The following is a 288,358-nucleotide window of genomic DNA, read 5'->3' on the forward strand; positions in this document are numbered from 1 at the left end:
CAGGTTTTCCTTTCCTAAAAAAATAATCTTCACTTCATCTGGTAACAACGCTTTACAGATATTTAGAAATGGACCTCAATTATGTCACTGTCATTTTTGTCTTCATCTGGTAACAATGCTTTACAGATACTTTGAATGGACCTCGATTATGTTACTGTCATTTTTGTCTTCATCTGAGTCAATGTTTAAATATGCAGGCCAGAGCAGAAAATAGGTAGCTGAATTAAACATTCACCACAACGTACAACCCTTTAAAATCCTTTTTTCCAGTGGTGGCCCTATGTAAGCCTATGAACACAAGACTTCTTTAAATCATATAAAGGATTGCTAATATAAGTTACTTGAAAACCACCTGAATTATATAATGTTTCAGAAGACCAGCTCCCACATGATTGTGACAATCAACCTTGGCTGCATGTCAATATTCCATACTGATTATTTACAATAATGCCAGAACAAAGAGTTAGAATACCAGTGGTTGAGAATTTTAAAGAATATTTGGTAAGTTTCTTAAGACTGTAGGATGAGATTTACTCAACAAAATATTTTTCATGTTTTTCTGAACACTCAGAGAATGTTTAGAACAGGTCAGCTGAAAATGCAAGATAGGAAGGAGCCTCCTACAGATATTATCTGGGCAGGACTTGTGCCCCTATTGTTATATTTTAGATATATATGCATGTTGGTTTGTAAAGCTTTTGCAAAGAGTAACGAGAGTTAACAATTGTAATGGGATGTTCAATTATGTGTCTAAAATTTGAAACTTATCAGTTTATAAGGAACTTTGGATTTATTGAGCATAGCCTGTAGCAAAGAAAATTATTTTGCACTGATGGAAAGACAGCTTCACTCCTGATTTATAGTTGTAGGTTGATCATCTGTGTTCACTTTCTGCTTAGGAACTGGCTCCCTATTGATGTAATGGAAAGATTGATCAATATTATTCCATAGGCTCAAGGTTTAATGCTATGTTCAAAAACTTCATAGGAACATTCTGAGAGTGCAAAACCAAGTGACATCTATGCTCCAGCCCACACATACATGCAAGATGTAATCACTCAGCACTGAGTTTGTCACAATCAGATTCTTCAAAAATCTCTAATGCTAGCATTTAGTTCCCTGAAAATATCCCTTCCCTATGTTTTTCCTTTCCTGCCCCAGTCCTGCCAATCACGAAAGGCTCTCCTCCAAAATTGTCTTCATCAGCAATCAAGATTTATTTTTTTATATAAGTTACCACTTTTGTGTCAGGGAGTCCTGCTCTATCTTTTTCTGAGAAATGTCTAGAAATTTATCAAAGACCAGCTGTCATACACCATAAAAAATTATCTCCAGGGGAATTACCTCAAATTCTCTTCATTTCCATGAACAACTCTATATACTGTTTTTCCCTTAATGATAAAAGTGTCTAAAGAAGATGCCATATTGCCCTTGGATCCACTCTCTTAAGTGCACATTTCTCTGCCACTTTGTCAAATTAATGGAGAACGGTATTAATATGGTACCCATGGAAGTGCCTGGGTGCACTGTCATGTTTACAAGCAGATCTTGAAAGTGGTTCATGCAAATTACATCCCAATCTGCCATCTGAGACATCAAAGCCACCTTGGGAAAGGAAGGCTACAGTAATGTCTATGACCGGTGAAAATAGGAAGTGGGGAAAGTTTTATGCTTTTCAAGGCTGAGAAAATTGGAGGGAGAAGGGGGTGGAGAGAAAAACGTTAGCACAGTGAATGTTAATACATCTATTGCATTTTTGAAAAGGAGACAGGATAAATTCAAAAAGATTGTTTCACTGTATAAAGAGAGGGGAACAAAGGAACAAAGAAAATGATGAGCTTTTCCAAATCCAAATCAAGCCTAGGTTTATTTGCACATCTCATGATCCATTTACCTATTTCCACTCTTATTTTTTTCTGCAACTACTTGATTGGATTATGAAGCTTTTCATCTCTCCCTCCCTGTATTTCCTTGTCCTTTTGATTTTTCTGTTACTCTGTATAGTTATATGTACATTTATGACAATGTATCTATAAAGAAATCAAGGATTTTGTATTATTTGTGCATTCCTGCTTAGATAAGCAGACTCCAGAATCTTTCCAGAGCTAAATGCCAATGTCTATACAGGGTCCCCTTAATAATTTTTCCTGAGCTATTGCTTTGAATGGCTGGAGTTGTATTTCTCATAAATCCTAACCCTTAGTAGCTCTAAAGAATTGAAGAAAATGTAAAGGATGACTATCATAGCTACACTACAGCCAAGTAATTTTCTTTAAAATATAATTTTATTAGGGATTTTAATTACAGATTGTTGATCTGAAGGTCTCTAATAGCTTAAAAGTAGTTAACAAGCAATTTCTGAACATGATTAGAAAAGGAAGTTTGTGAACCTAGTGTGCTTTAAAAGACACCAACTATGGTTTGAGCAAGATGACTATTCTCTCATCTCCCAGAGGACTGCCATCCTCTCCTTGTCCATAGAGGAATAGAGCCAGTCTACTCACTGATTCTTCATTCCACTGTGGTGGTCGTCTCCACCTTTCGTGGAGCCGTCTTCAGTCCGCCATTTCTTCCCTGGAAGTCCATATTTATGTACCATTCAAAAGAGACAACAAAAAAGCTAAAAAGGAAACAAGAAGACCAGAACACATCCTCTCCAGCAGCCAACACTCAGATAAGCAAGAATTAACACCAGGCAAACAATCAAGCAGAAAGCAATATCCTAATCAAGGAACTACCAAGAGAAAACCACACTCCACCAAAACTGGCAGGGCAAGCTGTTGCATATAAACAGGGAGCAAACTCCACACTCAATCGCCCTGATGATGTTACCTAGTTGGGTAATGAAACATCTGCAAGCAAACAACCAAGCTCAGAGAGCACCAAGGACTCCACAGTTCAGCCCTGAGCTGCATATATTCTCTTCTATTAAAACCAAAAATCTTTGTGCAGTAACAGAAGGCCATTAAAAGGGGGAAGCAAGTGTTCTCTTATCAGAGACTTTCTTGTCTAGGCTCAGTGATAATAATGCTCACCTGCTTTATATCCAAGCCCATAGTATTCTAGAGGATAATACCAATGTAACAAATTTAGGAAACATCATCATTTCCTTTATGTAGTATTTTCACAGAGCCATAAAATCAGCCCAAAGTAGTTTAGAATTCAGATGAATTCGATGCATATCCCTAAGATGTTTACTGGTTGAGACTTCTGAGTTTTAAATTTAGAATAGATGCATGAGTATGCAATAGAAAAGTATGACATTTTGCTTGTTTAAAATTTACTATGGCACAGATGCTCCATACAGTGATAATCTAGATCAGCTTTCAGGAAGATGGGTTTGGAATTACTACAACTGAGGGTGTATTTTCCTTGTCTGGAAAAGCCCTGCAGGTCTGAACTCGCCACCCAGGCACCATCCTTCACCTCACCATTGTCTCCACGATGTGAAGGCATGTTAGTTTGCCATTTCTTACCTGGAAGTCCCCCAGTCTGGAAGTTCATATTTGACCCAGAACTCATTCATGATAAATGTTTTCTCAGAATGTAGGCTGTCTTATGTCTTGGTTTATTATTTGTATTTCCCTTTTGATTTTTGAAACAGTAACCTGTTTGTTTTATATGTCCTTTTAGACATCCTTTTCCATGTCATTATGTCTTTATGTCTGCTATAAAGAGGTGAAGAAACAGGTTGAACTGGGTATACACTGGGCACAATTTTGATGCACTAGACTTTAAATTTTTGGTAAAAAGAGTGCAGGAACAGTTCAGCAGACTGTTGCAGGATGTTTTCAAGGTCTTGTTTGCAAAAAGGAATAGTTTATGATATGATCATGATCATGATATGATCATAGATCATGATATGGGCTTATTAATTTCTTGCCTGATCTAAGAAGGTGGCCCCTGGCTTGGTCCCACAGTGGAGTGATATTTGCTCTAAATTTCTTAAGGTTTGTGTGGAGTCAGTACCCATATATGTCCATCTCCAGTGTCAAAACTGACAAATGGATAGAGAATTGGCTTGACTCTTCCACGAAACAAACAGGAAGTTCTGATATGTTGCCCAGGCAAGCCAGACAGATATTATTCAGCCACAGCATTCCTTTATCAGAACAATATTTGTATTCTCCCTTACACCAGTGAATATTGTCACAATAGGCAATTATGCCATTTCTAGCATGGGCAAGAATTAATGCAAGATTTGTTGAAGTTTTGTGAAGTTTCTTAGACCTGCCCTGCAGTTTGGCTACATTACACTAGGAACGCTGATGATCTACCCTTAACCAAAGGGTAGGGAGCACTAAATTGTCCAAGGGCTGAATCCCATTTCTTCTGGAATGTCAGATGGATGAATTGGTACCCAACCCCAATCTTTTTCTTTCAATGGCATCATCTGTTTTCAGAGGAAAAACTCTTCTCTTGCTCTGCACCTTCTGCCCTCAGGAAAATTATAAGGCAACTGAAGAAGTTATGATTTTGCAACTATCGTCTGGAGTTAAGCAGTGATGAGCTTTTGGACTCAGTGGTCACGGTCTAGTTTTTTGAGGTCCAGACGTTGTGCTGCCAACTGTGGCTGGCATCTTCAGAAGCAGAGCAAACTGCTTTGTTGTAGTGTATTTCTTGGTAGCTCACAGGCAACTGAGCAGGGATTGACTGGGCTCTGTCTTTGAACCTGACAAGCTCTGATTTGACCATGTCACAGGAGTCCAAGAAAGCTGGCTTCTGACATGGACCAATCAGAAGTATATTACAAAGCAGTTCACACTGCCTCTGAAGACACCAGCCATAGTGGCCACGTTAGGACACCACAAAACTATACCACGGCCATTCAGCCCGAAAACTCACCACCACTTAGTTGACACCAGCTGTGAAAGCCTACCCAGTATGTCCTCTGGAATGTTTTGTAGTACATCTGGTGCCTCTTTCAGCTGCCCCACACTTTTTCTGATAGGGAAAATGTGGAGTAGTCAAAATAGAGAAGTCTTTCTAAGTGCTCCACTTGCAAGGTAGGATAAGTGGCTAAGTGACAAAAGGATGGCAATGTGAGGTTGTTGAAACAGATTTGGTTGCCTCAGAACTACAAATGGGGCTTTCAGGGTTAAAAATGGAGAAGGTGATCTTAATACAGAGGCTTATGTGAAGCCCTGTGGAGCAGATGAATAGCTTGATGAGTCAGATTTGGTTGGTGACCAGGAGTTCTCAGTTGTTGTTAGAGCGTCAGTGCAAGGTTCCCCAAATTTAGTGAAACCCCTTGTTTTTGCAGAGGTTATTCTCATCCACCTACATAATGCTCCAACATCATTATGGGTGCTGGCATTTTGTCTGTGAATGTGTTTCCCTGAAAAACTCATTTGCTTCTACATTAGGGTCTTTTCTGCACCAAGTGAAGACACTTTTATTTTCCCCAAGCCTTTTAATTTGTGTGTGTGTGTGTGTGTGTGCACGTGCTTGTTTTAGAACTTTAGTATTTTGCTGCTATTTGCCATTATTATTGCAGCTCTTGACTGGGATTCTATTGTGGGAAGATAAGTTTTGAGTGTAGTTGACCTTCACCTCCTAAGGGCTTTAATTGTATCCACTTTCATTAAATGTGACATGCTATGGAGATGGTTGCTGCAGGCAAAGAGAAAGAGAAACAGACAAGCAGATAGATAGTACAGTTCTATAACAGAATCAACAGGATGGCTGCTCCAGTAATTAGTATTGCAGCAAACTACTACCCTCATTCAAATTGACACTTGTATTGAAAAAGGAACAGGCTCAGTGTGTCCTTACTGCACTTATGGGGAACAGAGCAAGTAACTAATGCATAAATAAACCACTAACAATTACACAGAGCTCTCTCTAATCAGAGGCACAGCCATTGTAAACAGGAGGTATAATACATTACAATGGAATACCATAGGGTTATTCAACCTATATGAAGAGGAAGGGGTCATTACTTTGTTGATCAGAGTTACTGACACCAGCTGATATCTAGAGAAGCAACATAAGTGAATATTTTACCTTAGTGTGCACTTACATGCTTGGCTCGAGAAACATCAAAACCATTGAGTATTCAGTGACAAATAATTCAGCAAAGGGTAATGTGAAGATACAGTAATAGGCTAATTTCAGTATTTAAAGAGAAGGCAATGTAGAACTGATTGATTTCTACTTCAACTGCCAGCATGGTATCTTTAGCTCTGTGGGTAATCTGAAAAAGTGAGCATCTGCTTCAAAAAATAATAAACTTGAACTGAATCTGCTGCTGAAATGTCTCCATATGGTGAGTCCATGTGGTGCAATGACACGTTAACAGGTAAGGCTTGCTGATAGTGACACGTGTGGGAGCATAGCTGAACATTTTTCAATCACTGCATTTGTACAAATCACCACTGTAAAGGAGTGCTTGTAATAGGGGCAGCTGAGGCTTTGGTGAGGCCACCAACTCCAAAATATCTGTCTCAAAAGAGGAAAAAATAAATCTCACTAGAAAACACCATTCCACTTTGACTCAATATTCTCAAGCTACAATGTCCACAAGAGAGTCATTTGCTTTACATGCTCAAGTGGTTTGGAAAAGTGGTTTGGAGAAAGGATTTGGGGAATAGAATTTATGTGTTTCTCAGAAAGTATTTACTTCCCCCACCTCAACATTTTTTATTTTTAAGAAAGATTTGGCACAGTTTTCCTGCACTGCTAGGAATCCTGTTGGTACAATATGGCAAAGCAATTAAAAGTGCCTGCTTTTCACATAATATTTTATTTTAATACAGAAAAACCTACAGGTAGTCCCTGAGTTTAGAACACCGGGTTTAAGGATGACCCATAATTAAAAATGGAGCCTATTGTAGCAAAATTTGAGTTAAATACACAATGATACGAGTTAAATACACAATGGTTGGAGTTCATTACACAATACTACTTATACAGTATTATGCAATAATACTGTTCTGGCTTACATACAAATTCGACTTAAGGACAGACTTTCGGAATGGAACTCATTCTTAAACTGGGGACTACCTGTGCCCAGTTTAATGTGCCTTTTTGACTCCTCTGACAGAATGAGGAAGATGGAGTCCTTGGGGTTCTCTAAGTTTGGTTGTTTTCTGGCAGATGTTTTATTACCTGGCTAGGTAACATCTTCAGTGCTAGAATGAAGCGGCGTTTGCTCTCTGTTTATATACAGTGGCTTGCCCTGCCAGTGTTGGTGGGGGTGTGGATTTTGTTTTGTTTTATTCCCCCCCCCCCAGTAATTCCTTGATTGGAGTATTGTTTACTGTTTAATTGTATGTCTGGTGATAATCTTGGTATTAATCTCTGCTTATCTGGGTGATGATTGCTGGTGAGGAGATATTCTGGTCTTTTGTTTCCTTTTTATTGTCTCTTTTGAATAGTTTGTAGATGTTGTTTTTCTCAATGTGCCTGTTGATGGCTGCCTTGTCTGAATACCAAGCTGCCAGGAATGAGAAAGGCTCAGGCTGTCCTGAACCGTCAGTCTAAGTTAAATAAACCTTCTCTGCCTTTTTAATGATTTTCCTCTCTCACCCCTTGTAAAAGTAAAATTACAATCCAAGCCATTTGCTGATGAAAAAACAACACAGGCTCTATTTATATGTAACTATATATGCTCATCAGGTTTCTGCATGTATAATTCAATTTATAAAACATAATGTGAGGTAATGTTGGAAGAAAGAGTGCTTTCGTTCATAAAAAGTGAGTTTCTATGCCACCATCACAGAGCTATTACAACTAGCTTTTCAATTGATTTGTATTTTTACTGCCTCCCCCCCCCCAACCCCATAGTTACTGCTGTACAATAAAACCCTTTGAATATTTGTATTCATTAAATAGCATTTTATTTGCAGAATCCAGGATAATCCATTCTATTAGCCTGTAGTTTGTAATTCCTTTGAAGAAACATACATTTTCGGTGCATTTATGTGCTTTGATTTACTGCATGCAATAATGGGACTGCTTTCTGCTGACATTTATTATAATATGATGATAGTGTTAGTCATCAAGCTTTAGCTTTTATTTTTGTTCTAAATCAAATCTTATTAATATGTTCAATTAGCTGAACTGATCACACTGCCTTCCAAATGGCATCTTGCAGCGATAACGCTTTGAAATTGGGAGCGTGGGCCCATTGTTAGCAGCTGGTCTTTGAGAAGTTGTAAATGGGCTTTGGTAGTTCAGGTTTTGCTATACACCTGGGTGTATTAAGATTAATCTCAAATGAACCTGCTTGAAATAGTCTCCCACCAAAATGTAAATGCCGATCTTGTTTACATAGCAGGACTATAAGTGCATTGATTTAGAACCTGTGGTTGGCTTAGTGCCATCTTTTAGTGTGCAGGTATTTCAATCAGTTTGAATGAATTTTAGTGATTTAATTTGCTGAGCCCTTTCTAAAGCTGTTGATCCCATAATTGGATCAGAATGAAATGTCAAACCATCCACCCCTCCTGACGTGGCCATATGAGTTGATGCCAGTGACTGAAAGCATCCAGCGTTTAGCCCTGGTGCTCTGTATCACCATCCCTACTTATCTTCTTATAAGTTAGCAAAAAGTGCCAGTAATCATTTGGGTTAAACATGTGATTTGGGGTTTGACTAGACTATCAGTTACCTACAGTTGGGAAAAAGTAAGAACTCAAAGAAGCAGAATTGAAGTATAACTTACATAAGTGGGTTTCAAGTTTTACAAAGCAGAAATAAGTAATGAAGAACTATTTATATATTTATTTTGAAAACTTCCAACAACAACAAAAAAAATCAGAATATTGGACCGCTAAATTAAAAAAAAGAAAATGGAATCTATTTGGTAGGGGCTGTGTAATGCTTCACATTTAGTTCCCAAAAAGGTATTTTGGGGTGCATAGGAATGGGAATGCAGCACTTGTCAGCAACTCATTAAAGCAACCATGTCTAGGCATGCAGTCTTGGAAAAAAAGATGTAGATGCTTTAATGTCACTGATAGATAATAGATAATAATAATAATTCATATTACAGGGTGGAAATGAAGCTGAAATACAGCCTTCCTATTTAATAGCCAAGTAATACAATGTTGTATTTCAATCTCTGTGAACACATTGAATTGCTTTGGATAAGTCACTGCCAATATAAATTACTCCATATAATGTATGGTGTGGTTAAGATGCTGGAACTCTTGGGAGAATATTTACTGCCCTCACCTGGCCAGTAACTCAGAAATGCAACCAAAAATGACCATCTAACTGCTGTCCAAAAATGCCCTGATTCTTCCTCTCTCTCTCTCTCTCTCTCTCTCTCTCTTTCTTTCTGCTGTGTTGCTATGATGTTATCCTCATCTGTTCCCCAGCTGATACCTAAGGCAGCCTCAAGTCATTCTTAATGTTTTCCTTCTTATCCCAACACATGAAACAGCTGGGTGAGATCATCCATCATCATGGGGTGAGGTATCATCAGTATGCTGATGATACGCAGCTATATATCTCCATCCCTGGTGAAGTAAGTGATGCCGTGGCCACCCTTTTGCGGTGCCTGGAGGCTGTAAAGGTCTGGATGGGGAACAACAGGCTTCGACTGAACCCTGGTCAGACGGAGTGGCTGTGGGTTAATGGCTCCTCCGTATCCGGGATTTTGTCATCTTTGGTGCTGGATGGGGTGGCACTGCCCTAGACAGAGCCAGTGCGTAATCTGGGGGTCCTCCTAGACTCATGACTCCTGCTTGAAGAGCAGGTGGCAGCCGTGGCAAGGAGGGCCTTTGCACAACTTTGGGTTATGCCGTTTCCTGGATCGGGATACCGTTTGAACAGTCACTCACGCCCTTGTTATTTTCCAGATAGACTACTGCAATGTGGTCTACATGGGGCTACCCTTGAAGAGTATCCGGAAGCTACAGCTGGTCCAGGATGCAGCCGTGCGGGCTGTTGTTGGAGCCCCAAGGAGGGCCCATGTAATGCCTCTGCTCCGCGAGCTGCATTGGGTGCCAGTTTGCTTCCGGGTCCAATTCAAGGTGTTGGTTATCACTTTTAAAGCCCTACATGGCATGGGACCAGGTTATCTAAGGGACCGCCTCTCCCCTATGACTTCAACCTGTCCCACCCGATCACACAGAGGGGGCATGCTTCGGATCCCCTTGGTGAAAGAACTTCGACTGGCAGGGTCCAGAAGGCGGGCCTTCTCTGCGGTAGCCCCCGCTCTTTGGAACATTCTGCCCCTGGAGGTGTGATTGGCTCCCACACTCCTGGCCTTCCGTAAGGCTTTGAAGACCTGGTTCTGCCACCTGGCCTGGGGTGGGGTGGGAATACCTCAAGCATGGGGATGGCTAGCCCCATAGAGGCCTTCTGCCTCAGATTTTTCATCCTCTTGGTCTCTCCTTCTCCTTTTTAGTAATGTTTTAAATTAAGGTTTTATGTATTTATATATTTTATGTTTTTAATGTTTGTTGTGAATCGCCCAGAGTTCCCCCATTGGGGGGAGATGGGCGGTTGAAAAATTCAATAAATAAATTAAAAAAAAACACACATTTTTTGCAATGGATACAATCTGACATGCTTCCCCTACCATTCTGTTGGTGGCACGGTCAGGTGACTCCAAGGGATGGGATGGTCCCAGCATCTTTTGCCCACTTTAAACTGGTACAGACATCCCTCCTCCCTTAAAGCTGTCATTGGTCCCTTTTTTTTTTTTTTTTTTTTAGCAGCAAGAGAGTTGACTCTTTCAAATAAGGTTGTCCTGCTCTTCCTGCCAAACCTCTGAGGCAAGCCTTAAAGAAGGATTAGGCTGATCAGGGGTGATCAGGGATGGATGGAAGGGACTACACAGTGCAGTGAGAGACCTCCACTTCATGCTACAACCATGCTGCCCCATCTACTCTTAAGGAAGCTATTTTTAAACATGGGGTTAGCAGTTTCCTTAAATGCTACTAAACCATGTTTAAAAGTAGGCTGACCGGTCTGCCATGGCAAGAGTCTTCTTGCTACAATCTGCAACTTTCACACCATTCTAGTTATGCTGATAGGCACACAGAGGGAAGTTACACTGTATGCGTGTTTGTGTGTGTGTGTGGGGAAAGACTCCCACTGCATTGCACAGCTGGGCTGTTTCATGATGAAGTGGGAGTCCCAAACAGGCTTTGATTACACTTCCTACTCAAGAGGACCGCTAGGTCAACCTGTTTGTGTAAGGCCAGATCAGAAACTGAGAATGTCTCACGGCTAGAAAAGTACTCTGAGCTATGATTCAAGGCAGCTCATAATAGGCAGGATCAACCATAGTCAGAATGGAAGATTTCTGATTCTAACTCTAGCAGCTCTTAAGACTAAGTACCAGCCAAATTGTTGACTGAAGCCAAATAACTGCTTAAGGTTTCCTGTTTCCACCCGGTTCTTATAAGGTAAAATCAGCCCTGAAACAGGACTAGATCCTGCTCACACCAAGAAAAATATACTTTTCAATATAGATAGCAGAAAAAGACATTTATAAAGCTCTTGGTGGGCCACCATGTACAGTTGGTGTTTGTCTTAGTGAGTCATGTGTTGTGCAGGCCTGATTACTTTATATAAGGCATAAACTGGAAAGTATACTAATTTTTGTGCACTTCTTCATGTACAGTACCATATTTCATGAGGCACCCTGCTATAGCAACCTTAGATTGTTATAGTAGTAGAACTTAAATGCCTGGCTCAGAGGCATGAAAACTGAAATGTGAAAGATTCCACTGCAACTTGTTTTCTATACAAGTGAAATACAAAATCAACAGCCTGCATTTGTCATAACAGTGCCTTTTTTGACCTTCCTTTGATGAATCTTTTTAAAGAAACAACAAAACAAAACAAAATGTTATTTAAGATCACATATATAAGTCACAGATAGTATACCATCCCCAAGATTAAAAAACAAAGGATGCTGGCTGGTGAATAATATACCTGTTTTCTAAAGCATTAATGAGGTACTATTTTTTCATTGTTTTCAAGGAACCCAATAGACTCAGTAGGATTCAGGTTGGTAAAGAATAGTCTGTGACAATTTAAGTTTAAGACATAAAGACGTGCCCATACAAGTCATTATTTACAATTGCCAAGACATTTTTCTCCAATGTAAAGATCTGAAATAATGGTGCTACATACTCTTTAGAAACAGAAGACAATCAAATGAGCAGACCACCTAGCCTTTGCATAAGGGGACATTTCCAGTACTTTTTTCTCCGTATTAACAAGGCATTGTCTGATTCAGTGAAATAATAAAATTAAGCATGCTAGAAATCCAATGTAAGTGATTTTTGAAGGCAAATGAATCTGAACATAAAACACTTTTCTTTTTATCCTCATGAGCACTATTTCCATGCTAGATTAAGCTGCTGTTCCTTTCTACAGTCTCATGAATGCATTTCAGACAGTGAAATTCAATCAATTCAAATATCTACCTATTACATCCCAACCATTAAAAATCAGAATCTGCAATATGCAATCTTCAACAACAACTCCTCTTTCCTCATCAATCCCCAAGATAATATTTCTGTTTTATTTGTAAAGCTGAGATCATAGTTTGCTTTAGTTGTCTATATGTTTCATAAGATGCTTTATTGCTACTTCAATTTAACAAGGCACACTTTAAAGGTTTTCATTAGGGAAATGGGATGTTATGGAAAGTAGTTAAAAGGGAGCTTAATAGAAGTTCTTTTTAACAAAAGTAAAAGTTAAAAGGGGTGAACTGGAGGAGGAGTCACTTTGAAATTAGTTACTTACAGAGTAGCCAGTGTATTCAGAAAACAAGCAGGATTCCCTTGTTATCTTACTATGGTGATGGTTATAAAACCAGGGCTAATGCCAAGCAACTCCATCAGAAGTTTGTTTAATCCCCATTTCCCTACCATTACTCAAATGATGCTAGCTACAAAGGAGGCACATTCAAGATGAACATTTATAGCAGTAAAGCTACATAGTTTTTGTTGTAAGCCACAGTCTTAGAAGTTGATATGTATACAACTGTGCATGAAAAAATTGTCCTGCTGCAGATGTATGTGCTTGAATGTGGAGTCCTTGGGGTTCTCTGAGCTTGGTTCTTTTCTTGCAAATGTTTTATTACCCAGCTAGGTAACATCTTCAGCACTTGAATGTGCAAACACCTGCAACTGCTAATTTCCCAAACATGGTATCAGTAGTAGAATTACCTGGAGTGCTCATGTATTGCATGTTCAACCTTCTGAACTGTTCCATTGCATTCTGGTTTCAAGTGATTGCTTATGGTTGTGACCCACTGCTTTAATCAGAGTGCAAATTATATTGGTTTCCACCCCAGCTGGGGAAAAAAACATGTTTACAGGTGGGTGGTTGGATGTAGAGCTCTGAAACAGGTACAAGTAATGATTCTGGAGTGGAAGAAATATTTTTAGCCTTTCAGGGTGCTGCATAACGGAGAGATTGAATCTATTGCATTTAATATAATTGTTAATTATGTTTGGTACATAACACATAAGCCTCCTGTGTCATATTCCTCATATTTTATAAACATTTTATAAAATTGTAGGAGTCCATACATAGACCAGGGAGGTCTATATCCTTGACCAATTCTGGATATCATGCAAGACCTGGTACCTGGTGCTCTGGATACCTCCACCCATACTAATCTACAATTGTTGGCATAAGGCTAGGCAGGGTTTTGCAAATAGCCTTGAAACCTTATGAAAAAGGGCTCTCAGTTTCTCTCATCTTTTTCCTTACATTTGGGGAGTCAAGGGATGACAAGGAAACTAATGTTCATGAACCTTCACACATTTCTCTCATTTCTGTTATTGTTGAAAGACATTGGGCAGACATCCTGTCTCCTTAAGTGTCGAGGCCATAAAGATATGGGAGGAACTGACCCCAATCTGATAGTCTTCAGAACACCCTTCAGCTGCTCTGGTGATGCCTCTGCATTCCATGAAACAATAAATATCAAAAGATCAAAGGGGGTGCTCTGAACTTTGACTGGCAAGCAATCATTAAGATAAGTTTCCCCCAATAATAAGGAGGATCCCAAATTTATGCCAGTTTTAGCCAATCAATTTGTTAATTGCTGTATCTCTGTGTAAGAAATGTGTATAAAATCTTTGAGTGTGATTGGGGTACTTCTCTGCCTTAAGGGGAGACCCCAGCTGACTCTATTGGCTTGCTTTCAATAAAACTTTAAAATCTCAGCTGGTGTTTTTGTGTCTGATCTTCTGCCAGACTGAATCCTAATTGGGAGAATCAAAAACTCTCAAATTTTGCTAACAGCCTACTGTTTACTCTGTAAGTAAACTCCTTCATTTATGAAATGACTTAGAGACTACTGTAAAATTAGGAACTCATCTATTTATATAAGCATTTTCCATTAATACTATTGCTAATCCATTGTATATAGTGAGTAAAAAAAGAAGGTGGTTGCCTTCTTTTGAGGATATTATTCAGAAACAATTTATCTACCTTTTAATAACTAGCCTATTGAATGTTCAGTCTTTCCACAAATATCCATTAAAAAGTTGGGATCCTGTTGGGGTAGACACAACTGGGTTGAATGCAACTTCTCCCTATAGACCACCGTGAAATCCTGAGACAGCAGCAGAAGCCAAGTGGCCCCGTGTTCCCTTGCGGAATGGATCAGCAAATATATGAGCATTTTTCTTGCTATGGAGTTGCTGGCTGATACAGTTTAGGTTTCCTTGAAGTGGGAGCATTGCTGTTGTTTTGCTGTTACATAGCCCCCAGTGTAACTCTTCTGCCTGACTGGTAAATGCAGTGGGTTCAGCTGTCTTCAAGAATTGTCCAAACTACCTGATAACTGGATCCGGCATTCCCCACTGTTAACACTCAATTAAAAATTAAAGAAGCCTCCAATCCCTCCAAGTCTTTATAAGTCTTTCTCTCCTCTATTCATTAACCAAAAAAGCTGTTGAGTTCCTCTCATTGTAACATGGCTATCACCCTCTTTATCCCTTGTTTCCAATGATAAAAAGGCAAGGAAGAAGATATTGAGCAATTCCATCAACATTTTTGGAGGTATTAGGATATTATAACATAATATAACAACATTATAACATAATTTAACAATTTCTAGGTCTTCCCACTACGTTCTTTTCTTTCTTCCTTTTTGTTCTTCCAACTCTGTAGAATGTTGGGAAAAAATTATGAAGTGGCCTCAGGACTTTGTCCTGCCATCTGTCTTCAGTCAGCAAGCCCCCCCCCTCTGAAAACTGAACAGAATGGAACCAAATTTGGTGTGGTGGAAGAAGCTGGGAAGTTTGATGACAATGGGCCACATCTGGATTGGGATTATGGAGAAAAATATTCCAGAAAAAATCCCCCCAATGCACCCCAATGGAAGAAACAAATGGGAAGAATTTTGCCCAGTCCCCCATTTTAAACTCCTCTCTTCCTCCTGGCCATGTGACCACCTGCCCTGTGCTTTCTAGTGCATACACATGCACAAACACACAACTCATGAATTCACAAGATGGAGCACAGAAACAAACACACAGGCAAAACATATTACTTCATTACACAAAAGAAAATACAGATGATCTGTCTGATAAAGGAATTGGAAAAAAATCCAGCAGCCTTGATCAGCATGCTTTCCCTACCTTATTTATATAATGCTATGATGATCAATTCTGAAGTTGTGTTGATCCTTTAATACTGTTGTATGTATGTATGTGTTTCTCTCTCTCTCTCTGTATGTGTGTGTGTATTTGTATGTGTGTGTGTGTGTACACACACCTTTTCCTGTCAATTAATTAAGCACAATAAAAATAAAAAAGGAGGAGAATAATTTGACTGAGTCTTCTCTCTGGTCTGCTTGCTTTTGCCTGCCAATTGATATAATCAGAACTGCATGCTTATTCTGATTATAGCACAAATCTGTGATTAACGGAATCCAACATTTTCTTCCTTCCCCTTCCATTAAAATCTTTTCTGCCCTGAAGTGAAAAAGATTTTAATTTTCTCCCTGTCTACTACAGAGGCTGTAGGGTCACCCTTTGTAGCAGAGCTCCTGAATTACGTACATATTGGAGATGGAGTTTCATAGAGGATTTTGAACTGGGGCTAGGGTGGCTTAGAGAGATCTGTCCCACCTTCAGTGAGTTATGAACTCACTTGAATTAGTTCATTTCACATTAGATTTGGACTTTGTCCCAAGTCACTGAGACAGGCTTCTCCTGATCCCTGCTGCAATTAATATTTTTTTCAAAGAGGGATCATGACAAAATGTATCAGTTGCACTTTGAAAACTCATATTTCTGGTTTTTGCTTTCCCCAAGATCTCTTATTGTAATTCCCCTATCTCATTTGAACTGAAGTTAGTGAGCTTCAAGTCTGAATCATCAAACACTATGATATACTATATTTCTCCTACATTTCTGTTAGATACTTAATATAACTTTTTGCAGCGTAAGTTGATTTTGCAGATGTAACTATGTATGGTTAGCAAGAAAAAAAAAATCCTAATGCTTACATTGCTTTCAGAATAATATCTAAAAATAGATCTGCCTAGTAAGATAAATGCTTATTAAATTAAACAGAAAAATAGGCAGTATTGACCTATATTCCGGCAGCCTTGAGCATTCTCCTTACAAGCACACTCCTGCCTGGAATCTGATTTCATATGATTGAAAGTAGCTTGCTGCATTTTGTATTAATTCAGAAGTACATAGAGTATATGCATACATATATACATACCCATCACACTATTACCTTTCAGGATAAGCAACATTATCCAGAGTGCAGAAAACTAGTAAGACAAAGAAGTTAAAGGCATGAGATTAAAAAAAAAAAAGTTGCTAAAATCATGCTTTTTTAAATAGCTTTTTAATCTATAACAGAAGGAAAAACAGAAGGAAAAAAAATCAATCACTTTAATCTGGGAGCCAATATTTACCATGTTTCCCCCCTTGCTCCTCATAGTCAGGCTTAACAAAATATTCAGTATTAAATGCATAATGACGATCAATCTCCATTTTAGCAGACATAAAACATTATATAATTCCAGGGTTGGCTTGTGCTCAAAAACCGTTTTCCAATTTTTCATATTCCAGCTTTATTATTATTATTTTTTAAAGCGGCAAAAATAATCCAATTTAATGGCAAATGCCATTAAAAAAAAGAGAGTCATACAAGCCTTATGCAATTGTAGCATGTGTCTTTTTATCCAAGAATACCTGAAACTCCTGTTTTATCTACTTTATAAAATGTGCATCTTTGAAATATGATGGGTTTAAATGATGTCTTTTATTTCAAACAATTAATAGTATAATTGGAACAAGGTTAGAAACGACTCATTCAGCCTATATTGCAGATTTCTACCTGATCATCTGAAAATCAAGAAATCAATAAATAATCCAATCTGAAAACAACATTTTTGGGAAGCAGAAAAAAGTATATTCACAGTGATGTATTCAACCATTATTATGTATCCACCAAATTAAATTCCAATAGTTCTGTAGCACTTTCCATCAGTTAGACCTTTATTGACTTGAAACTATGCTATGATCTGCTAAAGAATTCCAAGTTTCATTACCACATATAAGTTTGATATACAACTTCTGAATAAAAGATCCTTCTTCTGGAGGTCTGTGGAAGAACATGCATTTCTTGTAAAAAAAATTAATAATAATAAAACAAAAAATAAATCATGTTTTAATTCACCAAAATTCTGTCTCCTTTTTCCAGGACAAAAGGAGGCTTTTAACATTCCAAAAATTGCAGAGTAAAAATGTTATTTGATCCACAGAAATGTTGGGGGTTTTTATTCACAGTTTTTACATTTATGTCACCTCTATACATAATTTTTATATGACTTAGACCATGCTACATATAAAAGGGAAAGAGAAAAAAAATCAAAAAGAAAAATTTTAAAAATTAAAAAAAAAACCCTCCATAATGGAGCCAAATCTTTTTTTTTAAGTTTAAGAAAGAAGAGAAAAAACAAATCTATATGAACTGTTGAAAGTGGCATGCCAGAAACTACTATAAAGAAATGTCTTCTCATTAACCAGGAAGACTAGCTTCAACTAAAATCAACATCATCATCATCTGCGATGATACCTTTAACACCTTCAAACAACAACATCTGCTTATCGCAGGTCCTTGGGAAGGACTTGATAGGTAGATAAAAATGCCAAATCCAGTCTACACAACTGTCTGACTGTATGACCACCACCACCAATAATAATAATTTTATAAACAAAACAGACTGTTACTTCATTTTTCTTTGTGATCCTAGCCAAACAAATTTCTCTGTATTTCCAGAACAAAAGGATTTCTTCAGGATTCAGGGACAAACAGAAAATAGCTGGATTAAAGGAAAATGAGGGAGTGATCTGAGAATATCATTATTTTCTTATCTATCCATAACAACAATTGAGTTTTTCCTGGCAGTGATATAATCATACATAAGAGTTTTGAGAAACTGAACCAGAACTATTCTGGGTCTCTGTGATGAGTGGAATGGAAAGCCTAGAAAATATGCTGCCTCTATTTTAAATTGGTATTCAGGCTTTAATTAAAAAAAAAAATGCAGGATTTTTTCCCTTGTACAATAGTACAGATTAATGTAATTCAGCATCAGAAGGAATTCTTCAAAAACATAAATTATTTGTGTAGCACAGAGTCTTTTATCCTGAGTATCTTTACTTTCTTTACAGCCCAACAAAATCTTTCACAAGTGCTTATCATCAAATTCAAGATTATTTGTTTTGTTCTTGTGTGAAATAGTGACTGCATCTTTAATCTCTGCTATGTTTTTATGTAAAGAAAGAACCAGACATTAAAAAAAAAACCCTACTTTTAAAACCTGTTTTAAAGGGTTTTTTTTTTTTTTATAAAATACCTGGCTTGGTGACAAGTATAGCTTCTTTTTGCTCACTTGTACTGTGACTGAAGCATGGGAGGTCAGTTCTTCCTCTGTCAGTATGCTTTAGGATCCATATCTCCCTCACAAGCAGCCATTCATTGATAAAAGAAAGCTAATGAAGTTATCTGCTTACTGGATGAAGCTGTCCAAAATTAGGAGAAAAACTCCAAAACCAGAAGAAGAAATGGGCCAGTAGACCAGGTAGCCATCATGAAAAACTGGAAGTCCTCTGAAACAGCTAAAACTGTTTACACTGACATCATTTGCTATATGTTTATCCTTGCAAACCATCCTTGCTTCCATGACATCCATAGCCTGCTCCATACATTGCTTTTCTTACCATTTTTTTTTCAGGCTGTCAATCATCTCCATCTCCATCAGCTCAGCTCTCAATCAGCTCCATCCACAACTTTCCAGTCTTCCTTCTTGAATCATTCACTCTTTCTTAATGTATTTGTTTCGTAGTTCAGTCTTCATTACCTCTACATGCCCAAACAACCACAACATATTTCTTTTCTGCTGGTTGCTCACTTTTGCATTCAGTCCACATTTATTCATTGCCCTTTCATTCTTGATCCTATCTTTTCTTGTTTTACCATATGTACTTCTGAGGTACCCTATTCTCACTGCATTCAGCTTCCCACTGCATATAGCTTTGTAGTTCTCCTTGAATTCTTACTTCCGTACTATAAAAAAAAAAAAGAAGAAGAAGCAGCAGCACACTCTGATAGGCAGCCATTTTATTCAAAAATTAATTCCTCAGAGCAGACCACATAATTGTTTTCCCATCAATTTCTCCATTTTAGTAAACATATTTTTGCCATTTATGTATAATCTCCTATCATTTACTCCATTTCCCCTGTCAAATACAGCTACCATGGTCTCTGATATATTAATTTTCAGATCAATACTCTTCACAGCATCATACAACTTAGCTTAGATTCACTGCAAAATCACTCAGGTTTTAAGGCAACAACATAGCATTATCTGCATATAAAAGTACATGTGCATTCTTATACTCAATCAACACATCTCTGACATTGCCACAAGCTCTTCTTACTCATTTATTCACAGATACATTAAACAACCAAGGGGACATAACAAATCTTTTTCCTCCTCCCTGGTCAGTTGAACCATTCACTAAGCATTCCACTTATTTTCACACATGCTTTGCTTCCATCATTTCCTGCTTTTTATTGCATTCAGCAACCAATCTTCACATCTGTCCAAAGCAAATGTACAAAAAACTTTATTTCTCGTATTCATACGCATTTAAATTTGCTGAAGAGCAAAAATATGGGTTAAAGCCTTTTATAAAGCCTCAATGCACTTCTCAGATTTTGCTCATTGTCACCTCTTGTGCCCTTTTGATCGGAATTCTGCCAAATATATTCCTGTCTGCATTTCAGGGTGGTCCAGATCAGGAAACTGACTCCACAGGAAGACTAGAAGTACAGTATACGTTATTAAGATAGGCTACAGTAACAGGATCTTGCAAGTCTGATTGTGTTTCTCCTCCCCTCCCTCTTATACCCTAGAGAGCTTATACTCCAGTGAACCAGTAAAGCTAGCCTGAATCTCTTCCTAACCACCACCTCTTTTCCCATGGGTCAAGCAATGCTTTGGACCTTTTTGTTTATGTAACAGTTTCTGCATATTTGCCTCAAGGCCATCTCCATAGCCCTTTACAATTCCCAAGCACACTTAATAAGCTAATTTCCCTGTAGTTTAGCATTTTCTCTTGCTAACTTTTGCTTTGTATAAGAGAACAATAGGAGAACTCTTCCAATCATCAGCCTGAGCTACAGTTTTCACACACAGGTTAAATAAGATGCCCAGCTTCTCCATAAGCCAGTGTTGTCCAAACTTGGCCACTTTAAGATGAGTGGACTTCAACTCCCAGAATGGCTGGCTGGGGAATTCTGGGAGTTGAAGTCCACTCATCTTAAAGTGGCCAAGTTTGGACAACACTGCCATAAGCAAACCATGCCAATATTTTAATGTTTCTCCAATAATAGCATATACACTTTCAACATTACTATTTTTCAACATTCTCATAGTTATGACTTCTTTTTCATTATTGTTTTCTTAGATATTGACATTTATAGCATTCATTTCATTTCTACTTTTTGACTTATCACTGACATTCCTCTAAACATTCCTAAAATACTTGAATGAACATTCTCTCCCTTCCCTTTTATCCTAATTCATTTAATAACTTCTATTTTTAATTCCATTCCCTGTACCAGTGGAGGCAAATATGTGTAGCTCAGGGTTGAACTCTGGAGTCCTTGGGGTTCTCTGAGCTTGGTTGTTTTCCTGCAAACATTTCATTACCCAGCTAGGTAACATCTTCAGTGCTGGAATGGGATGGGGTTTGCTCTGTTTATATATACTTGCATGCCCTGCCAGTGTTGGTGGGGGTGGGGGTTTTGTTTTATTCCTCTGGTAGTTCCTTGATTAGGGTATTGTTTGCTGCTTGCTTGTGTGCCCTGTGGTAACCTCTGCTTATCTGGGCGTGGTGAGGAGCTGTTCTGATCTTTTGTCTTTTTTGAATAGTGTGTGGATGCCATTCCCTGTGCTGGAGGCTTCTTGTTAGCTCTCTTCACCACTTCCAAACCAAAATTTTATTTTTATCAAAGTAACTCTACATTTCTTCTGACTTTTAAAACATCTTAATGGTTTCTTGATCTGTTTGATGACTTCCTTTGCAACTTTTTCTCTACATATACGAACAGTCTTTCTCTGTCTCACTTTTTTTTGCAAGAAGCACTCTCTTAAATGCATTTTCCCCCATCCAGAACCTCTTTCACATCATCATTCCGTCAAGCATCCTTTTTTATATTTTCCATATTTTTCATTAGTAACTTCATGCAATTCTGTGGCACTGGGCAATACAATTCTTTTCACTCTGTTCCAAGCAGTGTCCACATCCTCTTTTCTCATGACCAGTTTCTATTCTTTGGAGATAAATCTAGCTTCTTATATTTTTTCATACAGGATTTGCTATTTTTTTCCTGCAATAATTCTACTTTCACTCTTATTTCTTTCAGTTCTTTATTTTTTCTTCCATTTCCATTTTTATTCAAGTTCCACTCTTGACAATAAACAATCAGATCAGTCATATCTTTAGATGTATGCATATGTGTATGTATGAACAGACATGTTTAAGCACATATTGAAAGAAATAGAGCATTTTCTAAGCAGGCATTCACCAAACAATCACAATTCTGATTCATTCTAGGTCTCCAAATGGCCCAATCATTTTTCCCATATGATCTCATTCATTCTCACCCATCTACTGATATCACCTAACAGATTTCCCCCCCCCCCCAGACCACATTCATTTGCAATCTGCATAATTTTTCCTAAAAAATCACTTCTATTTTTTCCATCATCAATATTGATATTGGTAACATGAAGCTATCACCAACATATGGATTCCTACTTTCATAAACAGGCACCACAACCTAGATGACCAATTCATACTTTCTGATAAACATTTTAGCCATTTCATTCATAATTAAACCTCTGCCTTCATTTCCATGCATTCCTACATCCACTCCATCCCACAGAATCAGGTGTCCTTCATTGATATCTATTACATCCTTTCTTTTTCTTCAATTTCACAGACATACAGCATATCTATTTTTATTTCTTTTACTGCATTCATTAATTTATGCTCTTTTCCACTTACTCCTCTTATGTTCTAAGTCACAATCTTCCACCTGCTATGATTGTCATCAGATGGGCCTAGAGTTATTGACTACCTCCCCATCATGGTTTTTGTCAATATATGATTTTCCATCAACACTTTTAATAAGATAAAATATAGACTAGATTACCACCCTTAGTCATTACAGTGCCACATGTGGCATTCCCTGCTAAATAGTAAAGAAAGTACCAAGCATGCTTGCATTAGTTTATACAAGCTAGGATAGCTCACCTAGAGATACTTTGCAAATCAACATACTGTTGCCCATATCCTACCAACTAGAAGGAATGTACAGTGTACTGACACACATTCGGGATGCATGTATTCAGAAGTTACGTTTTATTTCATACTTGTCTTATACTGAACTTCGATTCAAGTTGAACTCTCCTTGTCCCACTGCTTTACATTTTTCCTTCACTATTTAATTTGCCCTTTTCTTCTCTACTGCTCTCTCTTTTCCCTCTTCATTTACTTCTGAAGGTGGTTCTGTTGTTTCTAAAAAAATCACATACCGGTTGAAAAAGCTAAATAATCATACAACAGTTTATAAAAAAAATGGATTTTGAAGCAGGCTGACATCATTCCAATTATCACAGTGAGGCAAAGATATATATTACACCTACATTAGGTCATGTTAAAATTTTATTTCTGGAAGTAAATTTAAATCCAAAGTGGAATCTACTATTAATACTGGATAAAAATCTCATTCCATAAAAACCCGTCTACATTAGAAGATACTTTAAGATATAAAGGAACTTTTATTTATAAAGCAATCAAAATCGTAAAGGATAAGGGAATAACTTTGACAGGAGGAAGCAAAGAAAAAGATCAGGGAGTCTCAGTGCATTCAGACATTGTCAATTGCCAACAAGATGTTCATATTAACACAGACAGGGAATTGTCACAGCAGCATTATCTGGCATGGTAGTTGGTTTCACTTCAGGCCTGACAGGCATGTAATTGAACCCAGAGAAGATTTGCTTGCTAAAGTAGAGAAAAACACACTCTAAAGGGCACTGTCATGTCCTTCTTTTCATTTTCAGATATATTCCCCTTTCTTCATGTACTGTGTCTTGCTTCACACCTGTGAATAGTTTTACAACTTTCATTTCTGTGAACAGTTTAATAGGATCTTTCAATTATTTGAGAGATTTTGACATGTAAAATATGAATATCTGCATGGCCTATGGAAAAATGTTTCTTCCTTGACATCAGGTATTTCACTTATTTGAACCACTAATCAAACCCAAACTGTTACACGAGAATGTAGGTGACTAGCAAACTGTGTTCTAAAAACTGAGAAGTCATTCTTCTGTCTACCAGAAACTGGGAACAAGAAAAAGTGTCTGCTTGGGTTGATCCAGAAGCATCTGTTGGGTTGCTATGGATAGAAATTGAACGAAGAACCAGAGGATAGAAAAGTTCTTCAGGACTTGAGAGTTATCATGATTGTAGACGGATTTAATTGTAAATTATTTTAGATAAGGACTGCTCATTACAATGTTCAGTGGTGCTTTTTTCCCCCCGTAAAATATCTTACAGGGTTATATAAATAAATAACAGGTCTTGCAATCACTTGATCACTCTAACAAGAATTAGAGGTAATTGATTTCTAATAAGGAAATATTAGATGAAATGTGGCCGTGTTTCATGCAAGAAAGTAACCATGAGGCACTATTATAGGAGGACTGGAGGGGAATTTTGTTCTGTTTATATTTTAAATAAGAAGTTATTCCATTAGTGCTTCCTGAAGTAGTAAGTAAGTCTGGTAAAAGCAGTTGTTGGCTCCTTTCCCCTGGCCCAGGTGGCAGAGTAGTGCTGCTATTAGCAATAGCTGGTAAACCATTGCTAATGATTAAGCACATTGTGTAAAAGTAAGGCAAGGTTACTTCTAGCCTAGTTAATTAATTGTAAATTACCTTCCATAAGCTTCATAATTTGTTGTGTCTGAAAGTAGTATATCTTTTGTGTCTAGACAACATCCTCAACCATTGGGAGCAGTTTATGATCATGACCATGACCATGACCATGACCAAAAGCATTTGCAGGGCTCTTTTAGGGGACATTGACCATTTGAACATGTTATGGTTAAGTGTGAAGTGCAAAATGATATGTAAACACATGTTATATGTTTTGGCCTTCCCAGGATTGAATAATCCCAACTCAGCTGCAATATCCATGTACTATGATTAACTTCTAACCCATCTAACATAAAACATTCACACCAAACCAGAAAGAGAAATCTGAACTGAAGCAACAGGGTTGCCATTATTCTCAGACTTGCTGCTTCACTTTGCTACCAACTGAACCAGTTCCTGTTAATATTCAGAACTGCTGTTGCTTCAAGAAAACAGAGTAGATGCTATTGAGATTTTTCTCAGATATGCAGAATTCAATGTAATAAATTTAGCTGTTCTATTTCTGCTCCATTCATATTCTCTATGGGGAGAAAAAAAATGGTGTGACAATTTACATTTCTGTCATGGTTAAACAGAAACTAAATAAGTGAAGTCACCTTTCACTGAAAGAGGCAACCTGCTGTCTCTTTATTTCTGAAACACACTGTAACTAGGATAATCATCTTAGAACACCAGGAGGAGGTTGCCTACAGTGGCTTATGGTGTACTAATGAAAATGTCTCCCATTGCTTCCCCTCAACTGGTGCTTTCAGTTGTTCACAAATACAACCCATTGCTTCCACCAGCTTTATCCTTCCACTGAGCCCAACTACAACAACGTTAGGAATCATATGAGGTGTGATTGGAAGTTCTCCTCCCCATTTATATTCTTCCTTTGTCCCCAGGAAAAGGTGGATGTGCACTGTATACACTGTATAAGAGTAAGATTACCTAGTACATTTCATGGGCTGAATCCTGGTGTTCTTAATCCAAATCAAACACTGTGACTGCAATATGGCCTCATTATGAGCATAGACAGTTAACATAAGGTGGCCATTTCATTCCTCTAAATTGTCCTTGCTGCTAGAAGTAATAGAATACAACTACCTCTTTTGTTGGAGCTGGTTTGCAACTTATGCAAGATCTAGCAGAAATAATAGCAAGATACTATGCAATAGACATAAAATATTAAAGACAATATTGATCTTAATAGTATGAACTATTAAGTATGATATGATATTATGATATGATACATTAATATTAAGTATATTAAATAGTATGAATAGTATGAATATGAAATAGTAAGTCCATACAGTTCTTGTTCATCGAATGACCCTTAACAACTCTACAAAACCCTACTTCTATCTCTTTAAGCACTTTTAGGATATTTTTAAAATTAAAGTACACACAACTATTCTAATTATTGAGAATTATCCCCTGTTCTACATTTGAAACCATGTGTCTTTGCTAACTAACTGAATTGAAAGTGATTTTTCACAAGGATTAATTTTCCCAAGTTCTCTTTAGTGAGTATTATTAAGATGAAACCAATAGTGTTAAAAGAATTCCAGCAAATGAACTATTTTCAATATAGAACCAATATATCTATGTGTGAGAGCCAGTTGAGTATAGTGGTTAAGGCAGCAGATTAAGAACTGGAAGACCATGAGTTCTAGTCCTGCCTTAGGTACGAAGCCAGCTGGGTGATCTTCAGCCAGTCACTCAGCCCTAGGAAGGAAGCAATGGCAAACCACTTATAAAAATCTTGCCATGAAAACTGCAGAGACTAGTCCAGGCAGTCACCATGATCAAGACTGACTTGAAGGTACAATACACACACACACACAGAGAGAGTCTATGTGTACATTAGGGCAGAGACTTTCTGAATCCTCTGTTTGGAGTCTTTTACTTTACTCTTACTCTTGGAGAAGAGTCGGGTCTCTTATGTGATAAAAAGGGAGTCTGCAACTGTGAATTAGTTACACAATGATTGTATGACTCCTTATCAGTTTAAGAACCTATTCTTACAAGATTTACCTTTCTTCTATTGGTTTAACTTTAAGGGACATATCATAACTTCAGTGTTGATTAATTACTGTTGATATTAGAGTTCAATATTTTATCTCAACCTGATAGCATCTTGGTGTTTTGAATTTCAACTGTCATATTGTTCAACAACTCCAGATGATAGGCTAATGTAAGCAAAGGGCTAGAGATGGACAAATCTATTCTGGTCCTATTGATTCAACTATTTTGATTTTAAAAATTCCTTATATGTGTGTTTATATATTATCATTTATCTTGCACCTTTTCTCTCTAAGGAACTCAAATTGGCCTATTTGGTGGAGGTGGAATGATAGTGATCCTGTAAGGTGGTTGGACTGAAAGAAGCTGATTAGGCTCAGTTGGGGACTGGGCATTTGAATCTGAGTGTCAAATTTCTGATAGCTGAGCACATCCCAAAACAAGGTTCTCATAGAGGCTTCTCTGATTTTATTAACAGGGAAAGGGGATTAGGTTACACAAATCCAGGAACTGAATACTTTCACTTTAATCACCCAATGTAACTCTGATTTTGCTAGGGCAGAGCTTTCCTTATTTTCTTGGTAACAACCCTTTGATGAATAATTATTGATGTTCCAGATTACAGAAAAATGGGTCAATGTTCTGAACTTGCAATATTTTCCCAACTCCCTCCTCTTACCTAGACACTAAGAAAACAATAACACTGGGTCTCTGTAGTCTCACTTCAATTTACTAACCATTATTTTAAAAAAAAGGAGAAAGGTTAAAAACTATTTTAATAATCATGTTAGACTGAGATGCAGACATAGGCATCTGCAGCAAAGAGAGCTCTTATCAAAATGATAAAGTGTGCATTATGACATCACAGTGCAAGCTCTGCCACTTCAGTACTTTTGTGCAGTGTCACAGTGGGAGTACAAAAAGGACAGAATTTGCATTGCAATATTATAATGCATGTTATGTGTTTTCTCCCTTGTATCACCTCTGTAGATTCCCAAGGATGTAGACCAGCTATTTTATATAGGAACTGGCAAATAATGAATTCCTCACATGTGTCTAAAAAGAGATAAATATTTTCTGTGAAAAATGTGCAGTGTAATTGATTAAAATTTGTTTTATGTGAATTTGCTTTCATCTTTGCTTTCATTTTGCTCCAAAGGTGACCTAGGGAATAACAGAAATTATTTGGGCAAATTTTTATATATTAAAGAATGTCCTGAATTTAAAGCGTTGGGGCTAGAATGTTCAGGTTTCTTGATATCAAGATTGGAAATAAGACATTTCTCACGAGGTGTTTCGTTGCAGATGTTTAATTTATGTGTTTAAAATATGTAAAGTTTGCACTTTAATGTATCAAATATATTGAGAAAGTTGTCAGCAGTTTCAAAAATGAATTTATGAATTTATTTATTTGTTTGTAAACTTATCCCAGCAACTGAAAGAGAAAGCACTTCATATATTATCTTTTCTGTGATGGAATCCTATAATGCTATATTGAAAGAGAGACCAGTTCCTTACATCAAGGACTGTATTTGAGTTTTTATTTTAGTCCTGATGTCAGGAAGACTCACAATGTTTCATCACCAATGCATGTTCCAAATGTACCCAAATGGTGAGTGCAGACGTTTTTACATTCTGAATTCCAAAGTTGTTTATCAGCTGCTGAGATTGTTTATCAGCTGCTATTAAAAAGACCAGACCAAAAACTAATGAGATGGAAATATTAAATAGCAGTTATAATGTTCATACTTGGGAGCGGGGTGAGAGCTGGCTCTCTGCCCAGATTCAGTGAAATACTTTCAGAAGTACTTTCCCCTGAAGGAGAGCACCCAAAGATAATTACCAAAGTTGAGACTACACAGCATGGCTCATTGCTAAGTGACTGGAAGCAGCAGAAAGCGGAGGAAAGTTTGAAAAGATGGGAGCTAGTTAACAAAAGCTGGAAGAAGAAGCAATATTTGCTGGGCATATTTTTAGGTGTGTTTTTGGAGTAGCTACTCTATATAATAGTATCCAATACGATTGGCCACATCTCTTGTCATGCATTTTCAAAGCCTAAATTGACCTATTATGCATTTTAACGGTCTAACTAACAGTGTAGCACTCTAAGAGTCTAAATAATCACAACCTTTTATAAGAGATCGGTTGAATTCATTGTTTCATACTGAGATAATACACAAGAGATTATGCATCAGAAACAAATTACAAGAGGGTTTTTGGGGGGTTTTTTTGTTTTGTTTTTTTGCAAAAGAGATTTGTGTGAGAGGAAGGGTGTGGCTCCTCCCCCTCCCATCATCTTTTAGGGACTCTGCTTTTCTCTTAATTAGTGTGCTGATTTTTTAAAACAAGGCCCTCTGAAGTGGAGGGGGTGGCAGAGAAAGAAAGTGCGGTGCTGATGGAGAAGAGGAAAGATGAAGAAGGAAGGAGAAAGAAGCAAAGTGAAGAGGAACAAAGAGTTGAAAAGAAAAGAGGAAGGGGAAAAGAGTCTAGAAAAGAGCTGAAGGCACCAGAGCTGAGCTAGGGAGCAGCAGCAGTTCAGGGCAGGAAACTCCCTGGGTGACCAGTGGAAGAAGCATGACAGTAGTGGCTCAACCAGAGCAGCTCACAGGTAACAGCGTGCAACAGTGGCACCTCCCCAGTAGGTTGAGAGAATGATAAGAGGTGGTCTTGGGGGGCAGAAGAGTTGGAGAATGGACGGTGAGCCTGGGGAATCTTTGCAGCTATGGCAAGAGTATCCAGGGAACTGGTTCCTTCACTATAACCAGGCTCGGCCATGGCCTATCAGCAGCCAATGGCAAGACGCAGAATGCCAGGTGCCAGCTATTTTTCCACAGCACAGGGCCCTGACATTAGACTGGGACCCTGAGTGTCAGACAAGTATTGAGCTGTCACCCCTGCCACAGAGAAGATGCAGGAGGGGTGTGGCAGTGATGCCAATCTCCTGAGTATTTGGTCAACAAACAGCACAGTAGCTATGGACAGGATGGGTTGGGGAGGACTGAAGAAAGTCTAACCACTTCTAAAGAAGTAGATCCACAAGGGGTTAAAAAGCAAAAGAGGTTAAGGTAGAATATACAGAATAAAATTGTAAATAAAGCAGAACTGAGTGAAAGTAAAAATAGGAGAATAGGGAGCACAAGTAAGAATGGCTTTGGGGAATAAGAAATGAAAAGCAACATGTTTTGTATTGTACAAAAATCAGATAGAGATAGATTATAGATATAGATGATAGATAAATACTAATAAAACCCTAGATATACTGTATATTTTGGCCTCCTAAGTGGTTCTGTTTCCATGTTCCAAATTGGACCTGTGACAGTTAGCATTTAGTTATTAATATTTGATATGAAAAGAACAAATTTACAAAGTCCACAGACAATACTTTAGTAGCATTATCAATCAAGGATATCCTCAATATGCTCTGGTATGTCCTTGCAATGTTCAGGGAAAACTTGCAATCTCCCTGTAGATGGATGAATGGATGGTTGGATGGAGAATATATATGTATGTATAGATACATAAATGCACCCGCCCCCAAAATTATCTACAGGAACAAACCTATGTTTAATCTGATGGAATGCTATTGTATATTATAATCAAGTTTCCTGGAATCCAGTATTTAATCCTCATTTTATTCTATGAAAAATATTCCAGTCTAAATCAAGACTTCTGCTTCATTGTTTCTTAAATTCCATATTATTTATTTCCCAGTTAGGCATATGGATCTGTTATCCCCCAACACCACAGGCCACGTTTTTTGTTTGCTTATTTCCTAGTGGATGTGGTGATCTGTAGTGCCATCTTTCATGGGTCAATCTGTCGCCTTTGGGACTTTCCTCTTCCCATGAGTACTGGTCAATATCCAAAATGAAGATGAAACCAAGACTTGTTCAACCATAACTCAGCCTGAATGAATGATGGCAGTGCATTCAGACCTTAATTAATGTGTATGTTGCTTCTGGGGGTGTCATGGGGCAGCTTGCAAAGTTAGTTAATGAGAATAGGAAACTGGAAGCATATTACTTGTCCACGTCTTTTGAAGAAGCCATATGTATGATGAAGAAAGTTGACATTTCAGAGAGATTGTTTGGAATATTTATAATGAACTAGAGACACTGAATCCCAGACATATCCCAGACAGCTGCTCACTTACTGATAGAATGGTTTTAGCCATGAGTAATAAAATTTTTCAGAAAACATTGTGCTCTGGAATTTGTAATTACTTTAGACTTTTTATTCTAGCTTATTACCCACACTATAGACATCCTTCTATAGGCATCTGAAACATAAGAACAAGCAAATCTTGTTTGCAGATTCAAGCTAACTAAAATAAACTTCAGTTTCAAGCCAGATTTTGCACATTCTTATATCTATTGAGGACGTGCAAACTTAAAAAAACAATAACAACCTTGAAATAAGTGCTTCAGAATCATCATTAAAGTAATGTATCTCTTAAACAAGCAATACCCAGAGGCACTGGGGGAGCAATGTGTCACAGCTATGTAAGCTGCATTGATTGCCAGTAGGCTTCAGGTATAATTCAAAGTGCTGGTTGCCACCTATAAAAGCCCTTCAAGGCTTAAGGCTTGGTTATCTGAGGGCCTACTTATCTCCAACTCTTTCTGTTTGTACCTGCTATGTATGGGCAGAGTGGGTGCACTCCAGGTCCCTTCAATTAAATATTGCCATCTTGTGGGAATTCAAAATAAGGTCAGTTATCTAGCTAGCTAGAACACATCAGCAAACACATAAACACACAAAGTCACCAACAAACGAAGCTCAGATGGTGTCAGGTTAAGCCCAAGAAACTCCACGCGACAGTTCTGGAACAGCTCAGTTACTTTATTAGTTCACACCTGCTAGACAGAATCTTGCCAGACTAACTCTAAACTCCCCAAGCCAGCAACTAAACACTATGAATTCCTTAGGGTGGTGCTAGTCTCATCTTCTTCACTTTCCCATGCTCACGCTGGGGGCTGAGGAGATGCTTCTGTCCTTGACTCCTCTCAATCCATTCCATCACAGATGGGAACTCATGCAAATTTCAGAGGGACAAGTGAAATATTGTAAGATGTATGCTTTAAAAACAAAAAAGGTAGGTTTTTTCCCTCTACAGTTGAAAAGGGCAATCAAGAAACATGAAAGCTTGGTCTGTGTCCAAATTCTGAAGATTAAAGTGAACATGGAGAACAATGAAACATTGGATATTTCCTTTTATTGCAGATAGGAGGAAAATATAAATATAAAATACAAATGTCAAAATCATAAGAGCTGCAGAGGAAATAGCTTCCGTAGTTTGAAAAATAATTCATTGTGTCAAATTCTTTTTAATCTTCAGAATTTGTTATCTTAATAATTAAGGGTACCTAATTTTCTATCTCTAAAAATTCCAAAATGATCTGAACTGACCTGAAGCTTCTAGGCTGGTGTGCAAATTGGAAGTGAGTTAATTTTATAATTCTTGAATGCTCACACATTCAAGAATTGGGAGGAAACAGTGGGAGGAAAACATATTTTGGGGTACAGCTATTGGGGAAATATGTATTGTGAGGTAAAAATGCTTTCAAATATTATAGTCATAGAATTGTAGAGTTGGAAGGAATTAGAAGGATCAACTAGACCAACCTTCAGCAATGTCCAGAAAAAAACATTGTAGTCATCCATGAGAAGTAGCTATCCAGCCTCTCCTTAAAAGCCTTCAGAGATAGAGAATCCAGAGAATTATAAGTAAACTGTACAACTGTTGCACAGATCTTACCATCAAAAAGGTTTTGCTTATATTTAAATGAATCTAAGTAGGTAAAGCCTTTACTTGTTATTTCTGTTCATAATTTTGTGGCCATGGAAAATAGTTCATGACCAACCTTGTTTCCTTTTATGTACCTGAATACAAAGTCTTGTTTCCTTCAGACTGAACATCTCAAGGTCCTTCAGTCTGTCCTCATAGGGCATGTCCTCAAGTCCTTGTATCATCTTCGTTGTGTCATCTTCCTGTTGAACCTTCTCTAACTTTTCAATATTCATCTGAAATGGGGTGCCCAGAATAATAACAGAAGTGCTGAATAGAGAGGAATAATGACTTCATGTGTCTTTCATAAAACGCTTCTTCCAGTGCAGCCCAGAACTGTTTTAGCCCTTCTAGTAACTATCTCACACTGCTTGTTTAGGTTGTTGTCAGTGATCACACCAAATCTTTCTCAGATGCTGTGCTTCCAAGTCTTGAATACTGTGTCTTGTATGTGTGTCCTATGTTTTTTCTCCTTTAATACCCTAAGGTAGTACATTTATTCCTTTTAAAGGACATCTTGTTCTCTTAGCCCTGTCTTCTAATCTGCCCCAATTAGATTGCATTCTTGTTCCATCATATTAGCGGTTGGCTAGACCTCCCAATTTTGTGTCATCTGCAAATTTGATGAACAGCCCATCAATCTCATCATCCAGGTCATTGATAAAAATGCTGAATAATACTGACTCCAGGAGTGATCTCTGCAGAACCCCCTAGTTACTGCTGTCTAACCTAATGGAGAGCTATTAATACTATTCTATGAGTATAGTTAGCCAGCGAGTTGTGGACCCACCTTACTGTAGTGTCATCCAAAGCACATTTTAACAGCTTGTCAAGAATGTTGTGGAACCTTGTCAAAAGCTTTGTGGAAATTAAGGTAGATTATATCCACAGCATTCTTCTTGTCCACTAGAATAGTTACTTTGTCAAAGAATAAGACAAAATCTGTCCCATATGATTTATTTTAAAGCCATTTTGGCTCTTAGCAGTCATGACTGTCTTCAGGATGCTTATAAATGGCCTGCTTTATTATCTAAACTAATATCTTTCAGGGGATTGATGTTAGGCTTACTGGTTGGTAAGTACTGGGATCCTCTTTTATTCCTTTCTTGAAGAGTGGGACTACATCTGCTCCTCCCCAGCCCTCTAGCACCTCCAGGATCCCTCAGAGATAACTGACAGAGGTCCTGATACCTCTTCTGGTAGTTCTTTTAGAATTTGAGGGTGTATTTCATCACAGCCTGTGGACTTGAAGACATTCAGATGATATATAGATTGATAAGCAGGTTTTGTACTGCAGTGACCAGTATACAAGCAAGATATTTTAACAAGCATTTGAAAACTATAGATCCCAGAGTGAATATGGACATCAGAAATGGAATCAACCACATCCACCTCAGAGAAAGAAGTTGGATTCAACTGAGGTAAAACACAATGATAGCATAAGTGACAATGAAGAGAAAGAAACAATCATTGAAGAAATAACATTCAGAGGAAACAGAGCATCTAAGCAATGTTGAGAGGAAGAGCCATGAGTAATATATATGGCTAGAGATAGGACAACATGTAGACTGTAGTTTTTAGGGAGGAGAGAAAGTCCAATGTAAGCTCTGTACCTTCTCTTTTCTTTTTAGATATGTGTATGTCTGAGGGTACTGCTCACTTGTCTTAGCATTGGGAGTCAGGAATTTAGTGGGAAAAGGAGGGAAATAGAAAAGGGGGACTTACCAACCACAGATAAATTCATGTTATGAAGACTGTTCTTTCTGTATAAGCCTAAAATACAGTACTAGGATTTCATGGGTGAGAATTTCTCAGGCCAAGTGGAAGTGAAAGGAATTTCCAATCAGATTAGGGGCCTCATTTCACCATATGAAAATGTTCATTAAAATATTGCCAACAAATATGATAATGGAAAATGCTTATGGCCAGACACATAGACTGGAAATGAAGTGATTCTTTTTCTATTTACCGATCAAAGGCTGAGAATCAGTACATTTAACTCTGTTGTTCACATCAGAGGCTAGCATATGAACCTGAACCATGCTGGCACTTTGTCTTTCCTCAAAGGTATAGGTTTTTGATGAAGGCAAATAGGAGACATCTTATGGTACAGTAAGAAAAGCAGAATAAAATTTATAGTCACTTACTTGAAAACTCAGATCAGTTTCCTTTAAGACAGTTGTTAAACTGTAGTCTTGAGAACTCTCTGAACTAGATTCCTTGAAATTCTTCCAATGGGAAGATTAATAATGGAACTTAAGCATTCTTGGAAAACAGCTGATTAGCTACCATTGAACTTTTTCACTGGACAGCCATCACAACTTGGAAGTCCTCTCTAGTTTAAATATGTGAAGTCCATCATGCCTGGTCACAACCTTGTGTGAGCTGTCTTCACATATCCTGGTCTAATTCAATTTGTTTTTCATGTCAGGCACCCAGGAGTTTGTATTTCTTTTCCAGTAAGACTAGGTTTGCCAAAAGCTAGGAAGTTTCAAAGGCATTGCTTAAAGGAATTATCTACACATTGAACAACCTTCATTGCTACATTATAATTATTTGGGATCTTAATCTGAATTTGAATATATTGCTCTATTAGCTCTGAATAGCTTTAATTTCTTTTAAGAAATAAAATGAAGAAGCTATGTGGGTTTTTTTTTGATAGAAATAGGTTTTTTGAAGAAGTGCAACTTAAATAATTAGGGTGCTAAAGCAATCCCCTGTGAAGAAATTCAGTTCAAGTTTCTTGTTGTTTTTTTGAGTAAGAGAAGACATGATAAAAATTAATAAAGTACATAAATGGAAAATATGTGTCTTTTTCTAATAATTCTAGGACCTGGATGTAATCCAATGAAGCTATGAGAAGAGTTTTGGAAGAGATAATATAAGCTACTTCTTCACATAATATATAGTTGAATTATAGAAATTGCTGCTACAAGTTATCTTAATGGCTATAGTTAGATGGCTTTAAATGAGATTAAACGTATTCATAGATGATACTTTTTTGATGGTTACTGCTGGTGATGGCTCTATATTATTTCCAGCAACAGAGAGAACATACCTTTGAATATCATTTGTTGGGGAACAATAAGGGAATAAGCCATTAAATTCCTATCCTCTTTGGGGAGCTTCCAAGGCATTAGATGGCCATCATGGGAAATGGGATGTTGGATTTGAGAGGCTGTTGTTCCATCATGGCCTGTTCTATGTTCTGATGCACAATGAATATTCTATTTCAGTTAATTAAATAAATATTGCGTTAAAAAGTGAGTAGCATTTATTGGCCTACTTTAGTAGTTTCAGTGGCTGAGGTTTGGAAAATGAAAAAAAAATAGCTATAAAACAGCACTCAACATTTTGTTTGTAAATGTGAATGAAAATGTTAAATACAACATTTTAAAACACAATTTCTAGATTGTTGTTCATGTTTGTTTCAAGAATAGATGCTGAAGAACAATAGTTAGGTCCCCTCCCATCCCTTTATGCTGTTTAATGAAATAGCAGAAGTTCGGCAAACCATATTTCTGTAAAAAAGTGGAGTCTTTGAGATCTTTTCAGACAGAAGGGAATACAATGTATAGCCCTGACAGATGTGACTTGTAGGAAGCATGAAGCCATTGATCAGGCCAGGTAGAAATACTTGCTTTACATCCTTTTCTAGCAGATAAGATAGCTTCTTTCTTACACTTGATATTCTAGCTTTTTCAGTTCATGATTCCTAATCCTTAGTGCCTGGGATTTGATACTGTTAAGAAGAAGCTGACTGTTCAACTGTATGGAGTGATTTAGATAACTAAAACTTTATCCAGTGTAGAGAAGAAATAGAAATTACAGGCAAAAAGATGAATGTATGCTTATGTGTATCAGCACAAATGAAAAAGACATAGTCAATCTTGGTTGGTGTTGTAAAAATAGCTAATGGAAGTATCTATCTAACCTAATACTGCTTGACTGAGATAACTACTGCTGAAGCTGAGCTATTCATTTCTGTTCAAAAATAGGGGGGAAATGGTTCAGACTCTACTAGGAAAGTATTCTGTGCGGGTTAGTTAGATGTTCTCCTCTTGGACACTGCATGTTGGGCTTGACATCTCTGAACATATATTTTGCTTTATCTTGTTATTGATGATTGTTTCTTATTTATTCATTTATTTCTTATTTATTTATTTAAATTTATTTATTTATTTAAAATGATTGGCCACTCAACTCCAGTGGACTCTGGGTGGTGCAATAATTCTTATTGCTTTAATTTTATGTCAGTTGTCCAGAGTCATTCTGGCAAGTTAGGTAGCTGTATAAATTGGACAAATAAATAAATTGGACAAATAAATAAATAAATAAATAAATAAATAAATTTGATTTGATTTGATTTGATTTGATTTGAAATTTAGTTAATGTGCTCCATCCAAATTCCTTCTAGTCCAACTGAGAGTTTCTGCTTTGAAGTGAAACGGAAGCTGCAACCTTATTTTCAATCATGTGGAAGTAAAACTCCATGGAAGTCAGTAGAACCATTTCTGAGAACCCATGTACAGAATTACATTGGAAGCCATGGCACTTTCCTTTGGGATTAGAAACTAAAGGAAGAGATATAAAAGAGAAGGAAAATAGAGAGGAAAAGAAAGGGCTGACTCAAGGCACTCTTCTTCTTAAACAAAAAGATAGGGGATGATTTCAAAAGTAGACCGGACTATTCGTTAAAACTTACTTCAGCGTTTGATGGGCTAATTTAGGAGAAAGTGCAGGACAAGCAACATAATATGCACAGTTATGTCCTCCAACAGAGGGGAACATTGGTGGGTGTGGGCACCAAGGGATGTTTTTGTGCTCAGGAAGAACAGTTCATTTATTCCCTGAGATAATCCCTTCACTGTGCTTGAAAGTAAGGCTGAACTGGCTCCGGAAACATTAATAGCACAGCATGGAATTATCAAATACAGTCAAACACTAAACTGAAACCAAATATTGTTCAGTATCACAATTCAGCTAGTAATTACATAGTCATAAAATATTCAGCAAAGATTTGAATATTCAGGTAATAATCCAGTGAATGTTCATCATCAGAATGTAGAAATGAGACTATTAGGATTAAAATGCTTATACTCCGAGTATGATAAGAAGAGGGTTGTATTTTATTCTGCTAATTCTGCTCTATAAAATATTCCTTTTTTTGTAAAGAAGGGATATTTATTTAGGAAGGAGTCCTTACCAGAAGCTGTTTCCATTTTTATTAATGATTTTTTACATGATCCAGTAAACTGACTCAGGATCAGCAGGTTTTATGATGCTGCAGCGTAAAGCTGTTAATGAGGTAAGTCTCAGTCAGCAACAAAAATTCAGGCATGTATGAACCAGTAAACCATTTATATTGCACAGCCCCCAAGACCGCCCAGGGATCACAGCGCTTTGTTAGGTAGCATAGATCTAGATGAAGTATGTTTTATAACTGCCCTACTAATTGGGAAGAGCACATAATGCTCTGATTTGGGAAAAATGTTTTCTATTATTCTGCACTTCGCTAATTAAGGTTGCTGGAAAGTTCACTGTTCAGCACTATTTCCAGTCAAAACCAGAAAGAAGGGACAATCCATTAAAGTGCTGAATGTTGCATATGCTGACAAAAACAGGAATTTCAGGGGGCTGGAGTTCATTGTAGCCAGTGAGCTTTTCATTTATGCAGGCTGCGACAATACTCTGAAATATACTAGGTTTCCTTTATCCTATTGTCTTTTTTTAAAACTATTTTGCTGTCTTTTTACGATATTTGCATGAGCATTGTCAGCTTTGGACTTAAAAATATTGGCCACTTCCATGGCATCGTGAAGGGGCCACAGACAAGAGCACGGGCTGAATTTGGCAGATGGAGGTCAACAAGGAAGAAGGGTGGATGGTAGAACTGTACCTGGAAGAAGACAAGGAAAAGTGCAAAAGGGATAACGCAACAAAATCCGGCATAAATGTTACAAGCATAATAAATACACATGCTAAGAGATAACCATAATGCTGCTGTACAATGGTGAATGTGAATTCAGTCTCAAAGCCCAAGCTAGGAAATACAAATACAAAAGACAGAACAATCAAAACAGGGGGGGAAAAAAAGCCTTTTTCAGACAATATGTTTTAAAAGCATTTGTCATTCATGGTATTCTTTGCACTCTTGAGCACTTACTTACTTAACTTTATGGTGGCTCATCACTGACCCAGATTCCATAAAAGGCAACACGAAATGCAACACGCCGTACATAATAATGAAAAGGCCTATAACGGAACTGAGTCTACTTGGCTGTCAACATTATAGAATTCTGGTCAAGGCCGTGTTTCCACATAAACCTTGAAAGGCTTTGAGATGGAGAGCTAGTACGGCTCCACAGCTTGCAGATTTTACATGATTTCTTTCAGAGTATTTATTGGTGGTGCTGCTGCTGCTGCTGTTCAAAAGATACGTGGGAAACTAGCGTGTGAAGTATGCTTTAGCATCATCCTTATTCCCAAGAGTGCTTTTAGAGTGAAGGGCATTATTTTGATACACAATTTTATATTTTATATATACACAATTTTATATATGCTTCACACAATGTTTAACCATACCTGTAACAGTGCACTCTATTTTATTTCTAAAGGGTTAACTTGCTTTTGCTTTGTAAAGAGCACTGGTTTCTTCTTCCCCCCCCAATTAGATGAATACAAGTTGTTTGTTTTACCAAGCTTTTGCAACAGTCGTGGGGCCCTGCATTCCAGAGAAAAGATAAGAAAAATCTTGTATGCCATTCTCTTGGTAACCAGAAGAATAAGTTACATTTAAGTTTACCTTCCTAAGAACCACCTTTCACTTGCTCAGACCGTCCCAAAAATCCCTTGTATGGGTGTGAGGGGATGTACTATCTGATTACAGATTTACATGTCTATAAAGTCTCTGATGTTTGTGTTGTAAGGTGTGATTTCATCAACCTCTCTTCTGAATGTGTTGATTGGGGTCACCCAGCTGTGTCTTGATCAAAATACATCTGTTATCTTAAAGAAGCCTCGTCTCAAGTCTTTTTATTTGGCTTTATTGAGACTTGGGAAATAAAAGGTGCCATACATTTTTGGTGAGCCAGCCAGGAGTCCCGAAGGCAGGGATTCCTTGGGGAGGCTGCTTTAAGCCCCCCTCATTGCCTTCACAACAGCGGACGGGGAAAATCGACGGAGACCATCCATCAATGTCAAGCGCGCGCCTGGAAAGTTTTCCAGTGACCTTGTGCTGATCGCCGTCGGCAGACTCCGCTCCTGCTGGGCCTGAATGCTCCAAAATTGAGGCTTCTCCCTTCCGTTGTATAAAGACGGATTGGGAAGGGTGAGTATGCTTTTATTAGGTGGGGAGTGGTGCCTTGTGAGTGCGTGAATGAGACATGGGAAACTTCTGTTAGAGATCTGCCCATGAAGTGAGTGTGTGAGGATCTTAGTGCGGTTCCTCTTATTACCCATGTGAGGCGATAGAGGCCACGACGATCCGCGTGGTTGATTTGTGTGTGTGTTGGAATATATTGTCCTAGAGGAGGATTCCAAGGTAGGAGGGTGCACTATTAGATGGAAAAGGATTTCACATTAGGGAGGGTACTCTGGCCAGACCCCGAGCTGATTGAAGGAAAAATCAGCCCGAGAAATTCCTAGAAATCCCGAGCTGAGGCCCTGCGTCGAGGGAAAGACGAACAGGGAATAGGCAGCCCGAGAAATTTTCCTGTGCCTCTCAAAGAATCCCGAGTCGACGGAAAGACCCGAGAAATCCTCTAGGCAGCACGCACCATAACTCACAGCAATAGAAGGCTTAAAAAGAAAAAAGAAAAAAAGAGGAAAAAGGAAAAAGGAAAAAGAAAAGAAAAAGAAGAAAATCCACTAGGTGGCACTATGGGGAACAGCAACAGCCGCCTGAGTGAAACAGCAAGGAAAGAAGCCGCAGCAGAAAGCTTTATGCCGGCAAAAAGCCCTACGCCGCTGCAGTGTGTTCTTAAGCACTGGGACATTTTAAAACCCAGAGTTGCAATGAAATTGAGTTTTAAAAAGAATAAACTAAAAACTTTTTGTGAACTCGTTTGGCCACATTATTATATTGGCCCAAATGGAGGATTTTGGCCACCAGAAGGTACTGTTGATGGAGAGTTCATAAATATTTTTGCCAGCTTTTTGGCTTCAAGTGGCAGAATTGAGGAAGAGATATATGCCAAATTTTTCTTTAACCTCTTCCTTCGCCCAGACCTTCAAGTTCTATGTGGGCTGAAAACCAACCCTGTAAAACTTTTTTCCCTGCAGCCGAGAGCTGAGCAGGACACAGAAACAAAGCTAAAGCACAAAACGGAGGAGGAGGAGGAGGAATTTCCCCCCCCTTATTGTACTCCAACGGCCCCTCCTCTGCTTCCTGCATCAGCTCCTCAGGCATCTCCATCGCCAGCCCCCACTGGCTCTGCTGCTGCAGCAACCCCCGCAGCTGGGACTGCCCCCCCACTGCCTTTAACCTCTGCAGCTGCTTTTCAGCCAGCTTCTCAAGATTTTTTAGTGGCAGCTTCACAGTCACCAGTGGCTGTGAGTAGCCCTTCACATACCAGGACAGGACTTGTTTACAACACGGACTCTCCTGATATTTTTGTTGCTCCACTACGGGGGCAGGACCCTAATCTCCTTGCCCCTCTTAGACAAGTACCAATGGGCAACCAATTGGCTTTTATTCACACTCCTTTCACTACCAGTGATTTATTTAACTGGAGAGAAGGATTGCCTCCTTATCGTGAGTCTCCACAGCAATATGTGGATCTTGTTCAACGCATCATTTGTACTCAAGAAGGGCCTTCGGCTGCTTCATCAGAGTCGCCTGAGTGCTATAGAAGCCCTAAGTGTGCCAACAAACATCAAACAACTCCAAACATTTCTAGGCATAACTGGATATGCAAGACTTTGGATCCCTGGGTATTCCCTCCTTGCCAAGCCTCTGTACCAACTCACACAGAAAAATATGGCTTGGGAATGGACTGGAGAACATCAATCTGCTTGGAAGGAATTAAAGGACTCTCTTGCTAGAGCTACAGCCCTTGCTCTTCCTGATCAATCTAAAGGCTTTGATTTATTTGTCACTGAGAAGCAAGGATGTGCACTAGGAGTCCTTACCCAGAAATTAGGCCCGGAAAAGGTTCCTGTTGCTTATCTATCCAAAACTCTGGATGCTGTGGTAAAAGGTTGGCCTGCTTGCCTTCGCTCAATTGCAGCTACAGCGCTTTTAATTCAAGAGACAGAAAAGATTTCTTTAGGAGCAACAGTTGATGTATATACACCCCACTCTGTACAGACATTACTGGAACAAAAACTTCCTGCATGGGCCACTTCAGCCCGATTGACTAAATATGCCAGCTTAATTTTGGAAAATGATTCAGTTAAACTGTTTCGCTGTGAGCAGCTCAATCCAGCCACCCTCCTGCCTCGACCATCAGAGGAGGTTAGCTCATTGGAAGGCCCCCATGACTGCCATCAGGTTTTAGAGATTATTGTTGGAATTCGCCCTGACCTCCAAGTTGAACCTTTTAACTTGGCAGAATGTCAGTTTTGGACTGATGGTTCTTCCTTTATTGAAAATGGGGTCCGCCAGACAGGTTTGGCTGTGGTCACCACTGATGGACCTATTTTGTTACGTAAGCTGCCCTCTCACTGGTCAGCACAGGCAGCTGAGCTGTTAGCCCTTATAGAAGCCTGTTATCTTGCCAAAGGGCAGACAGCCAATATTTTCACTGACAGCAGATACGCCTTTTTAGCTGCACACACACATGCAGCTCTCTGGAAAGCCCGGGGCTATGTGGGGGCAGATGGAAAAGCTCTGAAGATGAAACCACTGCTTGAAGAACTAGCTATGGCTGTGCGTTTGCCTACTCAATTAGCTATAGTTCATTGCAGAGGTCACCAGACTGATCGAGGTGAAATCTCCCGAGGCAATCGTGCTGCTGATTATTGGGCCAAACAAGCTGCTCGTAAGGGTGATGTCATGCCTGCAGAAACTCACCAGCTTTTACCCCTCATTCCTATAGAGCCTGATCACCCACTACCCCCTCTCTATGATCAAAGAGATCATCTTGATCCACAAGGAAAGTGGAAGGATGGATGGTGGATTGTTAACAATCGTGTTCAGTTACCTCTTCAAATCCTATGGATGGTTGTCAAAAGAAGTCATGCTATGGCCCATTGTGGCCCCAAACCTCTTTTCAAGTGGCTTTCTCAAAGATACAGTAACAAGAAGCTGAGGCACCTCTGCCAAACAGCTGTGGCTCAATGTGCTATCTGCCACAGAAATAATCCAAGGAGTGGTAAATCTACTCCTTCAGGCCACCTTCGTACTGCTCAATACCCAGGAGAAGCCTGGCAAGTGGATTTTACTGAGCTTCCCAAAAAGGGACCCAAAAATCATCTTTTGGTCTTTGTAGATTTGTTCTCTGGATGGCCTGAAGCCTTTCCTGCCTCATCTCAACGGGCAGGAGAAGTGGTCAAGGCCCTGGTGGAACACATCATCCCAAGATTCTCGGTCCCTAAAGGGTTAGAGTCAGATAATGGGAGACACTTTACCTCTGATGTCACTCAACAAGTTAGCAAATTCTTGGACATTCCTTGGCATCTACATTCCAGTTATCGGCCCCAGGCTTCAGCCAAAGTGGAACGTATGAACCGCTCTTTAAAGACTCAGCTTGCAAAGCTCTGTCAAGAAACCCAGCTCCCCTGGCCAAAGATGCTGCCCCTTGCTTTAACACGTATTAGGGCCATGCCCAGAGGGCCACTGATGTTGTCACCTTTTGAAATGCTTTATGGGAGACCGTTTGTATCTCATGAAGTGCTAACTGCATGGACAGGTGAAAAGAACATTTCTCAATATTTGCAGAAGCTGGCGCACGTCCTATCTTTTATTTCACTACAGGTTCGAGACGCCTTGCCAGTTGCTCCTGATGTACCACCCATCGCCCAGCCAGGCCAGTGGGTCAGAGTGAAGGAGCTGTTCCCATCTTGCACTGATCCAAAGTGGTCCGAGCCGAAGCAAGTACTCCTGAGCACGCCCACTGCTGTAAAAGTTGAAGGCATCAAAGCTTGGGTGCATGGATCCAGGATCAAGCAGGTGAAGGAACCCCCAGATACCTGGCAAGTTTCCTCAGTTGATGGACTTAAACTAAAATTGCAGCGCTCTCTAGCTTCACCAGCAGATCTTTTCAAGGACTAATTAGGTCCACCGGTAGAGGCCTAATTCAGGAACAGAAGATTTGAAACCATAGACTTTACCAGCCACACAAACACCTAGATGTGCTGGCTTGGTCACAACCCAAGTTGTGAAACTGACTACATAAGAAGCATCTTATGTTCAAAAGCAAAGGGAGGAAATGAAGGGCATTATTTTGATACACAATTTTATATTTTATATATACACAATTTTATATATGCTTCACACAATGTTTAACCATACCTGTAACAGTGCACTCTATTTTATTTCTAAAGGGTTAACTTGCTTTTGCTTTGTAAAGAGCACTGGTTTCTTCTTCCCCCCCCAATTAGATGAATACAAGTTGTTTGTTTTACCAAGCTTTTGCAACAGTCGTGGGGCCCTGCATTCCAGAGAAAAGATAAGAAAAATCTTGTATGCCATTCTCTTGGTAACCAGAAGAATAAGTTACATTTAAGTTTACCTTCCTAAGAACCACCTTTCACTTGCTCAGACCGTCCCAAAAATCCCTTGTATGGGTGTGAGGGGATGTACTATCTGATTACAGATTTACATGTCTATAAAGTCTCTGATGTTTGTGTTGTAAGGTGTGATTTCATCAACCTCTCTTCTGAATGTGTTGATTGGGGTCACCCAGCTGTGTCTTGATCAAAATACATCTGTTATCTTAAAGAAGCCTCGTCTCAAGTCTTTTTATTTGGCTTTATTGAGACTTGGGAAATAAAAGGTGCCATACAAGAGCTTGCCTAAAGCTTGCAGACATTCTTAGAAAGAGAAAATGAGGCTTTGCCCTGATCAGAAAAAAGATGGAAAGAAGGTGAGGGGGTAAAGACCTTCTTGGGATTAGGGATGCAAAGCGGTGTCAGTCTTACCAGTCTGCCTTTTGATAAATGAATGTGTTTGGAACTGGCCATGGCAACCATTTGAGGAACCCTGTCCTAAAAAGAAATTCCTGTCCTATGCTGTCATCTTTTCTTTTAATGTTTGATGAAAATGAAGAGAAATAATCACAAGGAAACACAGCCAGATTGCAAGTACAGTGGAACCTCGGGTTACGAACGCTTCTGTTAACGAAGTTTTCGGGTTACGCAAAATTTTGCCTCGGTTTGCGAACTCCGCCTCGGGGTACGAACAGGATACGCGGCCATTTTCCCTCCTGTGACATGGTCCACGGCCATTTTTCCACCCCTGACACATGGTCTGCGGCCATTTTTCCGCCCCTGACACGTGGTCCGCGGCCATTTTTCCGCCCGTGACACGTGGTCCACAGCCATTTTTCCGCCCGTGACACGTGGTCCGCGGCCATTTTCCCGCCCCTGACACGTGGTCCGCGGCCATTTTTCCGCCCGTGACACGTGGTCCACAGCCATTTTTCCGCCCGTGACACGTGGTCCACAGCCATTTTTCCGCCCGTGACATGTGGTCCGCGGCCATTTTCCGCCCCTGACACGTGGTCTGCAGCCATTTTCCGCCCCTGACACGTGGTCGGGGGAGGGGGACTCTCCCTCCAAGCAATAGCCACCTCCCTGTCCTCCATGCCAGAATGGATTAACGGTAATTACATTGAACCTTATGGGGAAATTAGCTTCGGGTTGTGACCAATTCAGGCTGCGACCAGAGTCACGGAACGAATTAAGTTCGTAACCCGAGGTACTACTGTAGAACATATCCTGATTTCCCAGAATATTCTGTGAATGAAAATATGAGGTAGATGACATGATTAAAAATTTGTCAGGAAGCAGCTTTATGCATAGAACCCCACAGCCCAATTCAAATGAAATAGTTCTGTTCTAAGCAATATTCTGTGTAATCCTTGAGCTGATAAAAGAACAGGTTTTTTAAAAAGGGTTATATAGATTATTGCAATGTGCTCTACATGGGGCTACCCTTGAAGAGTATCCAGAAGCTACAGCTGGTGCAAAATGCAGCTGCGCAGGCAATTTTGGATGCCCCAAGAATGGCATAGGTAACATCGTTGCTGCAGGAGCTGCATTGGGTGCTGGTTTGCTTCCGGGTCCAATTCACAGTGTTGGTTATTACCTTTAAAGCCCTACATGGCATGGGGCCAGGCTACCTGAGGGACTGTCTCATCCCCATTACTCAATCTGTCCCACCTGGTCAGGCAGAGAAGATAGGTTGCAGATCCCGTCTACAAAAGAATGTCGACTGGCAGGGCCCAGGAGGACAGCCTTCTCTGCCATTGCCCCTGTCCTGTGGAACACTCTTCCCCCAGAGGTGAGGTGGCCCCACTCTCCCTGCCTTCCAGAAAGGGGTGAAGACTTGGTTCTGCCAACTCATGTGGGGCGAGAGGGGATATAACCAACCTGGGGGTGGCTGGCGCCTTGAAGACACTCCCCTTGAAGACACTTCCTGAGTCTATTGTTAGTTAACATCAGCTTCTTGGATGCTATTTATTATTCATATAGGAACTTTTTGTAATGTGTTTTTAATTACTATTTATTATATTTTAATAAAAAAAAAAATTCCTGTAAACCGCCCAGAGTGGCTCTGCAGTGAGATGGGCAGTGACAAATTTGAAATATAAACAGATAAATATAAATAAAATAAAAAGAAGGTTTTTTAAACAGACGTTTTTAAGGGCTTAGGGGTGAAGAAAGAAAGAGGGAAATACAATGCACCATTGTGAATATTTATTTATTTATTTAGTAGACTTATCCCCACCCATCTCCCCAAATATCCAGAACAGAGTGCTGGATTAGACTGGCATGATTCAACAGGACAATCCTTGGGTAATTTCATTTAACATGTTTTCTAGCAGAACTCCATGGAATCTCTCAAACTACCAAAATGAATATAAAACTCCTGTAAAGACTGTTGGTTCACTGGGCATGGGACGAAACAAACCAACAAACTTTTTAGTGTCTAAAAAAAACACAATTTTGTTTTAATTCATTTTAACCATGCTTTATTGCAAGGGTTCTTATACTGGAGGAGGTGTGGGGGGGGGGGCACGTCACAATATTTTTCTACACATCACAATATTTTTCTACTCAAGTTCAGACTTTTGAATATTACTAAGATTACAAATCAATTTTGCATCTCTTGACTTTTTTTTAGCAGAGGCACAAGGATACTATTCCAATGATATTGTATTCTTTAAAGTATTTATGTTATAGCATATTATTTTGAAATGATTTCTTAAAATACACATTTATTTTTCACATTTTTACATGTTTACATTAAAATCTGTTATGCCAAAAATGTCAGTAAAGTTTTGCATTTCCTTTGATTAAAGCAAAATATATTTCATGGACTGGAGTTTTAACACAACTGAATCAGAGAAAACTTGGTTTATCATTTTTATCTATGATTTTAAATTTCACTTAAGTTTATCTATTTCAGCCTTTGATCAGCATAAAGGTTAAAATACATCTGAAATTAATCCAGTAATTTAAATACTAAGTGTTAGTAGCCTTAAATATGTTTACTACAAAATGCCTATACATCTATAGACTAAAAAATACAAGTAAGTACTGTAGGAGGAGAGCCATGTTAACCTATGGTGTCAAAAAATCAGAAGGAGTGTAGTAGCACCTTTTCCAATGAAAAATTTTATTAAAAGACATAACTTTTTGTGAGCTGCAGCTCTCTTCATCAAATTCATAGAGTGGCTAGACTGATGTAAAATTTAAATTGGGATGAAGCATGGAAGGGAAAGGAGAGGAAGATAAGTTGATCATACATATGCAGGTTACATGTAAGATAGATTACAAGTAACTTATCAATTAATAATTGTACAGGTAGTCCTCGCTTAGTGACCACTGTTGTGGTCCATGGTTCATTATCCATGGTTAAGCGAGATAATCATGTGACTGTGACTTGTAATTTTACTGCCAGCTTCTCCATTGACTCTGCTTGTTGGAAGCTGGCTGTGAAGCGCACAAATGGTGATTACGTAACTGCAGAACACTGCAATGGTCATAAGTGTGAGGACTGGTCATAAAGTTACTGTCTCAATGCCATTGTAACTTTGAACATTTGCTAAACAGGATAGTTGTTAAGCAGGGTCTACCTGTAATGTGTTAAAAATCCACTGTTGAGACCTTCTTGATGATGAAAATTTTCTGTTGTGTGTTACGTATATTTTCTTTAAAGTCTTTACATTCATTTAGGCTTAATGACATTATTTTGCAGAAGTCTCTAAAACCAGATTTAGATTATGTGTTTTCAGTTAGGGACACAAACAAGTAATCTATTTAAATATAAATGTCTGGAATTAAATAATTACAAGTGCAAATCTATACAAATTTGCACTTGTAATGATTTAATCCTGGATGTAAGTGATACTGTAGTAGTCTACAATATAGAAAGGTTTTGCAATTAATTTGTTAGAAGCTTCCAGAACGAAACAATAGAGCCAGGTAAGGGGGGAAAATCCCTTTGTGTAGGAAGAAGATCAACACATAAAAAACACTGAGACAGCTAGGAACAGATGAGAGAAAAGAGATGCTAATACAGCTAGCCATAACACAGACCTGACTTTCAGTTCATCATGCAAGAGCCAGCCTGCTCTTAAAAATGCAAATCTGCCTGACAACTTATTTCAGGGGAAAAATAAAACACTTCTACTTTCTCTGACCAATTTGTTGCACACCGAATTCCCCTTTCAGCCCAAGAGGCTTTTCTTAATGTCAGGTTTCAGTTCTGCAAAGTATGATGGAACAAAGCAGCATATTCACAGTCAGAGAGCCTACTCACCTTTAATCAAACCGCTTCAATAGATTGCTCTTCATCAACCAGGGAAATCATGGAAATATGTACAATCTTCTTGTGAACTCAATAAATGTTCCTACTCATATTAGAAGTTAGCTGATAAAATTTCCTTTAAGATTCTTTTGAAGTTTTGTCTGAGAGGATCTGAGGGTACAACTAGATAATGTTAGGCCTTAAAAGAGGTCTTCCTTTGAATGGCCATCAGGCTTGGGAATAAGGCCTGTTTGTTTTGGAAAGGAATCAGGGGTGTCTGCAGGGTATGGTTAAAAAAAAAAGTCAAGATGGCAGCTACAACAGTGTGATTGAAGCTCTGCCTATTTTTTTACGTGGGTCCCCAGATATCATGCCAGCCCAATAATTTGGTCTGGGCTTTTTCTGTGGGTGCCCCTTTGCTAGCTACTTGTTGAAGAAAAGATATCAAAATGTGATGCAGTGTTAACATCCTTTTTTAAAAAAAATAACTGTTAAAGATTATAATTGCAATATTGAAAATAATAAAAATTAAAAGAAAGAAAGAAGAGTAGAAAGAAAGAGTAAAAAAGTACAAAGGAAAAGAAAAAAATGTAGAGAATAGAAAGAAAAGAAAGCGCAAATATAGTAAAGAAAAAGAAAAGAAATATATAAAGAAGTGACTTCCAACCTTCATCAAAACAAGTATATACAATTTTAGTAACTTTTCACCTCCTCTTAATTTACAACCAATGATCTCTTCATCCCATGTCTCATTTCTTATGTATAAACAGATCCCTAAAACATCGTTATTTCAGTTCTGGTGTCAGCAAAAGTCCATTAAGGGTTGCCAGAATTAATAATATATCTATTTTAACCTTGATCAAATACACCAACTTTATATTCCTTCCTTTTACTTCTAACAAACTTAATCTTTAGTCCATTCAAGTAATGTCATAGAACTTGATTTCTTTTCATTTCTTTTTTACCCCTTCTTACAAGATTCATCCAAGCTTTAATAAACCTCTTTTGTAAATCCAAAGAATGATCCAGGGCACTCTCTTGGTTTATTATTTGTAATTCCATTTTGATTTTTAAAGCATCAACCAATTTCTTTTGTATGTCCAATGAAATATTTTTCCATGTCATTCCTGTAGCCTTTCATTCAGTGTCAACTCTATTTCTGTCTTGTCAGATAAAAACTTGTCAGATAAAACTTGTTCATCTTCTGCCATTTCTTCCAAAACATATTTTGGACACAGTCTATCTATAGAAGCAAACATTGCTATTGACATTGTTGATATTAACTTCTGATTTCAGTGTTCAAATATATCCTTCAGTATTTCCAATGTTATAATATTTCATCTCATTCTGTAGCTGTTAATCAGATTTATGTATTCTTCTTTAATTAAAACCTTTAGTTCCCTCTAGTGTCCAATTTTTGAAATTGTTTATCTCTTCTATTTTCAAAACAAGTCAACTTTCCCACATGAAGGACTCTTATAATTAATTCCAAAGTCTTATTTCAAATTTATCTGAACCCTTAATCAGTTTATAACTTTCTAAAATCAGTCTTAATTCAAATTTTTTAAGTTCTTAAACTTGTAGTTAAATTTTTCTTTCATTAAAGATTGAAGGCAGACTCACCCGGTGTTTTCCGACTTGTCAATCTAAAAGTTTCTAATAGCTGAAAAGTAGTTAATAAGCAATTTCCAAATGTGATTAGAAAAGGAAGTCCTGTATGCGAACTTAGTGTCCTTTTAAAGGCACCGACTGCAGTTGGAGCAACATGGCTATTCCCTCAACTCCCAGAGCTCTAAACCTGCCAGAGATTGCTGTCTTGTGGTCTCCTTGTGAGGAGCAACTGTCTGGAGCACTTGTGGGTGATCTCAATCCTCTCCTTGTCCAAAGAGGAATTAAGAAGAGTCAGTCTACTTGCTGGCTTTTCATTCTACTGCAGTTATCGGCTCCACTTTTCATGGAGCTGTCTTCAGTCTGCCATTTCTTCCTTCAAAAGTTGCAGTGTTAACATTCAACATAGTGTACTAAACAACAAATTTGTGGTTTGTTACAAAAATACATTGAACTACACAAAGAGAACTTAAACAAAATTTTCTTTCCAGATGCAAATTTATTGCTTTACTTTTTAAGAGAGAACAGTATTATAAAAAAGCTGGACTTTTGCAGCTATTGTTTCTTATTCTAAATTTCCTGAGATTAAAATGTCTCCTGTTTAAAGCAGCAGAAGAAATCCCTATTATATTCTATGAACAATTTTTGTCCTTGTGTACTTCTGAACAGTTAACTTCTTGAGCAGAAAATACAGTTTCTATCTTTGGCAGGGCAACACTTTTACAAAGCTTCATTTTTCCTACTGATGCCAAGGAGGATGAAATGTTTTCAAGTTTCTCATCTTTGTTTTGCCGTAAAAAGGAACAGAGCACAGCAGGGCATAAAGGCACAACATGTGTTTAAATATATAAAAAGTGCTAACAAAACCTTAATATCTGTTATCACTCAATTATACAGGGGCCAAAAGGGGAAAAAAAAGGATAAATAAAAAAGGAAATACTTTGTTGATGTCCAAGGTCAGGACATTGAGATGTTGATGAATATCATTAAACACAACAGAAGTGTTGCCCATAAAAAGATATTTAAATATTTCAGAGTTGTTGGAAATAATTTTCATAAAGGTTATGCAGTGGGAAGTTCTCATTACCCCTCTTTTGTTACAAAAAGTATAATGAATAAGATAACAGAAGAATCTATTCTCAAAACAACAAATGAAGCAAAATGGATTTCTCATGTATGTTTCTCTTCCTAGGTTAGGCTGTATGAGCTGTATTTGTTAAAAAGTGAAATGTCGAGATACAACAAACTGCTGGAATGAATTTTCCAAGGAATATTGAGAAAATAAAACAAACCAAAAAATTGCAGCATGGTTAGCAAAACAGATATCACGCACGTTCTTAAAATTTCAATTATGCTGTAGCTGTTTTTGAATAAAAATTGGGAATTTGTGGAAGTTCCAGTTAGTAAGTAAGTAAGTAAGTAAATAAATAAATAAATATCCCAGTAAGATTATGCACATCTTGTTCCTAGGTGGAGTTATCACAATATGTCAAATCCTGCTGGCTTAAACTTCCTGTATCTTAGCTATAATTAAGCATAGAGTAAAGTGAATGTGTTGTCTGCAGTCTTGAGTGGTTCAGTATAGTAATACTGAGGTTATCATGTGTTTCAGGATACAAGCACAGCTTTTCACTTGGTATCTTTACTACAGAAAGTAACTGTAGTAAAAGTTTTGTACTGGATATGAGTGAAGCTAAAACCTGAGTTAGGTTTTATCTCTTTTTTAGCCTACATTGCATCTGATCACAAGTAGAGTCTTTTGTTCTGATTTATTTTTGATCTCTTATATGAGTACTTGATCTCTGATTAAAAAAATAATGTAACCCCCCGCCCCCAGCCCAACAGCTGTTTCATTCCTACTTAGAGAAGAATCTAGCATAGGTACATGGAGATATAAAACTCCTACCCAATTTGATACATGTAGCTATTTTGAATGCTTTGTCATTCTAGGGTTTTGGCAGTATGAAATGAAAATGAATGATCCAAGTGAAGTCTATATATTCTTACTTAGGATGAAAATGAATTGATCCAAGTGAAGTCTATATATTCTTAATTAGGATTTTTGCAGATCAGGAGGAAAGAAAATTATATTTCAAACAAGATGGACAAGTGTAGATATAGGAGAGAAATGTACTTGTCTTTTTATGCTTCTATTCCTCATGGGTCTTTCATGTTCAGAGCTAATATAGAGTGGTATTCCTCTAGGAAAGTAGCTGGTATCCCACCCAAATGATACATTTTCCTCATGCTCAGTCTGATTTTAAGCAAATGATAGCACTTACCTTATGAACACATTCCTCTGGTGGCATGCCCTTTTCAGCTTACAAAATGTTCCTAATACAATAATTAGGAATATTGACAAAGGAGAGCTCTTTTTGTCATGAGGCAATCTGACCATAGGTGGCAAGCTAAGACAGGTTTCTGATACAACTTTGTATTGGCACTGAATACTGCCTGATGACCCCATTGAACTGTGCTATATGAACTAATGAAGAATCCAGAAATGAATCTAGCCCTATCTTAGCAATATTCACCACGGAGTTTACAAAACCTATTTTATGAAATCCACAGGTTTCAAAAATGAAATAAACTAGGGCATCTATTGTATTGTGAGTCTATAATCATAATAACAATGATAATATATCTTTATGAAATCTGTCCATAGCCTTTCTGTTGCAAATCATCCCCTGCTTTTTGTATTTACTAAAACATGTCACACCCACTGTAATCCCAAAAAATACCATTTTAGAGAAACTACTACTCCAACGTTATCAATAAAAATAGAGGGTACGTGGAAAGGTTGTCATGTCATGAAACAATACATATCCTATTCCCTGGGCTAGAATTAATTTTTTATTCTTAATTCTTCTCCCTTATACCCATCACTGCATTTATGTAGCCTAGAATAAACTTCATGGCACCTCCTGTCACTCCATCTGAGTCAAACTTTCATAGCGAAGTGTTAGACAATGGTTATATTAAGGACACTGCTTATAAACTGTATACTATATTGCTAGTCAACCATCTCAAATTAATTATAAATAAAATTATATATCTGGATTTATTTCCAAGAGAACTATAGCCAGCACCATTAAAACTTATAAATACTATGCTCTTTTCTAAAGAAAATGTATTCCCTTTATCAATATGTTCATTGGTTGTACTGAAAGGTTTTGATTGTGTGGGAGGATTATTTAAAGAAAGGAGTTTACAAAAATAGCCAAGTGAAAATGTGGAAAGATAAGGGATTATACAGAATGAGAGATGTTTATAAGAATCCCACACCTTATCCTAAAGAAGAATTAGAACAGCAATTAGAATATAAAATACTGTGACTCCTATGGATTCAAATAAATTCCTTTTAAATAAATCATCCATTAATTGGGGGGGGGGATTAATAATAAAATACTCTTCTCAGCCTAAAGGCATGATCTCTGAAAAGTAGATGCTATTATTGGAAACAGATATAAGAAAACTTTTCCTATGTTTGGAAGAACCCGAGGAGATTGATTTGGGAAGACAACTGGATGATAATGGCAAGCATTGTGTTAATCTGGGGGAATTTTATTGGCTTCTATGAAGAAATTCTATTTGAAGATTTTGCATCCAAGTCAATTAACTGCCATTAGAATTGCACAAATATCCTATAATTATTCAGCAAAATGTTAGAGGGATTGTAAACAGAAGGAAACATTCTTTCCCCTTTGGTGGACATGTGAAAAAGTATTAGATATTTAGAAAAAAAGCTTTTAGTGAACTGAATGTTACAATTTAACAAAGAATTATATTTTCACCAACATTAGGATTGATATATATATATATATATATATATATATATATATATACATACATACACACACACACACACACACACACACACATACATACATACATACATACATAAAATCCCCTCTCACCCCTATGGCTGATACGTGTCTTCCTCAATTTCGGGTCCTCTACTAGAGGCCTGGGAGTTTGAGGATTCTGAGCAGGATCTTGGGTGTTCCTAACACTGCACTCTTCTGGACAGAGAGCTCTGTTGTTGGGATCTGGTAGAGCCATTCTCCCAGGTTGGGAGTCACAGCCCTGAGTGTTTCTACCACCACTGGGACCACTTTGGCCTTTGCTTTCTGCATCCTTTCTAGTTCCTCTTTCAGACTCTGACACTTCTCCAGTGTCTCATACTCCTTCTTCCTGATGTTGCTGTCACTTGGCACCACTACATCTATCACCATTGCTGTCTTCTGATCCTTGTCTACTACCATGATGTTTGGTTGACTGCCCAGGACCTCCCTGTCTCTCTGGATCTGAAAGTCCCACAGGATCTTAGCCCTGTTGCTCTCCATGACCTTCTGTGGAGTCTCCCATCTGGAATTGGAAGGGTCTAGCCCATACACTGTGCAGATGTTCCTGTACACAATGCCAGCTACATGGTTGTGCCATTCAGTGTATGCTATTCCTGCCTGCATCTTACACCCTGCCACTATGTGCTGGACTGACTCTGAGGCTTCCCTGCACAGTCTGCACCTTGGGTCCTGTCTAGTGTGGTAGACCCCTGCTTCTATGGATTTCATGCTTAGTGCCTGTTCTTGTGCTGCTATGATCAGTGCCTCAGTGCTGTTTTTTAGTCCAGCCCTTTCTAGGGACTGGTAGGATTTCCCAGTGTCAGCCACCTCAGGTATCTGTTGATGGTACATCCCATGCAGGGGCTTGTCTTGCCATGGCACTTCCTCCACTTGAACTTCCTCCCATGTCTGCTGCTGCCTCAGGCATTCTCTCAGCAGCTCACCTTTGAGTGCCATTCTACTGATATACTCCTGGATGCTCTGAGTTTCATCCAGAACAGTGGCTTTTACACTCACTAGACCATACCTGCCCTCTTTCCGGCTGGTGTACAGTCTCTGGTGTTGGACTTGGGGTGGAAACCTCCATACTTTGTGAAGACCTTCCAGGTCTTCACGTTGGTAGCCTCCATGTCCTCCTTTGGCCAGCTCATGATACTGGCAGGGATCTGACGACTGGTAGGGCATATGTGTTTATGGTGTGGATCTTGTTCTTCCCATTAAGCTGAATCTTCAGGACCTGCCTTACCCTTTGGTGGTACTTGGATGTTCTGTCTCCCTTGCCTCCTTATCATGGTTCTCATGTCACTGTGGGATACCAAGGTACTTGTAGCTTGTCTGTATATCTGCCATGTGGCCTGCTGGTAGTTTCACCCAGTTGTACACCCAGTTCACTCAGTTTTAACTACCTTATCTCTCTTTGCTACCATCCGGCCACACTTTTCCAGTCCAAATGACATCCTAATGTCTTCACTGTAGATCTGTGTCAGGTTGATCAGTGAGTCGATATCTCGTTCACTCTTAGCATACTCTTAGCTTGATGTCATCCATGTAAAGGAGGTGGCTGATGGTAGTTCCACTCTTGAACTTGTATCCATATCCAGTCCTTGTGATTATCTGGCTGAGGAGGTTCAAGACGTAGAACAGCAGTGGGGACAGTGCATCCCCTTGGTATATGCTACACTTGATGGCCACTTGCGCAAGCTGTCTTAAGTTGACTTCCAATGTTGCTTTCCACAATCCCACTGAGTTCTTGAGGAAAGTCCTTAGTGTCCTGTTGACTTTGTATAGTGCCAGGCATTCACAAACCCATGTGTGTGGCATTGGGTTGTAGGCTTTCCTGTAGTCAATCCAGGCTGTGCTCATTGGTCAGTCTAGTCCTTGAGACTTGAGTGACTATCTATGAGCAACTGGTGTTTTGAGCCTCTGGTGTTGTTCCCAATGCCCTTCTGATCTGTGTTCATGTACTGGCCCATATGGTCCTGTAGCTTGATGGCTATAATGACTGATAGAACTTTCCATGTTGTGGGGAGACAGGTTATTGGCCGGAAGTTGGATGGTGCTGTTCCCTTGTGAGGGTCTTTCATGATCAGCACTGTTATTCCTTGTGTTAGCCAGTCTGGGTGGGAGCCTATCTGGTTCATCTGTGCTGCTAGGCATTCATGCACTGCTGTTAGTTTCTTTAGCCAGTAGGTGTGGATCATGTCCGGGCCAAGTGCTGTCCAGCTCTTCTTGTTCTTGACCCGCTGTTGGATGTCTGCTATTGTGATGGTGACTGCTTTCTGTCCTGGGAGATTGCTGTGGTCTGCTCTCAGATCCTGCAGCCACTTTGCACTGGTGTGCATTTTGCACTCCGTATATTATGGACAGAATATTAGGTTAAATAGCAAGAAACCTATTGTGTTTTTATTTTTGGTAGGTGAATCGTTAATCATTCAGTAGAAATACTTAGATAATTTATCAGTTGAAAAATGGCATAGTACAATTTGGTCAGTAGCTCTACTCAAAAAAAGGATCAGATAAAGTTCATATATTAAAGGAACTGGATAATGAACCATTATTCTAAAGGAGCTGGAGAGACTCTGTTTTCCAAATAATATGTCTTTCTCTCTCAACTCACAGGTTGTACGGAAATTATAGTATGATCTATAACAAGACTAGAAAAAATGAATGCTAAACTGATTGCCAGTTAAAACGTATTCTTATCATTTAAAATAAAATGATTACATTTAGCGCACACCAGTTAAATTAATTAACTATTAATTATTAATATTAGTTTATTAAGTAAATTATCAAATTTGGAATTAATTAGTGAATTAAATTATTTTAAAAGGACTCCATTCTTAATGATCTAAGCAAGGGTGGGGGACAAAGTTATTTCCCTATAGATTTCACTTGGCTCTGGTGTTCACCTTTCTCCCTTCCTGATGTTTCCTGCCATATGCTATGGAGAAAAAATTAGCCTGAAAATTAGAGACTGGAAGGATTGCTGTAATCCCTCAAAGTAGGATTTTCTATGAGGATTTGGGAATTTTTGTTTTTGTTTTTGTTTTTCTAAATAAGCATGAAAATGTCAAATAAGTAATCAGGGACAATTACAGAGCTTTTAAGAAAATCAACTAATTCAGCATTCAACAAGACTTTGTTTTCAAAATCAATAGGAGTGTGTTTTCCTAGTACATGAGGAACCACAGGACAAATGATTGATTATGGGACTTGTTTATCATTGCTACTGAAAATGTGATAGTGGTTTTATCTGAAAACAGCTGTAAATATATATGGTTCTTATGACAACAAGCAAGTTTAGCTTCATTCATAAAATAAAGTAATAATATCATGTAAGCCACTGAGAGTCATTGGATGGCAGTGGGATATAAATACAATACATAAGTAATAATAGATTCCCTTTCTTCTAAATGCAAGAATTTTTTGAGAATTCTACATTCTCCTAAGCATTAACAGTTCCAGTGCGTTGATTATTTTCTGGTAACCATTATTTCTTTTATGGGGTTGTTCTTTTGCTGTACATGACATTGAATTACCATAGTTGACTTCTCAGTATGATCTATCTTTCGTCCTTCAATATGCTGTAATGTGGAAGGCTTCATCAATGCCTCAAATGGAGTTCTGGCCTTAATGAAAAAATAAAAGAACTTTATTAAGCTTGCAGTTTGTACAGGCAGTGTGTAATATTACCCAGTATTCATGCCAATTGTATTCCTCTATATCTATATTGTACCTTCAACAATTTTAGTTTCTGCTAGCATGTTTTCTAAAATGTGAAATCAAGAGGTATTTTAATTGAGTATACTGCCATTACACTGTTTTATACAATTCAAATTCCTCTTGCAGTAACTCAGATGGTTTAAAAACCTGATAATAAGTCCCTATTAGCCCATGATCCTGCCCCTTTTCCAAAGATCTGCAATTTTCAACCAAGGGATATCTCAAAATGTATATTTATCACGTGAATAAGGGTCAAAAATTATAGTTCCAGCCTATCAGCGTCCAAATTTGTCCCGCTTTTTCTAATGCTGGACACAGAAATATGGTTAAAAATGGAGCCAAACCCCTGTGTGTGTTTGTGTGTGTGTGTGTGTGTGTGTGTCACATAATCACTTTGTCATTGTGCCCATAGTGGCTTTTGAATTTCATCATTACATCCCATAAAGAAATAGACATGTGTTTTGGATGATTCAAAATCTACAGCATTTTTTAAATAGACAACCAGCAACTATTAATAATATGGATATGAGTTATCTGCAAGAACTTTGGAACAAAGAGGTGGAATACCCCATATTAAGCATTAATGGGTAAGGGTGCTAAAAATATTAAGTAAGTCTTTTACGATCCAATTTATGAAATGTATTTAATATTTTTTTCAGTGTTTATTTGACACCTCAGAGGAAGTTTTTAAAAAGTGTCAACCACAATATGCTAGAAGTATAAAATGATGGCAGTGGTAATTATGCATATAATATCAGCTTGACCCATCATCACCCTATTTTGATTTAACATTCATGGTTTGTTAATAAGGTTTTGGGAAGAATAGTGTATTTGAGATGTGAATGTGATTTGAATTATATACCAAATTTGAATGTTATCACTATATTTTTCCTCCTTTTTTAATATACACACTAAAGCAATAGAAATATCTATATTATTTATTTTATTTTGTTATTCAATTTGTATGACCACCCATCTCAAATTCATGACACTTGGGCAGCTAATAATACTTTAAAACAAGATAAAAATAACATAACAAAATTATAAATAAGATATACTGTATAGCAGATGAGAAAGACTAACCAAAGACAGCAATTAACCCAGACATTATTCTAAATTCATCTAGGTGATGAATTCTATTTGACAATAGACCAGGTTTAGGGAAGATAGCTCTGACCCCTCCATTTAATACAGGTAGTCCTCACTTAATGACTGTTTGTTTAGCAGCCCTTTGAAGTTACGACGGCGCTAAAGAAAGTGACTTACAACTGGTGCCTGAAGTTATGACTGTTGCAGCACCCTCACAGTCATGTGATCGCAATCTAGGCGCTTGGCAACCAACTCGCACTTATGAGGGTTACAGCGTACCGAAGTCACATGATCTCCATTTGCAACCTTCTCAGCCAGCTTTTGGCAAGTAAAATCAATGGGCAACTGCATGATTCACTTAATGACCATGTGATTCACTTAACAACCACATGATTCACTAATTGACTGCAGTGATTCACTTAACTGCTGCAAAACAGGTAATAAAATTGGATCTGGTCACATGACAATTTGCTTAACAACAGCATCACTTAGTGACCTAAATTCTGTTTAGTGACCTCACTAAATTCCAATTGTACTTGTTAAGTGAGGACTACCTATAATTAGTTCAGTTTTGCTATTAATAAGAACAGTTTTTGAAAGCTAAGACATTTTCCTATGAAAAAGACCAGTGAAGAATATTAATCTGAATGTCTGCTAGTGTTTTATTTATTTTATTAATTTGTTAATCAAATTTGTATGGCCGCCCATCTCACAAAAGCGACTCTGGGCGGTGTACAACAATCCGATGAAACAACACATACACAAAATACTCAGTATAATGTATAGGTCAGTGAGTTGGAAGTAGGATGAGAAAGTGAGTGTTGCTTGGGCCATGAATTTAAGTAGAAAGCTAAGGCTGTCTTCAGTCTCTGTTAGAGTTCATTTGATACTGCTAAAATACTTTCAGAAGGTTAGCCACTTCTTGGAAGACTACTAATTAAATATTATTGGTACTATTGGGAAAAGAACTGATTGACAAATGTCAGATCACATTCTGCAAATGTATTCTCACTAGAAGCACTGAGGCCCATAAGGACTAACACTTCAAGCCAGCTGAGGTGCTGGTATGATGATGGAATGATCACCTTTTTCAACCAGCTTTCTTGGACTTCCGTGATATGGACCAATCAGAGATCAGCTTTCCAGGTTCAAATACAAGAGCCCAGTCAGCCCAGTTCAGTTGCCTGTGAGCTGTCAAGAGGTACACCACAAAGCAGCTTACTCTGCCTCTGAAGATGTCAGCCACGGCTGCTGGTGAAATGACAGAAACAAAAGAAAACTAGACCGTGGCCATTCAACAGGAAAGCTCATCACTGCTTTATTGATGCCAGCTGTGAAAGCCTACATCAGCATATTGCCTTTATAATTGTCTTTCTAGCACATGTTATGTCAGTACTTTTTTGGCCTATTCATGCTTTAGGAATCGGTGAGCTTCCTCCGAGAATCTGTAGAAGTGTCAGAAGGGTCAAGGCTATGGGCAGGAAACTCTGGAAGTTGAAGTCCACCCATCTGGAAGTTGCCAAGTTTGGGAAAAACCCCTGAAGAGGAATACCACTACAAAAACACAGCAAAAAAAAAATAAAAAATCATACAGATTAAGAAGTAGTGTTAGATGAAATTAGATGCAGATTAAGAAGCAATTGTCAACACAGCCTTTGAATATTTTATTATGAAGATTTCCAATATTTTAAATGATCAAAACTGATTATTTAAAACCCTCATCCCTAGTTTTTATATACTTGCTATTGTTCAATATGTTCAATCAAACCTTTACTGGCATTAAAAGGACGAAAAAGAAAGTATAAAAACACACAGTTACATATCGAAAATTAATCAGAGGGGTAGCCCTACTCTTTGTGGAAATGGTTTGCGTTTACTTTTGAGTACTTCCTCCAAGAATTTAGCAACAATTCTAGTAATTGCAAGCATGGCGTCTCTCAATAAAATTTGGCAGGATGAGACAGTGTTTCATGGGTATGTGCCCTGCAAAGGTTTTAAAAGCAGTTCGTAGCAGAGAGTCTCAACTAAGTGGCAGTCAAAAATTATATGGTGGATTGTATCGGGAGTGCCGCAAGAACAGAGCCTCTTGTGATTGGGGATGTGTTTATACCTTCTGAAAAGTACCTTGGAAGGAAAAGAATTTACTCTGGCCAAAAAGAAGGCCCTACGCTGAGATGGAACCTCAAGATCACACAAATAATGTGCCATTTTACCCAAGTAAGTTTCAATACCAAGCATGGCAGGCAAACAAACGTGGGGTTAAGCAGGTCTGAGTATACACTTGCTATTGATAATCATGTATCAGATGAAATGGATGAAATCTTACATTAAAACATTTGCTATTCTTCCGTGATTTTGCTGCAGCAGACTAATATTATTACCTCTCCAAAGTTCCATTCAGAGGGACTTGAATGCATTTAGACTGCTTCTCAAAGTTTATAATAGGAAACGATAATGGTGATATCAAACTGCTTTCAACTGAGAAGTCAGGTAAAAGATACCATAATAACTAACCTACAGAAAAATCATATTAGAGGAGGATACAATAAAACTAGTTCCACAAAATTGGGTCCTTCCATCCTTCCACTGGCTTGCAGATACTTGAGGCAACAGGGTCATTTTCTTAAGGTCTTATGGCTGAATTACTCAGTTTTGCTGGCCCCAGTAAAGGTTGTCTGAGCAAAGATAGTGAAATGCTAGGAGTTTACAGGGCAGGGATTATTATACACTCTATAATTTATGATCAGGAAATAAAGTGAAGCATGTGGGTAGGAAAGGCAAGTTATCAACTAGGCCGGAGGGAAAACCTGACTGGTAAGGGGGCAGTTACTTTACAGAGCTAAAAATATAAACATTAAAAGAAAATTTCTACAGGGCAAATTGTGATGAAAACAGTTTATTGTTCCACAGTAAATCATCATCCATTGCACAGTAGTAAGAAATGAAATGGGCTAAGGAAGGATAGAGCGCTAGCGGCAGGAGCTGTCTGTTCATGCAGGCTACAACAGTGATTGAAAGGCTAAATTACAGTGAAGCTTGTATTCTGTCTTTTTGCCTCCCACGTAACATAATGTTAACAAAATGACATGATGGCTAGCCAAGTCTAAAGAGGAAAACAAGGTTTGCTAATGGATAGAGCTGAATACTTCACCTAATTCTGCTCCATCGGTCCTATCGATTGGGGGAATGCAAGTACAGAGCCCCAAATGTAGTGAAGAAACCAGTAGGAGAGTAAAAGGGACTTCCTGAGGTTGTTGCCCAAGCAAACAAACAAACAAATAAAGCAGGTGCCTAAATACTATTCAGTTTACAACTATTTCCTCAAAGTCATTACACGTTAAATAAATCCTATTATTATGGAATCTGTAACCCCAATTATTATTTTGCAAGATATAATTATAGATCATTAAAATAGCAGTGTTACCATTTTCCCATTCAGTCTCTTTCTCTCTCTGCACACATAAGTTCTTCTCCCTATATATAGTTTTTCAGTTATAGAAAGAGCAATATTTAACTTTTCTCCTCCACAAACATATAAACAACAATCCATAATTAAGACTCAATTCCCAAAATAAAAGCTACATCAAAAGCTGAAAACGTTTAATGCAACATAGTAATATAATGTTTACATTTTTGTATTATCTATTGCCACCCAGCCCTTTTTAAGGCAATATGACTGTAGATTATAAAAGGTGTAGACTATATATTAGTGCCTATAAAATGGCTTGTGTTGTACTTCAACTGGAAGTGTAAAATCACCCCAATCAGTTGTGTGAATTTTTTAGTTAGTGAACTTATATGTTTCCCACTAATGTTTCTTTAGCACTTAAAAATGAGGGTACTTGTTAGATATGCTGATTTCGCAACATCCCATTTAGCAAATCACAAAACAGCTAAGCATTTCTTCTTTTTAACAATGACTCCAAGGCAGATTACAGAAACTATTGTAGGTCATATGTAACTGGGATATCAGATGTTTCCAGTATCTACTGAACAGCAATAGCTACATCTGATAGACCTAATTAGATATGCCCCACAATAAAATCTAAAAAAAGAAAGGAACCTACAAAAAAAATAAGTATATTGTACATTGTATCAGAAATGGTTTTACATTAAGACTTGTGTGGCAATGAAGTGATCCCAAACTGGTGGAAGATTGGAGTTCTAGCGATTTGTTGCAATCTTTGAATAAGCATTAATTTACAAATGACCGGTTATATCAAATATCCTTTGCTATGGAGAAGTATGTATTTCTTTGTATAGGAACAAAGTAGCATTCCCAACTTGAGAACTGAAATGATTCCAATCTATAGACATGTAGCAAAGGCAGGGGAAGTTGAAATCAGTATTTTAATGATAACCATTGGAAATCTTTTCTAAAACCACCATATTATTAGAAGGTATTCTTCAGTGTTTTTTAATGTCCAAAGAAAAACTTATGAATTGAGAACAATCTGTCAGGTTCAGCCTGGCATGGCACGCGCCATCCCACCTAGTCAGTTTCAATGCCCCCGTGCGCCATCCCACCTAGTCAGTTTCAACGCCCCAGGCTCAGGCAGCCAAAAGAGGAAGCAACCAAACCGCAAGTAAATTACCAACAGGTGGTGGCAATCAACCAAAGGCGGAATTCGAATACATTGTACCTGCGGATTTCCCCAACCACCACAGGCAAGCAATCAACAATGGAAACAGAAGCTCCGCAGCTCAAGCAGCAATCGCCAACCCATTAAGAGCAATCACGAGCTTGCCTGCACGAGAACCGCCATGCCAGCACAGCGACCATGAACCAAGGACCATGGCTGAACCTGCCATCTGGAAGAGGGGAGGGGGAAGCTGCGGGCAAGGGAAACCCAAGTATGGGCAGGGGCGGAAGCCAGCAGGGTCTTATGGAGCGCGGGAAGGGAACCCTATATAAACTAATGTAAATGTATCAAAGCCAGTTCTGGCTTTGCCTGTAACTGCATGCATTACACCTGAGTAAACTACTTTAGTCTGAACCTGTGTTTTGTGAGGGTTTCATTCGGCGCTGAATGCAGCAACTCTTACAGAATCCATGGTTTATCTAATCTGTGATGTATGGCGGTGTCTGCTATATCTAAATTATGCTTCTTCAGTCCTCCTTTAATAGATAGTTCTGTGCCTCCTAAAGGCTGTCTCCATTTGCACCTAATAATAGACCAACCTTTTTTTTTTCTGTTGTGTCCCCATGACATTGCCTTTATCTCATCCCCGGGCCATGAGTGAGACAGGCTTAAGTCATCCTTAGCTGTACTGGAGTTAAAGTAGTAAATTTCCCACTTAATCCAACATTGCCCAAGGGCACCCTCAAGATGTGTAAAATTGGTTAGGCTTTGGCATCTATTACCTTGGAAGGAAATCAATTGATGTTATTTTCAAACAAATTATGTTATCACTTAATTGGGCCTAGATTCTATTATCACTGTATATAGTGAATCAAATGTTCTCTCTTTTGCTACTGACATCCTTTAATGTGTTTGAGAAAATGTAGGTAGTGAATTTATACTCTGGATGTGGATACATTTTCTGGTTTCTTAACTATTGTCAATATTAAACCCAGAATTAATATTTCAAATATTCCCTAATATGGAATAAATATAGTTTGTTACTCTGCTTGAAGTATATCAACACTTTATAAGGGTTCAGTTCTCATTCTTAGTGTTTCTCCCTCAACCTTCAGAATGAACCAGGAAAAATCTTCTTTTGTAAGAATTTATAAATAATCAAAATTTATTTTGTTTACTACACTGATGTTTTGTGGCCCAGAATGTATTCAATTGGGTCAATTGCATGAAGATTTTTTTTTTTTAATATTACAAACAATAATCTATCTATCCAGCTATACCCTTTACCATCTATTCCATCCCCCCAAAAATGGTAGACAGATACAATAATTCATGTTTTATGTGGAAACTCCATGATCATACAGTTATTTTTACTGAATATTGGTTATTTCAAGCTTTTTTTTTTTTTTTTGCAAACTCCCTTGTTGAAAGTTGTTATGCATCATTTTTTATTATTAATATAACAAAATAAATGTAAAAATCTTCATTGAACTAAGCTGCTAAAAGTTTAGCTTCTTCACAGCCTTTTTTGGCTGACTGGTAGATTCCTTACTCTCGTAATTTTATGTGGCCATTATTAAAATTCTTATGGATAATTATCTCAGGGATAATGCATTCATTTTAGTATCTTTGCTTGCTAAAAACAAACACATTTAGTGCTTATATAATAAGAATCTGGAAGAACTGGGGCAGGGCTAAGTTTTTACCTGTTAAAATATGAAGATAAGTTAAAATAGAATTAAGGGAATCCTTCTCCTTTCTTTTTTCCTGAGTTGCTTGCTGTATATTGAAACTTAATGTTTTCCTTACACAATTTCCTCAATATTTAGTTATAACACTATGGGGAAGAACCAACTCCATCCAACTCTCTTGCCTCAAACCCCAATTCTTATTTCGGAGACCACCTTGGAAATCAGTAACATAACACTGTTAGATAACAGATAGCAGGTCCAGTATGAAAGTTTATGTACTTTAGTTTGAAGCGAAAACACACTTTCTCAGCTAACTCTGATTTAGGTTGTTTTTAATCCTACTTCAAACTTCCAGATAATAGGCAAAGCAAATTTAGGGCGATCTGAAACTTTTTCAAGCTTGAGGCTGCACCTGCAATGTGTGCATATCACCATTTCACATACAGTCCACTTTCACTCCCTTTCCACCCCTAACTCCTATAGATATACATGCAAACATTGCACTCCCACTTCCCAAGCAACTTCCCCATGCCAATCCACACACTACCCCTTCCTGAGACATCTGGCAGGCTCTGGGAGGATGGGGGGAGGTAAGCTAATCTCCTTTACTTTTAGTGACTCTGCACAAGGACACAAGAATGCTAGGCATCCTTCCAGAATCATTGCTTCAGGTCTATAGGCTATCACAAAGAAGAGGGAAGTAACATAATTCCTTTCCCTCCCATTAAGCTTGCTTTTGTGGTGGTGGGCAGGATGCAGCCAGTACTGGTTTGTTAAGGGCTTTCAGATCAGATGGCATTATAAAGCTGCTGATGAAGATGATGACCAAGTCAGGAAGACTAAAATAGGAGGCAGTGTTTTAAAGCTAGATACAAATGCTATAACCTACTTGCAGGAAAATTGATTGCCTCTTAGAAAAAAGAAAACTTATCTAGTCTTTCTTTCTATATAAGGTGCTTTTACTAAAATATTTGGTGATAAAGATTAAAAGGAAAAAGAAAAAAAATATAAGCAGCTAAGTGCTGTCTCATTTTCAGGTAGTCTAAATAATTCTTCCAAAGGGCTCTTAACAGCCAGCTAGATGGATATAACCAGATGAAATTGGATTATTTATAAAAGGATGCATGCATACTAGAATTGATTTGGAAATTGTCTTATAACAAGCATCTCACTTATTTGAAAAACAATAAGGATTCTTTTCCTAAATATTCCCTCTCAGTAGTCAACAGACTTAATTCTTGTTTATGTGATTAGATATCTAATGCATTCCAAAGAGACTTAGCTGGTTAGCGTAAGTTAAATAGTACTGAATTCCTTTTTCTTAAATGTGATGACACCTCTATACATTGACATTACCAGATGGAATACATAGAAATCAAATTTACTATATTATTGCTAAAAGGAGGTGGAGGAGCTCAATTATAGTATCAAATATATGGCCAGGTATTGACTGTGGAGCAGATCCTGAACTGCTCATGTGCAAGCTCCAAGTCAAGCTAAAGAAGAAGAAAGCCAGTCAGTTTCCAAGATATAATCTTGAGCTAATACCCACCATTTTCAAGGAGAACATTAGGAATCACTTTGAAGTCCTGAACTTTATTGATAGAGAACCAGAGGAATTATGGAATGAACTTAAAGAAGTCATTAAAGTTGAATGTGAAAAGAGACTGTGAAAAATGAAGAAAGAGAGGAGAGCCAACTGAATATCACTACAAATTGTGGAAATTCCCAAGAAGCCAAAGCCAAGAAAGAGAAAAATCTCAAAAAGGAACTTAACAAAGAGTTTAAGAGAATTGGCTGGTGTGGGTCTTCCGGGCTGTGTGGCCGTGGTCTTGAAGTCTTGTTTCCTAACGTTTCGCCAGCACCTGAGACCGGCATCTTCAGAGTGCAGGAGCACAGACAGGAGCAGTTCTCTCTGTGCCCAGGGTGAAGTGACCCTTCTGTGGGTATGTATAGAGATCTGGGGGGGGGGGTTGGGTTACTGAGTGGCTGCTTGTTTTGAAGTCAGCATCTGTGTGTATTTTCCTGGGGATTAGGCAGGGTTTTTTCTTCTACTGAATTGTTAACGAGGGGCTGCTGGGGGTGATTAGCAAGTTCATTGTGTGAACTGTTCACATGTCCTGGTGGTTGAGCTGAGTTCGTTGACCTTTTGCAGGCTGTATTTTTCAGGATTGGTAGCCAGGTTTTGTTGATTTTTAGGCTCTCCTCTTTTTTATTGAAACTGTGCTGGTGTTTGTGAATCTCAATGGCTTCCCGATATAGCCTGGTATAGTGGCTGTTGGTGTTGTCCAGTATCTCTGTGTTTTCAAACAGGATTTTGTGTCCAGTGTGCTTGAGAGCATGTTCAGCTACTGCAGATTTTTCTGGTTGCTGTAGTCTGCAGTGTCTTTCGTGTTCTTTTATCCTGGTATGGATGCTGCGTTTTGTGGTCCCGATGTATACTTGTCCGCAACTGCATGGTATGCGGTATATATACCATGCAGTTGCGGACAAGTATACATCGGGACCACAAAACGCAGCATCCATACCAGGATAAAAGAACACGAAAGACACTGCAGACTACAGCAACCAGAAAAATCTGCAGTAGCTGAACATGCTCTCAAGCACACTGGACACAAAATCCTATTTGAAAACACAGAGATACTGGACAACACCAACAGCCACTATACCAGGCTATACCGGGAAGCCATTGAGATTCACAAACACCAGCACAGTTTCAATAAAAAAGAGGAGAGCCTAAAAATCAACAAAACCTGGCTACCAATCCTGAAAAATACAGCCTGCAAAAGGTCAACGAACTCAGCTCAACCACCAGGACATGTGAACAGTTCACACAATGAACTTGCTAATCACCCCCAGCAGCCCCTCGTTAACAATTCAGTAGAAGAAAAAACCCTGCCTAATCCCCAGGAAAATACACACAGATGCTGACTTCAAAACAAGCAGCCACTCAGTAACCCAACCCCCCCCCCCAGATCTCTATAAATACCCACAGAAGGGTCACTTCACCCTGGGCACAGAGAGAACTGCTCCTGTCTGTGCTCCTGCACTCTGAAGATGCCGGTCTCAGGTGCTGGTGAAACGTTAGGAAACAAGACTTCAAGACCACGGCCACACAGCCCGGAAGACCCACACCAGCCATCGTATGCCGGCCGTGAAAGCCTTCGGCAATACTTTAAAAGAATTGTTAGAAGGGACAAGAAGCAGTATTACAACAACATCTGTAAATACATTGAAGATGGAAACAGACATGAAAAAACAAGGAAAGCCTTTCAATTTCTGAACTCGGAAGGAAATTCCAACTTCAAATTGGTATGCTAAAGGATACCAATAGACAGATAGTAACCTATTCAAAGGAGATCGAAGGAAGATGGAAGGAGTATACTGAAACACTATATCGTAGAGATGTCAACATCCAAGATACCCTAGAAGATATTCCTTCTTTACTTACAAGAACCTCTAGTACTAGAAGATCAGGTTAGATCAGCACTCTGGTAATTACCAAGTTGGAAGGCTACAGGGATTGATGGAATACTCACTGAAATATGGCAAGCATCAGAAGAAGAATCAGTCAAGGTTCTAACCAATTTATGCCAGGAAATCTGAAGAATGACACAGTGACCAATTGATTGGAAGAGGTTAGTCTACATTCCAGTGCCAAAAAAGTGAGATTTAACAGTGTGCAAACTACTGTACAGTATCCTTAATTTCACATTCTAGCAAAATAATGCTTAGGATCATCCAACAGAGATTACAGCCCTACGTGGAAAAAAAGATTACAGATGTTCAAGCTAGCTTTAGAAAAGGCCAAGGAACATGAGACATTATTGCTGATGCATGTTAGATAATTGAGAAAGAAGTCAGTATATGCTTTATTGATTATAGAAAAGCCTTTCATTGTGTCAATCATGTCAAGCTGTGGAAAGTAGTCAGAGAAATGGAAATCCCAGAAGATCTCGTTGTCCTCATGAGAAACTTACATACAGGTCAGGAAGCCACAGTATGGACAAAACATGGTAAAACAGACTGGATCCGGGTTGGCAGAGGAGTGCGACAAGGCTGCATACTCTTCCCTTATTTATTCAACTTATATGCTGAATATATATTAAGGGAAGCTGGATTGGAAGGAGATGAGTGTGGTTTTAAAACTGGAAGAAGAAACATCAATAACCTGTGCTATATTGTTGACACTACCCTTGTAGCCAAAAATGCAAAGGATCTGCAAGCCCTAGTACTAAAAGTCAAAGAGCACAGTGAAAAAATGGGACTAAAATTAAATATAAAGAAAACCAAACTAATGACAACAGGTAGAATAACTAACCTTAGAATTGACAATGAAGATATTGAAGTAGTGAATAGCTTCTGCCTTTTAGGATCAACCATCAACAGTAAAGAAACAAGCAGTCAAGAAATACAGGTAGTCCTCAGTTTGTGTTCTGTTCCTAAGGTCTACCCTTAAGTCGAATTGTATGCAAGTTGGAACACTATTATTGCATAATACTGTATAAGTAGTATTGTGTAATGAACTCAAACCATTGTGTATTTAATTGAATCATGTATCTAACTCGAACTTTGCTACAATAGGCTCTGCTTTTAATCTGGGTTGTCAGTAAACAGGCATTCTTAATCTAGGGACTATCTGTATGCCATGGGCTAGCACTTGGTAGAGCAGCCATGAAGGATTTGGAAAAGATATACAAATGCTGTGATGTGTCTATACTTACAAAGATCAGAATCATGCAAGCCATGGTATTCCCTGTAATTCTCCATGGAAGCAAAAGTTGGAGTTTAAAGAAGCAGGATAGGAACAGTATTGATGCCTTTGAACTTTGGTGTTGGAGAAGACACCTAAGAATACCATGGACAGCGAAGAAAATGGATTATCGAACAAATCAACTCAGAGTTGATTTCTCTTCTGTTCTCTTCTATTGCAACTCAGAGTTATCACTCGAGGCACAAATCACCAGACTCAAATTATTCTACTTTGGACATGTTATGCAAAGACCCAGCTCTCTGGAAAAGGCTCTAATGCTGCGAAAGATGGAAGGAAAGAGAAGAGGATGACCAGCAGCAAGGTGGATGGATTCAGTTACAGTGGCAATGAGTGCACCATTGGGAGACTAGAAAGATCAGGTTAGGGATAGATCATCATGGAGAAAATCTATCTATGCAGTCACTAGGAGTTCAAAATGATTTGATGGCACATAATCAATTTTAAAAAATAGGATGCCAATAGTTAATCTTCTATTAATTCAGCAGCTGATTTCAGCATGCATGTTCATTGCATACTATGTGCCATTTGGGAATGAGCCTTCCCAATTTGATTTTTCCTATTTGCTTCCCGTTCAAACAGTATTTTTTATGAAGACAGTTCAAGTATCAGACTAGGTGAGGAGTGCTGGGTAATTAAATGTTTGGAGAAGGTATAGGAATGTGAAGTTGGTGGCATATCAAAGGATAAAGGGAGCTTATTTATTGTCTGACAAGGTCCCATCATCTGTAATATTGTCACATTATGCCTGGAAAAGACGTAAATGTCAGTAGAACACTGTAGTTGAAGTCAGTGGAGGAGAACCTCTTCAAGGACTCAATTTCTTACCAAATTGAATCAGGGTTATATTTTTTGCAACTGGTAAGCAAATTTCATTTTCCAGCTTCGTTTAAAAAAGGAAAAAGAGAGCGAGGGAGGGAGGGAAAGTGACAAGGAGGGAGGAAACAAAGGGGGGGGGACCCCACAAACCATATCTATTATATGGTAAACATTTTTCAATGTATCAATAATTTCTAAAATTTGTATTGATTCCAGTATGAAGTTAAAAGCAGATGATTTCAGTACTACAGGCTTTTATGACAGTAGATAAATTAATAATGGATATTGGATTACATTTCAACTCAGATTTCTTGCAAACTATCCTAACAACTGTAATAATCTTTCCTCTGTCCTTCTACTGTTTATATTCCTTCAGTTTATCCTTTGTTGCTTAGACCAATACAGCACTATTAGCATCATTTCATTAACTTCTGTAAACATCGAAAATTCTGTAAAATAAATTTACACTTCCTATAAATAATAAAAATAATCCAAAAATAGTTTTACACTCCCTTTTAAAATCACTGATTCTATGCTTTGCATCCTTATTAAAACCAAGCTGTTAACTGAGAAAAATGCATCTAAAAGCCTATTTTTTTCTAGTTTGGATCTTATCTCAAAGCAACCTGTTTTAATGGCTTCAGTGGAACTCCGTCCTTACCAATATTTGCTTCTCTTGGGCACATGCCTACAGCTGAGCTTAACAAAAAGAAATGAGCAACTGTCAAGAAGGATAATGAGCAAATAGCATCCTTATATAGAAGTGGCCAGGTCACTTTGGAGGCCTAATTTAAGATCCTAAAAAGTCAGAAATAAATTAGCAACTAAGATATTTTCTCTAGGTGGAAGCAGATGGAAGTGTAGGTAAAAATTCCAAAGCTGCAAATAATGCTTTTATTTAATTACATGCCTGAATAAGTCAAAGACACTCTGAGGGCTCCACGCCTTTTGCTACTCTTGTTGAATGGCTAGGGCTGCAAAGTGCTTATCATATGGATTTTCTTATTAAGTCATTTATATTTGATAATAAATTAAACCTGAGAAATGCAACATTTATCAGTAATTCTCCTTACCTGTATTCATTTCTGGTGCAGCCTGGAATCAACATATTCATTTTAGTGTGAATATGTTGATTTTATATTCGTTGAGTGTGAAATGAAATATGGTATAGAGCCAAACTGCTCACTGAACTTTCATCATTTTTTGAGGGGGAGGGCCTCTCAAAATTTGGAAAGATATAATCAGATTTAGAGTTCTGGACAAAGCCTATCTCTGGAATTGTGCCATTAAACATAGGAGTTATGTTTCAGAAAGGGATTTTTGTAGGCCTTATATTGCTGTCTCAGTATCAAAAAGAACCTTCCTATTTAGAACATGAATGGAACCAAGAATTATTTCTGATTATTTTATATGTAGGTACTGCAAAGTGGAATTTGTATGTAAAATGAAGATCCCTTTTTTCTGAATCTTCCCTCTATTCAGGATCTTATTTTGTTCTGTTCATTGGAATTTTTCATGGTGCTCCCTTTAAAACAAACAAATAAATGAACAAAAACACTATTAAAATATGTCACCTTTGCCAAAGTATATACTGATGTGTCCATAAAGTCACCAGCATTTGACTTTTTAGTTAAGGAGACTTAACTATTAATTTTTAAATTTTCTTTCCTGCCTCACTCCTTTGTGATATACTTGCTGTCCATACTTGTTACAGAAGAAGTGAACTGCTATGATTCAGCCCTCACGCACAGGATGCAATGAGTTGCTTTCATGAGATGTGCTTGTAATTTGGTCTCAAGGTTTGGATTGTTGCCCATTTGCCAACTCCATGCAAAGAGGATGGACACCTAGAAGCTTCTTATTTATTTAAGACACCTATCCACAGGCACAACTGCCATTCAGTGAAAAGGTATAAGGATTGGATTTGTCAGAAAGCAGAGGAGGCTATGGGTGTGGTTTATGCTGTGTGGATTGGAGGTGCCATATATACCAAGGAGCAAGAACTGAAGTCACTGGAGGAAAGCAGGCACAGAGTTGGCAAGAGGATTCCTGGAGGAAGGAGGAATGTGCAACTGAGGAACCAGCAGCTGACAGAAGGATCAGAAAGAGAGATCTGTGGAATAGGCTGGCTGGGGAAAAGAACTAGGGCTGAAATGGGAAGGACAGACCAGGAGTTAGTGTGGAAAAGGGTGACCAAGGTCATGGAGTCCCAGCAAAGATTTATTTTACCCTCTTTCCATTCTCCTCTCAAGGTGTAGAGCAAGCCCACAAATGAAAGTACTGTTAAGTTGGCTAAAGGAGAAAGCATAACAAAGCAGTAAAAACTTCTGTACATGTATGTATGTATGTATGTATGTATGTATGTATGTATGTATGTATAGTAGTTTGTTACAGAGGCCACTCTATGATAAGAACAAGCTCAAACAATTTGGTTGAAAAGTACTGTAACAATAGTATAGCACCTTAGTTTGGAGAAGTAACTGTGTATAACTGGATAAGTTCCTGCCCCACCCTCTGATATGCATAAATCAAATTAATGATTGTAATAATTGCATATGTAATGTCATCTGTACACTTTTATACATGGGGCTTTTTGGTACAAAGTGCAATGTATACTAGTGAAGGTGATTCATGGCTTACTGACGGTGTTAAGTTTTTTCTACAACATAGTCCTACCACATCTGTGTTTTCAGAACATAATGATGGCATACTATCTATAGCCAAACATTCAAGTTTCTTCCATTGCAGTTCAGCTTTTTCAACGTTCTTTCCCAGTCCTTGAAATACGTCACAGCCTATGTGGGTAACATTTAGTGGTAGAAGTCTAATAATTCTTTAATCCTTTTCAAATTATAATCCATGCCTCTGATGAACCCTGAACACTGTGCACTATGTGAATCATCTGTACTTTTATCAATAGCAGTGGAAAATGTTTTGAAATCTTCTCCTATTTGATCCAACTGTTTCTTCACGTTATCTGCTAAAGCTATAATCCTGGGAGCAACTGGGTTAGCAGATTGTCTCGTGCCTTCAGAAACTTTCTTCTTTCCAGGACTGGGTATTTTCTTCACCTATGAAGACATTCTTTTTCAAATATATCTTCTGAAAAAGGTCACAATGAATTAGCTGTCATTTCACTTACTACAAAACTTGTTCTTGCTGAATCTTCTCTAGACTTGTTAAGACTTGGCGGGGGGGGGACGATTGCCTGACAAATGCTGCTTTAAATTACAGAATTGTTTCCTCTTGAATTTTTTCATGATTTCATATTTTTCACAATGCATTGAGTCATAGTACTGATGAATGTTATATTCCTAGAGAACAGTGACCATTGCTGAGAAAAAAGGGACTGAATTTTATCTTTTAAAACTGTGAAAAAATTTAAATTCTCTCATTGGTCTTGGAAAACTGTTTTTTCTTCCACAACTGTTTTTTTTTTTTTTTTAATACCAAACACATTAGAACTGGTGATGCCATCTAAAATCAGCAATCTGTTACATAGCAAATTGTTTAAAAGGCATCCAAAAATAATTTGTGCAGTCTTGTGATACACATCAAAAAGATTGCTGCACAGAATTGTACAACTATACTTCACTTTTACTCTGTATTGTTTTCAGTACTATTGCTGATTAATTTAATATTGTTGTGGGCTGGAGAAAATGACTTGGAAGACTATAGGTTTGAGACCCTGTCTTATAGCTTCTTGTCCAGATAATAAATATTATCGAATGTGAGTATAATTATCTTGCAACAATGATAGCTAGATTAATTGTAATGTCAGAGATTCTATTAAGTATTCTTATTATATAAAAGAAAAGACCATTATAGCCACTGTATGGGGAGACCTGATTCAAGTCCTCCCTCCACCATGAGGCTCACATGATGTCTTTGGGCTAGTCACTCTGTCTTAGCCCAACCTACCTCACAGAATTGCTATGGGGAGAAATTGGAGGAGGAGATGCCACTTTGACCTCCTGGAGGAAGGGCAGGATATAAATCTTACAAATGAATAAAATAAATTATATAGTCAGTCAAGAGGTAGCATTAAAAGAAGTGTTCTGTTTTTGCCTGAGTGAGACAAACTTCTGTATACATGATCAGAGAGTATGTAAAAAGTTGTTTCTTAAAGAGCTATATCAACAAAACCCTGCTTCTGTGCTAAATTACCAGAATGAATATTTGGCTTGTCAAAGTCTTTTTTTTCCAATTTGTTTTAGGTATACTTGTTATCTCATTTTCCTTTCCTTCTTTTTACCCTGCCCTGCTGTCAACTGCCTTGCCCTTCTCTTATCCACTTTGCTAAGTTCTCTCTGCTTTCTGGCTGTCTACTTGCATTCATTATCCACTTAACCTCTTCCTTGATCTTTTTCACAACTGATCTAAAGGCTCATTAGCACTGTGAAATTCTCTTTGGTTCCTTCTTGTAAAAACATATTATTGAGTGTCAGAAACATCCATAATGTGGGATTGCACAGGTTGGAGAGCTGGGAAATCATTGGCTACTTGACTGTGATGGAATGGAATTATGAAGGCCAAGCTCAGGGAGACAAACATTTTCTTAGCTCACCAGAACCGCGCGGGAGGAACAAGAGGATGAGACTGGCACCTCCCTGAGGAATTCACACTGTTGTGGCTGGAGGACTTTGGGAACTGGGGTTTTAGTCTGGGAAGATTCTTGCTAGAGGTTGTAGCTAATAAACATAGCTGGACTGAATTGGCATTGTCTCTTGGAGTTCCTTGGGCTAGCCCTGACATCAATCTTCCCAAGAAAATCTTTGTCTCCCTGAGCTTGGCCTTCATAATTCCATTCCATCACATTGACTGAAATTAAGTCTAAACAAGGTTCCAGATATTTTCTAGTTTGTTATAGTCTGCTCCCTCCCTTCCCCGCACTTCTATTTTCTCTTCCTGTAGCAATGGCCACCTTTTTATGCCACTGGGCATGTTCTATTTTCATGTAGCTACTGATAGGCATCCTCCCCCAACTCTTTTGAGTACTCCTCTAAACACTGTTTCCCCAAGCCTGTTATTATTACTTTTCTTTGTGAAGATATAATTATTTTGGCTGCATAAGAAAAATCACTGAACTAAATTAGCTATTTAGCCTATCTACCTCATACCTGGTACTTAGGGGTGGCAGAACATTAGGTTTTCTTCAAACAAAGTTCATGATCTTTCAATAAAACACATATTTAGATACAATGGATTTGTACTGAAAACTTTTTAGTGGTTTTACTGGCCAAATATAACATTTTTGAAAGTATCCAGACTTCCCCTTTTTCCTTTTTAAATAGATTGCATCCCTTCCCATGTCTTCTGAATCATAAACGTAGATGTTAAACTGCTTGTGAAAGTGGATTAAATTCTGTTTGCATGGCAATACAGAAAAATGCATTTCCTTTTTCATCTTATAACACACATATCAAATTGATTTGTAGATGCAATCATTCTCTGTTCCAAAACCAGGATCCAAGAAACATTAAAAATTAAGTATTTAACAATAAAGATTAACACTGAATTTGTATTCCTCCCATTCTCTTATAGAGCATTAATGACACAGACATTTCAGATAAGCCTGCTGGTAAAAGCCATACTACACTTTTGTTGTTCCCTTCAATATCAAAAGCACAATATGCTAGAATTATATTAAAACAAGTGGAGATTATGCAGCATCAGTACTTGGAGGAACTAGAATTACCACTAGCATTTCACCTAAAGGAAAATTAAAAGTGAACATAGAAATCCAGTTCAGAGAGAGAGACAGAGAGAGAGACAGAGAGAGAGAGAGATTTTTCTATATCTGTATCTATATCACCAGAAAGGATGGTAAGTCAGTCTGCCACTTGGTCAGCAGATAGATGATTGAAAACATGACATTCTTTGAATTGCAGAAAAGAGACTGAAGACTGAATTAAATTAAAAAGATGCAGGAAAAAAGGCCTGGATTGATATTTTAAGGGCTGCATTGAGCATTCCCAGAGTAGAAGAAATATCTGGTTTCTCTTGAGAGCAGGTGGCAATCTGAACATTATTTTATATTCTATCCTAAAAAATATGCAGAATGAAAACAAAGTAGCATCTTCCAACTGATGTTTTCAGCTGTACACACAAAATCTACCCAAAAAACAATCTAGAATGATAGATATATAGCTGAGGGGTGTGATTATTTCAATTCATTGCAAGAAACTAATAAGAAGTGAAGAAAGATAGATCCAAGTTGACAATTTTGGAAAAGAAATAACTCATTTGTTTATTCCACTGATGGATTTTCTATTTTCTCTTGTGTGTAAAGCTGTTAGATTTAGAATGTCATTCATCCTTCCATTGTGGAAGTGTAATATTATTTTAGGTATAGTCTTGGAATCAGCAAAACTGATAAAATATTTATTAGATTTCAGATGATTGAAGCCTTAAGATCTTCTCCAGTGGTAACTACAGAAACAAACCCAAGTGCTTCACAATATTTATTACATTCTAAGATTATTTATTCTGGACACAAAATGTGCTATGGAAAACAAATTACAGTTGGATATAACAGCAAAAGAGAGATTGTTCTGTAAACTTTAAGGATTGGCAGGTATTAATGTTATTTATGTTGTAGAAAAGTCCACTTGGATGCATTGATTGATAATGCCTATCTCATTAATGTGAAGGATTTTCAATATTCATCAGTTAAAATTAACTTTTTCTTCTTTCAGCCTATACTTATACACATATACAAGCAATGCTAAAGTGGAAATATGTCGGATGCCACACCACCTACTTCTTTTCAGATACGTATATGCCATCCACTTTAGGAAGACCCTGTTCTCTCAGATGGTGCTACCCATTGTTGAGCTATTACATTACTTCCTTTTTTCTTCCTTGAGTCCATTCCTTTTTTTTCCCCTGTCATGTTGGCATTGCATGCACTGTGTGTGTGTGTGTGTGTGTGTGCGCGCGCGCATGCCTTCAAGTTAGTGTTGACTCCTGGCAACTGCCTGAATTAGTCCCTGCAATTTTCTTGGCAAGGTTTTTTGAAAGTGGTTTGCCCTTGCCTTCTTCCTAGGGCTGAGAGAGAGTGACTGGGCCAAGGTCCCTGTCAGCCCTCCCAGGTAAACCAGACAGGAAACAAGACAAGAAGAGCTAATTCTACTTTATTGTAAGGTTCCATTAACAGAATCTTGCAAGTGTGAAAGCACAAATCTCCCACCCTCCCTATTTACCACCTGGGTAGTTAGGGCGGGTCTTTCCTAAGTTTCTTTCTTTGACCATTACCCAGTTGTGGACTCCTTTCTCTTTTATCTGATTGTTCCCTTGACAGCATCTCTTTCCCCTGCTATCCAAGGCCACCCTCACATTCCATTACAATCCCCCAGCTGGCTATGTGCCTAAGGTGGGACTAGAACTTACCGTCTTCTGGTTTCTAGCCTGGTGCCTTAACTGCTACACTAAACTGGCTCTACTGCATATACATATATATTTAGAAATCAGTTCTAAACATTAAGACATCTTCCAGATAAATTAATTAGTTGCCACAAACAGGCAACCCTGTTTTTGAGTTGTACTTAGGTCTGCCAGATATAGGGTGCAAAAGATCCCACTTTATTAAATTAAGTCATCTTATTTATTTTCAGTTAAAAGGATAAGGCTCACTCTGGGCACAAGTACTTTTTCCTTTGCTTTGACCACAAATGCCTTACATATCTATGTTCTGGACTGTAGGAAACACTCAATGACAGCAACATTGTTCTGTTTCTCTTTGCTGTCATCTAGTGATTGTCTCGATTTTTGCTGCTCAGATCTGATAGCTCAAGTTGTACCACTTCAAAATTACGTGAGGTCTTCCATGACAATATATTCTTCCTCACACATTTTCTCCTAGAACTGTAGTATTAGGATAAAGGCTAATCTAGATCACTCCTCTGTATTTTTTTTCCCAAGCTGCAATGAAAACAGCGGAACTTTGAGCCAAATTTCATAAGGCCTCAAAACTAGCTTGACTCCCTGTGAGTCAGAATGAAACCTGAGTAAAGAATCTGGGATTCAATTCAGAGGACAATGTTTGGATTAGAACTCAGTGATGCTTGAGTATTTGTTCCTTTGGTTTGCCCTAAATAAATAAATAGTTATGATTTGTTCCTAGAAGCAAAAATAAAGAAATACATTTATTTATGGTGAAATCCTGTCCTCCACTCACTGTGGCGTGACCTGGCTTCCACTGTTTGTATGTGTGTTCACTGTTTCTCTGTGCATAGAACAGATGGATACACATTACATCATCACACAGGATTTCATGCATCAACTGTCCATTATGAATGGTATATCTTGAATTAATAATGTGCTATTTGTATTTATTTAGGAGGCATTACATTAATCTGTTAATCAAAATGGAGAAATAGTGAGTTAACTGATCACAGAAAAACTGCGTGACTCCAATTAACTGGGCCCATCCTTTCTACTATGCAATGACTTGTATCTCTGCTCTCTATTTTTTCCTTAAGTGGCATGTTTAATTTCCCATTGCCACTGAAAGACCCTTGCAGCATAGGTGGACAAGTGCCAAGAGGCAAGAAAAAACAGATGGCTCTGGGTATTTGAATAGATGAAGCATTATAGTAAACCATTCTGAAGGTTTGTAAGGAATTTGCTACTTTGCAATGAATTCTGCATAAAGCCCATACTTTTTATGGGTGTTTTATTAATACTGGGCTGAAATCTTCTAGTTTCCTCACTTTTTCCCATTTGCAAAAGAGTCCTCTGCTCTTCTACTAGCTTCTCAGAGTGCTTTCAACACACATTTGAATTTCTTGTGATATTTTTGAGCTCATTTTGTGTGTTATTTTTTGGATTACATGTTGCTCCAACATTTTGCAGCCTCCCTGTCTTCTCCTGCTTCCTAATCCCAAGAAGCCACATGAAGCCTTCCTTTCGGATCTAATTGAAGCATATATACGGGCTGAGGACTATAGAAAAGATGATCGTATAATGAAAGAGGGAACAGTCATATACTCTCAGTCATCTTGAAAATGAAAACTTCATTGTTAACTTCACCCTCCAGTGCACTGATGATGTTACTGAGCCTGGTAATGAAACATCTACAAGAAAACAACAAAGCTCAGAAAACACAAAGAACCCAATGGTGAAGAGTGAAGCATAATATCTAGTTTCCATGCAATATCCATTAAGAAATAAAGAAAAAGAAAGCATACACATTTTTGCCTAGGTTGCAAGTTAATGATATTTCACATACAAGTTTGATTATGTTTCAAATACTGCCTTGAATATGTAGCTGCAAAAAGAAGTCTTGTGACACCTTAAAGACTAAAGCATTTATCATGCCATAGGTTTTCAGGGTCTATAATCCACTTTATCAGGTGCATGAATTATTGTCCTGAATATATATGCATCTCAGCTTGGACTTGTAGGGTAGACATGATAGGCAGAATACTAAAGATTGAGGTCCAAGGAAATGAAAAGTAGGAAGTAGAGATAGTGGTAATTACTGTCTTGAAAGCAGCTGTTTCCAGAACAGATACTGTTGCTTTGATTAGCAATATGTGGTTTGATATGAACTTTGTCTCTGTCCATAGTAAATACAGCTGTACTTTTTGATTAATTCTAATTCAGCTTCACACCTGACATCTGTTATGTGAATGATCAATGTCAAGGAGATATTTTGTGCTTTTGCTAAGGTCACAGAAATGACAGGCTGGCTTTGAGAGGCATGATATTTATATGTTTTGACCCTTAAACCCAAAGCATCTGTCCTTAGGAGCTCACATGTTTCTGCTGCTGCAGCAATGTGCTAGACAGAAAGGGTAAGCTCAAACAAGTTAAAAATGAAGATGGGAGGGAAAGAAATATAAGAAAAATGAGTCTATGAACTTGCTCTTTTTTTTCATTCCTGTGGCAACCTATTCCACAGAAAAGGCAAAGAGAGCACAGTAAACAGCCATAACTATGAATCCAAGAAGATAGTTAAGTTGTCGGAACTCACAGCGATGGCAAAATTGGCAGTGATTATAAAGGAAAAAAACATTGAAAAAATTTAAGAAGGACTGGAAGACTTTTACTGTTTCTTGTACGAAATTGAACATAATCAAATAGTGACATATGGGTTTGATGATTCATTATAATAATAGACTACTGGGAAGAGTAGAAGTCTTATAAAGTTAAACAAGGTTGTATGAAAAGTTTTTCGTATATATCTTTTGCAAAGGAAGTCGGAATTCGTTTTTATACATGTTTGTATATGTTTGTATTATTTCATCTATTTTTTAAAACTCTTTTAATCTTTATATTTTTTTCCTTTTGTTTTTTCAATTTGTATATTATGAAAAATAAAAATAATTGAATAAAAAAAACCCTATGCATCCAAGAAGGAATGTTTAAATTGCAAGACAGAACTGCCCAACTAATACATTTTTCCCCCCTGCCTTGGAACCTCTTCCTTGGAAAGTCAAACTGAAAAGTATCTTTGGGGTGGGCAAATAATGAAGAAATAATAAAAATAGAAAATAATTTACTATAAATTAGTAGGTCATTTTGTCTTTGCTCTTTATGGAATAAGAGAAAATATGAGATCTTCCCCATGTTTGTTATATCATGGTGAGTTTTCTGTTATTGGCACTTTGTTCAGACCTATTCTTCCTCCCCTCTTGATACTTACGTTGAACCCATAATCTGTTTCCTTGCTGAATTAAACAGTTGAAATACAGCTAGGATTGTATATGCTGAATGTACAATACAGAGGGACAAAGAGCAATTTTCCGCCCCACTTTTACTGAGTCTCCATTTGAGATAGGATCAAATATAGCATAAGTTGATAACATAGTGTATCAGTGCTTATTCATTTCTGTTGCCAGTAACCTGACATTACAAATTTAGCAAATAATTTATTAAAATCATTATTGATGCACACCTGAAAAAAAGGTACCAAGATGCAGTGAGTGTATCTTCTACTTCAAAGGTTAAAACTGAACGAAATACCTTGTTTTTATCACTGTTCTTTAAGGTTTCTAATAGTCTGAATGACCTTAAAGTGTTTGAATTTCCAATTACCTTTTCATTTTTGAGGTTGAGACAGGCTGCTCTCTTATAAAGGATATATAAGGGAAAAGAATAAGGAACAATGGGTTGAAATGGGAAGAAAAAAAAGGGAATAGTCAATTGTCTCTTTGGCTAAAGTGGATAATAGAACTGCATCTGTCAGTGAGACTTTTTCACTGGATTCAAAATCCTTTGTCTTTCTTAACTGACAAGCCCCTTAACTGGAATACAATCAAGGAAGCAAGATTCACACAGACTTTCTTTAATGAGTTAAGGCCAAGAATTGAGACCCAATTTGGTCTAGTGGTTAGAAAGGCTAGAAATCAGGAGACTGCAAGTTCTGGTCCTGCCTTTTGTAACCAGCTGGACAACTTGGGCCAGTCCTTCTCTCAGTCCTAGGAAGAAAGATCCTCTTTCCCAGACACGTTCCCGTTACCTCCTCATTCTACCTATAGAACAGATGGGTCAACCTTGGCTGGTGGGATGCTTGTGGTCCCTCGCACTTCCTAAAAACACCCCAAGATTGACTCACCAAAATCCAGGAGTGACTTAAATGGGAGTGGTGCACTATTTGTTTATGTATTTATTTACACATGTATACCAGCTGTAATCCCAAGGTTTTTCACAACCCTCTTCCTCACAGAAGAAAGGTAGAGGTGAATGTACAAGGCTATCAAAAACACCAGCTATACCTTTAAACCCACAGTCCGCCCCCCCCCTGCCCCCCCCCCCATTCGTAAACATGTGCCTGCCAGCAATCTGGATGATATTGCAGTCCTTGACCTGAAAATGATAACCCAACTCTGATTTACAGGATGGAATATCACTTTATATAACAGCAAAGAGGGAAAAATATAGGGGAAAAGGAGTCTATCCTGCAGATGTAGGGAACCCACTCTGTGAAATGCACAGGACACCCCCCACACACACACACACCAATGTAGCAAGTCTGGATGATCACCTTTTGAAATAAGTGGTATTACACATTACCATCAAAACTGCCTGTAAATTTCGAAGTCTAAAATTACCTTATAGTCCAACTGTTTTCCAGTGCTGGGGTCCCTGAAGCCCATGCTTAAACTGGAGGGTCATTCATTTGTATGAAGGATATTTTTTTTCAGCAAGCAAAGACAGACGGCCAAGAATCTTTAGTATTTAATATAAGGTTCTAAAGATGTTATCTTCCATGCTAACTACAGATTCCAGCGTGTTTCATCTCATTGTTTCCTCATGTTTTCCACTATGGGATTATTTTTAATGATGAAATAGGATATAAATTTAATAAGTAAATATGTAACCTTTGTTTTATCTTAAAAAAAATAAATAGGATTTTGATCCTTTATTTGGTAGTCTGTGGCCAAATTTTTGAGACCATGATCTTAATGGCCATAGATAGGCTTCATATCCCCTTGCTCTACAATTTTAGGATTGGCACTCTCACAGTTGTTTGTCATCTTTCATTCAAGTTGAGTCTTTAGCCTGACCTATCAGGAAAGCAGAAAACTACCTACTCTAGTTTTTAATGAAATAATACTCTTACCAATTTTTGTATTGACTGACTGAAGGGAATTCCTTTCATGTTAGAAAAGTTGATTGTTTGTGAGGTGAGGTTTGCACGTGGGATCTGTCTTAGGCAACATCATGCAAATGAGTTGCTTAGTTTTTGCAGTTTCATATTTGAGCACAAGAGTTACTATGTGTTATTTACTCCATTACAATGCATTGCTTTTTCCCATCCACTCTCGCTGTGCATCAGCAAATACCATTAACTGGTGATTGCTTTCTTGGCATGAATGGACATGGATAAAGAAGCAAGGGAATCCCTCATTCAGGAACTGTGTTAACTGTCAAATGGCCAGAACACCTTGCCAAAACTTGAAATGTGACCAGTGATTTCTTAAGTTGGCTTCATTTCCAGCTATATCAGCATGGGAGATAAGCAGGTTAAAACTGCTATGCAGAATTGCCCTACATTATATTTGTTGAAGTGATGGCAAAGTCCCTTGTATTCAAAGAGGCAGGATGCTGACTCATGAGTTACAGCAACAAACACAGGACTCCAAAAACACAGGAAAAACTGCTGCAGTTTATTCTTCCCAGATCCTTAAGCATTCAGGATCAGGGGCTGAAAACAAAGCAGACTCTTTGGAGTGTCAGCAGTCCAAAGCAAGCATACAAAAGAAAAATTCTCAAACATAAAATATTCAAATCAAGAAAGAAAAATGAGAGCAGCAGTTTGAGGCTTGATATCCTCATCCATACCAGCAGACTCAATGGGTGCCCAGCCTCAGCAAACAGGCAAACAGGTAATGTCTTCTTATGAAGACTTTGGCCCCTTCCATTCCTCACATAAGGAATTCCAATAGAGGAACCAGTTGCCTGACAAATGAGCTGGGTCCCAAACAGGCAACATAGATGGCTGGGAGAATCTTTTATACAGGTCTTGATAAGGGAATTTCCAGAGCTTCCTCTGCAGGCTTCTCTTTGTCATTGTGTTCTGACATCTGCTGTCTTCCTCCATCTTCTTCTCCAACCCCCACATTTGCCCTTTTAGTAGAACAGCCTGTAAGCTTAGCCAGCCTTATGTAAGAGGAGGCTGGTGTTTTCCCTTCTCCACATTACCCCCTACTTAGGCCTCAGACAGCCCTCTTTGATGGGCTTCTGCAGCTTTCAAATCTTCTGTGAGGTAGGGAGGCCCCAGCCATACTTGTTTTCTGATCACTCTGATCACTTCATCTCCTGTTTGGAGTAAGCCACAGGACATAGAGGAAGTATCTTGACTAATGTCTTGCTTGCGTTTAGCTCTTCTTGGTAAATGGATTTTCTTCAGTATAAGCTGATTGTTTCTGGGTAATTGGGATAGATAATCTGCCACCAAATCTTTTCCTGGCACATGTTCAAGGTGAATTGATAAGGTTGTAAGGCCAATGACCACTGAGTCAATCTTGGGTTAGTTCGATGCATAGACCATAACCACTTCAAAGCCTGATGGTCAGTGAACAGTTTAAATGGCCTCCCTATCAAGTAATAGTGCAGGGATTTGAGAGCCCATTTGATAGCTAGACACTCAATTTCTATAGTGAAGTTGTTGTGGTAGTAGTTTTCTACTAATGAGGTGATGGGGCCTACGTCTCCTGATGGACCTTATTCGAGGATAGCTCCTATGCCTACTTCTGAGGCATCTACCTTCACTATGAAGTCTTGTGAAAAATCTGGACTCTTGAGAATTGGTACTTGGCATATTGCTTGCTTCAAACTCTGAAATGCCATTACACACACCATGATCCATATGTTTTTTTGTAGGCTTAGCCTTTTAGTAAGACCAGCTAAGGGAGCAGATAAACTTGAAAAATTAGAGATGAATTGCCAATACTATCCCATCATTCCCAAGAACTTTCGAACTCTCTGGTTAATGGTTGAAACAATTGGCAAAGGGCTTCCACCTCATCAGCTTGAGGTTTGAGGACCCCATTGCCTAAGTATTTAACCTCTGATTGGACCCATGTACCTTTGGACAGTTTGATAGTCAGTTCTACCTTTTTCAAGCATCTGAAAACCTGTTGTAAATGCGCTAGATGATCTTGCCAGGAGATGGCTATATCATCTAAGTATACAGCTGTAAAGGCCTCGCACCCTTTTAACACCATAAGCCTCTGGAAAGCTGCTAGAGCACCATGGAGTCCAAATGGCATTACCATAAAGTGCTACAGGGCTTGTGGTGTACAGAATGCTGTATATTTCTTCTTTCCTTCCTCTAAAGGTACCTGCCAATAACCCTTGGTCAAATCCAGGGTGGTGATATATTGGGCCTTGCCAAGTTTTTCTACACAGTCATTAGTTTGGGGGTAGGATAAGCATCAAATTCTGCAACTGTGTTTGAGCGGTTGTAGGCTATGCAAAACCAAACTCCCTCATCTTTCTTGTTAACAAGCAAGAAGGGGCTGGACCACTTGCTATCTGATGGCTGAGTTATACCTTCTTGGAGCATGTACTGAATTTCCTCTTCTGCCTGCACTCAGGCTCTAGCTGATATTATGGGGATTGAATTGGTGTGGGGTTTTTAACTTTGATTCTGTGGGTCACAAAATGCACTCACCCAGATTTACTGGAGAATAGTTGTTGATATGGTTTCAAAATGCTTGTTTTTAACTGTTGTTGTTCATGACTTAAATGAGATAATCTAGGCTAGTCAGTGACATCTGATTCTGAAGGAGTAGGGAGTAAGCCAGTCATTCTCTCTCAGCTCAGCTGCCTCACAGGGAAAACAGGAGGAGGAAGGACTGTTAGGTACGTTCGCTGCCTTGAGTTATTTATTAAAAAATAAGAAAGATGGGATAAAAAAAAAATCTAAAAAAAATTCATCATTCTCTTTGACCCTCTCATATATCTGATGAACCATCAAACTGGAATGAAATTGGCTTTCAGGTTCCACCTACTTTTTAAGCAGTTTGATATGCCAGATTTGCTTTGAGGGGTGATGTCCAGGCATGAGGATTTCACAATTGACTGGTCCTAAGTGTCAGAAAGGCCCTTGCTGCTGAGCTAATAATTTGCTCGCAGTAGAAGGCAGTAACACTTTCTGTCCCGGTTGAAATTCTCGTTGTGTAGTATGCTGGTCATAGTATGATTTTTGGTGCACTTGGGATTGGTGAAGGTTCTCTGAAGCCATGTCCCTCATCTGGTCTACCATATCCCTCATTTGTAGGATATAGTAATGCTGCTTGAAAGAGGCTTGGCCTTTCCTTCCCAAGTTTACCTAACCATCTGAAGGAATCTCCTGATTTTTCAGCTATACAGCAACTCAAAAGGAGAGAATCCTGAAAAAGTCTGAGGGACCTCCTGATAAGCAAATGAGAATGGGAGCCACCTGTCCCAATCAGAACCTGTCTCCAAAACATATTTTTTTCAGCATTTGCTTTATGGGTTTGATTAAATTGTTCCACCAGACCATTGGTCTGGGGATGATAATGGGGAAATTTTGATCCCCTTATTTCCAGTGTAATCCTGTGTAATTACAATGTGTAATCAGTTATTTAACATTTACTGCCTACAGCCAATATTCATTGGGTAATCCTTGAGAATTAGTTTATTGCTTCACGGCAATGATTCTTATTTCTGTCTTTGAAACATCTTGAATTGAACAGTACCAATTACAGTGGCTGATAGAAAATGCAAGAAGCTAAAGAATCTATAGTCTAGTGTTGATACAACACATTTCACAAACTATTGAAAATGCTGTTACCCACTTGTATTGTACTTTACTGCTCACATAATGCTTTTGCTGAACTTTCAGTTAAAGATCAGGATTATCTGGTGCCCTTCCTGTGCCAGGAAAACTAGGCCAAACTAGACCTGATCTATCTGTTTCCAAGTAGGTGACCTGCCCAAAGGGCTTGCAACTTTGATTTTCAAAATAGCTTTTCTGAGAAATGACTCAGCAGCTTTTTGAAAGCTCAACTGGCTAAACTATTCTTCCCTGGTTTTAATAAAACAAATTTATCTGTACTTCCTGAATCTTTAAATAACTGTCCCAATCCAGCTAGTGGCATATATGGGAATACCAATTTCTATCCATGTTAAAAATCTATATTAAATATAAACAAACATGTTAAATTAATATGTGATGTGCCTCCAACTGTTCTTCGGTTCCAGCTGCTAGGTCTTACGAGTATAGCTATAGTTAGGAAATTTCTGACTGCAGTGATCACCAGTAGTGGTTCACAAGAGTTTGCCTTTTCCAATGTCCTCTGCTTAACAGCTGGCTAGCTGACTGTTTTCCTTGGAACACATTGACATAACATTAGCCACATCACAACTATAGTGTTGAAACTGACTGCCTGTTTCTGGTATGGTTAGCATGGTTGCAGTTCATAGCCCTATCAACAGCAATGAGTGGCACTGGCTTTAGATTCGCTGCCATCATGTGAAGCATTTTGGCTGTTCCTTTTAGTGCTTGAGGGACAGTGTCAGAAAGAAAATAAGCTTAAAGTGCCAGATTAATGGTGGGCAATTAAATGGAAGTGATTATGCACACTGCAGGAATATTTGAAAGAGGACTTTCATGGATTCTTGTATCGGCACAGAAGTCATATCTGTGTTAAGGGTTGTGAAGGTTGGTTGATGTAGGGTAGAATCTTCATTTGTATTATGCAGAATGATGCTCCAGTTGTTTAGAAAAGATTCACTTCACTTCAGCAAGATTTGATCATTTTGGAAAGAACAATGTCGAATACATGGGTACCTCCAGTGTTGCAGATCAGCTAAAACAGCGCTTGTTTCTATAAGGCATTTTATTGCCATGATCTATCGATGGGTGAGAGATTTGGCTGAAGAATCAGGAGGTCCATAAAGAGGCCCTAAGAAATTTAAGGAGAGGATTTAAAAGAAATGAGTAGCCATGGTCAGGTGCTGTGTTTATTATAATCTGCTGCTTTTTGCTAATAAATGTAGCGCGCCAGAACCAGAGGTGAAATAATTAGTTACAATGAAAGAGCAAATTTGGGAAGATTCAGAGAACAAGATAGAACACAATGTGAAGGACAGCACAAAGTTTTCTGATAAAAAGAAGTATAGTAGAGCAATTAAAAGAATCTTATATGAGTGGGGGATGGTAGAACTTGAGATTTTAAATAAATAAAATAAAAAGCATGCCACATTAACATACAACTGATATATTGGCTGCTTATTTACTGGTCATTGGGGGGTAGAAGAAAATAAAATAGAAAGCCCATAAAACTGAGGGGCAGAAAACAACTTGTGGTATTTTTAAGGAGGATTTTATTTTATTTATTGATATGAAGTAATAGGAAGAAAGGGTTTGTCCTTTCTTAGATTTGGGATCCTAAGGTTAGTTCCCCACTAACAGTCTTCCAGAGTCATCCAACAATTGTTATGCCAAAATAAGAGAATTGAGGACAGGCATTATTTCACTTCAGTAAAACTAGATGGAGGGGACTTGGTGGCGCAGCGGCTTAATGACACTGAAAGTTGCCGGCCAGAAATGGTCGACACTTCAGCGGTTCGAGCCCAGCCTTCACGTAGCAGATTGAGCTCCTGTTTCCTCCCCAGCTCCTGTCAACCCAGCAGCATGAAAACCTACGTGAGTAGAGAAATGGGGACTCTCGCTCAAGTGAGAGGAAAAATGCTGGCGGTGCCTTGCAAAAGGAGTCAGGAGCAGTTGCCACTAGCGTGGAAGCCGCACACACCTGAAAAAGGCGTGAAGCAACGGAAACCCTGCCTCTTGCGCTTGCCAGTTGGGCTCTGCTCTAGGAAGGAGGCAATGGCAAACCACTTCCAAAACACCTTGCCTTGAAAACTGCAGGGACTCGTCCAGGCAGTCACCGCAGAATCGGTAGCAATTGAATACGGATAAAAAAATAAAAAAAAACTAGATGTACACTGTAAGTCACTAACGGGAAAACAGTCTAAGTCCTGTAAGAATGCCTGGAATAGATATGTGACTCATTAAAACCTTCAGTGTGCACAGGCCAGAATATCCATAAGAACATTCCAATGGGCATGTGGCCTATCCTCAGAGTAGTTTTGTTGTCGTTGTTGTTGTTAATGAGAAGAATTTAGTTAAACATGTGAATTTACCCTAAGTAAACAAAAATTTACCACCATCTCTTACAGGACACAAACGATGGAGTTTATCTATACAAACCCAGATGAGCCACTGGGATTTCCACCCAGTGTGAATATTATTCAGATGTTGCATTCTATCCCAGCAGAACTAATTAGGGCTAATGGTGATTAGTGAGCCCTGCTTCTTGCATCCCAACTTGCTCATATTGGTAAAACAGCGCACATCTCAGAAAACTGGTGTTTTGCAATAGTTATCTCAATTTTTGAAAAAAGAGATAGAAGCAAGTTGGCAAGTTGCAGGCCATCAGACTCTGGATACAATCAGCAAATTATTGCAAGACATTTATGCTGGAAGCTCTGTAACAGGGTAGAATGAGCACATTTTACAAGATGAGCAAGCTGGTTTCAGGGAAGGAACATTGATAATAGATCACTGTTCAAGCACTTAGAAGATATAGACACATAGGGCACCAATACGCCCCTGTATGTAGCTTTTGTAGATTTTGAAGAGGTCTTTGATTTAATATCCAGAAAGTTTTTATGAGATAAGATTTAAAAAACTTAATAACCACTCATTCAGTGATCATTCGAAGTTATGACGGCACTGAACAAGTGGTACTTGTGGCCGGTCCTTGAAGTTCTGTCCGTCCCAGCACCCCACAGTTACATGATCATGATCTGGGCACTTGGCAACTGGCTGCACTTACAATGGTTGCAGTGTCCTGAAGTCACATGATCGCCATTTGTGACCTCTGCCACAAGCAAAGTCAATAGGGAAGGTGGCAGGAAAGGTTGCAAATCATTCTGGTAAGTCTCCCCAACCTGGCAGCAGCCACCCCCACTCTTGCACCACACCAGCCACCTGCAAAAACTTCCCCACCTAGCAGCACCCACCACCTGCCTGCCAACCTGCTTGTAAGCCACCTTGGACTTGCAACTTCCTGCTGGCTTCCCCATTGACTTTGGTTGTTGGAAGTGGGCAGGAAGTTGTGAGGGGGTCCTTGCTTAACAACCCTCGATCCTTGCTTAATGACAGCAACAGGGACTGCTGGGTTTGCCATCACTAAGTGATGTAGTCACGTGATGTCGCACTTTACGACTGCATTGCTTAGTGATGGAAATTCCAGTCACAATTCCAGTCATTAACCAAGGACTACCTGTAATATCTAAACTAGTCAGTTGCAATTATGTAGGGCAGCTGTCAGTTTCAGCTATGAAGGGAATGAGCTATGGTTGTATCCTCTCTTGTTTAACATTTATATAAATTCTGTGGTCAAATATCTGCAAGAGCTACACTTACCTGCCCCAAACAAAGGGCTATCAATCATACTTTATGCAGACAATACTGCATTCCTGTCATTAACCCTTTTTGGTCTCAGGTGAATTCTTGGCCTCTGGAGCAGCATTGCAAGGAGGAGTAGTGATAATAAACTACCAGAAAACAAAAGTTACCATATTTTCTAACATAATTGGCATATAGATAAGAAAACAACCAAACAAGTCAAATGCTACAAGTACCTGGGAATTGTTTCACTCTTCCTGAAGCAAAAAAGTCCATACTAATTAAACTTCCTTCATGGCCCACAAGAGTGCAGTACTACAAAACAAAAAATTAAAAGCAGTTATAAGCCATCAAAAAATTAAAAACAATTGTAATAGCCAACCTGCATAAAGTGACATCAATCTTCAAAGGTCCTGGTCTTGACTGCCCTTCAAAAAGTTACAAAGGCTGTCACCAGCCTGAATTCTAGGAGAAGGCTGGTCCATGAGTATGTAGCAAGCAGAAAAATGGTGACTACATCAGTACACCTATAACATATAACTGGAAGAATTAAATCCCCCCAATAAACAAGCAAGCATTCTATGTAGCCCACCCAGCCTAAGCTAGTGACAGAAGAGACACGACCATACTAACCCAGGAAGAAAAACAATTGTTTTCTAAATGTAAGATCTAATGGCAAGATTTGAGAAAATATTCCAGTCAAATTGTATGGAATAACATTTGAAGTGTCACTTCAAATATCTCCATTTTCTGGTGAGTAGTTGGTCTTTTGTTTTGAACATAAAACACTTAAAACTGCTGTTTTAAACCCAAAATAGTTTACACTTAAACCGTACTACATGCTATATATGTTACACACACACACACACACACACACACACATATTAACAGGTTGTGTATGGAGAGGGAAAGAAAGGAAAAAGAAAATGATGTGAAGAGCAGTGAAAAAGAGATAGGATTACTTTTGTATAGACCGCAAAGAAAAATGACAGTAAAAACAACAAAAAGTCTTGTTTTCAGATCAATAGTCTCTAGTCTGTCTGATCTGGGCTATGCTACTACAGCTTTCTAAGCTCTTATTAAGGAGTGCAATGCTACCCAAGGTATTTGAAAAAGACTCAAGTTGGAGAAGTTCTCTGACTCAACTGAGCAAGATGGGATTCCCTTTGTATATTCTATGAAAAATCAAATGATGACTCCACCAATAGTGACACAGACGAAGTGTGATGAGCACTTCCTATGGTAGAAGTCCAGTGGACATATCCTCTTCCAGCTCTGCAGTCTCAAAGATGTTCATTTATTTTTATTTTGCATGGATTGCTTTTTGCCCACTGTTTTTCTTGGGTGAATGTGTAATTTTCAGTCCCGTAAAATTATTGGATACATCGTTCCTGTCCACCAAACTGTTTCCTTTGTGGTGTTAAATGGAGGAAGGATCACTGCCTATCCTGCTTCCACCTCCCGTTGGGAATGTCCATGCTAATTACCCGCAATATTGCTCCTAGGGGCTCTGGAACATTCTGTGTCCTTTTGATTTCCATAGATACATTCTTGGCTGTTGTTCATGTCTCGGCCTCTCCCTCCTGCTTTTCCCTGCCTTTTACTTCTTTTTGTCAGTTTGACGTTTGCTGATGTTTAATAAATAAACATCAAGCTATACTTTTTGCTAGCTGAAGTGGGTGGCATTTAGAAATAAGGGAGTACATACAACAAGCCCCAACTCTGCTTGGCTTTAGAAAAGCCTTAAGACCTGACTCTTTCCTCAGATATTTGTGTCCAGTTGAGTAGAATTTCCCTTCTGGTTGTTTAACTATTGTGTTTGGTTGCCAATTTATATTTTACATTTTGGGTTTTTTTTAATATTGCATGGTTTATTTTTTTCTCTATTTATTACTTGCTTTTAGTATAAAGCACCTTACATTGTTTGAGTTGGGCAGCTCTGTAAATTCATTAAGTAAAGATATAAAAATAAAACTAAACTAGAAATCACCCACAGTAATTTTATAACAAAAATCACTATATTCTCTTCTCTTCCTCTTCCTCCCTCCCTCCCTCCCTCTTGATAAGACACAGAAAACTGCCACAGAAGGTACACCTCATTCATTTTGCTACAATTGTGTTGAGGATACATGCATGTTGGATTGTAGCACTGATTTGTGGCAAGTCACTCTCCTTATTTTTTGTAATTAGTACTTGAGTCATCATTAATATCTGATTCATTACATGAGGATAAGCTGACTGCTACCATCGAAATCTTATTTCCTGTGACTCTTTGCAACCATTATGATGAAAAGTTTGCTTTAAAAGGAAATAACTTATTGAGCTGATTTGACAGTTGGATCACTGGAAACATTTTAAAAAAAAATACATAGACATTTTTAATAGCTGATGCTCTCCACTAACAATAATAGTACAGCTTGCATTTGTAGGTGTTCTGAATATGGGATGTCCAGAAATGTGACTTGTAATTGTAAAACAGTGTTTATGTATTTATATTTGCCATGACAACCACCATATGAAGACAGATCTTGCCTTGTTCTCTAAGCTGTTTTAAAATTATCTTCTTTTAGAACTGTCTTGATAAAAAAGACATGAATTCTACTGACAATTGGAGAGGAGCCTAGATGGCAATGTGGCAACAACTGCTGTAAAGAGCTCCTCCAAAGATTATTTTTTATCATTTTTTTCTTAATCTATTGTTTTAAATACCAGCCTATTTTATTTTACAATGACCTCTCCACCCATGCTTTCAGTATGACAGCCTTATGCTCAACGTATAGAAAGAGTAAAGAAAAGTCCGGGACATTGTCAATCACCATGGGGAAAAGAAGGAAGAAACACCAGACACATTCTGCAACCGAAGCTGCATCCAAGCCTGCAAAACAGCTGAAAGTCAACAGTTACCTAACAAGCAGGCAGCCATCTCCTGTAAGTAATCCAATCCCCTCTAATCCCTCCAATGGACATGATGCTGTAGAGTGGGATCTATAAGCAGAGATCGAAAGCCGAAAGCTTATAGATCTCTCCTCTTCTATGGAAGAGGATGCCCCCCCCTCCAAAAACACTGCTGGATCCTGCTCAGCATCTGCACAGCTTTTGCAAGATGAGGGTGGGAATACAAGCCTGATAAACTTGAAAAATGAAAATATAACTGACTTTCTAACCAAAGCCTGCTAACAGCCCAAACTGTTCTCTCTATCTTTGAGCTGTTACCCACAGTCAAAACCAAAGTGGACCCTTTAAAGGAGGTCTTTGTAAAGCTTATTGAAAACCAGTCAAATGATAATGTTGCTAAAGCACAGATCTCCTGTACAAAGTGTGCCATAGAAGCAGTTAGCAGGGAAGTTGTGGGCAACCTTACCCTTACACCAGGAAGAGGGAGAGTAATGATCAGAGACAGCTGACCATTCTTGTGGAGAAGGGTGAGAAACAAGTGGTTAGTGGTCATGTAACAAAGGGAGAGGCATTCCAATCGCAAATACTACTTACAGCCTAACCAAATCACCCTACAAATATCAAATAACAGAATAAACAGAGGACAATGGGGATCAGAAAGAGAAATTATCTTATCTTTAAGCCAGCTACTATGTTGCAAAAAGCAGCTAATTAATTTACAGAAGGCCGAATGGCTCCCATCCAGCAGAGGCCATGAGCCAATTTTACTTACATTCAGGCAATCCATGATCTCCAGCATGCTTTTTAAAATGAGGCTTTCTTGCATACTTTTTCAATTTTTCCAATACACGTATTTCATTCAGAGGAACTCAGCCCACTCTTAAGCCAACCTGGCCCAGAGAGTACTGTCACTTTAAAGAACAAATGTGACCACTTGATTTCAGATAACCTCAAGGATATTCTACCAGTTCTGTCCCTGAGAGATGACTGCCAGGCAAACAATCGGTGCTACCTGCAGCAAGACAGTATACAGATGACCCCCTGGAAGAAAACCTGATTAACTCTTTCAGTGCCTTGTCAGACTTGGAACAAGCTGACATTATTAAAAGACTGGATGATCTGAGAGAAACTTTAGGGGCAACATAAAATAGCCAAACCTCTAATTCATTTGGTTTTACCAACTACCAAAGGCAACTGCAATTACTTTGAGAGAGGACTTGTTGGCATCTCAGCCCCCTCCCCCTGATTTGTGGAATCTAGATATGCAAATCATCAATACAGAGTCCCCTGGAGCAGATCCAAACTCCTCCACCTTGTCCTCTGTTAAAACAGCACAACATTGAGAAATTTCAAAGTAGAAAAAGCTGGATGCTATCAGTCAATAAGAGGAGGATCTCAACTGCCTAAAACTCTGGGAATCACAATCAGACCCAGGTGGTGGGCCACACCAGGAACATGAGATGGATATTTGTAGCCTAACACATCCAATAACTGGCACACTCTCCAGCTGTCCAGGCAAACCTCTGCTTCAGGAACCACAGGAAATCATGGCAAAGGTAGCCCATGAGGCAGAAAGAACACCATCACCAAGGGCTGAGACAACCCCTTTGGTCAATGATATAGACATGGGACAACAACTTGCTAATGTTCACTATTCTATGTGCAAATCATTACAAATCTTATCTGATTCCATACAGCAGCAAGAGAGCAGCAAAGGTAGGCCAAATTCAACCAGTGTGCCTTCCTAGATACTGAAGGAATTTTGGACCTCATCTCACCTGTAGAATGACTGCATGAGCCACATCATCCAACCACAGACTCCAACGTATCACCGGCTACTCTTCTGACAATAAACAAGGAAGTTCTATTTGGCTATTGACATGGAATAGCCAGAACGTCATATGGAGATCTGTTGGAATTTCTCTACCAGTTTGATATCATAGCACTTCAAGAGACATGGCTAACCACTGGTGATGAAGATGCTCACCAACAGGCCTTAGGTCATGGCCTATACCAGCATGTAAATTCAAGATAAAAGGGTGGGCCTCAGGGGGATTATGCATACTTGCCAAGGCAGAGTTGGGCTGACAAGGGCAGGAACTGGTCTTCAGAGAAGACCCCCTACTATCTTCTAGCTATCCAATTTAAATACAAATAATCTGAAATAGTGCTGCTAAATGTATACCTACCACCATATTCCTCTCCTGGCTTCTTCCCTGATGTCAGGGTGCAATTAGAAAAAACAATCTGAGAGATAAACATAAAAAATCCCAAAGCTGTTGTGATCCTACTGGGAAACTTTAATGCTAAGGTGGGGGCTTCCTTGTATGATTATGCCCACTTGGGTATCATGCCTGAGGGATATTTATCAAATGGTCCACCCTGATACTCCAGAGACTGTGAAAGGAACATGGCAGGCCCTAAACTGATCTCCTTGATCTATACATGTAATCTTCATATCCTAGGAGGCAAAGACAGTTGCTTTATATATCCCTTTACCTTCCATACTGGCAATGCAAGCAGTGTCCTGGATTACATATGTGTCTCAACAGATAAAATCAACTTATTCTCAGATGTTCAAGTTTATGTGAGGGAGGACAGTGACCATCAACCATTTACAGTTAACTTTTATGGCAGTTCAGAGTTAAGACTACCTGTACCATATAACAAGAGGTGACTTGCTAACCTTGAAGTGAGGCAAGCTAGGAGGCTCAAATGGTTCAAGGTGGATACCAAGGCAATTGCCAGCTTTATGAATTCTGAGAAGGCCCAGTCCTGAGTGAAAATAGTTGTACATCTACTCAAGACCCAAATGAAACATTTATTGGGTATACCAATTTGTGTTATATGTTAAGAAACTTTTTAATAGAAAAATTGCCAGCTAGTAACTGACAGCATATAAAATCTAACTGGTTCAACCTTGATTGCTCTTGCTCAAGAAAGACCCTAAAGGCAGCTATGCATTTGGTCCAAAGAAACTCCACACCAAACAATCATGCAAAGATGTTAAAGCTTAGATGGTTTGAGCTAGAAAAGTCAGCAAAAGAGTCCAACTCAGCATGGCATGCTGAAGGAGCACATGCTTCTACTCGATATCCCCATCCCAGCTACAATTTGGGAGGATTTTTATGCTAACTTATTTGCCAACTCCAAGCCACTTGAACAAAATCAAGCACACTTTTTAAGAACTATTTTAGGGACCAACATGAATACACCTACAGCAGCAGCAAGAGCTGAAACTGGCACCCATTCCATTTATAGTCTAACAGTAATCAAAAACTTTAATTATTGGTGGAGGATCCTGTCAATGGAATCTAACAGTCTACCAAAAATGTGCCTTGAAGAACAGATGGGCACACTTCAACTCACCACATGGATCAATCAACTTCTCCAAATCATCTCACATCTTGGCTTCTCAACGCAATATCTATTCTCAGCTGGATATCAGGCCAAGGCAATATTCAAACAAAGAGTTCTGGATGTTAATGCCCAAACCAATATTGAGTCACTTGCAAACACCAGGTCATTGAAATGGCTGGCCAAAAATAAAATGTCCTTTCAAACAGAAAAATACTTGACAATGGGTTTGACTCAATACCATAGGATAGCTCTTACCAGAGCAAGATTCAAGCAGTTAGATTCTGTGGTCAAATACAGAGGATTCTGCCAAGTGCCATATTCTGAGAGAACGTGTATTTGTGGAGCATCAGAAATAGAAGACATTGCACATGTCCTGATCAACTATATGCCTCAATAAGGGCTCAGTACTTACAGACACTACTTGACAGAACCATATATTGGGACTCTAACAAAATATTATCTTATTTCCTTCAGGGCACAAACAAATATGTAGTCACTAGAACTGTTAGGTTTGTAGTCAGGGCTGTCCAACAGGGAACACATTTTATAGAACACATTGGGGTTGCATACAAAGGTGATGAATTCACCTAAACACACTTTTTTCTAATTTTAATATTCATCTTATTATATATCTCTGCACTGTATTTTATCTTACACTATTTTATCTCATTTTTTATCCTTACTTTATCTTACCTTACTATATTTTATCTATTTTATCTCACTGTACTCTATTTTATTTTATTTTATTTTATTTTATTTTATTTTATTTTATTGTACCTCACTATGGCTGATGCCTATGGTTTGATGTGGTCAACTGACTATTCAATAAAGTAAAGTACTACTACTATTGACAATCATTGTGATAATGTCACAACCTTTGGTATACAGCAGAGCTAAACAACTTTGTTTCCTTCAGATGTTTTGGATTACAGCTTCTGTCTACCCTACAATCCTGGCCAGTGATCAAGGAAGATGATTGCTGTAATCTTAAATTGCTGGAGGGAGGTAGCTGGACTACTATAGAAAAAGAAACAATTACAATAGAAACAGACAGATAATGATCATGCAGATTCAAATATGTTTAATGCTGCATTCCTTCAGATTCCTAGGAAGGAGACTCTTTGGCAAAAATATGCCAGGCAAAGATCTACCTCTACCTTTGAGATACCACAGAAGTGAATCTTCCAAGATCCTATGCCAGGAGAAAGAAGAGGTGATGTGCTTGATGCTAATTCTGGAGATGAAGGGTTGGAGAATTCAGACAAGAAATCAGAATCCAATGCTTATCATCATACAACTGACTAAGTCCCTTCACTCATACTATTTTTTTAACAGAGAAAATGAAAGGTGTAACCAGAGGACACTCAATTATGCTGCAGGTTGCTGAGTGTTATGTCTCTTTAAATCCTGAGAATTTTTCAGTCAAGGGATTAGCTTGCTAGTTTAAGAGTCCTGCTTTGTTGTCATTTCAGCTCAGACCTCTAGTGATAAGAAATCTATCTCAGATCTCCCATGTCTTGCACCACACAAGCTCATTCTGTTCTCTAGATATAACTCCCTGGAGGTCAATATCTTTTGCTTGACAGCTGTTGACAAGTGCTAAACAACCCACTCCAGCCAAATTCTCATCCAGCTTTTAAACTGCTTATGCATTCTGAGGACATGGAGGGATTAAAATGCAGGTGGGAATAAGTTTTAATTGCAGAACAATCCAAAAGAGCCTGATGCATTCGGCTATGAGAAATCACAGCCAGAGGAACCTAGCTCAGTGAAAACTCTCTTCTTCCTTTCGAGACAAGGAACTTGGGTTCCTACAACATATTAAGCTACAATGCTGTTTATTTGTTTTTGTCTTTGTGCAGATTGTCAGTACAGCCTTTGTGGTTTATTAATCATAGTTTATGACAGTGTGTGGTTTGGTTTATTCAAGAAAGCTTGGTTAAATAAACCATGGCTCAATTAGATGTGTGAAGCAGGTTACAGGATGAGAAATGCCTTGCAAATTCTCACTGTCCCCCCCCCCTTACTTTTTAATGTTGTTCTCAGAATTTTGGCATTACTTCTGAATGTATCTTGGTCATTATTTTGAGCTTGCTTTATTGCCGCAGACAGCAACGGGAGCTACTGCTGATGTATTGCTTCTTGTTGGTATCTTCTTTTGGGATTTAATAGAAGAGTGAGAAGCCATGTAGGCTGCAGACCAACTGTACAATGAAAAACAGGATCCCATAGCTACCCAAAACTAAGTAAGCACAATACCATTTTAACTGTATATTTTAACATTTTAACTGTCAATTCTTTTCTCTGCAGCAAGACTTTTTATTTATTTTTTTATTTTTTAAAAACCTGCCTTCAAGAAAAGGAGGTGGAAGTGGGGAAGAGGTGAAAATAATGCAGGGATTTTCCCTCCCATTCATTACATTAGTCTAAATATAGTGCAGTCCTCTTTACTGTGCTTCTAATGGACAGAGAACATGATAATAATGTTTTCTCCCCTCACAAACATAGCCAAAACGATTCTAGAAATGATCTTTCCATTCCTAAGTGGAGTGTGTTGACTTGACTTGCAGGAGAGTGAAGTCCCAGGCCTGCAGGAAGATGCAATGGGCACTGGGGTGTTAAGCATTCTGGGTGTCCTTTCTTGCCGAAACAAATCAGTCTCCCTTGCCCCTACATCCTTGCTCAATGATTGATAGTAGGAAAGGGACAGACCAAGTTCCTTGATACATGTTTGCCATGAACCAAATTGATTTTCTATGTGCTATGCAAAAGCCACTGTTCTACACAATCCAAATCAATCTATAAAATAATAGTTTAGAAGCTGGGACTCCCTATAATTTTAATTTATTTTCTGGATAAAATAATGAATAATTTGAAGGCATAACAGCATTGATATGCATTGAAAAGTGAGGCAGGTTTTTTTTTTTTACAGAAGTCATATTTTGCCTATATATAAAGCAATGTTACTTTGTTTACTTGTTAAAACTAGTAGATAGAAAGCTGTATAAGGCAGCCTTATTATTCCTGTTTTGTAAATAAGAGAGAATGTACACACTTCTCCAATTTACAGCTGAGGTGGCCAGATTAAAAGAAAATCTGGTGCACAAATGTGATTCAAAGTAAAAAAGCTCACAATGTGTATTATAATTCTCTACCAGCTGCCATCTCCCCCTCCTTGCAATCACTATTGCTATTTCCTTCTTCCTTCCTCCCCTTCTTGCTGTACCTCCTCCTCCTCTCCATCTCTACTTTTTCCTCCTCCTGCTCCTCTTCCCTGTCACTGCCACAGTTACCTTTCCTTCTCCAGTGCAGCTTCCTTCATTTCTCCCTTCTTGTTATTCCTCCCTTCTCTCCCTTCTTGCTTCTAATGCTGCCCCTCCTGCTGCAGTCAACTGGCCACAGAGGGTTCAACAGTGCGCTGCTGGCCAGCCAGCTGAGGCTGTGGTGGAATGCACCCCTGAAAGCCTCAGTATTTTCTTAGCCTGGGAGAAAGTTGATCCAATGAGCCGCTGCTTTGGGTACATGAGATACTCAACGCAATGGCTATTGCAGGGTTCCTCAACCTTGGCCACTTTAAGACGTGTGGACATCAACTCCCAGAATTCCCTAGTCAGCATGGCTGGGGAATTCTGGGAGTTGAGTTCCACACATCTTAAAGTGGCCAAGGTTGAGAAACACTGGGCTTTTGGATAAGCTCAGCCACACTACAGAAATATAGACTTTAAAATAGCATGTGCAGGGCCTGCTCCCTAGATAAATTCTGATTGGTGACTGTCGTAGGCTGTGGTGCCCATTTGTGTACCTTGTGGCTTGGCCCTAATGGCACTAAAGCAGTCACAGAGAAATTTAGCCTTGATCTGTTATGTCATCCATCCCTTTATAATGATATCACTTCTTTTTTCCCTCTCACACTCACTATTTACCCAATAGAAAACAAAGTAATATAATTGAGGATATTATTATTACTGTATGAGTGGGGGGGGGGGGGGACCTGCAACCCAACCCTGATATTGGGTGGCCTGGTTCTTACTGATTGGGAACCTTGTAGTAGGACGAAATGACAAACTGCACCCCCTATGGTGGCCTTGCAAGAGATAGTATATGATAAGCATTTGCTGGTTTAGTAATAAGCAAGTACAACATCTGGAAAAGCATGAACATCTCTTAGAAAAACCCTAGCCTATTTTGCATTCCAAACATTATTGCGTATATTCCAAGAATTATCATTAGAGCAGAAAGTAAAGCTATTTGTTTTTCACCTATAGAATATGGTCATCTGGAAGCAACATTGCACTGGTTTCAGGGGATGAAGCAGCTTATTTTCAAGCTGGTGTGCATACATTTGGGGCCTTACAATGCAACCCTATGCATATATATTTGGATAACTGGCATAAGGTTGCAATGTTTCTGTGCAGCCTAGGGTATCCATTTTGGCTAATAAATCATTTCTTTAATAATGATTAATATTGTTATTTATATGAACATATCCACGTGAATAGTAAAGTAAGAGGATTTGCCCATATCATGTATGCAGAGTCTTTTCCTGATTTTGAAGAACAGGAAACTGATTAGATCAGTATCATGTGACATTGCTTCAATTTTAAATGTTAAAGTAAATGAATATAGGTATTCTGCAGCAACACAGAAACATCAAAGAGCCCTGTTGCATATTCATGATTAGGGCAGGAGTCTTTGAATTTGGGCTAGGGGACACAATTCCAATTTTGAAAGCAGGTTATAGGCACACTCCACAAATGGCTGCCAGCTGAGGTGCAGCTAGATAAAAATAATTTCCTAGAAGGTAAAACTGGTGAGTCCCAATCAAGTCTTGCTATACTGACTCATTATGGTGGGGGCTGGGGCATTCCTTGGAGGGATGAATGGAGGACATGAAGAATATATATTCCCAGGAGGGTCACCCAAGGCTTAAAGGTCAATCCAGCTGCCTTGCTAAAGCAAGCAGGCACCTGTATCAAACAGCAGCAATATAGGAAGATGCTGGAAGCACATGATCATTTTAATGACAAAGGTAAAGATCTGTGCAGAGGAGGCCATTGTAAACCACTTTTGTATTTTATCAAGTAAACCACATGGATAGACAAGATACATAGATTAGGTAGATAGTACCAGATGATGGCCCCACAGGTCAGATGGTACTTAACATGCTGCTGAGGAAGAACTGAGGATCTTTTGAAGTACTAATGGTGTTTATGATGTGGCTAGATTAACACCTTTGGGACATCTAGTAGCTGATGTTGCCATTCAGGAAAAGAAAATGTGGAGATGCAAAGACAGATTACATTTGGAACATGGAAGATAAGAAGCATGAACATGGGAAAGTTCAACACAGTGAAAGATGAAATGAATCAAGTACACATTGACAACTTAGGCATCAGCAAATTGAAATGGATTAGAACTGGACACTTGCAGGCAGAAGTTCATTTTGTTTGTTACGCAGGACACACAAAACAAAGAAGGAATGGCGCTGTTTCATAGTCAGGAATGATATAACAAAGAAAGTGCTTGGGTACAGTGCAGTCAATTACCAAATAATATCAATTAGACTCTATTGACAATCTGTAATATGACAATTATCCACGTTTATGCTCCAACCAGTGATGCAGAAAAAGAAGAGAAGGAAGAGTTTTATGGTCACATTCAATTTGAACTCAACAGAACATGCAAAAAGATGTGTTGTTTGTGGTTAGAGACTGGAATGACAAAGTTGGAAGTAGTAGTGAGGAAAACATAGCTGGACTATATGGCCTAGAAAATTTAAGTGAAGCAGGAAAACCATTTACTGGTTTCTGCTAATTCAATGATTTCTTCATTGCTAACACAGCCTTCAAACAATCAGAATGATGCCTACTGTATATACTGTATATACATGGATCTCACCAGATGGAGTATACAGAAATCAAATTGACTATGCTATTGGTAGAAAGAGATGTAAGAGCTCAGTTACAACAACAAAGACATGGCCAGAATTTGACTGTAGAACAGATCGCAAACTGCTCATGTGGAAATTCCAAGTCAAGCTACAGTGGAAGAACAAAGCCAACCAGTTTCCTTGATATGATCTTGAGCATATATCCACCATTTTCAAGGAAAACATCAGGAATCACTTTGAAGTCCTGAACCTCATTTATAGGGAACCAGTTATGAAATGTGACAAAAGACTTCCAAAGACCAAGAAACAAAAGAAAGAACAGTGGATGTCAGAAAGGTGGAAATTGTAAGAAAAGAAGCCAAGGCTAAGAAAGACAAAGATCTCAGGAAGGAACTTAATGAAGAATTTCAGAGTTATTAGAAGAGACAAGAAGTAATATTACAACATCTGTGAAGACATCAAAGATGGAAACAGATATGGAAAAAGAAGTAAAGTCTTCCAATCTTGAATTGATATGCATCTGGGGTGTGAGGGTAATATATTCCATAGGGCAGGAACAGCAGCAGAGAAGATATGCCCCCTGGTTCTCCTAAAATGACACTGCTTAATCGATGGGATCTGGAGCATGCCAATCCTTTCAGATGAACAGATATAATTGTAGATGGTCCCACAAATATCCAGGTCCTGTGCTGTGAAGGGCTTGGTGACCAGAAGCACCTTGAATTGCATATGGAACCCCACTGGCAACCAACAACTGCATGGTAGTGCATTGCATGGATATACCAAGGTACACCCATAATCACTTGCACTGCTGCATTCTGGACCAGCTGTAGCCGTGAAGTGATCTTCCAGGGCAGCCCCAAGTAGAGTGTCTGATAGTAGTCCACGCGTGAAGTGGCTAAGGCATGAATAACTGTGAGCAGAGCCTTCCAATCAAGGAATGGGTGTGATTGGTGCTCAAGAAGAATTTGTGCAAACATCCTCCTAGTTATGGTTGCCATCTGCTCTTTAAGCAGGAGCTAAAAGTCTAGGAGGACCCCCAAACTGTGCACCATCTGTCTGTAGTAGTGCAAACTTGCCCAGAAGTAAAAATGGAAGATCTCTAGATCCAGATGGTCCCCAAATCCACAGCTACTTGATCTTGCTAGGATTGGGCCTGAAACTGTTGCTCCCCATCCAGGTACTGATTCCAGATACTGACACAGAACCTTGATGACATTGCTTGATTGGCATAGATTTGAGATATATAGCTGAGTTCTATCAGCATGGTGATGATACCTAACCCCGTGCCAATGAAAGACCTTACTCATTAGTTTCATGTAGATGTTAAATAGGAATGGGGAGAGAGTTGAACCCTGAGGCACCCCACATAGCAATGGCCTATGCCTAGATTCCTCCCCTCCACACACACACACACATACACCACCACCAACTGGAACAAAAGCTGCTGAGAGATCAAGGATGCCTAGGACAATCCATTCCAGTCCCAGTTTAATTAAATCTAAATCTAAATGTGAATTGAAATGATTTTTTTTTCACTCCCATTTCTTGGTCTTGACAGTGCAGTTCTTAGCCTGAAAATAGATGTGCATCCCTAATATAGCTAGAGAAGAATAAACACTGCAGAACTGAGAACACAGCTGGACTCTGGTATTGGATCCTAGGCTGGATTCTGCAAATAGCTCTCTAAGCACAGCAATTAAGGCTACTAACCCACAAGTCTTCTGTTTTCTAGTCAAGCCAGTAAAACTGTTATGTTGTGCAACTGATTACAGGATGTATGGAACTTTCTTCTCTCACCTGTGGTCTGGTAGAGTCAATCAAGTTTATCCAAGGCTTTTTAAGTTCTACTCCAACCCTCCAATTATTTATGCCTAATATGTCAGATTCCTCCAGGTCCTATCCCTAACCTTCCAGGTCCATAAAGGGCCAATTATTTTCAAAGCCCAAATTGGCAACTGATCAACATGAGAACTTCAAGGAGAAATCTCCAGGGGCATCTCTAAACTATATAACAAGGAGGGCAGTCCCTAAGCAAAGGGTCTTTTAGATGAAGTGTACATTATAGAGGACTGTAATAATGCTTTCTTTCTGCTTTGTCTTTAGAGAACAATTTGGCTATTTTATAAATTCATGAAGCATGATTGCTCTTCACCCATGCACCATAGCCTATTTTTCATTCAGTTGTGTTTTCTTTTTTGGTGTCCTGTCTGACTTTGCTCGCAAGTTTGCAAAGTGGTATAATGCATCATTTAATGTTTTTCCACCTTCCTTGACTGATAGTCTTCTTGACTGTCAATCACATGATAGCATTATAGGAGGAAGGAAGGAAGGAAGAGAGAGAGAGAGAGAGAGAGAATGAGAGAGAGAGAGAGAAAGAAAGAAAGAGGTGGAAGATCACTCATTATAAGACTCAAATGCATTTACCTGTGAACAACAGCACAAGATAAAAATCAAAAGCTGAAATTAGCAAAGATCATTTGACAGGAAAGGTCCAAACAGGAGGTAGTAAGAGAGCATTACTTGGATAAATGAAGCAAAGGTGACAAAAGATCTTTGTGTAATGACAGCATAATAGTATGTAACTTCTCTTAATAATGACTTCCATATGTATACTATTTTAAAGACTATAAACTAGCCAGTTTGTTGTAGTGGTCAAAGACGCTGGGCCAGAAACTAGAAGATGTGAGTTCTAGCCCTGACGTAGGCACAAAGCCAGCTGGGTGACCTTGGGCCAGTTACTATCTCTCTGCCTTAGGAAGAAGGCAAGGGCAAACCATTTATGAAAATGCTGCCAAGAAGACTGCAGGGACTTGTCTGGGCAGACATCCAGGAGTCAAAGATGGGCTCGAAGGCACACATACGCATGTATGTGTATGTGTCTTAAAAACAGTAATTTTAGAAACTTGGCAGTGAATATTAGTACATAGTAAGAATCTTTCTTCTATTTGCTTTTAGTAAACAGCTTAACAAAATGGATTATGAAACTAAAGCAAAGGTGGGAATAGGACTGTGCAGAGACCAGAGACATAATTTCCTGGACATCTCATCTGGATGGATCCTGATATTTACCCAGATGGATCACAATCCTTTGTTAAAATCTGGCATGGTTCCTCAGAACATCTCATCTTTTTTTTGAGTTCACATTTGGACCTTAGAAGCCACTTGCCATTTGCAGTTGTCCATTCCTACTGCAGGGCAGACCTGAATTTCACCCCCCCCCCCCAATTGTGGTATTTTGCTCCTGCAGTGAAATGGTTGGTACTATACTATACATTTGCAGCACAGTGGAGAACTAGACTATCAATATGAGACCTACACTTCATGAATTTGGAGAAAGTAAAATAATAATTACAAGAAGTATAACTTAATTATTAGATAGTAAAGAAAAATGTGTTTTGAAGGGCTATTTAATTATTCAGCATGGGAAATGAAACATGAGCATGGTATTAATGTGAAGTGGAAGAATCATAACCTACCCTGACATTTAGTCCATTGCTAATACAATGATGCGTCATTGCAACATTTGCACCAATATCCGTATCTTCCCCTAATACCGTTCAAATGAAGCATCAGTGGTACTTAGGGAAAGTAAAGCCATATCAGGACAAATGATCTACACTGGATTTATGCTGTCTGAGAATACACATTGAAGAAAACTGATTCTGGATAGCCCCATTGACCATGGTGAACTAGTATTACAAACCTTCCAGGGGTCAGAAATAGTACATTCAAAAACATGGGGGCATAGTATATAATTTTTACGAATCTTCTAAGCCTGTTAAGTAATGTAAGACACCCTTATTTTTCTCATTCAGTTAAGCACAGGTAACCTTAGATTTCTGGCCAAAGAAGAGACAAAAAGCTGTTTTACTTTCAACTGCTACAAATTTGGCAGCCCTGATCACCTACTTCAACTTTATGATCCATTAAAGACAGCAGGCTTCCCCCCCCTCCCCTTCTCAGAGGAAATATGGAAAGGAAAAGATGAAATAAACACACTTTCATTTTGAAGTGGCAGTGCTAGAAAAGCCCTTCATCAGGAGCCCCCAATAGTTCCACATGGTTTTTCTTTTGGCTCCGTTGATCTGTACTAAACAAACTTAAAATTCTATAGCTTTGTCTGCTTGTTTTTGCCTATGACAAGCAGATCTGAAAAGGGAGCAGATGAACAATGTGCCCCTGTCCAGGTATGCATTTCCACCAACAATACTCGACCCATTTCTTTTATTGGTTCTAAGAAACTACACTAAGAAAGAAAAAGGAAAAGGAAAGAAAACCCTAGCTTTTGTCATCTGGCTTTTGGGGGCTTCAATCCTTTTTTGACCAACTCTTCTTTATTGATGTTGCTGCATCATTTTTTGTTAGTTTTATTTAATTAACATGAGAAAAAGAAAACCTATTTGACCTATACATAATCTATATTTGTAAACAACTCATTCATAAATCACAAGGATTTCAATCCACTGAATAATTGGAGCCATAAATTTATCTTTCCAGTGTTGAAGGACTAATCTCTTAGGATTTAGAAAAATTCATTTCCACTGTTCAGCTGCTGTATAATAGGGACATAGTTCAAAAGTTTATGGATGTCTGAAAACCTTGTCTCAAAGTCAAATTATCTATATAATTATTTTTCCCCAGAACACAATAACTTTAAGATATTGCAAAATCATGTTTTAATAAAGTGTAATTGCATCTTCAGCAACATGACAATTTATTCATTTCTTTTTTATATAAATATAATGGGGCTCAGTACATCCAAAATATTATTTTCTACTGAATAAACATAATCTAGAATTTATAGAAATGTTTGATACTGAGGTTAAAGTTAAAAGTTTTAGATTATTTTGGATGAAATGGGGATCTCCAATTCCTTATTCCATTCAACCTTTAAAATTTGCATATCAGTTACTTATAAAGACTAATCTCTTTTTTTTCTTTTTGACCCCTGTGATTTAGTGATCACTTCTAATAAATCAGATGCCTTTGAAGCTGAAAATGTGTTAGCTAAAATCAAGATTGTAGCTGTAAATACTGCCAGTGGATGGCAATGATATTTATATTTTAATATAGAAAATGATAAAGCCCTCATCCAGTAATTGATCTAAGTTAAAAATCCCAGCATCCATGTTCTGTCTCATTTTCATAGTATCAATTGATATTCCCAATCCCCATTCCAGTTCCCATATTGAGGAAGGGATTCATAGTACCTCTCACCTTATCACAACTATTTACACTATGCTACTACTAATTAACATATTTAAATATTAATATTTACAATTAAATTTAAAATTTAAAAATATTAATCAAGCATATCTATTTAAGTTCATCCATTTAAAGTAGTAGGGGTCTACAGAGGAAAGTGTGTAGTGTGGCAGTGTGATCAGGCTAATGGAGACCTAGAAGAAAGTTGTAATGAGCAGTTAGGTGGGAGTCTGATTATGCTTTGCAGACTCAAAGCTGAACCTTGAACCCATTTCTCTCCTAAAGCTACATGTTCAGCCCTAATTCTGATTCCCTCTGTGATTTCAAAATAAGACTTACTATGAAAAAGGAAGCAGTCAGAAAAACAGCTGCCAAAACTGGGAGGAAATTCTCAAAGAAAGAATGGAGAAAATCAGGGCAGTGTTTCAGGAAGAGGCCTGCAATCCAATATATCTATGTATGTTCTCCCCCTTTCCCATTTATTACCAGTAGTTGCTGACTCCCAACTGTTATATAATGTTCCCTGATGGTTAGAGTTAAGACTAATGACAAAGAGGTTCAGGTTGAGTTCCAGCCTCAGCTGTGGAAACTCACTGGGTGATTTTGGATCAGTTACTCTCTTTTAGCTGACCTTATCCCAAACATTTGTTATTGTAGGGATAAAAAGAAGGAAACTGCAATATACGTTCCTAGAGAAAGACAAGGTACAAATAAACAAAATCTAACAGATAAACAAACAAAATAGACTGTAGGTATTGGCAAACATCAGTGTGGTTTCTCAGAGAAAGCAAGTGTATGCGTTCCTATTGAGTTGATATCTTAAAAAACAACAATAATACGATGAAACAATTTGCTGATTGAATGGAGAGGATGGGGGGAACCCACCCTGAAAAACAGCTTTCTTTGTTTAGCTTTCTTTGTTCATGCTTATTTAAAGTTTTAAGTACAGCCTTCTTTTCTGTGCACCTCTCACATAGAAGTGTGGATGAGAAATACAGGGAACAAAGCAACTGATTTGGTGACCTGCAGAAACTGTGCTTCCTGGAAAGCAGATTGTTTAAAACAGGAATTCTGATGTCCAAGGGCCTTACAAAAAATGTGGACCAAGGACCTTACAAAAAATGGAGATGTGTTGTAAAAACAAAAGAAGATGACAACTTTCCCCATAGATTCATTTTTACCCCTACAATTAACAATAATTGCTGCAAGGTTTGACTCATTCCTTTTGTCTGCAAACTCGGATTGCAGCAAGAGAAAAAAGGGTTCGCCACCTCATAGATTCCCATAAAATACAATCTGACAAAGGATGACCAGGAGAAATATACTAAACAAGGAGGTCAGCCCTGTATAGGAGACACAACAGTCTAAAGGAAAAAAAAACATTAAAAAGGATGCAACTCCTGGCCAGAGTTTCAGTACCATATGCTCCTTCTCCTGTGTGTGTACTTTTTAGTTGTGCAGAAAAAGAATATTATTGTAAAACTTGCCCTACCAGATGTGCAATATATTTTGAACAGGAGTTAATGGTCTTAAAGGTCAGCAGATGGACAGCTGATGGATAAACTGCTAAGCTGAACAATCACACCCAAGGGTCCTCCTTGTTAGCAATTGAGATGTTGTTATAGTGTAGTTGCAAAAGAAGTTGGAGGAGTGGCAGAAAGAAGTTTACTTAACACTTTGCAATGTGAGAGACCCACTCCTGGCAGTATTCATCAGTATGTGTCCAATAGAACAGACGGTGCATTGTTATTAGCTGAAATAATTGACTGTGAGCACGATAGCTACAGCTAATTTAGTCAGGATTACTGTTTCAGGCTGTAGCTCCCAGTACTCTAATAGAAGTCTTGCTGAACAGTAATTATTATACATGCATGTCATCTACAAGATGTATTTTGAGGGGGTTTCTAATTGGATAAAATGTGCTAGGATATTCAGAGGTATCTTCAAAAAAAGATTCTACAAAGCTGACATTTCCCCCCTCTCTGTTACCGATTATAAACTGAATGTTGTTTTCTTGCAGCTCACATCAAGCGTAGTAGATGGTCTAGGCAGAATTCACTCTCTGGAATATGATTAAGGCTGGGTAGTTCATACCATTAGAGGCATCATGCACAGCCTTAGCTCAAAAGACCACAATAGAGGTTCTTGAGCCGCTATCGTATGGGTACGTTTGCAGAAGCTAGTTGCCTTTCACTGCCTCAGTCAGTAAATAGGACAGAGAGAGAGGATATGAAACAATGGGCTGAGATCAATTTTCTTTCTCCATTCTCCATTAGTAGAACAAGGAATCCCACAGGAAACAGTGCCTCTCAGCTAGCACAGGTTCTTTACGATCACCTTCATTTGGTACCTGTAATGCCAAAGAACTATAGGGTAATGGCAGTGACACTGATGTTTCCAAATGATTCACATTCTGCCACAGAGATAAAATAGAGGGATAGAAGGCGTAGAATAAAATAGTTGGACATGGGATATAAATATAATGGCAGAGGTAGAAGGAAAGTAAAAGTAGGATGGCCTACAAAATTTTCTTGTAATACATTTGCATTACAAAGAATACAAAAGCATTCTTGCCATTTGTAATACAAAGTCTTTAGATACTGGTTAACCTGACTACAAACATGCGAAATCATGAGTGTCAACCATGGTTTATTGAATAAACCAGTTTTGACTGGTTGCATATAATATATCAGGCCAAAACCAAATAAACCATCTTGTTAACACACAGCAAATATATTGTAAGAATGATAGAATAGGAAGAGATGAAAGCTGGAATTAAAATTAGAAGTCAAAACATTAGCAATGTGAGTTACAGGTGACACTGCTTTGTTAGCTGAAGGTAAAAAGATGCAGAACATGTCTTTATGAGAATAAAAAAAATAGGAAGTGAAAAATCTGGGTTAACATTAAATATTAAGAGGACAAAAATAATGTCAATCAGCATACCTAATTAACACATGGTTACTGATTGAAACCTGAAAAACTGAGGGTGATAGTTTTGTTTTCTTGAGCTCTGGAATATATAAAGATAGTGTGGTGGAATAGTAAAGAAGATATTAATTCTAGAGACCGAGGCAATGACAAACATTGACAAGATCACCATTTAAATGACAACTAAAATCAGACGTTTATAGCAGTGTTCTTTTCAGCTGGAAACTGGAAATACTGTGAGGGCTAAAGTGGGCAAGGTCAGAAGCAAAGGGCCTGAAATCAAACTGACCCATTACAATAACAATTATACACAGGTGCCAACCACTTTTCCCATTGAGAAATGAGCGGCTCTCAGTCTGTTGCAATGCACGGGTAAAGAAAAAGAGATTAGACTTGAACCTTGGATCTGATATGTATATTACTTGAACCTTACAGTTTGCAGTAGCTGGTTTTCTTCATTATTAAAAACTTTTTATACTTGATAAAAAAGTATCAGAGGACTGTCTTTGAATCGTAGCCTGTAGGCTTCTTATCCTAGCATCGGTCAGTATTAGTACTGATTAACACTGAGAAAGGAGAGAAAGAAGATAGATGCCTTTCAAGTATATATTTAGAGATTGTTACTAAGAGTACCATGGACTGCAAGAAGAACCAAATGGCCCTAGAGCAAACAAAGGCTGGCTGTTCCCTTGAATGATGCTCAATAAGCAGAAACTTACATCCTTTGGGCATGTGGTACAGGCAGATAATGATCTAGAGAAAATAATTAAGCTGGGCAAGAATGAGGAAAGGGGAAGGATGGAAAGACAATGCATAAAGGAGATAGGGTAAAAAATGTTCTGCAATATCCTTAGAAATTAGTTAGGTCCAATCAAATTGGACTTACCCCTTTTATGAATTACTGGGTGTGAGTATTTCTCCACACTGTCATCAGGAATCAATCATGACTTAGTGTCACCTAATTAATTAATTATGAGAAAATCTACATAGATTTATTATTGTTGTTGCTGAAAAATATATTAGTTAACAAATAATTGCTGAGGAGTTTTTCAGGAGAAACATATGTTGTGCATGTTTTCAAGTGGACCTTTTATGTCTATCTTCCACAGGGTAGCATCTTTCAAATACGATGAACTACATAGCTATAGACTATAGGCTGAAGAAAACTGCTATATAGTTACCATTATGTAAACACGCTTTCCATTTTGCTAATGCTATTTTAAGAGCATCTAAGAAAACTTTGCAGGCCAATCACGTAACAGAACTGTCACTGAGACTGGACAATCCATCTAAAATGCCATTTTGAAAAGACATTTCATTTCCTTGTATAAAGCATCAAGAATCAAGCCAGTGAATATTTGCTGGAAGCAATTGCTGCATTCACGGTGCCATGTAATGAAATCCTCTGCCTTTGGCAGTTGAAAATCAATATTTCCTTTATTCAATGGTTGAAATAACAAAACTGAGATTATACAGATTCAAATGAAAATGTATTTTATATCTGCATAACAAGAAATAGATGATAAAGAATGTTTTATTCTGAATGCTAGCCTGACAGTCCAGTGGGCTTTGAATGACCTTGTGTATCATGACTTTGAATGTGTATCAACCCCCTATCTGTGTGACCAGCTGGTTATGAGCAGTAAAATGGGAAGCAAGATGGTATGAACTCCCTAGCAATGATGGTTTTCACTTATTACCCCATTTATAAATCCATCCATACATTCTATTTCTCTTTCCTGCTGTTCACTTGACAAGGAGTTACCACTTCTTCACCTCCTCTTCCCTGGACATTTTCAAATTAATATTGCCTAAGTGACAGGAACATTAGGAAATGTAATTTCCTAGTGCGCCTGATGTCCATTGAGATGATGAGAGTCCTGGGAAAAGTCAGTCTTCCAGAGCTTCTTGTTCCCAAAACACTGCCATCAAGGTGGTCCAAGTTCTTGAGAAGGAGGACAATAGGCATAAAAGAGAACATAATTCCTTTGGTTTCTAGCTTCATTCCTGTCTGACAGTGCAAGGTAACAATTGTTCAGGACCAGACTCTCTTGTAATTAAACTCTACCTTAATTATTGTGCTCACACTGTTTTGTTGTTATATGAGATTTTGTTTTATTGTAGATTGCTCTGATTGACTTATTTTTATGAAAGATTGTTTTATCATGTTTTGTACAGTGCTTTTTTCCCCCCTTGGAAAAGGATGAATAATATAAAATTACTACTACTACTACTACTACTACTACTACTACTAATAATAATAATAATACAAAGATAGCATGTTTGTGGAAGAGAAGAGGAATCTGTTTACTCTTCAAGTTAAAACCCAAGGATTCAGGAGAAATAATTGATCTGTCATTACCAGATGAGCACGATTAACTGTTGAAGTTGGTAAATTAAACCAAGAAATCACAAGCGGTCTTATTAGCAATAGTTTGAAATCAGAAAGAAGTAAACCATTATGGATAAAAATGTCAAAAACGAATGCTGTCAACAGATAAGGGTAATCATTATTCATAATGCCTCCAGAAGCTTAGAACTCAAAGAATTAAACATGGTGGTATGGTATTCAGTTGCAATTCTAGAGAAAAGAAAGCTTCCATTCTATGGATTACTGAAAAACTGACTTCCAGAATAAAAGATACCATGTGTAAAATTACAGGCATAGTATAGGTAGCTCCTTGTACAAGTAGCCAGTTGCAGGGTCCATTTAAAGAAATCTTCTTTCCGGAAGCGAATTATTATGTGGAGCTCTCAATCCAGGCACCATGACAATATTTCCCGGTGCTTGCTCAACTGTACTTTAGTCCACAAAAATATATCTAGCTCCTGTGACACCTCCTTAAGTTTTGAGCACCGTGGCATTTATAAATAAATATAAATGCGTTTGTATCATTATGGCCAAAGGCCAAAAATATAAGGTACAACCAAAAACTGCAAACTGGACAGGATTTTACAAAATTACATAAAAACATTAGAATGGATAATACACAGGGTGGATTATAACTGTGGAAGGTCTTGCAATAATTGATGCCTCATTTTTACTGCTGCCACGCAGTATTTTGCTACTATCTGAGTTATAGATGGCTTAACATCTAAAAAGAAAACAACTATAAAGATTGTCTGCCCAGGGTACTTTTGAAGGAAAGGTGGAATGGAGACATTTCATATATCTCTGTAAATGCCACCATGTAATAACGTGTGCTGGGCTGTTTCAATATCTCTGTTCCACAAGGGCAGACACGTTTCTCTGATGGGGTCTTACAGTATCTTCCCTGTAATAAAGATGAAGGGAGTAAATTATACCTAGCTGAGAAGAAATCTTTCCTTAGTTCAGGAAACATCAAAAGAGATAAGTAATTGGCCACTCCCTAGGAATCCTTTGCCAACCAGGTCCTACTTCTCTGTACCAAACTATTTGTCTGAATTTTGATATCATTCAGTTTCTGTAGGTGTGTGGGTCTGGCATGCTCATACCTCAAGGATCTAATGTACTGTGTTGGTAACCCTATTGTCTTCAATTTTTGTTCAATGAGATTCCAGTTCAGCAGGAAGCCATCAGTCATTATTATTGGGAGTAGACCCAAAGGAAAGAACCGGAGTTTTAACCAGTAATTTAACATTAATCCCCATGCCCTAACCTCAATACCATAGCATTTAGGTTTCTTAGTGGACCTCTTTTTTATAGATCCGCTGCAGTCCTGACTCCAGCAGCTGAAAATTGGTGACATTTTAAGATAGTAAAACAAACCAACAACAACAAAAACCCTGAAATGTTTCAGTAAACCCTAAAATAAAGTAGTTTTTCAAACAAAGAAATCCCCCCAACTTCCTCCTGAAATCCATCAGATTGTGCTCTACTCTACTAGCCAATGGTTTCTTATAAAATTTAAAACAAAAGAAAGAAATTCAGATTATATGTGTTGACCTCATAAACTTTCCTTCAGTCATGGAGTGGAGGGAAAATAATGGAAGGAAGGAACTGGCAGCCCCCTACCTAGTCCATCATGGAGCAGAGAACACAATGTGTTATGGATCTTGATGCTAATTAGATCATCTGTGATGGATGATGATAATGATGTCAGTGATGGTGAAACATCACCATCTCACTTGTTCAATATCTGGGGAGATACCAACAACTGTCTTTAGAAGGAGATATAGTTCATATTGTAAACCTTAAAGATCTGAACTGTGCATCTACAGATGCTTAGGACACTCAGCAATACTTAGATTCTACGCACAAGTACAGTTATATTTTTTACTCTTTTGGGATCACCTGCCCTGTATATTTGAACCAAATGACTCTTCCTCAGTTATTCTGAATCCTCTTCTAGCCAATGGAGTCTCAGAAAATTTATAGAAACTTGGAAATTTTTTGAGGTAATAAAGCACTTATGTTTCTTGGGAATCCTTAAATCATTAACTTCCCAAAAGAAAATACATAAAACCCACTTAAATGTACAGGAAGGCAAATCTCAGTCAGTTGAAGCCAATGCAAGGAAACACCACTAAACCCACAATGCTATGCCCAAGTAATTTGCTTTCATTTCATTTTTATCTGGTCTCCTTGAACTGGTGCTTTTGGAATTTGGGGTGGGTGGGGGAGAAATAATACTTTTGTTTTTTTTCAGACCTGAAGTCTTGTATGTCATGAAAGAAAATTTGTCTATCCATATTAGTTATCCTTATAAATATCCAAAACTATCAGTGATCTATCAATTCAATCAATGCCTATCAATGTCTATTATTATAGATATGTCTATGATTATTTGTTGGATTTATTTCTCACATTTTCACTAGGAGTTCAAGCTGGCTTACAGTACATAAGGGCCTTTCTTTATTTTATCCCAAAAAAGCAACATTGTGAGAAGCTGGGCTGAGAAAGATTAATTTTCCAGGGCTGCACATAAACTTGAACCTGAGTCTTCCTCATTCTAATCTGATACTTTAATTACTGCAATGTATTAACACTTATATATACCCAGAAACTTGCTCTTAGAAAAGCATTCAGGTGCCCTGTACGCCACATATTTTCTCAAGATATCTACAAGCATTTAAATTGTCCATGAAATTTTTATTCAGATGCTGAAAGGTTCTTTGAAGGACTTACTTAAAGCTTGTTGAATGACAGTGAACCTTTGCTATGAAATTACAGCCCTCACTAAATCTTTATGCTTCACTTGTACTTTGCATTTCCAGAAACTCCATACAACAAAATATACATCAAGTTCATTTCAAAGTTGGGGGCTTATTGTTCACTGAAGTTCAGCCATCAAGCCAGTTGCTTCCCATTAATTTACATGTCAGGATTAGAATGTGGGAGTATGTTTTTAAGAACCATACAAGAAAAAGATTATGCAGTAAGGACACGGGAGTCCACAAATTAATTTGGAGATGTATTAATGTATATGTTTGCCATTTAAATTTTGTATGTGGAAACACAATCCTAATAAATGGGCCAATTAGAAATACTATTACATTGTAATTAATTAATGTCTGCTTATTGTTATATATCATGTGTAATTGAATACTGCTAATGCTAATAAATTACTTTAGACAAAATCTGCTTCACTAGACAAATCCCATAGTAGAGAGTTTTCATTTTCTGGTAAGACTATTATATATTACTACATTTCATAAAAATGCAAGTTTTTAAGAGAGGAAATACAAACATGCCGAAGCTAGACAGGGATTAGAAAGGGATGTTGTTAGAAATACTGATGCCGGTTTCCTATTATTAAGGCAGTTGTGGAAGACCTTATTTTGATCCATCTTTCTTGGAGCAGTGAAAAACTCAACATAACCATTCCAGAGATAGTTTACCTCAGAGGAGACAGAATTCTATGAAGCATTTCTCTAAAATCAGAGGTGGATATCTTTGGGAGGTGGGAGAGGGTTCACTCAATTTTGGTGGGGGGAAAGGCAAAGGCTGCAGTAGGCCACACCACACATATTTTTGCTTTTCCGTTTGGAGGCTATTTTTGGAGGTGTTTAACAGTTTGACTTATTTAACAGTTTTGATAGCCCCTTCGCTGCATGGGCTATCCTTAGCCTAAATGTATTTTCTTTTGTATTTCCCTTCTAAAACTACAGTAGGAAAGACATCAAATCAAGACAAAGAGAATTTTAGAGATTATAATTTGATTTAGATATCTAGCAGATCTAAGAAGGGTGAACAAGCTGGTCAAGACTATATCCTTGGAAAGAGATGCCAGATCTAATTATATATTAATATTTTTAATCCTGTGCCTCAACTTTACTATTGCATGCTCACATCTGAATGTGCAGAGTTGGGTTAATGAAAATCCAGAGAACTCCAATTGTTTAGCTATTGTTTTGGGCCAGAATGACACAAAATTGTCAGTGAGAATCTGAGATGCCAGACCTACAGGGGCAAAGTATATTTTGGCCCAATATGTGATGATGTATAACCAGGTGTTGGTGTCAATCCTGCTGATGCCAACCTCATGGCAAAGAACTGTGTTTGAGATACAGCAGGGGATTACACAGACTTGACACAGGCCAACTCTTGTTGGGAAAGTCTTTATTACAAAGTAATGTGTATTAAAAAAAGCTTTGCTTATCATTAATCAATGGTATAATTGCTCATTTAGTATAATATTCCTATTTCTTATCCTCTGTTACTATGTACTTGCGGTGATCGTTCTTATCTACTATCTTATTCCTATATACTCATGCATCCTATGCCAATCCTTTATTTTCTTAGACCTACCTTCTATTGTTCTATTGTTCTTATGCTTATTTCCTTAGACTGATGTTTCTAATATTCCTTTATCCTTATTTATCCATATCCATTTTACACATCTATTCATATCCTATGAACTTACATCTCTACTCACACCCAGATGCTTTAGCTTTCCTTGGCCTCTCCCCTCCCTTTCTCTCCCACTGTGTGTGTGTGCATGTGTGGGCCTTTGAGTCTGTTTTTGGCTCCTGGTGACTACTTAGACAAGTCCCAGCAGTTTTCTTTCCAGCATTTTTGGAAGTGGTTTGCCATTGCCTCCTTCCTAGAGAGAATGACCGGCTCAAGGTCACCTAGCTGGCTTTCATGCCTAGGGCAGGACTAGAACTCACAGTCTCCTGGTTTCTAGCCTGATGCCTTAACCAGTATACAACCTTTGGGGTGGCTACTGTGGCAGCTTCAGGGTGTAGGTGGTTGGCTGTGATTAGGAAGATGTGGCTGCCACTAACTTTGCCAGGCTCCCTTGCAAGAGGAGAAAAACCACTGGGTCTGGTTCCAGCTGCCTTTCTTGTAGCCTTTCAACTGTTGGTAACAGAAGAAAGGACTATCTACCATCAGCACAAATATTTCTGCCATTGTGGTTCTCCACTCATGCAGGAATTTGGTTGAACTGGTAATGCTGTACCTTCTGATCTGATTCAGTATTGTGTGGTATCATTGTTTTCATAACCTCGTCATGGTTTCAAGCATCATATTTGTAGAGTATTTAAATAATTCAATAGGTAGATATTTTAATTATTTTTAAATTTATTCTAAATTGTTCTTTGTTACTTCCTGCTTTAGGATCTGCTTTTAATACTGAGGAATATATATATAAAAATTCCCCTCTCACCCCTATGGGTGGTACGTGTCTTCCTCAATCTCAGGTCCTCTACCAGAGGCCTGGGAGTTTGAGGGTTCTGTGCAGTATCTTAGCTGTTCCTACCACTGCACTTTTCTGCACAGAGAGCTCTGGTGTTGTTCCTGGGATCTGTTGGAGCCACTCTCCCAGCATAGGAGTCACAGCCCCGAGTGCTCCTACCACCACTGGGACCACTTTGGCCTTTACTTTCCACATCCTCTCTATTTCCTCCTTCAGGCCCTGGTACTTCTCCAGCTTCTCATGTTCCTTCTTCCTGATGTGGCTGTCACTTGGCACTGCTACATCTATCACTATCTCTGTCTTCTGGTCTTTGTCTACTACCACGATGCCTGGTTGATTAGCCAGTACCTGCCTGTCCGTCTGGATCTGGAAGTCCCACAGGATCTTAGCCCTGTTATTCTCCACAACCTTCTGTGGAATTTCCCATCTGGACTTGGGGGGGTCTAGCCCATACACTGTGCAGATGTTTCTGTACACAATGCCAGCTACTTGGTTGTGCCATTCAGTGTATGCTGTTCCTGCCTGCATCTTACACCCTGCCACTATGTGTTGGACTGTCTCTGAGGCCTCTTTGCACAATCTGCACCTTGGGTCCTGTCTAGTGTGGTAGACCCCTGCTTCTATGGATCTGGTGCTTAGTGGCTGTTCTTGTGCTGCTATGATCAGTGCCTCAGTGCTGTCTTTTAGTCCAGCCCTTTCCAGCCACTGATAGGATTTCCCAATGTCAGTCACCTCATCTATCTGTCGATGGTACATCCCATGCAGGGGCTTGTCCTGCCATGGTATTTCCTCCACTTGAACTTCCTCCCATGTCTGCTGCTGCCTGAGGCATTCTCTCCGCAGCTCATCTTTGGGTGCCATCTTACTGATGTACTCCTGGATACTCTGGGTTTCATCCAGGACAGTGGCTTTAACACTCATCAGACCTCACCTGCCCTCTTTGCGGCTGGTGTACAGTCTCTGGGTATTGGACTTGGGGTGGAAACCTCCGTACATTGTGAGGAGCTTCCGGGTCTTCACATCAGCAGCCTCCATGTCTTCCTTTGGCCAGCTCACTATACCGGCAGGGTATCTGATGACTGGCAGGGCATACATGTTGATGGCACGGACCTTGTTCTTCCCATTGAGCTGGCTCTTCAGGACCTGTCTTATCCTTTGGTGGTACTTGGATGTTGCTGTCTTCCTTGCCTCCTCCTCCTCATGGTTCCCGTGTGACTGTGGGACACCAAGGCATTTATAGCTGGTCTCTATGTATGCTATGTGGCCCACTGGTAGTTCCACTCCATTGGTCTTAACTACCTTCCCTCTCTTTACTAACATCCTGCCACACTTCTCCAGTCTGAATGACATCCCAATGTCCTCACTGTAGATCTGTGTCAGGTGGATCAGTGAGTTGATGTCTCGTTCTGTGATGGAATGGAATTATGAAGGCCAGACTCAGGGAGAAAAACATTTTCTTTCATCGCCTGAGGCGAGAGGGAGATATAAGAGGATGAGACTGGCATCTCCCTGAGGAATTCACAATGTTGTGGCTGGCATTACTTGGGAACTGGGGTTTCAGTCTAGGAAGATTCTTGCTAGAGGTTGTAGCTAATAAACATTGCTGGACTGAATTTACATGGTCTCTTGGAGTTCCTTGGGCTAGGCCTGACTTCAATCTTCCCATAGCTGCTTGCAGGTTATTAATCTATGCATCCATTTGCTGCTGATGCTGTAGCAGGGCTGCTGCCAATAACTGTGGTGTCAAATTAGCTCCCTGGGGATCTGTCATCCCAGACTCATACTACCTTCCAGAGGAAGGAGTTGGAATCATGGCAACAGAGAGGGAAGGTAGTTAAGACTGATGGAGTGGAACTACCAGTGGGCCACATAGCAGTCATAGCAGAACCCTCAAACTCCCAGGCCTCTGGTAGAGGACCCGAGATTGAGGAAGACACGTACCACCCATAGGGGTGAGAGGGGAATTTTGAAATCCCACTGACAATATATATTAATAGCTGGCAGTTTTGCCTAAACAGCTGTCCAAATTATATAGCATTTTCTGACCCTAACCCCCACCTCTGTGGAACAGGCTGATAGAAAAAAGTGAGCATACAAATATACTGCAACGATTAAACACAGAAAAATAAAATTTCTTCTTCTAATAATGATAAAGCCCAAAATCAGTGTGATGGTTGCAGGTTGTTGTTGTTGTTTTCATATGCAGTCTTGTCATGATCAGAATTAAGTATGATTTAAAGTGTGATATAAAGCATCAAGGGCATGCATGGACATTGAAGGAACTATATTCCACTCCCTCAGACACTTGAAATGAAGATATACAGTGGTTACTAGAAAATCTGGAGCAACTACTAAACTCTATGGTAGTCTGAATTATCCTACAACTTATTTAAAGATATAATATGCAAATTGGATCCTACCTCTTTTTTGAGTAACTGGTGTAACCTGGGAAATAAAAGAATATTGACTGGGATTTTATTGATTGAAATCAAGCTCAACAGATTATTTTATGTTCATAATTTTGTCCAGATATTTGGTATTGGTTCACATATTGAAATGTATATGATTCTACTTACGCATTGCAAAACATTCTTTACAGTTCCTTTCACAGATGCATACTCAAGAAGGCATGTCATTGATCTCCCACAATGTGATTTTTTACAAAAACTAATAGCCGCTTTGACTATTGATGAATCCAAAATGTGATCTTAATTCTGAGTAATGGTGAAGTACTAGGATCCGATGGATTTCCTGTGGAATGATTTAAAACATTTTCTAATACATTTGTTCCTAAAGTTGATGACTTATATAATATTATTTTGGAAGAGGTATTTTATCATTATCATTTAATGAAGCTATATTACAGTTATGCCAAAATTAGTAAGGATAATACTTCATGTTCCACTTATTGCCCTATACCTTTGATTAAGATAGGTATCAAAATTCTAACAGCTGTTTTAACAAATAGATTGCAAAAGATGGTATCTTTTTTTTTTTAAGAATTAGTTTCAACTAGTAGTAGATCTGATTGACGAATAAACATAGAGGAGATCAAGCTGAAGGTATATCACTGGAAACCGAAAAGGCTTTTGACAAAATTTAAAGACAGTAGTTAGCTATGTTTGGATTTTCAGATGAATCTAGAAATTGGATCCAGATTCTATATGTGGTTCCTACATCCAAAGTAGCATTTTTTCATTCACTTTTTCACTTTGTAAAGGCACTGGGCAAAGTTGCCTATTTTTCCCTTTGATTTTTAATATGCGTTTGGAACCCCTAGCTTGTTCTTTTAGACAGAATCTTAATATTCATGATTTGTATCATAGTCCTTTAGTATGTAAATATAATATGCCAATGACATCTACTGTCTGCACTTCATATCTCAATTCCGATTCTGATAAATATATCTGGGGAAAGAGTAGGATATTCAGTTTTAACTGTATGTATCTGATGAAGTGAGTTGCTACTCATGAATGCTTATGACCTGATAAAACTGGTTAGTCCTCAAGGTGCTATTAGACTTTGTGCCTATTTCTTAAAATTAATGTATTTCCTAGAGTATTACGCATTTTGTATGGAATTCTTAGACATATATCTGCAAGATAAGTTTCATGAATTTTTGTGGGGATCTGTTCCAAAGATACCTATAAAAAAGATGCAGCAGTCTATTAAAGAAGTGGAATTTGGTTTTCAAATGAAGAATTATATAATTTTGTATATCTATTTGCCGCCAACAAAGTTTGGATGATTCTTTTAGTAGAAATTCTCCTTCTTGAGTCATTCTAGAATATTCATACATTGTACATTTAGTTATGTGGACTGTCTTGGGATCAAAATATAATCTTTTCAAAGAGTTATTGTTACATTGACTCAAAGATTGTCTTTTGCTATTTGTGGGACATGGCATTTTGATCCTTTCCCTCATTCTAAGTTAATCCAATGGGTATAGGCTAGATCTTAGAGTCAATAATCATATTACACTGAAAATATAGACAGAAGCTGGGAGTTACATTCTTAAATCATTTAACAGATGAAACAGGTGAGTTGTTTTCTGTTTTAAATGACAAATATTATTTGCCTGGTATGGCTCAGTGGCAGCATTTACACTTGCAACATCTATTGACATTACAATTTGGACCTATAGCTATTTCAGCCTAGGACATAAACAACCTGTACAAACTCTATTAAATATTACTGGCAGTAACGGATCAGTTTGATATGCAAATTTTAATAGTTGCGTTGAACAAAAATTATAGATTCCTATTTTGCCTAGATGGTGGAAAGAGGTATCAACATCAATCCCAAAAAGCTTCAGTAGTTTTGGATTACATTTTATTACATCTTAGATTTCATCTTATTCAGTGAAAAATACTATTTTAGATAGAATCCATTGTGTTGATATAGAGAAGCCCTATCATGGTTTGCGAGATACAATGAGATTAATGCTTCATTTAAGCATATGCTTGTACAATGTTTTATAACTGTTTTATTTTGGGAGGAAATTATTATATGTATTAACTCTAAGACAAGATTTAATATTCTTGGATATTCATATTCTTTTAATCTATATTCCTATCGCCTGGAAATTGATATTTGGACAAAGAAAGTGGATTTTCCATTCCTTACTTATAGCTAAAAGACTGATTCTTCAACATTAGAAAAATAAATAAATGGCTCAAACTACTCAATAGTCTGCAGAATTATTGTTAGCAACTTACAAACAAGTCACTTATTGATTAGTTATAGAACAATATAATGAGATCGGCTACCATTCACTGAAATTCTTTTCTAGGACTTTTATATACATGTATGAAATATGTGTCTGCATGTTGTTGTGTCTTTTTAAAAATTGTCTGCTGTGTTTTTTCTTCTTTAACATTTTATATGTTTATATTTCTTTCTGATTGGTTTTTGTATTTAATTAATAAAAGCAAAATATACTGTATTATACTGTACTATATGTACTATATGTACCATGCCATACCATACCATACCATACCATACCATACCATACCATACTATACCATACCATACCATACCACCACTCAGTACCAAACTCAAGAGGTTAGGTATAACACGTTAATTTTCCACCTCTTTGGAAATGTGTTGATTGCATAGATCCTTCCCATTTGATTAACAACTTCTTTCTACTTCTGTCATAATCTCCACCCAATATATTAGGAATTTGATATATACTCCACAGCAGCTTAGGCTCACGCTATGAAAAATCACTTCTGAGCAATGGTGTACTCTATTTGCAAAGGTGCCCTTACCTTTCTCTATTCCAATTGATCTATTCACTGTGCCATAATTTCTACCCTCTCCCACATTTTGCCTCTCATTTTTCAGTTCTCTACTCCTTTTTATCATTTATCCAAAAAAGAGGAGGGTATTAGAAAAATTAGCAGTTTTGCTTCCTTATTTTCTGTAGTGTAGGGATTGAATCTCACTGTCATAAGCAAAATGCTTGACTTAAATATGAGGACTAAAACCCGTTTTTATTTGAAAATCAATCTCGAAATGAATACATTAATTGTAATCATATTCTTTTCCCAATGGAAGAATTAACCACAGTGAATTAATATAAATGTTTTCATGGTAGCCGGTCTTTCTATTAAAGTTCCATATTTTATATTGTCTTTTAATTATGATATTGTATGGTTTCCATATTTATCATTCAGCTTCATTTTTATTCCATTTACCATAATAGAATTGTGTATCCTATTTTTACCTTGCTGCGTTGTCTTCCTACTGTGCATGTCAAGGCAGAACACAGAGAACTTTATCAACAATCTATCCATCCAGATTTTCAGCATGACTGTGGGATTATTTATGTTTTTAGAAACAGAACAATTGTATAGATGCACATATCCAGCACATAGACATGAGTGTTACTAACCTTGAATTGTGAGCTACCAAGCCAGATAATATATGCAGGTCTAGTTAGAAGTACAACTGCAGATGGGAAATGATAGTGTACTGGTATAACAGGGTTGATTAATAATCCAGAAAGTATTACCGATGTATGAAATGTAATAATTATGGGGATGAATGAGCACAGGAAAGGAAAAAGGTCATGCTTACAAAAATAAAATAAAATAAGTGATTCAAAGCTCTGTTTTTTTAGTTTTCTCATCTACCTGTTTTGTCTCTAATTTTCTCCTTCTCTTAAATAACCCTAAAAAAATAAGATTTATGACACTTATGTTTTAGAGGTCCTTTTAAAACAATCTATTAGGATAAATTAAGATTGAATACATTAGGTTATTTTAATAGTGGGATTCTTTAGATTGTCTGTTTTACCTTAACCACATAACATATGGAAGAGCATTTATTATACAGCTTTGTGCAATATTTTAAACAAAGGTTGCTTTAGACTGTTTTGCATTCCTTCTTAACGATTTGAAGGGTATCTCAGGAGTTTAATCTTCAGAACAATCAGCTGCTACTAACTAATATTACAGAACTAGTATTTGGGGGATATTGCATATGGAAGATTACTTTTCATGTGTTTCCTCAGTATAGATTTTTGCTCCTCATTATAAGACTTTCTGCAGTATTATTGGTACAGAACTGAGAAGAGTTTTGTTTTGTTTTGTTTAAAAGAGCAAACAATAAAAGATTAGCATTCACAGACAATATAGGTCAAAATTACTTATAACAATTAAACTTTTGCCATCTTAGATTTTGGCTGACGCAAGTCTATTGGGAATTTCCTTAGTCCATCTCATCTTGCCAGATAGAAATTAATGATGATTGACCATACTGCGGTCTCACCTTGTCAGCACTACCTGCTTTGGGACTTGATAAAACCCTGGCTAAACTGAAGCAAAGGATTTGGGATTTAGAGATCCTAAATGACAGAGCCAAAATCTTCTCCTCCCTGGACTGTCCCTAGATATTTCTTTAACATCTCATATGTTCCACATAGGAGACTTGGCTCAAATTGGAGTGCTACCTATTAGGGCAACAACTGATAGATGTATAAGCCTCCCATACTGAAAGTCAAATATTTTTGTTCAGACATGGAGGTAGAATCTGTATCACACATGCTGTTAAAATGATTGTTGTACACCCAGTGATGATCAAGCTTAATACTTGCAATTGTAAACAACTCAAATTACCATTGCAACTAGGAGCCATTACCCTTCTCTCCAGTAACCACTCTTCAGAAACTTCTAAGAAGGTTGCAAAATCCTTATCAATAGTTATATCTGTTAGAAGGCATCTGATTCCTCCCTCATGTTGTTAATTGTTAGCTGTTAACTGTTTTAGGATTTTCTCCCATTTATTAAATTTCCTCTTTATAGTTATTGTATCGCTGGTCTTCTTTGTGTGCGTTTGGTCTTGGACCATAAATAAATTTAATTTATGTTATGATATTTACAGTAACTCAACTAGTCAGATGCAAAGGCACTGCTTGAGGCCTACATCTCCTGAAGTCTAAAACGGGAGAGGATCCACAGAATCTCCTCAACTCCACCTCAATCAATGAGCAGCTGATGTGCGTGTGCATGTGTGTAAGTGTGCAAAGAATCAGCTGAGCCTCTCATTGTCAGTTAGAAAGCTTTTTTGAAAAAATGAATGATTGCTATTTGACTTTCTACTCAGATAATGTTTAATTGGTGCTCTTACCACTAATTTATGTATTACATAACCAATATGTTTACTTTTCACTCAGGAACATTCCCAATTACTTGCTTTCTTATTCCTTACTTTAGCTCTACCAAACTTAAGTCATATATAGCTTACATGTTTTGAGGCAGAGTGTTAGGCTAATAATGGAAAAACTTCAAAAGGAAATGAGAAGAAATTGTTTCCACATGCTAGTATATGATGCCATGAGGTGAATTAGACACAATCAACAGTGAATTCTTTGCAAGCTCACCCAACTGTATTGCCAGAATATTTTTGAGAAACTGTGTCTAGTCTGGTTAACCTCGAAGGGCTGACACCAAGAGGGGATGAGGAAGAAACTTGCCCAGGCTTGCCCAACAGGTTCTCCTCAGTCCTTTTCTTGCTGGAGGCAGTGGTGTGGTAGTGGGGAACCTTTGCCTCAAGACAAATGGGGAAGGAGAGAACTGGAAGTTGTGAAAGGAAGAAGATCACCTGGGATGGGACCAAGAAGAAAAGAACACCTGGAAGAAGGAGAATGAGAGTGTGCTGGAAGATGTGGACAAAATAAAGAATGGAAACAGCGATACAGTTTTGGTGGTCTAGTTTCCAAAAGAAGCAAAGAGTTAAATAATACTTGAGCAGGAGAGCAGTAACTCTAGATAAAAAGGGTTGGATCTGCCTGAGAACCAAAGTAAGAGTGAAGTTAACCTTCTCTGGGGCTGATGGTGAAGAAGGGTGCTGAATCAAAGCCCAGAAATCTTCAGACAGCAGGGAATAAGACTTGTCTGAGCAAGGAGGAAGCAGAGACTCTGGGTGAATGAAGTGGACTGCCTGAGATTCATAGCAAGGGCAGAGTTAAATATGTGAGGCTGAAGGTGAAATAAGACATTAAACCGTGATCCAGACATCTCTAGAGAGTCAACAGAACCTAAGAGAAAGTTCTCGCAAAACTTTGATTGAAAGTTGCAGTCTATAAGAGTCAGGGATTAGTCAGGACCAGCTAGCTAGAGATGCAAGCTGGAGGAATTCCCTGCTCTCTGAGGTAAAGGTTAGGTTGCAGGTGAGGATTTGCAATCAGATTACTTTGCTTTAAAGTGTGCTCATCTGATTTATGGATTCTGATATTTGAAAAATGCCTGATAACTTGAAAAAGAAATTTGCCTCAAATTTTTGTTTCAGAAATGTATTGTCTGTATGCAGATCCCACTCTTATTTATTTTTGGTCCATCTTAAACTTTGACTCGGGTCTCATGGACTGTGGATCTGTGATGTTTACTGTACTTTGTGGTATTCAGTTCTGGTAAATGTTATGCCAGCCTGAACCCCAGATGGCTATTTGTAATCTTAGCACCAAAAGCTTATTCCACCAAATGTAATCCTTTAGGCACTTGATTACCCAAAGCTAAAAGACATTTTTTTCCTTTTCTTTATTTTTAATAAAGTTGATTTTTAAATGGTAGGATTGATTCTTTTGTTTTCATCTCCTTATATGGGGACAGGGCTGCTGTTCTCTGCCAACATACATTAATGCTACTAGACCCTACAGAGTTGTTATTATCATCACAATCTTCATCACCACCTTTATTATTGTGCCCAATATAAGCAAGTAAGTGGCTCAGACAGTGGTAGCCCCATTTCTCTCAGAAGCCAGTGTTAAGAAGAAGAGTCTCGTCAAGGTATTTCCTTTCTTCAGGGAAGTGGGTAGTGACAGTAAGAAGTATTACATAACCCATAATCAGAAGCTGTACAAATGTACAAAGGAGGCAAAGCCTAAGGGCATCGTTGGGAGGGTCAGCACCCTTCCCTCTACTCATGTTCAAGCAGTCTTTACAATGATAAACTTTCCTACATGGAAAAATTTAAGCAAAGCAGTGGATTCTTGTGCTGGAAGAGTGTTAAACTAGGTGCATTTTGACATCTCTTACAATGCTTTGATACTATAATGACACTTCTGGTCAAGATAGTGCTGTTGTTGGATGGTATTTTTTGAAATCCCCTACAATTTTAATTCTTATCACCATTCATTTGCTGCAGTGATCCCACTATCAGAACCAGGAAAGTTGATTACTGGATAAGATGTATTTGTTTTCTGCCTGGATGTTGCCCAAGACATTTTCTGCCACCGATGTTCACCACTAAGGCAAAGGTTTTGGCAACAATTGAGGAAGAGGCGATTGCTATTCTCATTGAGATGAGAAAAGATACAAAAATATTGAAGATACATGTAATACTTTAAGTTTCAGATTGATTGCAGGTGAAAATAAAATATCTCTATTCTACTGGAAAATAGAAGATAAGTGATAGTCTATTATTTACAGTATAATCTGCTTGGTATGTAGGATAATGTATGTTATACTTCTAAAACAGATTACTTATGACGTTGCAGCAGACAATAATATTGGGAAAGAAAAGTAAATTGTTGGTCTTCGGATTTAAACAAATTAATGTATTCTTGTGTTCGGGGTACAAATGGAAATACGTATGCATATTACAGCTCTATTAATCAACAATTTTTGAACTGCATTCTAAACTGCATAATTGCAATTCTTCCTCAGCAGAAGACAAGATCTCTGTGTTTTTGTTTTGCTTCAGCTAACCTAATCTCCCAGCCTAATTTTTGCACAATCCAAATTGTTATTTTCAATAAATATCTTTCCTACTGCAGAAGAGCTCTTAGTGGAAAGAAAACACAAATCTATCTCAGTGTAGACATCTGAGGGCCAAACATCTATCCTGTAATTTGCTAATTACATTTTTTTGTGTGAACAACTTGCTGGCACTAGAGGGTATGTTGGGATTTGTGATATATGGGAGTCACCATGATTCCAATGAAAAGTGTGTCTTTAATATCTGCAATGGAAGAAAATAAAACTTTCAAAAAACTTATTTTATCTCTCTATATTCATTGAAAATGAGAAACTTCTAATGGAGAGATAAGGGAGAAATATGAAGGGATGCCTCTATTGAACCAACCTCTGCCTTCCTTCTATCCCAATCAGCTTCTCTGAGGAACAGCCTAATTTTTCCTTCTTTGTCTTATCCATACAAGGCACAATCTGAATATTACATTCACTGTCCAGAAGTTAATTCAGAAGTAAATGGCAGTTAGTTTCTGAATCTTCCAATTATATTGATTGGGCTCAAACATTTTACAAAATCAAGTTTGTTTTAATCTTGCCTTGTCAAATTAATCACAATTGCCTTGGTTCACATAATGCATTAAGCTATAAATGAAAGAAACTACAGTAAGGTTTAGCTGCACAATGTACTAGGTCATTCTCTCTCTTTCTCTTTTATTGGAAAAGTCATTATCAAATACCTGATCAACTTACTGCATTATAACACTGAATATTTCTCTGCTGGGATTTTAAATAAGAACAATTTGTCTAATAGTAATTTCAACTGAACCCTTTTAAGGAGTTGGTTTATTCAGAGTTGCAGTTCAGATCATGGATTAAATCAGGTCTCCCATCATTCCTTATCATTAAGGAAGCCAAAAGGCCCCGATGTTTGCATTTCTCAGACATTTACTCCACAATAGCTGCCCTCAGTTATTATTCTCCCTTCCCACTACTTACTTCCTCAATTTCTTATACTTTATATACATTTATTTCTCTCCTTTTCTCATAGCCTCAGTTTCCAAGAGCTGATAATCCCTCCCTCCCTCTTCTTTCTTTCTTTCTTTCTTTCTTTCTTTCTTTCTTTCTTTCTTTCTTTCTTTCTTTCTTTCTTTCTCTTTCTTTCTTTCTTTCTTTCTTTCTTTCTTTCTTTCTTTCTTTCTTTCTTTCTTTCTTTCTTTCTTTCTTTCTTTCTTTCTTTCCTTCCCACAGGCAGGAATTCCCACAGATACTTCTGAACTGAATTCCATTTCAAAGCCTCCTGATTCACAGCTAAGTTTAAGATTTCTAAAGAGGTCTTCATAGTCCTCTGTTGCCATGGAGATCAGAAGATTGACACTATGAGACAAGAAGCAAAATTCCCTACCAAAGGCAGAGACTAATGTTTTAACTGCTTACTGGAAATATTGCAAGACTTTATTTGGAGAGGAAGAGAACATGGAAAGGAAATTCAGTACAGGACAGGGGCTTTCTTCCTCTGACACAGCTCCACTTACAGATGCTTGTACCTTGCCTGGCACCAATTATACAAAGCACTACCAAATTATAATACACATTGCAGAATGGTTATGGCTCTATCCATAGGGAAGAGAAAGGATCTTTTGAATTTTATAGAGTGCGTCTATATTGTAAGGGCTTTATGTATTTTATTGCTGCAGTGCTTGCAACAGACCTATAAGTCAATCCAGCATCACCCTACCCAAATTACTGTTGTGGGCTTGTAGTAGGATCCCTTTCCTGAGGCCATCTAGTCAATCTGCAGCTGAGACTTTCCCTTTAAATTAGCTCCAAAGTGGAGTTTCTCTTTCCCAAAATTCTTATTCTCACCTTCAGTAAGAAGCAGCCTGCTGTAATAGCTTGAATATTCGAATAGGATTGTGAAACTCATTTTAAAGTCCACTTTAGCACAGCAGCTCACAGGGTGACTGCGTCAACTACTGTCTCTCAGCCCAACCTACTTCACAAGGTAGGGGAGAAAAATTGGAGAAGTGCTGTATGTGCTACCTTGAGCTCCTGGAGGGAAAGCAGAACATAAATCTAACAAATGTATAACTATACTTAACCACTTTTGCACCTGCTTGGACTGGTCCAAGACTTTGGGTTATGTGTGAAGAACAAAATCAAATTAAGGTTCTAATGTTCTTATCTATTCTAGCCCACAAAACCTGAAGCAAGGTTATCCCATTTACAGATGCCTCAGCTGAAGAAAAGTGTTGCAACTGCCCATTGTCTTCCAAAAGAAGGGTATGTGGAATAATACCTATCAGCAAAAGCCATATAATTAAATAATAATAAGAAATAAGATACTTTGATGTTCCCTCATAGGAGGCTGTATATAACAAGGGAACAGTAGTGTAACATTGTGACAAAGATGCAACCTTATACTGATTTACCTCATTGGATCTGCTGCTATAGTCTAGAATTACAAAGCTGTAATGTACTATACTGTAGGAAATTATCATTATTGTAGGAAATTGATTTGTGACTTAGAAATCCTTACTTAAATTTTATCATCCATGAACTTGCGGGATGAATTTAGACTAGATACTGTATTCCCAGCTTCACAATTCTTTCTGCAACTGCAGTGTGGGAATATTAATACTGATTATATTTACAAAGTGATTATATGGATTATTAAGAGAATTCTTGTGAAATGTGCCGGTGTAAGTATTTATTGTGGGGTGTGAAATTATATGTAATTTGGGGGATTTTTGAAATGACTTTGATGAATGGTGTTTTTCCTAAATGGAGTTTGTTCATAAATTCAAATTGAACTATACTTTTTTCTCTCTCTCTGTTTTTTGATGAACAAAACATCAAAACAAAAATAAAGGACAAAACAAAAATCTGACTTAAAAAAGGAAGATAATCTCAGAACAAAGCAAAAGAGAATGAAAAAGTAAGAATAAAGAGAAGAAACCTCTGAACAGATAAGGAAAATATTAATTGGTAGGGATTTTCAGAATTCTTTGTTTTTGTGCTCATATTTCAACCAGAGCAAAGCAGTTTCTCTCCATTTTTAAGTACACTGATCCAATGAAAGCTATATTTTATAACAACAACAATTAATCACAAGGATTGGGTCAATTTCTTATACTGCATCTGGTATAACCAGATTTGGTTATTATTATTATACAATTATTATATAATTGGTATAACCAACAGCAGCAGTCATTGCAAAAGGCCCATTATTCTCCTCATTTCTTCCAACCAATATAACTAAAAGGAATGACTAAGTGGGCATTGCCTGGCCATCCAAATGGTTGGTAGATAGAAAATGATATATGCTGACTTCCTTTATGGAGTCTGTAGGCCAGTGTTTTTCAACCTTGGCATCCTAAAGATGTGTGCTGGGGAATCCTGGGAATTGGAGTCCACTCATCTTTGAGTTGCCATGGTTGAGAAACACTGCTCTAGGCACTCACAGCCTTGAATCTCTAATGCTTCTCAAGGAAACTTATTCTACGAACTAACACAGGAGCTGTCAATATGGCCTCTATGGGTGTAAGACTTCTGTGACATCCCTAAATGGTGTAAAGTCAAAGCTAAATAAAAGATTGAAAAATGCCTGCAATTGTAATTTTTAAACTTTTAATATTTGGGTAAGCATTGTAAGCACTGTGTAAAATTATGTGATGGTGTCCAGCAACTAAAGAGACCACAGACTCCTCAGATTAATGAAATAGAGAAAATATGTACCTAAGACAGTGATGTTTCCCGATTGTTATTAGGTAATTCACTGTTTGAAGAACTGTTCTCTCCAAGTCAAGTTTAAACATAAAAAGCCACATGAGAAGGAATAGTAGAATCCTTTCCGATTCTAGCAGCACCTTGACAATGTCAGTATATAGACGACTGTTTATAATTTTCTTCACTATGGCAGGAAATATGGTAGGAAAAACCATATCTTTTATTAAAGCTATAGCTAACCTAAATTTAAACAAATTCTGATAGGAAAAATTGCATCAAATGTTTTTGAGGATTCACTGCATAAAATATTTCAGAGAACTGCAGAGAAAACTAGGTTTTTTGGGGGTTTGTTTTTTGTTTACCAGAAGATTACAAAACTTATAAAAGGCAACTGTGGGATTTGGGAGCATATATTTAAAATAAAAATAGTGCCGGCATGGAATGATTTCTAGTGAACTGCACATCTCTCATGTGACTCGAGCACAAGTCCCATATACCCTAAATCCAGGTGCCCTGTTTGGCAATCTGCAAGGATGCTGGGAAATCCAGTATGTTAAGTCTGGATCCCAGATGGAGGTAAGCTAGAAGTAACCCCACTGGGAGTAATCTTCTCTCCTCCCTGACTACAATTGTATTTAATTTTTGAGAAGACATGCATAACTATTTAAAATCAAACCTCTTATCAAGTATTTCTAGAAATATTTGTCCAGTTATTTTTGAAAACCAATTTAAATGTGTACAATCAAAATTAAAAAAGGGAGAAGAAAGAACAATCAGCTTAAGAGTCTGAAGAGGTGAGCCAAGATGGGCCCCAATACCATAAAGTGCATAGAATCATCATAGGAAAATGCAAACAAGATGTCACAAGAAAATGAAACAAATCTACCTATGACATGCACTCAACAAATAATATTGATTAATTCAATACTGGGATGAATTAATTCCTTCTGAATGGCCAAAGCAATCGTTTCTGAATGGTTACTGAAAAAATGTGTTAAACTGTCAATTATTTTGCTGAGAGGCTACTTAAACATCCATGTTAGGATTTGCTGAATATCCAGAAAGACATCAGTTGTTTTCCCAAATACTCACTGAAATTCATTCAGAGAGTTTGGAGCACTGAACTGAGATCTATAGAAGATACACAAGCAATCATACATTTCTATGATCACTCAGAAATTGTACTTCTATGGAAGAAATGGAAGTATTGCAGTGGCCATTCTGTGCCATTTCTTTTACAATATCATTCAGACAGGATGTCCTTTCTCTTTGACTCTATAACCTTGTAATGAATATACTGCTGCTTGTTTTCCATCCCCATTGTTTCTGCTGCAAAAGATTTGTCTTTTTCTTTCCTTTTTAAGATTTATATTGACAACTATAATAGCTCTATTTGCTCAATAGGTAAGATGCACATCATTGTACTACACAATGGTGTGAAATATGAGGTGTTTACCTTGCTTTTGATCACTATAGATTGGATTTAGACATCATGGAGAGAAGACACTTTGAAATATGGATTAATTAAACTAGATTCTGGTGCCTGTGTGTAGTTGTTCATGTTTTAATAATAATCCTTCCTGCTATATTTGGTCTATTACCTATATTTGATCGTAGATCAAGGGGCATGAATGAGCCAAAGATAAATACTTTCAAATATTTGGCCCAGACTTTTTCCCCTCTTGGTGCACTCTATAAAATGAAAAATTTCAGAAAATTTGTGCAATACCTGATTGCAAACTTGCATAACATAATCAGCCATTATCATGCAATACACTTTGGCAGATGGCTGTGGAATGTTGGTAATAGGCTAAGTAGATATTTGGGATAAAATAAATAAGAAGAAAGAAACAATTGATCCCAGCTTAGTAGTAGAATTGGGAGCTGAAAGGATGTTTTATGGGTTTGGCAACAAACTCTGGAAATGAAAAGATACAGTTGTTGTTATTATGAATGGCTATTTAAGTATAGAGTGGACCTCGTGCAGAAAAGTTGGGAAAAATCAAGTTCTTTTTTCTCTCCTGCTGTATAGATTGGATCCTGAGTATCCTAGCTCTTTCAAAATTATATGACTAATGCTGATCAGATTTGTTTGGAAAGGAGAAATATGACCACACATCCTGTATTATAGAGCACTCCACTATTTGAAGGGCTGTTCAGTAAGGAAGGCTTCACCAATATTTACAATACTTTACAATACTTCTAGAGGAAATATAGTCAAAGTCACTACAAGTATTATCCGTCTTCAAATGCGGTCTTTATAACAGTACTATTAAAGCAATGCAAATGTTTAGGAATACAAACATCATTTGGTTAATTAGAAATACAATAAATTTTGTAGACAGCTTTCAGTGGCAACTCTAATAAGCATAACTGAATTTTAGGGCAATTCAGATACTTTCTTTACCATGTTTCCAAAAATAATGGAAGTCATAGCTTGGAGTTTTCTGAGATAGGAGTTTTGAAAATGTATATACACACAGCTTTGGAATAATACCCTTCCTTGATTTCATCTATAAAAGTGGTATGCTTGAAGATCCACTTCAGATTTTATAGTGTTAACATGCCATGTAATTAGTTATTTCAGTAAGTGCAGAAGTGCTAATAAATGCATTTTTTTTACATTCTTATTAAAGGCAATGACTTACAAGTCTGCTTTAATTAGCCAATATATATGAAAATGAATCATGTATGTACTAATTTTTGTAACTGACGTGCAGTTATCAGGAATGTTTTCCCTAATGCATACGGTCACATATAAAATAGTCATTAACTTAGTCTATCTATTAAACTTTTTTTTTCTGAGTAGGTAATTATTTGTCCTTTATTACATTCTATTATTAATCTGACTAGAACATTTTTAATCCTAATGGCTTCGGGCAATAAACAATATGAGTTGAAATTAAGATAATATTAAGTTAAGTAGGATGATGGTGATGTAGCCAAAGAAATAATAAATCACTTATGAAATAATTTGCTGTCTTCTGTAGCTATTATAAAACATAGATAATACAGTAACCTGAATCTAGCTTGTTAGTTGGTTATAATCCTAAACAGAGATATGTCTACATTGAATGAAATAACTAACCAGTTCAGTGGAATCAAATATATATTGTGATTTAGATTTCCACACAAAACAGTGATCTAAACATCACGCAAAACTAACTGATAGATTGATTATACCAACTTTCCACTAATGAATATCAGAAGAAAAATAATGGATTATAACATTTGAGGCTGCAAGGGTTCATATTTCTGAATCCCTAGGATTGTGAAAAAGGTTCCCTATATTATTGTTTTATATTATTAATGTTGTTCCCTATATAATATGTATTTATTTAGAAAACTTATATAGAGCTTATGGAACTTATAAGAATCCTGTTAGAAAGTTCAAAGAGGTGTGTTTTGTAGTCTTCACTCCTGGTAATCATTAGCTCTTGGCTGTAGAGAGTAGGGAAGATGACCTTGATGAAGATATGCAAGCTCCATTGGCAAGGCAACAAGGAGTAAAACTTTTTTTAAGTCCTGAATGTCCAGATAATGTTTGGAGCTATACGAAGCTTTAAAAGGCTTTTGGTGGCTATTATCTTAAAAGGGTATACAGATTCCTAATTGAACAGCTATATTATCCGGGATTTACTCTGTAGTAAAATATATGACCTTCATTATACTTTGTACTCAGTTTAATCTTTTGCTTTCCAGATTTACCCCAATGAAATGTCATTTAAGTTAGGCCTTAATAAATGAATGAAATGCTTGAAATTGAAATTATATTGGACTTCTTTGAAGTGGCAGATTTTACATGCACCTGCACACACATATAACCTACCTACCCCTACCTGCAATATGAAGTTACAAAGCAGTTCCGTTCAGAATTTTATTGCTTTATTTTGTACAGTGTGGCAGCTCTGAATCAGCATTAGTTGTGCAGGAGAAAGGAAGCATTATGTATGGATCTCCTTTGACAGCTTGACATAGATAACTTGAGCCAGTGTAATAAACTTGGAATGCATATAACCATTGTACATATTTATTTATGCAACAGCTCTCCGTTTTTGTGAAGGCACTTGAAAAATACAGATCTTGGCATTACCACTCAAAGAAAATGTCAGTGGAAATAAGCAATGAATTCTGCCCAACTCCTAATACTTTGTGCCACTGGGAGAGGTAGTTGTGTATAGAAGTGGCTCCCTAGTACCACACTCATAGAGTTGTGTATGTGAGTATAGTAGGTCAGCCCAGAAAAAAAAAATCAGGTGTCTTGGGGAACTAACAAAGACTTTGATACCTTTGTTATCTATGCTCCAAACAACTCATTGTTGAGTAGCTATTCACATTTTATGACTTACCTCTGTTGCCTTCTGGAAGTTGACCACTGCTTTAGCCACATCACCAGCTTCTGGTCTTGCTGATATTTATCTGCTTACCTAGGACTCCTACTACCACCCTTTCTTGGACTGTGTTGTCTGCCTCTGGATATTTGGGCTTGCTATTATTTTTTTACCTATGTCTGAGGCATTTTCACAAAATACTTTCTTGACTTGGGCTCAAGTTTTGAGTATCTGACTATTGCCTTGGTAGTGGACCTTCCCCCTGTTCTTCAAAGCCATCCTCTTTGTTCACTACATTGTATACCTCAAAATCCTGCTGATTCATCTGCAGTAGAGGATACACAGATTATGAATGTTTAGTTCCTTCAATAACAGACCCTTGTGCAGCACTCTCTGAAACCCCTTGTTCCCATCTGGCATGAACCCCTTAGTCACCTAGATTCCCAGAATATAAATGCTTCAAACAAGGTGTAGGACTGCCTTCCACAAGCTGGATCCTCAGCCAGCATGTCCATTGCTAAGAATGTTGTGATTTGAAACTCATACATCTAGAAAAGATGTGCTAGGGTGATACCCAAACCATGTGTAAGAATCAGCGTGGCTGATGGCCTCAGTACAGGGGTCTAGCAGTGTAGACCCTGGCAAGAAAGGTTACATGCAAGCAGACAATGAATGGATGTCTTCCAGATGATATAATGCTAACTTGACAGCCAGAACTGGTTTTTGCTGATTAAATTAATAAATTGCTTGGCAACTCTTTGCCTGACTTCACTGAACAATAACATCTGGCAGCTTTCTTCCTAGGGGACACTAGTCCAATCTGGTTTTTTTTTAACCCTCTTTTTTTGGGGGGGGGGGGCAAATGCCCTCAAGGTATCAAGCCACACAGTTTTGAAATGATTCTGAACTGGGATTAGCACAGACTGACCAAAGTTCATTTCAGTTTTTATGAGCTCAGGTTTTAGACATAAGTTGTTCCATCCTACTTCTAGATCACTTTTTACAAATTTAGTAGAAGTTTCTTTTAGAAGGATTTTATACATAAATTCTCATGACTATTCTTCAGTGGATATACTTTTGTATGTGTTTTTCAAAATAATTGAAACTGTATCACAAAATGTGGAAAAACGTAAACATTAAAGATAATTCTGCACCCAGCCCTAGTAACCAGGACTTTTCTGATCTCAAAAAGATGTGGTATCAGCTAATCATTATGTCCAAAACCTAACAGACGATTTATCCTTTCCTTTAAATTCAAGTTTCAATGCCTCCAGAGATTCACTGCAGCAAGTTGTAAATGATGTATGAAATAAAAAAGAAATCTCCAGTAGATAATAATGGGGGGAGGGGGGACTGACTACCCACTGCTTTTTTTTTCTTTCAAAGATTTATAATGTTATGAGTAAAATGAACCCCCTCAGGAATGGAAAAAAAGAATTTAATAAGTATATGGGAAAAAGACTTAAAGGAAGTAATAACAAAAGAGTACTAGGCTAAATCACTTACTATAATGGAATTGTCAATAATAAAATGAAATTATGAATTGTAGTACTGTTTTACATTTAGGTTTTATTAACAGAAGAAATGTCTGAAGAGAGTTGATGAAGTAAACTGGAAATTCATGAATCACTATTTCATTATTTTTGAGCAAGTACCCCTGGAACTTGGTATGAAAAGAAATACCAAAATACCAGAATTTCTAATCTATCACTATGAGTGCATAAATACTTGCTGAAAATGGGTGGTGCGGGTCTTTATTGTCACTTCTGTTTAGTATTTATGTACAAGACAACCATTCCCCTGAAGACATTAAAAATATGCATATGGAAAATGTCTCTTCCTTAAGGGAACTATGTCTATTCCCTTTCCCTCCTCACCCCTGGAATATGTAGAAATGTAGAGGAGAATTGCCCTGTTAGCTATTTTTAACAGTTAATTTATTAACAGATGAGTGTTCATGATTCAAGACCTTCTGCCTGGACATTCACTGGAATGAATGAATGAATGAATGAATGAATGAATGAATGAATGAATGAATGAATGAATGAATGAATAGGTAGCCATTCTATCTGCTTGATGAGGCACCTGAATAAAGGTCTGTAATTTCCTGGCATGCAGAAGAGAGTGCTGCATCTTTCTTTGGTGACAAGTGGTGGTATCGTGTTCCCAAGTATGTGCTATCTCAGATCATCCTAATAGGGTGAAAAAAATTATCCTGCTACAAGTCAGGAGATATAAGCATGAATGGATTATTGTAGGCAAGGGAAGATGTGGGAGACGGAGTTAGAATTAAGGGAAAGTCAAATCAGGTTTAATCTACATTTATGTTCTGAGGGAAGAAAACAAAGTCCTGGGTATTTTTTCAGCAACTTTCTGTCATGTGCCAAATAAAAGACTTCCTTGTAGTGGGGAGGCATATTCTGAAGAAATAGCCATCAATGGAAAAGTCAAGGAAAGTTATGCCTAATAAACTAATAGGAAAACAGCTTGAGGACCACAAATAGAAATCACCAAAAACACCCTCTGAAAAATCCAGGATAATAAAAAGAGGACAGCTATACAACAGTTATGGTTCTCAGTGTATTTCAAAGAAACTATCAAGAGGAATATATATTGATTCTTGATTTAAAATTGCTTGGGATTAGTTTACTATTACAGCTTAAGTGAGCTGTAGTAGAAAACTTCTCTCAAGTTGTCTTTATCAAGAGGTGTTAAACATTCCCTTGATAAAGTATTTCCTCAAAATACTGTATTGGATCCTGTGGATTAGAACAGATTTATTTACCACTGCATTTTTAAAAAAAATAATAACAGTGTACCATGTAAACAATTATCTCTCAAACACTTCAATTGATCAGATAGGAGTGGACATTCTTCTTGGTTTAGGCAAGTAGTGTGATTTTTGTAGAATTTCCACTGTCAAATTTATCAGACCAATCTTTGTATAGGATGAGAAATAGTATTAACTAAAGATGTTATCACTCATGAGCAGTTCTGCAGAGATAACAAGCAATGTGTCAAGAACAGATAACATTTCTCTTTTTAGTACTGCTTTATTTTTTTACTTCATACTCACAGTTTTGCAGATCTGGTGATCAGTGTGTTGAATCAATAAACATGGATTCTACAACCTCTTTAGCTGTAATATAGATTGTCTTCATGCCACCAAAAATGGCACTTGCACTCTCTCTTAAATGAAAGTAAAATAAAAAAATAGTTTAAAATTCATGAGATTTTTTTTTTAATCTTACAAGATTTTGGATGACATCACCAAAATCTCACAAAACTTTATAATCCTATGAAATCCTTAGCGATTTGAGGGTACAATTGTAGTCATGAAACATTACAAATCCCTATTTACAGTGAAGTGTGGATTTGCTGATATCATCTAGCTCTATTTTGTCTTCTCAGATTCATGTGCGTTTAAGGAAGATCTAAATTAACATCTGCAATCAGTAATGACCTGCAGAAGATCCAATACATTGTAACAGATAAGATCGGGGTCCCATTAATAGGTGATTCTTATGAGCCAAAGTGTTGCTCAACCTATTGTAAATTAGGCTTTGGTCCTACCCACCCAAAGGACAGTGCTGTATATTTAGGGGTGCAAGTAGACCCAACATTATTCTAGAGGCCCAAGTAACACCTGTGTAACATAACATAATCATTTGGTGCATCAATTGTGATCTCTCCTACAGAGAGAGCAATACTATCTATTATCTGGTAACCTAAAATTATGATTGCCATGTATTGTGCATTAAGTTGCCTTAGATGACCTATTGGAAACTTCTATTTATTAAAAATAGCTATTTATTAGCTGCAAGGTTACTAATAGAGGCTGGCTATAGTGAAATGGGCATGAATTCTTAAATAGCAACACAGCCGCCAGCCCATTTTTAGGCATATTTCAAAGCATTACCTATAATGCCCTAAATGATTTGGAATCTATCTATCTGTCCAAACAACTATTTGTACTACATACTGTCTCTGCTTGAACCATTTGTCTGAGACTTGTCCCAACTATTATATCCAAATTAAAGAAATTGTCCAAATGCAATGTATCTGGAACATGGACAACTTTGGGCACAATATTCTTAATGTAGAAGAAAATCTAGATAATACTACAATTGTCTACATTCAGCCAATTAACAACAGTTTAATAATTGTTTGAATTCCTATTTTTCTTTTAGTTCCCCCCTCCTCCAATACTGCATATTATATTCTACTTATATTTAAGAAATAACATCAGTTTGGTGCTTTCTGCTTTGGATTTCTTTTTATTTATTTGCCTGTTCTTGTTTTATGCTGGCCATCAACCATAACATTTCATTGGTTGGATTCATATGGTGCCTTCCTTCCTTCCTTCCTTCCTTCCTTCCTTCCTTCCTTCCTTCCTTCCTTCCTTCCTTCCTTCCTTCCTTCCTTCCTTCCTTCCTTCCATAATCCCAGTCAGATATTTGTGATTTTCAAAACTATGCAAAATAAATGTAACAAAAGGTAAACAGTATCTTTTTTCTTAATGCTGTACAACTTCCTTTGCTCCCTTACATTCCCACTTCTCTTTCTCTTTTGACTGAATTATTGCTATGAAGTTTGTAGGTCTGGCGTAGAGAGGGTGAGGTGTAAATTCATTTGCTAGCTGCATTAAATGAGATGGGGTAATTGCAAAGTGGCAAGGTAAACCATAAAATAGAAATGTGCATTCATGACTGAAAACTGATAAGGGAAACTGAAAAATATACACCAAATTATGAAAGTTATAGGAAGAGAATTCTGCTTCCTTTGCTCTATGTCTTTATTTTTCAATTAGAAAATATGACAGTTGATTGAAATGTTATCTAATGGCTCCTTATCATCACCCTTGGAATTTGAAAGGAATAAAATATGCTTTGTCTCCTTGTTCTTTGCTTGCAAAGATAAAATATGCTTTATTTCCTTTATAAAAGATCATACAAAGAGAGGATAATTATGCCAAATGGCTATGTAAATCCCAAAAGAAAAAAATGCTGCATGTGATGAATTTAAATAAGTTTTTGCATTTATTGAGAGATTTTCCATTTCATTGTTTATCAGCAAGGTTGGTGAAGTTATCCAACTGGCCTAATGAAACATTTATTTGACTTCCATTAGGAGAAAAAAAGTAATTTGTATCTTTAAAGAATATCAAACAAGGAAGATACTCTATATCAATTCAGAAAGAAAGTACTACTGAAATGAAATGTACTGTATATATAATTCCTCTGATTTTAAAAAGTAGCAATTATATGCAAACACTTTGAAAACATAGAGACAGTGCTATTGTTTTAATGACATCTTTATTAGGTTACTCCAATAGCAACCTGAATATAAACTGTACTGTTTTTGAATTAATCTTCATAGCTAACTTGTAATGGATACCATTTATTTCTTATACTATGGCCTTCAGTTTATTGTGCCATATTGTTTATAGTACAAAAATTATACTCTTGCCAGAGGCTGAGTTCTGAACCCATCGTTTGTAGTTCTTCAGTAGCTTAGTGTATATTCTTCAACTGGAAAGATGCTCTCCTTCATAATAAGCTGTGTTGAATGAGCTCTAGAATCCAGATGCAGTATGAAAATGAATGACATAAATACAGGAAGTACCCATGCCCTATCAGGACATTTCATGAGTGTGTGAAGAAGTATCTCAGAAAAAGAAGGGGGGGGGGAAATCCTCCAATAAAAGTAAAAAGCCCAATAAAAATAAAAAGGAATTCCCCACCATTTGCTAACATAAGAGATTCTTCCAGAAAAAGTAACAGTCTTTAACTCTTGAGCTTGCCAGTTTACAATCAATGAGACTAAGATGACAAGGATGTTCAGGTTAGCAAGGACAGAGTGGATTGCAGGTATCTGGCAGATCAATAGTAGCATATGCAAAGAAAGTGTAAGTGTTACGCTTGGGTTCAGAAGCTGACAAGATCTTAAATGCTTAAACTAGATTAGATTTCTCCAGAAAAGAATAAATTGATATACAACATAAATAAGAATGAATGCTATGTCCAGAAGTTGTCCCAGACTGTAAACCTGTGGGTTTGCAAGAAATGCAACCTATTCATTATACACAGAATTCCTCATCTAGGATCATAAGCAGAGGTGCCCTTGGTATCTAATGATTTCATCAAATGATGAAATGAGTGATGTGATGTCACAACACAAGCTCCACCACTTTTGAACATGAATGGAATGTCACAACACAAATACAAAAGAGACAGAGCTTTTGTGAAGACAGTGCAATGGTCATTTTGTCATTTTTCCCCACTTGCCCCCTTCAGACTCTCTGCCACTTTGTCAGGAGTAAATTTCAAGTTGTTTAAACTCAGCCAGTCATCAGATATTAGTTCAGAATTTATCAGAATCTGGATATAATGAAAAAAGATCTTGGTGTCATCTGTAAGCTAAAGACACTGTAGTTAAGACTTTCTTCAAGCAGTTTCCAATAGTTATGATAAAACACAGAATAGGAATGTGATACAGACACACATACACACACATAAACTCTGAGACTGGCTTATAGGCCATATAGCTTAGTTTTGGCTTACCATATTGTGAACCCAGTGTAGCCTAAAAACCAAGGTTTATGCTTTGCATGTTGTATGAATCCAGCCGCTTGTGGTTTATTTTATAAACCATGGTTAACCCAATCATGCTTGGCACAAAGTGGAAACCAAACACAAATTCACCTATTATATAAGTGCATTTATTTAAATATATACACTGTCTGCAGCCCGTGGCTAGAAATAGTGTTTTAATAATGTTTACTACTTTTTAAAAGAGAAAGTTGAACTTATTTATCAAATGTATTTATAAGACTTTCTATAATAATGATCAAGTAATTTGAAATTTTAACTTAGCATTAAAATATATATGTATTTTATATAGTACTACTTCAATTTCTTGCACATGGTTATGCATTGCCATAAAATCCAAATAAATACAGTAGAAAGTAAAATGTGTGTGGATAAAGTAAAAGTTAAGTACGAAGTATAGTTATTCAGTCTAAAGTTGCTTAATCGTCACTTATTTCAAGTAGTTTATTACTGCACACAATTGCCTTTTACCATTATCTCAATTGGAATTTATAGCAAATTTTACAGGCTCTTAACCCTCTGATTTATTTTAATGTGCAAGCCGCTTTCCAAATTTCCCAAAGTATGCGGACTTACAGTATTAAATACCCAACTCATGCAAATGGGTTTAATGAAAACCATTTTCTGACTTTTTGTTCCTCAGCCTGTAAACCAATATATGAACAAAAAGGTCATCTAACATTTCCACGAACGCCACAAAACAGATTCCTGCTGTTCCAAATATCCTGGCCTCTTTCTAGTCAAATAATGGTATTCGAAATATAAAGCAGGGGTGCCTGGATTGTATGCTATTTGCATACATGGTCTTGAATCACATTTATTTATATCAAAGTTTAATTTGTCAAAATAACAAACTGTATAGTGTATTGTAAGCAAGACTACAGCTGTAAATACATTTGTGTTTCTAAGAACTATCCTGCTTGCTTATTTATTGCACTGTTTGATCTTTCCTCCAATAAACCAAGAGCAGCAAACATTTGGTTATCATAACCACAACTGCCCTGCTATGACTACAGAGAGTGACTTACTCAGAGTTTTATAGCTTTAGGGAATTTGAGGCCTCTCTGGAGACAGGAGAATGACAGAGAAACAGAGTAATAGAAAAGGTTACATTTTCCATGTACCCACTTGCGTCTCCCTTTGGCAAACCAATTAAACAACTCAGACGTGTTTAATGGCTACATTCAAGCAGCCACATTGTTTTCTTTAGCTGTTCTTAGACGCACAAAATCTGCCATGCACCGAAAAAATACAGTCATTTACATAGAACTGGAAAAGAAAGCCCTTAATGATCTGAAGATATACATCATGAGGGGAACTGACAAAGCAAAAAGATCTAGCAATGCCACTTTACTTGTTTGGTCAAGAAATGTCCACTTTTGTTAGCTATCCTGGAACAAACACTGCTATTTTTGTTACTGTATGTTTTCATATACAATTTGGGTGCTCAACAATGCTGTATTTCAGGATGTAATTGGTTTCAGAAAAGATTTTAGCATTTCTCTTCATAGATGCATGGGGCAAGGTCCTGTCATTTACCTACTCATAAAAATATATGTCACCAGATCAAACAAGGAAAGCAATATTGTTTCTTTAGGCATTTTCCATATGAAGCATTTTTTGGCTATTTTGCCTACAGTAACATTACTTAGATGACTTACAAAGTTCCAGCACTTATGAGCCATCTTTCCATTTAGCAAGCATTAGGTTATATAAAACGGAGAGAGAAAAACATCAGAACTGTGACATAATATATTGTTACAGTTTATAATTTCCTCATCATATAATCCTGTTATCATGGCTGCCACTAGAAATGCTGTTGTGATGGCAAGCTTTTGGACGTAACATTCCTGTAATCGCTCAGATTAATTTCAATCGTTTGAGTGAAAGCTTTCTTTTTCGGTTGTTTTTCAGTCTGGTTTCAAAATGCACCTCCGAGAACCATTTCATATCTTTTCTTACATGGCGTGGTGATCTTCACTCCTGGAAGCAACCGTATCACTTGGCAACACATCTTTATCAAGATTTATACTGCCTTATGCAGCAAACTATTTTGCTTGGTATAAAGGATGATTATTTGTGCAACAGTGATGAATGCTAATGGCAGAAATACATGATCAGAACTGTTATACAGGTTTTGCCAGCCCATGTCAGTCTACTAGACAAAAAAGAAAAAAGAAAATTTGAGCTCAGATTAAAACGGCTCCACTCAGAACACTCCATCACAACTTTTTGAGCATCCACAAAACGAAATGTTAAAGTTTTGAGTATTTTCAAAGTAAATCCCTTGTTTCCCCACCCTAAAGCCATAAAAATAGGAAGGCTGGTACTCCATGCAGAATGTTACTTACCTCCCCATCTACAGAAAAAGATAGCAATGGGGATTATTTTTAAAAAGATTTTAAATCCCACAAATAAAAGTGAAAACAACAGTTAAGCTTTTTGCTGCCTGTGTTTTGCTTGTCCCTATAAAAGTGTCACAGAACTAAGTCCAACAAAGAAAATAATCAATTGACGCATTGCAACAGAATCAAGGAATGATATAATATTTTAAAAAATATCATTTTCTAGCTACTGAGTTGAAGAACTCCCTATGCCTGCAAATTGCATCCTTTCACATTTAACATAATAATAGCTCTCTGGATCAGGCCAAAACCCACCTGAATTCAATATTTTCTTTCTCACAGTGGCCAGCCAGATGCCTCTGTGGTACTCGCAAGAAGGAAATAAGAGAGATTCTCCCTCCCACCATCTTTCCTTTTTTTGCTGGTATTTGGAGGCATCCTTCCTTCAACTCAAAGGTAACATGAGCACTCAAGACCAACAGCTCTTGAGAGATCTGTCCCCAATGAATGTATCAAATCCCCTTTTAAAGCCATCCATGCTGGTGGCCATCATCATGTTCTGTGGAAATCAGTTCCATAAGTTACTTATGTACTACTGTATATAAAGAAGCACTTTGTTCTATATTCATTTTTAATCAGCTTCATTGGATGACCAGTAGTCCTAGTTTTTTGAGATAAGAAAAAAAAATTCTCCCTGTCCTTTTTCTCCATGTTATACACTTTTTCTAGCTTTATTATATCCTTCCTCAAATATGACCCCCAGAACTGTATATAATATCCCAAATGCAGATATACTGTACCATTGTCTTGAATAAGAATGTTACAGTGTTAGCAGTTTTATTCTCAGTCCCTTTCTTAATGATCCTTAGTATAAAATTTGCCCTCTTTGCAGCTGGTGCACTTTGACAATTTCATTGCATTATCTGCTATGATCTTAAAAACTTTTACCTGGTTAATTACAGATAGCTCAAGACTCCAGGGGTGTATTATGAATGTAGGTGGTTTGCCAAAGTATGCATCATTTGATAATTATTTAAATTGCCATTGTATCTGCCATTTGGTTGACCATTTACCCAGTTAAAGGAGGTCTTCACAATCACTTTTGGCTTTCATCACCCTAAGTAGATTTGGTATCACCCGCAAATTTGGCCAGCTCACTGCTTACCTCTAAGTCAAGAACATTTATGAACAACTTAAAAGCTCTGATAATCAACACAGTTCTTAAGGACTCCATTTCCTATTTCTATCCAAAGAGAAAACTGGGAATCTGCCTGAAAATTAGAAGTATGAAACAGTACCCCATGAATTTTAACTTCCTCACAGTAAATAATTTAAAAACAGCAGTAAATTTACCTACCAGTCAATAGGCAGCAGTCTTTTTCTGATGTCCAACCAGTTCTTAATATGCTCACATCTCTGAACATGTGTTTAATTGTCTATCTCCCAACCCACCCTCCATGCCTAAACTTGCTCCAGCCGATGGCATCAAAGATGAAACCTGTCCCTGTGGTTTTATTGGCAAATGTGCTTTCCAATTTTCCATGGCTAAAGTTTTTTTTTTTTTAAAAAGTCAATCAGAGGTGTTGGCACACTCAAAATATGGAATTAAATGCCCTGTTTTGTGCCCAGATCAAAACAGAACTCTAGGTTTTGTTCTGAGGCCAAAATACTTGAAATGAAACATTTCAAGCTTGGAATATTTTGCATAACCTTGTAATATAGGCAGTAAGTGTAAAGATAACCTGCTGAATGCTTCTCCCAATTATTTTTAAAGCCTGCTTTTCAATCTCATGGGAGAAGAGATGTTAGGGAAAAATAATGGGGTAGAATATTTTCCCTAACACACATGTTGTGTGTGTGTGTGTGTGTATGTGTACATTTAAGGTTATAGTGCTTTTCGACATGCTAGCCAATGCTTTGCATTCTAGTGGATATGCTGTAACTTATATGACAACATTAAGTTTTGCTTCATCACCCAGAGCAGTGTTTTTCAACCTCAGCAACTTTAAGATGTGTGGACTTCAACTCCCAGAATTCCCCAGCAGGCCCATGAAATTTAATGAAGTGATTTTAGGTTTGGTATGCTAAATTAAACTGCAATAAGGAACTTCAGCAATGCATTTCTATTATATATTTGTGTGATACAGTATATGTTTGAATCATTGGATTTTAATGTATTTATTTGAAGTTGCAATACATAGGGCTTCAAACTCTTGACACTTTGACAACTGATAAATCAACTAAAATTGCAAAGTTACATTGCACTTCATTTGGAGCATCAACAGTGCACCGATACTGAGGATCTGGCAATATTCAAACATTAAAAATTATTGTATTAATTTGGTCATGGGGATGTGATATATCAACTATTTTCCCTAATTGGTTGGCAGCTGTTACACATGAGCAAATGTTTCTATGGAAGCAGCCTTGACATTAGAAAGATCCTACTAAAACCTCAGCCAGTTGGTAACAGTTTAAATTAGCCAATATTCCTATTAGTGTGTTTCAGACAGGCTGTTTGAGGATTAGATTTTCATCATAACTCTTTATCCTGCCAGAACTGAACCACTGAACCAGCTTATCCACTGAAGAGTTGGTGATCTTTGGCTGCCACATTAACACATCTAATTGGCACATAAGACAGTTTTCTGGTGTTCAGAGAACATGGCACAGAAGAAGCTTCAACTCTAAGCAAGATGTGACCTTTAGCTGATTATGAGAGTATTAATGTGTCAGCTAAAGGTCGCAGTTTGCTAGCAGCAAATGTAATTAACTACAGAATTGTCAAAATATAACAGTTTTTTAGCACAATGTGATAATTCTTGAAAAACAAGATATAACTAGTACTTAGCTTAACAAGAACCTTGCTTCAGAATTCTTTCTTAAGAGTGATCCATACTTTGTAGCCAGAATAATAGTGATAAAAAAAACCATGTAACTAATTCCATGACCTTTAATGGACTTTTGATTCTATTTCTTTTTCTTCCTAAACATTGTGTGTGTGTATCTGTTTGTTGTTCAAACAGCATGCTCCCTGCATATATTTTGAATTCCATAAACTGTTTGAACTATGACAGAGCAACAAGCAGTTTTTATACATAAACACAGAGCTTCTGCAAAGGAAAATTATTTTCAGTAAACTCTTTCATAAACTCTTTCATGGCCTCCAAGGTTCCAAAGTGATATCTCATTTCTTAAAGGTGTGCTTATAGCAGTGTTGAGCTGTTTGAAAAATTGAATTTTTTTCCCATGGCACTTCCAGGATTGACCAAATGATCTCATCTCCATTCCATGTGTGGTCTCACGGCTATTCCAGGGAGCCCTGGGAAAGAAACCCAGTGCTTCCAAAGACCACAGTACTGCTGTAAACAAGTATTTCAAAGGAAAGAACCGTTCAGCTCCTATTAAAATATAAGTTTACCAAAAGTCATGAACTACATGGACACTCTTTGGCCAACAGAATGACCATTGGATCCATTCTTCTCTTCTTCATCCAGTGCTGCATTTGGCCAAGTAACCCTCCTTTATACATACCTCACTACAGACAATGCAGTACAAATGCCATATTTGGTTATAATCAGAGAATTAAACTCTAAAACTGGTGTGACTTTTAAATATTTCAAGCTTTGCAAAGGATTGTGAATGTGCACTGGAGTTTCTCTTTTTCCTTTCTCATCAACAGAATTCAGATCAATCTGCTTTAAAACTCAACTGAATTTCAAAAGCATCTGATAGAATCAGAGGAAGTTGGAAATTATGTTTGCAACAGCATACTGTGTCTCCCATGTATAGATGATGGTTGAATACACATGGCTAGATAAAGAAATATGGAAGAAAATGATAAGATAGAGTTAATTTCTTCCTATTTTGTTTTGTTTTCCTTTTAATGAATGCAAGAATTGGTGTTCCACATCACTGTAAATTTGACAGTCAATTCAGCTTTTTTGTTTATTTATAACCAATTTATAGTATGATAGATTGGGAATCCAAAGAACCCAATTTATTTCTCCGTAGGAAAAAAATGCTTTTCAGTTTTTCATTTCTCACAAAATCCTTTGGCAAGTTTCCCTTTGGAAAATGATATTGCCATCTGCAGTCACTATGCTATAGATTTGCACTTGATGAACAATTGCACAAATCATTTAAATAAATTCAGATGAAAATAGAATCCTATACTGATTTCTCTTTGCCTTCAGGAATGGATCCATATTGACAAGAAGCTGAAAATGTTCTTGACTACGGTGCGAAACAGCTGAATTGCACCAAAAGTGCCATTTTCAGAGTGCTTTTCTGATTTTTGAAAAATCAGCTTTCTCTTTAAGATCAGTTATCAATTATGTGAGTCAGACATTCAGATCATAGAATCATAGATGTAACTGACTCTATCCTAACCCTCAGCACCTCTTTCCCTAACTTTCCTCTAATCTTTCTCCTGCTCTTTTCCTTATTTTCCCATCTTGTAACTGAATTTCTGAACTGACTTTCCATTTGTTACTCAGGTAACTTCTACATGGCATAATTTTCATTCCATTTCCTCATTTAGTCCCTCACTAACCAACCTGAAGGTGAGTTTCGATCATCTTCATTTCTGACAGCTGAGAAACACTGAGAACAAGCAGGGAATAACATGATGCAATCAGTCCTCCTCCTCTGTTTAACACAAGCATATTTAAAATGAAGCTTAAATAGTGCCTCACCTTCCTGAACTGCCAAAACTCCTGAATAACAACCCTACCACTCCCAAACTATACAAATGGAAAAAAATAAATTGGTAGCCCCTGCCCCAGGTTTTCAGTTCCTGTCATCTGCATTTGTCTTTTCTGGTTTTAGGTAGATCAGCATGGAGTTAGACGAATGCTGAGTCAGCTCTCAGAATGAGCCAATGGACAGACCGATAGCCTATCCAGGAGTGATAGAAGAATGTGTGGTGAGATCTTCACTCTATCCATTCTCCTTTCAGGTTTCCTTGCTGTTAATTATTCCTCCATGCATTTTTTTTCAGCAAGCAAGCACAGAATTATTGTTAGATGTGGTCTTGCTTTCTTTTCACAAAAGCAAAGCATAGGGATCCTGCTTTTTCAAAATATTGTTGTGGTTAAACTCATAATCAAATACTGTACACCTCTGAGTGCTGAATTCTGTGATTTTTGGCCGTATTTGTGGGCATGTAGAACATCTGACTGACTACTGTTAGAAGGTAGACTTAAAAATATATATATTAAGCACTGCCTATTCACTCAGGAACACCAGTGGTTCTCTGTCTTCAGCAGAAAATGTAGTTCATGGAACTTTCAGAACAGATCAGAAGGGTGTTATTATTTAAATCAGAGATCAGCAACATCTTCAGGCTGCAAGCACCCTTTACATGACTTGCACAATGCACCCTGATCACTGAAATATTGCAAATTTTCTGCATTCTTATGCAAGATGAGAATGCCTCTGAACTTTTCAGAGGCAACAACATCAAAATTTATATGAGTTCAGTGGTTTCAGAATTTGGGCTGTGCATGTCTGTTCAATCCTTTTCTAACAAAATTGTATCTAATTAAAAGTACAAAGTATCTTAACAAGCCATTTCTGGGATAGAGGAATGACATGTTTGCAGTTGTCTGCTGGATTATAAACTACATATTTGCATTGAGATGGATGTGGCAGGATTTTAAATGTTTCAGGTTCTTTCTGCTTGCATCTTGGAAATGAAGAGGCAGAGGAGCAAGGCATCTTTGAGCATCAGGCCATATGAAACAATATCCCTTGCCCTTTGAACATACCTGGGAGCAGACTAAATGAAGAATAGCATTGAAGTAATGATCTCTGCCTGCTTCTAGAATGGCAAAATCAATGAGAATTATTTGCTGACATATTCCAGTCAGCTTACTGAACAATTTAAGTAGCAAGGATAGACATCAAACTATTGATCAGCCAATTAGTCATAACATGTAATTACATCCTTGAGATCTGGAGGAAAATGTAGTTCACTTAATTACTCTCCAGCCTTGAGTGCTCCCATTTACTTTGGCTCAGAGATCCTTCCCTTCTGCATTTAATCTAGAGGAGAGCTTAAAGTGGGGAGATAGTAACAGGGACATTAAAACTGAGCTTACATGAGATATGTCAGAAAGCAGGCAGCAAAGCAGATGATGATTTGCTTGTGTTGCACTGAAAGGGGATGTCAGATGTTATTTTCAGACAGTTTATCTGCTACTTTTGTAGATGCCATCCCCAAAGAGGGTTGTTTCCCCCTTCTTACCAGTTGTGATAAGAAGGGTGTAAGCTGCTTAATTTTGTATTGTTGTGTTACTGGATACATAAGCTCAATTTGTTCCCAACTGAAAAGGCAGCCCCGGCCAATTGTTATCCACAAAACAATTCTTATTGAAGTCAAGCATCTCAGTCAACTGTTTTCACAGGCTTGATGTGTAAAAGTTGCTCTGAAAGGCCCATAGAAGAGCTATACAGTGTCCTCCTATGCAACCTGGGAATTTTTTTGTTTCTTGATGCTTTTGAAAAAAATGCTTCCAAAGTTATCAATTCAATTCAAAGTTTATTGATTAGCCCTAAGGCCTTATCAAAATAAAAGTTAAACACTAAATGTTAATAAAACTCTTTACAAAATTAATATAAGAGATTAAATAAAACATGAATAAAATACAGTGGAACCTCGGTTTATGAACTTAATTAGTTTCGTGACTCTGGTTGCACCCCAAATTGGTCGCAACCCAAAGCAAATTTTCTCATAAGGTTCAATGTAATTACTGTTAATCTGTTCTGGCGTGGAGGACAGGGAAGTGGCTATTGCTTGGAGGGAGAGTCCCCCTTCCTACGACCACGTGTCAGGGGCGGAAAAATGGCTGCGGACCACGTGTCAGGGGCGGAAAAATGGCTGCGGACCACATGTCGGGGCGGAAAAATGGCCGCGGACCACGTGTCGGGGCGGAAAAATGGCCACGGACCACATGTCAGGGCGGAAAAATGGGCGCAGACTGTGTCATGGGAGGGAAAATGGCTGCGTATCCTGTTTGTACCCCGAGGCGGAGTTCGCAACCCGAGGTAAATTTTTGCGGCTGGAGCTGGTCGTAACCCGAAAAGTTCGTTAACAGAGGCGTTCGTAACCCAAGGTACCACTTTACAATAAATAAGTATAAGAGGTATATGTATAAGTGAAAATACAAATCTTGTTTCCTTATCACCCCAGCAGTTCACTCCAATCGACCCCACATATGTAGATCTCAAGCGCATTGATTTGCTTAAAAACAAAGCTGTGTTCTATGTTATTTTGGGGTTTTGACCACACATAAAATATGTTGTTCTAATATGTGAATCCCAGTGGGGCTTCCAAAGTTATCATTTTGGAATTCAAGAGATAAGGGATATCCTTTTCATTAAGGAAATCTGCTGGTTATTTAGCTAAGTACTAAATTGTTGGAGAAAAGCATCCCTTTCCAGGCCTTTTCCCTCACTTGGCTTTGCCCTGTTTGTCTTTTTCTTACTATGTGATTCTACTGTTCCTCAAGCCTAGGGTTCTCAATTTTTTCAGACTTAGCTCAGCTATGCACTTTTCCTGTGTTCCCAACTTTAGGATAATCTCCTTTAGAAAGCTGAAATAAACCATATCAAAAGCTTTCTCAGTGTGCAAATGGATAATGTCAGCTGAGTTCAATCTATGTTGAGTACATTGCTCAAAGAAGGCAATATTTCAAGATCTTTGATAACTGGGTATAAATACTGCATGAGTTAATACACAATATTCAGAGCAAGGAACTATGAACTGCAGGTCAAGGTAGTTGTTAAAAATCTTAGCATCCTTATTTATCAATGAAATATGTCTATAACTGGAACATAAAGTAGGTTGTTTACCAGATTTGATAGGGATCAAATCTGTAAGATTTGCCTCATCAAAGTGAAGCAGGACTTTGGGAAGGTGCTTCAAAGTGTGCACTCCAGGAGAAGATGCTCCCCAGCCCTCTCCCTCAACACCAGCCAAAGGTTTTCCAGGCTGGCCAGCTTTAGAGTTGCCTCCAATGTATATTGGAGCTGTGCCACCTGGATAACCTTTGGGACATACCAAGGGGGTTTCTAGCTGGGTACCAGTGGTATCTGTTGCAGAACCAGGCTTTGGCATGCAGAAAACTAAGAAAGAAGCCAACAAATTATCAGGAACAACCTCACTCATACTGACTAAAATAGAGGTAGGCAGCATGGTGACCTCCAGGTATTTGGGGCTACGGTTGCCATTTGCCTGGGACTAGTGCTGGATTTAGTCTTGGTGAGGCTCTAAATTATATAAAGCTAGGAGGCCCCTTGTTGAAAAGTTACACCAGAAGGTCTCACAATGGTGTGTACCAAAACAAGACCTTGGGTCACCACAAAAGAATTGGAAACGTATATGCCTTTTAATTCTTTAATAGCAAGGTATTTAAAGTGAAAAATACAAATTATTTTCAGATGAATGCATTTACTGATTACAAATTTATCATTTGGTTGGCTTGATCTTTCTCATAGATTATAATCTCTCTCATAGATTACAGCACATAATCCCTGTTATAGATTATAGTACACATAAAAAGCCACATAAAATTCAAAAAGCCCCCCTCCTCAAATTTTGAAATGTTGTGAGGCCCTAAATGTAGCTTATTTAGTTTATGCCTAAATCTGGCACTGCCTGAGGCTGAAGGAAGTTATTTCAAAAACATTTGGTTAGGGACAAGATCCTTGACTTAAATATCAGAGTCTTAAATTATAAAGGGGGTTTAGGGTTTCATAATGTTCCAAAGATTTAAAAAAGGCATGACTATGTACACTAGCCTTTGAGATGTTCACATTGTTTTGGCAGTACCAAAATTGCATCAGGATAGCATCATAACATTTGTCAACACTCCTATGAATGTATGTATTGACGTATTCCGCTAAAGTCTGAAAAGGATATGCTTTGTTCCTTTAAGGTACTGTAAATCCACAGCTTTTTAACATTACATTGAATAGCTACTGTTGTGTTTCTATAGACTTCCCATTGTGGCCTCATTTAAAATGTGCGTCAGAAATACTTAAAAGCATGTCTTAACCTGATCTGACAACATTCAACTTTGTGTGTGTAGGCTTGGTGTAGTAAGCATCTTTCTTCGTTTCTCTCATTGTCCAGTTGTCTCCCCTCATTTAGTTGAGAAACTAAACACCATTTAAACACTTTTGAATAAACAATCAGTGGGACAGAAGAGTTTTCCTGAATAGTTTTACTAAAAAGAATTTGACCAAAGACAATTATATGCTCATAATATGTCTGATGAAAGGTTTTTCAATAAAATATTACCTGAATATAAAAGAAAATAAATGGAAATAAACTACTGTAGAATATTATGGCTTAGAAAATGTTGAAGTTGCTAAACAAAGATGCTAAGACTACCATTATAGAAAAAGCCAAAAAGCTGATTAATCCTATTGCACACCAACCTGCTCAGCCTGGATGACCACTGGTGTGCATTGAGGGGGCTCCAGACCGGCTGATGTAAGTCTGATTACTTGCGCTTCACAGCTCACACTGAAGCCTCCCAATTTGAAGTCCCTTTGATACATAGCAAAAGACATCCAGGTGCTGCTTCTTGGATGTCCTGTTCATATCCTCTGTCACAGACACCAAAGCTGTGGCAAGTAATCCATACAGGAGAAGGAGGCACCTCTTGACTTTCTCCCATAGTACAGGAGAAGACTGAGAGGGACTCAAAACAGATCAGGATAAAGCAACATGGTCACTTTGCTTCACTCCTAGAAGAAGGGGACTATGCTACTTTACAAAGCTTTGAAAGGGTGCTTCATTTGAACCTTCATTGCAAAACACCCCTGCCAATGTTTGCATAGCCCTAGTAATTGCATCTATTGGTTATACTTTAATGTCAGAAACTAAGAAAGAGTACATCCAGAAATATTAGAAGTTATAGATCTTGTTTATTGTTCTCACTTTTTTATCGTTTTTTATCTCTAAAAAAATAGAGTTTTTACAAATGTAAAAAAGGAAAAACAAATTTACAATGGGAAGAATTATTACAATGCCAAATATCCTCTGGATTAAGTTCATAGATATAATCTTGCAAAATACTACAAATCCAATATAATTTGGGTGGGTAGTGGTGTTATGATTTAGAAAGTGAACGGGTGTTTGCTGTAGATTCCCCTCTTAATTTTGTACAATCCACTGTTGAAAACCAATATGTATTTGTCCTGGGGAATTCTAGTGGAACCATAAGGATTCAACAATGCTAGATATTGATTTCCCAATCTAACAATATATTAAAAAGCAACCTTCTTCATCTGATATTTCTGCTTCAACAACCAGCTTAGAAAATCTGTTGATGAAGATTGCAACATTATTTATAAATTTAGAATTAGTATTTGCACACACTTCCTCCACTCCAGCTTTCTGTATGGCTTAGTTACTCTTTTCAAGCAAATGAGTCTCCCGTAGAAAAGCAATTTCAGTATTCCTTTTTAAAACTAGGCAGCACTTGCCAATGTTTAGAAGACCTTAGCCTCTTAATTTTCCATGCTGTGAAGGAAATTGCTATAGGAAATAATATTTAAAAAATAGAAAAGCAAAAGTCATACACAATACCCATCTTGAAACTATAGAACGACTTATATATCCATTCCAGATTTTTTTTTGAAATGTAAATGATAAAAAAGTGAGAATAATAAACAAGATCTATAACAAGTATTCCAACATCCCCTATTTTCATAAATTGGTTGTTATTGTTGTTAATGCTGCACACAGAAAAAAAATTACAAAGAAAAGAGGAAAGGAAAGGAAAGGAAAGGAAAGGAAAGGAAAGGAAAGGAAAGGAAAGGAAAGGAAAGGAAAGGAAAGGAAAGGAAAGGAAAGGAAAGGAAAGGAAAGGAAAGAAAAGAAAAGAAAAGAAAAGAAAAGAAAAGAAAAGAAAAGAAAAGAAAGTGCTTTCTCCATGCTGAATGGAACATACTGAAATAAACATGTCTGAAATAATGAGGAATAAAAACAAAAATCAAGTGTCTTCATGAAGGAAAAGGAAGAGTTGAACCTAGCCACTAAGAAAAGAAATTTATATTTGTTGATTTATTTATTTTTGGTTGCAGTAACTCTGACAACAGAACAAATACCTAATTAAGAGCTAGAGATAAAAATTGGCAGGCTAAGATTGAAAACAGACATCATAGCAAAATACTGGCAATGTGAAGAATGTAAAGCAGTGAGCAATGTTTTAACGTCCACAGCTTCATGAAAGTATCTCTGGATGGCAGATGCTAATTTATACACAGTCAATTGAGAATGTGATAAAATATTTCACAAACCATACTCCTTTCAGCTGAAACTGCCTTTGTTAGACTTCCTTAGTGTAAACAGGGAAACATGTAATGGGGGACTTCTCAACTGGCTCAGCTGAAGGAATAGAACACTTTCTCCCAGAAATCACAGCAAATCTGGGAAATGTCACAATAAAAGGACCTGCTTTAGGGGTGGTACGAAAAGGAGAGACTGGAACCTGATGAGCTCTTTTGATACATATTAAACAACCTCATATACTAGAATATAAAGAGGATAAGCTGGCACTTCTCTACTTATTCTAAAATTCTAACTACATGTTAATTGGATGTGGAAGATTCTTAGAACATGATTTTATTCTGGGGAATAACAACATGTTCTTGTTAGCCTTCAGTAAGTCAGTTAGACATATCAACATCTTCCCTTGTTCTTCCAGCTGAGTTACTCTGCCCTTGCCCATATCCAATCTAGTATTTGTAGTGTCAATCATAAGTGTTGTATCCTCCTTTAACTCCTTTAACTCCTTTAACTCCCCAGACTTGCCATAGCATTTTTCAGTAGCTGTTAATCTGTCTCTTTAAGAGGGAAGATGCTAGTAGAATTTTCTTGCATCTAAGTAAACAACAGAGGCCCTTTCCAGTATTCAAAACAGAATACCTTTTCTAGTTCCAGTAAATTTCAGATAAACAGTTATCTGAACATACATGTTGCAGACAATTCTGGGAAATGCCAGTGCCTACCCAACCCATAAGATCATCTTGGAAGTTTCAAAAGAAATATCTCAAAAATGTCCAAGGAAGCCAGAAGTGTTTCAATAATACTGCCAGCTCCAGGGGACAACTGTGTCCTTCCTTAGCTTGTCAAAGGCTAAGACAATACCTCAAGTTCAAAATCTGAGGAATTTTGATGGAAACCAAAAAAAGATTTGCTAATACTACTATATTTTCATTCATGAGGTTGAAAGTCCTTAATTACATATCTTTCCTTGGGATGTCAATATTTCATTTAGCACTCCTAAATGACTGCTGTCACTTAAATGGGATCAAGGGAATCTTTAGAAATGTGCATTTAAATATTTCTACTGACATAAAAGATGCTATGGCCCCATAACCTTTCTAGCAAGTATGCATCAGCACATATCATCTCCCGCTCTGCTTATTTCAGCTTTCAAATGAGTCCAAGAACTAGCCAAATGAAGAGGATTTTGATGTACTAGTTCTATATCTTTTCATGTGTATGTGTGTGTGGCTTCAAGTCACTGTTGACTCCTGGCAACTGCCTGGAGAAGTTCCTGCAGCTTTCTCAGCAAGAATTTCAGAAGTGGTTTGCCCTTGCCTCCTTCCTAGGGCTGAGAGAGAATGACTGGCCCAAGGTCACCCAGCTAGCTTTGTGCCTAAGGAGGGACTAGAACATGGTTTTTAGGCCAGTGCCTTAACCACTACACCAAACTGGCTCTCAGTTCCATACCTAGGGTTGTTATATCAAAAGTACTATCAGTAGGAACCTTGAACAGTTTCATTAATTTTTTTTTAAAGAGAGACAGGAAAGCAACAGAATTCCATCTCACACCAATGTTCCTTCCTATTCCCCCATACAGTTCCTTTTTTCTTTTTCTTTTCTTTCTTTTTTTGGGGAGGGTCTTTACTTTTGCTCGCTTGCCTCCTATCCCTCAAGGAGCTACTATAGATATGGCTCATGGCCTCCAGTTATTGATCTGTAACTGAGATTGTCTCTGGCCTCAGAGAACTGCTTGCTTTTTTAAGAAGAGAAGAAATAAATAGCATGCATTTTATCCCATGGGTTTAAAATAATTGAGAAAAGAGAGGACAATTAAAATAAAAGACATTGGCACCACAATATCTTTTGCCAAGCATTTGCTAAGTAACTTGAACTCCATTCCATGCTAGCTAACTGGAATGTAATAGGCATCTTTTTACAGTTGAATGCCCCTTTCAAATTGGGGTGAAGGGAATAAATGGGGCAAATGTGATTAAAAAGTTACAAAAATATGAATATTGCTACATCGTAATAGACAATTATCAGGGTTTTTTTTTTTTTTTGCTTAATGTAAAGGATTGCTGTTAAAAACAAAGGAAGCTCCTGATAGCTCAACACTTTGTAACATTTGGAGTATCACCTGTAAATTAGGATCAATACTTTTTCCTTGCTTGTATTTGTACAGTGCTATAGAGTGTAATGAAGATTTATGGGGGTGAAGGGGTGGCATACCTTCCTGGTTTTATTTTTTTATTAATTAGGTAAATCAAGCAACATCAAAAAAGCAAAAACAAAGAAAAGGAATACATGTATTTATATAAAAAGAACTTTACATGAGAGTGAAGGTGGAAGTGAAAATATGATTAAAAAATTAAAAATTAAAAAGGCAAAACAAAGAAAAATAGGAAAAAAGCATTATAGGAAAAAGCATTCTAGTCACTCCCCTCTCTTCCCCACCTTTCTTTTTTCCTTCAATTGCTAATTGCTATTTAAATATGTGAGATATGTGATTATTACTTATTTCTATTTGAATTGTTAATTATTTTTGAAACAGTTTCTCTTTTTCTTAAAAAAGCATGTTCCAAGTGTCCTGGCTTGCCTTGATGTGTGATATGTTGTACATCAGGGTTCCTCAACCTCAGCAATTTAAGATGGGTGGACTTCAACTCCCAGAATGGAAGGGTGGCTGGGGAATTCTGGAAGTTGAAGCCCACCCATCTTAAAGTTGCTGAGGTTAAGGAACCCTGTGGTACATAATGGAACCATTCCTCCTGGAATTTGGTTAGACTTCTACTGTGAATGTATGCAGTCAGTTTTTCCATTGCCACATATTCTTCCATTTTAGGCTCCCAATCCTGTATTGATGGCAAGGTTTCTCTTTTCCAATGTTGTACCAGATTAATTCTTGCCACTGTCAACATATATCTTCATAAATAGCTATGCTTTTCATTTATAGTCTCTGGGATTATACCTAATTAAAATATTTGTGGTTTTCATTTTATTTTCAAAATTTCTAAATGCTTTGGTTTATTTCTTTGCAGTACTTTTGAGTCTTTTTTGTATAAACATCACATATGGCGAATTTTTCCTCCTTTGTTGTGGCTTTCCCAACATTTATTATTGTATGATTTGTTCATCTTGGTAATCATTGACAGAGTTATATATCATCTGTACAACATTTTGTACCCATTTTTCCTCAAATTGTAGTTTGGTGCAAATGTTATTGAAGTTCTTCCCATTGCCCCATTGTTATTATGTTTTTAAAGTTTCTCATCCATTTTATCATACCATTTTTAATTTGTTCTGTCTCTATGTCATATTTGAGGAACAATTTGTAAAATACATCCTTTTTGTTGTTGTTGTTTAGTTGTTAAGTCGTGTCCGACTCTTCGTGACCCCATGAACCATATTGCGCCAGGCCTTCCTGTCCTTCACTGCCTCCCTGAGTTTGCTCAGTTTCATGCTCATTGCTTCAGTGATGCTATCTAACCATCTCATCCTCTGCCGTCCTCTTCTCCTTTTGCCTTCAATCTTTCCCAGCATCAGGGTCTTCTCCAAAGAGATCTCTCTTCGCATTAGGTGACCAAAATATCTGAGCTTGAGCTTCATTATCGATCCTTCCAATGATCAATCAGGGTTAAAAATACATCCTAACAAATGATATTGATTCTGTATAACATTTAATCTTGTACTCCTTTCCTTGAATTTTAATTTAATTTAATTTTATGTTTACCTTTTGGAATCTTGTGAGCCAAGACTTCCAGAGCAATTACTAATAGTAAAGGAGGGAGTGGGCTTCCTTGCCTCGTTCCTTTGCTAACTGAAAAGCTTGCAGAGAGTGTTCCACTCACTGTAGTCTTTCCTGTTTGCCGTTGATAATCTGCTCTCCACCCAGGTTTTGAATTCTTCCCCGGGATTCGTTTTGTTGAAGACCTCTAGTAAATTCCAAATTGTCAACAGTTTTTTCCACATCTAGAAATATTACTGCTGCCTTCCTTTCTCTTAATATTGATGAATTCTAGTGCATTTTTGATAGATCTGCTGTTATCTTTCATCTTCCTTTTGGGAAGATAATCTGTCTGATCTGCGTGAATAATTTTGTTCATTGCATTTGCATTTGTTCAATGCATTTCCTGGGATGTAATATAGTAGTGAATACCTTGTAAACAACATTCAGGAAACATTCAGTGCATCTTTATAAACAATGCCCCCACCTTCATTATACCTTGGCAGGGTGGTGATTTTTCAAGGCAGTTTAAAACTAAAAATGTGGTGTTGACAGATTCAAGAATGTTGTTTAAATGATCATTCCAATTTGGTCTCTACTGTATATCTATCACAATGTCCTTAAAAGATTGGTTACACTCAGGCCTATTTTATGTCCAGAGGAATGATAATGAGCTATGATGACTTCTGCACCCTCCCCTCCTTGAGATGATCCCTTAACTGTTTGTTCTCACTGAGACAATAAAAGCATATTGGGTTGTAATCCCTTTTGAATGTAAATGTGACGGGGCAGATTAAGGCCAATTGATGCCCTAAACCCAACCCAACAATGGTGCCCCTCAACCCTTCCATTGCTTCATTGACAAGACATTAAGACTCAGTTAGTGAGAGTTAAAGGTATGATAGATAGGGGAAAAGAACTCTGCAATGCTCCCCTTCCCTTGGTGCTCCCCTTTCCTTGGTGCCCCCCTTCCCTTGGTGCCCTAAGCACATGCTTATTTTGCATAATGGTTACTCCAGGGCTGAAGTGTGGTGTTTTAGTCAGCCACAGACTTTAAGCCTGGGCAACAGCAAAAGTGTGAGAAAAGAGCTCAGCCTGACTCCTTGCTAATTCAGTCTAGTGGAAGAGGAATAGAGGGAGGGGAGAACTCAGTCAGGCTATGTTACTGTTACTGAGATTCTGTTATTGTTAGCCTATATTAATGAAGTGTAGTTTCAGTTAGATTTGTAGAGTCTGTTTCCTGACCTGGCCTACCTCAAAGGGCTGACAGGTACACAGATTATATATACTTTCATACCAAATTAATGTTACTATTTGGATGGTGGTTCTGGGGTGTGTGTGTGTGTCTGTGTATACAATTCACTCTACTAACCTTCTGGTTTGTTATATATATATGAATTGTGGGGATGTATCTTTCATGGAATGGGACACTTCTTCCACTTTTAGATGTTTACTTGAATACCCATTTGGGAAGGGCCTACTTCACATGAATTGGCTCCCTCCACCAGATAAATAGGAATTGTGTTCTAATGGCAGCTGTTCTATCATGCTGTGGTTATAAATTTCATCAGTGGTATGTTAACCATGGGTTCATGCTTTTTCAATTTTTTTTTTTAATTCTTCAAATCTTGGTTTAAGATTCTGGTTATTAGTGAATGTTGATCAGCTTTATATTGAAATGAATGAATTTATGAATATACCTTAAGCAACATGAATGCTATTTATAGTTATGGCTGGTATGGCCAGTGTAATAAAAGTCATTATCAGAATTCAAGATCAGACAGAATAAAGGAGAAGTTATTATAAAACCACAACTGACTATTTGAGAAGGCATACAATGGCAATAAGGCTAAGGCATTTTGACTAGCCCATGCCATGTATGCAAAGCCAGTAAATAAAATGTATCAATGTTATTTGTATCTTCTACACTTTCATATGAAAGAAGATGGGTAGTACATATGTGCTTCCTCTGCTTTTCCTTCCAAGCTCTGCATAAAAGAAATTACATACATTGATCAAAATACATGCCTCAGTAATTCTGCTCCTCCTGGCAGAATCAATTCACAAGAGTATTATCAAAAGCTAGCTGGAGGATAGACCACAGGATGCTATGATACAGACGAACAAAATTAGAAGAAATATCTGTAGGCAAATATCTTGTTGGTTTAAAGACTTAATACGTAAAAAATCAGTTGGTGATGGAAATAAAGATCCATTCTTTCTGAGGTTGTCTTGTCTTACTTACTCCCAGCTACTTTTATAAGAAAATATATTGTTTCCCCTGCTGTTTTGATTTTAAGGGCTGACCTTTTAAAAACATTATACTGTATTTCAGTATCTCCTGAAAATTCTGTTCATTGTTGAGAAAGAAAATACATCAACCTTAGTATCAGATTGATAAAAGTTCAGGATTATTAGCAGAGTCTGATAACATTGTAGATAAACATCTTTCAAATGCCAGGTATCTGTACAATCTCTATTGTATAGATACCTGGCATTTGAAAGTTTTTTTGTCCTCACATGAGAAAATTGAGAGTTTTTACTCCTTCTAGCAAACACAGCTATTTCATTTAATTAAGTGAAAAGATTTCTCATCTCGGAGCTAACCGTATTTCCACTTAACGTATAATTAACACTCTATCTTTAAGTGGCTAGAATATATCTGAATACTTTTTCAAAAATGTAGTTATTACAGTCCAACCTTAACTGTCCTTAGTGCAAATTAGAAATATGGCAGAAGTGCTTTTTTAAATAGTTCCCTGCTCATTGATAATGGAATCATAGAACAAACTTGTAAACTACCATATACACAATAAGCCATCAGAAACCAAGCTATTCAATTTCCTTCCATGTTAGAATTTACATACAAAATAATCTTCTCCCCCATTTTTAATCAAAAGAAAATGTGAATTAATTACTTGGGTCATAGTTAATTTTTCTTGTCAGACTTGAATTTATCAAAACTATCTGTTCTGAAACTAAACTGAGACGATCATTAATTTGGAAGGAATTTGGATAAATATGTTACTTAGGCTGTTCAGGGTAGCCCTCGGTGTTCTTTAATGCAGAAAGAAGTTCAACATTTTATGCTTCCTGTCACACAGATATAGATAATCAGGAAGTATTTCTTCTTTTTCACTTTAGATGAAGGTAACCTACCACTTCTCCAAGTGACTCTTTTATTGTGCTTCCGGGAACAGTAGGAGCAGAGTATAAGAAATTATGAGGGGACATGTTGTTGCTTTCAATTGCAACTGGAAGTTTTCATTACTTTCTACACTGGTGTAATAATTTCATCAACACACCATGCCATGGAGAGAATAGGTAATGCAAGAACTGAGAGTATCAAGGTGGGTAAAACTACCACTGGTGCATTGCAAGGATCAAGACACTAACCACACAGAACACTCCTGTTTCAAAGAATGATGACTTCCATGCAGTATGTTTGCCTGACTTGCTAGCCCAGAGTAGCATATCTATGGCTTATTCCAGCATTTCCCTAAGTGTGGGCAAACCTCAGTGGGAGGTCATGAGACAATGGATGGAAGGTCATCAGAGAGCGCCTTCCTCAAAAATCCTTTCCAAGCAGGCTTACCAGTTTGATGCAAAAATATGCTGAATTCAAAACAACTCAGTTGCTCCAGAGCCCTGGATGTTCCATTTTTCTAACTCAATTTATCTTTCAAAGGAGGAGTAATCATCCTTGGGAGACAGGAGGCTTCTATGCAAAGCTCTGACCATCAGACTTGAGATTTATTCTGCAGAGGGAATTATGATGAAAGTGAAAGGAGGATGGGACGTGACTGTTATTTCAGTGCAGCTACACTAAGACAAATAGTGCCAAAAGCTATGTAATGCCTGTCAGTGTTTTGCAAGCAGCAGCATTTTAAGAATAGTTTATAGGAAGCTCATTGAAGGCAAAAGGTATCCTTCCCTTCCCCCCTGACTTGATGAATAAGAATAGTTTTCTTTTCAATGAACCCCAGATTTCAGGACATATGTAAAAACAAGCAAGCTCATCCTTCCTCTTAAATTATGTTTTTAAATTTACTGGCTATTCATTTAGTTTATTTCCAAAGAAGCAGTCTTATTTTACAAAGCTGTAAGATCCTATCATTATTTTATTTCATTTAGAAATTATAATTTAATTTAAGGTAATTAATACAACCATTTTTTGTCCACTCTAACCTCAATGAATTCCTAAGTTTAATTAATGGCAAATTAAAAACAAAATCATTTTAGGGGGTCCCTGTATTGCCAAGTTCAAGAATCCCTGGCTTACTAAACTAACTCAATTTTCTAGGTTTATATAACACACTGAATCATTAACTAACTACAGTGGCAGAGTTCAAAAAGATAATAAATAAAACATGGTTATCTAGTTAGTTGTCCATTATGTGTGTGAACTTGGCCATTCATAGTTATACTGGGGAAGGCACATAGCAATAATCTGATGTCTCTTGCTCCTCTGGGTTCAGGTGCCTTTTCACTCAGGTTGTCACAACTGAGGAAAGTTTCATAAAGGACATTTGATCCATAGCTGAACTGTGGATCTAGCTTATAGATAACAAATAAGAAGAAATTAGTATGACATGTTGGATTGCAACCTATAATCCCAGCAGAATGCATGCAACTTTTTCATTGTCTGGATTACTGCTATGTAAAAGCATAAACTGGAGCAGCTTGACAAGAGAGTTTGGTGGGAGAGTCTCAAATACATTTTCCTCTAAGATGCAAACATCTATCCATCCATCCATCCATCCATCCATCCATCCATCCATCCATCCAATATGTACTTGTGGTAATCCAAAAGACTCTCAGAACTAAGCAAAATAAATTAAAGACACAAAATAAGAAAATGGAATATAGCCATAACTAGTTTACACACTATACTTCATTTCATTTAGGGCTTCCTTTCCATCTCTTTTCATAGCATTCATGCCAATTCTATTTTTCAACTTATCATTATGATTCCTACACACATCTCTAAAATATTTCTTCCAGCATTCCTTCAGTTCCATTTCATCCCAAATAATGTCATCACTTATTTTTAACTCAATTCATTCTGCTGGAGGCTCCTTGTTTAGCTGTTCTCACCCACTTCCAAAAAGATTCTATTTCCATCAAAATTATTCTGCATTTTCTCTATCTCTTTTAACTGTTCATTGCTATATTCTTTACAATTATCATTTTTTATTTCTAGACACATTATACAGAGTCTTTCTCTCATCCTCACTGTTTGCAACAATCATTTCTTTATGAACATTTTTTTTCTTGCCTGGAGCCTCTTTCATTTAATCACTCCATCAAATATACTTTTTGATACTCTCATTAAACTGACTTAACCCCATTCTGTGGCACTTTCTACTACAATTCTTTTCATTCTATTCCAAGCAACGTCCACATCCTCTTTCCTTATGTCCACTTTCCATTCATCTGTCAGGTTATGCATGGAAAAGTATTAGAATATAGATATATTCTGATACTTTTCCATGCAGAACCTGAGATCCAACATTAGGTAAGTTTGTCCTATCCTTCTCCTGGGGCCTGTTGCACTCTCCTCCAAATCTGCTGTAAATCCTATGGAGCCAAGTTGGATGGCACACAGGGAGACAGGTCTAAGTGGATGGAGAAATACATTCCCTTTCCTGATGTTGTTTCTTTAGTCAAGGGCAATGTTGCATATAACAAAATAGTACCACAACAACTAAAGTAAGAGGGGGAGAAAGAGAGAGAAAGAGAAGGTATGAAAAGCATGAGTCAGAGATAAGGAGAAAGAAGGCACATGTGACCCTCCACCCCACCCCAAGATAGTCATCATGTTGCAAAAGTGGCCCAAAGTTAGGATTCTGAAATTACTGCTGAATAAAATAAAAGTAAAGCCAAAATAGGGCTAGAACAGTTGTAAAAATTGTGGAAAATAACTTATTTTCAAAGAATCTATTTTTCTTTCAATTAGCCTTTGCTGCTTGGGCTAGGTCCGTTCCTGCCAAGGATCATAAAGAAAGTGAAGGTCATCCAATAAAAAAAGACATATTGGAATGGGTAGAACTCAAATGACATGCCTGTGGGCAAAGTAACAGAAGCAGATAATTAATGTGTTGACATAGGAACAGATGTCTATAGCTGTCTGGATGTCTATTTCAATAGATATGTAAAAAGAAAACCCCTCAATCCTTGTTTGTGTTGCCTTTCTTCCTTGGAGAAAGCTTCACATGGTCAAAGAAGGAGAAGACAACATACATGCACATAGACAGACACACAAATTACATGTCTTTAATGGGGTATGTCAGGCATATTGCCAGAAAATTTTTTAAAAAAATCTTTTCAAAAATCAACTGATGGTGTTGATTTCCTTAAATGAAAGTGTAGTTAATTGCCCCTTTATTCAATATAACCCTTCGATGCTTAAGTGCCTTAGCTCCCTTAGGCTTCTTTCATTCATGTATTTTCTTTAGGTATAAGAAGACAAACAAAACCACCATTATTTAAATATAGATTACACTTAATTTTGGAATGCATACTGTATCAAAGGCATTAATTTCTCAGGGCAATTGATTAGCCAGAGAGAATTTGGAATGGAGGAACCTTTGGCCTGATTTCTCATTTAACATCCTGATAGAAGGGATTTGAAATCAATCAAAGCGAAGGAACAAAGAATTGATAACTAAGGGCTGGTAGCTCTCATGCTGTATCTGGGATCCATCACTATGTTCCTTCACATCATTTAGGAGTGATTCACTTAAAAATAGTAATAGAATTCTGTGGAGTCTGTAGGGTCCTCTGATCTTGGTTCTTTTCTTGCAAACATTTCATTACCCGGCTGGGTCATATCTTCAGTGCTAAAATGGGATGGGGTTTGCGCTCTATTTGTGTGCTGTGGCCTGCCTTGCCAGTGCTGGTGGGGGTGGGGGTTTTGTTTTGCTCCTCTGGTAGTTCTTTGATTGGCATGTGTTTGCTGCTTGATTGTGTGCAAATTTGTAAATTTTGGTAGATTGGTAAACATATACAGTATGTAGATGTATCCATAGTAATGAAATTGGGTTGTCTTTTTGGCATAGCCTGACAAATGGCACATGCAATTCGATATTACAAGTAAGTGCTGGATACACAAAATACATAAGATGGTGAACAAAACTGGAATCTTTACTGTAGAAATCTTCCTGTTGCTCTTCCTAAATTTCTGTATGACAAATAGGACTGTTTTATGAGCTGAACTAGACTTATTTGCCTTTGTTGCTGATCTCAATCTTATGGAGCTACTGCTAAATCAGTACCAAGGTTCTATGAGTTTGAATTTATTTATTTACTTATTTATTTGTCAGATTTGTCACTGCCCATCTTATTAAAAAAAACAACTCTGGGCGGTTTACAGAAAAGATAAATAGCAATTAAAATACAATATAACAATTTAATCATTTATCCTAAATAAATATTAAATAACTTCCAAGTTAATTGATGGTAAACTAGAGTTCTGCATGTTACAATTGTGTAGAGTGAAGTGAATACAATATAAGGATTTGTGGATCAGTAAAAGTCTGGCTGTTTTCTTGCTTTCTGCACAGAGCAGATTTCTTACAAGGTACTATATAAAAATAAAAATAATTAAAAATATCATGTGCAGGTGAGTAGACACTTGGTCAATCATCTTTCCCCCAATTGGTTACTATTGTTCTCTTTTACATCCTAGGCTGTACTAGCATTATGTAACATTCATCTACTCAGAACAACAGCAGGCAAATGAAATTGTCACTGCACTGGAAACATGTACCTATTTGCAATTTTGCATGGAAAATGTCTACAGTGATTAAATGTTAACTTTTCCACTTTTTTTTTTTTTTTTTTAATTTCCTATGGTGGGTTTCTATGAACTTTCATTGCAACTATAATTTGGGGGTTATGGAGGCACCCTTTCCATGTTCTCTGTCCCCTAATTTTGAATGGTCTTTTAAATATTATATAAGTGCTCCTGCATTTTTGAATGTCCTCCTCAAATATATATATATATATATATATATATATATATATATATATATATATATATATGGTTTGCTATAGGCTTGGCTGTGGCCAAAGCCACTGCATATGCCACCCGGGATGGGCAACTTTTTCAGGTTGCTCCCATCCCACAGTTCCTTTCTGCAGAGACAGACCCATCTGGGCCTTGGAATTTCACTGATGGGAAAAATAGACCTATGGCTGGACTTGAACTGTCTAGGGCAGTATTTCTCAACCTTAGCAACTCCAAGATGTGTTAAAGTCCCATCTTCGAGTTCCAAGGTTGAGAAACACTGATGTACGGTCACATACATGTATATGTCCTCTAGTATTCATATACATAACTGAACAAAATATTGCAGCATTTGTGCTTCTACATGAAAAATGGAGCTATACACCTTTTTTTTGTTCCCCCTTTCTTTTGTTTGTTTTAGTAGAATGTTCCTGCTTCTAAAACTGTACTTTAATCCTGGGCAGGATGTGTAAGAAATATCCTTAGGATATGAAAACATCTTAAACAGTCACGGTCAGTCATAAACTTTGTATTTTTATAGAGGAAAAAAGCTTTGGAAGTAACAGGCATTTCACAGTCCATCGCTATTATTGCCTGCTTTCACCAGACATAGTGAATTTTCAGACCTTTCAGTCTTACAAACTTGACCATTTAACACAGAACAATAGACAGCAGATGAATTCTGGAAAGTTAATAAGGAGCTTAACTCTCCTTTAGCCCAATAGAAATGAAATACAGTCTCCCTTCTCTCTGCTGATGGAGATCCTTGACTTTTTCTTAAGAAGGGGTAATTACCCCTTGATTCATTTTCCTTGAATTGAACATTTAATAGAACTTATTTTTAGCACTGCTCCTATGCAACTCAGGTTGAAATAAAATGTTTTATTTCCTTCAAGGGACAATCTTTTCGAAATCATTTCTCAAGGCCAGCTACTAGCAGTAGCACTGTCACAACCTCATTATTACGGACTTCATGTTTTGAAATTTATTCAGCACCTTTGCAAGCGTGGCCTTAGGAAGCCTCTGCAGGACCAGTTATTCTTCCCAGGATTTATATGAAAGCATGAATAGAAATTAGGCACAGCCAGGTAGGACTAGAATGAAAACAATCAGACAAGACTGACACTAACTTCACGACAGGTCAAAAGTGAGTAATAGCTCAATGCACCACTGAACAAAGGAAAAGGACAAAACAGAAATTACAGCTAAAATACCATGCCAGAAACTTAAGACTGCTGTTGGGAGATCACTTTATCCGGCTTTGAACTATCTGGGTATAATGCAAGGAAAGCAATGTGCCTAAGAATAGGATACATACACACACACTACAAAGGAAACATACTGGGTAAAAGATGAGCACAGAAGCTGTAAACAAAAAGAGTGCATTTGAATTTGAACAATGAGGTAGAAGACAACAGACGCAAGAACTATGGAACCATCTCAACAGATGTTCAGGACTTGATTAACCATCAAGCCATCTGATCAAGCTATCTCACCATCAATACTTTCAGCTACACTGGAGCAGCTAGCCATTTTTATTATAGGCTGTAGTTTACTACTGTCCTTGTACTATACTTCTTGGAAACCTTGCTGTTGTCCTTACTGTAATAGGCAGGGTGGCTAAAGATGGGAACAAGAAATTAATCAGCATTAAGGCTCCAATTCTGTACTTGGTTTAGGGGAAAGAACCCTGTCTAAATCTTATCTGTTTTAGTGGAAGGGCAGGACTAAGCTGTCCACTGGCTTTTTTGTCCTCCCAAACTTTAGAACTTAACTTTGGTTTTACAGCAGTGGTGTCACGTGGTTGTTGTAAGTGTTAATGTTTCAGCTGTAGTAAATTATCTTCAAGTATGCTGTCACATACTTCATTAAAATAATCTTCTAAAGTAAACTATTACTCTTACCCCAGAATAGCAGTGGAAAAGTTGAAGTGCCTTGCCGAAGGAAGGTCTAGCCTGAGGCATGATGAGAACTGAGAACTCGAACTTCTACTCAGAGCCATGCTATTGCATGAAATAACCGAGATGCTGGGTGAGTACTGTTACAAGCTGGAAAGTGCAAAATTCCCTGAGAGATACGCGTAGTCTTATCAAAGCTCTTTGCGCTCTATTGAAATTCCTTGGCTGTTCTACCCAAGCAGGAAATTTCAAAATCACCTTGAAATGCCCTTCTAGATCAAACTCAGTAGCAGCTAGGAGATATGTAGATACAGCCAATGTATGTATTGTTACTTCATTTTTTTTATTGTGACAATACAATGGAGATTTCAATATCAATTAATTTAGCTTAAGACCAAAACCTTTATTATATAACAAATACTTTGATGAATGTCACAGTGTGTTCTTCTTTCATCTCTTCCTTTCCAATGCTATATTTAACTTTGAATGGAAAAGCCAAATAATTATAACGCTCGTAACATTGATATCCTAAATTGTAATTAATATCGATAGAATACACACTTTTTTCTTTTTCTCTTCATTATTTCAGTACTCTAAGGTACCTAAGTAACAGAATATCAAGAATTTAATTATACTATATAAATATCATTCTATTGAAATAATACAATGTATTAAGATTTACAATAACACAATAAAAATATTGAGATGGCTCCAGTGTAATTAACACTTTCTCTTTGCCGAATCTCTCTTTAATTTTGTTTTAGCTGTGTGCTTTTATAATTTTAAAGTTTTTAATATTAATAACATTAATATGAATTTGTATATATGGTTTTTAACTTTGTTGTACGCCACCCAGAGTCACTTGATTGTGAGATGGGTATCCATATAAATAGGATGAATAAATATGACAAATGAAATACAAAAAGGAAAAAAAATACTGCCAACCTTTCTCCTTTCCAATTTGTTGTTTTGTATTTATTTGGATCATTTACCTACCTGAAGCCTCCAAGGGCCAAAGTATATGTTACACTGTTCCTTTCCAATGCTATATTGGAAGCATTTTTAATGCTTACAAGGCCTGCTTCTGTTTGGAAGGAAAAAAAGTGATGAGATTCCCAATCTACATTAGACAGGGACTGCTCCAGATGGACTGTTCCCAGCCAGGACAACACTTCTTTGCTTAAAACTGCTTCTCCCTGGCTGCTCTTTGACCAAATGTGGGGTTTTCAATAAACAATAATTTCAGGGAGAAAGGGAGAATGGAAGTGATGAAATGAACATCATTTGCTTGCCTGCAGGGGAGCCACTTTTATTCTTCTGCGGCTGTTTTGGATTGTTATGAGGGCCTCCAGTGCCAATAAAGGTGTTTCTCAACTCTTTATTGGCATAGATTCTATCCCTTTTTGTAACTGCTCACAGGGCGCTGTGGATTAGGAATCTGCCCGGCTCATGTTTTTGCATTTCTAGAGGAGTCTTTCATTTAAAGCCATCTTTTAGCTTTTGTCCTCTGAAATGGAAAAGAAAAGAGCCTTCCGTCATATAATTGGGGACAATGGCGCTTTGCTGCCTATAAAAAAACTATTCTTCTCTTCAAAGTTCCCTTAATCTTTACTGTCCTTTATTTCTGAATTGGGATGTCACCTTAAGAAAGATGGAGCATCTTCAGATTTATATTATGAATAAAACAACCAGTCAGTTCCTAGACGTCCTGAATGCTAACTATGAATTTCACAGTTGATGGATTAGACCAAAAGTTAATGATGTGCAGCATGAATACTTCATGACGATCAGTGGAAGTGTTTAAGTGAAATACTTCAGTGATCTTCTCTGCTTTTTTATTGTGCATTTGAATCTACCGATGCATTGTTTTGGGACCCTGCTTAGGATGTTTCGTGTCTTAAACAGATACTTTAGGATTAAGAAGCTCTGCAATCATGGTCATCTAATGTTAGTAGTTATTTTTCCAAAAGTTTGGTGTGACCATGACCCTAACCAGCGGCACAGCAAAAATAATGAGAAGCAATTCATAATTGCGTGATTTGCGATGGTCTCTCAGGACTTCTTGCTTGTCACTTGGAACATAAGAAGCTGTAGTCAACTCTGCCTGCCACGTTTCAAGGATATGCTTTTATCCAGACACATTGATCCACTGAGCAATTTTTACAGATTTTAATTAATATTGTTAAACACATGGTATTAGCTAGTGATTCCCACTTATACACTAATATAGTCTTTTTAATAAAGGAAAAAGTTGAGTTGTGTAAAGCTAACGTACTCTCAGCCATTAAAAAACGTTTTGCCTTCTTCCTTTCTTCTGGAATAAGATTAATCACAAGAAAGCCGGCCTATTCATCTGTTCCTATAAAACAAGCTGATGCTCAAAATATGGGCTTCTTTGCAGTGAGAATGGCATCATCCATGCATAAAAGAATGACGCTGTCATAATAAGAAGGGGGGTGGATTCACATGCTACACTAAGCCATAATGTGATTTGTGTAGTTCAGTCAGTCTGCTGAATAAACCCACCACTGTGGATTTGTAAACAATGGTTTATGGCTTCGGGTAAGGTATAAACTTAGCCAATTATGGTTCATTTAGTAAACTGTGGTTAAGCAAATCAGGGCTTAATACTATGTGTGAACCCAGAAAATACAGTTGCCGTTTAGACTATTGCAACATGTCCCTGACATGGCATGTTCGGTTCTTTTATTGTCTTCTTTTCACACTGTGATGTTTTTAACTCTTGCTAGCCACCCAGTAACAGGCTCCTACCTCTCTCATTTCAGGCTGCCCTTGAGGAACCACTGTAGTTTTGTTACCAATACATGGTGGGAGAATAGCTATAAATTTCTTTCCTTATGGTTTATTTATGAGATTTATAACCTGCTGTGGAAAAATTATAACCTTTAACTAAGCCCAGCTAATAAACTTCTGCAGCTATAATGCTAGCTAAAATAAACCATCTCCTAAAGTCACTCCTCCCACCTCCCACTAGTAGCTTAGTTAATATACTATAAGATTAATTCATGCCTAAGAGAGTTTAAATAAAAAGTGAAAAATATATTTGTTGTAGGAATAAATTCAGGAACCAATATGATTAAATGAAAGATTTTAGGATAATAAATGTTATAATTTAAAAAAAAATCATACTTGCTATAAGAATAAAGAAATCACCTGTTTTTCATTGAATCAAAGTAAGGAGTTGGTTAGGCTGAATTTAACCTTCCATTATATAATTCACTGTCATCGGGATATTTTATTAACCCCCTTACATAATCTAGTGAATTTTTCTCTTTATCTCTCTACCTCATTTGCACTTACAGAATAGGTTTGGTTCCAGGACTGATGTCTTCTCTGAGGCTCAGTTCCTCTCTTCCCAGTCTCGTGGATGAGTGACAGCTGCAATGAAAACTTTGTTTTCATCTGGGTCAGTACCACAACACTGAAGGCTCTGATTTGAGATTCTCTTCTGCTTGCCTGCTGAGGTCTTCCTGTTTCCTTAAGTACAACACATTGAAAACTTTGTGTCAAAATTGAATGATTTTGGCTCCTTTCATTTCTAGGTCCATTTCTGGTCCAGAATGTTCTAAACTCAGTCTTAATCTCTTCAGTTCTCTCTGCTCTTTATCCTTTTGTGTTTGATTTATTTCTATTTTTTGTCTGCCCCACTCCACTTCTGTCAGGTTTTGAAAGTTCCCTGTCTAATCTTTTATTCTCTGTTAGTAAAAACTTGGAGCCATTAAGAATACCAATCCTTTGGACTCTTGTAATGATCAGTATAAATGTCAAACAGGGTCAGTTCTCCCATTGTCTCAAATGGTGGACCAAAAAGAGCAGTAGATAAGGTCTCCATCCATTACTGGAAGGGTTTCCATGATGTTTTTCCCCACTCAGCTAGCTATGGAGCACTACTTCCTTCCAGTGGCTTCTTATGCCTGACACTGAGGAAAAATCTGGTATAGAAAATGAAATTATATATGCAAGACCCACTCTCCAGTAATGAAAAAAGAAGGAGGCAGTGTCAGAAATTGTACATCCTTCAGCAAGAAGGTGGTCTGTACCCATCTTTAATCCTAAGGATATTCACATTCAGTACTGGTAAGTGCCAAGGATTGTGACCACCTTAGCAACTGTAACCAAGGCTTCAGTTAGCAATCAAGGTTCCATACATTGTTACCTTTCTGCTGTGGCCAAATGAGACATATTTTTCATCTTCTTTTCACACTAAGGTATTTAACCAAAGAATAAACTATATAAGCATCTCTGAAGAGCTGTTTTTTATATATTTAAAAATAATAGAATGCTCATATCTGGCAAATTAGATAGATAGATGGCTAGATATAAAGATAGGCAGACAGACAGACAGAAAGTTGGCTGGCTGGCTTTAAAGAAAAACATTATGTGTTTTATGTTATATAGCAACATAAAATCACAGCCATAACATTGGTATTTCAAAATCAACACAAAGCTAAAATGACTGTAACCATCTTGATACAGCATTAAAGATTTCAGATCCTAAATGAACTGAAATAAATCCTTTTGCTAGGAGATAATTTTGAATGTTTTTTTTCCAACTGCTGCCACGTATCATTTGATTCTGTTGGTGATTCATGTTTTGTTTTCTTTAATGTAGCTTTGTTCCTGTTGTAGTATGTTTTACATTTAATTGTTGAACTGTATTTTCAGAAGCTGTTTGTTAGCTATCTCAAAGAAATATAGATATAATCTAATCTCTATCTATCTATCTATCTATCTATCTATCCACATATATACATACATACATACACTAGACAATCCTGTGACCCATTGGGTGATCCTTTGAGAGAAAAGTACTGCAGTCTGATGTGACCAGAATGAACATTAAATTTTAGGCTGACCATTTTTTTTTCCTACCCCATAGCTGGATGGTCCTGTGATCATCTAAGAACAGCATATATCATAAATAGAAAAAGAATTGTAGTGGCAAGCAAACTTCAATAATAAGTCAATATTTACTTAACCTAAACAAATAAACAGAATGACCACAGGCAAACAAAAAAGCAGTGGGAGCAGGAGTGACTCCAGACTTCCTGCCAGCTTCCCAATTGACTTTGCTTGTGGGAAGCTGGCAGGGGGTGCCAGAAATCACGATCACCTGACTGCAGGGATGCTGCAATGGCCAGAACTTTGTGAATAAAACTGGTCTGAACATCATGGAAATTTCAATTCCAAAAGAGTAATGGATCCTGGATTTTTTTATACATTCTTTAAGTTAACAGATTTTAGGTACCTTGATTCAAAAATTGTTGCAGTATAATGCACTGTTTGGGCTCACTTGAGGGTGCAGACAGACACAGATAAACACAATGAGAGTTCTAGTAAAATATATATAAATATAAAATTTTTAAAAAACCCTCTCATCCCTATCCTCAATTTCGGGTCCTCTACCTTAACTGTTCCTAGCTATCAATCTCTATCTTAGCTGTTCCTAGCACTGCACTCTTCTGAACAGAGAGCTCTGATGTTGTTCCTGGGATCTGTTGGAGCCACTCTCCCATCTTAGGAGTCACAGCCCCAAGTGCTCCTACCACCATTAAGACCACATCCTCTCTAGTTCTTCCTTCAGGTCCTGGTACTTCTCCAGCTTCTCATACTCCTTCTTCCTGATGTTGCTGTCATTTGGCACTGCTACATCTATCACCACTGCTGTCTTCTGGTCCTTGTCTACTACCACAATATCTGGTTGATTGGCTAGTACCTGCCTGTCCATCTGGATCTGGAAGGCCCAGAGGATCTTAGCCCTGTTATTCTCCATGAACTTCTGTGGAATCTCCCATCTGGACTTGGGAGGGTCTAGCCCATACACTGTGCAGATGTTCCTGTGCACAATGCCATCTACCTAGTTGTGCCTTTCAGTATATGCTGTTCCTGCCTGCATCTTACATCTGCTACTATGTGTTGGACTGTCTCTGAGGCTTCTTTGCACAATCTGCGCCTTGAGTCTTGTCTAGTGTGGTAGACCCCTGCTCCTATGGATCTGGTGCTTAGTGCCTGTTCTTGTGCTGCTATGATCAGTGCCTCAGTGCTGTCTCTTAGCCCAGCCCCTTCCAGCCACTGGTAGGATTTCCCAATATCACCCACCTCAGCTATCTGTCAATAGTACATCCCATTAAGGGTCTTCTCTTGCCATGGCACTTCTGCTTGAAATTCCTCCCATGTCTGCTGCTGCCTAAGGCATTCTCTCAGCAGCTCATCTTTGGGTGCCATCTTACTTCTTACTTCTGGATGCTCTGGATTTCATCCAGGACAGTGACTTTTACACTTACTAGACCATGCCCGTCCTCTTTCTAGTTGGTGTACAGTCTCTGGGTGTTGGACATGAGGTGGAAACCTCCGTACATTGTGAGGAGCTACTGGGTCTTCACGTCGGCAGCCTCCATGTCCTCCTTTGGCTAACTTACTATACCAGCAAGGTATCTGATGACTGGCAAGGCATACATGTTGATGGCGTGGGTCTTGTTCTTCCAACTGAGCGGGCTCTTCAGGATCTGCCTTATCCTTTGGATGTTGCTGTCTTCCTTGCCTCCTCATTATGGTTCCCATGTGACTATGGGATACTGAGGTACTTGTAGCAAGTCTGTATGTCTGCTACATGGCCCATTAGTAGTTCCACTTCTTCAGTCTTAACTACCTTCCCTCTCTTTACTACCATCCGGCCACACTTCTCCAGTCCGAATGACATCCCAATGTCCTCACTGTAGATCCATATCAGGTGTATCAGTGAGTTGATGTCTCATCCACTTGCTTGATGTCATCCATGTAGAGGAGGTGGCTGATGGTAGTTCCACTCTTGAACTTGTATCCGTATCCAGTCCTTGTGATTATCTGGCTGAGGGGATTCAAGCATATGCAGAACAATATTGGGGACAGCGCATCACCTTGGTATATGCCGCACTTGATGGCCACTTGTGAGAGCTGTCTTGAGTTGACTTCCAGTGTTGTCTTCCACAGTCCCATTGAGTTCTTGAGGAAGGTCCTCAGTGTTCTGTTGACTTTGTATAGCACCAGGCATTCACAGATCCATGTGTGTGGCATTGAGTTGTAGGCTTTCCTGTAGTCAGTTCAGGCTATGTTCAGATTAGTCTGTCTAGATCCTGAGTCTTGGGAGACTGCTCTATCTATGAGTAACTGGTGTTTTGAGCCTCTGGTGTTGTTCCCAATGCCCTTCTGAGCTGTGCTCATGTACTGGCCCATATGGTCCTGTAGCTTGGTGGCTATGATGCCTGATAGGACTTTCCATGTTGTATGGAGGCAGGTTATTGGCTGATAGTTGGACAGTGCTGTTCCCTTGTGGGGGTCTTTCATGTGTTAGCCAGTCTAGGTGGGAGCCTGCTGTGAGCAGCTGGTTTATCAGTGCTGCTAGGTGTTCATGCACTGCTGTCAGTTTCTTTAGTCAGTAGGTGTGGATCATATCTGGGCCAGGTGCTGTCCAGCTCTTCATGTTCTTGCCTGCTATTGGATGCCTGCTAGTGTGATGGTGACTGGTTCCTGTTCTGAGATATTGATATGATCTGTTCTCAGGTCCTGAAGCCACTTTGCACTGGTATTATGTGTCTTCTCCTTCTCCCATATGTTCTTCCAGTACTGTTCAATTTCTGCTATTGGTGACTCTGCTGCTACTATGTTGTTGCAGTGTGGTTGGGCGTATACCTTGGATAGTTCTTTGGAGAACAGGGCATTTATCTTCTTGGCCTCTGCTTCTCTAGTGCATATTCTTAGCTTGGTAACCAGTGCTGAGAGCCTTTGTTTAGCAATCTCTATGGCTTCAGATAGAGTCAGGCCCTTGTATTTTTTCAGTAGCTGAGTCTTATCCTTAATCTCCACACCTTTCTGTAGTTCCACCAGCTGACTGACTTCTCTCTGAGTTGCCTTGATCTTAACCTCCAACCTCATTTTACAGGGGGAGTATGTACTGCTGTTTTTCATGATCATGTAGCCAAGCACCTCCAGGATTACAGTGTCTATAGCATATACCAGTTCATTGGTTTGAGTTATGGTGATAGTAAGGATTGTCGTGTGGGCTCTATTGGCATCTTCTAGCATACTATCTGATAGTACTTCTCCATTGAGCCTTGGTAATTGGTCTCAAGGGTTGACTGTAGCTAGTTTGTCCATGATCTTATGCCTCATATCAGCTGCTCTGCTCTGTAATAGAGGGGATGGCAGTGACATTGCAGCTTCAGGTGTTGGCTGCACATCCAGTTGTTCTTCTGGGTCTTCTTCAGTCTGGGATGTAATGTGTAGTTGGGCTATCTCAAGCTGTGAGAGCAGCTTCCTCTTCACTATGTTGAAATGTTGGGTAACTAGCTGTTTCTCAGTTAGTGTGGATGCACAGTAGGTCTTCTGTCCATCCCTAATTCCCTCATACATTTCATATAACCTTTCTCATCAGGGCTACTGTTGTAGTAGCATTCCATCAATTTCAGGTTCTCTTCTCTTGTGCATGTATGGTTTGTTCCAGTACCCCCCTTATCAGATTGTCCTGGTTCCCCAATTGGCTTGGACCTTGTTAATCCAGATGATGTCTGAACCAGCATGACTCTCTTAGTTTGTTTCACTCTCATATCTGAGGTAGGCAGGTGAAGCATTAATGCGTGTTTGCCCAAGGATCCCTATTGGTAAGGTAGGTACCATCTGGGATTGAAATTCTGGTCTCCTGTATCAAAGGGGGGCACTCTAACCACTAGAGTATCCAGCTGGTGAAGATATATGTATTTCAGACAGCAGGCAACAGCCTTATATGATGGAAAACTCTAACACCTCTTGCATAATGGGACTGAGATAATTTGCTGGGTCACTGCTTGATTTTGTTAAGATTATAGAAGCTGAGCAAATAATATCTCTATCCTTTATTCTAATTCATTTTTGTAACATTACTGGCATAATGATGCTCAAAACTCATGTTGTAATTAGGTGGGGGAGATTTTTGGCCTGGTCCAGGGTTGTTGTTTTTTCTTCTTAAGCATATCAACTTTATTCACCTTTCTGAGATAATATGTGAATTGGGGCACATTTATTAATAGTGTAAAACAAAATATTTATTTTCAGACATTACATAAAGATGAATGTATTGAGGAAAGTGTGCACAGGGTAAGTGTGAATTTTATTTATTCACTTATTATATTTGTATCCTGGTCTAATCAAATAACTTGGTGGTTAACATAGTAATCATAATAGTAATAATAATAATTTATCAAACATGGATGTCACCTGACATATCTCAATAATATAAAGATAAATGATACCAAAAAAAAAAGCAATTTGAAGCATTCCTAGTAGGCTCTCAAACTAAATAACTATAACATAAAAACCCAAGATAAAACAACTCAATAATAAAAGCAGAGATGGCTGAATTTGGATGGAATGTCTTCTGGAATAGTTCCTTTTTCAGCCTGACCTCTAACAGGGAGACTTTTCCAGAGAACTGTTGCTGCTACCACGATTTAAACAAACTGCTGGTTGATGTATAAATAGAGAAACCAGACCTATGACAGAATATACTTTAAGCTGACATAAGGGCTGGATTCTCTCTGGCTAAGATATCTACTTATGTGATTTAATTGTCAAGCATTTAGCAAGACTGACTTTTAAAATAATCCCAGTATGTTCCTCTGTCTGTGTTGCTATCACCAGCTGCTAAGGGCTTGGTTTGGGAAATGCAAAGCATAATGATTTTCTGACATGGAATGAACTTTTCTCTATTTTATGGAGAAACAAATTTTGTTGTTTGCATTCCTCTATTCTTAATATATTTTTCCATTCTGATACATGTACTGTCCATTTTAGCTTATTACATTTCCAATAGGAGGCAACAATTATACAGTGTGAAAAAGGGAGAGGCATGAAGCATAATATGTTTCATATTGTCTGGAAAGCAAAAGGAATCATCATCATCATCATCATCATCATCATCATCATCATCATCATCCCCCAGTGAGAAACTACTTTGACGTGGTTGTGGGGCTTGCATGCTCTGAGGAGGATGAGAGCTATGCCAGAGGTTCAACCATACCGGACAGGTCTCATCAGAGGAGCCAGACAAAGAGTGTCTCTCCCATAAACAATGTAGTGAGACATAATTTATGAAAACCCATACTGGATTGGTCGTCACCCAGGTCAGCAAGGACTGTGCTAGGTGTTCTAGTTCCCAGACATCTGGTGACAAGTGGGCTACAGGACTCAGGACTGTTGGCTGAGCAACCAGAGCCAGGAGCTGCAGAACTACTAGAAGAAAAGTTGTTTACCTGTCACAAATGTACAAAGACTGAAAGCAAAGAAATAGTGATTTATGGAGTCCTTGGGGTTCTCTGAGCTTGGTTCTTTTCTTGCAAATGTTTCATTACCTGGCTAGGTAACATCTTCAGTGCTAAAATGGGATGAGGTTTGCTCTCTATTTATCTGCTGTGACCTGCTTTGCCAGTGCTGGTGGGGGTGGGGGTTCTGTTTTGCTCTTCTGGTAGTTCATTGATTAGCATATGTTGACTGCTTGATTGTGTGCCTGGTGGTGACCTTTGTTTATCTGGGTGATGATTGCTGGAGATGATTGCTGGTGAGGTGATCTTCTGGTCTTTTGTCTCTTTTGAATAGTATGTAGATGCTGTTAATCTCTATGTGTCTGTTAATTGCTGCCTTGTCTGAATACCAGGCTTCCAAGAATTCTCTTGCATATTTGGATTTGGCTTGGTCTAAAATGCTGACAGTTTCCCAGTTAAAACTGTGGTTGAGTCTGTCCATGTGTTGTGCAATTAAGGAATTTTCATCATGTCTTCTGATGACTCCACAGTTTAACCCTGAGCTACACATATTTGCCTCCAAATAGTGATTTGCTATTACAAATCAAATCCAACAAGAAGAGGATATCTGAAAAGAATGCATCAGTTCTGGAAAGAACAACATCCAGAATTAGAAATAACAGAACAGAGGCTAGCAGATCAGCGCTGATTTATAACATGAAATAAAGTATTCACAGCAGTAGAATTGGAAAAACTGCAAAGGTCTATCCAGGGCAAAGAAATTGAAGCCTTGCCAGAAGTAGCTCAGACAGTAGAGCCCTCTAACTAAAAAACAAGAGGAATTGAAACAAAGAATAACTGAGCATCTAGAAAAGCACAAAAACAACAGAATAAGGTTGACTGCATTGAAGCTTGTTACAAAGAAAAAAACTAGCACAAGTATTAAACGATGCCAATACTGTATTATCAAATACAAGCACCAACTCACTGCAAGAAACAAACCAACTGACGTACAGCATGGCTGCAGTTATAACTGAATAACTTGCATGCAAAATCAACATATAAGAAAAAAAGCCAGACAGTACACTATCAAAATGGAAGATCAGGTTGGAAAATAAGATCAGCATGCTAAGATCAGATGCAAGCAAGCTAGAACAACTGAAAGAAAAGAAGCTGAAGAACAAAAAGACCAAAGAATAGATGATCAAGAAATATCACCTAGAAACAAGGAAGATCAAGGAAGCACTGGAAATAACAAAGAAGCAAATAACAGCCACAGCCAAAAAGATCAGCAGGTATGAAGCTCAAATTGCACGCTACAAGCAGAACCTCCAAATTCAGTTGAATCAGACATGTTTCTACCAATCCATCAGTGGAGAGACTGCGGTGAACCAATCAACACCTGACAAAGAAGAAACAGTGCAGTTCTAGGCGCAGCTATGGGACAACCCAAAGAAATACAACAAAAATGCAGCTTGGATAAAAGAGGTAGATAAGAATAAAAAAGAAGCCGAAATTAAAGAACTTGTAATAACAGCAGAAATGGTGGAGAAAAGGGCAAGGAAGACCAAGAATTGGTCCGGACCAGGTGAAGATGAACTGCATGGTTTTTGGTTGAAACATCTGACTGCTCTGCACCCACTCATTGCCAAGCAGTTTAACATACTGCAAGAGGTGAAACTGAAGATTGGTTAACATCTTGCAATACCCACCTGATCATGAAAGATCCAGAAAAAGAGGCAGCATCAGGCAACTACAGGCCAATTACCTGCTTGCCAACAACTTTCAAATTGCTAACTAGTGTGGTAGCTGATGCAGTCCAACAGCATCTAGTTGAAAACAAGCTCTTTCCATCTGAGCAGAAAGGAAGCTGCCCAAACAACAGAGGGACAAAAGATCAGCTCCTAACTGACAAGATGTTTTTGGAAAACTGCAAGAGAAGAAAGACCAACTTGAATGTAGCTTGGATTGATTACAAGAAGGCATTCAACTCCCTGCCACATGACTGGATAATCAAGTGCCTAGAAATAACAGGAGTCATTAGAAACATCAGAAGTGTTATGCAAAGATCAATGGCACAGTGGAAGATACAGTTGCTGGTCAATGGCCACCTCAACCTCAAGAGAGGAATCTTTCAAGGAGACTCACTATCCTCACTACTGTTTGTCATTGCAATGATTCCTCTGCCAACAATACTGAACAAGTCAGCCACGGCTATCAAACATCAAAAATATCTGCCAGGTTATTCCCACCTCTTTACATAGATGATCTGAAGCTGTAAGGAAAAACACCATCTGAAATGGAATCACTGCTCAACATTATCCAAATATACAGCCAAGATATTGCAATGGAGTTTGGACTGGACCAATGTGCCATCCTTTCCATCAACAAGGGAAAAATAGTGAAAACTGAAGGAATCAAGATGCTCAGTGGAAATAATATCAAGAGTCTGAATGAAGAAGATCACTACAAATACCTGGGCATCCTTCAGGCTGACAACATCAAGCATACTGAAATCAAGAAGAAGGTCAGTAGTGAATACATCAGAAGAGTGAAGAAGATCTTAAAGTCCAAACTAAGTGGCAGAAATATCATCAAGGTGAGTAACACCTGGGCAATTCCAATCATTAGATATATAGCTGGAATAGTGGACTGGACTCAAGATGAACTAAAAGCCCTGGATAGGAAGACCAGAAAAATAATGGTAGACCCTACTTACCAAGGAACATAGGTGGGCGTGGAATGTTGCAAGTACACTAGACAGTTGAAGAAGAAAAAAGGGCATTGAAAGAATACAGTATCTGAAGGACAGTGAAGAAGATGTACTGAAACTAGTACACCATGAAGGCTTACTGAATACCAAAGAAACCAAACTGGCATATAAGAAAGACCAAATGAAGATTAGGAAAGAGACATGGCAAGGGAAAGTATTACATGGCCAGTACACAAAAAACCTAGCAGGCAAAGCATATAACAACAAGACCGGGCAATGGCTAAGAGCAGGAAAGTTGAAGAAAAAGACAGAGGGGCTAATTCTGGCTGCACAAGACCAAGCCTTAAGAACAAATGCATACAAAACTAGAATTGAGAAGACAGCAACAAACAGACAACAGACAACAAATGCCACTTCTGCAAAGAAACTGAAGAAACAGTGGGCCACCTAGTTAGTGTCAGATTCAGCCGGCGCGGCACGGCTAGGGACTTGCCCAGTCGTGCTTAGTCAGTTTCACCGCCCGAGCGCCAGCAAAAGAAAGGGGGAAGTGAGAAACCGCAAACTAATTAATGGGCCAGCTGGGACCACTTTACTAAACCACAAGTGGATACTTTGTGTCAACACCTATTTGCCTTGAGCGCTGCAGACAAAGGAGTGAGCAGCGGCTCAGGGCAAAGCAATCAGTGTGTGATTGAGAACCCCCTGCCTTACGTGCAACAGAAAGACCCAACGAAGACAACGACCATGCCAGTGGGATAAAGCAATCAAGAAACAAAAGAACTGGACTGAATCTGCCATTTCGGGAAGGGGGGGATTATTGCGGGTAATTTGTAACCAAGCAACGGAGCTAAACGCAGGAACAGGGGGACTATAAATTGTGCTGTAAGATGTGCCAAACCAGTCCTGGCTTTGTCTGCAATTACGTACGTTACACTTGAGTAAACTTCTTTGCTGAACACACGTGTCATGAGAGTTTCTCTGAGTCGAACGGGGTAAACCTTACAGTTAGCTGCTGCAAGAAGATCACATAGACTGACTACAAACAATGGCATGACAAATTAGCAACAGTGGTGCATTGGAATATCTGCAAGAAACACCATTTGCCTGCAAGCAAGAACTGGTGGGACCACAAAACAGACAAAGTAATAGAAAATGAAGAAGCTGAAGTGTTCTGGGACTTTAGAATTGAAACAGACAAGCACCTGCCACATAACACCCCAGACTTAACAATTGTTGCTAAGAAAGACAAAGAAGTCTGGATAGTGGACGTTGCAATACCTGGAGACAGCAGAATAGAAGAGAAAGAACTGGAGAAAATCACAAAATATAAGGACCTGCAAATAGAAGTAGAACAATTAGGGCAAAAGAAAGCAAAGATAGTACCAATAGTAACAGGTGCCTTGGGTGCAATCCCAAAACAACTGGAGCACCACTTGAACACCACTGGCATTGACAAAATCACAATCAGTCAATTGCAAAAGGCAGCTTTACTTGGAACAGCTTATATTCTGCAATGATATCTTTAACACCATCGAACAACAACATCTGCCTATCCCAGGTCCTTGGGAAGGACTCGATAGGTGGATAAAAATGTCAAATCCAGTATAAACATCTGGCTGACTGTGCGACCAACCATAATAATTTATTAAATTTATATGCCTCCCAACTCCCAGCAACTCTGGGCAGTTTACAATTGTTAAAACATAGGGGGTGGGGTGGGAATGATGAGGAGTGGGGTGTGGGGCTGAAAACAGAAGAAATATGTTAATGGAGAAAACATGTTCATTGTGCAAGGCTGTTGCTAGTCTTGTATAGTAGTTTGGCAGAACCTTCCAAGATACACTTCTGGGATAGCTCTTTCCTGAATTCATTGAGGCAGCCACTTTAATAGAATATCTTGCCCATCACTAAGGACTGAGTTCAAAAATTACATTCTGCAGTGGAACTGTAGAGCCTGTAGTAACTCTTAAATTCTATTAGGTCAGACAGAATATGTACCATCAGATTGATGCTTTCTCCTGAAACAAGGCTGAGACTCATCATTTTGAAATGTATCTGCTGGGCCCCTGAAAACCGATGAATATAGATAGGAAAGAAGTGAGTGAGTGAGTTCGAATTAGAAAGAGAACATACTGCTTTTTCCCCTTTCAGTACAGCCAAAGCAAAAATGGGGGATGGAAAAACTTCCATAGATTTCTCTCTACAGTTTTTCTTACAAACTTTCTTTCTTTCCTTTTCCTTCCTTCACTGCTATGCTTATATAACTCATTGCTTTGTTTGTTTGTTTTTTAACAGTGAGAGAGGGGATTGATTTTAGCAGATTATTTCCTCACCCGGAAACTCCACATAGCCAAAATAAATATGTAATTTGCCTCAGAGTAAGATTTTAAATTAACTTTCCAGCAGTGTTTTCAGTGGAAATTTAACGAGTAATATTTTTAAACATCCAAAAGCTGTCTTTAGAAATGAGCACTTTGACCAACTGTAGCCTTGCCAATAAGTTCACAAAAGCTTACTAGTGCCAAAAATACCTAACTAAACCATATCTCCAAAATTTAAATGACTATAGTTATACTATACTAAGGACTGAGTTCAAAAATTACATTCTGCCTGGAACTGTAGAGCCTGTAATAACTTGAATTAGCCCTGATTCAATTCAAATTGGAGATACAAGAGTTGAAGAGGGCATGATTCAATTTAAGTCTGTGATCTGAGATGTGAAGAAAACTAATTCCATTCAAGACTCACATTGAGATTCACAATTTGATTTGAAAAAATGATTTCTCCATAAACTATAAAGGGGAAGCATCCGAACACCTGCAGTTGTTTTAGTTTTTACTAGGATGGAGCAAAAATAGCAAGGTTGGTACACTTTTTAGAGGATATTAATTCTATCTGGTTACAGCTGCATATCTTGAGGGGCTTCAGTGGCAGAACAGAGTTGCTCAGGATTGTTGCTTGCTGACAACATTCTGTGCTAGCAAAGGCAGCAGAAGCAGCCTGCAATGGTGCAGTGCACTTCCATAAAGAAGGCAGAGAGAAAGAAGTTGGTACAAAACAAGTCGCATTCATGACTTTCCTGCCCCTTTTCAAACCCATTCACTCATTGCTGAAAGATTTAAATGATCCCAATCATACCACATTTTAAAACACAGTTTAAACCAAGATAATGTACAAGACCAATCAGCCTTGAGTACATATGCAGAGTGCTGAGAAGAGAGTTGTCTAGTTGTGTAGACAAGATAGCACAAATGTGAAACGTTCCATTAGTATAAGGCAGAGCAAAGTTAAGGCTTGCAATGGGCCATATTGAAAGAAAATGAGTAAAGCTAACCAGTGTTACATTTATAACACTACAAGAGCTCTGATAGGCTAGGAGTTTAATGTGATGATAAATCTTATTGGCCATTCACTCATGTCAATGCCAGAAAGCCCATTGCATCACTCTATCCCTCTGGCATTCCCCATATATCGAAATGAAGTTGCAACATTGCAACATTCCAGAAGCAGCAGAAAAATAATCAGATCTACAAGAAGGTTCAGAAGAGTACAAAGCACTTTGAAGCCACCTGATTTAATTTGTGCATCTGCTTTGACAGAGTGATTCAATGGAAGCCTCATCAAACCAAAGCATTTCTTTAAAGCTTTACAGAACTGTGGGCCACAGCACATGAACAGTCAATAGAAAGAGAAAAAAAAGATCTCTCTTTGCTTTACAACAAATAGTCCTAATCTGGTGTCCTCTAGATATGATGGGACAAGAATTGCAGAAATCTCAACCAGCAAGCGCCAACACATTTTGAAGGCACTTGCTTGGGAGTGAGTAGAACTCCTGGAAGTAGAGCACCATAGAAAAGGTAGTGAATAAACAAATTATTAGAATATACTGCCAGGTATATTTTGATTAAATGAAAAAAAAAGGCACTAAGTTTGTATTTTTGTCAGGGAAACTTCATAGTACATAATAGAACAGTGATTTCATAGTGATTTACCTTGGTAAGCCACTTTCTGAAGTGGAAAATGGGAGGAGGGATCCTGGAGGAAACCCTGTTATTCAATCTGTTATGCACCATATGTTTTGGACTGTATCTCCCATTATCCTAACCAGGATGATTGAATATGATGGGAGGTATAGTACAACAGACACAGAGTACCACTTTTGGGAAGATTGACATAAAGCACTCAGTACACAACATCATAAGAGGCATTTGGAATAATTCTGTAGACACATGGAACTTTGCATTCTCAGCTATGTCCATGAGATTTTCATTATCACAATAACATTTCTTTATTGATAAACATACATTCCAGAAATGTCCAAAACATCTTCTATAATCACACAAAATGGCTACACTACAGAAACTATTGGGCATGTCAAATAACAATTTTTATAGTATCTCCTCTGAATGGCTATTTCAGTAGGTATATATATGGAGATGTGATATGTTTGCCAGTCATTGTATCCCCACTTTGGGCTTGTTAAAACGTTCATTCATCTGCAATGTGCTTTTTGGCTCAGCTACATTATGGCATGTATTGGCCAAGAAACACACCTGGTCTAGTGTTATGGCCTACTTTATGTTCATTAGCTGCATTTTCATGAACAACTTGGGGAATGAGTCCTCTTCAGTGCTGAATTTTATAACCTAAAGGCTCCAGTTTGAGAAATGTTATGTGGCAGCCAATGTCATTCTGGCAATTAAAAGCATATAAAGTAGTTTCCAAATGGTGTGCTAAGGCTCCAGTAAAACTCCCCCCCCCCAAAAAAAGCAAAACAAAACCCTGTGCATACTGTGTTGCCGCTAGCACAATATCTTGGGACAGATGTTCAAGATCTTACACAGTAAAATGAGAACTCCAAAATGCTTACCATAATTTCAATTGAAATAATACATATTGCCTGCAAAAGCAGAACACACAATAAATTTTGTCCAAAGTCTAAAATTAGCAAATTGACACTGTGTCTCCACTTGGTCCATTGCTGTGATCTCAAGAAGACCCAGCAGTTTTTTGAATCTGGAGATATTTCCAGTCCTAGTCTGATAGTATAATATCACACCGATTTTCTACAACATTGGTGCAACTATTTCATTTTTTGATTCTGTGTTGGTAAATCCTTTATTCTTATTCTATTCTTGTTCATTCAAGAAACACTTTCAGGACTGTGGCTCATACTGAAGTTCAGGGCATAAGTTCCTTCTGATGAAAACATCTGAAATGAGGGCTGATTTGGGGAAAAGCCTTGGCAGGAGGGAGACATTTTCAAATACTTCCTTTCATAATAAAAAACCTTCCCTATCCACCACTGCAATTTTTATCTCTAAAAAGTTGTACAAGATAAGAGAGAAAGATATGGTTTGTTTGATCATAGTTTACTGAATAACCAGAGTGCTCTGGTTTCCAAAACATACTAAATCTTAAACCATAATTTACAAGCCACAATGGTTGGGTTCACACAAAATGCTATGTCAAAAATCAGACAACCATGTGGTGGTTTATAGAGCATATCAGGCTAATAAGATTCATTTTGATCGGTAGTTTGATCCTTTCTATTCTAAACAAAGGATTAAGACATACTTTATATATTGTGAAGAATTGTGAAGAAAAGTGAGGAATTAGTGGAGTGCATCCCTTTTCTTATGTGTAAGATTTTTCCTTTATACATGAAAAATGCATATGGGCTGTGAACTAGTAGTTGAAGGGTTAATTTTATTTCTTAGGCTCTGCTTGTGGTGACATGGCATCAGCACAGTTTAATATAAGTGTTTCTTTCAGACCCTTAATCAATTATATCAACATCAAACAACCTTAAACTCTTGATCACAAAGTTAGCCACCAGTGTAGGGAGTTAGACTGGCATGGTCAATCATGCTTTCTTTCTCTATCCATGTATGATGAAATGTCTTCAGCATGTATCAGTGCCTGGGAAGAAAAATATATATTATCTAAACCACCACTAAGAGGTGAGTCTCAGGATAGACCTACCTGGGAATGCACACTAGCTGGAATAATCTTGGGAATATCGGTAGCTGCATTTGATGAGGACAAAGGACTCCCAGCTACTGAAAGATGTGAGATTTTGTCCTGTATTTCCACTCCTCTGTTGAATGTTGCCATTTCTTGTTTTCTTACCTGGTCTATGGATATTTCCTGTTTACGTTACGCTTTGCAGTTAAAGTTATTCTTTGGCCATGCTTTGCTTAATAAACTCTTTTGGCTTTTATATTGTGTGAGTGACTCCTCCCAACCATTTAGCCTCTTCTGGTTCCTGTCCCTTATTAAATCAAACTCTTCGAGTGACCATCCCTCCAGTGAGAATGAGGAAGAGAAGAGGAAGGCCATCAATCTTTGAGGGTGGATTTCTAGGAATTAAAACTTTGTCCCAAAGTGATCCTAGCCAGACTCTTTAATTTTATTTATTTAAATAGTGCACGCTCCTGACCTATAGACCAGTACAGAAGTTCAAATCCTCACTTGATCACAGGGTTCCCTGAAAGATTCTGGGCCAGTTATTTTCTATCAGTCCAAGGTATCTCACCTGGTTATTGTGAATATCAAATGGCCATTAATTACAAGATCTTTATGCAAGCAGCTTCATCTCCAAGACCCCAGACATATTCAAGGAAAGCTATTCAGCCTTATGGCAGCTGGACCTGAAAGAAAAGTCAGTAGGACTGCTGTGGGGCAAAGGTAAGGCCTTGTGCTGAACTGCCTTATGGGTAGGGCTTTAAACCCATTCTTGCTAACAGGCCTTTACTAAGGCATTGTTAGCCCTGCCAGGTAGTCCAGAGAAGCACAACCAGGAGTACCAGCTCTATATTTATTGTAAGGTTGCATTAACAGAATCTTGCAAGACTGAAAATATTTCTCCCCTCCCTTCCTTTAACTCTCCAGAAAGCTAGGAAGGGCCCTTTCTGAAATGTTTCCCTTGTCCTCCCACCTTCTGTGGGCTGACATACCTTTTATACTTTGGTTATCCAGCCTATGGTTCTCTCTCTTGTCTCCCAAGATCATTCCCACATACCATTATAGGCATAGTAAAGGTAGGCTGTTGGGTCAGGACAGTTTATGTTGACCTATTTTTCTCCTGACTCAAAGACTGTCTGATTCACCCTTAGATTTACAGAGCTTTATATACATTTGCTTGCCCTTTTTCTCTTACAGATTTGGATGTCTAATACAACAAGCTTCCATACCTAGAGGTTTGGCAGACAAACTTCATCTGATCTCTGTGAGAAGCTTAAAGGAGACTTAAGTAGGGACTGGCAGATTATGCTTTTATCAACCTAAGAAATAGTAGAATCCTTAGTTCTAATCCTTAAATGAAACATGGCTAAATTCTGAAGTTAATTCAGTGCAGCTGACCTTTTTTCCTTGTGGAAAATCGCTTTTTCCATTTTTCATTTATATGCTAGCATGGCTTTTTCAAACATAAAGAAGAATATAAATTTAAAGGAACAGGTACTTTGTATAGTCTTGTAATTTGCCCTGCAAATGACAAGGGGAAATGAAGGAGTGGGGATGTGTCTGCAAACTGAAATGAAGACATCTTAATGGCTGGATGTTTTAGGAAGGAATGTGTGACACCATCTCTGATAAATGCCATTGTTCTTCTTATAATTCTTTCTGCTTCTCTGAGAAGTGCTAAAATGTTTCTTAATAGAAGCTTCTGAATTTACAACTTTTGGACAGAAATAAGTGGTGAATCTAGCCGACTGCCTATAAGTTTCTTACCCAGTCCCAGCCAAGAGGGTATTCTAATGCTGGTGAAAAGCAGATGTTATCTACAGCACAGTTTCAATGTCTTGTCAGGATTTTGTTTTGACATTTTTTGGAAGTTGCCCCCCAGCAGTGTCTTTTCAAAATAATGTTGCAAATCTGCAGTAATCATATTACATTGCTTAGTTCTCAAAGGCTTCTTCCATGGGAAGATTTTGCACCCATCTTTGTTATATATCACAGTACTTCCTACTCTGCTCCATTGGTGGTTATTTATGCATATGGGAGGCAGTTGAACATGCTATCTGGAAGAGGGTATAAGCTGTCTATATTCCTGTCTCTTTTTGGCCAAAACACCATGGGCAATACCAAGGACCTCATGCAGGGGTATAGAACATACAGTTCTCATCATAAAGGAAACTGCTTGTGCACATATATACATTAACCCTCCCACCTTCTTGCAGTATTCTCTTCCTTTCATACATTCATACTCTCTGTCCTAGAGAATGCTATGAAAGTTAATCAAATTGAACACAGCCACCCAGAGTGTCTAATGCTGGCAAAGCTTTATATTAAAAGGAGCCTGAATCAGGCCATTCTAAAATTCATAAGGGTAACCCATAACTCACTTGTGGCTCCAGATGTTAACTGGTGTTGCTTTTAGTATTATTGCATAAAGTCAAAGAAAAATGAACATTTAACCAAGAAATACTGTACTTTTTTTCTGGTGTTATACAAAAATATTAAAATCCACATTTTAAAAATGTTATGCAACTGATTTAATTTGAAAAGTTATCATAGCTGGGCTTCTTCCTAAAACTTCAAACATATTTTTTCCTTCCATTTCTTTTTGTGATAAATACTGGTAATCAAAGTTTTACACTGGAAGGGAAGAGCAATTCATATGACGCTTGTCACCAGGAAATGAATGACTGGTATTTTCAAAAGCTTAAGGCCAAGGAAACACAGCTTTCAAACAAAAAGCCTAATAAAAGGCTTTTCAGGCTGGAGATATAATGTGCTCTGAAAGGTTGGTAATGTGAGTTAAGATGAATATGTTGCAGTTCAGCTCTTTCGCAGCATCTTCAGGGAAGAGAAAACAGACAATTAAAAAAACCTCTAATATTATTTCACTCCACAAAAAGAGAGTGAGTGAGAGAGAATGAATTAATTCTCTTCAAGGTCTGAAAAAACTTGAAAAGTCTTATAGCATAGTGACTAAAAACAAAACAAAAAACAAAAAAAAAACCCTGTCCACTCTGTTTGGACTATTTAAAATAATGCCTTGTGGCTCTGGGATAATTAAGATTCATATATTACAATATATAATTATATCAGATATGATAACATATCCTTCACATTTGTTATAAATGAACCAAAGCTGGTATTTATGGATATTGTGTATCATTTATTCATCCCTCCTATGGCATTTGGGATGAGAGAGACTGGCACAAGGTTTTGGAGGTCCAAATCTAATGGCACCAGATCTTCTGACCTACTGACCATAAGGAGACAGTGTAATATAGTTCAAGACTTAAGAATGTATTCTATGTTCCTTCTTTATCTATCTCCCTGCTCTTTGTCTAAAAATTTGCTAATTTCAGATTACATCCCTTTGCCTTCCTTCCAGGCACACACAGAGAGCAAATGCTGTTTGACTCTCTTCCTGGTGGAATGCAACTAGCTAGGTGCTAGGTTTTGCCTTTTGCTGTAATGCATTTCCTGTAAATAATGTTCTTGTCTGTTATGGTTATAAACTCTGCTTCATTAATGTTTCCTTAGAGGGTTAGGGTTAGGGTATTTTAACCTTACAAATCCATTTTATAATCCAACATATCCTTTTCTTAAAAAAAAAAAAAAGCAAATGGAATATCTCTCCCTTTATACACAGATCCTTAAAACCTCATCATTCAATCCTGGTCACACAAAAAAATCCCATTAATAACTAAAAACCTGAACATATATATTAACCATAATCAAATAAGTTCATGTTGTAATCCTTCTATTTACTTTTAAAAACCTTAATCTTTAATCCTTTCAAATAGTGTCCCACAAGTTGATTCCCCATTATTCTCTCCTTGTCTTCTCCCAGAAACAGCCCCAGTAATTTCTCTTTGTCTCTTCCCAGGAACAGCCTCACCAATTCAATACATTCCTTTTGCAAATCCATGATAAAAAGTCTTTCCAAGTCACTCTTCTTTTCCATTATTTGTATGCTCCCTTTGACCATTGTGACATCAATTGGCTTATTTGTAAATCTGTTCTGGCATTCTTTTCCATTATCACTCTTATCCTTTGGCATTTTTAAATCCATTTTCACATCTACAGCGTCTTCATTCATACCACCTTCATAATCCAGCATTTTTTAAAACTCCAAATCCACATTCAAATCAGTCTCCACCTCCATTTCAAAATTAACCATTTTATCCAATCTTTCCTCTATTTATTTTTTCAAGGGACTTGAATTTAGCTGCTAATTCATCAAACATTGATTGGAGTAAACTTAAAGAAGTTATTTTATCTTCTAACAGCTGCTTCAAGGGGCCTCTTCTAGCCATTTTTCCCCCAAAGCAAGCAATTGTGGGTATTATATAAGTGAAAGTAAGCAGACAGTTCATGTTCTCTGGTGTTTTTCATGCTGTAATTGTAGGCACATGCCAGCAAAAAATGCAGAGGGCTCAAATTACTATCTTCTTCTATTTTGAAAATCTAGCCAATCAACAGGTTTATCACAGAAAAACAAAAAAAAAAATTCCCATAGAAAAATCAAGTCAAATTAATACAGATGGAGTTTCATAAAATTAAACTTTTAACAAATATATCTTCCCCTTTCACCATAAGTAACTTTTATATATTTTTTGTATTCTCTTTATGTTTCAGCTTTTTGTGAATTGTTCAAATTACAGTAAAACTCTAATTCTTCTTTTAAAGTTATAGTCCCAGAAATAATGGAAAAAAAATGCCAAGAGAATTACTTATCTCTTACAAAGGAAGGTCTCTCTTACATTGAAAAGTAGTTATATTCCAAAGTGATTTAGAAATGGGGTTTGACTGGCTCTAGTGTCCATATTAGGCTGCATCACAGCTGTGAACAAAGATGGATCCCCCGCCTCCCAGCTGCTTGCTCGCAAGCCGTTTGCAGAAGCATCCGTTTCTACAATTAGCTTACAAGGAACGGCCATCCCAGGGACCGAATGGGTTGATTTCTCCCTTCCTCCTTAATCCAGAGCAAGTTGGGTGGCCAGCGCTTGCTGCCAGCCATTGATCCAGCTGCAGTGCTGTCTCCCCTCTCCCGGAAATGATGAAGCTGACATTGCCCCACTGGAAGTCTCAAAGAAAAGATAGTTGTGTATTTATTAAACTAAGGACTAACCCACATGTCCTGCTTGCCCCAGCATCAAGACGGCTTACTAATGATTTCTCAAGCTCAGGAACACACAATATTGTCCTCAACCCAACCCAAGCCAATTGCAAAGTCAACCTTTGCCTTTCTTTTCTTGCTTCACATCAAAAAGTAGTGTTTTCTGTCTCCCTGCTTCTGTGTGCTATGGCTGGAAGATGCCTTCCTTCAAGTCACTGTCCTCTGCAACTATTTTATCCTGGGTTACTGAGCTGCCCACTTATTTCTGAAGGGAAGTCAGCAGAATGGGTGGGGTAATACAAAAAGTTTATCAATGGAAACCACATGTCATCAAAGACCCACCCATGGAAAGGCTGAGCTTCAATAAGAGCTGGGATAGAAGCATTATTCAGAGTCCCTTCTTCAAAGAGATGCCATCTATAGGGAGTCTGTAGCCGAGCTTTCTCTGTTATAGTCTCCTTGGATATGGCTCTTGAGATAAGCATTTTGGGACAATGAGTCTCTGAGTCCCTACTCTCTGAATCAGCAGCCATCTGACTCATCACACTCAGGTGATTGGCAGCCACCTCCTCAACTTCAGGCTGAGAATCTGGCAGGTTCCCTCGGAATCAGGCTATGAATACCTGATATGAATGAAATATATCTTATATTCCCTAACACACAAGACCATTGATTCATCACAATAGGATTTTCAACTCTTGCTTCAGCCCTTTTAAAACAAATGAGTGATCCTCGATTTTTAGCTCCTTTTGATTTCCCATTGGATAGAGTGTTCTCAGACATGTCCAGGAAATTCAAGACATTGGTAACCCTATGTTACTTTCATGTTTTCAGTATGTTTGATATCTCTTGGAGTCCTCTTTTTGACTTACTGTTAACTCTTGCCCACCTGCATGGAAATAAAGATACTGGAAATAGAAGTAAGGTTTAAAAGAAAGGGGAAAGTAAGATGAGAACTTCATTGATGGAACCGTAAGGAAAGAGGGTATATTAGAGGCCCAAATTTGGGTCTGGCTCATTGACAAATGTAATGTTGGTCTTCAAAAGAGAAAACCTGGAAGGCTGAATAGCAGCCCACGCTTATAGAGCCTCTACTCTGCAACCTCCCTTCTCCCCATGGCAGGCTCTGAACATCAAGTCATGAGCCATTACCCGTGGTGTAAGTACTTAATATTTGCTTAAATGACCTCTTGGGATTAGTCACATGTTTCTGTTCCCTTCTGGTTCGGACAAAGCTTCTTAGCACTTTCAGTTTCCATGCTTTGCAGCAGTACTAGCTTTTTCTCTTTTCCCAACCAGACTCAACAAAATGAAACCACTATTAGATGTGTTCACAACCTCTTATTGTATCACTTCCATCTTCTGTGCTCCATTACAGTGCCTTCTCCTCCAATTCATTTCTCTATCAAAACAACCTATGTGAGTTTTAACACTCATTTTTCTCTTTCAACACAGAACAGAAGCCAAACTGCATTCTAATAGCTCTAATTCTTCATCATTTAGGACATTTATGGACATTCTTGTCATTACACTAGTTTAGTTAATTGTTAACGGAAGCTTTATATTAGCTTTGTTATTTCTTCTTCTCTCCTGTGAAAGTGTGTGTGTGTGTGTGTGTGTGTGTGTGTACACACATGGATGTGTGCATTTATGTGTTGTACAGGATAAATGCTGAACTATGCTGGCAAGTAGAAAGCTAATAGGGTTTTGCAGGCTTTCCCCAAACTGGACTGTTGGACAGGACTCTTTTTTATTACAATGGTGTGGTTCATATCCCCTGTCAGGCCCTTGGGTGGCTTAGGACAGGAGTGGATGAAACAATAGCCTCTTACCATGTCTGACATGATGGAGGAACCCTTCCTATAATTGGCAGTGGAGCTGGGTCATTGCAGCCAGTGTGCCAGTCACCTGCCTGGTGGCTGGTGGCATGGCATAATGGCAGGTGGCTGGTGTAGCAATCTTCTTGAAGTATGATATAAAGAAATTACAATGACCATACTATGGTCCAGAAGGAGTATCATTTTCTTGCTTTCACTCTCTCTGTTTGTGTATTCTTGTGGGATAGGGGAGAGTTCTTTGGCTTAGGAGACACTTTATGTGCCACAGATTTTGCCATCTCATCCTCTATTTTTTGTAGAAAAGCATTATCTTATTTGCTATCCCTTTCCCCAGTGCCTAAGTACCCTGCGTGACATTTCAGTCTATTCTCTACATTCTTTTCTTTTTGAAGAAAAACACTTAGTACAGCACTCAGCTAAACTTTCACACATGACTTCACTGATTTTAATGACAGTGTTATTTAAGATACATTTGGAAATATTTAAGTCCCACTAAGTTAAATGGGTTTCAATCCATGAAGAAAAGCTAAAATTGGGGCTGAAAAACTAACTTTGAAAAAATTACAGCATGTCTCATGGAGCTCCTGGTGTGCTGTTAACAGAAATGTTTTTATTTGTTTATTGATCTGGCAGTGTCTAGACTCCATTAACTACCTGGTGCTTTTTAAAAGTGGTTTTCATAGGACAGACACACATTTGAAGGTTCAAGGACATTTTATTCTGAACTTCTATTTCAGTGCTCACGAAACATCATTTTTGCTGGGTTTTGCACTTTCTGTAGATTAAGTTAATAATACAGTTGTTTTATTTTGTCATATTCTTATTTCTGAAACATTCATTTCCTAGTTACTGATGTATGAATAAACCTGTTAGCTTGGGTTGGAAGATTTAAGAGCTGACCTATGGACAATGGATGCCCTATTCTCAATAAAATATGATTCACCTACTCTGGCTTCCAGCAGCCAATATGAAGATTTCAGTGCTCATATTAGAAAGTATCATAATATTTAAAAACTGTCCGGTGAGGTCACATAGTGAGACCCAAACTTTAACCTGCTAAACTCTGCAAGAAAACCCTGCAATAAAATGTAGAACCCACCCAGATGTTCAGCAAAAGGAACAATTTCCAGTGCTATCGCTCAGAAAAAAGACATTGAAGCAATAAAAAAGGACGCATAATAGCATGCCTGTCTATGTGATAGCTGTTGAATAGGGTTGCCAAAGAATAATGTTCATGTTCTAAATAATGTTGCTATCAAAATGTAGTAATTAGCTGATCCATTTAGGAAGTTTAGTCAAGATGATCGCAAATTCAATGTAGAATCTCAATTTCTAACCAACAAACTAAGATAGCAATAATTTGGACTGAAATTGATTATGAATGGTTTTTCTACTGCGATATGGTCTCTGTGGTTAGAAGAACTAAACAACCAAATTCTGTTACCTTTGCATATGCTTGTGAGTAACGAATCATTTTCGTTATTCAAAGGGCAGGCAAACATTTACTAAATGTTAGCATTTTGTGTTGATTTATTTCATGGTATTTTAATTTCGGTTATACTGCTTTTACTTTACTCTTTTATATTTTGTATTTTGTTTTATTTTAAGCTTTTTCTTTCACTTATATAAGCAGAAAGGCAGAGTATAAATATAGCAACAGCAATTTTATGTATTTACTTTTAACGTTTTAGTTGTTCTTTGCCAGAAAGATCATTTTGTTGAGAGTATTTTGGTTGGAGCAATTCTCTTTTCCTCTGACTAAGAAACTTTGTTTTTGTTGCTGCTTTTTCCTCCAGAGCCGTTGTCATCTTCATGTAAATTTGTTTATATTTGCTATAGTAAAGCAAAACATATGTGAAACCAGCCGATCAGAGAAAGCTACTGTGATACACAGTGAGCATTATACAGTGGTACCTTGGGTTAGGAACGCCTCTGTTAACGAACTTTTCGGGTTACGACCAGCTCCGGCCGCAAAAATTTATCTCGGTTTGCGAACTCCGCCTCGGGGTACGAACAGGATATGTTGTTTTCCCTCCTGTGACACGGTCCGCAGCCATTTTCCCGCCCCTGACACATGGTCCATGGCCATTTTCCGCCCCTGACACATGGTCTGCAGCCATTTTTCCGCCCCTGACACGTGGTCCGCGGCCATTTTCCGCCCCTGACACGTGGTCCGTGGCCATTTTTCCGCCCCTGACACATGGTCCGTGGCCATTTTCCGCCCCTGACACGTGGTCTGTGGCCATTTTTCCGCCCCTGACACGTGGTCCGTGGCCATTTTCCGCCCCTGACACGTGGTCGTAGGGAGGGGGACTCTCCCTCCAAGCAATAGCCGCCTCCCTGTCCTCCACGCCAGAACGGATTAACAGTAATTACATTGAACCTTATGGGGAAATTTCCTTCGGGTTGCGACCAATTCGGGGTGTGACCAGAGTCACAGAACGAGTTAAGTTCGTAAACCGAGGTTCCACTGTATTATACAGATCACATTCCTCAAAGTCCTTTTTGATTACAATGATTAGCATTTGGAGTTAATAGTAAAAAAAAAAGCAAATTATAATCTTTCCCTTTTAGCTTACAAGATAAATATATAAAATAAACATATGCCTGATTGGGAACTAGAGATAAAATGAATTCCAAATAGGCACAAGAGCAAAACATAAAAGTGTTTTCAGTCCTCCAAAGATAACATCAGCTCAAATATAAAGCAGAAATGCTTTGTTTGTTTGTTTCCACAGGACAATGTAATAATCTCTGGAAACCATCCAATGCTTACAGAATAAAGATGCCTGACACCTGATCAAATATTCAAAATCCTTCTCGCGAGCCATGATATATCTAGGCTTATTTATTATTAGATGTATGCCCTGCCTTTCAATCAAAGCCGAGCATTAAATAAATTAATTAGCACACAAGAGAAAGGGTAATTAATAAATAAATAAATTAGCAGGAATGATGTGCTCTCACCACTTTTCTTAATTTGGGGAGAGTGGGGACCAAACTCATCTCTCTGGGGAGTGCATTCCACAGAATTGGAGACATACAGAAGAAAGCCCTTTCCCCTGTACCAGAAAGTAGAAGCTCAGTCAGTGGAGAGAATCTTCAGGACTTCTCCTGCTCCTCTGAGTAACCAGGCAGGTTCATCGCTAGGATTCTCACAGAACTAAGCAATCTTGTACATTCTTGGTCTTTCTTACTGTAATCTCAAAAATACATAATGTGGAACTTAAATTTCCTCCCATTCAGTTGTTCAAATCAAGGGCACTCTTGGCAATAAATCAGTTTTCATGGTAAATATGAGAAACTTTACAATGAATGACTGAAAGTCCTATCAGCAGTACTAAAAGAGAGATTGGCATGTGATGAGTCCTCTTTATATCTTTGCTGATAATCTGGCGCAGCTAAAATTTCATGTATGAAGGATTCCATAAAGAAAACCATTTGATCCTTCTTCACTTGTTCTGAAATTCCAACCACGCATAAAATGGACCTGAAGCTGAGATTCTGTGGGCATCATTTTATTCTGAAAGATCTTGTTAGCCTTTAATAGCTGATACTACATTTTTATGAGAATAATAACATGTAGGAAGTGGCATAAAATGCAAATGCTTATCTGACTTCAGCATTATCTTGACCAGATGCCTGCTAAACTGGTCTGTGATGATGATTAGTTTTTATCCCACTTTTATCTCTATCTATCTATCTATCTATCTATCTATCTATCTATCTATCTATCTATCTACCTACCTACCTACCTACCTACCTACCTACCTACCTACGTGGTAAACATATCTAATACTCCTGCCTCCTATTTTGCCCACAACAACAACCCTGTGAGGTTGTTGGGCTGTGAGAGTGACTGGCCCAAAGTCACCCAGACAGCTTTCATGCCTAAGGGAGGCCTAGAACTCACAGTCTCCTGGTTTCTAGGCCAGCACCTTAACCACTAGACCAAATTGAATAATATGATGGTTGTTTCCACCCTAATCCACATGATTCGGCCATATTGCAATGGCTAGGAAAGCATTCAGTAATGGTTAGCATATATAATTATACATTTCTTAGTCTTTCATGAATTTTCTAAGTGATGTTTACTTCAAGCTGGTAAGGTGGACTTCTATAATTGACCCATGTTCTAGGCATAAGCCTAAGTCTGAACATGATTTGCCTCAGTTGAGTGCCATTCTCTGTACTAAATGTGGATACCTGTGGCTCTCTAGATGTTTTTGAACTGGAAAAGGACTACCAGCAGTCCTCACCATTGATCATGTTGGTTTAAGGCGGTTAGGAGTTTTTGTTCAAAAATATTTGCAATACCACATTTTCCTCAACCCTGCTATGCAGAGTTATCTGGAAATTGGTACCATTTAACTCACTGGGGCACTGCTTTGGATATGCAAGGATATGCACAGTAATATTCACAACAAACCAAGAGGATACTAAAATAATGTCATTCATGTAATGATGTCATGACAGAAAAACCACCATTATGTATCTGTATCCTGCTATCTGATGTAAGTATGTAAATTTTGGTATTTGTGTGATGATATTATCACAAATGTTTCATTACTTGCTTCTCTTGTCCCCATCCTTTGTGGAGCCCAGTTGTACTGTTAGTGAATTCATACCTGAGTTGCAATTTAAATTGAAGTTTTCTGGCTCATGCTGTTATCAGTATGCTGTACACTATTATGTGCATCAGCTAAGATTATGGAGGAGAGATATCTACTGTTGCATTAGTATAGGATAATAGCATATTATGTATTGGCCTTATGAAATGAATGAAATTTGGTTCTAAAACTTTCATTGGAAATCATTAAACAGGATCTCACATCGCAAAGCAACTACACATGAGTATAAATGCCAGCAACTTATGACATTAACAAATCAGTATTTAAGAGATTTAAAAAACACACGTGCGTACACACACACACACACACACACACACACATATATATATATATATATATATATATATATATATATATATATATTCTTATGAGCATAAGCTGTGTTTAATTCTTTTCTTGTCTTTATTGGTCCTCAGAGAATGTTTAAAAATGCTTGGTTGCCAATCCCATTATGCTAGAAAAGTTAAATGGTTTAGCGGACATTTATATCACATTATTGTCCCATTCTGGTTTAATATCTATAGGTTTATTAGTATACTTATAAAGATCAATGTAGTTTAAAGATGTGGATGTACTTTTGAATTCATATAGATTGGAATTAATCACCCTGTAAGGAAGGGTAGATTTAATGGATATGGGGTGCAGTAACAAAGATTACTCTTTGATGCAGGCAAGGTACTGAGACCCTAACATTACAGTTCTGGATTTATGATATGTGATAATGTGTTCATTTTTAACTAGATATAATGCATCTTTCTCTAGTATTTTATAATATATAACTGTCCCTTCCCTTCCCTTCCCTTCCCTTCCCTTCCCTTCCCTTCCCTTCCCTTCCCTTCCCTTCCCTTCCCTTCCCATCTTGCTTTTTGCCTTTACATAAAAACAATAAATTAATATTAAACTTATCAATGGGATCTCATGTCCTAGGATAGCTACCCTTGAGAATAGATGTGAGGGAAGGCCAGGGCTTTCCTGCCTTTTGTATGAAATGCCCAAAAAACTGAATTATGTAGCCCATTGGTTTGATTCCCTTATAGGGATGAGTGAAACCTTTGTTCAGTTTGGTTTGGGGTACTAACTTACACAAATTTGATTTTTTTAAAAAATAATGCAATGGGTAAAACCTTTGAGATTGAACCAAAGATGGTGGAGAAATTGACACTTAAAAATTGATCCAGACAGAAGCACTAGTGTGCTTAGCTCTATGTCTAGCTTTCATGTGCATTCAGGCAGGTTTGTAGTGCTAAATTAGATTGTCACCTCTTGACACGTTCCTCAGCTTTAACATGGAGATGCCAAATAGGAACAATTTGGGTTCTCTCTGTGGTGAAAATGGTTTGGCTTTTTGGATTTGGTCAGTGTAGATGAGTGAGAACTTTGTTTGGAGGGTTTGTTAAATGTGTATTAAGATTAGCAAACTGTGATGGGAAAAAAGGTGAAGATTATGAAATATGGATGGAAGGGAAATTGAAATTGATAGATTTGTCCATCCACAAACTTCATTAATTCAATTTCATGGGGGAAAGGAATGTTTTGGAAATGCATATAAGGCTAGTTTTAAGTGTACTTGGGACATTCTTGTTGAAGATCTGCTGCTGTCACTAAATATTATAAAAGACCTTGAGGATCAGATCAAAGAAAGAAAAACATACATCTGCATAGCTTTGAAAAACAAGACTCCCATAAACTCAGTGAAGGAACTGTATTTAAAGAGGATGTTCCTGTTTGGAAATGACATATTAATTTGCAGGTCCTCTCATAATCAAATCAAAGTGACATGCTTTGTACAAGCGTCAAATTGGGATTTGACCTTTTCCAGTTCCTCCAGTTTTGCTTCCATCCCCACCTTTTTACAAGTACTTTGTCAAACTGCCTTAATGTCTTCATACAAAAGGCTCAAAACACAGCGACTCCTCTTGTAGCCATAGAAACATTCATTATGTGATTCCATCTGGGTTGTCTGACTGGGATAGGTTGTTCTCTGTTTTTGTTTTTTGCCTTCCGTGCACTGAATCAGAGGTAGTCAGATAAGAATTCTCACCCTGACAAGTACACATATGTGGGGCTTCCCCTAGGACTTACTCCTTTATTCGAACATTTAATATGAAATGGTTGGTGCAAAGAAACAAAGGCTACAACATTTCAGTAATAAGAAGAACTAAGCTGCAGGTGGCAAAAATTAAGTCATATTCATTGAGAGACCTTTAGATAGGCCTGTTTTGTTTTTCTTCATCTCAACAAAGATACATAAAGTTGGGCATCAGCCTCCAAGAAAATAAGATGAGAATGTGCAGAGAAAAACTTGCTGAGTGAAGGCTGGTGTGAAAACTGGTGCAGAAGGGATAGAGACCTTGGTTTCTCAGCCATGTACATTGGCACTTTTTCCTCTCTTCTGGTTTGGTGCAGCTGTGAAGATAAGAAAAGGAACTGGTACAGGGTAGCAAGAGGAAAAACACCCACCCTGTTCCTCCTCCTCTTGCGTTGAACCAGCATGATTAAACAGGCTTTCTTTCTCTCTCGCTGCTAAGTTCAGCATCATCCAATTTAAACACAAATGTACAAATAATATGCTTGTCCATCACTGATCTCATTAATTCAATCAGTTTAGATTTTAACAGTTCTTTACTTGTATTATTAAAACAGAAAACTGTTTTTCCCCTCCCCCTTTGGAACAGTAATTCCAGCCATTAATTGGGTTCTTCTGCTACTGCAAGACACCTTTATCTCTCTCCAGTGCTCCATTTTACTCAGTCTTTTATTTATTTTTTCTCTTACTATATTTGACTGTTTCCTCTGGTAACTGACTGACCCCACTCTACTGTTCTTCTCTACTGTTCTTGGATTTATATACTTATTCAATCTAATAATAAGAATGTAAAGTAAAAGGATTTTTTTCCCCCAGAAACAAGGAAGGGCAAATCTTTCTTCCCATTAGGCATCCTTCATTGCCCTCCCCTCTGATGGACATCCTTAGAGCTCCTCAGCCACAGCAATGGACCATTTAATCAGGTGTCTGATGCTTCTTCCTTTGTGGAACAGCTCTTTTCTCTGGCCAGTTGTTCTCTCACAATATCCTTCCTTGGGACCTGGCAGGCTGTATTAATTGATTAGATTTATTGTCTTCGAAGCTTGAATAATTTGTCTCCTCAAATACTTTCAACCCTTCAATAAATAGAATTATTCTCTGCTGTAAAGCTGTGAATGAGACCCGTCAGCTCTTCAAAGGACTTAATTTTTTTTTTTTTGGGTAACTCAATGAGAAGTACCAATGAAATTAACTATGGAATTTAGCACTAAGGCTTTGGCAGAGATAGGTCTAAAATGCAGAAAATCTATGCAGAAATAAAATATCAGTTTCATGAGATTCAAACTGGATGTCAGAACAAACTGTGGAAATTGCTAAGAAGAGAAGCCAAAACCAAGAAAGACAGAAAGGAACTTAACAAAAAGTTTCAGAAAGTTGTTAGAAGAGACAAGTATCAGTATTACAACAACATCTGTAAAGACATAAAAGATGTAAATAGACAGAGAAAAACAAGGAAAGACTTTAAAAAGATCTCTGAACTCAAAAGGAGTTTCCAACCTCGAATTAGTATGCTAAAGGACACCAGTGGACATATAGTAACTGATTTAAAGGAGATCAGACAAAGATGGAGCATACTGAAATACTGTAAAGTAGAGATGTCAACATCCATGATACCTTAGAAGATATTCCCTACTTCTAACAGTAGTACTAGAACCTCTAGTACTAGAAGATGAAGTTAGATCAGCACTCTGGTCATTACCAAATTGGAAGGCTACAGGGACTGATAGAATACTCTCTGAAATATGGCAAGCAACAGAAGAATCAGTCAAGGTTGTAACCAAGCTAAGCCAGCAAATCTGGAAGACAACACAGTGGCCAGGAGACTGGAAGAGGTCAGTTTATATTCCAATACCAAAAAAGGAGACTTAACAGAGTATGCAAACTATTGTACAATATCCTTAATTTTACATGCTAGCAAAATAATGCTTATGATCATCCAAAGCAGATTAGAGCCCTACATGGAACAAGAGATGCCAGATGTTCAAGCTGGCTTTAGAAAAGGCTGAGAAACAAGACATTATTGCTGATATATGCTGGATAATTAAGACAAAAAATAACAAAAAGAAGTCAGTATGTGATATATTCATTATAGAAAGGCCTATGATTGGGTCAATCACGTCAAGCTGTGGAAAGTGCTCAGAAAAATGGGAATCCCAGAACATCTCATTGTCCTCATGAGAAACTTATATACAGGTCAAGAAGCCACAGTATGGCCAGAATATGGCAAAGCAGACTTGTGCCAGGTTGGCAAAGGAGTGCGACAAGGCTGTATACTCTCCCTTTATTTAATCAACCTATATGCTGAATAGGGAAGCTGGATTAGAAGAAGATGAGCATGGTTTTAGATCTGGAGGAAGAAACATGAACAAAATGCAAAGGATCTGCAGTCTCTAGTAATAAAAAACAAGGAGCACAGTGAAAAAAATGGGACTAAAATTAAATATAAAGAAGACCAAAATAAGGACAACAGGTAGATAACAGTCTTAGATTTGACAGTGAAGATATTGAAGGGGTACATAGCTTCTGCCTTTTAGGATCAACTATCCTCAACAGTAAAGGAAGGAGCAGTCAAGAAATATGCTGCAGACTAGCACTTGGGAGAGCAGTTATGAAGGTCTTGGAAAAGTGTCTATACCTACAAAGATCATGTAGGTCATGTTATTCCATATGACACTCTATAGATGAAACAGGATAGGAAGAGTACTGACACTTTCAAACTTTGGTGTTGAAGACATTTAAGAAAAGAAACATCAAACATATCAACCTAGAGTTCTCACTCAAGGCACAAATGATCAGGCTCAAATGATTCTACTTCAGTCACATTATGTGAAGATCTAGCTCTCTGGAAAAGGCTCTGATGCTGTGAAAGGTAGAAGGAAAGAGAAGAAGAGGACAACCAGCAGCAAGGTGGATAGACTCAGTTGCAGTGGCAATGAGTATACTGTTGGAAGACTTGACTGTCCAGGTTAGGGACAGATTGTTATGGAGAAAATCTATCTGTGTAGTTGCTACAAGTTGACAATGACTTGATGGGACATAATAAATCAATTAATCAATTTTATGAGATATTACAAACAGCCTTGGAAATTAGCTAGCTGGTCATGAACAAAAAGGAGGGAGTCATATGAATGAACGAGAACATGAGGCTCTTCTTGCTGAAATCACTGCCACTTCAACTGTCTCTTTTAAACAGGGACCACTGTCCATCAATTTGTGAGTCATGGGTCTCAACTGTTTTACAGTTGTATCCAAATTACTCCATTCAATGGTGATGGCGGTAGAAATGTAGAACAATACAGCTGCCACATAGGCATAATATATGATAAATGGAAAGAAAAGTCAGGAAATAAATTAAAATAACAATTATCAGAAAGAAAGATGGAAGACCAATGGAAAACCAAGCATTAAAAGTAACATTTTAATAGAAGGCAACAGGACACTGTATTCAAATCTTTGGGGGAAAAAGGCTGAGAGGGATATTAGTTCAGCCTTCTTCAAAATAAATCATTTATAATATTGTGTATGAACTGCCTTTATTCTTGCCAAACCATTCATGGAATTGTGTGGGATGGAGTCAGATGTTAATTGCTGAGAAAGTAAGAATCCATCAGCAGGAAACTAGGATAATCCAAGGTCATCTACAATGGCTAGAACATATTCTGAAAACTAACAAATGCCTTCACTTAATTTAATGTGCAGGAGAAGTGGTGAAAAGCCATAGAAGAATCATAGGTATCTATTATATAATCCTGTCATGTGAAAAATAAATGAGAATGCTGCCAAGGAGAAATTTGAATGTAGACATATCATAGTTAAGGCATGAAGGGTACTTAGATTACAGTTGTGTAAAAATAAAAGGAAAGGATCACATACCACAATAAAAATAGCACTCTCTTATAAGTGTATGACTTTACAGATTCATTTATTTATTTTTTACAATTACAAAATTACAAATTAATTTATTTATTTGATCTAAATTTTGCCTTTCTACTGAATTTGAGCACTCATGGTGGCTATCATTCAAAAGAAACTAGGTGGAAAGCTGGTATATTAGACAATACAGGCAGCAAAAGGAGACAAGAGTTTTCTCTTGTTTGGAATGGCTATAATATAATATCAAGTCTTCTCTCCTGATGTTCAAGCTACAGCACATGGGCAGTCCTTCAGGCAATTCTCTTAGCCCAATTGACTTCACAGCGTTTTTACTGGGAAAAGTTGAAAGAGGGAATGCTATATACACTATCTTGAACTCTAGACCAAGAAGGTAGGATATAAATCTAACAACAACAACAACAAAAAAATGCAAGGTAAATCCATAGGTAAGAAAACAAAGTTTGTCAAAAAAGATTCCTACTAGTAATTTTGGATTTTAGCTCCTTTAGTGCTGAAAATATGGTTCTCCAGGTTCAGTATTCTTCAGGGGATCATTCTATTATGTGGATAATGATTCAAGAATGCTGCTCATCATTACATTATATACAAAAACCAACACAGAGGTGCAACATTGTAATCTGGAAGTTCTATTTCTGGAAAATATTTTAGGGAAAAACCATTAGGGCTCAATAAATTGCTTGGTTTGGTTGGCTGTGCCTGCCTGATGAATACCAGACTGGCCACTTATATTCTAAAGGAAACACAGGTAGGCCACTGCCTTAGAATTTTGCATGTTGTTGATAGGTTATAATGAAATGGTAGATTATTGTTTTAGTGGAATAGAAGTGAAAGTTCTGGTACATCCATATAGGGAAGGAAGAGGGAAGAAAGCTGAGAGAATTTGGGGGAAGAGAAAAGGAATGGGAGAAGTCAGAGGCATTGGCAATAAAAATTAAATGTAAAAAAAGAAGGAAGGGAAGGGAAAATATAGATAGTTTATATAAAAGAAAATGAGACATCGGTGGCCTTTGTCAAAAAGTCAACTATCATTCTGTAAATAAGCATGGAGTTTTGTTGATACGACTCTAAAGGGAAACAACTTATAGCTTGTATAAATGATTCATACAATTAATTTTAATTGCTCATGGTCAACTGTTCCTCTGGGTAAACAAGAAACCAAAATGCATCCTTTTTCCATCCCATGGCTAAGACTGTATGCTACCAAGAGCTAAAGGAGATGAACTCTGGTTAAGAACTTTATCATTTGAGTCTGTAGAAGCATGGTTTTAAACGATATTTGTTGCCCCCCCCATACATTTATAAGAAAGTACGTCATTTATGACTAGATAAATTCAATTTTACCACATAGGCCATGAGGCAAGACCTATCCTTATATTGTTTCATGACAACCTTCAGGGACAGTTGGAATAACAATGGAAAGTGATCACTCTAAGAAGCAAAGTCAATTTTTATCCATTAAAAATTTCTGAATATAAATTTTACATATTTGAGTCTCAAATGATCTCTTTGATGATCCACACTTTATTGAAATAATTTATGATAACATGGCAATGATGCAAAACCAGAAGTGCCTCATATATATACTGTAACATTCTAAAGAATAACTTGTTATTTAGGTTTTGCTTGAGGAAAAAACAGATATTAGAAGATCTTTCAAAATATTCTCTATTTAGTCTGTTATTGGAAACTTTGCAGTGATGAGATAATGCACTGTTAGGATATAATTGCTACTGAAAACATTTCCCCTCCCCAACTTTCCATCTTACAGCTTGTGTGTGCTCCATTTTCATTTTGTGAAAGATGATTTGAGAGTCAATGTGCATGCATTTTATAATAACCTATTTAAGAACAATCCAATTACAGGTAGTCCCCAGTTTAAGAATAAGTTCCATTCCCAAGGTCCTTAAGTCAGATTTGTATGTAAGCCAGTACAGTATTATTGTATAATATTGTATAAGTAGTATTGTGTAATGAACTTGAACCATTGTGTATTTAACTTGAATCACTGTGTATTTAACTCAAATTTTGCTACAATAGGCTCCATTCTTAACTATGGGTTGTCAGTAACCCAGGCGTTCTTAACCCAGGGACTCCCTGTATACATTCTTCCATAGGAAAAAGCATTCTATTTTCTTACTTGGCCATAATTAAGTACATTAAAGATCTTGAAAGCAAGCTAGCCATCTCCCAGTAAAGTTGAGTTATATGGCCATGGATACTTTTAAATCAGGGTTGGGCAACCTGCAGGGTGTAAATGGCCCTCCAGGAGAGTAGGAGTGCCTGCACAGGGTACTCTGATAAAGGGAAGAGTTGGTACTAATTCAGGATCAGGATTCATGGCAGCCAGGGGAATTAAATCACTCATAAGAGAAGAGCTGGATACAAACTCTTCTCTAGAAGTGAAAACAGTTCTACCCCCTCCAATCCTAGGGACTAGCAAGTGAGGCTTCAACAACAGTACAGCACTATCTGAGGCTAAGAGCTTACAGAAGCAGGGCTTCTCCCAGCTGATTAATTAACAGTCCTTGAGGGAAGAGGCCCTGCCTTGCAGATTTAAGCAAGCTCACTTTCTGATCTCATAGTTGCTTGTGACTGAAAACCTACCTAGCCCATCTTAAATTTTCACTGTCTCACATCAGAACTGTGTTTCTCAGACATTTAGATGATCATACCTGTCCTTGCCTATACCTCAGACTTGAAAGTGATCCTGTGAATTCTGACATGATCCACCTATGGGTACTAGTAATGTGTCACCCTTCACTGGCTCTGCTTGCTATATGGTAATGATTTTTATGGCCAAAAGACCCAGATAGGCCCTGCTGGTTTCCTTAACTCTCTCCACTCTGGACCAGTTGCTTCATTGCTAGAAGGATGTATAGTTTTTATGGCTATAAAACAGGCCATAAAGCCACTTTTGCAGTCCCTACAGCACAACTGGAATGAGTGAATCTTTTTTATTTTCATATTTCAGGGGTTGAGATGATTTTAAGTCTTGCAGAAGCTTAAGGCTTTTCTCTTGCCTTTTTGTTTTTAAAAGACCCAAAATTTCAGGGCAATTTTCTCCTACTTTAGGGAGAAGTTTAAGGGGCTAACTTGTCCACCAGAATGTCAAATGACATCATTCTCCCTGTGCTTCCTGAGATGCCAAAATGGGAATTTGCAATTCCAACAGAATAGTCATATCAGGTAAACTTTTCCAACCTTTTCAATACATGCATTTATATCAATGTCTATGCAGCAGATATTTCAATCTGTTATTGTTCGATAATAGAGCCAGTTTGTATTTTCTTAACACAAAGCTCAGTCAAAATATTATTTCCTATTCACTTCCCAATACAATTGACTGTTCAGTCTTTTCAAGCAAGCTTCCTTTGGACTCTGTATGCTCTGTGTGTGTGTGTGTGTGTGTGTGTGTGCTTAACACTTCCTTCTGTGACACCTCCTCTTTTAACATTCTGAAGTAGTTTTATTACACAGCAGTGGATATGAATTATTCTTCAGATGTACGTTAGTTTGCTTTCACTGGCATCAAATGTAAATTACTTCTGGGGCTTACATTCATCTGGGCTTAATCTCATTGAAAACTGTCTGGTTGGCTCCAATAGTTTTATGTCATCCTTATCTCTCCCCCTTCCTGTTGCATCTGTCTGCTCCTGCTGCCATTCAAGATGCATTAGTTACTTTATCTGTACATTCCTTCTGGAGCTTTGGAGAGTGACAAAGTAGTGATCTCCTGGTAATTCCTTTTGTGCTAAGGGATTCCTCAGATGGACAGGATGAAAAGTTCTTTAGCAATATAGCAAAACATGAAAGTACAAAGCATGAAGTCTGCTTCTCTTCATTTTTAAAATGATATTTCCATGTCTTAAATCTATTACATTTTAAAATTATTTTTAAATTCTAGAAATCTTCCCTTCTGGTAGCAATTATATTGATATATGAACTTCTCTTGGCTGCAATGTTAATTGTTAATTTGGTCATACTTGAATTTCAAATTGGGTAATCATTCGCTTCGACCCAACTTCAATTACTCTCTGCCATCATTCCATAGTTTCCTTAGCATAATTTACCTGTGGACTTCATTACCAGGGAGTGGCCATTAACGTGGATGGCTTTAAAATGGGATTTGATACATTCAGGAAGATACGTTTAGAAGGATACTACTGAAGACTCAGTATTACCTCCAAGTTGGGGGCAGCATGTCATCAAATGTCACTTGCAAGGCAGCAGTGGTGGGAGACGGGTATGTCTATCTCTCTTGTTTGTGAGCACCCCAGAGATATTTGGTTAGCTACTATAAGAAATAAAATCCTACATCAAGATGAACCACAGCCTAACCTGCAGGGCTCTTATATTTTAGCGAGGAAGGGTAGAAGAAAAGGGATTTGTGTTAGTGTATATGACCACACTTGCTCACCATTGTAATTAAGACTTAGGAATATACTGCATTGTTTGTTTCATTAATAGCTCAGAAACATCCAAACCTTAACTGTGAGACTGGTAAATGCTGTGTGCATTTGCTATTTCTTATTACCTTGGCCATTTGAAGAAATAGAGTGGAGAAGGCTTTGCAACTTGCCCTGAGCTTTGTCTATTGAAATGGCTCATGTAGGAAAGAATGATGAAACTTTGTGTCCAACTTTCCTAGTCCTCCCCCATCTTTTCTGTCAATGGCTAAGAATTCTCTACATCACCCTTTCACCACTGGATTAGGAGTGTTCAAGGGATAGGTTTAGTTTAACATTTTTATGCAAACCTGCCCAGTTTGTATAACCCAATACACTCACATGCCTAAATCCAAAATGTCAGAATTTTCAGACTTGCATTGTTTAAAAAAATGTGTACATATTTTGAATCGATGAAAACAAAGCAAAACACTGCAGCAGTTGGAAGAGAGAGAGAAAGAACTGCAAACCTGGATTTTTTTCCCCCCCAGGCAAAAAAAGAGCTTGGGGAAGCTCAAAATCTATGCTAGATGTTGCTGGAGAAGCATATGCATTGTTACAGAATAGCACTTGCATTCTTGGTTCATGTCTGTTCCCTGTGCTCGATTTGTGCATTTGTAAATAAGGAATGTTAAAAGTAATATCTCAGCACACTCGCCTCGTGGGTAAAATGATCTGGTCATAACTGATTTCTGGGACTCTAATCGACACTGAGTGATAGCATCCATCCTCACACAGTTTAAGCATTGCAAGATATCTTCTGGGGAAAGAGGGTGTGCCCTTGGATTTTTAAAACAGAAGAAACGACATGGAAATTAAAATATGCTGCTGTTTTAGATTCTACTTGGAAAGTATGGGATAAACTTAGTGCAACTGGAACTGACCCTCATTTTCAAGCCTCCTTGGAATCTTTGTCATTTATTTGTTTGGTCGCTGTTGGAAACAGAATTCTGCAAGGCCATCTGCGACTCTTATGAACTACCAACTTGGATATAGCCCACTGCACAGTTCAACAGCTGCACTATAGGGATTAATTTAAGCAGTTTTTTGCACTAACCACCCACTGTTATGGTACAAGTGCTGAATATTTTGCTAAATGTTGTTATACTTAATAAGAAGTACATGAGTGCAAATAAATAACATAGGCCACTTCGTTAAAATTGTACTGATTATCGATGTAGAAAAAAATATTCTAAGATCTAATATTCTATGCAGGATGATGCTTACATTCCCCTACTAGAAATAGTTACAGACAAAAGACATATAGTCAATGTTCACTAGGACAACTTTATCAATCAGGACTAGGAGACAAACCTTGCCAGAGTCTCAAAGGGATGTTTATATACTGAACGATAACTTAAGATAACCTATTGTACTCCATCCATTTGTATTGGATATTGTAACCTTAAGATAACAATTGTACTCCATCCACTTTCATAGAATATACAGAAGGGCGTAACTGAGTTAAATATAATCAGATGTGAGAATATTTGGATCATGTAAAAATTAAGAAGGGTTACAATTAACCTGGTACAAATAGAGAAAAAATGAAAAAATGAATTCCTGTTTCAGGAGAGCCACAACAGGTTGACCCAAAGAAGACACTTTAAAATTTCACTTCCCACCTAGGTAACTGTCAGAATGTTAGAAGAAAAAGGAAACACAGAAGTACACGTATATTCTAAAAGTGTAAATTACATAAATAATTAGCATTCTTTTATTTCAACTATTTATTCGCCAACAAAAATATTCCATTTCTCTAAACATTGCAAAATTATGCTTTATACTTTGTAAAAATGGGCAAGGGTTATTGAGCCAAAGTATGTGTCATCTTATTCCTTTATTACCCTATGTGCTTTGTTGTTTTCTGTTAGTTGGGTTGGTTCATGGCCATAATAAATAATACCTATCTATCTATCTATCTATCTATCTATCTATCTATCTATCTATCTATCTATCTATCAATCAAGGAATAGGACTTAGCTATACCGAAACCATATTGATTCATTTTTCTCAAGATTTGTTTTTGTTTATATGCTTTATTACTTTATATTCAATAAATGTTCCTACCAACTTCTCCATATTATTATAACAAGCAACTTTTAAAAACTTACATCTCCAAGCACAAACTTTGGATGCTTAAAAAAAGGTGTTTGACTGCTTTTTCATCATCTGGTACAAAGGCTGCTTTTAGATAGTAGTTACATAATTTTCTTAGATAATAAGTGGCTTTCTAGAGTTAAAATCTCTGAAGATTTGTTTCATTACAACACTTACTTTAATCATCCCCACATCCTGTGATACCATATTTTGATTTTTTTTCCCCTGTTGGTTACCAAATGGAAGAAGAAAAGAAAATGTATAGCACTCCATTAAAAGCTATTAGTATCTGACAGAATACAAAAGAATGAAAAGTGTAAATTCAACACTAAATATCTTTTAAAATATGAATGCAACATTGTAATTGAAATTGTAGACCAATTCTAGGCATTTTACTTTACTTTCTCTCTTTGAACAAATAGAAAACAAATTATTTAAATGAATCTCCTAGATCATATATCTAATCTTTGTATTATTAAAAGTTTCAGTTTATATGAAAAGTTTGGTTTGCATTTGTCAAATAGCAGTTCCATTTTGGTGATGACAGGTTTGCAACTTTTCATTTCAAAGCATATAGTGTCTGGTTAGGGTCAGAGTGGTTCTTCGTGGACTCAGATTTTATTTTTCCCTTCCATTAACACCAAAGAACTAAAATTCATGGTGGATCTTGGCATTCCACAAGGGGGAGACATGACTCCAGGCTCTGGGAGTAATTCTCAGGGTGGTCAAATCCATTTGCATATATTGATGACTATGGAGAAAGCAGATATAAGCCATGATAGGTCATTGGAATTTCCAACTCTAGATGCAGTGTATCCATGAATGTGGGAAAGCTGTTGTCTTTCTAATTTCTGATGGGCTATAGAAGTAAGCAAGATCCTTCACTAGGTGAGCTTTTGGGTTCATCCAGTCAGATTCTGAAGCTTCCTTCTGCTCCAAAATAGATCTAAGTATCTGATGCCATGAAATATGAGAGACTACCAAATTTCAGCAAAGTGCAGCTGCTTTAAGAGTCACGTTAACTTTAAAAATCAACTTCTTAAAGCAGCTATACCTTTTTTCAAGTTCTCCTGGGAATCTGAAAAAAAAAAGGCTGCTTTAATGAAGAGCAGAAACATGCTGTGCTCATATAAGGACCGAAGTACTTCTTTCAAATCATTTTTAAAGTGTGGACAGGCCTGAAATAGTTGGTCCTATAGTTACACTACAAAATGATATGATATCACTGTAGCATATGTTTCCTTGGCTTTACTGGCTGCTGGGAAATTCAGTCATGGTGAATCTCCCCTACAAGGAACAGTAAGCAGTCTATGAGTTTCTTGAATTTATTATCATGTGTTGATAACAAACTCTGGTTTCTCTTTAGATCATACAGATCTTTTAACGAACTTGACCAGTAATATAATTTTGTTTTAAATAATGCATTCTTAGAGGAGTGGCTATTCACTCTCACAAATAAATAGAACTTGCATGTTCAGAGAAGGCATCTCAGTGTCAGATACTTGTTGAAGCAAACATCTAAGGAGTAGCATTACCTATATCAAGTATTGTTCTGACAATGGTTGGAGATCTATTGTTTCCCTTGCGTGTTTTTAGTCTGATCTGACAAACAAATTTTAACCGACAGAAGAATAAGATCCTTACTTTGTAATAATCCCATGGTATGGTATAAATTGAATGAGTATTTTCTGATGAATGAAAGAAGAGAGATTAGAGATTTCCTCTGTCTAGGAAAAAGCCATGGGTGATATGAATGATCATTGGATGTTTTTATTCTGAAGATGGCTGATTTTCAACATAGCTTTCAAAGTTGCAATGAAATTATTAAAATTTATAGATTTTTTTCCTATTTTTATTGCATTTTATGTAAGAGATGTGGGCAAGTAACACTACAGTGATTTGGGGTCAAAGTTATAGAATATTGTGACATAATATTTAATATACAGTAAATACAAATAATGAAATCACATAAAACAAAGTATTTTATCAGTGGATTAATTATAACACAAACAAAGAAATAACTAATCTACAAGGTGTCAGGAGCAAAGAAAACAAAATATCTTCTATTGTGAAAGATACTCTATTATTACTGATAAATGGGAATTAGAAGCAGGATAGATAAGGGTGAAAATATATCTCTATAATGCACCATTTATAATCTTCTATATTACCTGCCTCACAATCTTTTAATAAAAAAAGGATCATTATCAATAAGAAACACTGGATCACTAACAGAGTCAAGTTCTGTAACATCCTCTAGTTAGGACTGTATGTTTGCCATGTGGGTTGACTGATGATCTGGGGGAAATGATTTAGCAGTTCTTGCTTGCAGCGATTCCTTCTGCTCTGACCTCAGGTTCTTTAAGTATGTAATGTGGCCTTCTACTAGGGACACCATATCAGTGATACAAGACTACTAATGAGAACTGTAGTTGTATGTATCCCTTTGCTGCCATCTAGAGGTCATCTGGATATTTGCAGGCCAGATATGATAGGATTACTTGCTCTATTTGTTTTGTGTGATCAGCAGTACGTTAATACCAAGAATGGCTGAAGTTTCAACTCAAAACTCAAGGCTGCTAGTTTTGCATGGTCTCATGGTCGACCCAGCAAGTAATGGAAAAGAAGCCTCTTTTCTTTACTGAGCCTTAGACTATTGTAATTGATATATTTTTTTAAAAGGTAAGGTCTCTCATTCATCACATCAATTTTAAAAAGTAAAAGCAACTTCCATCCAACTTCCCAATCTAGCATATATTTCAATTTTTTTAATTAAAAAAAGTCAGGCAAATGTTCGTTCTGTCCTGCAAAGCAGGCAACAAAACACAGCAAAAACCACCCTGGTATACTAAATCTTATCCTGAAGGGACTAGCCACACTTTCTGCTGAGTTAACCAGAGGGCGCAGTCCTTCTTAGTATAGTCCCCTAAGATTTGGGCTTACATTGCAATCTTACAATTCCTAGGAGGGACATCACAAAAACCAGAGGATTTTTTTTTTTTTAATTCTCCTTCTGAGATATAAAAACTCCGTGTCTGAGATGACAATCTAACATGAACCATGGTGGTTGCCAAGAGCTATAAAAACTTGCTGTAGGTGGGTGGAGAGGATTGAAAAACACACTAGATTCATTGCTTCTCCAAACCCTAAACTCTTCCCTCTAATTGGGAGAAGTGTATTTTATCTCTGAGGCTGGGGTAAAAAAATTCTCTTTCAAACCAAAAAGTGAAGGGAACTTCTCCCCCACCAGCTTCTTTCATTCCATTTTGGATAGGGTTTTCTGTTCTTGGAGGTCTTGATGTTAGAATTTTTCAAAAGGGGAGGCTGATTGCCATGTTAAATTCTTTTGTCTCCCAGAATTAAAGGGAGACTCCATGAAAACTAAATCAGCATGATGTGTGGAGCAACCTAATGACATACCAATACCTGTATTCCTTCTTATATTCCTAGAGAGAATGCCGCAAAAATTCATCCTTATCTACATCTTAGGTATAATTTTCACCTCATTGTAGGTTTTGTGCCTCCAAGCTAATAGGATTATGAGTATCTCTTGATGGCAGCAATCTCTGATTAATTAATTCAGATAATTTAGTCATTCTTGTTAACATGAATAAGTAGAAGCATGTGAAACTGCCTTATTCTGACACTTACCACTTGTTCTTCTAGTCTAATGTAATCTACTTCAAATGGTAGCACTCCTAAATAACTCCTCAGGGAGACTAACTTTAGTAGATTAATGTCTGCATGCTCCACTGTTCAGTAGAGAGATGGCTCACATGTCATAGTGGTTTTCTTCTTCAGATAATACAGCTTAGTAAACATCACTGGAGTGGCCAAAGCCAGGATCAGTCAGCTCATGGGAAGATGTAGCATGGTTTTTTTCCTCAAAATCTTTGTCTGAAACATTTGATGTTGGTTCTGGGAAGGTAGCCTACCTAGAAAAGCCTTAAGTTAATCTCTCACAGGTAGTTGAACAAGAATGCATCAGCCAGGATTACAGTCACTTGCCTTTTCAAAGCAGAGACACAGCTTCTATTAAGCTATTATGCTGGCTGGGGAATTCTGGGAGTTGAAGTCCACACATCTTCAGTTTGCCAAGGTTGAGAAACACTGCTCCAGAGAATGAAAAGCAGAAGGTGCTCTTTCTGCATTGGCTGGCAGTACATTTGGAAATGCAAAATGCATCATTGTTCACTTTTATGGATAAGTAGGCAAAGTCATGCTGATTCCTAAATCAGATGCTTGATAGCTAAAGTGAAGGACTGAGAGAGAAGTGGGTAGACTTGGGACCAGAGGCTTTTAGCATGTTGAGTGAAATCAGTCAATAGTAAGTTATTTAACAAACCTTGGTTAAGTATGCTGTGTAATTCCATTGTCTGATTTCTTACTCAATACTGACCAATCTCTGTTATAGCCCTGTCTTTTAATTACCAGAGCATTGCTTGGTTTCTGTTCCTTGTTTGCACTTAAGAATGTATCACTGCATACTGGATGGATTTCTCTGATGGATTAGCTCTGTGGGTAATTTATCCTTAACTCCTTTTCAGTATGCTGCTCCTCACAGGGTAAGGAAAGTTAATATTAGTTTAAAGAAAGTCAATAAGGCTGTGGGGATTTTCTTTTCCCCTTTACTTGAAGTACCTTCCTATAGGGAACGTTGGCTATAATTATCTCTTACTGCTGACACCTCATCATTAAGCTTGCACTATGGGCTTTTAAAAAAAAAAAAAACTCAGCTTCTGGCCCCTGTAGTATATGGATTGTAGGCATAGCAAATATTCACAAGATCAGGCTGTGAATACAGGAAGACTCTCATATGCTTCTTGCAAGGGAGGAAAGTTCTACAGATCCTATTTTTTCCACGGTGCGTTTGTACAGAGTTGACTGCATTTAGGCTGTCCATGTTGCAACCATGTTCTGGGTTGAAAAAAGGCAGGATAGAAATGCAATCAATCAATAATCCTTAGCTATCATTATACATTTAATATGTACCATGTTTACCCAAACAGAGAACAACTCTCAATTTAAGACAAGCCCTCCCCGCAAAGGAAAATTAACAGCAACAAAAAAGAGGAAGTTAACTAAACAAAAATCCTTTGTAATGCCCAGTTTACCCTCCAATAAATGTGGGCTTGTGGCATGCTTGTATATGTGTGTGCATATATGCATCTACACCTGCCAAAATAAACAGCCCCCCCCCCCAAAAAGGCTGAGCCAGTACAAAAATATAATTTCCTAATTGAATGAATAATTACTAATTAAAATTGCCCATGAAATAAGATATGCCGTTAACAAAATTAGCCATTAAAGGGGGATTTAGAGAAGAGATTACGCAGTCCTGAGATGGAAGGAAGTGTGAGGAGAACTAATCATGATAACCCTACCTTGATTTTGTTTAATATAAGATGGGTCTGAGAAGAACTTGGACAGGCTTTCAAGATTCTGTTATTCTACCTTAGTTCTATAAAGAGCATTCCTGTCATATCTGTTTCCTGAACTGGACCACCTCAAAGGTCTGACGCCCCCACCTCTCCATTTTTAAAATATATTAACCCATTGCTTCTATTATGCTTTATCCTAATTGGCCTAATTGGCCTAATTGCTTCTTGCTTGCTTGAAGTCTATTCCATTGTAGTATACTTTTAAGTGACATCTCAGTACAATGTCTGAAATGTTCAGTATGTTTTAGCCACCCCGGACTTATTTACCACCCATATTAGCTATGTATTTTTATCATCTTACATTTCTTTCTTTTGCTTCATGTGGAATATAAGTTATTTACTATTTCTTTTGTCACTTCCTCAACTTCAGAACTGAGGCCTGAAGATAACATTATCATAAAATATTTATTGAGTTTAAATATTCATCAAACAAATAATCAAGAAGTTCAGAAGCATATTTTTCCCTGAGCTCATTGGGAACCAAACAGCAATATATTGCCACTGGGGGTGGCAAGAAAAGGATGATGCCCCCCCAACTAAAGACAGCATGACTGTTACCAGTGAGATGTTGTCTGCAGAAGGTTCAAGGACAATTCCTGAATGCCACTTATGTCATGATTAGCCGCTACCAATGCAGTTCTTTTGCACAGAACATGACTCTGCTTCCTTGTTATAGATATATATTCATTTAGCATTAATTAAAACAAGGAAGCAAACTATTTGTCCTCTTTCCACGTGGCAATCTTGTCAATATTAGAATTGAGAAGCTCTTACTCCACTTGGTAGCCTCCATAGTGATGATGAATCACCCCAAAGCACAAAATAGAAAGGAAATGCATTAACGTGTTGTAAAATCTTCCTGGATGGAATCATGCCCTTCTCCTGCAATACTGAACTGATGAGGTGTGTATAATGCAGAAATCATTTTAATAGTAGCTTTTCGTTCAGGGGAGCATAAATATGTGCAGAGGAAAGTTTTGGGTTGATGGTGCTGCTATTACTTGTCAACTATGGATTGAAATCTGTCAAATGAGCAGATCTGTTACTTTAACCACAGGGCAGATGTGAGCCAGTATGGACATATTAACTGGCTAAAGACATGTTGATGTCATAGGCTGTTTTGTGAGCCTAAACACTGTACTTTATAAAAACCATGGTTTGTCTTAGCATGATGTATGAAGTCAGATGATAATGTCTTATTCAATAAACTATAGTTACACAAATCACACTTTATCACAATGTGCAAATCCAGCTATGGAAATCTCAAGCTTGTTTTTCCCATCACGTGCTTCACGTATTGACTGGATGGGCAGGTCCATGGTCCATGAACAAACCAACATTTTCATTTCATGTTTAAATCTATCAATCTCTTAAATCCCATATCAAAAATGTCTGGATGGTATATAAATTAAGACATACAAGGTGTAATAAAATTGTGACAATAATGCAGTGCAATTACTCTCTAAATAACTTTTAATGAAATCAATGGGAAAAACAACAGTTTTTACAGGACAAAAATCTAGAAGTATTGAAAGGTTTCCCTTCAATAACTGGCAGAAAGAACAGCTTTTCTGGTATTAAATAAGACTAACCAATTATCATAGGACCACTGAGGACAGATAGGCTTTAGGCTTATTTAATGAGAGGGGTTGTCTGTATGTCTTTAACAACTGTTACAATGCTAAGCCTTTTAGAAAGTTATAGCTTGTTTCCTAAAGTTTTATGGAGTAACCATGTGATCACACAGGATATTTCTCAGCAATAATTTTGTACTTATATTTACTTTAACAATATATATATTATGGACCTTCAAGTCAGTCTTAACCTTTGGCAATTATATGGACATGTCCATGCAGTTTTCTTAGCAACATTTCAGAACTAGTTTGCCCATGCCTTTTTCCTAGAGTTGAAAAAGAATGACTTGCCCAAAGTCATCCAGCTGAATTCATGCCTAAGGCAGAACTAGAACTCACAGTCTCCCTCCTGTGACTGTCCCTCCTCCCTCCTGATCATATGACCCAGAGTGGAGCTATTAAATGTTGGGAAGGTTTCAAGAAGCCATGTTCTTGCATACTTTATTACATTGCCTTACAGGTGTTTCTCGTTTAATGACCACTCTTTCAGTGACCCTTTGAACTTACGATGGTGCTGAATGAGTGGTAGTGACAATCAGTCCTTGTACTTACAGCCATCACAGCATCCACGTAGTCACATGATTGTGATTTGCAACCTTCCATGCTGGCTTCCCACAAGCAAAGTCAATGGGGAAGCTGGTAGGAAGTCAGAAGTCACAGTCACGTGAGTTACTCACTTAATGACCCACTTGGTCCTTGCTTAACCAGGACTGTGGGAACTGCCAGCGCTAAGCAGTGCAGTCATGTGGTTTTTCGACTTATGACCCTATCACTTAATGATGAAGTTTTCAGTCCCAATTAGTGTTGTTAAGCAAGGACTACCGGTATTAGCATTTGTTTTAGGTCTTAGGATATATATAATTATTATTTTAATCCATGTATGTCTACTCTATAAAATGTCTTTTGACTGTAACAATATACAGCGATGATGATTAACTGTTCTGAAGAACATTTGATTTATACTGTGGCTAGTAGTGGACATCAAGGGAGGGTATAGTTTTATTTTTAATGAAATGTTTTTATGTTTCCATAAACCACTGTAGATCCATGTAGAGTCAGCAATATACAAATACCATCATAATAGAATAGATAATAGTAAATAATACTAGACCCATAATAGTAAAGTATTTGCTAATTCCTATCTTGCCTTGATGCAAAATACACAACTTGAGACAATTTGATGTACTACAAAGTCAAGGTGGAGATAATATAATTTCTCCCAAAATGCTTGCTAGACCTGATTTCTAACACACTCTTAAAACAAATACCGTTTGCAATTAGGAAGTAACCACTTCATTGGAAACATGATGGTTCTGATTATAAATAAGGATGCAGAGGTCTATCTACATCCAATATATGTCAATATCATACACATGCAAGCATTAGTTCATTCTATTAAAATTATAATTTTTTTAAGAAGATACAAAACATTTGCAACTTTCAGAAGCAAACAGATTTGTACTCATAGAGTATACATGTTTTCCTAATATATGGATTTTTGTTTATAACTTTCTAAAAATATACCCATTTTTGTTTGCACCCTCCACAAGTAAACACATTGTGCACACAATTTTGGCGCCAAGAAAGTTTTATTTGTAGAGAATATTAGATGCAATTAACTGTATACTCATTCATGCTGCAAAAGCTTCTGTTTTGGCAAATCATTCCATGTCACTTGAAAAGAAATCTGACAAAATTCTCTGACATTCCTAGACAGAAGATAGTAAACTCTGCGTTAGGATTTGTCAAAAAATACATGATTTAGAACTTATCTAAATGAAAATAGGTGTTTATTTGCTTGTGCCTAAACTTGTAGAAATGGTTAATGACAATGAAAGTCTAAGACTGTCAATCTAACTGATGGGACAACTAAATAATATCTATAATGACATGGAATTACCACACACAATTACAAATATGCTCTAATATTGTGGGTTTATCAGCTTTTTTACCATTAAGAAAGACATGGTCTGTGTTCCTGTCAGTTGAAATGGCATATTCAGATCTAAATAAGAAACTCAAGAGTTAAAATATTTTTCTTTTAAACTATTAAGATTTTAAAATCTTAACCATTTTGTTGCTGTCGTTTTAGTTTATGCGTATTGTGGTTTGGTGTTAGGCTTCATTGAGAATTTATATTTATCAAACAAATGAAACCTGGATCTAACATTTATTTTTTTAATTTACTAATACAAAACCAAAATTGAACCCATGTACTGTAAAATAATTCTTGATATTATCATTCCTCTCCTGGAGGAATGTCAAACAATGAGAATGACCCTGCAGAATTAGGTTCTTCTTGAGTGAGAATTCGGAAGCATTGTTGAGAATCCTAGACCTGCTGAGAGCGTTGCTCTGGGGAAGAAGCTGGCAGCATGACCACCTAACCTGAGGCAGCATAGAGGTCTAGATCCAAAGGAACAGAGTTCAATAAAAAATATTTAGAATACTTGCAGAAGGCTGTTTTTATACGAGGCTTTACTAAAATTGTAGAAACTTTTGGAAATTAAAGAAGCAAAAACATAACCATGATTGCTTTCTTTTGAGGGAGGGAGTGGAGGAGCAGAAGAAAATTCATTCTTTGGAGTATGAAGTGTCCGTTGTGGTTCACAGGCTTCACAACCCTAGCAAATTTCATTAAAAGTATTTAAATGTATAGTTATATTTTCCCTTCCTGTGTAACTGCTGTTTTATGCCTAAGAAATCCCCTTTGTGACTGTCAGGGGGGAAATGCATACATTGCTATTGATGAAGAATATGCATGTATCTGGTTTAAAGTTCTTGGAACACTGGAGACCCTCTGCTATTCATGCTGGCCCCACCTAAATCTAATTTTCATACACTGGAAGTATTGCAAGCTTGTATGTCAAAGTTTAATTTGATAGATACAGGTTTTTTAAAATCCTTTGTAAAAAGAACATACTTTTTTTCAGCTCTGCATCAGACTTGTTTCTCAGTTAAATTATTTTTTAAAAATCTCAGTCCTTAGCTGACAGGTTTAATGAATGCAATATACTGTAGGTACTATGGCTATGTCTGATCATTGCCTACCAATATTATCAATTACTACAGGAAAGAGTTATCCCAATTTTTTCTATGGTATTTAAATAGACCATTATTGGTGGATCCACTTTTTATGAAACAGATACAAGGGTTGGAAGATTTTTTCCCCCTTATAAATAGACATTCTACAAATGTATTGTTTGTTTGGTAGCCCTTTCAGCACATATGCATATTGTATTATTGTTTATGCTTCAAAGAAAAAGAAAAATCAGCAACACAAACTAGAAATTTTTGAAAAGTTAAAGATATTTTGAGCTTATATGCAAAATGATCTGTACAGAATTATATAAAGCTTCTGATGAATGTGAGATAAGAATGTGTTTTCCTCTAAGCACTTAAATATTCATTGAATCATATAAAGCAGATATTGTAAGAGAGGTAAAAGTTGTGCAAAATTACCTCTTGACTGAAACAGTTGCAACAATGTAATATTGTCTCTGCTGCTGAAGTTGGCCAGGATTAAGAATGTTATCATTCTGAGTCAATAAATTGACATTAAAAATCCTCAATTGCACAATAGTGAGTCAAATTTAACCAAGGAAGAAATTAGTCAATTGTTATATAATATGGCTCTTCTTAAGCTTACAGATGATTAAGTTGTCTATTTAGCTGCATGTTTATCTCCCCACCAAATAAGAAATACATTAATGTTTAAAAACTGGAAAATATCCCTGTCTGGCTGGTTATCCTACCGATTGATCTGTGACATATATTGTGTTCATTAGCCCAATATTACTGGAGGTCTAGAATGATATCAAAGTTTTTCCAAGTCCTTCAGTGAATTTATATAATTGTGATGTTGAAAACAAACCCTCATCCAATTTACTTGTAAAGTGTCAGCGCAAAAATATTGATAGCAACTCTGGCACACGTTTACAGTCAATATTCAGGTATCCATCCTGCCTCATCTGGTTTTATAAAAGATTGCCAAGAATCTGATAATATATACATTGCTAGCTGATATTCTGAATGTTTATTCAGAAAAATTGAAATCAGCAGTGAGGGCCTTTTGGATGTGAAAATGGATATGATATGGTGGGAATCTGTGACCAATTTTTTTTCTAAATATCAATTTCCTTCTTTTTTTTTAAATCAATGTGGTACTTGCTCTTTCTCTTAATATTATTATAAGTGGAATCATCATCTATCAAGATGACTCATGGAACTTATCAAGGGTATATTTTATCTCTTATTTTTAATTTAATATAGAAATCATTTATCTGCCTTATTAGACAAGTGGAAGACACTTTGAGTATAATAGTGGCTGAACATAAAGTGCTATTATACAATGATGTATTTGTGTAACTGATAATAATGTATTTTTATATCAAATGTGATTGATATTGTATGACAGTTTGGTAATTTATCAAATTATTTAGTTAACTGGAATAAATCTCTTATACTTCCTATTGCTTCCAATGTTTCTAGGGAAATTTGTAGAAGTTGGTATTTCATTTCTTGCTTGAATTCTGGCAATAATTATTCCAATTTTTTTTTCTTCATGGATATAAATACTTTGTTTTTGGATGTCATGGGCAAATAGCAATATTAATACTTTAGATCAGTTTATGGCCAAAGTTTTTAGGCGTTTGAGGAAATTGGATTATCTAAAATTACAAGATTGCATTATATTAGAAGACAGCCAGTTTAGTGTAGTGGTTAAGACATCAGGCTAGAAACCGGAAGGCTGTTGAGTGCTAATCCTACCTTAGGCATGAAGCCAGCTTGGGCCAGTCACTCCCTCTCAGCCCTAGGAAAAAGGCAATGGCAAACCACTTCTAAAATCTTACCAAGAAAACTCCAGGGACTCGTCCAGACAGGCGGCAGGAGTCAACAATGACCTGAAAACATGTGCATGCATGCATACACACACGCACACAAATTTATATGCCTTGATTTCACAATTTTGACAATACACACTAATAACGTTTGAAACTCCCAAATTATTTTCAGTATAGGAATGTGAGTTGGATTATTATAGCTCTACAGTATTTTTTAAATAAATAATTGAATAGTATTGCTAAGGTGGATATAAGTTATTTACAAGAACTCTGGGACAAAGTATTGAAATATCCTATATAAATAAATTAATGGCTAAGGGCCTTAAAGAAGATTAAATATATTTCTTATGATTTTGAAATAAGAATAATTCAATATAAGTTGTTTTTTCCACATTTATGGGACACCCTAGAGAATGTTTATAAAGGACTGGTTATCAACCTTACCATGTTAGAAGTGTGAAATGGGTGATATATATGTATGAACATATATATGTATGTATGTAATGAACTTAGTCACCATTGTCCCATTTTGATGCAATATCCATTTATTTATATCTGAGATTTATTGACCAGCTCAATCCAAATACGATCTGAAAATGTGAATGTATTTTTAATTACATATCAACAATTGGAATTTATCATAATATGAAGAATTATGGATTTACGGAGTATGGAGCTCAGCATTGGGAAAAAAAAGTGTGACCCCAGTTTCACAATCTTATATTGACAATATGTGCGTGCATTGTGCCTATGAGTCGGCTCTCTAGTGACATAATGGAATAATAGTATTCCATATAATTATAGTTTATTTATTATTTTAAAAAGGGTTTTCTATATATAATATTTATCTTTCTTTGTTTTTCTGTAGTTGTATTTTTTTTTACTTCGCCTCTGATTTTAGAAGATTTCCCACTAGGGCTTTCTCAGTAAGACCATCCATTTTGTGGAATTCCTTCTCCGGAGAGGCCAGTGAAGTACCTATATAGTGTAAGTATCATTTAGCACCAAGCAAGTTACCATCTCATTCTACAGAACATAAAGAACAGGTCTAAGACAGAAGATGGAGGAAAACCTGAAGTCTCAGACATCCACTATCCATCAAAGGCAATGCATCTGGGCTCCTTACATCAACGATCTGATGCAAAGGAATTTTGAAAGTATATACAGTAGAGTCTCGCTTATCCAACATAAACGGGCCGGCAGAACATCGGATAAGCGAAAATGTTGGATAACACACAGTAACAATTGAGTGTGGTAAAAAAAGAAAAAGAAAAAACGATCCACATACAATAACAAACTGCACTGAGCGACCATTAGGAAAGGCGAGACATGACCGACACATGAGTCATAGGCTAGACGCGCACGCCTGCTGCTCCTGTTGCAATCTATTTTTGCGTTGCGGCGCCGCACCATCAGGAGCAACAAGAAAGAGTACACTCACGCTTGCAAACAAGTGGGACACTTTTTTCATCACCGATTTATGCGTGTTTTTTTTTTTAGGGGAGTCGGATAAGACGGAATGGCAGATAAGCGAAGGTCGGTTAAACAAGACTCTACTGTATTATGTATTAGAACCTGCAGACCTGAATATAGTGGTTTTCTTTGAAATATATTTTATATCCTCCTTTAGTAACTAAAATGATTTAGTTCCATAACTGTGTTATGCAACAATTGCATTTGCAATATTATAGTTCCTTGTCAACAAAATATGCAGGTTGGCACAAAATATTGTATCACTGCTGACTACAGCACCATGGATAATCCACAGTGCTAGTTGTAATGCACAATAATTAGCTCATGAATAAAACTGGCTAGTTTAGCCTGTAGTTTAACTTGTCTCTTGTGAGTTTGAGATTTGCAAAATAATCCATAATGTGTCTGCAACTATTAGCGAAAGTATAGTTTCTCCAAATAATTGTGGGAATGGCTATATCTAGTCTATTATTTTCTTACAGGAAACAGAATCACATATGTAAATAAACAGAAAGTAGGTTTGCTTCAGTATTGTGACAAACATATATCTTATATGCTGTGATGGGGACTAATACAGAAGAAGGGTGAAAAAGATTCCAAAAGAGGAGAGCTAATGATTGGCTTATAAATCCTTAGCTTCATGCTAGGGCTAAGAGTCAACTTCTGGCATCCTCTAATGAGGGGGAAAATTCAGTTATGGGAACCTATTGATATAATGTTTATGCTTTTCTAATATGTCCTCTTCTCTTCTCCTCTCCTCTTTTTTTCCTGCACTTCACCCCATCAATCTTCTACGTTATTCAGTCCAGTTGAGAGCAGAAACCAACCGTATACCTTTGACAATGTTCTTCCCATGCAAACAACAGCTTTGGAGACGTGATTTTTATTAGAAAGAAAACATGGGATAAGAGTTTAAACTCAATTTCCCAGCCTAATATGACCCTGATATATCAGCCATACGTTGCCAATTGTACTATTTTTTAAAAAGTTCATACAATGCAACTCCTATTTGAGAATTACAACTCTCTGTACTAAATGAATAAGAAATAAGAGGTTTCAAGCTGAAATACTTATTTTAAATGAGAAATTATTTAAATTTATATAAGCGATAGGCTCATTTAATACCTGCTAGACTTTAAAAACATTTGGCAAGTATCGATCTTCAAGTTTAGTTAGTCATAGAAATTACCTGTCATGTACGAAGCCTGGTCAGAACCAGGTGGATGAACTGGAAGTACAGTTATTTAAAAAAATTCTGTGAAGGTTCTGCACAGGTTGGTATAAAATGTTCTGCTTTAAAAGTCTGGTAAAAGTTTCTGATACACCTTTCAGGGAGAAAGCAACCATTTATAGAATGCGTACATATAAAGCAAGCAGATTTCAGCAGATTCCATTCAATTCAACATTCAGTTGAATGACAACTAACATTCAAATTCTTGTTTAAAGTCAGAAATGCACAACAAAGCCTGCTGTAGTCTTTTTCTATTTTCACGTTAAGTGCTTATGGGATTGTATTAAGACAAAAGGTCTCAGCTTCTCCTATAATTTTGCCGACTGTTATCTTGGCAAACCATATTCCCATTTCTTCTTTTTTGAAAAGGAAGTGGAAAGACTGCTCCAAGAGGAATTAAAACCACTGAGGCAATGAAAATTTCCTCAAGTTACAAACGCTGTAATAACTCTGCTCATCCCATTATTTATTTTATGTAGCATCAGGTAAGTAGAGTTACCACTGAATCTTATTCAAAGTGAAATTTCAAGGTGAATGAGGAGATGACAGTTTGAGAAAACTAGTAGATGGAAAACTGTTGAAGGCAAATAGTTTTTTTTACAAATGAATAACATGTCTCAAAATGGGCCCTATTTAGTTCTTTTTATAAGCTCTTAGACACTTTTCTTTCCTTTTTTCTCATCTTTCTCCACATTACTGAGATGTGTTTGGCCCCAGTCCTGCTGGCCTTTAGAAAGGCTGTCAAGATCTGGACTGTTCCCTCAGCCTTTGGATCATGATGTGCTGCAGCCCCAATTGGATGATGGTGTTATTGCTGTATAGATCACCATTTTATTGTTTTATTGTTTCATTACTGTTTTTAGGTGCATATATTGCAGTTCTGTATTCTTTTCATTAGGATTTTTTCTTTTTCTTTTTGGTAAGCCACCCAGAGTCACCTTGGTTGAGTTGGGCAGTCATATATATGTTTTAAATAAATAATAAATACTGCCATCCTTCATCATTCCAAGGGAAGAATTGAGTCCAAAAGGAGAGAATGAGTACAGATCTAACCAATGGCCAATCTCACAACATTAATTTTGGTGGTAGAACTCCAATAGACAAGAAGATAATATACAGGTAGTCCTCGACCTACAACCATTCGTTCAGCAACCGTTCAAAGTTATGATGGCGCTGAACGAAGGGACTTACAACCCACGCCTGAAGTTACAGCTGTTGCAGCACACCCCCAGTCACATGATCAAAATTCAGGTGCTAGGCAGCCTGCACGTACTCATGACTGCAGGGGCACTTCAACTCCCCCCACCTGCCTATCTTCCCCCCATCTATGCCCTTTTCACTGCCTGCACCCTACCTTGTGGGGCAGCAAGCAGCCCTAGAACTGAACAGTTCTGGGGCTGCAAGAAGCCCCTGAGCTGCAGCACAGCATAAAACTGTCATGGCAAGGGGAATTGTCAAGATTGCAGTCGCTAACCGATGCGGTCACGTGACTTCTCACTTTACAACCACATAGCTTAATGATGGAAATTCTAGTCCCAGTTGTGGTTGTAAGTTGAGAACTACCTGTATGTAGTTCTCATGGTTGAACTGTGGAGTCTTTGCTGCACTCTGAGCTTGGTTGTTTGCTTGCAAACGTTTTATTACCTGACTAGGTAACATCATCAGTGCTAATAAGTGTCTGTAAGCAAGCAAACTTCTGTAGGCAAGCAACCAAGCTCAGAGAGCACTAAGGACTCCACAGTGGTAGAACTCTTGTTACTGTATAATTCCCCATAAATGAGTGACTTATTGCCTGAGGCGTAAGAAACTTTATAATTAGGCATACCAAATCAATTCTTTCTATAGCTTTGTAAATTCTCCAAAGTATGTCACCTATGCACATCTTTTGCTCAAAACAGCAACAGGCTGTAATAGAAGCTGTGTACTTTAATTAAATGATTGTTGTGAGATGGGAATACAGAGGGTTAGCATGAAATCCAAGACTAGCTATTTACCAATGGGATGATCAGCACTGGAAGAATGGATATTTCTTCCAGCCCTTGCTGGAGATTATGGGGGACCCTTCAGGGCAGATTTGGAGGAAATGCATATAAAGGAGAGAGAAAAGAAACCCTGTTACACGATAAATGGTGTTGCTTTTACATCAGACACCATGGCTGGAAGAATGAGGAATGCTGCCTCATTCACAGCAGCAAAATGGGGACACTTTAAAATGATAGACTCTTTGAATGTAATTATAAGGAAGGAGTTTTAAGGCTGTATACTTTACATGTATTAGCTACATTTTAAAAATGTTTTCTTGCGTATGAGTATATGAGATTGAACTGGGATCTATGAATCTTTCTTTCAGTAGACTACATTTACAGATTTTTTCCCCATTATTCATCACATTTAAATAAGACTCTGCTTATACTGGCTCAAAAATAATCACTGAATGCATTAATATCTTACATGCCATTGAAGGTCCTTGTCTGCCTATTTTATAACAGTGATTTTATTAAAAATTACAATTACAAAGATAAAAACTAATAAAAAGACAAAATAGAGAGTGCAGAAAAGAAAAAGAAAAATAGAAAAGGAAGAAAGATAAGAATATAGTAAATAAAAAGAAAATAAATATATAAAGAAATTCTTTATATAAAATTTCTTTCTATAGCTTTGTAAATTCTCCATAGTATTATTCAGATTTAGCTGTATTTTGTGTATTGGCTCAACTGATATAGAAGAATGGTCAAATGAAAGGCTGGCCTTGAGAGAGAGAACAGAACTAGCAACGTGATTGTGGTACAAGGCAACATCACATGTAGTTATTTTTTTATACTCGTAACAACTGTAGAAATGTTAACATGGGTTTATTGATTGAAGTACAAGAAAATATCAATCTGAGCAGAAATTCAAGAATTAACATCCATTGAGAAAGTATGTCAAAATATAAATTCCCCCTTTATCAAAAGTGTAAACAATTTTAGTAACTTATCACCTTCTCTTAAAATAGAACAAATTCTCTCTTATTCCCATATCCTATCTCTTATCTATAAACAAATCCTTAAATCCTCGTTTCAGACCTGATGGACAGCAAAAGTCCATTAAGGGTTACCAGAGATAACAACATATCTATTTTAACCTGGATCAAATAAACCAATTTTTAATTGTAATCTTTAGTTCCTTCTAGTTCCCTCTAGTGTCCAAATTTCAAAGTCCCATCCTATCATCTTTTTTGTAAAGAAATTCAAAACAACAGCATTTTCCCATGGGAAGGATTCTTATAATTAATTCTAAAATTTAATTTCAAATCCATCTAGACCCTTAGTCTGTTTGTGACTTTTCAAAATCAAAGTTCTAATCACCCTTTTGCTGTTTATCCCGCCCCCCCCCCCCATTAAATCCTTAAACTTGTATTTAAATTTTCTTTCATTAAGGATTGAAGGAACCTCACATGGTGTTTTCAGACTTGTCGATCTAAAGGTTCTCAATAGCCAAAGAGCAGTTAACAAGCAATTTCTGAAAATTATTAGAAAAGAAAGTATGCGAACTTAGTGTCCTTTTGAAGGAGCTGCTTGTGGTTTGAGCAATATGGCTATTCCCTCTTCTCCCAGAACTCTAAACCCACCAGAGGCCTCTGTCTTGTGGTCTCCTCATGAGGATCAACTGTCTGGAGCACTTGTGGGCGATCTCAAGTCTTCTCCTTGTCTGGAGAGGAATTACAAAAAGCTGGTCTACTCGCCAGCTCTTCATTTCCACCACAGTCGTCAGCTCTGCATTTACCAGAGCTGTCTTCAGTTCACCATTTCTTCCCTGGAAGTCTAAGATCCTTGTCTGCCTACTGATTCTTGCATTCATTTATTTTAAAGACAACCAGAGTGGTTTACTGGTTAATGCTAAGCTAAGTCAGTGGTGTCTGGGTTCCTAATTCTGCCATGATCATGAAATTCATTTTGTGATCATAGATCTGTCATTTAGCTATCATTCAGCTTAAAAATCTCAGAAGACTGTTGTAAAATAAGAACGAAGTGGGAACCCTCTAACACATTTTAGAGGAAAAGGCATTTTTCTAGTCTCTTGCTTTTAAGAAAAGGTTAAATTTTTGTGAGAGAAGTTTAAAAGTTTAAGAACATGTTTCATTTCACAAAAAATCTGGCTATACTTAATACCCAATAGCCCCATCTTGGAGATAGTTAGCGACATGGAGGAAGGAATAAGATCTGGAAGTCAGGTGCATGCTAGCTGAACACCAGCAACCCTCTTGTCTCATCTAACATTACTCTGGGCAGTCATTTACCAGGAATTTTAAGAAGACTTGGATTAGATCTGACACAAGTAGAAGTTACTAAACTTTACACAGAGAATTTTACTTGCTAGAACATCACCCACGGCAAACAGAACTGCGGAGCTGAATCCAATATTTCCTACTGCTCCTCATGCCAAACCTGGAAGAAAACATTGTAAATAACACTCTTCATTTCTTGGACCATGTTAAAGCTTCCCTGCAGTAAACCATGAAACATAGTCTTTTTGCAGTTTCTTCTCTAATACTTGGCTCTCCTGATGGAGTCACAGCTTTGAGCCAACCATTTATCTTTGGGGCCACTCTCTGGCTTTTTCCTGCTGTTAAATAAAGCAAAAAAAGAGTAGACTGAGAATTAGGGTTCTGTGGTATTCTTGTAGAAAGGTTAGAATGCAATGAGTAACAGTATCTCCTAAGAAAGGTGTCATTCTCAGAGAATGTTTGTTACTGATCTAAATATAGGATTTGCAAAAAAAAAAAACAACCTTTTGCAGCAGGAATGCTGAAGCTGATATCAAGTTGGAGGTACACATCCTCTATTATTTCTATTAAACCAAGTGACAAATGGGACTTGATCAAGACATGGGTATTGTTTTTGCTATTGTTTTCATGATTCTCCGCAGGCTAAGACATTCTCCTATGAACTTCGAGATTCTTTCAGACCCTTCCATCTGCTCTTCTGGCTTCACTCATGTAGGCTACATCTGAACCACACAAAACTGCCTTTCCAAGCCTGATGCCCTCAGATAATTTGAGACTATAATTTCCCAAATTCCTGGATGGCAATGGAATTCCCACCTACCCATTGGATGTATTGCTTGGGTGAGAAACCTGGGAATTGCTGTCCCTACACATCTGGAGCACACTGAATTGAGGAAGGTTGTTACTGTATTTCTGATGGCAAAAGTCTGAAAATGAAATCCTTAAAGGGTTTAGCATATTTACATATTTGAAGGACCCCCTTCTTTTACAAGAATTGACAGCCAATTGCAATCACTATCTGAAGGCTTAGTTTGCAACCCAAAGTGATGCAATAAGATTCCTCTTTGGTCTTTATGAGAATCAGGTACTTCCTCAGTTTATCAAAATGAGTTCCAGTGTTTATTATTTATTCTTAGCTAATATTAGAGGACAGAATGTAGAATTTGAAATCAACTATTTGCATAAACTGAGGAAGCAGCTAGTGCAACGAATTGCTTTCAGACATTATCTTGACATTCTTGACTGAATGGTTCATGGAAATATGATTTCTAGGGAATAAGGTAGGAAGAGGAGGCTGTTTATAGAATGATGCTTTAAATTATTTTTTACTATAATTTTTATTAAAGCTTTTAAACAAGAAGCTAAAAACTAACACAAACTAATATAAAGCAAGGAAGAAGAAGAAAAAAGAAAGAAATCAAAGAAAAAGAAAAAAAGGGAAAAGGGAAAAATAGAAAAGACAAACATAAAGAAGTGGCTTGAATGATGCTTTAAATTAATTTGAATGCATACAACCTAAAAATAGGGCAAACAAATTCTAATTAATAAATCACCTTGATAGCAAGGGCTGAAATATTGATCAGCACCATTAAAGAGCCTATTTTTTAGAAACCTAATGTGAACGACAAGCAAGCCATATATAGACCGAAACAGAAGAGAGAACATTTGTTTAGAACGTCCCTTTCAATGTCTAGAAGAATGGCATGGTATGAATTTTCAACATTCAAATGGTGTGGGGGATTTTAAAAAAAGCCTGCCACTCCCATTACTGTATATACTGTCAAAAATTATTTCATTCCTGAAATTTCTCTCTACTGTTACCCCATGAAGTTTCTTCTCATTGTCAGTTGTTTCAGTTCAGCTCTAAATACAGACACTTCTCTTCTTATAGGTATATTTTAAGCAGTCTATATTATGGTGTCACAAATAACTTGATCAGATAATTATATATGTGCAGGTCTAGGGATTTAATATCAAACTTGTGGAGTTCCCAAGCCTAGGAATCATATTTTGAAAATATTCAGGTTTGTATGACCCTGTAGGAGACACTTCTTAGTGCTGTGCAGAATACCTGGGGTGTCAAGAGGGTGATCACAACAGTGCAATCAAAGCTCTGCCTGGTTTTTATAGGTGTTACATATGCCATCGTGGTGCCATGTTGACTTTTTGACTATAACCTGCAGACACCTGTGCAGAATACAGTGGTTTCTTTAATCAAAAATGTTTCAAACTGGGCAAGGTCTGATTGCCTACATATAAATCTAAAAAGGAAATGGTCTATGACCTTTCTGATTTCAGCCTAAGTAGGTGTGGACCAATTACAAGAACAGATTAAAGAATTCCTAAATAATTTGATTAGCTGCCAAAGTCAGTGTGACATTTGGTTATGAAGGGGAGAGGGCAAAGATTACATAGAAAGAAAACAAACCCAACATATTGTTATCAAAATTAATTGGCTTTTTTTAAAAATGCAAAATACAAGGAATTTTGTGCAATATTGCTTATTTGTGGATGTCAGAATATATTACACAGCATGTTACACTAAAACAACCTTTTTGACTCATCAGATATAGAACATATCAGCTCTTGTTTCTCCAGCCATTACATCATTTATAAAATAACTGAATTGAAATGGAGTCAGAGTAAAAATTTCCCTGCTTGACAGTCCTTGTGGAGACAATATATAAATAAGACTGCCAAACATGGTAGATCTTGTCAGTCAGATACAATCAGTTCCAATAGTCTGTAGTCCAGAATGGAATGACAGCTCCTTCCCCACAACATTTCATCATAAATGGTACTGAAAGATACTTGACTGAAATGCAACATGAAGTCAGATTTTGTAGTTAAAATATTATTTTGATCTGAAGACAACATTGAACAAACCAATTAATGTATGTGACACACCTCTATATTCCAATACAATAATGCCCCCAGAATATTAAATATGATGGCCAGATCATCTCTTTCCTTCTCTTTTACACATTTGCAATTTAAGCTTTGCAACACAATAACTTTTTTTTTCAACTCTCTTTTTGGCATTTCTACTAAACAAAATCTAATCTAAAGGTAAGATGTTCTTTCCCATAGTGTAAAACTCACTAATTGATAACATATATAGAGAAGTTGATGGATTTTATAACATTTATTTATTTGAATAAGTGTGTGTGAGTATTATATCCTCAGTGTTTTCAATAACCTCTGAGCTTTTCTTTCATTTCTGGCTCCACCAGCAACTGAACTTCCCAAAGGCTTTGATCCAGTCCCATCACACTACTTAGACCTACTTGATGAAGCTCTTTGCTCTTCCCCAAAGACCAGACGAGGATCTCATCTTCCAGCAACATAACATTCTTCTTGACCTTCTTTCTGTGAGTTTTCTTGGCACATCAGGATATTTGCCATTGTTTCCTTCCTTGCAGGGCCTCAGTTGGTAGAATGGTTACAGACTCACTCATATTTCATTGTGGCCCTATGACAGTACTAACTGCATTGCTGCTTGCAGAAAGCCTTGCACTTTTCATACTTGCCTTGTCACAGTGCCGTCTTTGGATTTCTGTGGCATGCAAGATATTATTCCCAGTTCCCAAACACTAGATATTTCCTTTCTGATTTATTTTACCTTCTGCCTCTTTTTTTCTTTTCCATCTTCCTGATATGCATTGGTGTGCATAAGTAGTAATGCACTGGTGTGCACAACTAGCTAACTATAGGAGGGATAGTTCTACCAAAGACCAACAATTTCACTCCTGTTATCACTCTGCACAGAGGTTTGGAAAAAGAATATAAAGATGCAAAGCATCCTATAAAACTATAGAAGAAGAAAAAAAAGAGGTCATCCTCAGGAATGTCAGATTCAGCCGGTGCGGCATGGCTAGGGACTTGCCCAGCCGCGCTGAGTCAGTTCCACTGCCTGAGCACAAGCAAAGGAAAAAGGGGAAGTGGGAAAACTGCGAACCGATTAATGGGCCAGTTGGGACCGCTTAACTAAAAACCGCAAAGCGGATATTTTGTATCGGCGCCAATTAGCCTCGGCCACTGTAGACAAAGGAGTGAGCAGCGGCCGGAGGCAAAGCAATCAGCACGTGATTGGGAAACCCCGGCTTTGCACGCAACAGAAAGACCCAATGAAGACTACAACCACGCCAGTGGGGTAAAGCAATCAAGAGACAAAAGAACTGAACTGAATCTGCCATTTCGGTGAAGGGGGGGATTACTGCGGGTGATTTGTAACCAAGCAATGGAGCAAAGCGCGGGAACGGGGGGGGGGACTATAAATTGTATTGTAAGATTTGCCAAGCCAGTCCTGGCTTTGTCTGTAATTATGTACGTTATGCTTGAGTAAACTTCTTTGTTGAACACACGTGTCACGAGAGTTTCTCTAGTCGAATGGGGTAAACCTTACAAAGAAAGCTTAATTTACAAGCCGAGGAAAAGTTTAACTCCTTCTAATGAATGGCGCTTGATGGATTAGTTGTAATTAAATATATTAGACAATATATGCATTTTCTATGGAAATATTCAAGAATTAGTTCAGCCATTGTTGAATGCCAAATGAGTTGGCAGCTACTTCAAGAAAAATAAGGCGGGAAGCAACTGTTTACAATGTTATCACAAGCTGAGCTGGGATCAAACTCAACGAAAGAAAATTACAGATCACCGACTGAAAATGAGAATATAAGAAGGGCAGAACAGCTATAGAAGCTAATCGTAAAGACTTGGTTGGGTTACCTAGTGGAAATCCAAAGCATCCAACAACACTAAATTATAGTGAAAACAACAAAACTAATTGAAATGCTGTAACTTCATCAACTCCATCCATATTGTTAAGGTAAATCCAATCAGCCTGAATCAAAGTCAAATGCCAGCATGAATAAAGACATCTGAACTTCCCTTTCAAAAGAAGGAAGGGTCAGTTTCTGCTGGACCTCCCTGGGAAACAATATGTAAAATAAAATTTAAAAAGATATTTTTAAATGACAGAAATACGGTTCTTCAGAACAATCTGAGTAGAATGCCTCTTTTGGCTGACTTCCTTTAAAATACTTTTCAGGAATCCTAAACACTTCAATCCAACCTTTTGGGGGTGGGGGAGGGGAAGATGTTTAAGTTACTTTTTCCAGATGGCTTTTTAAATGCTGCATTATTAACAACTGTTTCATTTTTCAAATATAGAAAAAGTGTGGTAAATTCCCATTTGTTACATGAACATGTCAGTTCAGTTCATCCAATCTTCAGAGAGAAGCACTTCTATTTTAAAGGCTGTGCTTGAGTGTATGTTATGCATTTGCTTGACCAATCCATTTGATGCAAGCCTCAAAGTAATATTTTGACATCAAAGCTCTTCTACATGAATAATGCATCTACTAAGTGCAGGGAATCAGGGTCACCATGTAGCTCTTGCCTTTTGCTCGGATGTGGAAATCGTAATGACATATTTTATAAGTGCATTCCAAATCAAAGAAAACAATGTAGGGATCACAGAGAGGACAACATTTCAAAAAGCATAAAAAAGAGAGGTGATCTCTTTGGGAGGAAACATGTCAAGTTATAAAGCCCAACTAGATCTTCACTTAGTCTCTTTTCCATCATGTACTTCAACGTCATTTTGATTTTTTACAAATCACCCAACATGCAAGAAATTAAAACTACTTCTCTAATTTCTTGTTCCTATAAGCCTGCCAAAAACCTCACCTCTCTTCCCCCTCCTCCGCATCCTCCTCCGCATCCTCCTCCTCCTCTTCCTGGTTATTATCAGCATGTTGTAAATATATCAGCGTGTCAGTGGCTATTATCAGATAATATTTTTTTATTTTTTTTATTTGATTTTTATAGCCACCCATCTCAACAAGTGACTCCATTTTTATTTATTTGTTAGTTGCAGGGCAACGATGCCTCTGATAGATTGTATTACAGAATAAGCCTAAGCAAAATCAGCTGGTTTACTACAACCGATAGGATGAAATGAAAGTATGGCTGAATGAAGCTGATCACACTGGAGGCAAAAAAGATGTAACACTGAGATGCAGAAGAGAAACAAGAGGGCATCAAATACCATTGGCAGATTCGAGAACTATATTTGGCTGCCTTGAATGTCAGTCTTTGAAAAGAAAAGAAATACTCAAAGGTTATTCACTGGTACTTTAGTTTGCAGGCCATCCTTTTGGGATGTACATTCTTCAGTCCATCGCTCAACTCAAGCACTTAGTACTTTTTCCATCGTAGTATGACTGTGAGGTGTCCCAATGGCCTACAATTGAAATCGGTATTCATCTAGAATGGGGGCAATTAACTGCAGTTTAATTTTAGCAAGATGGAGTTTCTGTAGGTAGGTTTTTAAGTTTATGTTCCCAGCTCCAGGTTTTTCTACTGTACCAGGGGGCTATGAAAGAGTCACCGTTATTCAACCTATTTCTTTCCCCTTTGGTGCCCCTGGTAGCTTGAAATCATCCTCAGCATTATTTTGCTATTACCTTTTTGGCACACTATTGCTTTTTTAGGCACAACAACAACGATAGCATTGGATGTTCTCCTCCAAGAGCTCTCAGAAGTTTTAAAAGGACCTGAGCAAAGGGCATGTGAAGTAACTCAATAAGTCAGCTGACATCTAATTTTACATTTAAATTAAATAAAAAGGGAAGACATTATATAAATATCACAGAACAAAGCGAAAGGAAAAAGAAAAGAACCATGTCTCTTATATAACCCCCCCCAAAAAATATAGTACCCTGCCTGCCCACCCCTGCCCACCCACCAATCATGTTATGTTCAACTCTCAGCTCAGTTGGAGATCCTGTGGAAATTTTGTCCTGATGCCTGAAGGCTGTTTAGTCTGGATGCAATAAAGCAAGCTAAAGCTGAACCCAAGAAAGATAGAGTTGTTGTTTGGCCCCCACAACTCCATCAGCTCCAGCATTGTTTCTCAATGGGGTAGCATTGCCTCTGACATAGATTTGGGGGTCCTCCTGGACTCACAGCTACTGCTGGAAAGGCCTTTGCCCAGTTCTATCTGATGCACTGTTTATGGCCTTACCCGGAGCAAGAAGACCTTGTTACAGTGATTCATGTTCTCACCACTACTTGTTTGTATAATGCAATGTACTCTTTACATTGCAGTATACCAGGCAGGCTTTGAAGACCACTCAGAATCTGCAATTGGTCCAGAATGCAGCAGCTCATATCCTGTCAGGTACTCAACCCTATGACCATGTTACATCAATTCTTTGGGCCCTGTACTAGTTGTCAGTGGGTTTCCAGATATAATCCCAAGTTGGTTTTAAGCTATTAAGCCCTGGGTACTTTCAGGATCAACTTTTCCAACTGAATTTGATCCATCCAAGGCACCTCTCCTGGCAGAAGTTGTGGGCAGTGCCCAGTTTCTAGGAAATGAGTGGGACCAAGGCTTTGAAGAAATGTCCCTTTGAGATTACCCAAGCCTTCTGGAATGGTCTTTCCCTGGGCTCAGAACTGGCCCCGTCAGTAATATCTTCCTGGGAGCTAATTAAAACTGAGTTACCCCTGAAAGCTTTTGGGTGTTAATTGTGATATTGTTAGGGAGGTAATTTTAATTAATTGATTTATTTCATAAATTTTACTGTGGACATTTTAATTGTTGTGCCTTATACCCTTTGGAACATCATTCCCTCTGAGGTAAGACTGGCCCTGACCCTACTGGCATTAAGGAAATCCCAGAAAACATGATTTTTCAAGCTGGCTTGGGGATCCCAGGGAAATGGGGATCCCACAAGATGGTTACACTATGAGTAGGATTCTCCTGTGGTCTTATTTATATTTGTGCTTAATCGTGGTTTTTATTTGTTTTAACTATTTGTTTCATTGTACACCACCCAGAATTACATTTCTGAGATGGGCAGCTATAGAAATCAGATAAATGACTAAATAAACACCTGTTGAAAATCATCAAGAATTGTGAGATGTGGAGATATGTAAATTTAATAAATAAATCAGTAGTAACCCATGTTTCCCATAATCACATAATACATACTGCATGACTTGCTTTAAAAAACAGAAATATATCCTTTGGGAATATTCACAAGTTCCTAATCATATATTTTCTGCTTATTATCTATACTACGTAGAAAGTAAACAGAGCACAACACAAGGGTTGTGCTTGGAGAAGGGTAGCACAAAGACACTGTTTTCTCGGTTTCCTAAGATACAGCACTGTAAATTTTTTTTACCTTCCTATCTTATCAATAAATATAAGGAAGCAGGAAAAATTCAGATTATCACAGTAATACCACACTGTGATACAGCAATAAAAGAAGCAATATTTTCCTGTCTGCCAAAGATCTGGACCCATCACATTGAACTTCCATCTGCTGATGGAATAAGCATGTAATCTCACCAGCAAAGATGGAAATGAAGTGACCTGCACCTCAGCGGAAGGATCTGAAATAAAGTTACAAGGTATTAACTTCCACAGAGAGTACAACTTATTTGTTTGTTTGTTTGTTTTTATTCACACTTTATAGTGTTTACCATGCAGCTTTCTCCTAGAATGAGAATGCATTTATAGTCCAGCAACTCAGTAGCACTGTATTTAAGGGTCAAATTTTCTGTAAAGGGGTTTATGACTTGTCTTGCTAAATTACAGCATTGCACCTTTCTCCTTCCCTATCAAGTATGAGTTGGTTTAAAAAGAAAAGGGGAAGGAGGGCAAGTCCCACTGAACTCAGCAGATGGTACTTTTCAGGAAAGTGCTACTTTTTGCAACAAATGATAGTCCAAATGGGAAGATGAAGAGATCAGTTGAGAGCGCCTCTGTTACTTCCAAAATTATGGCTGCAGTTGTAAGAGCTGGCAGAATCAGAGAAATGAGTACAACTCTTTCCATAAATCCATCCTCCACAAGGCCTCATAGGAATTTTATTTTTCCATACAGGTGTGTACCTACATCTACTATTGTGAGCAGGAAGGGGATGGCAATTTTTTTGCACAAAATTTCAAGAACCACTTGGATGTTGGGGTATTGGATATCCTGTGCATTTTTCTCTATGACTTCTTTTTCCAGGGTTTGAAGTGGCCTTTGCTTACCATGAAATTTGTGCTGAATCCTGATGTGATTTAATCCTTCATTCTGGATATTCTGTGTGCCGGTTTTCAATTCCTACTTTTATCCTATGCATTAGTCTCCAGTCTAAAATGGTCCTTGCTTAATTGTTGCATAAGACTCTAAAAGTTATCACACAAAACCAAACCCAGAAGAAAAAAAAAAGTGGATTTTAAACCTAATTATAATGCATTTCCTGAGATTCAGACAAAACAAAAATCAGAACAACTTATTGAAGACAACATAGCATATAGAGATTAATGTGGTGGTTGCTCCAGCCAATAAGTGGGTTGGATCTCCTCATCTATTCTGCTTTAAACTTCCTGACAGAAGATTGTGAGGAATTGTCTGCAGATGAATCAACATAGGTTTAAGATAAAATTAATTGATTCACCCTTATCACAACCTAGTAAATATTATCTCATATTGGGTGGTAAGAAACAGCAGTTGTTATAAGATCAAATTGCAGAGAAGAAAGTATTTGAAGATATTGAAAGCTTCTCAGCCCATAGTTCTTCAGTGGTGAACCAGCCATCTTTTATTAATTGTTAGGCTCAATCAATCAGTCTGCCCATTCAGCAAGGTTATAGCCTTAACTTATCAACCAACCAATTACTTTACAGCATTAGTAGTTTTTATTTCACAGCATCCTGACCCTTTGGAACCTCTCGCTTATTCCCTATATGTAAGCAAATTTGAAGAACGATGTGCATTTTTCTTCTTTGTCATGTTTATGTGTATACAAAAATCACATTCTCCAGAGACAGAGAAATAATTCAGGCACAATATGCTAGTATAAATTATTCATCCTGTGTAAAAGTCCATTCTTGCAGGAGGAAATAATTCATTTCTTCAGACTCAAAAGCTTCCTGACAATGCAGAGGTCATAAGCATATCTTTGTACCTGTGTATCAAAAGCTTTTGCACTGCATTTCTGAAAAGGAGAGAATAAAATAAAGAACATTTCCTTAGAGTTGCCAGACATGGGTGAATGGTAAAAGGCAGAATTAAAAAGATGCCAATAGAAATATTTGAAATCCCCATATTTTTGCCAGTTTTACTCATTTTTTTTAAAGATGCAACAATATTTTGACTTTTAATTTAAGTGGCAGAAGTATAAATATGTGTGCCTCCCACCTAAAGCAATCACTTCTGAATTGGGGCAACAAATACATGGATTTAAAGAAGTAATAGCTTTGATCAAGATCCCTTACATGAGTGGACAGCACAAACACCGTCCCTCACACTTACAGTGATTTTCAAACTTGGCAACTTTAAGATGGGTAGACACCAGCTCCCAGAATTCCTCAGCCAGCATGGTGGGTGGGGAATTCTGGGAACTGAAGTCCACTCATCTTATAGTTGCCAACTATAGCAGGTCTACATTGCCTTAGATTCCAGAGTTTCAGAGTTCTTATGCAGTCTCCAGAGCTTTTCCTAAAGCTGCTGCCACATTATGAGTTTTTAATGTGACAGAAGAGGGAAGTATATTAAGTACCTTTAATTTGATTTAAGATTTTTTTTTCCCCCTGGTCCAATTAATTCTCTGTTCTGCCCCAATCCCTGGCATTTATTTATTTATTTAAAGGATTTATATGGCTGTTCACCCTACAATAACCCTTGGCAGCTTGCAAAAAGAGCAATAAAAGCATAAAACAATGAAACCACCATCAAAAAGACCATTCCTGGCACTCATTCAAAAGCCAGGAGCGGTCCTCAGCCCAAATCAGGTTACATATTTCTGTGTTTCCATAACACCATGCCAGAGGACTTTGTGGTTTCCTGAGCTGCCATTTGCAATCTTTCAGGGAAAGCAGTGGGAAAACCACTGGAACAATCCGTCTGCACACGAGGAATTCATGCTTCTTTGGATTCATTCGAGAGATTTCTTCAGCAAATAAGCCAAGAGCCTAAAATTAGGAAAGAACAATGGCTTACATTTAGCACAAATAGCAAATTTGGAAGAAAGGTTGAGAAATACAAGTGTCTGTGTACTTACTCCTCATATATGATATTCATTATATGTAAGGAATATAAACATGAGCAAGCCTGAAGAGATTTCACTAGTTCTTCTGAAATCCAACCTATGTTCTCTGCCTAAAATTCAAAAGTGTTGCTTGAGAAGAAATCTTCAATTGTCTTTAAACTTTCATGTTAGATGAAATTCTGTGGCAACTTCAAATAGACAAAAGCTTTCTGAGAATTTAAACTAGAACTAAAAATAATAAAAGTTTGAGTATGTTTTCATGTATTTGTTTCCATACAGATAGCTTTTACTCAACCAGAGCTTTCAAGGCTCTAAGTCAATACAGGCTTAATCATTCCTAACCCCCCTAACTTCTCTTTGCTCCTCTATTGTGAAGAAATCACATTTTTAAGCATCAAGAAATGTAACATAACAGAGAATGTGGTACTCTTCCCCAGACACAGCATCTTTCGCCATCGTATTTGTTTTTGTAGGCAACCCTGGTCAGGAATTCTCACTTGTACACAGTAAACAATTCTTCAACAGCATTAACTTGTTCTATATCATGTTAACCCCTGAGAATCATCACATTGATTGTGACAGGATACAATTGTGATAAACAAAGAAAGCTCAACCCTGCCACTTCAAAAAACTTTACATTCATTATTTGCCATTTTTAACCCCCTAGCAAGTTGGGAATTTTGCTACAGTATTCATGTTTTTACACTGTTTAGAAAAAACAAAATAATGTAAAGTAAATCTCTCCTATTCCTTATGTGAGGCCATCGTTTCACGGAACTAGCACTGAAATGGGACTCATAGGAGTAACACAGTATAAAAAGCCATTTTCATCATCTTTAAGTCCATTTGGAATATAAGTACAGAAAGGCACAAGCCCTCGAATCAGAGCAGCAAGCTGATGGTTAGGATTTAAAACAATCATTACAATCAAGTGTTGCTCTTTTTAATTTGGGAATTTGGGTCACAGCACCCAAGTGTTGAAATTCAATGCTCTAAACCACATCCACTTTTTTATATAGTCAGAGTCGTGATGGGGGAGAGAGAGCGGATGACATCTCTATGTCTGTTATAATGAGCAGGGACTGGCATTGTGAAAAATGAGCATGCACCCAGTGCCTGATAGATTAAAAAGTAGATGATGTCAAAATAAAGAAAAGTATGTAAGGTGTCAGCCTTCATAAATAATCCATGTCAGAGCAAAACAGAAGAAAGATGTACTCTTCATCTTAGAGTCAAGGAAAAATAGTTGCTGGGTGTCAGTGATAGACTCACAACACTGCTTGATAATGCTTCTTGTAACTATAGAGCCCCAATTACTTTGCAGTGACTATTTCTGAAATATTATAGATACAACTGCCTTGCCCTGACCCAAATGAAACATCAGACATTTTTATGTACATCCAGATTACCCTCCAAGGAGAGGCAGCAGAGAATTCCTGTGATGGGAAAGAGGGAATCTCAGTCAAGCCTTGTCAGGCTGGCAAAGTCAAAAAACGAGAGCTATTGTGATCCTGGGAAAGATCTTTATTGTTAGTTGACTGTTGTTACAGATTCTGGATAGCCTGCCAAAGTAACTCTCCAAGTCAACATATACCTAACTTAACTAAGGTAGAGTTGCCCTGAGTCTCTTTCTTATGGTTCCCCTTCCCCTGGGCTGAGGCATCTCTTTTACAATGGTCTTCTTTCCTCCTTCACTTTGTTAGACATGACATTATAAAAACACTGGGAACCTAGACTGGCCATAGCTATGGGTAGATATATCTGGCAAATTTTCATGGACATACTGATACTCTTTTCTTAACATATCATTTTCTGGAGCAACTTTTCCTAATGTGGTTTTGTGCCCTTTCCTCCTCCAGTATGCATTTCTGTACCTTTTCTAATTAAAAAAACTACAACTCCAAGTTCAGAAAAATGTAAATTTTAAAAAACACAGTCAATTCATAAAAAATTAAGATGGATGTTCTCATCCATCCCTAGCTCTTGCTTGGACAGTATGGATTTGTCAAATTTCATTTTTTAAACAGTAAATATGTATGAAGAGGGAATATTAACAGCATAGTGTATATGATGAACAAGTATTAAGAATTCAAAACCGAGTTATAAAAATATTTCCAAAGCAGCCACATAAAATACCCAAGATGTTTTCCTTTGAATGTAGTTACCCAAAATAAGAACTCTGGATTTTTGCACTTCCATACATTCAGTCTGATAGTTTCAAAGTGACTGGTAAATCATTGTCCTTTGGGGAAGGATGCTTAAAATTTGCAATATCATGGCCCCACAAAAAGAACGGTGGAAAGGGATTTCTGCAACCCCTCCTCCTTGAATAAAATGAATGACTTCATAGTTGGCAAAGAAATTGATATAACTCCTACTTTTAATAATTACATTTTAATCTACCTATCAAATTAAACAATATAGAACTTTAAAACTTTATAAAGTTAAACTCTTCCACTAGAAATAAAGAAACAAAAACTAAATCCATATTTTAATGAGAGGGATGAACTTGCTTACTTTCACACAACCCTGAAATCTGGGTTTCATTTTGAAGGCAGCCACTGTCATTCACCAAGGTGAGGGGAAGAAGGAAAATGGTGTTTCCTTGCTTTCCTTAAACTGCCCTTAAAATGCTGCAGCTTCCAAAACACTGACAGAAAGTTGTCTTTGGAGCATTCTCTCCCAGCCTAACCCTTCTTCCCCTCCATCAAATTCTCTCTGCAGAGTGAGGACCAGGTCAGATGGTCAAAGGTTTGCATGGGAGTCTCTAGCCCTCCTGGCATGATTACTCCTCCTTTGGAAAGCAAACGCAGTGAGTGAAAAATAAAATGAAAAGGACACTCAGACTTCATACAGTGTTCTGGAACCAACATGTTCCTTTGCATTTAGCATACTTGTGCATCCAGCTGATAAGCCACTCTTTTGAAAAGGACTTGCAAGGAAGGTGACCCTCCATCAATTGTCTCTCAACCCCTCTGGGATTGTGACCCACACTTTCAGAATTGCTGCCTCAGGAAATCCCTCCTTATAACTAATCTATTCTAATACCTTGCAACTCTCTTAACATCTTCCTGCTAATTCCTTCTGGAGTTTTAAAAAAGTTTTAGCAAGTTTACTTTCAAAGTTACATTGCTAACTTTTGTGTTTATGGTTTTGAAAAATACAGCTTTTCTGTTTCAGGGGAAACAGGCAGTTGGTGGATATTTCCAAGACTGATATATCCCATCTAGAAACAGAGAGGCCTCTAAAAAACTGCAAGGAACCACAGATCATGATCTGAAAATTGCTGAGCTGGAGGAAGGAATGAGGGTATAGGTGCAAGAATATTGTTGTTGATTTTTTTATAATTTTTATTGAAGATTTTAATCACAATAGCAAAAGCAAATACACACTAAACTCAAAAAAAGGAGAAATAGAGAGAACAAACAAAAAGTGCAGAGAAAAAAAGAAAAAAGAAAAAGAAGAAAGCAAGATAAAGAAAAACAAAGGAGATATTTAGAAAAGAAAGAGAAAAAAGAAAAGAGAAAAAGTTACAAAGAAGTGGCTTCCAATCTTCTTAACAACAGTTATAAATCCATTTATATTTTACCCTCTCTCTCTTAAAGTTACATCATAATTTTGTTCTTTCCATAATCTATCCTTTCTAATCATCAAATCCAAAAATCACAAGTCCATTTTTTTTCTTTTTTCAGCAAAAAGTCCATAAGGAGTTTCCAGTCATTAATAAATATAGTAGTTAATTTTGCTGTCTCTTCTAGTTCCATCATCTTCACCAACCATTCCTTCATTGTGGGTATTTCAAAGCCTTTCCATTTTTGTGCAAGTCTTACCTCCTTGTTTTGTAAAATCCACCAACTGTCTTTTCTCTTTGATGTCAAACCATCAACATTCCCACAAAGGTCTATTTGTTTAAATAATGGCAAAAGCACTTTCACCAAAATGTTAATCTTTCAAATTTATACAGTTCCCTTTATCCATTTGAATAAACATTTTTACTTTTTAAGTCAAAATCTTATTAAGCTCTTTGCTGTTATTTTAAACTTTTTAAAAAATATTATTTCCTCTTTGTTTTACTTTCTGTAATTTGGAAGGAAGGCTGACTCGCCAGTGGTTGTTTTCTTTATTCCGCTATTTCAAAGACCTCTCTTCAACTTTAAATTGATTAAAGTGAGGGTTTGGTTAATGTCTTTTAAAAGCCTGCACTGCAGGTGCAAGTGTGCAGTATCTCCCTCATCCTCCAGCTGCTCTACTCACAAGAAGACCATAAGACTTCCATCCCGCAGCCTCCTCATGAGGATCAGCTTTCCAGGGTGCAGGTGGGCACTCTCTCGGTCTCTCCTTTATCCAGAAAGACGTCACCAACCAGAAACCACTCCTGGCCACCATTCACTATCGCAGTGCTGTCTCTGCTCTTTTGGAGATGTCTAGTCCACCACAGAATCTCACTCAGAAACTGAATGTTGTTGATTATGATGATGATCCTCATTTCCTCCTCTTCCTCCTTCAAGATGTATTTGTTATCATGGAAGAGCAACAGCAGATTTATGGATTCTGAAGAATTATGTTAGTGGCAGCAACCAGGGGGCTGCTGCTGTTACTGAGCAGAAACACTTGCAGCTTTAAAACAAATTATAATGGAAAAGTGACAAATAAACATCCCTCATGCCTGCCCCCAAATGATAAGCCAACTGACAAAAACTATCTTTAAGTAGTTCTTCCAGCTTTGTTGTGAGAAACCCTCTTTCTTTGCTTCATGGAAGGGTCAGCTTTGAGTTTAGGATGCCTGGAAATCTCCAAAATGGTTCTGCTACCAATGCTTGTTTTTATTGGCTGTTTTCCAAAGTCTCCTGAGTATTTCTCTTAAGGAGAAACCTCCAAAGTCATTGCAAAGTTTTGCTTTTAAAAAAAAAATCTACTGACAATTCTAGTAACCACAGGTGATCAATTTTTCCTCCTGTGTGGAAAGAGTTACTTTATAGGGAATGCTGTGCTGCTGAGAGGCAGATCACAACAACAGCACAGCTCGACTGCTCAGCAACAGGATTTTATATGATTCCCAGGCAGAAATGTGGAGGATTCTCTTAACCAAGCTGTTTGGGCTACCTCTGAATTCTTCTGATGCTTCTCTTCTACAAGAATTTATGTTTTCACTCTGACATGGTCTTTAATGTGGCACCTCTACCCTGAACATATTTCTCTTTTGTGATTGGCACAGAAGAAAAAAGTCTTAAACAACTGAGTAATCAGCACTGAGAAATCTTAAGTTTAAACCACGCTTGAAGTACTACTGCCTATATGTAACATTCAAAGTGCAAGAGGGCTTTGTCGAAACGCCTCTGTAATCATTTTTGACTCAGACCGGTTGATGAAGATTATAGTCATTTTGTAGTTCTGAAGTGCAGCTCCCAGGTAATCCATAAAATAGAAAAAGCCACAAGGAGTCCTGCAAAATGAAGATAATGTACTCTTTTTGTTATTTGTACCACTTAAACCATAATCTTATTCTCCTCCTTCTACACCCAGTTCTGAAGTGGTGATCACATTCAGTATAGGGCCCTTTACCCTTAATCACAGGAGACAATAGCAGTTAAAATATATGGAAATCAGAGATGCCAAATAATTGGGTAGCCATAAAATAAATGTGATTGATTTACCCCATATATTGTTTGAAACAAACATTTGGAATGTTGTGCTAATTCTCTTTTCCTGAACTGTGTGAAGAAGCATCAAAGTTACATGCCCTCCAGTTGTTTCTCCCAAAGTATCAGCAGTACAATGAATAGAATGACTTGTGTGCCGTGGATACAAGAATTGAACTCAGTTGGGTTTCTGAATAGTTCTCAGTTGGGCTGGTTCAAACAGGCAAACTCATCTCCCTGCTGGGTGAACTGACTGCTTTAAAAAGAATGTTTTTCATATTGAATGGTATTTTTATTCTTATTCACACATGCAAGTCCTCACTAAATGATGCCATCATTATTCAGTGGGGAAGCATTCCAGAACTTGCCCCAATGGAAAAGATTGGCAGCGTGGTTCAAATTCAGCCTGGCAGAAAATTTAATTAAATCTGCATATATCACCTAGGGTGCCACTATACCATTGACAGGAGTCAAGAGTCTGGTTTTCATAAAAAGACAGATGGCAAAAACAGGATGATGACTCTCTTTTGCAAAAAGCAGTATTGATTTTGCTCTCTTCTTTTGGGAGGAGACTGAATTCCTTGAACATTTATGGGGTATGCAGTGAGGACGTGTGTCATCTTGGCATTGCTATGCTGTCTTTTGTTTATTTCCTCCTTTCATGGCATAGAAATGTCTCCGATGCTTTTTCATCAGCGAGTGGTTGAATTTCCTTTTCCTTTTGCTAGACCTGGGTGCCTTTCTACCTTTTCTAAATGTGAGTGTAAGGTCAATAGGATCAAAAATCAATTTGCCTGCTAATAAAAGTTACAATTAAATTATTGTGGTTAGGGACCACTTAGCTAATATTATGTTTGGATTCTCTGAGTTTATCTACTAGTCAATACACTAACAATCTCCCTCAGACTGCTAATCTTTAGACAATATTCTTATCCTGCGCAAAGAACGTTAATGGGTTGTTTCATGCTTTTGAAGCTTTTCTGTATACAACTAGAGGCAGGATGGAGTTCCTTGCTCCAGATCAAAAGAATAACAATAACAATAATATATTAAACTTATAGGCTGCCTGAGTCTCAACGACTCTGGGCAGCTCACATCAAACAAACAAACAACAATTACAATAAAATCTATTAAAAATAAAAGATAAAGATAAAAGATGGCACGCACAATGAAGGTCTTCACAGTTCCTCTCAACAACAGCACCTTAATGGTACGGATGGGTTCCAGACTGGAGCAAAAAATAGATGTTGCCACAAACTAATAAAGGGAATGAAGTTTGATTCTGTCCTTTGATCAAAAGCACGAGCAACTGATACTTGCTTCTTTAACAGTTCCCTTACAGGATCTCTTAATTTTTTCTTTCTTTTCCCAACTCGCTGGCTCCTCCCATCCCCGCCCCAGTAATTAATTATCTTGAACATTTATTTATATTATGCTACCTTCCCTTGTATTTGAGATATAAACTTATATTTTAAATATGTGCAAAAAATGATAATTCTTCTGAATTATAATGATTTTTAAGGGCTTGTCAAGTTTTTAAGTGTAATTGCTATGACAGCTTCTCCCACAGACAGAGGCATTTATGGTAAAAACTCAGCAGAGGACAGGAGATTTATGGAAGGGGACTGATAAAAAATGATGAGAATACAAGCATGACTACTTGTTAATACTACTGCTGCCTCTCTACTTGGGATTTTGTTGCTTCTGAGTATTTAATAATATCTGGGAATGTTTTCAGACTGAAAATTGATCCTCATTAAAGAGAAAGGTCCATGTGAAACATTATAAAAGACGTCCCTCTTTTGGAAATACATTATAATGTATAATATATACATTAAGATAAATTGATGATAATTTTATATAGCCCCCGCCCCTTTAAAGCCCCAAGGTGGTTAAAAAAGCTTTTTAATCAATTGTACCTAAGATGAATTTGCATTACTGACACTGGGTTATGTGGATGATTGAACATTTTATTGATTTTAAATAGTTGCCGCTATGATTTATATTGGCTCTGTATGCTTCTGTTCTCTTCTTCCTCCTCCTCCTCCTCCTTAACAAGCATCTGGGAGTGGCTGACCTCTGAGCCAGTACACTGATGCAGATGCTGCTGGACTATGGGATCTCTTATAACAGTTTTCCATGTTTTCTAAGTGAGGATTGTTTTGCATCATCTGAATTGTGCCTGATCATCTTCAGTTTGCTTGGCTTTGGCTCATATTTTCTTTGGTGCTGTTCATTGGCCCTTCCACTGTGTGGGCAGCTTATTTATTTTATTTTATTTTATTTATCAAATTTATATGGCCAACCATCTCACAAGAAGGGACTCTGGGTGGCATACAGCAAAAAATATAAAAACAATAAACACATCAAAAGCAGTCACATTAAAAAGTGTTTAAAAAGCATAAAACACATAAAAGATTAGATCTGTAAGGGAGCCACCTCAAGATTTCACTATTCCCTTGAGATCCCTAGGCCAAGTGACTTAGCCAGGTCTTGAGGAACTTCTGAAAAATAAGTAGGGATGGTAATGAGCTCACTTTGGGGGGTGGAGAGAAAGTTCCATAAAGTAGGTACCACAGCAGAGAAGGCCCACCTCCTTGGGCCTGCTAAGTGTAGTTCCCTGACTGATGGGATCTGTAGCATTTCTCTCTTGCTGGATGTGATGGAATGGGCAGAAATAATTGGGGAGAGGTTCAGCTTCCTGGTCTGTGGTTTGTACCATAATTTAACTGCAACCCTCTCACAGTTTGTAGTTTTGTATTTCATCCTCAGTCGTATATTGTTCACTGCATCTCAGTCTGATGTTTTCATTCTTGAGACAGTTACGTAGAGAGACTCCCAGGTATATACCATAGGTATCACATTAGGAAAATACTGAGTTAGGTCTGCTTTTAACGATGTCCCTGCCTCAGATCTTTATGAGAAGACTGGCAAGATTAGTACCCAGAAAATATGCATCTTTGTTTTCACTTAAATGTTTCATTTCCTCCACAGGCATCAGTTTAACAATCTAAAGACAGCTGTGTAGTTTTGCACTTGATGCTGCTTTCTGTTCCTCCACCAGCAACCCAAGATATTTGAATGGGTTAATCTGCTCTATTTGGATCCCATCGAGATAGGTAACAGACTATGCTCCTTTGTCAAAATATTTGTTTTGTAGGCATTTTCAGGTCAATGGGCAGTGTTTATATTCTATGTGATGTGTGTGTGTGTCTGAGAGAGTCAGTGTGCTGTAGGGGTTAAGATGCTGGACTAGGAATGAGGAGATCCATGTTGTAGACCTTCCTTAGGCATGCAAGCCATCTGGGTGACTTTGGGCCAATTACTTTCTCTCAGTCTCAGACTAGGGTGTTGAAAAACATCTTTCTACCAACCTAGCCCAGACCTATAATCCATAACCCCCAGTGAAGAGGTTTTCATCTTGCAATGGAATGATTAGATGATAGATTAATAGATAGATAATTAAGCCACAAAAAGTAGACAAGGTTGAAACTAAACAAGCTTAGCATGTTGTACAAGGATAATTGCCAAGTCTTTAACTGACGTGTCCGAGAGTCATTTGTTTCTTCCATCCTCCCTGTATTTCTGGGTGCGTGAATAGGCGATCAGTTTTCAGAGGTTGCAGAACAAAGCCCCGATTAAAAAGGATATATTACCCATGGCTGAATAAGTGACCTCTGTTTTCAAAAGTAGCATCTCCATTATTTGGCTCTCATGTGTGTTTGTGTTTCTGATTTTATTGTCCTTCTGATGATAATCAAATGTTTGTTATGTTCATGTGGTTTAAGTTGCCATATTTAACGAAGTTTAATTCCAATTTCTCTTCCTCCTTCTCCTGCAATCCATCTGAAGGCTGAAAGAGAAATGAATTGTTTTCTGGAGGTATTTTATCTGAGATCAGAACGTAAATGAGCCTTGAATTCAGCAAGCTAAACAGATCTGTGGAGAGGATAATGCTCTCTGTCTCTGACACTTCTAAACACCATGCTAGATCTCACTTATCACCATCCAATGCAATGCATATCAAAATGAGCCACACTTCATAATGAATGGCTTTTCTATTTCAGGCATATTTCTCTCTGAGGGGCTTTGCTCAAGAGGCAAATCCATTAGGTTGTGAAGTAACAATGTTTTCTTTGGATTCTGTCAAGGTGTCACTATGGTTACAAGCAGTAACAGCTTTGTCTTGCACATTTCTTAAGGCAGGCTGGGAGAGAAAATGTAAAAATGCTGTCAGTGTGGCAGTCAAGCCTGTGTAGATTTCAAGGCTCTGTTTATGTAGGAAAGCCACTTGGCATACAGCAGGCAAGAAAAGTGTTGGCTCAAAAACGTCTTTAATCCTTCAGGTAACCATAAAATTCCCAAGGAAATGTTCCTAATCCTATTTAGAATAGTGAGGATGTTCTGAAGTGGGAGGGGGGAGAAAAAACAAACATACATACATACATATATTTCTTCTCTAGCAGGAAGTTTGGAGATGTAAGGAGACAAGATAAGGTCAAAACCTCAGCTTTTCCCCTCTGTGGCTGCAGACACCACTCCTTTCATTTTGAAAAGGAGCCTCCTTGGGACCCCTCAGTATGATTTCTAGGTGACTAGATTGGCCAATTCTATCTACTTCCTGTGTACTAATTTGGACAGCATTGCCAACTGAAAAATTATTCAAATGGAGCCAATGAGAAAAGAGAGGGAGATCTGTGCAGTACCTGTAGAATTTAAAATTATCATTGGAAAAGAAAAAATTAAAGACAGAACACAACGAAGAGGGGTGCAGCAAGAGAAAATGGCTATCCAGAACTCTGATCAGGTATGGATGATATAATGCAACATTGTTTTCATTACGATTTTGTACTTGCTTAGAACAGAAGTGGTGAAAAAGGTACAATTAAGGTAATTGTGTCTGCAATCTACCATGTTGATTCATACCTACATGCTACTGCATAGAAATATGAGTCTTTGAATGAGAAACATAGTATGCAATTAAGCTGATTGGATATAATAATAAATATGCAATGTGCTGCAGCAATTTGAATCTCCATTATAAAAACCAGATATGTGATTTATCAGGTAGCTATCCTGAATAGGCAGTGTACATATTTAGAAAGAAGTAAAACATTATTTAAAAAAAAATATTCTACATACCCTAGCTGACACAGCTGTGATTTGGAAGAAGTGTTTTAGATCTTTTTCATACTCAGTACCTCTTTGTAAATCTTTAATAACCTGATATTTTACATGCAAGCCCTCCCCCACCCCATGATCCTCTTTTAAAGATTCCATACACTGAAGCTAAATCTTCAAGCTGAACTGAAAGCCTGAAAAAAGTCAGGCTCCTTTATTCAATTGCAGAGAGATGCTGCAGTTGCACAGGAAATTGCACTTCCCAATCATTTTCAAAACAACCACAGCAATACTATTTTACCAATAAGTGCCTTTACAACGGCCCCTAGTGGACTGATATATGCTCAGTTGTGCTGTATAAATTTAAGTTCATATTCCTCAACCTGCCTGACATCTTGCATCTCCCTTTTAATTAATGTCAGAAGATACTCTGGCATGGCATGTTTTCATATAATTGAATAACCTCCTGCCATTTATTTATTTCCACCTGTTTATGGGGCATGGTTCACAAAAGTAATCCATAGAGCCAACATGATTTCATTTTGAGAAATTAAGTTGCTTTTTAAAAGTCAAACTTTAGAGAGGTGCCGAAAAATGCTGGAAGCAGCCTTTTCAGGAGACTTTGACTTAGCAGCACCACATTTTGGGGTCTGCACAAAAGCCCTAAAAACAGATGGTTTTCCCACTCTAATAGACCTTGGAGTAGCTCTTAAAACAACGTTTCCCTATCCTCATCCAACCCACTTGGAAGCCTGAAAAGTTATTTCTTGCTTATGTTTCTCTATGGCAATTATTTTTCTCATTGCCTCAAACAACAATGTAATAAATAGTTAGAAAGACTGAATGCATTATAAATATTAAAAATAACACTAGCAGTAACAGCCTTAAGGAATGCCCTATAGCATTTCCAGGAAGGTCCAATGAGATAGAACTAGTGTTGCTTTTTCTCTAAAAGCAAACAGCAGTAGGTCCAGGTGTAACTCTTGTGGGAGACTCTTCCAAGTTGGATGTGCCACAAATGAAAAGGCCCATTTCTCTCTACTGCCCACTCAAATGGTGAGTTTATGATGGTGGGTTTCAAGATATGGTGAGATAGTGAAATCAGTACATGTGATTCCTGTCATATCTGCTGCCAGGCTATTTTGGGGTGTTGAGACTGGAAATAAACAAGCATGCAGTGAATCTGATCTTAGACCAAAGAAATATGTCCCTGTATATCAGCTGTAAATTAAAACTTGAGATTTAGCTTGCAAAATAATTCCTTCTGCACCATCTTCAAGGATAGCCCTGTACAGAGCAGTAAACTTGGAAGTGACCATAGCTTCTTGGCCCTCCCTGAATGCTACAGTTCCACTAATATTTGTCTTTTTAACATTTTCAATTTGGTTCCCTTAAGCCCTCTTCTAATCTACAATTTTGCATCACTAGAGCTTGTACAATCCAAATTTCTAAGAGCAACCCTTCAAGTCCCTAACTGTGTCTCTAATGCCACCTTGTGATTGGAGACAGGCTTCATGAAAGTGGAGACTAGACTGTGGGTGATCATGCTCAACTATTGGCTCAGACTATCCTTTTTTCCCCTTGATCTTGCCCCATTAACTATGAGTGATGTTTTTCAGTCCACATGGAATGGGCGGTGGCTTCTCTCCAGGTCTTCTGCTCAGCATGGGGTATGATCAGGCCAAAGTAGTTACTAAACAGCATGTAACAGCCACAGAGCACCAGTCAGACCTAACCAGGATCCCAAACTTTCTTGCTGGTGAATCCAACAGGAACTCTGCTTCCCCCTTGGCATACCTAACTGAACATGAAGTCTTAAACACAGAACAGTCTTTACACTGGCACAATGCTATGTCCTCCCCTCACCTGTCCTTAAACACTGATACAGGAAGACTCCCAACTTGGAGCAACAATGCCCTTGCAACTCTGGACATACAGAAACAGCAGAGCATATGCTTTTTCAGTGCAGATACTACAGAGAAATTTGCACTAATCTCATGTCACAATTACTATATAAATACCCAGGGTGCACAGGACAATTTTACACCACCCTGCTGCTAGATAGATAGATAGATAGATAGATAGATAGATAGATAGATAGATAGATAGATAGACAGACAGACAGACAGACAGACAGACAGACAGACAGACAGATGATAGATTCTTTATGCTTCTTTTTAATGTCTGTACCCCACCGCCTTATGGCAGTCTATGAACCATTAAAGATTTGATTGACTAATAATCTACAAAGAAATTTGGAAAAATTAGGGAATTTTCAAAATGTTCTTTTAATATAAAGAGGAATCACAGATCTTTCCTGAAATTCTCATGAAACTACTGCTGACAGTGGTTTCCATAAGTTTAGTTTAAAAAATTGTGGGGAGGCTGGGAAAGGAATGGAACAGGGAACAGACATGAGCACTTAAAAGATGATGGGTGAGATAATTGACAGCTTATGTCATATACAGCAAGTTACTGTAGGTCAGGTGGAAGGAAATCTGAGAATAAGAATTTCAAATCGAAGAGGCTCTACCTTAATTAGCTTACTATAAATGAGACTGGGAAATTCCTCTTACAGTTTTCTGTATTAACCCCAATATTATAGCTACTGTACCTTACTGAAATCTGTGTAGTTTTTGCTTCCTTGATCTTACTCTTGATCCATGGGGCTTGACATATAGGCCTATTCAAGCACTCCAAATGCCACTACAGTAAAGATCTGCACACCAGAGTGGTGATAACGTCATACCTGTGATATCACAGTGAAACAATAGAGGCCTTATATGTACAGTATAACTGTTCATGAGTTGATGAAGATTCTTAGTCATCCAGGTGGAATTATCTGGAGGTTGAGTCAGGGCAACTGACTTCTTTTCTTTTGGTTAGATACGTTTCGCTGCTACGTGTCCCTTCAACGGGCCCATCATGTCAGTGAGAAACGCAGCCACCCTGGAAGACATTTATGGGGTCCCCCCCAACCAACTTTCTAGGCTGAAGAAGCTGCTTGGACAAGCAGAGAAACATATCTAACCAAAATAAAAGAAGTCCAGTTGCCATGACTCAGCCTTCAGACAACTGTTCATAAGCTTTCATGCAAGCTGAACCCTGACAGAGCAGAATTTAGGCTTAGTGGAAACCTGAACCAGTCGACATGAACTATTTTCCTTAGTGCTGGGGTCCTACTATACAGTAGGTGCAGATGCCCATTTGGATGTAATATGAGGTGGGTGAGATATATTACTGCTCTTTTTCAGGTGAAGCTTAATAGTACTTGTAACACCTGAGCAGAACTCACATGACAATTTTATTGGAGAAGAAGTCTACTGGATTATCTATTTTCCAAAAAGCCCTTAAGCAGAGTATAAAGATGGGAGGAAAAAAGAAAATGTGAAGCTCTTTCTGAGAAATCATAGTTCCTCTTTGCATGCACACACCATTTCTGATCTCCACCAAGGTGGCAACTATAGCCTTTATAAATGTTCTCAAATATTTGAGGAGTCAGGCAAAAGATAGATTCCTGGAACAGAGAAACCAGAACATTTCAAAACTATATCACAGAGTTCAGGAAATCATCTACAATACATGAGTGAGGTGAGGGAAAACCAACCTGTTTTGATAAATTCACAAAAGATGGTCAATTGACTGGAACATTAACTCTGTGCTATCTCCAGATAGTATTCTCAGTATATGTCCCAGCAGGAATATTTAAAATCTTTCCTGAAAAGATAGAGCATGACTGAACTGTTTTTCCCCCTGCTTTCTTGAACAGATAGCTATCATCCTTCAGGGGAGATCATAGATAGCAGATATGTAGCGAGATATAACACCAAGGAGTCAGTTTCGTTCTTCCTAACAAGGTGGGGAAGGAGAAGAGAGTCTGAGGAAAAGCAATTGGTAGTTGGGACTCATGACTAGAGGGAGAACAGAAAGGAGGCACTACATTATTCAGAGATGAGATTTACCTCAGGGGCTTCAAATTGGCAGGCCCTGCTCCTTCTTACAGGCATGCAATTGAAGGAGTAAAACAAATACCTGAACCAAGACCTCCAAACTACCAAGAACCAATAGCCTGCTTAAGCATTTGCAGATCCTGGCTCAATAGTTATCTTAAATCAGCACTTGTCTTTTTAAATGGGAACCAGGAAGTCACTAACCACAAAAACTGACTCATCCCAAACTCTGCTTTATTAACTGTGTATTCTCACTATAAGCAGAAAAACTAACCAATATTATCCAAAAGAAGATGATTGGCATTACTGGTCAGCATTTATTATACAACTATATAAAGGTTGTTTGTACCCTCTCTAAGTGGGCAGAACCTTGTGGTCTGTCCCCAGTGCTGTTCAGATAAACGTAGCTCAAGCAGATCATGTGGTATCCACTCATCAGTCAGGTCATAGAGAATTTTTCCCTTCACAATACACGTGTTGTATGCTTTAAAAAGGTGAGGTTGCCATTTTGAAGCCAGTGATGGTCACTGCAGATGCCTCTGGTTTACCTATTGGCTTCCACTGAGTTGTCCTTTGGAAAGGATCGTGATTACGCATGATAGAATAAGTAACTGGCATCTTTAGACAATTGACAGAGTCCACACAGTTCATCAGATCATATTGCTAAGGTCTGTCCTGGGACTCTTATAGAAGGTAGCAAAGTTTTAGATATATTTATAGTTTTAATGTTTTTTGTAAGTCGCCCAGAGTCCCCTATTGTGGGGGAGATGGGCGGGGGAAAAATCCAACAAAATAAAAAATAAATAAAATAAAATAAAGTCTGTAACCTGTCTGTCCTCTAACATTGGGTCTGTCCCACAATGCCTCAAAACTTCTAATATAGGGCAGCTTCAGGAACTGTGAAACCATGGCTGGAGGTGGTAGGGAGCCCATTTCTTGTTTTAAGAGCAGGGTGCCTCATTGTGATTTATGGTCATGCAATACAAGCTACATTGTTTCTGCAATGGTGGTACATGTAGTTACATGTGGTCAATAAGAAAAACATTAGTTATTTGTTTATTTATTAAACGCACCTAAAGCCTGCTGTATCACAGAGGCTCAGAGCAGTTTACAAACAGAAGACAAAATGTAACAAAAGCTAACATACCACCATATCTCATAAAATTCATTGATTCATGATGTGAAAACTGTGGTTAAAAAAATTAAATATCCCCTCCAAAATCACCATTAGCTCCTAAACACCTGTCAAAACAATTGTTTTATCAGTCTTATGAAAATCCAGAATATTGGGGGCCAAAAAAACTTTAAGGTCTACAGTTTGGGGTCCATCACCAAGAAAGATTGCCTCCAGGTACCTGTTTCTTTGATCTCTAATGGAGTGGGGACAACCCAGCCCAGGAAACACAGGACAGGTGGAATTTAGTCAGAGATTAGCTTTTCCTTCTGAGAACAAGTAATACTACTTTTAACTATATTCATTAACTGGGGACTTGCTTCACACCACTGACAGTATCTCAGAAAGCTTCTGATAAGGCACCAATTAATTTTAATATACTTCACTGAGTGATTGATCACAAGATTATACTTTATTTGTCAACACATTCCTATTTTCTCCAGATCTATGTCTTCATTATTTCTAGAACAAACTTTTCTTTCACCAAATGCCAGCTTTGAATTTTCCACTCATTTGTCTTGCTGGTTTTCCCTTGACACAGTAGAGACCTGATATTTCCTCTCTGTATCCATTAAAACATTGGTCTAGGAGAACAAAAACGACAGTCTTCATTGAACAGATTGTAGGAGGCAGAAACAAAGTAGGATGTAATGACCACAGCTAACTGGTGACTCACCTGAAAAAATTACTTTGAAGGCAGGGAAGAATTCATAAAAGAGACAAATTTTTCCAGTCCATTGTTTAGTGTTCTTTGGTTTCTGTCTGACCTCTGTTACAATTCTGAATTCCACATCAGTTGGAAGAATTTTTAAACTTGATGGAGCTTGCAATTTTTAGTTCCTGTTAGTCATTTGTGCATTTTCCATTACTCACCGAGTTATCAAGGTGGGATATATTCCTAATTAAAATCCAGGGGGTAGAGGAACCTTAACATATTCCTATATAAACTGTTCAAAGGGTTTCTGTCTGCTCATTTGTGCATTTTACTAATGGAGAAAGTGAGGGAAAACTTTCAGTTCCTTAGAAGTAATGATTCAACCCAATATGTTTCCAAATCTGTTTTCCAGAGTATGTTTAGGCACAAGCAGTTTGGGTTTAGACTGAACAGTCGAAAAGCATTCCAGGGGAAGATAATGGCCTATATTGATGCTTAAAAAATCCTGCATGGACGTCTCCATATATTCATCAGGAGTTGAATTTTATCATTAGCTGTTGCTGCTATAAAATAAAATAAAATAAAATAAAACATAGTTTGAGTTTATATGTGAAATATATTGAGCCCCCAATTTATAGTGTTGTGCACTGAAGCTTTCTTCCTTCCTCTTTCTTTTCCTTTATTTAGTATTATGTCTTTTCTTTTTATACTCTACTGATGCATACTCTTGTTTATTAATAAAAATCACATACAATAATTATATTTCGACTGTATGTCCACATCAATTTTTTTTTTTTTTTTGCAGCTTCTTATCTTGAGGTTTTTGTTTTTGGTGTTTTGCAGAACAAAGCAAAAAACAAAAACGTTCAAAATACAGAATTAAAAAGAAAAGTAAACCAAAGGCAAAAGCAAAATTTATAAACAGAATAAAAAGTGTAAGTATGTGCACAGAGAGATGGATACATATGTGACCTTAAAGAGGAATATACAAACATCCATATTCAATATTTCTATCCATAATAACATTTGTACAAAAGAGGATAATCTATCAGATAATTTTTTATCAATGTAGCTGATATTGTGATCAATTTTGAATAATTGTTCTTCACCATACAGTTTTCAAAGTTCATTGTTGCATTAATTTTCAGCTAGCATAATTTCCCACACTTTCAAATGTCACTGATCCAGTGAAAGATCACTGTTTCATTAACATTACCTGTCTGCAGCTAAGAAAGGAACTGCGTCAGTTTTCTTTATGTGGCATTAATTTGTATGCCCTAGGAATTGACTGTGAACCAATAGCATCATTCATTATGAAAGTACATTGGTTCTTTCCCCAATTTCCAAATAACCTTTTCATCCTAATGACAGACTAATTTCACACAGCCACCAAAGAAGGTACAAAGGTGTGACTCCACAATTCTAGAAACATTACATCTTGTATAATTTAATTCTAATAGAGTGTAGCATCCATGTCAGCCCTCCCAGATAAACCAGACAGGAAACACGACTAGATGAGTTAATTCCACTTTACTTTAAGACTATGGTAATAGAATCTTGCAAGTATGAAAGTACAAATTTCCTACCCTCCCTTTTTATGGCCTGAGTAGTTAGGGTGGGTCCTTCCTAAGTTTCTTTCTCTGGCCATTACCCTGTTGCAGATTCCTTTCTTTTTTATGTGATTGTTCCCTAGGTGGCATCTCTTCCCCGCAACTTCCAAGGTCATTCTCACTTTCCATCACAATCCACTATGCCACAGCAGATGGTGGCAACTGGCCAAGCTTGTCTGGGCTCAGAAGCTAAACAGAATCAGGCCTGTATAGTATTTGGAGGGAGGGGGAACCAGTAGGGATTTCAAGAACTGAAGGTTAGACTGAGAAATTGAAAAAAAGAAGCCAATAGCAAAACTTGTGAAGAGAACTACATGTACTCACCAGGAATCAGTATTTGTGGTCAATCCTTTTGCAAAATATATTCACCAGTAAGAGGACTTTCATAAGTAATTTGGTCTCTAAATCCATAGATCCTCTGTCTTCCCATATTGAATAAATAAATATTTAAAAAGAGAATTTCAGAAGACTGGAAGAATTGGAGAGATTGGGCGTTGGACTAGGAGACCTCCAATCCTATGATTCTATAAATATTTGTTTCCAGCTTTTTTGCTGAAAAAAGTATTAAGTGTGGATTTGAGACAGCAGATATTAATTTCTTAATGTCAGAGAGGAAATACAGTTGCACCCTATTTGAAGGTACTTTATGTAATAATCTAATCGTTTGAATGAACTGCCTTAGGTGAAAGGTAATAACATTTGAAATGTGTATGCCTAAATCTGCATTGTGCTTTTCTTTATATTGGATGACTTGCCTAATACTAGGCTGTTGTTTTATATAGAGAAAAATCTTTAGCGTTCAGAAAACCAAGTACTGGCAATGGGACTGATAGTATTTGTAACAAAAATAGTTTAGAAATAGTTACTGTAACTGCAGCTATTCTGCCAAGCACTGATCATGAAAGATGTTGCCATGACTTCAGTTGCATTTTAATTTTGCATAGAAAAGGTACATTCTTGTACTTCCTCATATTTTGTACTAAACTTCTATAATAAGACCAAACAAATTAAGAGAGTGTAGGCACACTTTTTGGATGTCACTGTTCATCTGAAGAAGAAAGAAAAGTCATACCCAATCAACTGATGCTAATTGCTTCTTATTCCCATGAACATAGGTGATTAATTGTGGAAAATATTTTATAGTGAAATCCCATTTCCAATATAATTTTTAAAAGAAACTTACTTACCTCACCATCAGCTGCTTTAAAACATTATATGTTTTTAAAGACAGTAAAGTGAGTAAAGTTTTGGAATCCTGAGCATAGGACATTACATTTAACATTCTTCTAACTGAATCTGCTATTATTTTTAAGAACAAACCCAGATTGATCAGGCGATATGTCATTATTTAAAAAAATGTTTCACTTACTGGCCAGAAATACAGTGAGTTTTTTGAATGTTGATTGATGTGATAACCACTGTGAGGACCTTTGGTTCAGAAATAATCAAATTGAGTTTATTTCCAAGGGTCATACATTTTGTAGTGCTTTATTAATAAACACAGAAATAAATAAAATCCTAACTTCACTGAACCCCTCCAATTCACAGTGAAGTGTGTGGAAAGATATGAAGAGTCTGAAGGAATTGAAAAATGCAGTGTGTGTATGCATGGAGTGTCCAGTACACATTCTGATTTTTAAAAAAATTCTACTTTAGAAATTAATCTAAGTAAAGTTGAAGAAGTTTAAATCCAGGGAGAAATGTAGAAGAACGTGTTTGTGGCGATAATAGACATGCTTGGGGGTGGGAAGCAGGACATTTAAAAAGTGCCTATAGCAGATGGTTAGCCAATAATGTTGTAAGGCTTTGAAAGGAAAGAATTGCATTCTGCCCCCATTTCAGGTTGGTCTCAGTCCACTTTGAGATAAACTCAAATTGAAGTGGGCTTCACATTCTAACCTTGCTGTTGCCTTTCTCTTCTTTTCCCAGAGTAAAAAAAGACTAACTCTGGAGAAAGAAGAGGGACAAGCAGCATGATAGGCTATTTTCAGTACTGAAGAGACCTCACTGACTTCTTTCTAACTGGGAATTAAAAAATATTTTCTTGTCAATGATGACCAAATTTGTAGTTTTCTATATTTTTGAAGATAAGGTGCTTTAAGGCTTGGAGAAACAGAGTGTGGGCTAGAGGATATCAGCAAGGAAGGTGGGAGCATAAGAACTGCATTTGGCCAGCTTGAACAATATAGTTGTCCTGCTCTTCAACCAATCTGAGCTTTTCAAAAGGAATGTCAAACATTTAAAAACAACAACAAATTTGATATTCATTCATTCATTCATTCATTCATTCATTCATTCATTCATTCATTCATATCTTTCCATTGGTGTTCTCTGGGCTCAGGGAGATTGCCACTGAGGTGCAGAACACAGTTTCTGCCAATGTTTCACCTTGTGTTCTAGCAAGGCTGCCTCAGTGCAACAGTCCAGCTGGAATTTCTCAAATGTTTCTGAGTAAGTGGAAGGGAATTCATATAGCACTAATGAAAAACTATCAAAGAAAGGCCATAGGTGTAATGGGAAGAAAGAATAACCTTGAGGAACAGAAGGAAGAGTGTCAACCAAGACTAAAGTCAGATAAAATAAATTTGAGTCCAGGCCAGAGTAAGCATCTGGGCTGGACTCAACCTGAGATGCTAACCTGAGTAAGCATCTCAGACAAGACCCTCCTTAGTTCTCATGAAGATAAAGGGAAGGAGGGGGGAAGCACATTCAGACTTGCAAGATTCTGCTACTATAACCTTATAATAAAAGTAGTATTAGCTTGCATGACTTTGGCTTCCTAATCTGGTCTATCTTGGAGGGCTAACAATAGGAGATAGAAAAGGTCTTTCTTTTTGTGTAATCATGATTATTTAGACAATTATTTAGATTATTTAGATTTTATTTCCCACAAAATAAAATCTCCCTATCCTGATATTTTTTTGCATTGGATGGAAAGTAAGCAGGAACGTGCAAAGAAATGCACATGAACCAACTATTTCAATCATTATCCATGTATAAAACACAGCAAGGGGCACTTGTCACTTGAAAGCATTCCAACATACAGCTTACTTCTATTAGTTACAGTTTTGTACCATTAGGCCTGCCTTATGTGCTACAGACCCCTGAAGGTATTTGGGTTAATTACTCTGCTGGGACTCATTCAACATTTAGCTGACAAAATGGGGGGAAAAGATCCTGGAAGAGTTTGGAACTAAAACAGAGTTGGCAACAGGAAGGCAGAGATGATTTGCTGAGTGACAGTTCTAGCTTAGATCCCTAAAACATTGTTTAGGCATAAAACTTATGAAAACTGTAAGCTTTTGAAGAACCTCAAAAGAAAAGGCTGCTTGAGCTAAATGCTAGAGTTATCCATATATTAAAAATTTGTAAGAGAGGAAAAGCGAGTTTGTGAGGAAAATGGAGTAGAACTGATTGGTGCAATGTTTATTGCTTTCTGAAACTATATTGCAGAACCTACACATTTGTCAAAGAAGCAAGGTCCTTACATTATGTGCATCAGGAAAAAAAAACGTTGAACTATTAGTAGGGCCGTTATCAATCTAAATCACATTGAACCTGGAGTAAATACCTATTCTTATCCACTGAAGTCAGTCTTTTAAAATATTGCATAAAAACGGAAACAGCAACATAACACTCTTTTGGAACTTTCTCATGATAAGTTGAACCAAAATTCAAATCCTTTATCACTAAATGAACAACTGTGACTACTACTGCTGGAAAGAGAATTGAAGTGGTTTCATAACACAAGAATATCTCAGGAGGTTGTAGAACCGGCAGTCAATCTTCCTTAATGAAATGTATCACCTGACAGAGGTGGACTTGCCTAAAGCGAGCAAAGTCCTGTGGTGCAGTGCTGAGGTGCTTCATCTGGCAAAACAGAGTTCAGCTGCCACATTCAGTCCTTTTACTTTGGCAGAAGGGACTTCAGAGCATCAGAGTAGCTCTGATCTGAGCACTGTGTTACTCTAAGCTTGTTGCTGGACAGAAAAAAGGAAATACTCTGATACTTCATACATACAGGGTATGTATGAAAATACTTTTCATACATACATACATACAATACAGTACATACATTTTTACGCATACTCTGACTTTTTTGTTTACATTTCCCCCTTTTAGGGAATCGCATCCTAATTTTGATGAAGTCTCAATACAGAAGGATAACTGCACTTTAGTTCACATATTAGTTCAGGAAATAGAACTTAAATTACAGTAACATGCAAAACAAAGTAATTTCTCCCTTATCCTCAGTCTAGCTTAAGTTTTGCTTCTCTGTTTTTAACAGTTCTCAGTGTTTCAAGAAGAGGTCGTTCTTTGCTGCTGGGGACTTTCTATATACAAATGTGGGTCTAACCATTGAGCTGTGAGCCATCCCATTCTCCCCCCCTATGGAGCAACTGAAATGGTAACAAATAAGAATTCCTAATCTCCCTTAAAAATATTTTTGGGGGAAATATCAGCTTATATTTATTCTAGTCATTCTGCTCTACCAGGAAGTCATATCATATTGTATACTTTAGCCATTGAGATCAAACAACAGAATGTTTAGTGTGGTAGAAGAAAGCTGCAATATTTCATTGTCTATACTTTTGTGAATTCCCATTAAAGTACATTATAAAACACATTTGAAATCAATGCCTGCTTTGCACCTTTTTCTCAGAAGATATATTGTAAAGCCCTGAGGCAAAGTGTAGTTTAACTCAGGTTCTATGCTGTTATTTGCATTTATAGATGCAGGTTTTAGTTGTATAACCATATTTGTTGCAGATTTAGATGAGAGAGAGCCAGTCAATGAGCATAATACAATTTTTTTATCTGAGCAAACAGAGTTTGGAACTATGCTCGGTTGCAGATCTACATCTTCGTTTTTTGTCGATAGATAGATAGACAGACAGATCGTCATTATGGTCTTAGATCAGCACAAACAGGACAGTAAAAGCAATAAATATAGTAAAAACGGTGGATCCTGTTCACCCACCAGATTGAAGTTAAAATGCATGAAAAGAGTCAGGCCTCTGTCCAAAAGTGGGCTAGAATACAAGAAGCAATAAAAACATCCAGAACTGGTTGAGCTCTGTCAAAATTAAATCAGTAAGTAATATAAAAATGGGGCAAGCATCAAATCAATGTATTCAGCTAGTGCCATGTTCAGTACGCGTCCACCAAATTTTGCAAGCAGCTGTGCAGAATCCTGCAACATTAGCCATGATGCAGGGACTATGACCCTTTAATAGAAATTGGGCATAGTTCTGAGCCTGGTCTATGAGGGCACCCACTAACCAGGGGAGAAATCAGCCTAGCCCTTACATCTCTATAAAATGGGCAATGGAGGATGACATGTTTCTGAGTTTTTACCTCTCCTGCATCACAGGAACAAAGCCTTTCAACCACTGGGCACTTTTTATACTTGTCCTCTAGGACAGCAGTGGGTAGCGCTTGGCATCTTGCCAGCATAAGAGCTTTTGCTTCTGCTCACATTGTTCTACAGGTGATTCAGAATTGTACTTCGCTGATTGCTTAAGTTTTCAAATATTACGATCTATAATGCTCATGCGTCTTTAAAAGGCCAAACACTTGAGAGTTATGACCACAATGAGAATTCTTTATTTCTGTGAAAGGCCCCTACTATTTCTCATATAATGCTTTGATTTCTCTATGGCTGTTAAAGGAAGAACATGCTCTTACAGCAAGCTAAATTGTGTTGACTTTGCTACATAAAACTAAAGGAAAATGCAGTTAGAAAATAGGGAGTTATCCACTTTTCTGTTAACCTGGAATCCATTTTGCACACCATAAAGGAGCAATAAAAGGACATAAAAGCAATAAAGAATATAAGCAACTTTTTCCTTTGTAGTTTACCTTAGGAAGAAGATTTTTATTGCTATAAAGACAGAAGGAAGATTGATTTTTGTTTTTCCCAGAACATAATCGCTTTTGCAGTTAAAAAAAAAAAAAAAAGCCACTTGGTGTATTGATGTAATAATTATATTCTGGATTAAACATCTCTTTCCTCCATAAATTTGTTTCCCATCACCAATTCTGTAAACAAAATTATCAAAGTTATCAAAATGAAATTCATAGCAAAGAGTTTTATAGGTTCCTCTATATAGGGTATGTGTGTGTGTGTGTGTGTGTGTGTGTATGCAATATATAGACAGAAACACATACATATACCTAGACACATACACAGTTTCACACATGCATACATACACATATACAAACACATGAATATATATGCTATATGTATACACACATACACACACACACTATTCTTATACACTTTTGTAGAATAGAAAATTAGATGACTACCAGGTAACAGTTTTCAATGCTTTTAATTTAGTTATGCAGTCCCCCAGCTTCAAAGTTGGAGTGGTGCAGTCCAGGAAAGGTTTGATAATGTCACTTGTTGTCTGTGCAAACAAGGCCTGTATTTCTGAATGATCAGATGGAAAAAAAAATCTATGGTGCAATAGGAAACAGAATGTTTTTCTCTGAATATATCATCTGCCCTGGCTTAATTATATGTGGGAGGTGCTATTTATCCAATGAAAGAATGCATATTCTAGATATGAGGTTCTGGAGACAGATAACAGAAGAAACCAAAATCTTCCTACTTACCTAAGAAAACCAGAACCATTTGGTGATGCGTTGCTGAAAACAGAATGCTGGGTTGGACCGATCTTGAACTTATCCAATGAAGGAATTGTTGTTATTGTTGTTCGGTTGTTAAGTCGTGTCCGACTCTTCATGACCCCATGAACCATATCGCACCAGGCCTTCCTGTCCTTCACTGCCTCCCTGAGTTTGCTCAGTTTTGTGCTCATTGCTTCAGTGATGCTATCTAACCATCTCATCCTCTGCCGTCCTCTTCTCCTTTTGCCTTCAATCTTTCCCAACATCAGGGTCTTTTCCAAGGAGTCCTCTCTTTCCATTAGGTGACCAAAGTATCTGAGCTTGAGCTTCATTATCAATCCTTCCAATGAGCAATCAGGGTTGATTTCCTTTAAGATTGACTGGTTTGACCTCCTAGCAGTCCAGGGGACTCGTAAGAGTCTTCTCCAGCACCACGGTTCAAAGGCATCAATTCTTCAGTGCTCAGCCTTCTTTATGGTCCAGCTCTCACAGCCATACATTGCTACTGGAAAAACCATGGCTTTGACTATGCGGATCTTTGTCAGCAAGGTGATGTCTCTGCTTTTTAATATGCTATCTAGGTTTGCCATAGCTTTCCTCCCAAGGAGCAAGCATCTTTTAATTTTAAATGAACTAAAGCACAGAGCCAAAATCTGGTTAGGAAAAAGAACCCACTTCTTTGTTCTTCTCATGCTATATTCACTCTGCAACAAAGAAGAGCCCTATTGAGACATTAATGTAAATTTTAAACAGTTCTAAATTCTAACATTTAAATTCTGAACATAGAGAGGAGCCATTCTGTGGCCCCACCATATGTTGATAGGGAAGATCTGAAATGAAAGTCATCTGAATACAGTTGCAATACCAGAGGAACTGGGAACTTTGGTTGTGTGGTGTTAGTGACCACATACATAGAGTACAAGCATGTACTGAAATGAATATCATTGCAGAAAAGATATGGTTGGAGAATGAGTCTCTATCTCCCCTGAATACATAATAATTAAAGAGGATATGCTTGGTTTGGCAATGTCATGTCAGTGAGTACCCTTTTGCTCTTTTAGAGGATGAAAAGAAATTAAATAACACATAAGCTCTGTTTTCCCTCATCTAGACTGCTATTTTAGGGTTGGTTGAGCATGATCAGCATGGGGAGTTTGGGTACTCAAAGAATGGAAATAAAGAAGCATTAATTGTAATTCTGACTGTTCTTCCATCGTGGTGCTTCCTATGTGACATGCCAAAGGAGGGGCACCACCATTGTGAAGGTTCACTTCTGTGTAACTGCAAGATGACAGAAAAATCTCCCCTTCTGCCTAATTTCAGGTTGTTTAGGATATTCTACGTTAATTGCAACATCTTAATAAGTGGTGCACAAAATCCCGGCTGCCACATTCTGTATCAGCTGTATCTTCCTTAGCAAGTACAAAGAGTAACTTCCAATGAAGTACACAAGCAAGAAGAAATTTGAATATGAAACTACTTAAATGTCTAGTAATGTTTATGCCCTCAGTCTGCAGTATAGTTTTTAACATCAGCTGGAAATCCTCTCTTCCCATTTCCAGAGGTTTGATGGGACAGAATAGTTTGCAGAAATCCTGGCAGAAGCTAAATCGTTATGGGGATGAAAATGAAATCAAAAGTTAAAGTGAGGGAGACCTATATATTACTTAAGTAATGCTTTTTAGCTTAACTATGAAGAGGAACAATCACCGTTTACAGCTATTTCAAAGGCATAAAAAGAATGAGGGGCAATGAATGGTTCAAACTAATAAGGAAAAAATAGAGTAGGAAAAATTATTGTGATCAAATTGAGAGGAGGAAAACCTAGGCTGAATAAAAAACAGTCTTTCAGAAGGATATTTATTTGATAGCACAAGATTCCAAGGGAAGCAGTTAGGAGCATATACTGTACTTGTTACATTTGAATTGCCGGAGTGCTAGTAAGCTCAGTGTCTGGAACAATCTTGCAGACTCATAATCAGCATTTTTACAAGGATGAAATAGAGAACCACATCCTTTTCAGTTTACTCATAGACAGGCACAACTTACTGATTATTGAATACAGGAGTGTGATTTGAAACTGAAGGGTCTATTTGTTGAGAGTAAAGCATATTTGAAATGTGTCATTTTCCCCTCTCCTGACTAAAATGATAAAAAAATCCCTACATTCATAGTAATTGTGAAGCTGGGTAAATATTTGTCCCCAGACAAAATGTCATAGTCTACAAATCTTCTGATGATTAATTGTGAAAAGACTTGATCTGGTATAAATACTTTGCAAATTGCAAATTCTGATAGGTTTTGCATGTGTGAACAGCGTGCCACTGCTCCCAGTGCTCTTGTTACCAAGCCAGAGAAGGAAAATCTGTGGCTGGCATAAGTCTGTTCTTGTCATTAGACTGCTCATCAAGTTTCCCTTGACTGCCTTGCAGAGGCAGTATGATTTATGATTGACATCCTGCCATGACTAATCAACCTAATCATGTCAGTTTGAGAACCCAAGGCATCACGCAGGTCTCCTCATGGGGGGTTTCATCATGCTCAAGGCCTTGGGTGTTTGAACAGACCATTGTGCCTGCAGTGTTAGACTTGGGCAGTTTTGTAAGAACTAGTAGTTGAAACGAAGCAAACAGCATTAGCACTGAATACCAAATTGCCGCTGAGCAACAATTTCAGTGGGGCTGTATTACTAACTGCAGCTTGATATGCAGATCATGAGAAATAATTGCAACCAATAGAATAAATTCTCTCTACTCATTTGGAACTAGTAGGATGGAGGCATGCATGAATCCTGATGCATATGTCCAAATACATGGAAATCCTGGTCCAGTGATGGCGAACCTATGACACACAGATCAAAGGTGGCATGCCACAACGTTTTGGGTGACACACCAGCATTCACCAACACCCAACAACAACTATTCTCCTAGTTTGAGTTAGCAAAGAAAATGAGTATGTTTACTCATATTTCATTTTTGTAATTATCTGATGTTTCTTTATATAATACATAGCACCACACATGATTGGACTGTATTTTTTTAAATAAATGAATAGGTAAAGAATTGTTTCTCTTTTGTTTCGGGGGGTGGGGGGGTGGGGTGACATGCCAGCAGAGTCAAGTTAGGCATTTTCTGAATTTTTGACACACCAAGCCCAAAAGGTTCACCATCACTGTCCTGGCTTACTCAGAGTTCCTGTTCACAGGGAGAAATTCCAAGCAGTTACATCATAATGCATATAAAATGTCTGTACACACTAGCCCCAAACTCAGAACTGTGAAAAGACATGACTGATATGTGCATCAATATGCAGGTAAATGTGGTTAGCAGATAGCATTTTCACATATACAATCACATGCCATTCCAAAACTGTATAGCCATGATGTGAAAAGCATCACCTATACAAGCCTTTGAGCATATCCAGTATTTTACATCTATGCTGTGTAAATTATTTTTATTTTATGCGCCTCTTTATTTCTGCACATCACGATTCTGTTAAGGACACAAAATCAACCCAGGTTTTTCTTTCTGGTCACTTAACTGGTCCTAATGAATACATAGCTCAAAGATGAAATAGGAAATCTGTTTCAATTTGTTCTTTAAAGTAGGTTTAGTCTCATCTCCATACTGAGATCAATCATTTTTAGGGATTCCAATCGGCACATGCAAGTTATAGATGACAACTTGCCAAGAGAAGATGAAATTAATACCAAAGCAGGATGTTCTCAATGACAGAGTTTCAGATCAAGCTGGTCCGATGTGCGTGACATAAGTTGGTAAGGTATGGCTTGCGTGTTGCTATAAGTATAGTGTGTTATGTTAAAACACACACACACATTTTGTGTCACGGGATTCTATACCAATTTTGAGGATTCAACAGACATTCAGCATAAGACTCCAGATTCTTTTAGGCTGTTATTCAAACAACCAGGCATCAAAGCAAGCAAGCAAGTTCCTCAGCATTTTTAAGTTTCAGTTTCCCAACTATGTTCCTTAGTAAGTGATAGCAAGAGTTAGTTACATGAGGCAGATCATCTCTACTGTCCTCTTTTCATCTCTGCCCACGGCTTGATCTTTAAACTTGCCTTTCAAAGAGCATTTTTCTGTTCTCAGATGCAGCAATCCAAAACTTCTGTAAGCAAAGCTATTTGCAGATTATGATGTGAGCTTAATTTATGCGTACACTGCTTTAATTCTAAACCTGCCTACTTCCTAATTTTAGAGTTAAGGACTTACAGAAAATAGTGGCAATTTTCTCATTCTATCAGCTTTTCAATCTGGCAGCTTTTCTTTGGTTGATAAATCTTTGATCTTTTTTTCTTCTGTCATTTTCTGGCTTCCCACCAGGCCTTCTGCATTAGTTAGTGATTGTCCCTCAGTGCTCCTCTACTCACCAATAATTATCTTCCGCAGTACAAACACTGCCCAATCCAACTCAGATTTACCAGCTCTCATTGTTCTTACTAAAACCATTAATCTAACTTCAACAGTCATTGCTGCTTGCTCTGTTTTAGTTGCCAATCATTTTTTCAAGAACTTCCAATTCTTCATCTATAGCTAGGGTCTATATTACAATCACATTTGTTCTAACCCACTTGAAGAAATGCTAAACTGATGGAGTTAAACCAGACATTCAGGAGACTGAATTCCCACTCAGCAAGATCAATAGACAAATCAATAGAGCCAAATCAGTTCCCAGGGAGGAACTATTAAAAGACAGATCACAGAAACAGAACAACAAGTTGTCACCTACGGCTCTCAGCTCAAACCATTCAAACTGATTATTAATAAGCTGTGGCCCATACTGGATAATGACACTTCACTTTCTCAGGCACTGGGTAGCAGGCCCATACTTGTATACAGACAACCACCCAACCTGACGTAGATTTTCACAAAAAATTCAAAACAACAGAACAATGATGCCGACATGGGAACCAGGTTCTGCAACAAACCCAGTGTCTACTTTGCCCCTATATCTATACCAACAACACCATCACCAGCCCCAAAAAGTGCACACAAGATTAGAGGCACTTTCACTTGCTCTTCCTCCAATGTGATATAAGCCACCATCTGCTAGCAATGCCTCTCTGAATTCTATGAGCACAAATGGCACAAACTTTGCAAGATAGATGATGGATGGATGGATGGATGGATGGATGGATGGATGGATGGATGGATAGATAGATAGATAGATAGATAGATAGATAGATAGATAGATAGGACACCGGTTTGACATCAGGACTCAAAGCAAGAACAAAATAAGAGCATTTCAATCTCCCAGGCCATTCTAAGGTGGACCTCAAACTAACTGTTTTGGAAAAGGGCAGCTTTAACAGCATCATCAAGTGAGAAATTAATGTATTCACAAACATTAAAAAATTGCATGGAATCTCAGAAAATCTCAACAAACCCAATGGAATTTTAACCCAATTGTTACATAATTCTCATCTGCATAACAAATTTATCTTCCTCTCGCTTTCCCCCACCTTTCTCCCCACCTCTCCCCAATTTAAATCCATCAGTCTAGCCATTCTGTACATGTGATGAAGTGAGCTGTAGCTCATGAAAGTTATGCCTTTTCATAACATTTGTTAGTCAGGAAGATGCTTACTAGACTCCTGGCTCTCCTCCTACAATACTTCAGATGTTTTGAAGACTTCGCTCCTGATCCCAACTCAATCCAGTTACTCCTCTATCTATCTCCTATGGGAACCAATGCCTATGAGAATCTAAACTAACAATTACTCTCAGCGTCTTTTTAACAGCAAAGGTAACCCATGGTGTTCGTTTAGGTTAGGGCATGGAAGTATGGATACCTGACCAGCCAGCAAGAAGATATGGGTGAATGCAGGTTTTCACAGTTGACCTCAGCAGTCTCAGTGAACGATTTTAAATTGCTTCTGTTCTCTTTATTCATACACACACACACACACACACACACACACACACAGTCTTACAATACTTTTAAGAGTTGCATGATAGCTAAAAATGTGATGAAAAGATAAAAGTATATTCAAAAATTGAATCTGCTTTAATCTTCTTGGAATAACTTTGGAATAACTTTAAAGTTTTACTATAGGAACATATCTAAGTAAATATATCAATCATGAAGCTATATTCATTTTTACAACATTTACCTTTCCCCTGAAATTCAGTGGGATTTTTAAACCATCTATTTATACCAATTTTGATTTTTTTTAAAAAAAATATTTATTTACAAAGTACTTCTGAAGGTATATAATGTAATTATGCCTTTTAAAACAGTACTTTTGCAGTGTCCTTTAGTGAGGCGATATAACTGGGATTTTGAAGGCTGATAAAGGGCTTGTTGATTGCGCAACTGATCACCTGATTTCCTTGCTAAACACTTCTGCAAAAATATTAACAGTGACTCTGGCATATTAACTACAGATTGTACTATTTTCAATCATCCATCCTGCACCATCTAGTTTTATAAAAAGTCATCAAACATCCGATAATATCTAATATGATTATAATTTACATCCTTGGTGTGCATTTGGAGAAACTGAAATCAGCAGTGGTCATCTTATTGAATGTGGAAAAAAGCCTTTGATATGGGACAGTTGGAGATTTTTGGAAAACATTTTCCCAGTTATAACATATGGCAATGAAAGCTGGGTCATCCGAAAGGTTGAACAAAGAAAAACAAATGCCTTTGAATTATGGCTCTGGAAATAAGAATGTCTTGGACTGCAAGAAGAATAAATTATGCAATACTGGATTAAGTATTAAAACCAGGCTACTTATTGGAAGCTTTAACAGAGAAACTAAAATTTAAATATTTTGGATGCTTTAGATCTGTGTTGTGGACTTCAACTCCCAGAATTCCCCAGCCACACATCTTAAAGTTGCCAAATTTGGAAAACGCTGTGTTAGACGAAAGCGAGAGTCATTGGGAAGATCCTGATGCTTAGAAAAATTGAACACAGTTGAAAGAGAGGTTGACAGAAGACCAGTTGGCTAGATACTATCACTGATGACACAAGCAGCAGCTTACAGGAATTCAGAGAAGTAGTTGCTGATGGAGACTCCTGACAAAATGTATCATGAACAGTCAGAAGCAACTGAACAAATAAGCGACAATGAAAATTGCCTAAATATGGATTTCCTCCTTTTTTAAAAAAAATCAATGGATTAATATGGGATACTCTACTCCATTTGTTAGGGTTATTACATCTATTCATCTAGCAAGATGTCTATGGAACTCATCAAGCATGACCTTTATCTCCTCTTATTTTTAATTTGGTATTGGAACCATTGGCTTATTTTATTAAACAGAGGTGTTTGGGGCTTTCTTTCTTTCTTTCTTTCTTTCTTTCTTTCTTTCTTTCTTTCTTTCTTTCTTTCTTTCTTTCTTTCTTTCTTTTTCTTTCTTTCTTTCTTTCTTTCTTTCTTTCTTTCTTAGATTTGTCTCCACTCATCTCCCCCAATGAAGGCTGCCACAGAATGCAAACTTATTATACATTGATTATTATGTCTAATCAATAATTATGTATTTTCTTCACCAAAATGTACTAACATTGGTAATTTATCAGATTATTCCAATAATTGGATTAAGTATTATATACTTCCTATAGACTATTATTTCTATTCTGTTGTAATAATTGATTTCATTTGTTACTTGAATTCTTTTACAATATATTGGAATAGTTATACCAAGGAATTGTTCCTCTTCAGCACTCATAAGAGCTTATATAAGTCAAATTTAGGTTAATTTGCACATGTGCTCAGAATGTCCTATTTTTTTCCTATTTTTTTGTTTAAATTTAAATTTTGATTTTTCCAAAAAGCATAAACAATAACACAATCATGTTGATATTCCTTAAAAGCATCTAGTCAACATTTAAAGTAATGGAATATCTATTTATAAGGAAAAAAAATCTTTGAACGATTGATCCATCCATTAATGAAGATATATTTAAATACCATTTGGAAAAAATGCGATGACAATTTATTGTAGCAAGTTATAATGCTACAGCATGAGTATCTTGACATATACATCGCCACATTGCTTTTAGATGGCTTAACTTTCTTTCCATATAAATGCAAACATATTCTGATCTACGAGAATTATATTTCTACCAGGCTGCTTTCAAGTTGTGCATAGAAGGTTTAGTCCAAAAGGAAAGGAATCCAATTGTAATTTCTGCAACTGCAGTCAATGTTATGTTAAAATGATGTTAAAGAGCCCGTTCTAGCTGCAGGGAATTGCTGTAGGCTGTTGGCTGCTGTATGGAACTGTCCCACTGCTCAGGTAATATTAACAGAGCTCGTGCCAACCAACTTGCTGGGGAAACGCGACGTGTGCCCAGTGTGAAAAAATCAGTATGATGAAATCATTCTATGGTGCATTGTTACCAACATGCCTCCTATCACCTTTTTTTATTTTGGAGATATCATTAATATGAAATTACCTTAAAGATAAGGGTAAATCTACATCCTGTCTTCCTTGGAGAACTGGAGTTTAGGCCATTGCCTGTAGCTGTACAAGTTGGCATAGAAGCTCGATGTTTATCTGCCAGCTGTGGATGCCATAATCTGGCAAGAAGCTGTTTTGCTCTATAGTTGCTGGAACATGTACACTTCTAGTTCAAGCAATACTTTGGCTACATATTGTGCATGTTTATGATATACTCAAAGGATACAGGACAGTCTTATTTGGATCTGTGGACTGATAATTTATAAATATATTGAGGAGAAATAACAACTTATTAGGAGCCTTTTAACCATATGGCATTCCTTTTTTAGTTCACCCTCCTCAGAAACTTAAAGGGGAGAAATGTATTATTTGTTAGTTTTTCTGAAAAGGAAAACAACTGGAGAAGCAATTTTAATAAAGAAAATTTGGAGGTGAGGAAACTTAATTCCCCCCTTCTCCAGGGCAGTGATCCTAATCTCCCTCACAGGAATGTTGCAATGATTACCAAAATGATGTACATGTGGTAACTTGAATGTTCAGCATTTACTATGAGCAGTACAGAAGGAATATGTATGGCAGAAGGAATATGTTAAAATCCCATCACTAAAGTTCCACTGTGCCATAACCTGGCACTGCATCTTGACCTCTACATTTTTGATATATTAATTACTTACCTGATTTTCTTTCATGAAAAGTAGCAGTTGGCCAGTTCAACCATATCTAAACTACTTCAACTCCTTGATAAGAAGCTGTGTGTGCATGTATGTATGGACTACCATGCCTCACTCTTTCTCTCTTTCACACAGTCTGAGGGTCAGCAATTAAAATAATGCTAAATGAATATTAAATAATAATTTAATGTTACAGATGCCATTAAAAATAGTTTTAAACATTTTAATGGCCCAAATCTCACCATATCAGATGCATTATTTCCAGAAATCTCACAAAATCTCAAGTGAGAACAGAGAAATTTTGGCTATTTAAATTTAAATATGCTTAAATGTGCTTCAAGTGCCATGTTGCTGATCCCTGATACATATACACCAGCATTATTTATGTGTTTCCTCATCATCAGCAAATTCAATTCTTTTCTGGTCATTGAAATAACTGAACTATTTATTCAATGCAATGAAGTCTACCATAATATATACAACATGGAACTCCTTGTGTTGAACATTTTTCTTTACTTCTTAATTAAATAAGTATCAGGAGTATTAAGGAAAAAAATCAAATAAACACATTATATAAACAGTCCGTACATGTTAAGTACAGTAATACCTCGGTTCACAAATGCTTCTGTTCACAAACAATTCAATTCGCAAATAGCAGCATTTGCAAAATTTTGCTTCCGTTCACGAACTCCGCATCGGGTGATGAACATGACCCGCAGCCATCTTCCCTGCTCTGACACGTGGTCATGGCTTCCTCTAGGCGAGATCGTGGTCGCAGACAGACACTTGCTGTGAAGCTTTTTGGTGTTGCCTCAAACAAGGTTAGTGTTCTCTCTCTTCATACTATACTGTACTGTACTTTGTTTCATATTTTTGTGGTTAAAAAAAAAATACATATGGTTCAGAACGGATTAACCTTATTTACACTAAACCTTATGGGGAAATTTGATTCGGTTTGCGACCAATTAGGCTCGCGACCAGAATCGTGGAACGAATTAAATTTGTGAACTGAGGTACCACTGTGATTGAATAAGGCTATAGATGTATGAACTGGGGGAGATGGGCGGCATATACATGTAATAATAAAATAAATAAATAAATAAATAAATAAATAAATAAATTTTAAAAAATGAACTATTATGTCATCAGATATGACTATTCATACAGATATACATATAGAGCTTTGTGTGCCTAAATAAAGTTTTCTTCATTTCATTACATATAAGAGTATACCACCAAGGGTCGCCTCCTATAGATACTTGCCCTGAATATGCAAATCATTGTGTGGAAGCTGACATTGTTAAGATGATAGAAGTCTGGACAGGCACTATTTAGAGTAATCTTGATAATAATATCCAAATGAAGTCATGGAAGCTGATGATTTTCTCTGATAACATTTCTTTTATTGGAATGGTTAAGAACATGAAGAATGGGGATAATATTTCCTGTTTTATGCTAGAAAAAGAAGAACATGGTATGGCCAAGCATAGTGCTCATAATATACTTGCAGAATGTTTCATTTCATTTTATTTGAGATTTTCTATTTTGCCATGTTTTTAATTTTTCTATTTTTACACAGCAATAATATATCTTTTGACTCGAGGTAAATTAATATTTTAATCACCCTTGGCTGGAATTTACATTTTTAATCTCATTCTTATCTTGAATTATATCTACATTTAGAGTGAAAAGTTAATGATCTAGCAAATGATTTGTGGATTTCTAGTTCTCTTAATGCTGCATAATAATCCAGTTTTGTATTATTTTTAATTTTAAAAAACATTTATTAGTGGAATGCGAAGAACTATATCACCAACAGAAAAAGATATGGTAATAGTTATACAGTGGGAAAAGAATCTACATACATTGGTGATAATCAAAATAAACCAAAAACAACAAAAAAGAAAGAAAGTAGGGGGAATTGAAGAAAGAAAAAAAAAAGATCCATGTAATATCCATTTAATGTCAATATGGAATTAATTCAATCCTTAAGCTTATTAAATCTAGGCCATAGGAAAACATATTGCTTCATCTTCTCATTTTTAGAACATAAAGAATTTTCAAAAATAAATAACAGCCTCATATCCTGAATCCATTCCTTGCTAACAGGAGGATAAGTTTCTTTCCATTCATGTAAGATTATCCTCTTTGCTGAGCCCCAGGCTTGTTAGAGTCAAAGCTCTACATGAAATAATAAATTCCATGTTTTAGGAATATATCTTAACATCCCATTACAACTTATTATATTTCTTTCCAAAGTTCTATTAACATATGCTATGATTTGTAACCTAAACAGAGCTATGGTGGACAAAATCAAATCATATCACTTAAAGAACCCTCAAACTTATTCTATCCATGTGGTTTTCTCATGGAGAAAATCTATCTACAGTATATGGTTGCTAAGAGGTGAAACGACTTGATGGCACATAATCAATCAATCAATCACTCAATCAAACTTATTAGAAGGCTGCGTACAAAATTTGATATCCAACACTTTAAAAACATTATTTGAGGGGTCCAAAAGACATGAAATAATAGATGTCTATGAATTTATTTCATTCTTAAGTTATAAGTATGTTTTACATTTCTTAAAACTTGGACCCACTGATTTTCCAAGACTGGTATTCCAATCGTATGTTCCACAATTCAGATATATAACTAAGGCTAATAATCCTGATGTTTAATTTCTTATAAAATTGAATTGTTGGTTTCACTTCAAGTGTTTGATCTCTGAGGCTGCTGAAGCATCTGGGTTGTGCTATTAAATCAGTAATTGTGTCAATTATATAGAGAGATTGTGGAGTTTTTGGTGCTCTCTAAGCTTGGTTGTTTGCTTGCAGATGTTTCATTACCCAACTAGGTAATATCATCAGTGCAATATAGATGATTGATAGATTTTTCAATTACCATGCACACATGCACACACATTGTCAAAATAATGCAAATTCTCAAAATCTTAAAACAACCATTATAAATCAATTAATTTAAGATACTTATCCCTAGTTTTGTTCAGTTTTTTCAATCTTCTCTGCTATCTTCAAGCTTGGGTTATTCCCCAATGTCAGTTGCTTGTGAATTCTGGATAAAAAGTTACTTACCAATTAAGAACCAAATATGTTCCAACTTCCAAGGCTAGAAATGAAGATCCCTTTTTAATATACTTGGAATTTAAAACTGGTCAAGATTTCACAAGGTACTACTTGCTGTCCAAAGAAGCCCAAGGAGGGCAATGGACAAAAGACTTCTTATTCCATGAAATATGAAAAATGTTAAAATGAAAGCCCAATGGTACAGCTGAATATCTTTTAAAGTTGCCTTCATCATGAGGCAACCTTAATTTGCTCAAAGATATTCAAGGAGTTTTGGCCTGCCACAATCATTTGTGCATTAGCTTATCTGATAAGAGTTAACACTGGAATGCCTCTTAAAATATACATTAATCACATTAATATTCATTTAGCTGCATTAATATTACCCCAGAGACTCAATAGCAGTTTTTCCCATCAACTAATATCTGTTGAAATTGCATATATACATTTAGGTGTCACTTCCACTAAGGAATAGTGAACTGATGTTCCACAGATCATGGGAGGCATTATAGCTGAAGAGGCAGCTGGATGTTGGATCCAGACTACTGAAATTCTCTCTGGATTAAGGAGAGATCTTGAGATTACCCATATGTACTCTGGACAGCTGTTTTTTTGTGAGTAGATGGCAGAGGCAGACGTTTTTGTGGTGTCTTGTGATCATCTGGGAGTCATGGGTTCCATCATGCTCAGAGCCATTAATGTAGACTTTCATGAACTCAAAATTCGACCAAACCTTATCTTTCTAATCACTCTGGAGGTTTGTTTATTATTATTGTTGTTGTTGTTGTTTGTTAAAGATTGAAAAACCTTCAGAACCACAAGTCTGGTATTCACTGGGTGAGTTTCTCTTCAATCCATTTAGAAAGAAAAAAAGTTACATGATTAAAGTTTTGTAAGAAATTTCTTTTTTGGAATATAGAGCAAAAGGGTGATTATAGTATTAATTCTGGAAAGTTTTAAACAGATTAAGGGTTCAGATGAATTTGAATTAAGGAAAGACTTTGAAGTTAACTAAAAGGATCTTGTCTCCTGGGAAAAGTTCTTTTGCTTACATTTGAGCTGATAAGAAGTTTTGGAAGGTAAGACACTAGAGGGCACCAGATAGATACCTTAAAGGAAATCTTTGATGTCCAAGAGGTTTACGAGCTATTTAACTCTTTAATGGAATCAAAAGGTCTTATTGAAGAGGAACAAATTCCATTGAATAAAAATGAAATGGACTTTAAAATTGAATTAAAAACTGTAACTTATAAGAAAGAGATGGAAATATTGGATTTACAAATGGAATTAGATGATGACTTAAGAACTAAAAAAGATATACAAATAATAAATCAAAAGAACAATGTGGATTATTTTTTTATCTTGGAATATAAGGGATCTACTGGAATTACTATACTGTTATTTCAAAAGGACTTTGACAAAGATGACAAGAATTTCAAGAGAAGAGACAAGGAGAATGTGTGAGAAAGCATTTATTAGAACTTCATTTGTGGGACTTAAAGATTGCTGGGAAAAAGAAGAAAAAATACAAAATGGGTTTATTGAACCATGGTTAAGATAATGGGTTTCTATCTCTGGTGATGTCTTTTTTTTTTTTTACTGGGATTGGATGATGATAGTTATTTCTGGTAATGTTTAATTGGGTGTAATGGATTAATTTGTAATACCTATGTTGTTGTTTTTGATATATAAATAATGGGTTATTATTTCTGGTGACGATTAATGATTTTTTTTTAAAAATGGGACTGGAGGATGATGGTTATTTTTGTATTTGAAGAGAGGGATTAAGGGGACTTCATTTAAATGGAAATGGAGATATAAATAATTAAGTTGCTATTTCTGATAACCTTTATTGGACTTTTGCTGATTAATATGGAGAGCTGAAGATTTAGAGATGGACTTATAGAAAATGGGGTGAGATATGAAATAAAGAAGTATTTGGTTGCTTTTTAAGAGACAGTGAAAATTGTTAATGTTGACTAGACTTGCTGGGGTGAAGGGAAAGTTCATCCCCCTCCCCCATTTTTTAATCTGAATGTGCTTACATTCCAGTTTATTATTTTAAATGTAGACAAAGTATTTCTCAAGATCAATTTCTCTGTGTTACAGATATCTCATATTTGCATCATAATCTGGTTTTATCATTACCCAGACATGATTCCCTAAAATGTTTGCCAGAAACCAAACAAATAAGTCTCTAATGTAATTTCAGCAATGGCAATGGGATGTATTTAAAAGCTTCAAAACTCTGTCCTTCAACATTTTTTTCTGTCAGTTACTGTTCTGGTTGCTACCTGTTTGCTGCTCACTCATGCATCTGCCATCTCCACAATACATGATCTCCAGTATATAAATGGATAAAAATGACTGGGATCAATATTAATTCTTAGTGAAAAAGATATTGCTAGGTATATAGAGAATGCACATGATGCTGATTAAGCTTTCCTTTGTGTAAAGTGAAAATATTAATTAAGGTATAAAATGTGACTAATCATGCAGTTTTCATTGGTGACGGACTGGGCATCCTATTATGGACTTGCTGATAATCCTAGGCAGAGATGTCATGGGATTCAATTGCCTGGTCCCACCCAACATTTTGATGTCATTGAGCCCCCCCCCCCCCAACTTGCTGAAGATGTTTGTAATCCCAAACTATCTTTCTTCCATACTGATATAGTCTTCCATACCTGTGTATGCCACCTGATGAAGATTTAGGGACAGTGAAGATTTAGGGACAAAAAGATAATTTATTCTAACCCCCAAGAGATCTTTGTGTCTGGGCTGTATCACTAGTCTAGGTAGTTCCTTTTGGTCTCTTTAATAATCAGGCTAGATTCTTTGAGGGCTCACACAATATCATGTCCTTCTCTGCTGTCAATGGCATCAATATGTCATCATTCTTTACACTTCATATACTGGAATGAGGGAGCAGGAACTCTGCTGAAAACAACCTCCCATGTTTTTCTGAAAGAGTAAATTCTGTCTAGATCCTTTCCTAGACATCCTAACCATCAATCTCCCTTTCAAAAGATACAGTCTGAAACAGCAGAACCTTACCTAAGGCATTTGTCTCATTGCATTCCAATCCAGAAAATAGTCCTGTAAATTGTGGGCCAGAGGGATTCATTCATTCATTCATTCATTCATCCATTCATTCATTCATTCATTCATTCATTCATTCAATTTATATAGCCGCCCATCTCAGACCAGTGACTCTGGGTGGCTAACAACAGTAATTGCAGCAAAGCTTGTTGTTTTTTTGTTTTTTTTGTAGTGTAGACTAAACCCAGGCATCTTATTTTGTAAGTCAGGGAAAGACCATCCCCCTTTCCCCCCAAAACTTACCTATTTTGTATAAATAGACAGATAGACTGACTGACTAAAAAAGGAAGGTGGGGTTGTGGCTCTCCTTCAGAAAATTCAGACTATTGTTCATTATCCTGCACTATCTAGAAGCAAACTCAAGATTTACAGTTTTCTTTGGTAATTCCAAATATGAATGAGGCCTCAGTCAAACATCAAAGGAGTTTGCCAACATAAATCCCTTTCTGCTGCATAATAGGAACTGTACTGGGAAAGCCAGCTGAGGTTTGGGCTGCTCCCATTATGCCTCTACATCATGTTCTTCATCCACATAGTAAATAATTGAAAGGGGGTATAAGCAAGGCAAAGCTTCTGCTGAACCTGAATCTTGGAAATATTCCCCAGGTTTCAGTGAGCCAAAAGTAAATGTAATCAGTGAAATCAAATTTATGGATACTTTGTACTTCAGACACATCCAGTCTTCTGCACCAAAAAAAAAAAAGGGGGGGGGGAGAGAAGACGATGATAATCTCCTTAAAAAGAAGAGTCACATTTTAAAAGCTTTCACTAAACAATTTCATGTGACTGAGTACACATGAAAAGGCATGAGGTTTCAGTTCACTGGCCTTCCACAAGGGAATATCATTTGCTTGTGTATTAAAGCAATACATATGATTTTAGAATGAGAGCGGGCTCTTGAAATCACAGTGGATTTGCCTAATATTATCATTTGTTCATTTTTGTAAATGTATGTTAATACATTCCAAAACACTTCTTACTTTTTCCTTCCTAATAAACAATTATCTGACAGCTAAGGCCCTAAAAAGCATCCTTACTTGCACAAAAATTAAAAGCTTCAACTTTCCTGGAAGGATGCCCATCGTAAGGGGAAAATGTGCTTGAGGGACAATCCCTCCCTCACCCAGTATATAAAAATAGCATGGGAAAAAGCATGTTATTTATGTGGGCAAGATTTAAAGTATTATTATCCGTATGTAAATGACAGAAAAAAATTGCAATTCTTATGGGACCCTATTCTTCACACAACCCCCTAATTTCTATCCATTTCAAGGTGAGTGAATGGTGTAGATTACTTAATAAATGATGTAATTGTGAATAGATTTTTCTTTTTCCTACCAAAAACTCCCCCAATCTTCAACAAAATACATCATGCTAGGTATGGTCAGTAGCCAGGGAGATTTTCTGTATCTTCTCATCCCACTGACTTCCTTCCAGTTGCATTTTCTTCCTGTGCCAGATCACCTTGGAAACAATGTTAGGTAGCATTGTTTCCATGGTGACCTGGCATGAGAGGAAGAATATGGCCAAAGAAGTCAAAAGGCTGAGGGGACATGGAGAAGCTGATTGCAACAAGTGAAATGTATTTACTTCAGAGACAGAGAGAATATTCTCAGAACTGTATCCATAATATAAGATGTGCCGTCCCCAAGGTGCACCAGAAACCTCAACAAATTATTCAAATCCACCCCAACATTTAGTCACCCACACGTCCACACACACACACAAGACACCAATTAATTAATTGAAGGAAAAGAACAAGGTTTAACAGAATGATTGACATACACATAATTCTACCGAGGCTGTGCAGGATAATGTCGAATATGAAGATCAAGTCTTAGAGATCAAGCTGAGAAATCTCAAGTGTTCCATGCTTCCTTCAATGGGAAGAGGTGATTATTTGATTCAGTCACGAATCACAACTGTTCACACTATGGATGGAAATTTAACCCAGCCAGAAGCATGCTTTACTCCACTCAGAAGGAGGTTCTCAGACCCTTTTTCATGGGAGGAGACAAAAGACAGCAATATGGGTATTTCTGATTGGAAAGAGCAGAACAAAGCAAGATGAATGAAATGGCTTTTCTTTCTCTCTGTTGTTAGCTCCCTGTGATAAAAAAGAAATCTGTTTCAATAAACTGGTCCTTCAATTTCAATAGCTTTATGACTACTGTTCCTCTAAAGGACTGTCACAAAAGCTTTTAGCATTATAACGGAGTAAATTCTGAGTAAAAGAATTTCAGAATGGAAATGAATGGAGCTGAATTGCTTGTTTCCAGTAATCTCCAGGACAGATGCAGGGTTAAATATTTAATAGGGAATTAGTATGTGCCACTCAATAATCACAGATTTAAGGCTGTCAGTGTTTTTCTCCTAAAAAAATGTTCCAAAAATTACATATCTTTGCCTTAAGCAAAACTGATTTGGCCAACCTGTCAATCAATTTACATAACTGCTGTGTAAACCATCTAAGAGGCTCTCTAAATTCATCAGCAAGAGTGTTGGCACTAGTGGAAGGGTATTTATGGATGGGTTTCATTTATAAAAGAAATGTTGATTTCTGCCTTGCTTTTGATCAAATGCCCTCAGGCTAATCCATCAATAAACCAATTGAACGTCATTGGATTTACTCCTGAATAAGCTGCATACCATAGAACTGCTGATCTGGAATTCACCAACTTCCACAATTTTAATCTCAATTATCATTTCTTCCAGTAATGAAAATAATCACTCTCTTTATTATAAGCATCACTCTAAAGATAACTATGAAACCATAATAAACATATTATTAATATAATATAATATAATATAATATAATATAATATAATATAATATAATATAATGGGGGGACGCGGTGGCGCAGCGGCTTAATGACGCTGAAAGTTGCCGGCCAGAAATGGTCGACGCTTCAGCGGTTCGAGTCCAGCCTTCGCGTTAGCAGGGTGAGCTCCTGTTTCCTCCCCAGTTCCTGTCAACCCAACAGTTCGAAAACTCACGCGAGTAGACAAATGGGTACTCTCACTCCGGTGGGAGGAAAAATGCTGGAGGCGCCTTGCAAAAAAGGAGTTGGGAGCAGTTGCTGGTAAGCGCGAAAAACCGTGCGTGCCCGAAAAGGGCGCGAAGCAACGGAAACCCTGCCTCCTGCGCTCGCCAGCTGGGCTCTGCCCTAGGAAGGAGGCTCTGGCAAACCACTTCGGAAAACAATTGCCTTGAAAACTGCAAGGACTCGTCCAAGCAGTCACTGCAGAGTCGGTAACGACTGAGTGCAGATAAACATATATATATATATATATATATATATATAATATAATATAATATAATATAATATAATAAAAGCATTTTATACTATTGTGTGTGCAGGGGATTAGGACAGTTATATATATATAATATAATATAATATAATATAATATAATATAATATAATATAATATAATATAATATAATATAATATAATAAAAGCATTTTATACTATTGTGTGTGCAGGGGATTAGGACAGTTTAAATCACACATAACCAAAAGACTTGTTCACACAATGGGCTAAGCCTTAATGCAGTTTGATTTGGGCTTTGCATATTGTGTGAATCTAACCAGTTGTGGTTTGCAAACTGAGGTGTGGTTGAAACATGTTTAGGCATTAAGCAAACTATGGATGAATGCAACCTACTCAAGAAGTGAATTATTGTATATCTATATTTTGGAGTGGGGGTGTTATTCTAGTCTTAAAAATACACTATATAAACAGTAGTTTGCCATTCACTCAGAATCTGTTCTTCTAGGGAAAGCTAAGCAGCCTGATGCCCTCCAGAAGTTTGCAACACAAATAACACCCTACATGGATTGATGGGAATTGAAGCCTAAAATGCCTGGAGGACATTAGGTTCACTTTCTAATCATACTAGTGAGCCAACTGGACTAAATTCAAGACAGCTGTAGTGATTTATGCAAGGTTTAACTTTTAAGAGCCACTATGGTATAATGGTTAGAGGGTTTAATCACAAATGGATAGATTTAAGTTTCAGCTTCTGCTCAGCCATTAAATCCATTAGTTGACTGTTTGTTAATTGTAATATCTCAGATAATCCTGATTAAAAGAATTCTTTTTGTGAGGCTAAGATGGACAGAATGATATACAATGACTTGAGGTCAAGCTGAAAATGCAGGATATAAATATAACTAATATATGTGTATCTCAGAAATGGAAAAGGAGGGAAAAGGAGGTCTGGCTTCCTTCAAATTTGTTCCAAAAAAATAAGGATTTTTAAAAAATATTTATTTATATTTTGAATTTAGACACTGCCCATCTCATGAGGAAGTGACTCCGGAGTTGTTTACAATAAAACAACAAATAAATATTAATTAAAATACAATAAAAACACAGTAAAACCAAATGCATAAATAAATAATATCTTCCAAGATGCTGGTGATCGATAAGTTGTTAACATATGGGAGCATCTTCAAGATTCTAGCCCCCCCCCAATGGTTGGTTGCCCCTTTTTCACCCCATGCCAGTTGGCAGAGCCAGGTCTTGACTGCTTTCTGGAAGGACAAGAGAGTTGGAGCTTGCCTGACCTCTGGGGGAAGGGTATTCCATAGGGTGGGGCCACAGCAGAGAAGGCTTTCCTTATGGACCCTGCCAGTTGACATTCTTTCGTCGACGGGGTCTGCAGCATACCTTCTCTGCTTGACCGGGTGGGATGGGTCAATATAATGGGGGTGAGACAGTCCCTTAGGTAACCTGGCCCCATGCCATATAGGGCTTTAAAGGTGATAACCAACGCCCTGAATTGGACCTGGAAGCAAACTGGGAGCCAATGTGGCTCATGCAGCAAAGGTGTAACATGTGCCATCTTTGGGGCACCCAGAATTGTCTGGTCGGCTACATTTTGAACCAGCTGAAGCTTCCAGATACTTTTCCAGGGTAGCCCCATGTACAGCACATTGCAATAGTCTATACAGGAAATGACTAAGGCATGAGTGACTGACTGGAGGGACTCCTGATCCAGGAAAGGGTG

At 37.6% G+C, this 288,358-nt stretch overlaps 1 protein-coding gene and 1 long non-coding RNA gene across 6 annotated transcripts; one reads left to right on the forward strand and one right to left on the reverse strand.

The window, feature by feature from the left end:
* Nucleotides 1-46,374: 46,374 nt before the first annotated feature.
* Nucleotides 46,375-170,399, reverse strand: LOC112541346 (uncharacterized). Of its 4 annotated transcripts, XM_088131389.1 has the most exons (5): nt 170,260-170,399; nt 139,454-139,566; nt 90,449-90,527; nt 59,537-59,702; nt 46,375-57,268 (listed from the first exon to the last, which is right to left on the reverse strand). In XM_088131389.1, the coding sequence occupies exon 5, from the start codon at nt 54,822-54,824 to the stop codon at nt 53,754-53,756; it is 1,071 nt and encodes a 356-aa protein (XP_087987515.1). In that variant the 5' UTR covers nt 54,825-57,268; nt 59,537-59,702; nt 90,449-90,527; nt 139,454-139,566; nt 170,260-170,399; the 3' UTR covers nt 46,375-53,753. The 4 variants fall into 4 exon arrangements, with proteins under 4 accessions (XP_087987515.1, XP_087987514.1, XP_087987516.1 ...); XM_088131388.1 differs by lacking the exon at nt 59,537-59,702; XM_088131390.1 differs by lacking the exons at nt 59,537-59,702; nt 90,449-90,527.
* Nucleotides 170,265-236,449, forward strand: LOC148213610 (uncharacterized). 2 transcript variants are annotated; one of them, XR_015794218.1, is made up of 5 exons: nt 170,267-170,386; nt 179,341-179,382; nt 226,099-226,217; nt 228,304-228,419; nt 235,435-236,449. It is a non-coding gene; the product is annotated as an uncharacterized LOC148213610 (long non-coding RNA). The 2 variants fall into 2 exon arrangements; XR_015794219.1 differs by lacking the exon at nt 179,341-179,382 and having other exon boundaries at nt 170,265-170,386.
* Nucleotides 236,450-288,358: the final 51,909 nt, after the last annotated feature.

The sequence above is a fragment of the Python bivittatus genome, unplaced genomic scaffold (genome assembly GCF_059951505.1).
Source record: "Python bivittatus isolate LINGU-HERP-01145 unplaced genomic scaffold, Pbiv_v1 ctg000960_np1212, whole genome shotgun sequence".
Taxonomy (NCBI): domain Eukaryota; kingdom Metazoa; phylum Chordata; class Lepidosauria; order Squamata; family Pythonidae; genus Python; species Python bivittatus.

Coding starts and splice junctions, on each gene's coding strand:
- LOC112541346 (XM_088131390.1), bottom strand. CDS start 54,824: ATGCCCTACCAGTCGTCAGATCCCTGCCAGTATCATGAGCTGGCCAAA.